This window comes from Mytilus galloprovincialis, chromosome 10 (genome assembly GCF_965363235.1).
Source record: "Mytilus galloprovincialis chromosome 10, xbMytGall1.hap1.1, whole genome shotgun sequence".
In the NCBI taxonomy this organism is placed as follows: domain Eukaryota; kingdom Metazoa; phylum Mollusca; class Bivalvia; order Mytilida; family Mytilidae; genus Mytilus; species Mytilus galloprovincialis.
The window spans coordinates 36,987,510-37,275,867 of NC_134847.1; the positions used below are offsets into that span (position 1 = coordinate 36,987,510).

The window sequence follows — 288,358 nt, forward strand, 5'->3', positions numbered from 1 at the left end:
GCCAAGTACAGCCCATATGGAAGAGAAGGTCAATTAGTCTGAAAGCAGAGATCAGAATATACACCAGCAATATGAAGTCAGTCCTTCTATATGGTACAGAATGCTGGGGATTATCCAATCAGACATGAAACAGCTTTGCTCATTCCATAACCCGTACTTGACCAAAATCTGTAAGATATTCTGGCCAAATAGTATAACCAACAAAGATATGTACCACAAAACCAATCAGTGTTGTATTGAGGACAGATATGAAGAGGAGGAGATGGCGTTGGATTGGTCATGCATTGAGGAACGGAAATGAGGATATCACCAAGATTGCTTTGTGATGGACACCTGATGGTAGACGAAAAGGATAAAGGCAAAACGATACATTGCACAGAATGGTAGAAACTAAAATGAAAGACCTTGGGAAAACCTGGAAGGAGATTGAGAAGAAGGCAAAAGTAAGGCAAATGTGATGAGTACTGGTTGAGGCCTTATGTGCTGACAAGACCAAAGAGGATGAGTGAATGAATTATAGTTTGGCAATGTTGACAGTATTTTCTATTAACAGTTTTCTAAGTGTCTGGAAAAACAAACACAAAAATCGTCATTCCAGAACAATAACTCTTATCAGGAGATGGATGACGATTTCAACTATTTTACTTTATTGCAGAAATTGCCTATTAACTCAGTTGTCCACGCACAAAACAGATGGCTAAAAATCGTCGTGAATGGCAATATATCCTATAATGAGTCAGCGGATGATTACGCACCATGTTGACTCATTTGTTAATCAATCCATGTTTATCATGTTTTGTTATTTGCAGTTTCCTCTATTTACATTAATTATTGCAAAACTTTAAACTCACAATCAAGGTCTATTTCGGTTATCAAGACAAACTCCAAAATTTAAATTGGAAAACAAAAAGCTTTTAATGCCTATAACTGTCAGACTTTTTTGTTTTTTCCTACAAAATAACAGCTAAAAGAGGTGTCTTCAAATGTTTTTATTTTGGTGATGCTTAACGTCAAATATTTGAAATTCCAAAACTTATAAAAAAAATAGCTTGTATACCAAAGAGGACAAACAGTAAAACCAAGGTCGAAAGGAATCAGAGCTTTGCACGAGTAAGATACATTCCTTAATTTTGAAAAAATTTTGATGACACAATATCCATTCATGAAGGTATTAGCCACATCTCAGGGAATTTAAGCCACCAGAAGGGTTGTCGAGTTAGTCGTAATAAGATAAATGTTTCTTCAGTGAAAAATATTTGAAAATCCATAACTAGTAAAGGAATCAGAACTTTGAACGAGGGCACTATCATTTCTGGCTGTTGAACCCGTCAATGAATAGAGATGTGGGTTTCTTTTTATTCTGAAACTACAGCATATGTTACGTGGGTAGTCACAGTTATGAAATATTTTGTGAATGTCGGTATGCTGTTATTTTGGATGTAATGTCAAAACATTCTTCCGTGCATATAAAGAAGAAAAGAAATTACTGGTTTTGGAAAGCTAGTTTACATACAGTTTCTAGCATTAGCATTGTCGAAGACATATTATGGAATACAGCCATATATACACAAGAGTTGTCTCTCTTCACGCGCATATTTTCATATTAAATTTATAAACCCTTTATCGACTTATCGACAGGCCCTATAATTTGGAACAATATATTTTTGTATCTGGAATTGCCCTTGTGATTTACATGCCGGTATGACCCTATTTTGAACAATATTATGATCACTCGATACAGCCTAACTGAACCTTTACTTTTTTTGTTTTCTTTTTGAAAACTTCCGTACCTTTTAAAGTGCTTTGTTTCATTTTTAAAATCGATCAGAATGAAAAGAAAGTAAGAAAGACACAGAGAGAGAAGCTACTTGAATCGCTGATTTTAGTCAGATGACAGATGTTGAGAAAACACAATAACAAATTTACAATTGGTAAATAAAAAAGAATCAGTAAATCAAATTGCGAGGACAAAGAACTCGTAGACTATCAGTTGCTAGATTTTTAAATGATTTTTTCCCCGTTTTGCCCTTTTCGAGACCTTGGTATTTGATTGTATAGAATGAATTTAATGGGTCAAAAAGGGTAAACTGCTCCCCTTTCCTTGATGACGATCTTCTGTTAACATTTTCTTATATGGAGAGCTTATATGGAGAGTATATTTTTCGGTTGGTTTGAAATGCTTTTTTTCTCGGTTTCATCTCATTTATCAAGGATCGTAATTTGTTGTAGCAAAAAAAAATACAAGAGGAGTATAGATATCGTAAACTGGTCAAAGCTTAACCTTAATTTTATCAACAATTTATAATAGTTTATTGTGTAAGTGTGATTCCAACGACATGAATTTAATAAATCACAATTCTATCTGGAAATATATCAGTTCATTTCTACATATTGGCATGCCATAACAGCATTAGCTCAGTTCGACTTATTGGTAAAAGTAGAATGGACTTCTAATAAAGTTATAATGATTCTGTTGTTGTTGTCTGGTATTTGATTGGACGAAGATGATATCGGTTATTCATAGTTTGAAGCATAACTTAAAGTTTTAAATCTTCATTGAAACTAGGATTGCCATACTAACAGACAATACAGTATTGTCCCAGATTGAAACTGTTCACTATAGTCTCTATGCATACCACGTGATCATGTCTGCCTGTGCTGTTAATGACATTGCTCTACGGATAACTTCACTCTCAATAGTATTTTTATATCTATTGTTGAATTTTTTAAAGCTTAACTTCAATTATAAAATGAAATGTTTATTTCAATAATCAGAGTTATCTCTCTTTATTCAGTAAATGTACTTTTATGATTATATCTAGTGAACAGAGTAAGCGGAGTGAGAAAGATTGGTATGAAAGTGTGAACGTGTTAAATTTTGTAATGCCTGAAAGGGCCCTGTGATTAAGAAGTGCAGAATTTGAATTTGAATTGTTGCCACTAATATGAGTGTATATTTTGAATAAGCAGATTAAATGCTTTCTATTAATTTGCTTATTTGCAGATTATTTTTTTTTTTTACTAAACTGATTTAATAGAGAAGTTTTTTTCCTGTACAAATTCATTATGTTCTTTCTTCTGAGTACCTTTTGTTCTTCAATAGATCAAGATTAAGGAGGGTTGAGATCTCGAAATAGCATTTGTTGGAAACTAAATCAAAGACTTGGAAATAGGTTTTAGCTTTTTCTCTGCTCAAGCATATATAATTTATCCATTATCATTAGTCTTACTGTCAGAACATTTTGTAGAGAACCATCTTCTTGGGAACTTTTACTCTAGTACAAGCCAAAGTTACATATGCCATTGGAAATCAAACACCAATGTATCATTTGATTATCTCAATATCTTATTCACCTTTAAATTATAAGGCAGAGTATATTGAGCATATTTTAAAATTTTATTTCTAATTCTAATTCTTATGGATCGCACTGCATCAATTTGTTCCTGAACTACTCAACATAAATGTGGGGGATTATTGCTCGGTGAACTAGTTTATCCTACCATGCTTATGGCAGGAGATTTGTGTGCACCTTTAACTGGTTTAACACATTTGATATGTACCAAGTCAGGTTATCTGAACCTTTTGCTGTTTATTTTTTAAGTCTATTTTTTAGAACGAGTTGGGTGATAATGTGTCTCTGTACTGTCTGTTATTTTTGGTTATTCCTGTTATTTTTCAATACATCATTATGTGTCTGTCAGATAAGTAACTTTCTATTGTTTTTTTGTGTTTTTCTTTTTAGTATTTTTACCTGAAAGTTTTGCTAGTCTCTAGTAAATTCAAATTACAACTGTGCTTGTGCTACACAGATCTTGTCATATGTTGTATGATTTTTGTTGAAAGTCCCTATGATCATGACCATTTGGTATAGCACAAGCTGATTTGAATCAAAGCGCGAAAGCGCTGTAAAGGCAGTTAATTACAGGTTGTGTGTATTTCTAGTCCAGTTATATCATTATCTTCCATAGAACAGAGGCGGTTTGTAGAATTTAAGATTTAGAGTTCTTTTGTACCTAGTTCACCTATATCTATAGTCTACTGTTTACAGTATATTTTCTGTGCCTCGCCATGAAATGCATTTTTAGCCATGGCCTTGTCAGTTTGCTTTAAATTTATGAGTTTGACTGTCCCTTTGGTGTCTTTCGTCCCTCTTCTTTAGACATATAAGAACTTTTCCTTTTCAATATAAATAGACTATTTTTAATTATTGATTGTATACGCATATTCTATGACTCCCATAAAAAATAGTTCACAAAGATTGACTAGTCTCTGTACTGTGTGTATAGCAAGAACATCAAGTAACATAATGGTAAATGTACATAGTAACACAGCAACCTTTTTGATGACCATACCTGCCAACTGTCAGTATTTGCAGAGTATTTCCCCAATCGAGCTCGAGGCTCCCAAATGGAAATTTTGTAAGAGCAATTTTGTCGACTATTTTAAAGAAAACAATTAATTCAACAATGGCAATGAGCTTGTTTATGCACGAAGAAGCCAAAAACCACATTAGAATATATTTGTCGAATCCATGACAAATCGCCCCATTAGCAAATAGCCCCACTTTTTCAACTGCCAACTTGCCCCACCTAGTAGAAAACGATAATATCTAGATAAATATATTATTAACCAGGAAGAATTTACTAATGCCAACTCGCCCCACTCATGTAAAAAGATGTTATCCCGTTGTATATAAGTTAAATTCCGTTAATATTACTCCTGCTAACTGGTCCCATCTAATGGAAATCGGTGAAATCTAGATAAATATATTATTAACCAGGATGAATTTAGTAATGCCAACTCGGGTTGCACTAATGACAGGATGATTGCCCGGATAGTGACAGGACGGTTGACCGGACGACATATAAATAGTCATAACTTTTTTGTTATCCGATAGATTTGTTTAATATTTGTAAACCTGAAAGATATTAAACTATATTTTATGAATATATAAAAAAAAAGAGGAAAAATAATTATTTTTGAGCAAAAAAAGTTGACCGGACGATATTCACACTTGCCAATATACGCTAAATATATATTCAACTGGTTGACGACAAGTGTTAATATCTCTTTTGTTTTACAATATTTGTCCATGAAACTCAGGAATCTGTGAGATTTATAAATATATTATACGAAAATATAAACTTGATTGCAAAAAAACGTGTTTTTCTCAAAAAAAAGTTGACCGGACGGTATTCACCCTCGCCGATATACGCTGTATATATATTGAAAAGGTCGACGACAAGTGTTAATATCTCTTTTGTTTTACAATATTTGTCCATGAAACTCAGGAACCTGTGAGATTGAATAATATTTTACACGAAAATATAAACTTTAAAGTAAAAAAGAAAACAAATCTGCAAAAAAAGTTGACCGGACGGTATTCACCCTCGCCGATATACGCTATATATATATTCAACTGGTCGACGACAAGTGTTGATATCTCTTTTGTTTTACAATATTTTATCATGAAATTCAGGAATCTGTGAGAATAATAAATATTGGATACGACAATATAAACTTTATAGTGACAAAAAAAGTTTGTCTCCAAAAAAAGTTGACCGGACGGTGTTCACATTCGCCTATGTACGCGTTAATTATATTGAACTGATACAAATAAGTGTCAATATCTTATTTGTTTTACAATATTTTTACACGAAACTAAGAAATCTACGAGATCAATAAATACTTGATATGAAAATATAAACTTTATAGTAAATAAAAATGTTTTTCTTCAAAAAAAAGATGACCGGACGGAACAAACATTCGCCGTTATATGCCTTAATATAAGTTGGTAGACCCAAGTGTTTATATCTCTTTTATTTTATCAAATTTATGAAATCTGAGAGATCAATAAGTACTTGATATGAAAATATAAACTTTATATCAAATATGTTAAATGCTGGTTTTTTTTTAAAAAAGTTGATCTGAGGGAATTAACATTCGCCGATATTATTATTTAAATATATTGAACTGATCAACACAAGTTTTAATATCTCTTCATTTTTATAATATATCTGTCCATGAAATGAAATAATTTGTGAGATTAGATAAATATTTTACAAGAAAAATAAACTTTAAAGTAAAAACAATGAGCCCAAAAGGTTTATGTGAGCGAGTTCACCAATGCATATTAGAAGTAATGATATTTAATCAAATTAATCTAATTTTGACACTTGTTGTAATCACCAATCAAGCCAAATAACATGTCATTAAAGTTTTCACACCTGAGACATCAAATACATTTAATTGAATTACCTTATAATCAGTTGGTAATTAGTATCCAATTAAAGAAGAAATTTTATGAAGTTCAGGATTTCAGATTAACATTTAACTCACCTAATAATAACTATTCAATTAATTGAGCCTCCTCTGGTACCTCAGTCTCCAAGAACACCCAAGCTGAAAACACCAGCCAAGTTAAATACACCATCAAAACAGAAAGCTTTGTCAACACCAAAATCTACTAAGAGATTGAGGTTTGCTGATAATGGTAATAGTCAAGATCATCAGATACTTGTTACTGGTAGTCCACCTCCAGCAAAGACACAAGCCAAGCTGAAAACACCAGCCAAGTTAAATACTCCATCAAAACAGAAGACTATGTCAACACCAAAATCTACTAAGAGATTGCGGTTTGCTGATAATGGTGATAGTCAAGATCATCAGATACTTGTAACTGATAGTCCACCTCCAGTAAAGAAAGTAAAACTAAAGCCTATACCGATTGCATGGATTAATGGTCTCAATTCAGACCATAAGCAAACTATAGAAAATAATGAATGGTTATGCTCAGAGATTATCAATGTCTGTTGCAGAATTATTTCACGACAATTTCCCAACATATCTGGATTTCAGCCAACAGGACTTTCACCTGTTTTTGACGAAGCTACCAAGTCTTGGTCAGAAAAATTTGGTAGCTTTTCACAAAAGGGATGTCCAACTGTACAAATCCACCATACTGGCAAATCCCACTGGGTAACTTCATTGCAATCAGTGAATGACCAGTGTATCTATGTTCTGGATAGCTTCAGTAAGACTTTTACTCTTACGCCATCCCTTGACATTCAGCTTGCTGCTATTTATGGTCACGGCAAAAAGCACATTTCAATTAAACTCCCAGAAGTGCAACGTCAGCCAAATGGTTATGATTGTGGGGTTTACTCCATAGCAAATTTGCTTGAATTTTGCTTTAATGGAGGTACTTCCAACTTCAAAAACAAAACAGCTTTTGAACCAACTGGTATGAGAGAGCATTTGATTAAATGCCTTGAACTGGGATACTTTTCTAAATTCCCTCAATCACTAAATTCTTGTGCTGACTCAGTCAAGATGCACACAAGAAAAATTGAATGTAGCTGTGTTTGTGGTAAGCCTGATATATTGGAAAATATGTTTGGATGTGAAGGCAAACGAGGACGTGTCACTTGCAGCAAGTGGGTTCACCAGAGTTGTTCCAATGTTTTAGGGGACTGGCTCTGTGATGAACACCGTTCAACTGTCTAATTTGTATGAATTTGTGTTTGGATAAATAGTGTTCATCTTATCGTGAATAACAGTTTAAGAGTGTTTTATTGAATTCAAATGTAAACAGTTTTATGTTTTGTTGGTGCTAATTTATTTGTGATAGTGCTAAATGTATTAAAAGCTTTTGTTTCCTGTATTTGCTTTGTGAATGAACCACATTTGTTTTTTTGTAATAACGATGTAATTTTGAAATAAAAGGTATATCCTGCTCGAAATTACCACTTCCACCTCCCCGTTGGTGAGCAGGGGGCAGAATTATTCTGGCAGACGGAAGGGGTCGGTTAACAATTTGTTGCCGCCAATTTTTACCATTTGAACAAATTGAAACAATTTCATTTATTCGATAGTAATATAAACTATTAACTATAAACAAGGATTTCTAACTATACAAATCCTTGCTATAAAGGTTAATTTTTCGTATAATATATTTATTCATCTCCAATGTTCATAAATTTCAGGGACAGATATGGTAAAAAAAATAATATTAACACTTATGTCAATCAATTTATTATTATTAACATATATCGGCGAATGTTAGCTGTCCGGTCAACTTTTTTTTTAAGAAAAATAATTTTGTTATCATAGAGTTTATATTTTCATATCATATATTTATTTATCTCGCACATATCTCAGTTTTATGAAAAAATATTGTTTACAAAAAAAAATATTTACATTTTTTGTCGCTCAGTTCAATATAATCAACGCGTACATCGGCGAGGGTGAATACCGTCCGGTCAACTTTTTTTGCAGATTTTTTTTTCTTTTTTACTTTAAAGTTTATATTTTCGTGTAATATACTATTCAATCTCACAGGTTCCTGATTTTCATGGACAAATATTGTAAAACAAAAGAGATATTAACACTTGTCGTCGACCATTTCAATATATATATAGCGTATATCGGCGAGGGTGAATACCGTCCGGTCAACTTTTTTTTGAGAAAAACACGTTTTTTTGCAATCAAGTTTATATTTTCGTATAATATATTTATAAATCTCACAGATTCCTGAGTTTCATGGACAAATATTGTAAAACAAAAGAGATATTAACACTTGTCGTCAACCAGTTGAATATATATTTAGCGTATATTGGCGAGTGTGAATACCGTCCGGTCAACTTTTTTTGCTCAAAAATAATTATTTTTCCTCTTTTTTTTATATATTCATAAAATATAGTTTAATATCTTTCAGGTTTACAAATATTTAACAAATCTATCGGATAACAAAAAAGTTATGACTATTTATATGTCGTCCGGTCAACCGTCCTGTCACTATCCGGGCAATCGTCCTGTCATTAGTGGTTCCCCAATGCTCCCTGCCAACTCTCCCCACTTATGGAAAAAGATGTTATCCCGTTGAATATAAGTTAAATTCCTTATATTGCATTATGATACAATTAACAGGTTTCTTTTCAATTGTTATGCAAATAACTAAGCTTCAAAACTTAGTTATTCTTCAACAATACATTTTTTTTAGAATTATAATTTCAGTATATCAATAATAGTAATTAAATAAATTTTTGGTTTGTTTGTATTCTGTGTAGATTAGTTTTCATTAAAGTGGTGCGAGTTTTAATTTTTAATTATATATATATATATATTAATCTAAATATTACCGTTTTTTTATAAGTAGGGCGGGTTGGCAGGAGTAATATTTAACATGATTTAACCAATTTCACATGTGGGGCGATTTGATAAATCAGTTTGTGGCGTTTTTTTTTTTAAAGTGGGCGATTAGCCAGTAGGGCGACTTGTCCTGCTTCCATTTGAAGGCCCCCTTGAAGGTTTTGTATGACTATATGAACCATCTTTCACGTAAAACCCCCATGTGCATTTTGAAAAGTTGGCAGATATGTTTCTAACTCCAGGCAAAATCTACCGGTATGAATGAAAAAGAAGTTTTCAATTAAGGCTCTGTGGCCATAACAGCTGTCTCATTAGCATTTTAACCACTTCCCATATTTGCAATTAAAACAATAGAAGAAAATTATTCAACGCAAAAACAAAACTTACTTGTAAATATGAAATTCTCTTTACGGTATGAGTTTTTCTCATTGTTTGAGATTGTACAGTAGTACCTGTAACTGCTTATACCTATTTCTTATTCACTTTTGCTTGATAAACTCACTAAATATCATGTATATAAATTGTACCACATCTCCTTATTTTTATATGCATTCCAATAACATGAGCAATTGTAATTCAATTCTATATACCAAAGCAAAATGAACTGCACCACTTTCATCACTAGTATGCATCTTTTGGCAAAATACAAGTTCTTAAATGACACAAGATATATTTATTGATAAAAAAATAAAATTTAGTATACAACTCTTTAACAGGTATAAAAAAAAAAGCACAGCTGTGTCATAACTTGTGAAATCTGTGCTGAAAACATAGACATTGATGGTATTTGAGTAATTCCATATGTGAAGCTCAACATTAGCTCGTCAGTTGGTGGTGGACAGTTATAGTTCCTTTCTGCAGGCTAGGATGAATGACTTTTCAGGAAAACCAATTTCACAAATCAAAACTTTCCTCTAGATTTCTCCTACAATATTCATCCAGTTTACTTCTTTTGGTTTAATTGGACACCGTCCTGATTTTTAATTTTGCAAACCATTCAGTCTCTTGCTTGCAAATGGTGCATGAAAATAGGATGGGTATGTCAGTAGACAAGTCTCTTTAAAGTGGGTTTGTGCCCTGAAAAAAAGTTTTAAAACTTAAGTTTTTTTGAAACTTGTGCAACACACATACCTAAATAACTATAACATAGAAGAGAGCATCATTCGTGTCAATGTTTTGTTCCTGTTTACATTGTCATTGATATTTTTTCAGAAAGCCTGAGGCATAGCTCATGAATTCCTGTCATTACATCCTAAATTAACATAATTACTGCTAGAATAATTATCAGTATGATATACGTACACTATCATTGTACAGCCCAAGTCTTCAGTATATATAATTGTTGCATTCATTCACTCCTGTGTTCAGTAAGTAAGTAAGTAAGTAAGTAAGTAAGTAAAACTTTATTTGGATTCGGCATATTGACAAACAATACAAACATAAGCTCTAATGAGCTTTTCACCGAATATAAAAACATATGCAATAACAAATAAAACAAGAAGTAATTGTAACAGGATGCTGTTACGAAGTCTCCCAAACAAAGCTCCCATAACTCGCCATTCATATGGTCCCATGTTCATTTGATTTGATTTTTTGTCCCATACAAGAATATGTATGGCTTACGAGTAGAGATCTCCACCATTTACAAGTATTCAAACAGGAGGGGGTGGTGGTGACCCCCAGGAAATTTACCTACATTCCATTTGATTTGTTTTATTGTCCCCTACAAGAATGTATATGGTTTAAGGGTTGGGATCTGGACCGTTTACAAGATAATAGCACATTCTCAAATTGAACGGGGTGGGGCTACCCCAGGAACTTCCCTTTAATTTTATTTGATTAGCTTTATTGTCCCATACAAGAATATATATGGTTTAGGGGTGGGGATGTTGACCGTTTACAAGTTTTCAAACAAGAGGGGGTGGGGTGACCCCCTTTGGACTTCCCTCTTATATCATTTCATTTGTTTTATTGTCCCCTACAAGAATATATATGGTTTAGGGGTGGGGATGTTGACCGTTTACAAGTTTTCAAACAAGAGGGGGTGGGGTAACCCCCTCCGGACTTCCCTTTTATTTCATTTCATTTGTTTTATTGTTCCCTACAAGAATATATATGGTTTAGGGGTGGGGATGTTGACCGTTTACAAGTTTTCAAATAAGAGGGGGTGGGGTGACCCCCCTAGGGACTTCCCTTTAATTTCATTTCATTTGTTTTATTGTCCCCTACAAGAATATATATGGTTTAGGGGTGGGGATGTTGACCGATTACAAGTTTTGAAACATGAGGGGGTGGGGTGACCCCCTAGGGACTTCCCTTTAATTTAATTTCATTTGTTTTATTGTCCCTTACAAGAATATATATGGTTTAGGGGTGGGGATCTGGACCGTTTACAAAGATAATAGCACATTCTCAAATTGAACGGGGTGGGAATGACCCCCGGGGACCTCCCTTTAATTTTATTTGATTTGTTTTATCGTCCCATTTAAGAATATATATGGTTTAGGGGTGGGGATATGGACCATTTACAAGATATAAGCATATTCTCAAATTGAAGGGGGTGGGGATGAACTCCCAGGGACTCCCCCTATATTTCATGTGATTTGTTTAATTGTCCCATAATCAATTCTGAAGACTGCATGTATCTATCACTTACAGTTTTCAAGTTATATTCATTTGAAAATTTTAGAAAATAAAATCCCATTGGGTTCTATAGTAAACCCCTCCCTCCTTTCTACCCCCCAAAATACCCCTTAATAGACCCCAATGCACAAACGAAAGATTGATGGCTCACCTAGACATATTAGTCTACCATTTTGTGAAATTCTAGGTCAATCTGACAAGCGGTTTTGGAGAAACGCTGCGGACAAGTTCATTTTTAAAGTGGCGGAAGAAGAGGAAGAAGAAGAAGAATAACTAGATTTGTAATTGCTAGCAATAACGGATGGCACCCTCGTCCCCCCATTGCCAGGCGAGCGGCAGCCATTTTGGAAATTCCTAAGTCAAAGAGTGCATGTACACCTGCAAGTTATCATTTTTGCAAAATTTCATTAAGTTTGGAGCATTTTGAAATTTTGGACAATTTTGCTGTTTCTATGGTTACGGCGGCCATTTTGGAAATTCCAACTTCAAAATTCAACTACGCACATGTCAGTCACTATTCCTGTAAAGTTTCATCCAGTTTGCAGCACTTAATATTTTTTGGACATTTTGAACATTTGTGCTGCAACCATGGTTACAGTAGATAATTCCAAAATTCTAAAAGCAGACATGTCATTGTCACATGTCATGTTATATATCAATACAGTTTCATTTACTTTGGTGCACTGCTCTCTGTGAAAATGCTGATTTTATGCATTTTTCCATAGGGTCAATGTAAAACTTGGCCCCAGTTTCCATAACAACGGCGGCCATTTTGAACTATCATAATATTGTCTTGACATCTTGGCATAGTGGAGAACATTTTCATAAAGTTTCATCCTGTTGGATCTTATAACGAAAGAGTTAGAACTTTTGATATTTTAGCTGTTTCCATGGTAACGGCAGCCATTTTGAAAATTCCAAAGTCAAACTGGAAATCAGGACATGCCAGTTAACATTCCTGTGGAGTTTCTTCCAGTTTGGACCACTTTGATTTTTTTCGCATTTGTGCTGTTTCCATGGAAACGGCGGCCATTTTTTACCATTCCATAGCAAGATGCATAACTTCAGATGGTGGTCCTCATTATAGTAGAGTTCCATCAACATTGGTCCATAGGATTCCAAGAACTCGCGCGGACAAAATGTGTGGAAGAAAAATAAGAAAAACTAGATTTGTAATTGCTAGCAATAACGGATGGCACCCTTCCCCCATTGACAGGTGAGCGGCAGCCATTTTGAAAATTTCAAAGTCAAAGACCGCATCTACAGATGTTTATAAACATTGTTGTAAAGTTTCTTTAATTTTGGAGCATTTTGAAATTTTTGAAATTTTTGGTATTTCCATGGTAACGGGTACCATTTCCAAAATTCCAAAGACAGGTGCCACATTGGTACATGCCATGTTACATATCTATAAAGTTTCATTGGGATTAATGCTATATTCTTCAAGAAATTGCAGCTTTAATGTGTTTTCTCATAGGGTCAATGTTAAACTTTCGCACTGTTTCCATGACAATGGCGGCCATTTTGGAACTTCTTGATATTGCATGCACATCTAGGCATATCAGGTAACACTTCCATAAAGTTTCATTCACTTGGGTCTTATAATGAAGGATTTACAATTTTGAAAATTTTTCACATTTTTGCAGTCACCATGGAAACGGTAGCCATCTTGAACCATTCCATGGTGACTGCAACTCTTCACCTAAGGGTCTTCAATATAGTAGAGTTCCATCAACTTTGGTCCATTGGATTTCCAGAAATCTCCTGGACAAAATGTGTGGAAGAAAAATAATAAAAATACTAGATTTGTAATTGCTAGCAATAACGGATGGCACCCTCGTCCCCCCATTGCCAGGCGAGCAGCAGCCATTTTGAAAATTCCAAAGTCAAAGAGTGCATCTACACATGCAAGTCATCATTTTTGTAAAATTTCATTAGGTTTGGAGCATTTTGAAATTTTGGACAATTTTGCTGTTTCCATAGTTACGGCGGCCATTTTGGAAATTCCAACTTCAAAATGCAACTCCGCACATGTCAGCCACTATTCCTGTAAAGTTTCATCCAGTTTGCAGCACTTAATTTTTTTTGGAAATTTTGAACATTTGTGCTGCAACCATGGTTACAGTAGATAATTCCAAAATTCTAAAAGCAGACATCTCATTGCCACATGTCATGTTATATATCAATACAGTTTCATTTACTTTATTGCACTATTCTCAGAGAAAATGCTGATTTTATGCATTTTTCATAGGGTCAATGCAAAACTTGGCCCTAGTTTCCATGACAACGGCGGCCATTTTGAACTATCCAAATATTGTTTTGACATCTTGGCATACTGGGTCACATTTTAATAAAGTTTCATCCAGCTGGATGTTATAATGAAAGAGTTAGAATTTTTGATATTTAAGCTGTTTCCATGGTAACGACAGCCATTTTGGAAATTCCAAAGTCAAATTGCAAATCATCTCATGCCAGTTACCATTCCTGTGGAGTTTCTTCCAATTTGGAACACTTTGAATATTTTCGGATTTTTGCAGTTTCCATGGAAACGGCAGCCATCTTGACCATTCCAAAGTCAGGTGCACAACTTCATATGCTGGTCCACATTATGGTATAGTTCCATCAACATTGGTCCATACAATTCCGAGAAACAGTGTGGACAAAAAGTGTTGAAGAAGAATAATAAAAATAAGGAAAAAAAGAAACGTACAATAACAATACGTCACCCCAACTCCGTTGAGGGTGCCATAACTAGATTTGCGATTGCAAGCAATAGCGGATGGCACCCTTCCCCTATTGCCAGGTGAGCAGTAGCCATGGTAACGGCGGCCATTTTGGAAATTCCAAACTCAAAAGTCAAGTCTACATTAGCTGAGCAACATTTGTTATAAGTTTCAATAAATTTGAAGCATTTTGAAGTTTTTTGTATCTATGCTGTTTCCATGGTAACGGCGGCCATTTTGAATATTCCAAAGTCTAACCCCCGCTGCAATTATTTCCCTCCACAATCATATACCATTTAATGTCTCTAGAATAAATTAAACATTGATGTTCTAGAATGTTCTGTGAAAATTCAAAGTTTTGACCTTTTTGCATTGTTTCCATGGTAACACCAGCGATTTTGGAAATTCCAACGCCAAATTCCACATCTTCCAATGTTGCTCATCGTTACTGTGAAGTTTCATTAAGTTTGGAACATTTTGAGATTTTTGAATTTTTTGGAGTAGTTTCCATGGCAACATAGTAGTTCCAATGAGTGCCAAAATCACCCAACACCTGTATATAGTGGGCACCTACATTGTATTAAAATATAATGGTTCTGAGTTCAATCATCTCCCAATAGTTCACCTTAACAAAAACCTGGATTTTTTCACATTTGTTTCGTTTCCATGGCAACGTCAGCCATCTTGATGATGCCATACCCCGTTTGCACAATTTCATATAGTGGACTACATTATGGCATAGATTCATCAATATTGTTCAAGCCAATTCCGAGAAATAGCATGGACAAAAATGTGTGGAAGAATAAATATAATAAGAAAAAAAGAAACGAACAATAACAATATGTCACCCCAACTCCGTTGAGGGTGCCATAACTAGATTTGTAATTGCTAGCAATAACGGATGGCACCCTCGTCCCCCCATTGCCAGGCGAGCAGCAGCCATTTTGAAAATTCCAAAGTCAAAGAGTGCATCTACACATGCAAGTCATCATTTTTGTAAAATTTCATTAGGTTTGGAGCATTTTGAAATTTTGGACAATTTTGCTGTTTCCATAGTTACGGCGGCCATTTTGGAAATTCCAACTTCAAAATGCAACTCCGCACATGTCAGCCACTATTCCTGTAAAGTTTCATCCAGTTTGCAGCACTTAATTTTTTTTGGAAATTTTGAACATTTGTGCTGCAACCATGGTTACAGTAGATAATTCCAAAATTCTAAAAGCAGACATCTCATTGCCACATGTCATGTTATATATCAATACAGTTTCATTTACTTTATTGCACTATTCTCAGAGAAAATGCTGATTTTATGCATTTTTCCATAGGGTCAATGCAAAACTTGGCCCTAGTTTCCATGACAACGGCGGCCATTTTGAACTATCCAAATATTGTTTTGACATCTTGGCATACTGGGTCACATTTTAATAAAGTTTCATCCAGCTGGATGTTATAATGAAAGAGTTAGAATTTTTGATATTTAAGCTGTTTCCATGGTAACGACAGCCATTTTGGAAATTCCAAAGTCAAATTGCAAATCATCTCATGCCAGTTACCATTCCTGTGGAGTTTCTTCCAATTTGGAACACTTTGAATATTTTCGGATTTTTGCAGTTTCCATGGAAACGGCAGCCATCTTGACCATTCCAAAGTCAGGTGCACAACTTCATATGCTGGTCCACATTATGGTATAGTTCCATCAACATTGGTCCATACAATTCCGAGAAACAGTGTGGACAAAAAGTGTTGAAGAAGAATAATAAAAACTAGAATTGCCATTGCAAGCAATAGCGGATGTCACCCTTCCCCCCATTGCCACTAAGCGGCAGCCATTTCAAAACAACTTAACAGTGAATGCAGTTCTAATGATTGCGATAAATCTGTCTGTAAATTTTCAGTACATTTTGAGCATTGTCAAAAGTTACACTTTTCTGCTGTTTCCATGGCAACGGCGGCCATTTTGAAAATTCCAAAGTCAAAAGTCTCATCTATACATGCCAGTTGACAATAATATTAAGTTTGATTAAGTTTGGAGCATTTTGAAAATATTTGACATTTCTGCAGTTTCCATGGCAACAGTGGCCATTTTGGAAATTCCAACTCCAAAAATCTCATGCAGATTGAACAGTCAACAATCATATTAAGTTTCATTACTTTTGGAGCATTTTGAAATTTTTGAAATTTTTGACATTTTGTCTGGTTTCTATGGTAACACAGACCATTCCAAATTTTTAATGCCAGATACTCCATTGGTACATGGGAGGGAACATACCATCAGAGTTTCAATGGATTTGACCTACCATTTTAAGGAAGTAAAGGCCACTTTTGAAGGTTTTTTAAAGCGTTTTGACCATTTTTGCCTTGTTTCCATGGTAACACAAGACATTTTCGAAATTCCAACGCCAAATTGCACATCTACCAATGTTGCTCATCGTTACTGTGAAGTTTCATTAAATTTGGAGCATTTTGATATTTTCGAAATTTTTGGCGTAGTATCCATGGCAACATAGTAGTTCCAATGAATGCCAAAAATCATCCAAAACAAGTATATAGTGGGCACCTACATTGTATCAAAATATAATGATTCTAAGTTAAAGCGTCTCCAAATAATTCCCTAAAACCAAAAAGTGGAATTTTTCACAATTGTTCCGTTTCCATGGTAACGGCAGCCATTTTTATTGGTCTTTAGACCTACTGCAACCCGAAATTTTGTGTTCCTCATTATAGTTGACTATCACTAAGATTGGTTCCATTGCCTTCAAAAAATCTGCCGGACAAAAATCATTGGAAGAATAAGAATAATAATAACAAAGAAACGGAGGAAAAACAATATGTCACCCGACATTGTCGATCGGGTGACATAACTAGAATTGCCATTGCAAGCAATAGCGGATGTCACCCTTCCCCCAATTGCCACTAAGCGGCAGCCATTTCAAAATTTTTTAGCAGTGAATGCACATATATGCATGGCAATACATCTTTCTGTAAATTTTCAGTACATTGAGAGCATTCTAAAAAAAATTCACAATTCTGCTGTTTCCATGGCAACGGCAGCCATTTTGAAAATTTCAAAGTCAAAAGTCTCATCTGTACTTGCCAGTTAACAATAATATCAAGTTTCATTTAGTTCAAAGCATTTAGAGAAATTTTGACTTTTTTGCAGTTTCCATGGCAACGGTGGCCATTTTGGAAATTCCAAAGTCAAAAGTCTCATCCAGACTTGCCAGTCAACAATCATATTAAGTTGGATCAATTTATGAGCATTTTGAAATTTTTGAAATATTTGGTCCTGTATCCATGGTAACAGAAGAGTTCCAATGATTGTCAAAATCATTCAAAAGCTGTATATAGTGGACAACTATATTGTGTAAAAATTTGATGATTTCAAGTTCTAGCATACAAAAATTATTTACCAAACCCTGAGGTTTTTAGAGCATTTTGACACTTATGCACTGTTTCCATGGTAACGGCAGACATTTTGGAAATTCCAACGCCAAATTACGCATCTACCAAAGTTGCTCATCGTTTCTATGAAGTTTCAAAAAATTTGGAGCATTTTGAAATTTTTGAAATTTTTGGGGTAGTTTCCATGGCAACATAGTGGTTCCAATGATTGCCAATATCATCCAAAACCAATATATGGCTGGCACCTACATTGTGATAAAATATGATGATTCTGAGTTTAAGCATCTCTAAATTATTCACAAAACCAAAAACTGGAATTTTTCACAATTGTTCCGTTTCCATGGAAACGGCAGCCATTTTTTATGGTCTTAGACCCTACTGCAACCCAAAATTTTGTGTTCCTCCTTATAGTGAATTATCATTAAGGTTGGTTCCATTTTACTCCAAAAAACCTGTCGGACAAAAAAAGGTGGAAGAATAATAATAACTAGAATTGCCATTGCAAGCAATAGCGGATGTCACCCTTCCCCCCATTGCCACTAAGCGGCAGCCATTTCAAAACAACTTAACAGTGAATGCAGTTCTAATGATTGCGATAAATCTGTCTGTAAATTTTCAGTACATTTTGAGCATTGTCAAAAGTTACACTTTTCTGCTGTTTCCATGGCAACGGCGGCCATTTTGAAAATTCCAAAGTCAAAAGTCTCATCTATACATGCCAGTTGACAATAATATTAAGTTTGATTAAGTTTGGAGCATTTTGAAAATATTTGACATTTCTGCAGTTTCCATGGCAACAGTGGCCATTTTGGAAATTCCAACTCCAAAAATCTCATGCAGATTGAACAGTCAACAATCATATTAAGTTTCATTACTTTTGGAGCATTTTGAAATTTTTGAAATTTTTGACATTTTGTCTGGTTTCTATGGTAACACAGACCATTCCAAATTTTTAATGCCAGATACTCCATTGGTACATGGGAGGGAACATACCATCAGAGTTTCAATGGATTTGACCTACCATTTTAAGGAAGTAAAGGCCACTTTTGAAGGTTTTTTAAAGCGTTTTGACCATTTTTGCCTTGTTTCCATGGTAACACAAGACATTTTCGAAATTCCAACGCCAAATTGCACATCTACCAATGTTGCTCATCGTTACTGTGAAGTTTCATTAAATTTGGAGCATTTTGATATTTTCGAAATTTTTGGCGTAGTATCCATGGCAACATAGTAGTTCCAATGAATGCCAAAAATCATCCAAAACAAGTATATAGTGGGCACCTACATTGTATCAAAATATAATGATTCTAAGTTAAAGCGTCTCCAAATAATTCCCTAAAACCAAAAAGTGGAATTTTTCACAATTGTTCCGTTTCCATGGTAACGGCAGCCATTTTTATTGGTCTTTAGACCTACTGCAACCCGAAATTTTGTGTTCCTCATTATAGTTGACTATCACTAAGATTGGTTCCATTGCCTTCAAAAAATCTGCCGGACAAAAATCATTGGAAGAATAAGAATAATAACTAGAATTGCCATTGCAAGCAATAGCGGATGTCACCCTTCCCCCCATTGCCACTAAGCGGCAGCCATTTCAAAAACTTTTAACAGTAAATGCACATATTTGCATGGCTATACATTTTTCTATAAATTTTCAGTACATTTAGATCATATTTAAAAACATGACATTTCTGCTGTTTCCATGGCAACGGCAGCCATTTTGAAAGTTTCAAAATCCAAAGTCTCATGTATACATGCCAGTTTACAATAATATTAAGTTTCATTAAGTTTGGAGCATTTTGAAAATATTTGACATTTTTGCAGTTTCCATGGCAACAGTGGCCATTTTGGAAATTCCAACTTCAAAAGTCTCATCCAGACTTGCCAGTCTACAATCCTATTAAGTTTCATCAAATTTGGAGCATTTTGAAATTTTTGGAATTTTTGTCATTTGTGATGGTTCCTATGGCAACAGAGACCATTCCCAAAATTTAATGGCATATACCACATTGGTACATGGGAGGGACCATACCATCAAAGTTTCGATCCATTTGACCTACCATTTTAAGAAAGTTAATGCCACTTTAAGGTTTTTGGACCATTTTGACCTGTTTTGCATTGTTTCCATGGTAACGGCAGACATTTTCAAAATTCCAACGCCAAATTCCACATCATACAATGTTGCTCATCGTTACTGTGAAGTTTTATAAAATTTGGAGCATTTCCATATTTTGGAAATTTTTGGTGTGGTATCCATGGCAACATAGCAGTTCCAATGATTGCCAAAATCATCCCAAAGCAGTATATAGTGGGCACCTACATTGTATTAAAATCAAAAGATTTTAAGCTTAAGCATTCTCAAACAATTCCCTAAACTCTAAAATTATATTTTTTCACTATTTTTTTGTTTCCATGGTGATGGCAGCCATTTTTTTAGTACCAATACCGGAAAGCAACAGGAAAGTCAGGGTTCCTTGTTATAGTGCACTATCTTTCAGATTGGTTCCTTTGGCTCTGAGAAAACTGCCGGACAAAATTAGGTGGAAGAAAAATAATAATAATAATAATAGGGAAAAAGAAACAGAGGAAAAGCAATATGTCACCCGACATTGTCGATCGGGTGACATAATAACAAAGAAACGGAGGAAAAACAATATGTCACCCGACATTGTCGATCGGGTGACATAATAACAAAGAAACATAAGAAAAGCAATATGTCACCCGACATTGTCGATCGGGTGACATAATAAGGAAAAAAAGAAACGTACAATAACAATACGTCACCCCAACTCCGTTGAGGGTGCCATAAAAAGAAACGTAGAATAACAATATGTCACCCCAACTCCGTTGAGGGTGCCATAATAAAAATAATAAGAACTGAGCAAAAACAATAAGTCTCCAAACTTTGTTTGGGAGACTTAACAAGGCATGCAGCATGCAATAAATAATAAGAAGCAGCACCAAAAATTAACTCTAAGCAAATAGATAATACATGTATCTTGCAAAATACCAAAACATATATATGAAGCACTAAAATTTTTAAAAATTTTCTGTTTAAAAATTAATTTTTAAATAATTTATGAATTATAAAGTAAAAAATTCCAAATCTTTCAAATTTTAAAAGGTAAAAAACAAAATTTCAGTTGCAACGCAGGCTGTTAATGCAACATAAAAAGCATAAATATTGTAACACAAAGTTATCTACAGGCAGAGCAAAAACATTCTGTTCCACTCCAGGACTGTACAAGACTCTTAAAATGTGAGAAGCTGTTAACAGTCCTGAAGTGGTCAGGTAAGCTATTCCATAAAGTAGCAGCAGCAAAACTAAAAGATTTTTTTCCATATGAGGTAGTTCTTACCTGTGGTACATCCAAAATATTGCTGTATCTAAAAGAATATTAAGTGTGTTTAATTTTTATTAAATTTTGTAAACATACAGGAGCCAAATTATTTAAAATTTTATAAGTCTCAAGTGCCATTGTCCTGATGCGTCTTACTTGTAGGGTTGGAACCTTTGCGTTCTCAAGAAGAGTTTCAGAGGATGATAAATAGTCGTCGTATACAAATCGTAATGCTCTCTCTTGTATTTTTTCAAGTTTTTTAGAATTTTTCTCTGTACAAAAATGCCAAGCCAAAGGGCAAAAATTAAAATTACTCAAAATAAAAGTATGAAAAATTGTAAGTTTATTTAATCTGTTTAAAAATGATCCAATTCTCTTGAGAACATTCAGCTGTTGATGTCTTTCTACACAAGTTACTTATATGTGCATCAAATTTTAGTTGGTAATCAATATCAATTCCAAGTAACTTTACTGTTTCTTCACATGATAAAATATTTTGCTGAATTTGTATAGATGGATTTTTTGCAAAGGTTCTTTTCCCTACAGCAATAACTTGGAATTTATCAGGATTTGCCTGCATCTTATTTTCTTTAAACCAATCAATAAGCACTTGAGACTCAGATTCTAATGTTGATATGAGATGGTCATAATCCGGACTACTAAAAGACAGAGTATTGTCGTCCGCATAATTATATAATGTACCATGTTTAACAAAATAAAAAATATCATTTATGAAGATATTAAATAAAAGGGGCCCCAATATAGAACCTTGGGGTACCCCTTTTTGGATGTCAGCCCAGCTACTCAGAACACCGTTTACTTTAATTTGCTGTTTTCTATCAGAAAGATATGATTTTAATAAAGATACTGAATGTGGAGAAACACCATATGCTAGTAATTTATATAGTAAAATTTCATGAGGTAAGCAGTCAAAAGCTTTTGATAAATCCATAAGAACTGCAGCTATATATAAGTTTTTGTCTAAAGCTTTACGCCAGTCTTCCAGTAATCTGAGCAACGTAGTCTGACATCCATGTCCTCTACGGAAAGCACATAAATAAGGGTTAAAAATGGAATCAAAGAAATCGTATAACTGTATTTCAAATATTTTTTCGTAAAATTTTGAAAAAATAGGTAACACACTGACTGGTCTGTAATTTGATTTAAGTAGTGGGTCACTCTTTTTATGTAAGGGTGTAACTTGGGCTTCTTTAAGTTTGTCTGGAAATATGCCCGTGTCCACAGTCAAATTTATAAGACTGGTTAGCTGAGGTGCAACGACAGTCGTTCAAAAATATTTAAACATCAACAAATGAACTTTAATAAGGACAAGAAAACACTAGAAAAGATACGTACATACAACCCGTGTTTAAGTGTATTTGAAAGAGAAATATATCTAGTACAACGATGTATAAAGGAGGAAAAAATTGTAGATATTGCATTACGATGCTTTCTACCTAATAGCACGTGGATATGTTTACATATTTAGACTTGACCCAGTATGACCCGTACCTTGTAGGTCACCGCCGTCGTTTAAACACTAGACTACAGTCGTGTATAAGACAATCAAATGCTTAAGCCTGTACTATTTGTGTGAAGTAAATGTGTTTTTTCTGTACATTTAAATTGTTTTACCTGATAGCAAGGACGTATATCTATCCGTTTCCTTCTCAATTCACTTTGTCAATTTCTTCAAAACATACGTATTACTGCGCCCGGAAGTGAAAAAAAATATTAGAAATCCTCGTGAAATAATGCTATTTTCAATTTTGTGGAATCCATTTTGTTATATTTATTATATAAAGATAAAAAAAAGTTACGATTAATTATGAATTTGCATATCATTATACGGAACGTTTATGGACTATTTTTCCATAGCTGTAAGTCGGTCATTTTGGCGGGAAATCATGTACACATACACACGTAGATTGGCTGGTACCTGATCGTAATGTTACACATCAGATATATCAAATAGCTAATACCCGGAACGTAGTACCGGGAACCAGGATAATACGTAGACAACATACATAACTAATACCGAAATTGAAAACGCTTTACGGTTTCTCGTTTATAAACCGAATTCCACTTTGAATTATAGAAGATGCAATATTATTCATGTTCAGTCGACTTTTCATTGTTATATCAACGTCTGAACTAATTAAAAAATCTTTAGATGTCAGATAAAACTCGAAATTGACCCGACCTCTTTCCACACGGAATACAAATAATGATAGTTTGTAGTCAGGTTGACTGCTTATAATGCAAAATACACATTAATAACAAGTTCTATAAAACGAACAATACAAACTGATCGTTTCTTCAGTCCCCAATGTAAATGAAAGAAACAAAAACCATATCATACCATAAAAAGAAGAGGAGAAATTCGAACATTTCCGGATCTATTCCTGGCCAAAAGACCCCCTGCATAGATTGCGTATGAAAAGATGAACCTCATGACTTGAAAGTCAGGCCTTAAAGCACTGCCTTTAAAAATAATCAATTCAATGAAGGGTTTCCTTTTACGAAAGACATCAGATTCGAATTTCAAATAATGTAATCAAATTAGAAAAGACATATTTCAAATATTTTTTTTATTTCAACATTCATTATCACAATATAGAAAAGGTTTTAGTATAATAAATAGAAATGTTCATAGTCAAGTTGGTTTCATATATAACTTCAGGTCAACATTTCACACAAAAATAATATTATCTTTTACATGGAACCTATTAGCTGGTTGATTCTTTTTTTTCTCCTTTTTTTCAGAGTTGGCTACTTTTTTTTTTTTTCTATTTTCCAAACGTGCCAATAACATCGAAAAATACCTTTACCAAATTTACTGTAAAGTTCAACATTTAAAATTTTGTATTCAAATGTAAGAGCATGAAAATTAAAATTAAAATTACTAAATGTTTACTGCAATATATACCATGAAATTCGTTTTTATTTTTTGTCATAAAACATGAACTTGTTTGAAATTAAATGCTTGGCACATTTGTTTTTTTCTTCTTTTTTTTTCTTTGAAAAAATAACTTTCTACTCTAGTAACAAACAACAACCATGTACAAATTTACATGTAAATATTTAACAATAAATAATTAACCAATTGCCATACGATTCCATGTTTTTGATTGTTCAAAGGCATGTGAAGCCATCATGGCCTGATTTTTACACAAAATGACATCGCTTTAATATGAAGAATTACCAAAGGGATAGATATTATTGAACAGCAATTTGCTGTAAATATAGGCAAGATTTGATCTTGCAGCAAAGCCCTAAGCATAAGTATATTTATTTCAGGGCAAATCTGTACTTTTCCATATGGCCATATGAAAAAATCTGAAGCTGCAATGCCAAAAAGGTACTAATAGCAAAAAGCCCAATTCTTTCAAATGTATAGAAGCCACTATACAAGGCCACATTGAAAAAACACACAGAAGCTCAGGATCTAATTTAGTTTTACTTCCTGAATTTGTACAAGAAGTTTTTAATTATTACATATTTATGTAAGTAAAGGATCTCTAATATACATTTATTATAATATATTTTCACATCTTTTTAGCACTGTTTTTTTAATTTATGTTGCTCTAATTTCAATAACTTAATTAGGGTCTCAGCCAATCTGAAACATTGTTTGAAAACTGATGAAAGCTTTGAATACATGCAGATTTTTAATTCTTTCAACCTATAAACATGATTAAATTGTAATTAAATGTTTTAAAAGCAATAATTACATGCAAAACCTGATTTGTAATGATAATTCTCTCTTTCATGTTTCTTTTACCAAGCAGTTTTGCGCCTCTTTATAACAAAATTTCCCTTTCACTTTTTGTCATCATTAAAATCTTAAATCATGAATATTCAAAGCTTTTATCATTTTTCACCTGCATCTTTGAGATAGCTTCGACCCCAAATACAGATCTACGATTCCTTAACATAAACATAGGGTACCTAACATTCAATGCCCAACACATTTTGACTTATTATTTACATGTTTCGTATGATTGACTATATGATATGATATTAATATTTGATCGACGGAATGAACCTACATGTACATGTATTTGACTTTAATGAATGTTATGATGCAATAATCAGTAATTAATTACATTCGATTACATTTGCCATACCCGTACGCTATTCAAAATCGCAAAATTAGACTCTATTAATCTCATTTTTAACAAGCACTCTTCAATTAGAATAATTTTGCATTAATACTGTTCAACAATATAAAAAAGTGTTGTTTGGAAATTTTTAATCAGCACTTTTTTTCTTGATTTTTCTTTTCAAAAGAAGGACTACATGCAACTATATAAATTAAAATTTCTCGAGAAAAAAACTTCAAATTTAGAATTAAAATCTTTTTTTTTTTCTTCTAATAACATTATTAAAATTGATATTTTTCAAAACCAAATTGAACTTTTGGCAAACATGTTTTAGTATACCAGGAAGACACTATTTTTTGCACCAATATTCAGAATTATGCTTTTAAACTTTAAATAGCTTCAAGGTAATTTGAATTTTTATCATTAAAAGCACTAACAAAACTGGTTCAATTATTTGATAAATTTGCATCTTTCAAAAATTTAAGGTTAATAAATAACATGAATAATGAAAACAAAACTTGTGATAACACAAGTGTACATTACAAGAAAGGAATCTTAACTTACATTGTAAGTAATCTTTGATTTAGTCAACTGAACTATCTAGGCATTTCTTTTACTTATATATTTGGATTAACAGCATGTTAAAAGTAAATTGTAAAGATCGAAAGTCAATAACTTTTCTCATCGAAAAAAAAACATCCCTGAGAAAAATCTTGACTATGTCTATCGTCTTTTCAAATAAATTAATACTGTTTGACAAAACTGACAACTTAGTGGCACTATGTACTAACTCGTCGTAAAAAAAACATGTCTCCGACAATGTTGACCTCTCAAAGCTCCATATACTGTAAACTCAGAAATTATTGCGAGGTTTTTATTAATGTAAATAATGCGACAATGTGAGTATCGCAATAATAAGAATTCGCATTCTGACATCAAATACATACATCTGTACGTAGCTTTTCCCAATATTAAACTTACAATTTTGTTAATTCTTCAAACATCGCAATAATAAATGCACACAATAATTTCTGAATTTACAGTACAATGTTTAAATTTGTTCACTACTCAAATACTGTTCAAGTCACAAGCTCATAATTAAAACTAAATCTACCCTAATCATTGCCATAAAACTGACAATGATTTTACAATCATAACATCACTCTAATGCTTTGTGTGTTTGAACAGATTTGGCCATAAAAAATATTGGCTAATCTCATTTCGTATAACATGTAAAACCTCATTCACGACCCATTTTTAACAAAGACATTCATTCTAAATTGTAGCTTAAACGAACTATAAATAAGGTCCATCTTCATTATTATACTTGTAAAAATATATAGCAACCTTTGAACTTATCAAGATTTCTTAATTCTTTAGAATATTTTTGCTAAGAAAGGTAAAACAAAAAAGTACTATTGAAAGACTGAAATTTTATCATTGTTTACATTGCTAAACATTATACAATTCAAATTGTGCGTTTTAAAAATGGACAAAATGATCTAATATATCAGATAAAAGTGAATTAAGAAAATTGAAATTTGTTAAATTTTGTCTTCTATTCAGAAATATAGATTTCCCTCTTCATTCATTCATATAATCTACAATACACTTAAAAACAGTCACAACAAATAAAAACCAGTATCACTTATTAATGAAAGACTATCACAGAAAAATGGCCACTACCCACAATGCACCATTGGCCATAAGACTAGATACATTGTTCGATTGTTTTTTCACGTCATGTGTTGCATCACTGCTCGTAAGGAATATAGTAACTCTCCTTGTAACCGGGCTTCTAACAACATTAAGTTCACATGTACCTGAAAGAATAAAAAATAATATTATTAACTTATGTTTTTAACTTACTTAATTCATGGAAGTACAGTGTATACAATATTCGCATAGGAATAAGATGGCAGTGAATTTCGTTGGCAAACAAAATAACAGTGTCTGTGGTTTTAAATTTTGTAACATGTATGCTGTATACATAGTATATAAAATTAGACTTTAACATACTGTTAAGGTTAGTTAAAGCTAATCAACCACATTTTTGGTGTGTAAAGTGTGCAGTTAGTGTTGTCTTAGTGTAACCAACAAATTTTTTTCTATAATTTTTTTTAAAGATTTATATTTTTTTCTAATTGGAATATGTTTTTTAACAACATTATTTTAGTGTTAGATATCATAAAGGTTATGTGCCTATTTTAAAAGAATTAATGTTGAAATATATTTTTTTTCTAAAGATTTTTGTTGAAAAAGTCGATTATTTTTAAGCAGGGATTTTTTTCTGTGTAACTCTGATCATCTGATTTGCTCTATCTATATATACCTACAAGTTTAGAGAACTGCAATTTTATAACATTTTTTAACGTACCTTTTCAGAATGTCTGAATTCCTGCATACAACTGTCATAATCCTTTTTAGTCAGTCTTTCAGGATAACATGTCACAGTCTTTATGTACGATTTTAAATTCCTATCTAACAATTGGTTAACTTGGGAATAATTAAAGTCATCATGCATAATGCCATACAGGCAATGAATATAGTTCCAAATTGCACATCTGAACGCACTGGTATCAACATTTTTCACTTTTCCCATTCTGTAAAAAATAGAATAACAGTAATTAAAAGCTTGCCACACAATTATAATTTTTGATCTTTTCTATATACAATATAAGAATATATATGTGTTTATTCCAATTATATTCCCTCAGGGGGCAATGACAAAGATATAATTATATTAAAAGCTATTTCAAAAGCTTATGTTCATTTTAAAATAAACCATAAATTAAATGTATATACATGTATAAAAGTGTGACCTTATAGCAGAAAAGCATTCTAAGACAAAAAGGTGATTTATCTCCCTTACACCACTAAATTATATCATAACTTGATGTCTCTACAAAGACTACTTACGTGTAGTATGTTAAATTTATGGCAATGTTGAATCGATCTTCTAGATTACTTCCTATGTCTGATAATAAACGATTAGCTAATGAGAATCCATGCTCCTCCCAATTATAATCTTGTGCTCTGAATGTAGGTATAGAGTCAATATTGTCACGTTTAGCAAAATCCTGATAGCAAAACTCGGGATCCTCACAATATTTTAACACTTCTACTCTCGGTGACGGGATCGATGAACTTATTACTGAAAATCAAATTAGTAATAATGTCAATTATATTCGTGGTTATTTCTTCAAGACTATTTAAAATTCATATATAAGTGTATGCGTTTTATAAATTTTAGGTTGCTTCTTTTTAACACCAAATACAATGCTACTATTTCTCTAGTATTACAAAACTTATTGTTTGTCGAAGAGAAAAGCTAGTTTCAGCACATTTGGCAACCAATTTCTGTTGGCGGAAAAGCCTGGTGTCAGACCCAACAAGAATTATTACAATCATTTTTGTTTGAATATTTTGTTCCATAAATCACTGAAGTATCTGGTCTCGTGTGGAGAGTTGTCTCATGGGCATTCATACCACATCTTCTTATTTGTTGTTACAAAAGACCAACTGACATAGAAGTTTACAACTAAATGTCACTGTACAGCCTTCACAATGAGCAACAATAGTATATTTTTGAGACTTACATTCAACACTTTGATTTTCTATTGATTCAAATCTTTTTAATCTTTCTTCCTCCGTTGGATCATCGCTGTCGTCTTCGTTTAATTTTTTCATTCTTTCCATCAAAACTTCTATTTTTACTTCTGGTTCATTTCCCTAGAAATATAAACAAGAAATTTAAAGCACATGAAATAAATATCTATAATTATTTGAATTGAAATAATCAAATATCTTTTACAATTTTCCTGCATGTTAAATAGACTAGGGTAGCCCAAATTGAAGGACAATATACAGCAATTTTTTTTTCCCTAGTCAAAATTGGGAATAATCAGGTATCTTTCAAATTCTTCCTTTGTTTAAAACAGGCTATTTTACATGTGTTAGCCCAGAATCAAGGTCAGCAGACTGCAATTGTTTCCTTATCGAAGATTAAGAAGAAAAAAAAATTTGAACTTAATATCCTTTTTCTAACAAAGCTAAATTTTATCTACCTACACCAAGTTAACCAAGGTCTTTACTTGCGACCAAATATTTAAATCAAGGTCGTCACTTGCGATCAAATATTTACTTTATCGATTATGGTGAATGAGTTGATTATCTCCACGTTTAGATACAGGTGAGGTAGATTAATTTATACACGATTAGATTTAAATTTTTTGGTATTAAATCTATTTTTAAACACTGGACATTAAGCAAACAACAATTCATCATTCTATATTTAACTTAAGTCACAAGAAATAGTTCTGACGTGATCAGAATATCTTCTAGAGACTGATTAATAATAACATGAATGTAACCTCCTTGTTCAGGTGCACTTTATATTTATATTAAAATTCTATCATGTTTATGTTGTTAACCATCAAGTACCTAATCAAATTATAATTTATTTATGGAATCTTATTACTTACTTGGCACAATTGTGAGAAATAAATATATAATATTTATTTCAAACTGCCCAAGAAATAAAACCTCCCAAGTCATTGCAAGTACCTGTGTGTCACTATCGGAATCGTCGCTCATCGATAACCGGCGGTGTAACGATTCTCCATTATGATCCAGCTCGTTCCGTACACCACAACCATACACAAAACTACACATGGCATGGAAGTGTGCCATTAAACATATAGCCTGCATCAATTCTGATAGTGACCAATTGTCTTTTCCTCTTGTTAACTTCTGAAAAAAATAATAATTTTTTTTTATTATTTAAATTCTTCAAAATATTTTTTTTTTATGTTTTGGGTATTTTTTTAACCCTCTCTAGAGTATTATAATTTGTTTAAGTCATGATATTAAGTAAGATGTCCAAATAAAATTTAACAGCATTTTGGACAAGAACTCAAAAGGTTTCATTTCATTAAAAGTGACAGACGAAATAAAAGTTAGCAGCATACAACCAGTTAATTAGAATGAACAGGAAACCAGACATGACACTTCCTTGACCAGTAGATAGATATGATAAAGACATCATTATAATAATTTAGGATAAAACTCTTCTGTCCAAAGATGACAAGAGTTATAAATACATCAAGGTTATCCAAGTATAAAATCTGTCATTAGGACAGTCCACTCATCATGTACTTGTACAAGTGTCTTGTCTAATCAGTAAAATACTTCTACCACTGTCTACTTGTATAGCATGATTCATTTTTCTTCATAAATGAAAATTCTGCTTCATTTTTGTTGGCATGGTTTTCAAAACAGCAAATAATTATGAACTTGTTCTATTTTATCCTTGTTTTTTTTAAACCAAAAATATTAGACCAAATATTCACATGAGCAACTTTGAAATCTAATACAGTACCACCAGGGGGATTCAAACTATATGTCCCCTTTCAAATGGATTGATCGCCCAAAAATGGGGTTCCAACCCTGCAACCATCCCCCTGGATCCACCACTGACCACAATCATAGACTCAACTGTCTAGACATTCTGCTTGACCAACATGTGAACAGTCAACCAAAAAGGCATAGAATATAAATTTAGAAATTAAGTATGAATATGTATACTTACTTCAATATGAGATTTATTTATCAACCATGGTCTGTGTGCCATTAATTTGTTAAGTTCAAACAGGTTCCTAATTTTCTTTGGAATATGACTTGGTCCCTTTAACCAATCAGGATCTCCATTTTGTAAGATGAACTCTTCTTCATGAAGGTGTATTAAATATGTACACTGATGTCGTGATGCAGCCTAAAAAAAAATCATATACACCATGATTTATGAACACTATCTAAATTCAATTTTAATACCAAAATAATATAAGTGTTAATGGTACATTCAATTAGATGTTGGCTTGATTTCTGCCTGAATTTTCTCTTCATTTATCAAATAATTCAAAATTATAATTTTCAATGCTCTGGGTTGTTTTTACAAAAATAACACCACCTGGCCAATATTTCTTCTTCAAGTACATGTAGCCTTTCAATTTTAATCCAACAAAGAGACTTCAAACAATGTAAAAAGGGACATGCTTCTCACACTTGAATGAACCCATTTTAATTTAAATTTTCAATATAGCTCTTCAAAATCTAATAAACCCTCAAGACACATTTTACGACCTCTGTAATTGGAGACCGTAATTGACATCATTGTATAACCCAATCACGCCACAAGTCACACGAGCAATTTACATTTGTCAGACGTTTAAAAAACTGTGTTTGCGGTAAACCAAACGCTTGTCACTTATATGTAAGTTTGTTAGTTGCTACAGGGCCCTCCCATTTAAATTAGTTTGTGGCTATACATTATTATGTACTGTGTGTGTATTTATACCAAATAAAACAAGACAAACATTGCAAAAATCGTGTTTACTAGTATCTTACTAGAATCTGTTTTTTTCTGCTGACCTTTACAAAATAAATACATAACAAGCAATTAACAGGGGTCTTTGTCAGCTAAAAGTTATTACGACCTAAATATTGTTTTGCAACGAAAACAAATAGTGAAAATAGCGATTTCCATTATTTTTTTTTTCATCCTTTACCATTGAAATACTATACATCTATAAATAAAGTCAATAAAAGCATTTTATTACTAGATTATAACCGTTTGAAGTATTTTTTATCCTTACCATAATGGCGATGTAGTGTCTGTAATGAAATGGTAGAGGTCCATCTCCACGGAGCAAATATTGCTGGGTCCGTAGGAAGTTTTCTAGATAGGTCGGGTGGTACCCCATCAACTGCGTCAAGTGGTCCAGTCTGTTATTCTGTAGGAAAGCGTCTATAAATACCATTTGTGTCTGAAAAGACAGAAAAAAAATAATCATAAGATATAGTTGATATTTCAAACTAATTCCTCTTATCACACTCACTCACTCACTGGACTTTCAAATTATTGGAAGGAGTTGGTGGGATGGTATTCAAAATTCATAGGCTTCATACAATGACAAGTTTTAAAAAATTTACTTAAATTATGTATACAATTTTTTGTAAGGCAATCTTGGCCAATAAAGTATTCTAAACTTTGTAAAATCTAAAATAAGAATGGCCAATGATCTAATAAACTTTGTAAAGTCCAATTATAAAAAAAATATAACCTTTATTATTACTCAATATTACCCGTTTACAATATGCCAGCATTTGTATGTCAAAGATGAAATGATCAATGTTAATCTTTTCTATGACAACTACATTTGTGTACATAATCATGCTATAAATTTTAATATTGAACAAACTTAATCAGAGTTATCACATTAAACACATTAAGCAGGTAAATTATCACCTGACAGATGGAAAGTGTGTTTGTCTTATAATTTACAATTATAACACTTTAATTATGGATTTCATAAGTTTATTACACTCTTAATGATATATTACATAATTCGAAAAATATGCCAACAAAATCTATCAATATGATTATCTGGAATTCAATAGAATTCCCTAAACTGCAATATTATCATTAATGTAATCTATCAAAAATAGCTGTAATCAGCAAACCTTGGCTAATTAAGTAATAATTTAATTAAAGTCATGTTTATAAGTTCTGTCAAGCGTGACTGACTGATTGCCTGTCAACTGAGCTTTGACAAATACATAAAGTACAAGGACAGAACATCCATTAAATTCAGTTATATTTGGTAAAAACATTATGATTCTTTTTACACCCTCTACAGAAATCTATATTTCATATTTTGTGAAATAAAAAATGGTTATGGATTTACAACTTATCTATTTTTCTAAAAAGCTGATTTATTTAAAAATGGAAAAAAGTCTTCTCCAAAACCATGTGAATAAAATCCAAACTGAAATATTCCTTTCCAAAAAGTTTACAATTATATATTTTAAAGTACTTAGGATATAAACTCTCATCTTAATGTATTTAGACAAAGGTCTTAATAACATGTAAATACATGTACCAATTTTGGCTCTTAAAAAATATAATCCTTTTTCAATTGCTCTTCAATAACTTCTTTTTATCTTATCTTATTTTCCATTAAAAAAAATGTTTAAAACTCTACCTTTTTATTTTGAAAATCCTGTAGTTGGATCATCATTTTTCTTTCTTTCACAATATATAATCCACACACAAAATATAACCATTCACTGATATATAACTAAACACAACCTATCTGCTTAACATCCTTAATTAAGAATAACAAGATCCTACAGTTTCATCAGCTATTTATGTATTTCTTGATTGCATCACCCTTCCACAAACCTTAAGCATGTAATTGCATCAGCAAATCTACCCTATACAATTCTTTTTAATACAATCCTTTTAAAGTGGTTTCCTTCCCCTTTTTAAATAGAATTTAAACTAGTGTCAACCGGAACAAAATTATTGAAGTGTGACCATTGGTTAATATAATTACCTTTTTAACTACTTATTCAAATAACAAACAGGTAAAAATTAAATATTGAATAAAACATGTTACAAATGTATATATATTGATTACATGTAACAATTATGTATCTTAACAATGTGGTTTATGCAATGTTTTTCTTCTTCAAGCTGAAGGAAAATATTTGAAAGGAGACATTTTAATTTTTGAAAAAATATAATTTAACTTATATCATAATTGAAGCCTTAGACTTACTTTAATCAAATGAGGATGATTTCTTGAAAATGAAAAATGAAAAACTTGAACAAAAAAAGTTCAAAAGTACATATATTTTTCAAAATGTTACTTTTGTAACATTCTTGGAGTGAAACAGACTGTATGCATATGTAACAGCCCAGAGAATGGAGCATATGTTTCAGCCCCCAAACTGTTTGTCTACATCTACAATGTAGCTTAAAGAATAGAACCAAAGCAAAAATGACAAGATCAAAATCCAGTTAATTATTTTCCAAACACTTTAAATAGCTATGGACCATCTTGACCATTCATAAATAGGACAATAGTGTCCTGTGCTATCTAAAACTTTCTTGAAGAATTTAACTTTATTATTATGTTTATAGGCAATTTTGTCATTTAAACTGACTGTTGAGCTAATTCTTATTTGGCAATTTGTGGTATACAACCAATTTTACTTTTCCATTTTTGAATATATATAGAGTCATAAAAAATTGAACCCTGAATACAAATGTATATACATGTATGGGAAATTGTTTTTGAATTTGAATCTGATGTGTTTTATCAAATACCAACTTCTTGGTGCATGCTTTTAAAAATATAACCCGGGCCTGAATGCATAAAGATTCTGAAACGGGTAAATTTGTTATATATAGATGATAATTACCTGATCTTCAGAAGTGTTGACTGGTATAATCTAAAAAGAAAGAAAATAGATATAATGAAGAATTTAACAAATATAATTTTTTTTTAATTAAATACAATGTAAGCAAAAAAAATCCTCAGATTACAATTTCTTTCAGCTGTAAACAGGTCTATGCCAACACAAATAAAATTTTACCATAAACTTTAAAAAAATTATGCAGTGCACATCAGAAAAGGTAAAGATTATCACATAATAACTTTCGGCTGATTTAGTACTTGTATGTAATTTTTTTACAGAATGATAGATATAAAGTTGAGTGAACATGGACATGGGTCAGATTATAACCAAGGATGACCACTGTGCACAGGTTGAAAAAGGTCTAGTGTCTCCTTTGTCCACTAAATTTTAAGCAATCCCAACTTGAATATTTAAGATGTCTAATCAGCAAATGTCATTTTAAAGTTTGTTACAAGGAAATGATTTACCCAAATTAGACAGTGAATTTCATATTTCATTATCAAATTAATTGAAACTACAAATGTATATCAGTTTCATTAGAGACATGGTTTCACTGATGCAAAATCTTACAATAAGATTATCATTAACAAACCAAACATACAATATTCATATTATTAAATATGCAGCAGGTATTGATTTGGAATTTCCATGTTTTTAATATATTTTAAGGATGTGTCTTCAACACATTCAATATATGTATACAATAACTGTTGTTGTATAAATATATCATTGCATAACAAAGGGCTTCATTGTCTGACAAGACCAGACACATCCTTTTAAACCGGCCGGTACTTTAAAATAACTTGAATGATTCTTTTTACTTTAATCTTTTGTTGGGAAAAAAATCCTTTTTTGCAATTATGATAACAAAGATACAGAATCCACAATTCTTTGTTCGACATCCAGACTCAAAACAGCTGACCGTAGCACTGACGGACACCTGTCAGGGGACCTGGCCTACAAACGGGAGATTCAGCAAAATTCCAGTTTACCGGAAATTGGCCGGCAAAACAATACAAATCCTTTAATTTTTAATGAATTTTAAATTAATGAAATAAACAAACTAAATATAACATAATTTCAAATAATATTCTAAGTGCCTACCTCTTTCAAAATCATAGTGTCATTTTTTGACAGACGTGACTTTTTCCGCGGATCTTGGAGATTTTTATTCCTATTGCACATACCACAAAAGGGTAATATCACAGTTACTGGCTCCGTATTGCCGTTTATGAGATCAAAGTTTAAATTGCAAGAGCAATTATCAAAGTATCCTGATAGATCATACATTTATGTTTGCACAGAATATTTAACGTGTAGTTCCTTCGTTGGATTTGAATGAATTAAAACAGCTGATAAATTTCAACAATGATGTCAATATATGTAAATTTTATTCATGATGACCTTTACCTCGGGATGTAACCAACCGCCGGTGAGATACCAGTCACATGGTTAGAAATTTTCCACAAGATAAAAAACAAATTACTCACTAAGTTGTTTACTTTTTTCGACTTAATACCAAAATTTGGCTGAGGTTATAAGGGATATATTTCAAAACGTATTAAAATAAGGCGAATAATAGAAACTGCTCATAAGAACAAAAATGTACCGGTCTTTCATTGTGCCGAAAGTCAAATTTGATTGGTTTAGAAAGAGGTCGAACGATTACGTGCTATTTATTGGCTAAAACTGGAGGTGTGTATCGAAACGACCTTCAACTTACTAAGAAAAATATAATTATTGCGAAAAAATATCTATCAAATTACGTTTTTAGATATAGATCCAAGGTTGAAAGTACATATTAAGTTAAAAATAAGAATATTTCTCCCGAAAATTTAAATAAAAATGATTCCTCTCCACATTTTTTTACGATCTATACAAACAAACTTATAAACAACAAAGTAACTTTAGTCATATTTTTACTTCATTGTCATAAATAAATTACTTTTTTTTTGGTATTTCAAAAACAAAAAAACTTACATTGTAATACCTTTTGATCAGAATGATTTATGCCTTAATGAAAAAAGTTAAATATATAATTTTGTATTATCAGAGAAATCAGAGACGTATATATATATGTCTCTGGTTATACTAAGTAAAAGTTATTTGAAAGCATAAAAATATAGTATATATATGCCAATATAACAGGGGAAAATGTGAAAGCATGTCAATACACCATTATTATATTGCCTAAGAGTAATTTTAAACTAGACCGTTATGTTACTATTTGATAGAAAAAATATCATGTTTTTTTTTTTTAAATCAAAGCAAGTGTACATTTTCTATTTTATAAACCCTTACCCTGAGAGAATCATCCATTCAACAACTTAACACCAAATATATCCTGACTAAAACAACGTTTTTATTGTTAATTTTTTCAACATCCTTGTGTGTGGGTAATCGTCTTCTATATATTAAACAACATATTTGTGTGTTCATGGCATTTTACATGTTCATTAATTTTATACTACACAATCCCATAATATTGTATGATGCAACTGGGAACAGTATATCTATCTTATATATATGTTCCTGGATGCAAGAAGAGGAAGAAGCAAAACTTGAATTTTAATAGGTCAAAATATTAAGAGATAACCAGATCATCATCACGCTTTTGTCAATTTGTTTAAATGTTAAAAGCTACTCTTACTTCTAAGATAAAATATAAAATAATATTTGATATCTGTTGTAAGGAAAAATAGTGATTTTTTTTTTCTTCAAAAATTATCAAAATCTGCCTTGAACAAATTTCAGCTTTATTCATGTGAATAATGGAATGCCGGTCTATGTATCTGTTATTCTCAATCTAGTTATGTCCTAGCTCTAAGTTTCCCCCTTAAAGAGCCTGACATTTAAGGATTTAGCTGTTTACATTTTATCTCTAAAGCAGGCCCTACCTATCTGTTATATATAAAAACCTATGTGTGTTACTTGCATAGTTCGGGATTAAAAAATTACAACATAAATATCTTTGTCTCATTTCCCCAGTCCCTTTATTGTATTCTACTCGCTTCAGTAGAAATCGAAATGTTTAGAGTGCTTCAATCCTTGCTGGCAATCTTCCTACAGACCACAGATAGCATTATTTTGTCGAGAGATCAACTAAATTTTGTAGAAAATTATGAATTTTTGGTATTTGGTTTTAGCTGAAATTCATTATGATCTGTTATTGCAAAATTTTCAATCTAATTACTAAATTAGAAAATCATTAAACATCATCATTTGAACAAAATTATGTCTAAGGCATTTTTTTTTCATAATTCCACTGAAAAAAAACACCAAAAGTAGTCATTAAGTGTCAATGGTGCATTATAAGATGCTATATAACTAATAATGGTGACGATCTGAAGGGAAAAAAATATTGTACTCTTCCCAAATTAAGTCAACATGCTTTGATTGATGTTATTACTGATGCCATTTTATATGCTTTGAATTGTTTTTTATTCTGCATTGGCGGATCAAAGGGGGGGGGGGGTTCCGGGGGTTGAAACCCCCTTTTTTTTTTGGCCGATCAATGCATTTGAATGGGAGCATATAGTTGGAACCCCCCCTTTACCCTGGGTTGGGAACCCCCCCCCCCTTTTTCAAATGGCTGGATCCTCCCCTGTTCTGTACTATCAACTAAACCAGTAAAGAAAAATTTGTTTTTGTTTTCAACCTGGAACTAACTAGTTTTCAAATATTTACCTAACAGTACATCATCTAAACAGCATACCTTAGGTTTTAAGGCCATAGTGACCCAGAAAATGTAAACACAGTTGATTGCTCTACACTAAAAGTACATAATTAGATAACTATCAAATCATAGCATATTTCTATTGACTGGATGTTCAATTGATCATAGATATAAGCCAATAAGTAAACTTTCGCTGTCAGGACATTTGTACATTGTAGGTATAGAAAAGAGTAAGCAGTTACGGACCACCACTGGAGGAAATTTCATCACTAGAAGTTTCTTTCCAAATGAAAAGGCAAACACACATATAAACATTATTCGTTAGAAACAATGCCCAGTGGTGCAAATCCAGGGGGTGGGGGTGTCTTAAAGGGTTTTGGACGATAAATAAATGTATTTGAATGAGGACATATAGTTGTAACCCCCCCCCCCCCTTTATCCTGGGTTGAAGACCCCTTTTTAAAATAGCTGGATCCACCCCTGATGCCAGCCAGTCAGTTTCAGTCTTTTGTCATCCCTTTACCTTCTTACTTTTGCCTGTTTTAATTATACAAATATTCAATTTTTTTGTTTTCAACTTTCAACATGATTTTCAATTGCTTTGGGTTTGTATTTAATATGAAGAGCGAAGCTAAGCATGTTTCAAAGTTTTCTTGCACACACTTTTTATGTATTTTTTTTGGATTAATTTCTTTATAGTCACATTCTACTGTCAAACAAAAGAAAATGCAAAGAAAATTTAAAACAAAACTTTGATGAACCGATGGATGAAATAGAATCTCATCCTATGTTCTTGACTTTCAGACAAAGTAACAACAACTTTGATAGTGACAAATGGGCTTTAAAATTGTAAGTTTCTCAATTTTTTTTTATTTTTGTCTTCTGCAATTTTTCTACATAAGAATCAAATTATTTTTGAATCACAAAAACCACACAAGATGATAAATCTGCAGGAAAGAGATTTAAATCATGTTAGAAAATCATTGTAATAAATGTGACCATGAGAATATATATTGTCAATATATACAAAGATCAGCTGATTTTATAATAAATTTGGTTGTTTGCCTTTAAGCAATACATTAAATACATTAAGTTGGTCATCCAAAAACAAACTAAAGATCTGTATGTAACAGACTACAGATAAATATTGACCGGGAGTCAAATCCACAGGCTATTTTTCAAAATTAAATTACAGTCATCTTATGTTTTTATATATTTGAAAAGAAAATTATTGTTTAAATGTAACCCAGTGTTTTGGCAACTTCCCTTATTTTATTTTTTTAATTTATTTTTTCTAAATTTTTTCTTTTGATGTTTTTTGCCAGAAAAATTGAAAACAATAATTAAAATTAAATCAACTACTGCTAAATGAAGTATTTGCTTCTACATCTTCAACGGGGAAAATAAACAGAAATTGAAAGGCTAAATATAACATATACATCATTATTTTTTTTTTGGGGGGGGGGGACTTTTATATATTTGCTATGTTGACATCAATGCAGTTTTGTTGAAACTTTTGCCAAGATAACCCTTTTTAAAGTCTTTAATTCAAATTCAGTTGACTTGCAAAGTACATGTCTAATATTTCTTAAGCAGACCAATAATTATCTAATGATAATGGAAAAGTGAAAATTAAAGAAAAATAAATGTTAAATCAATGATTTCAAAGTAAAAATTACAATTAGATTTAACTTAACTCTGAGCCTCTTAATGCTTAATTTTGATTAATTTCGGATGAATAACATCAAAAGCTTGCATCCCATAAAACTAATTTGAAGTCTTGAAAGTCCTTGACCTAGCGTCAAATAATTAAAAGCATCCAGCTGTTAGCAGGTGTTATATAATGTCAATTGTCAGTCTAAAATTATATAATTCATTTATTAGGTTTATATCTCATATCATGGACAAAGGCCAACCCAGTTGTGTACAGATATTAATTAATTAATGTGCTAAATTAATTTCTGGTGTGTTGAAGATCTTTTATTAATATGATTATCAGAATTGTACAGCATAAGGAACAGACCATATATTTGGGCATCATGAGGTACAAAACCAGGCATCATTTAAATCACAGACCAAGCATTGGAGATCATTTAAGGGATGAACTCGGCAGCGCATTTGGCACAGACCAAGCATTGGACATCAGAAAGCAAATTAAAGCAGGCCTCATTTCAGGCACACATCACACATTGGGCATCACAAGGCACAGTCCAAGCAATTTAGGCATTACAAGGCACAGACCAAGCATTTGACATCAAAAGGCACATACCAAGCATTTGACATCATACGGCACAGACCAAGCATTTGACATCATAAGGCACAGACCAAACATTTGACATCAAAAGGCACAGACCAAGCATTTGACATCATAAGGCACAGACCAAACATTTGACATCAAAAGGAACAGGCCAAGCATTTGACATCATAAGGCACAGACCAAGCATTGGGCATCACAAGGCACAGATCAAGCATTTGACATCATAAGGCATAGACCAAACATTTGACATCATAAGGCACAGACCAAGCATTTGACATCATAAGGCACAGATTAAACATGACATCATAAGGCACAGACCAAGCATTTGACATCATAAGGCACAGACCAAGCATTTGACATCAAAAGGTACAGACCAAGATTTGGGCATCACAAGGCACAGACTAAGCATTTGACCTCAGAAGGCACAGACTAAGCATTTGACCTCAGAAGACCATAAATCGGCATCATACTTAGGCACAGACCAGGAAGCAATGAACATAATTAAACACTGTGACCTTAACTAGTTTGTAAATAGAGAGGTTTTTTTTTCTCAGGCGACATTTAAGACTTTTATTAAAAACAAGCATTTTTTTAATGTTAAAGGGAACAAGAAATATTTTGGTATAACCCCCCCCCCTATACTTTGTATAGTAAGATCTTACATATAATACAAATCCTTGCTTTCATCAGAAGGGGTAAGTTGTGTGTTGGTTTTTTTATATTTCAATTTCCACACAATTCTAAATTATTTTTCTTGCCATGCAAAGCAAAACATTTCTTGTCAACATAACATTCTATTAAATGGAGTATACCAGGGTGCAGAAACTCATTTTCCTTTCTCCTCTATCAAATGTTTTTTTCTTCAAAGTTGGAAAATCAGATATTTTTTTTATAGAAATTACTAATTTCCTTCCCTCTGAGTTACATGTTGTCCTCGAATTACAATCCACAAAAAAGCTGCAGATAAAAAAAAAATAACTGGTAAAAAGTCTTTGTAAATATGTCTGCTCATAAATACCGGTAGTTAATGATTCAAGATTTTATTATTCCTTAAATAAATACATGTTTGACTTATCAATAAAGTGGTGATTTTTTGGGGGGTTTACATAAATTCTAGTCTTGACATAAAACTGTCACTAGCACAAAGCCTTGGTTTGGAAGTCAGAACGTAAAATTAAGAATTTAGAAGAAAAAAAAAAATGTAAAATGTACACTTTTCTTTTTTGGTAGATTTAAGTCTTTTGTTCAAGAGATATTCATCTGAAACTGCTTGAGCACAACATCTATTTTACCTTAGCATCTACCTGAGCCATGCTTTTTCACACCTTGATGGATTGCATCACATCTAAATATAGAAAATCACCTGACAAACAAAAAGAACATGCAAGGTGACTTTCAATTAGTCAAGATTCTGTACTGTTACATGTTACTTTTACACAGTTAACAAGTATGAAAGTGCACATGATTTAATCTTTACTCTTTTCATTCATGTTATCTGTCATCAATGAATGTGGATGGGTTTTCAATAGATAAGTCTTTTTTTTTTAAAACTCTTGATTAAAATTTTTAAATTTGGATGCATTTAAACAAGAATGTGTCCCCAGTACACAGATGCCCCACTCCCACTTTCATTTTCTATGTTTAGTGGACCGTGAAATGGGGTCAGAACTCAAATCTATACTATTAAACGAGAAGACCTAATTTTTGGTGTCGCTTCTCTCCTTTCCACAATAAATTAATCAACACGCCTCTGTGTCCTATAGGTACAGTGCATAGTCGCATTTGTCATCCATTCATATGATTATTCAGATTGAGTTATTTTGGGAGAAACACGAGAAAAAGGCATCCGGATATTGTCCCGTCATTGGACAAAATTTTAAGTCAGATTAGACTTCCGGTTTGCGTTTTTCTGTATATTTTGAACATACATATACAAGAATAAAGTGTATTTTCGGAATTTCTATCTGTTATCATTTTCAAGTTTACTATCCACGACGGTCACAGAGTTTATTAAATACAGAGGGTCTGTATACTATATCAATGACCACCATGGATCGATTAGTAAACTTAGAATTGAAAGTAAATACACTATATTTATATAGCAATGAATGTTCATAATATACAGATAAGCGCTAAAAATATTCATGTGAACTTTTGATACCTTTTCTGAAATTCTCCAGTCATTAAATCTTTTACAAAATTCATTGATTACAAAAAAAAGAAGATGTGGTATGAATGCCATGTTGAGACAACTCTCCACAAGAGACCAATATGACACAGAAATTAACAACTATAGGTCACCGTACGACCTTCAACAACGAGCAAAGCCCATACCGTATACTCAGCTTCAAAAGGCCCCGAACTGACAATGTAAAACAATTCAAACCAGAAAACTAGCGGCCTTATTTATGTACAAAAAGTGAACGAAAAACAAATATGTAACACATAAACAAACGACAACCACTGAATTACAGGCTCCTTACTTAAATGTTCATAACATACTAAATGAAAACTATGTTCATATTGAATTTGATAGAAAACCAAAAATTGGGAATTTTGGAAATAAAGGAGGAGGGATAAAATAAAAAGCATTTTCCTGTCCCAAATAACCTATATATGACTTATGATACTTTTGCTGAAATTCTCCAGTCATTCAATATTTTACAAAATTCTTCCAACAACACTTTACATACTTTAAACTACGCTCTGAATGCCCGCGATTTCGCGGGTGTGTTCTAGTTTGACATTTAAATTAGAAAGGCATATCATAAGGCAGCAACCATTTGATTTTCTGAGGGGGCTATGGAATTTTTTTCTGGACAAACTTTTTTTATCGCCTTTGGCAAAAAACAATTTTTTTGGCGACAAGTAGAAAACAATTTTTTTCTTTCAATTTTACCATTACATATAGTTGTAACCGAGAAATAAACTGTGGGTAAAACAAATTTTTTTTCTCAGGGTCAAGAACAAAATTATTTTTTTCTACAAAAGCTGGAAACAAAAAATCCACAAATCTACATCTTGCTTTGATTGACTGACTGTTGGTGTTTTAACACCACTTTTGGGCTATAATGACAGCTCTTATGGGAGAAAACCACATACCTTTGATAGGAAAACTGAAAATCCTTAGGTCAATTAAGATTGGAGTCAAGTGCACCCACACTTTCCTGGGTTTGAACTCACAACCCAGACTGTTGACTGGCTATCGATTACAGTAGTAGAACTACTTAGACCTGACTTTGCCACTCAGGCCCACTCATATTGCTTATAAGAGAATTTTGAAAAAAAATTGCAAATAGGTCCAATCAAATAATTAGTATCCTAAAGATAGTATAGAGTTTTCAACTTGAATTTTTTTTGCTTAAGACTCATATATTCTTTCTACCACTATCCAGGATTTTTGAAATGGTGCATAATTTTAGGTAATTGAATATTGCTTGTCACTTCAGCGGATCTAGATGAAAACAGTTTTGGATGATTTTATACTAAATATCCATGTAGATTGTGAAAAACAAAGCAAATTAATTTAGTCATGCTGTAACATAACTACCCATTAAGACAATGATGTAAATCTAATATGCAAGATATCAGGTTTTGATACATAAAGTTCAAAAATTAACCCAATATTCTAACATTTTAATCCTTTTACAAGTCAGAAGTTTGTTTTTTTTAATCATAGGAAATTAAAGTTTTAAAAACTAATTACACACTTAATTTAATAAAAAAGCGCTAGGCAGAAGAGTCTATTTCCTTATGTATATATGACAAGGCCAAAGGAGATTTTCTCGATTATGTTAACACTATGACACCACTAATTCATCCTCATTCAGAAATAATGGAAAATTTACACAATTTTTTATTCTAGTCAGTAGTTTTCCAGTGCTACAGAAAATCAATAAGCCATTATCTATAATTGATGATACTTAAAATATATAAAAAAGTTATTGGGAGTCTCAAATCCAGATACACTGTAAACCAACTTATTTTCGCGAGCGATTTATTTTCGCGACTTTCGCGAATAGAAAAATAACGCGAATATTAATCGTCGCGAATATGTTATACATGGATCATTCATTATTGAACATCAGAAAATCGTGAAATTAAATAGCCGCAAAGTGATCTAAAAAGGGTAAAACGCGAAATTAAGTATCAGCGAAAATAAGTTGGTTTACAGTACATTGCACTTTTAACATACAAAACACAAGCTTTGCATGTTGAAAGCTATGAAATTCATAAGTATAAAATTAAGACGATGTGGTATATGATTGCCTATGAAACAACTCTTCCTCAAAGACCAAATGACATTAAAGCCTAATCACTTATACTCAGTTCACCATACAGCCTTTAACCATGAGCAAAACCCATACAGCATATCCAGCTCTAATTTAAGGGCATGACATGAAAAATGTCAAATAATGCACACAACAACTGACAATATTAATCACAGTCTGACCTGACTTGGAACATGGCACATACAGAGTGTGAGTGTGGTTTGAGCTAAACATTTCATGGGGTCTGATAGAAAGCTAAACTATTGAACCCGGGACACTGATATCAGGAGCTGCACAGAATCAAAAAAATATCTGATGATTTTTTTTGGTAAATTTATAACAATCTCATATTGACTTATAAATGATATATAAAATAATTTTGAAAAATGTATATTTATTGCAGAATGATTTAAAAACCAAAATTATTAACTCTTTCAAATTTATTTTAAACAATATTGTATTTTTTTTAAAAATAAAATGCTATCCTCATATCATAAAAGTTTGCCAGTGTTTTCCATTCGGCATTTAAGCCGGGTGTGCCGACCACCTTCTTTTGAAAGCCGACCACCTTTCGATTTTAGGAGGTCACAGTCGGCTTTTTTTTCAAAATCCGGATATTTTTCGGTTCCGTACCGTTAAAATTTGAATACTAATCCCGCCTTGTTTTCATTGACAAAGATGGCGTCCAAACGTCAAATTTCAATGTTTTCATTAATCAATCGGGGAAAAAGAAAGGCAGATGACGATGATGATAAAGAAAATACTAGACTAAATAAGTTACATAAAATTGATAGTAATGTTGGAGTTGTTTGAAATTGAACAAAAATCAACCAAACAACGGAAAAGACACGCAAGTGAAGACAAATATGAGCAAGACTTCAAATGACTCATAGTCACAGAGGAAGGATACTGTAACTGTTCTGTGTGCCAAAAATACGGCACAAAAGCAAGAAACAGGACGGAAACCTGGATTGAAAGGCCTTCAATCCATATTGATGCATAAGATTGTAAATGAAAGTAGAGATATAAGAGATGATTAAATTTTTGAAAAAAAAATAAAATCAAAGAATATTTGACAATTAATATGACTAATTCTATTTATGTTTGTTCAACTCCATTAAAAGTGAATATTATACTAATCTTTATTTTTGTGACCCCGCGTGCACCCACAGTAAATAAAAAAAGGTTGGACATTTAAAAAAAAACACCCGGTTGCAAGTTATGTTTTCAAAACACCCACCTTACCTTAGTGAAAAAAGGAAAACACTGTTTGCTATAACTTCATTGAAGGTCTTCATTTAAAACAAGAACGTGTCAATAGTACACAGATGCTCCATCCACACTATCATTTTCTATGTTCAGTGGACCGTGAATATGGGGTAAAATCCCTAATTTCGCATAAAAATTAGAAATATCATATCATAGGGAACATGTGTACTTAGTTTCAGTTTTGATTGGACTTCAACTTCATCAAAAACTACCTTCACCCAAAACTTTAACCTGAAACAGGATAGACGGACGAATGAACAGACCAACAAACGGACACACAGACTAGAAAACATAATGCCCATAAGTGGGCCATGAAAAATTCTGATGTAATTAATTATATAAAAATTTCTTAGAAAAGTATAGAAATATACGAAATTTATAATGAAAGTCAATGGTTTGACCTTAAAATTTTCATTTTATTTTTGATTATTTCTTTGTGTTGATGGGTTGCTTCTTGCTGTCGTAACATTCACATATATATCTGTATCTTTTACATTTTCATATCAACTATATTTCATTATTTCAATTAATGCTAACAAATTTAAGCATACTAATGGCCAAAGTATATATCGAAACATTAAGATATATATGAAAGTACTAAACTGAACTAGATTAAGAACCAACCTAGACCTTTCATATCCATGTCCAGTTAACAAAAAATAGTTATTCATATGTCAATCATGTATACGCTGATAAAAAAAAAGACAGCTAGACATATAAAAAACTCGATAAATTAATTGGGGTTTTTTCAGGAAAAGAAAATGCTGTAAAAGCCAATTTTTTTTCTAGCCCCACATAAATTTTGATAGATAATTGACAAGCAGTTACAACTAGAATAAGCATTAATGGCCCTTTTTTTTTATTATTATGAAATCTCTTAATAGTGACCCGTTTCCTGGGTGTGTGTCAGAATGTCAAAATCATATGAATTAGACAATATCTATCTGACATATGACTTGAAAAAAATACCAGTCAGACTGAGTAATCCTGTAAAAGTGTCAACCATAAAGACATAAGCAGTGGCAGATCCAGGGGTTGCAACCCCCCCTTTTTTTTTTACGATCAATGCATTTGAATGGGAGCATGTAGTTGGAACCCCCCTTTACTCTGGGTTGGGAAACCCCCCTTTTTAAAATGGCTGGATCTGCCCCTGATAAGAGTGTAGGTCCATCTTTGTCAATATTGATGCATTATTAATGAAAAAATAAATCTTCCAAACACAAATAAGTTTAACAGCAACCTTACATTACAAGTTAACCAAAATGAGATAACTGACAGGTCTTTCTTCTGCGATTGGCTTTCAATAAATTTCCAATAAAAAGTACCAAACAGGCTATTAGACAACAACACTAAAACAACAACAAACCAAAACAACATTGATTATAAAACCAGTCTTTGCTAATTAAATTTTCATTAATGAAATTCATAAAATTCCAAAAAACAAATTAGGAAAAAGGTTTAAAAACAAATCTTTCAGATTAATTTTCTTCAGAATGAAGATCTTTCTCTTAATGAAGGTATGAAAAGTTGACACTGAAACATATGATCCAAACTTGATTTGGAAAATTAGCTAGGTTACATAAGGCCTCGGATCACAATTAATTCCCTTTGTTCGTGGTCTAGGAATATAGTTCCCAATTATTATATGGGGAATTTCTTCCCAAGTAATCTGTCTACTGTTTTCTTTGAAATGTTTACTATTTAGGTGGTCCTATCAGTTGCATATATATTGAAATAAGTAAAACATGTCGTCATTTATTCAAGATTCAAATCCTACCATTGGCATGCTAATAGGGCCCTCAAAAGAAAAAGCACTGATGGATTGTACTGGGACAAGCATATTTTATTAGAATAATAATGGTCTATAAGCAGTTAAATTTATTTCATGTTTGTGGCGGTGCAAATTTTTTAATGCAATTTGACTTTAACTAAAAAATGCATTGTAGCCAAGGGGAAGAATAATTGTGTTCTGAGGCCATAAATATAACAAGGATATCATTTTACACCATTCCTGTTATGCAACATGTATCTGTATGCTTATTTTGAAAGACATTTTCAAGATTGGTGTAAACAAACATTAACAAAACAATTCATCTGCCTTCGGTTGTAAAGGAAATGTCGGACTTCGCCAGTACAAGTACATATATCTAGAGAAATTACATAACTGTTGTCACCATGATATAATATTAGTGTGATTACACTTAATACTACCTCTTATATATCTATATTTTTAACATCAGCAATATGTTTTCCATTTCCGAAACGGTAAAAATGTCAAATGTGATTATTCTGAGAGTTTATATGTCTTGTACATGCAATGATATACATTCATTCAGTTAGTGCTAATTCTGAATGCTTGCTGCTGACATTCAAAGGAATTGTTTAGATTGTTCTTAGACAGAACCGTTTTATGATGCAAATATGATTGGCAACTCCGAGGGAGTAGCAACTGAACCCTTGTAGTGCATTGGAAAATGGGTATATTTATCTACATTAACTCTGGAACCTTGAGTTAATAAAACGAGAAAAGGGATAGTTATCAACAACAGAATTTAAGGATGATAGCTGCTCAGTGTTTCAAAATAACAAGCCTTTTAAAACACTGCAAAAAAAAGAAGGGTCCAAGTGCATCTTTTCAAAGATCCTTAAAAATAAATTGATGGGAAATAATTCTCACTGGACTTTTCATACATTTAACATTGACACCCCTTTTTCCTAAAAAAAAGAAAAAAAAAGAAACAAGAATGTGTCCCAAGCACTATCATTTTCTATGTTCAGTGTAGTGTGAAAATGGGATAAAATCTCTAACTTGGCATTATAATTAGAAAGATCATATCATAGGGAACATGTTTACTAAGTTTCAAGTTGATCGTACTTCAACTTCATCAAAAACTACCTTGACCAAAAACTTTAACCAAAACTTTAACCTGAAATGGGACAGACGAACAGACGGACAAACGAACGGACAGATGATCGGACGCACAGACCAGAAAACATATATAATGCCCATAAATGGGTCATAAAAATAAAAAGTATTTTATAACATTTTCAAATTTTTAATCTATATATAATCAAATATGGAAAAAAAAGTAGGGGTTAGCAGGGAAAACAAGTGAAACTGCAAGCTACTGCTCACTGATGATACCCACGCCGCAAGTGGATAATTTTAATAGTGTAAAAATATGCAAGTGTTTGGTAAACAGGAAGTTGTTGAGTGATGAATTTGAAAAAGCATCACACGGTATATCAGACTTATATAAACCTTGAAACCAAATTTTAGAAATCCTTGTATTGTAGTTCCTGAGAAAAATGTGACGAAAATTTTCAACTTGGCTCTCATGTGTTAAATCAGACAAATGTTCGGTAAACAGGAAGTCGTCGAGTGATGAATCTAAAAACGCATCACACGGTATATCAGACTTACATTAACCTTGAAACCCAATTTCAGAAATCCTTTTATTGTAGTTCCTGAGAAAAATGTGACGAAAAATATTCATGGGACGGATGGACTGACAGACGGATGGATGGATGGACAGACAGAGGTAAAACAGTATACCCCCCTTTTTCAAAGCGGGGGTATACAAATTTCTAAAGGCACAAGTACTACATGGATAAAACCAAGGGATTCCAAATATCTGGCAAAAATCCAAAAACAAGAGTAGCATGCATCCTTCAGGCCACAAATACAAAAAAATTGTCAAGATATATCAAGTATTATTGGAAGTCGAAGTCCTTAACGAGTGACACCTTAATAAAAATAGGTCTATAGTAATATGGCAACTTTATTTAAATATGACCAGTATGCAATAAACCTATCTGGAACAATGATCTCACAAATGCCAAAACTAGCCTGACTTATAGACATTAAGGTAATTTCTCCAGAGAACCTTAATATAGCATGATAGACATGTTGTGAAACATAACTAAACATCCTTTGATACTGCCTTGTTATGTCTTAAAAGACAAAAATAAAATAAAACTGTTATCTGTTACTACATAGACTTAACCTTCCAATTTACATCAGAAACAGTCCCATTTTCAGATTTGCAACAAGAGTCATTAATTATAATGAGGAATAAAATTCAGTATTTGTAAAATAATAAATATATAGGAAATCCTGATATTTAAGAGAATAAACTTAGCATTGATAACTGTCTTTAAAGTATAAAAGTCATGATAGAGGACTTACATGTATAATGGACTAACTTTGGCATTGTAAAATGTTGACAGAGAACTGAATTAACACAGAATTTGTTTTGGGAAAGTTGGTATTTGTTTGTATTCCAAACCTTAAAAAGAGTTTTAACTACATATGCAAGAAGTACTTATAAAACTGAAAGCAAATATTTAGATTTACATGTATCTCTATGAAGGTGTATTATGTGTCATTTGGTCTCTAATGTGACAAGCATACGACATCTTCTTTTTTTATATTATATGAAGTTGGTGCAGACATTTTGTCTTGATATAATGCAGCCACTAATGACCACCCCAAATAAGGGTTATTTAGGCCCTGAATCCCATCTCTAAATAGTATTTCACCAAACATGTCCAATAGATTTTGCAATATTTGAACATTCACTTATACAAATCTAGATAATCAAATGTCATCTTATTAAATGTGAAGTTCTGTACCCAAATATAATAGATGGCATTAAACATTATACAATATTTCACTATTTATATTGTATCAAATTAACAAAAGAAACATAATATCATTAAAAGCTAGTGTTTCCCACCCCCACATCTACCCAACATTGATGCCTGAATCATTACACATGTAACTATGTACATACATAAGTAAACCTGATCATTATAACCTCTTTATGGTCAATTTATATGTATCTTGTTAAATCTTAACAGTTTTTGACAAAGACATTAACCATAGACATGGGGCAAATCAAATTGCAAGCTTGCACATTTTTTTATAGCGGTCATCAGATACAAAAAGATAACCTTAGGCTAAAAATGACATATTTATGAGCAAAAACTGTGTATTACATATAAAAAAGATTGATATCTAACTAGCGAATGGTCATGGACATATGATTATACAATTTTCCATAGATTTTCATAGATTATTAAAACATTGCCTTAAATCTATTTTCCTTCTTCTTTTTTTTTCAGGGGGGTAGGCGGGATAAAGATTGAAACTATCTAACTAGCCAATGGTCATTGACATATATGCTTTTATAATTTTTCATATATTTTCATAGATTATTTTAATATTGTCTTACCGGTAAATCTATTTACATTTTTTTTTGGGGGGGGAAGCGGGGGGGGACAGAATGAAACTGTTAGACATTTGAGTCTGTTCAATCTCAACAAGTAGAATGTCCCAGATATGACAATTTGATATCACACATATATAATTCTTTCTAAATGTTTAAGTGTTGATGGCTGAGATAGAATCTAAAAGTCCTTTGCCTTCGGGCAAATATTCTCAAAATAGTGTACCATTAACAAATTTGACAAGTATTTAATCTTAACAAAAACTTTTTCTTTAGTTATTATTTAACTTGAAACTTGGTTAATTTTATCACAAAAGTGCTATTTCATTCTGAAGTTGAGCACTTTGAGAGAAACTGTGGTTAAAACCTAAGCAAAGTTTTATTGAAATTTGTTTAGTTCAAGTTTAGTAATTTGAACACACATGTACCATATATACCTTTTCATTTCCATATTTATTTCAGCCGTTTTTACGACATTTTGTCAGTATGTGTAATATAAATATAAGGAAAAAGGATATAGATCTCAATTAACTTCTGATAATATTTTATGGTTCTGCTGATTGGTCAAAATTTATACATGTAGTCTGCAGAATATGAAATTATGCAATTTGGTGTGCAGTTCATTGAACTCTGTAAATCAGTGCAGTAAGTAGAAATCTATTAATGTTTGGCTTTTCTCAATAAATGTGTTACATTATTTGACTTGAATATGTTTACTGTAAACCAACTTATCTTAGTGTCTGAGTAAGTCTTTTCTAGCTTATTTGCTGTTGTTTTTTATTTGGTCAGGGTGTTGTCTCTTTGACACATTCCCCATTTCCATTCTCAATTTTATTATAATATATGGTTACAGTGTTTGTAATTTTCTATTGTGATAACATTATTTGTGCAAATTCATATTTTGGTTCATACTTATAAACCCCATTGGTGGCCTTGGGCTGTTTTTTGCTCTAATTGGTCAGGTTGTAGTCTCTTTGACACATTCCCCATTTTCATTCTTAATTCATATTGTACAGAAGTCTTATACTGAGACAGTCTAATTTTATACAAACAAATAGTGGTCTTTCAACTCTCTGTGGTCTCTGGGAACATAGGGAAAAGGCCTATTCATTTTAAATTATTTAAGAAAATTGTCTCTCGTACTGCATTGTCAGTGAACATAATATGATAGACAACCAGCAAGTAATCATTATTGAATTTGTATAGACTCACAGAACTATTTGGTATGAAGCAACTTGGTCCCAAAGTGGAAGGTTTTGGCAGTGTTATATTTTCTCTTTCCTGCAAAGAAAAAAATGAAATGTAATTTCATTCTCAAAACCATGCATAGACATAACTTACATCATTTAATAATTCAATTTCCAACAAAATATAAATTTTATTGGACCCTGGACAAATCTGGTAGAGCAGTTATGAACCTCATTGAAATGTGTTACTTAAGCAGACTGACTTAAGTCTATATTAAGGTGTCATTTTGTACACATTTGGGTCACTTGTTAATTCACTCGTGGGCCTGCACTTAAAGTTCTAATTATTTAAATAACTTAATTTCTTTCGAAATCATATTCAATATTTCATTTGTTACACATGTCGAAAGTATAATAACTTAAATATTATCTGCCAATTTAATTCAAAAGACCTGTCTTCAAATTTAACCTGAATGAAATCTTATCCTGTTCTGTTTTGCTACCCTTTAGAGAGCATAGCTTTCAGTAAGACAGCAAATTCATACAATCAGATAAAACTCTGAAAGACATTTTCATAATTATTCAAAAATGCATTGAGTTGCAGCAAATTTGAGTATAGAAAAATTATAAAGAATATTTTTTCAAACACTGGCTTTGACTTTATTAAAGGATACTAGCATTTAACATAAAGATAAAATGTAATTATCAAAACTTAAAGCATTAAATAACATATATTTGAAATAAAGCAGAAGGCATTGTGTATGAAAATTGAGGTGTTAATTATTTAGTTTATTCTTTGTGGTCTTTCTAAACATGTAAAGCAACCATTGAAGAACTCATCAAAGACAACAGGCTTGTAATTTAGTATGCCATACACTTGTTTCATCAAAGAATAATCATTGGCAGAAATCAAAACAGTTGGAAGACAAAATTAATTATCAAGTGTTTTTGAACAGCAATAATTCCCCAAAAGGTGTGCAAATGCCTGGGGTAAGAAAAAACTCAAGTGTTTAGAATGATGATACCCTGGGGGGATAAAAACACCCACTAGAATCACAGCACCCCAGGGGTTTGAAAGAGGTTATTCAGACCTACATAATATTTTCAATGAATATAGTATTTATGTAAGTTAAATTAATAAATATATTTTAAGCACAAATATATGAAGTTTAGGGGGGACTTTTGTGGGAAAATTTGGTTGATAATATCGTGAATCACTAAAACATGATTGGACCTGGATCCACCCCTGCAAATTATATACTGTACAACTAAGATTCTGCACATCAAATACCCTTGATTGGAACAAAAAATGTAATTCTTATTCCTAGGGTCAGCTTTACTGTTTACGTAGGTCAGCTTATTATTATTTTTGATACCATGGGTAACAATCTATCTTTCTGCACAGCAGATGTTCTTTCACATAGGACAATTTTATTATGCAATTTATGATATTGCATGTCAATTAACACAGATATATAAACCCTGATCAATCAATTTCAAACACACCAGAACCTTGACCTTGTCAATCTCTCTTCACCTTGAAACTTGCACATCATTCAAAATCAAAGGATAAATAAAATTTTATTTGTCCAATTTTTCATCACCAGATAATTTAGTTTTAAAACTTTTCATCACCAGATATTAAATTTTAAAACTTTTCGTCACTAATTTGTATATTTTAATGCTTATTTAACACAAATCATATTTGTGCAAGCATTTTATCACAAACAAATAATGTAACAATTGAAAGACAAGTCTGATGCCCTGTTTGTACAACACAAAGCAGGAGGTCCAAAATTTTAATCTGTCAGCACCCCATGCACTTTGATGTTTAAAATATAATCTCCTGAGTGAGTAACCAAAACCACTAAAAGACACTGTAGAATAACTGCATAGACAGAGCTAGCATATCGATGATATTCTGAAAGCTGCTCACAGCCAGGCGCATGGATGTATTGATATTACATACAAAATATCAGATATCTTTCATAGACACTAAATGTTTTAAAAAGTGAGTTATCTTGGTCTGATTTCCAACATTTTTTCCAGTGCAGACAGGTCAGACTAGCTGCTAATATCTTTAATTCCAATAGCCCCACATAGTGTTAAAACAACACAATATCAGTTATCCATATATATGGTTTTACACTAGTAATTTTGGGGCCCTTTATAGCTTGTTGTTCGGTGTGAGCTAAGGCTCTGTGTTGAAGGCCGTACTTTAACCTATAATGGTTTACTTTTTAAATTGTTATTTGTATGGAGAGTTGTCTCATTGGCACTCACACCACATCTTCCTATATCTATAGCAATTTTTGTCATTTTTCTTTGTAATAGAATATAAAATTTTGATTAGAAATTTGAAATCTATTATTTGCTGTGAAAACCAAGAGGCTTATAAGTTCATTTTGGAGTAATCTTTGCTTTTTTTCAATAGTCTGGGAACTAAATTTTATTTTAAATGTGCATCCAACGAATTTTTAAGTTGATGTCCTTCATAACATGAAAAGTATGCACATGCTTTAGAGAAAGCCTTAGTGACTGTCTAACAATAGCATTCGATTTGTCACTCCTGAGTCACCCAAAAATATGGTCAAGTTGACAACAAGATTACTAAAGATATAATTTTGGAAAATGACTCAAGTCCCTCAGATTCTGTCAGATTTATTACAGATACTTGACTTTGCAATTTTGGTCTTTTGCAAAATAAAACTATTGACCATGAATGAAATAATATCAAACTGACATGATTAGATAATAAAAAAAATTCTTCCTTACTGACTGATAAATTTATAAAATTTAAAAATAAATCAAACAAAACAAAACAAAAAAAAACCACATCACTTCCTGTGAAGCAAATCGTATTTTTGGTAGGTTTTCATTATTGCCAAAATTCCATTGGAAAAGATATTGCAAAAAAAAAAAAAATTGGCACTATGTGTATGCAACATTGCTTTGAATTGAAAATATTTATCTCACATTTTTGTCAAATGTTCAAAAATTGTCATAATAATTAAATGCATGAAAAATTCACAGTAATTAATTCAGCCAAAAACTTGCACCAAGTTGACTAGGTACTAATAATAGTCAATGACTATATATCTGTCCTTCTGACAAAGTACCTGTAGGCTGTATCAAGGTAAGGTGGTTTATGGAGACATTTCCCTTTACTGTCCAATGTAAAAACAGCCCAATAAAGTCACAACGGTCAGTATCAAAGCGAATGTAAATCATTATTTTATGTGTCAGATTTTATTGAAACTTCACAGGAGGCCATACCACACACAATAACAATATTGCAATAAATATTCTTGTAAATTGTACAATATGTGTGACCAATTCATAAAATTTTGACCAAGGTTACTTAAGGCTGTTAAGTTTGTAATAAATATTTTGTTTTATGGTTTGACCTCTCAAAACTAAGAAATAATAAAGTCATAATATTTAATATTTCTATTAAGTAAAAAAAAAGTAATAAAACTAGTGAACAGTGGCTTTTAAATATTTTTTTTATTATTTTATTCAGACTAAAGATTTTTTTGAAAAAAATTAACCTTAAAATTTTACTAAAAGAACAATTGAATTATAGATATTATGAAAATTACTTTTTTTCTCTACAAAATTGAAAATATTTAACTGATATTAGTATAAGCAAAAAGAATAAAGAAAAAAAACACTTAAAAGACATAGAAATAATTTGCCTGCATAATTGATGTTGGGTTACACTAAGTTAAAGTCATATGGAACGAGTGAGTGGTGAAAAATAATGTTTATCCAATTCTTGAACCAATGCATGTATATATCATAAACTTAGTCCTCTGTGCACGATTTTATAATTTTTTACGCAAATATATCGTATAATCGTCAATTTTTTTTCTCTCTGTCTGTTATGATTTAACAAATATGGCTGCTCATTAAATGCCGTGTTTTGAAGCCGAAGTTGACCGATTGTCACCATAAAGTAAACAAATAACAAAAAGCATGGGTATTTAGCATGCGTTTAACAGGTACAAACAGATAATTGTTTATTTTAATGACAGATCCATGTGTATTGTGATTACCGGATTTTTACCAGGAGGGTTACGCTCAGGTCACTATGCATACCGAAAATATGTTTCCTGAAAATTGTTTCCTGGAAGCAAGCAATTAAAAATAAGTAAACTTCCTTTAAAATGTGGACAAATTAAAGAATTTTCCTCAGAAAAAAGTATATGTACATAAGTTGTATACGGAAAGCTTTCCATTTAGTTATAAAAAACATATGTAATTTTTTTTTTAATTTGAGGTTTCTTATGACTTTAAAGATAAAGCTGAAAAATATATATATTTTAAATTATCTAGATCGATTAAGTACTGTCGAAAAAGAAAAAGAAATTCTCAGGAGTCAAAAGTCAGAAAATGATTTATTGAAAAGTATTGAAAGGCTGCATTTTCACAGATATATGAAAATTCAATATTGTGCTGGAATGAACTTAAGATGTAGGATTCTTATATGTCAGCTTGTAAAATGGTAAATTTTCTGTTTCTGACATTCAAAGTTTTAAAAATTTTGCTCAATTGGTGTATTTTAGTCTAGGGCTAAAATGGGTTTTATTTTGATGCTTAAATTAATGTCCTATTGATAAGAATTATTCAACCTTTGGATGACTTAATTTGAGATCACTGTAATGATTTGACCTACTAAAATATATTTAGTATTAAACTTAAAAGCAGTATATTTGAAATTGATCTTTTTGTTTAACCTAAAGAAATCAATGTAACAATGAAAATGAGGTCAACAAAAGAATAGGAAGAAATTGTCTAAAATGCAGGTTGCAGGTTGCGGGTTGCAAGTTGCGGGTTGCGGGTTGCCACAAGGGGAGAAGCATGGAATGGTGTAATCTACATAATTTTACTTGTTTCACTTGTTATAACAATTTTATGATCAATGTTAAAGGCATGGTATTTATTACAATACACATCATTCTTGTGTAAATAAACTTACACCTAAAATAGAAATCTATCAATTTTCATTAATTACAATATCTTGATGGGTTTATGTAATATTATACACACATTTTCGTATGAAAAAAGAAAGCTTAACAAACATTTGGGTAAAGCCTTCAACAAACGCGTAAATTCTCACCACTAACTAATACATATTAAGCATCAAGACTTGACACGGTTTTAATTTTAAGTGGTTAATTAAAGACTTTTTGCTTTTAAACTAGATATATATGTACATCATTGTATATATTTTTGATTAACAGTGTTTCTGGATTCTTTAGCTAAGTTCTATTGCATTCTTAGCAAGGGTCCTTCCCAAAAGTCTTGTTTTCGCTTGATGCTCCTTTAAATTTTTACTGGATTTTTTAAAAAATACGCTATGAAAGGCATTTTTTTTAAAAAGTGTTGCAGGGGAAATAGAAATACCGAGCGTCTGTTAGTCCTTTCTTCGCCGGTCTATCCGGCTTTTGTTATCGCTCCCACGTGTACAACTTTTGCAATTTTTTTTTTTATAAAACTATTCTTTAAATAGGTTATAAAAGGTTAATATCAGCAACATCTATGACAAGTTCTAAAAAGGTTGACGTATTTAAAAGAGTTATGCCACTAAGAAGTATTATTTTTTTAGAAAATGTCCTGTGAGCTGAACATGTATCTCTGGGTTTTTTTGTTGCTGTCCTTGAGTAAAGTTTCAGTTTGACTTGAGAGTTGAGAAACTATGATAATTGCAAAAGACAAGCAAAAATTCTGAATCACTGAATATAGACCATCAAACAGAGCTGCCCCTTCTGCCAAAACAAATCTCAATTTTTCAGAAAAAAAACATTTGAAATACTTTGTAGAGCCTCCAGGATTACTTGGGCATGTCTTCCCATTTGAAACTTTCTGTATTTCGGTCCTGTCTTTCATGTATTGTCAAAATAGTAATTTACATGTATATATATAAGAATTGCACTTCCAATTTTCATCAGGATGCAAAAATGTGCCAACTTGAAGGTTCTGTGTTGAAGACCGTATTGTAAAATAATACTGCTTACTTTAACTTCATTGTCTTGGATGGAGAGTTGTCTCATTGGCACTCGTACCACATCTTCTTATTTGTGTACTAGTGTTGTACTCATGTTGTTTTTGTATCAGGATTATATGTTCTACTAACCTCTAGTTTTCAGTAAGTGTTTATTTCTGCCAATTTAAAGCACAAGAGTGCATACGCTAAAATGTATCGCCTTCTTTACTAGTCATTGATATTATGTTGATACTCCTAAATATATATCTTTATTACAACTGTCACATAAATTTAGCATTTACCAAGAAAACTAAACATTGACCAATGAACCATGCCAGACAGACAGACATGTACAGCTAACAATTCTTCCGTACAACAAACATAGTTGATCCCTATTACTTATAAATTAAGAAAAACAGACCAAAACACAAAAACTTAACACTGAGCAATGAACCTTGAAAATGAGGTCATGGTCAAATAAAACCTGCGCGACTGACATATAGATCATAAAATATTTCCATACACCAAATATAGTTGACCTATTGCATATAGTATAAGAAAAAAGGGGCGAAATATAGATTTTGGCTTATATCTCTAAAACCAAAGCATTTAGAGCAAATCTGTCTGGGGATAAATTGTTTATCAGGTCAAGATCTATCTGCCCTGAAATTTTCAGACAAAACAGACAACCTGTTGTTGGGTTGCTGCCCCAGAATTAGTAATTTTAAGGAAATTTTGCAGTTTTTGGTTATTATCTTGAATATTATAATAGATAGAGATAAACTGTAAACAGCATGTTCAGCAAAGTAAGATCTACAAATAAGTCAAATGACCAAAATTGTCAGTTTACCCCTTAAGGAGTTATTGCCCTTTATAGTCATTTTTTAACAATTTTCATAATTTTTTGTAAATTTTTAGAATATATTTTCCACTGTAATTACTGGGCCAAGTTCATTATAGATAGAGATAATTGTAGTAACAAGAATGTACAGTAAAGTAAGATCTACAAACACATCACGATTACCAAAACACAATTTCGTCATGAATTTATCTGTGTCCATTGTTTAATATGCACCAAGGTGAGCGACACAGGCTCTTGAGAGCCTCTAGTTTACATAAATAAGGCCGTTAGTTTTCTCGTTTGAATTGTATTATATTGTCTTATCGGGGCCTTTTATAGCTCACTATGCGGTATGGACTTTGCTCATTGTTGAAGGCCGTACGGTGACCTATAGTTGTTAATGTCTGTGTCATTTTGGTCTTTTGTGGATAGTTGTCTCATTGGCAACCATACCACATCTTCTTTTTTATAGCCAATAATTTTTTAATTACAGCCTCAAAAATTTTGAATGTCCACTGAAAGGGATTTTATTGTTTAAGTAACTAGATTGAGACAGATTAATGCGTTCTATAGAACCTGTTCAGCCTATGTCAATTTAAATTTTTTATTACTTTAACTTCACTAGAATCAATGTTTAGAACTATTATTAGCAATTGAGCAGTATGATAAGCATCAAAAGGTGGTTACCTGTATGTGTATTAAAATGATGATTATAGAATTTGAAGATATTTAAAAATAAAATGACAAAATTAAATACTGACAAAATATTTCTACCCTACAGTATGTGTACTGTAAGAAATAAATAATATTAAATTTAGCAGTCATTGGGTATATTTTATATGTATTAACTCTCCTAATATGACCTTATTACATTTATTTATAATATTCATATGTGTGACCTGACCCACAACCTGCAACCTGCAACCCGCAACCCACAACCCGCAACCCGCAACCCGCAACCTGCAACCCGCAACCTGCAAAATAGCACTTCCCGAATAGGAAAGCCTTAATTTTAATTATACTATAAATATTTATGTATCAATTAGGTCAAGAAATTCAATTATATAAAAATATCTTATTTATTTATTCTTTATTTCAGATTGTGATTGCCTTAAACAAAAATTTGGGTATGCTTTCATATATTATTTCAACCATAAGGCATAGCTTGACAGTGTATCAGTTAAATGTGTGCATGAGAGAGTTGGAAGCTTGATTGGGGATATTAAAGGTATTTTAATTGATTGTTGGTTGCTTAACACCTAGTGGAAAACATTTTGTGCATGTTCAGGACAATATGAAAGGGCCTAAATGCATAGGTAAAAGAACAATCAATATAACATTATTTAATGTCATTGAAACAAGTGAGTTATCCCCCATTTCTAGTTACAGGATCAACCATAAAGGGAGATAATTCATTGATTGAATTCACTGTCGATGGCGAATTAAAATTCAATTATCTCTCCCATACTCTAATTTATTTTTTTCTTTCTGCATGGCATTATAGATAATTCAATTTAATAAATACTTCTACATTTTCATTTTACAAAATGCAGTATAGTTCATAGTATGATAAAAATAAAAGCTTTTGCAATTCTTGGAAATCCCATATTTAGATTCCTCCATTACCTAATTATCACCATAAACACTATTTCACAGAATAAAGCAATGAAGCATGACACTTTTATTGAGCAAAAGCCCAGAAATATCCAGGAAATTTACAGCCATCAAAGTCAATCATGTATGAAATATAATATGATGACATAAAGAATTGATTATCAAAGAGTGGATTGCTATTTTAGAATAATACTTTTATTAGTTTTAATAAGACTGAGTAATTCCTAAAGAAGTAATTACATTGAAATATCGGTAATTTGTTAGCAACTTCCTTGTTGATATAGCATGTTATATAACTTGTATCAGATGATCTCATTGGCTGAAAGAAATGTGTCTCTATGATTGGTTACCTGTCACACTTTTTCTAGAATTACTGTGAAATGAAAAATAAATACCTTAAGTCTGCTTTATATATGACTGTAGGAAAACATAAAAATATGAGTGTGAAACATCATTGTATAGAATGCACTGTAAATTACCAATATAAGGGAGATAAGTCATGCAAAGTTATTACAATTTGTTTTTTATGGAATTGTCTGCAGTGCCAACTGTAGCAATAAAATTACATAGTAAGGATCACCATTTCTTTATAGGACTCTGTTTGTCTTTGAAAGCTCAAATAATGATTAAATTCTTTCTTCCAAAGATATCATAAACAAGACAGTGCACAACCTGTTCCTCTGATTTCAGTATTTTTGTGACTTTACTTTTAACTTATTGAATTTATTTGAAAGTCTGCAGTATATATATAAAGTTTTTGCTACAAGTTATAATAGTATAAACATTATTAATGTTCTATTAAAATTAGGTTATGGTGAGATGAACAATGCCAGACAGACAATTTCATCTAACAATTATTCAATACACAAAGTATAGTGGTCCTATTTTAATAGTACCAGAGAAACAGATGAATTAACAACATCTTAACATTGACCTATGAACCAGGAAAATGATTTCAAGGTCATAAAAGCCAAGCCTTTTTTACTGTCATTTCATACACCAAATATAGTTAACCTAATGCTTATAGAATCTGAGATTAGGATTTGACAATGTAACTTAACCTTGATGTATGTAATGATTCATGAAATGAGGTCAAGGTCAGATATACCCTTATTTAAACCTAACATACATGTAAATGATGCAAAGAACCCATATACCAAATATGGTTATCCTATTACTCATAATAAATGAGTGTTTAACTTGACCAAAAAAAAGTAATCATTTTTAAACAGTCACTGAACAATGTAAATGAGGTCAAGGACATGTACAAACAAGAAATGGGAACTTCATAACATGACATGTCTTTATACAAGGAATGAAGCATCCAGATTTTCTACCATCAGAAATATATTTAAGCTTTAAACTATTTTTTTAGGCCATTGTTGCCAATTGTAATCCCTTTTATGTCTCACATTCTGTGACTTTCATGGTAGGCAAGACAAAAACTGAATTGAGATATAGACACAGGGATGGAATACTGGGCTTCTATAGTACAAGACTTAACATTTGATACACTTCACTGAGTGTACTTAATGAATTCCATCAAACTTGAAACATTGAAAACTCCAAATATAAAAAAAGAAGATGTGGTATGATTGCCAATGAGACAACTTCTCTCCACAAGAGACCAACATGACACAGCAATTAACAACTATAGGTCACTGTACAGACTTCAACAATGAGCAAAGCCCATACCGCAAAGTCAGCTATAAAAGGCCCAGAAATGACAATGTAAAACAATTCAAACAAGAAAACTTAACGGACTTATTTATGTACAAAAAATGAACGAAAAACAAATATGTATATAACACATACTCAAGATTCACCCAAAGTTTACCAGAATACAGAGCAAATCTGAGAAATGCAGCAGTAAGCTACGTCTGTTGAGAGTTACATATAGGTTCCTTTTATAAAGTTTTAACAAGAGTGCACACACTGAAATGTCTCGCCTTCTTTACTAATCATTGATTTTATGTTGATACTCCTAAATGTAAAGTTTTATTACAACTGTCACATAACTTGACTTGACTTAATCCTCTTCGCTCCTTGTGGAACATAGGGCTGCTACTGTCACATAAACTTAACATTAATTAACCAAGAAAACCAAATATTGATCAATGAACCATGAAAATGATGTCAAGGTCAGATAAACATGATAAACCATGCCAGGCAGACATGTACAGCTAACAATTCTTCCATACAACAAATATAGTCGACCTATAGCTTATAGTTTAAGAAAAACAGACCAAAACACAAAAACTTAACACGGAGCAATGAACTGTGAGAATGAGGTCAAGGTCAAATAAAATCTGCGCGACTGACATATAGATCATAAAATATTTACATACACCAAATATAGTTGGCCTATTGCTTATTGTATTAGAAAAAGAGACCAAAACTCAAAAACTTAACTTTGACCACTGAACCATGAAAATGAGGTCAAGGTCAGACGACAACTACCAGCTAAACATGTACACCTTACAATCATTCCATACACCAAATATAGTAGACCAATCGCATACAGTATAAGCAAAACAGACCAAAACACAAAAACTTAACTATAACCACTGAACCATGAAAATGAGGTAAAGGTCAGATGACACCTGCCAGACGGACATGTGGGTCAAAATCTTTAATTGTTTTTACATAGGCGGTAATGGTAACGTTTTTTCCTGTAGCTCAGTCCATATCGTAAACTTGGATTTGTATGATAGCTCGTTTCGAAGCTGTAACATTTTCACATATGTGGTTAAATTTTCGGGGTACGAAGTGAGATTACTTTTTCCGTAAATTAGCAAACCCCGAACATCCTTTTGTGATGCGGCTCCTTGTGGTAAAATATCCCCTTTTTAACACAATAAGTTATTTGAAAATTTAATACTTTGAACACATTCAATAGCTCCATAGTTTTTACACATTTATTCTATGTTCCTCTACTTTCCTAATCACCACAAATAATTAAGTTCAGTCATTTGTTAAAAATAGAAACATGTCCAATATCACTACACAGAGATTTTTTCTTTACACGTGACTTTTGAGTTCCTCATTTCGAGGCGCATTAGGGATGTTGTCCCAATATAATTTGGGTCAAAATCTTTAATTGTTTTTACATAGGCGATAATGGTAACGTTTTTTCCTGTAGCTCAGTCCATATCGTAAACTTGGATTTGTATGATAGCTCGTTTCGAAGCTGTAACATTTTCACATATGTGGTTAAATTTTCGGGGTACGAAGTGAGATTACTTTTTCCGTAAATTAGCAAACCCCGAACATCTTTTTGTGATGCGGCTCCTTGTGGTAAAATATCCCCTTTTTAACACAATAAGTTATTTGAAAATTTAATACTTTGAACACATTCAATAGCTCCATAGTTTTTACACATTTTTTCTTTGTTCCTCTACTTTCCTAATCACCACAAATAATTAAGTTCAGTCATTTGTTAAAAATAGAAACATGTCCAATATCACTACACAGAGATTTTTTCTTTACACGTGACTTTGAGTTCCTCATTTCGAGGCGCATTAGGGATGTTGTCCCATGTACAGTTTACAGTCCTTCAATACACTGAATATACTAGACCTATTGCCAATAGTATCTAAGATATGGACTTGACCACCAAAACTTAACCTTTTTCACTGATCCATGAAATGAGGTTGAGGTCAAGTGAAAACTGTCTGACGGGCATGAGGACCATGCAAGGTACGCACATACCAAATATAGTTATCCTACTACTTATAATAAGAGAAAACTTTACATTACAAAAAATTGCCTCCATATACAAAGTATGAAGCATTCAGGGGTTCTACTTTCTAAAATATAAAGCTTTTAAGAAGTTAGCTAACACCGCTGCCGCCGCCAGATCACTATCCCTATGTCGAGCTTTCTGCAACTAAAGTCGCAGGCTCGACAAAAACTGCATGACTACATTTGTACTATTAAAACACTAAAACAGATTCTGTAGGTACAAGAATATGGAAAATTTTTCTGACCAGCAATTAATTCTCTCAGAGGATTAATGTAATTTTAAACAACTCTAACAATATATTTTTCCACTGAATATTGAACCCTAACAGTTATGTAAACATAAATTCAGTGTACATGACGTTGACCACAACAATCACATTTAATATATAAATCTTGTGGTCAATATGTTTAATTGGCAATCCTCCTACATATTTACCCCACTCTTTATACAGTTTAATCAGAGTGTGAAAGCTACATAAATGTAAATACTCATTCATTAGGTTAATAGAACTACTGGACATTTGCCACCATATAATAATTAGTAAACCTACTAAATCATTAACCAAGATCTAAAGAATCTTAACTGAATGGAAAATGTACTTTAAAAATTGTAGATATTTTATGTCTTTAAGGGAATGTTTTCCTTCCTCTACTAAACTATAACTTATTCAAGTAAGGGGCCTTCGGGGGGGGGGGGGGGGGGGGGGAACAACTCCTTAAAGATGTCTGATAATTTAAGTGCAAATAATAAGGCAGATCTTTTAAGTTTAACCAACAGCAACATTGACTGAGGCCAAGAAAATTGGCAATAGCTCAGAGGCGGATTTAGGGGGGCCCAGAGGGCCAGGGCACCCCCCCCCCCTTTTTGGGAAAAAATTTGGTTGCTTATATAGGGAATCACTGAAGCGTGACCTCTTAGGTCAGTCAGTGGGCCCCCACTTATGAAAATTTCAGGATCTGCCACTGTAGCTCACTTTGCGTTTTTGCATCAAAAAGTTAAAACCTACCTAACCAATATTAAATAAATCTGTTATACAATTTCAATTCAATTTGCTATGATTTAATTTTTTCAGAGTTTTTGCAAATCATAATAAGGTGCACTATCCTTGAAAGAATTTTTCCATAAATATCAGTTCTAATTTATTATTGTATTATTATTTCTTAGATATTATTGGCACCCATGGCCAAATACAGGATCATACGATACAACTGTACTTTAAATCGGAACACCTGACACTTCAGAATCCCTGATTGTCATTAATGTTTTAATTGTCTAAATTTTCTTCATAGATATACTAATATATACAGTGTCTATAACAATAAAATAAACTTATCAGAGCCATAAATATGATATTTGATGCAGATCAAATTGTATTTTCATTTACCGGTACATCTTTTTGGGGCTACTTTGAAAAAATCTAAAGATAGTAAGTCTAAAATATTTTTTCTTTCTCTTTCTTTTTTATCATGAACAAGTAAATAAAGCTTTAAAAAACTGCTCTTTTACATTCTAATTTTCAACCCACATGCCCGATATAATCGTATGATCTACACTGGGTTAAATCTAATTCAAAAATATTTTGGCAAAGATTTAAAGAAATATACTTTACTAACACCAATACCTATATATATAAGTATAAAAGACAATATAGACTAATAATCTACGATAAAGGTTTTAAGAAGAGATCAGGCGATACATGTACTTTATGTAAACCAGAAATATTCCATAGGATTGGTAATACAATCAATTTATTGTAAACATTTTAATAAGCACTTATAAGTTAAGACCATCGTGTCCGAGTACTGAACACCTTCCTTTATAGGCTTATACAATTATCAATGTAATAATTCAGTAAATCAAATTATCCAGTAAAAAACAATTTTAATCGGTCAAGTTTTTCGTGCAAAGATTTCAGTAAAAATAAATTAGATAGTCTTCAAACTAATACTAAAACCACAAAATTATTAGTTTTATGTATAGTCTATCAAGAATGTGTCCCCAGTACACGGATGCCCCAACTGCACTATCATTTTCTATGTTTAGTGGGCCGTGAAAATGGGGGAAAATCTGTAATTTGTCATTAAAATTAGAAAGATCATATCAAAGGGAACATGTGTACTAAGTTTCAAGTTGATTGGACAATTTCATCAAAAACCATGACCAAAAACTTCAACCTGAATCAGGATAAAGACGGACGAACAGACTCACAGACAGAAAACATAATGCCTGTAAATGGGGCATAAAAACTTATATACCAAGACCACAATACTATCTTTTTATCCTCATCCTACTCTATGACAACAGTGTATTGTTTCAGTCCAATAATAAACATTAAAGCGTAAAGAAGCAATAAAATTGTAACTGCCTCAAATCCGGGGTTCTATATAATGTGGCAATATATAAAGTAAGCAAGATGGTAAGGCTAACAATTGCTTACAGAAAAGAAAGCTAAAATATGCCTCCTTAAAATGGCAAACCAATTAGAAAAGCTAAAAAAACAAATCCTAAAATAAGATCCTTTGAGCTAGTAGCTAGTCACAGTTAATTACCATTAGTATTTGGATTCCATTAATTTGACCATTTTGAGACAATTCTTGGGATATAAAGTTCTAAATCAGTGAAATTGAACTTGATTTGGTAGTAGCTATTAGCAAACTAAACATAATCATGTGGAAAACTTTTTCGTTATTTTGAGACATTTCAAAGGTTATATGTCTGATATATAGATTGCAGTACATTTATAGTTGAAATAAGAGTATCTTGTCCGGTATTTTATTATAGGCATATAATTTCTCATTTAAGAGCAAGAAAAAGATATTAACATTAAACTTAACAACAGATAATGAAATAGCTTCAATTCTCACAGAAAAATTCATGTAAAAAAATGCAAAAGATCTACAAGTATATTTCTTTATTTTAATTTGCACGAGAAAGTTTCACTTGTGTATGAGATTTAGTTACAAGTTCTATAAAATCTACTCATACAACATTTAGGCTTGTGTTGAAAACAAGGTAATGACCTGATGCAAAACTTTTCATCAACAAATTTGCTAAACGAAACATGGTTTTGTCATTCAGCTGTACATTACTTTGAGCTTCAATCTAAAATAGTGGAGTGATAAAAAATAATAATCTTAAATATGGCAAAAAAAAGACCAAACCATTTCAAATTCCATGGCTGGAATAAAACATTTGAAAAGCTGTTCCTGGCCTTCTTTGTTATATTGCTTCATTATTTTTTCATGGCTACCAATTTTCAAAGGTAAAGGGGTTCCCAATTTGAATTTTCTCAAGGCTGCACATGTATGCTTTTGACAGAAAGATTTGGCAAGAGCATTATGCAATGTCAGACTATATTTATGAAAATATTTATTTCTATTTTCTGGTATATTTTGTTGTTGTGATGTTGTCTTATTAACATATAACAGAACTATTTTTGTATTCATATTATGTATTTTTAGAGTCTGTTTATCTTTCTTGTACTTAACAATGTTGAATTTTAAAGTTTCAAATGTATAGCTTTATATATAGTAAAGACCTACAAAGCAACAAAAAAAAAGTTCTTGAAAAGAAATAGAAGAAAAATAAATGTTCTTGAAAGAGTAAAATTAGTACAGAGAGCATTGCACAAAGTCATCTTTTTTTCAACTTAAACTGCCTTTTGTCACAACAGCCAACTGAATTCCTGAATGAACATGGTCATTTTGACCTCACCTAGTTAAATCCAGTTTCCTGGGCTAGTGAAAAAAACAACATTATTTAACCTTGACCCTTGACCAGCACTTGTACAATAGTACCTGTCTGTTTACCACAAAAACCCTCTCAATTAAGTAAATAATCAGGGATAATAAGCTTTCCTCAATTAAAGTCAACAAAATAATGGATGACAAACATTACGCAATTAATACCAGTACTGTGAGATAGAACTGGACATTTAATTTGAGAAAAAAATCGGTCAATTGTAAAATTGGACAATACAAATTATCAATTCAATAGAAGGTTTTACATAAATAAGGAAAACAAAGTTAATCCCTTAAAAGACAGGTTAAATCTAGTATTTGCACCAATCCATTATGATGACTTAGCATTTTTTACATGCTGGACACAACTGGTCAAATGTGGATGTGTTTTTAACTGCCCTAATATTCAATATAGAGGTGATAAGCCTGAACAAAATACCAAAGGTTAATTTTTTGGCAAATAACTTGTCATCATATTTTTTTAAAATCAACCACTTAAATTATATTTTTGAGATAGTTAAAATGGTTAAATTATAAAAAAAAAAATTATTATCAATAAAATTATTATTTTGACATTTGGTAGAGAAATTTAATAAGGTAAAAACGAACATTCAATAGAATGTAAAAAATATGTGCAGTTGCGCATGGTCATGTTATAGGTGGACGAAACAAGCATTCACATGTTATCATATTAAGCATACACTTATTTGTATTTCAAAGAAATGGAAAACAGGAACAAGGTATCTTACAGATTTGAAAAGTGCTCACAAGTTGCAACCTTAGCCACTGTCAAGCTGCATACTATATATGAAGTAATTCTGTTCATAAGTTTCTGAGAAGAGTGGGACAAAACTTGTTGTTGGGCAGACTGACAGACAAGTTGACACTAAAACTTCGGTATACAGTAATGTACAGTGCACTAACACATTATGATTTTACAATGAAAGAACATTTCTATTTATGAAAACTGTTGGGTTTTTTTCCAGAGTTTAAATGATTAATAATATATTTTCTGGTGAAATAAATTGGCTATGTTTATTACCTTTGTTTTCAGTGGTATTGTCGGGAGCCGTGGTGTAGTGGTATTGTCGGGAGCCGTGGTGTAGTGGTTAATGCATCGGACTACTAAAACAAAGGTTCCTGGTTCCATTCCCGTCTCGGATGAAAATTTCAGGAACTGAATTTTCGGCTCTCCCTTGACACCATTTGCGAGTATGGTCTCGAGGAAACGATGATAGTCTGTCGGAAAGGGACGATAAATGGCTGACCCCTGTTAAGAGAGAGCCATATCTCATGCACGTTAAAGACACCCTTGTAGATTTTGAAAAAGAGCAGGCTAATGCCACTACAAGGCAGCACTCCACCGGCAAAGTGGAAAGGGATTAATATAAGTTGCAAAACTTGTTTCCCAATTCACTAAAAATAAATATGTTTAAACTATCAGTATATAAATTTTTGACTAGATAAATTTAAGGTGTAGTCCATGAATCATTTTATCAGGTGTTATGGAAATAGTATCATACTAATATTTTGGACAAAATATTATCATGATCCCAGGTGAAGACTAAAAAAAGCTTACTAAATATTTTGGATAAAACATTAATCAACAAATGTGGGCTTGATGTTTTCTGTCAAATCTGTACATATGATAGATAACAATTAGTGTGCCAAAATTATATTTCAAAACATAAAATTTAAAAGTCTGAAGTGTTTTTGTCAAAGAGTCCTAACAAAGCAAACAGATCTTATATCAGAACTATGTCGAATATAAGGAGATCAAATTTCAAAGGACAATTGAAGTCTTAAAGACAATTCCTAAAGTTGACACGATTTAAATAGATCCTTCACATTAACAAACAATCTAGAGCATTTTTTTTAAATTGAACTGATAAAAATAAGATTTGAACGCTTCTATTGTAAAAATCCTTGACATATATTATTCAAAAATATAATTTTAACCATATAAGATAAGGCTCACAACAGGTGATAAATAATTTTTAGACTTGTGAAAATAAATTACCCTAGATTTCGTGTCATGGTGACTTTAACATAAAATAATACTTTTAACTTGTTTGAATAGGAGCTATAAATAATAAAGTGCATGTTTTATAATTTAACAAGACAAGTAAGAAACACTTAGTTCAATTTTTGTGAAATTCTATTGTTCGTTAAAAATAATGACGTAATATTGATAGTGTACTTTAAATGGCAGCACTTTTAACATGCTATCTAAGCAATGGAACATTACTTATAATGGCAGCAGGGTTACACAAGTTAAATTGTGAGCTACTGCTCACTGATGATACCCCCTGCCGAATTGAAGTTGTTGAGTGATGAATCTGAAAACACATCACACAGTATAACTGACTCTTATAAATCCTGAAACAGTATACCCCCTTTTTTTAAAGCTCGGGTATAAAAAATCTACATTTAAATAAGATGTGCCAATGCTTATACAATTGCATAACAAATACCTCTACCAAACTTGATAGACCTAGGTCAAGGGAGATTACTTGTTATAAAGAAACTTAAACTCTTGTTTTTTTATATACATTAGACCGTTTGTTTTCCTGTTTGAATTGTTTTACACTAGTATTTTTTTGGAGCCCTTTATAGCTTGCTGCTCAGTGTAAGCCAAGGCTCCATGTTTAAGACCATACTTTGACCTATGATGGTGTACTTTTACAAATTATGACTTGGATGGAGAGATGTCTGATTGGCGTATTATCACATCTATTATATATATTTAGTGTGTTAGAACTATAATGGCCCTTACAAGTAGGATAGTTTGATTACGGGCAGGGACTCACAGATTTATTAGGGTTACATGTGATACAGAATTGGAATAACCTGTGTTACAAGTAAACTTGAAATATATTCATGATATTTATAAGTTGACACAAGCATACTAGTGATTTTTTTGTAACTATTTCCCTTAAACAAGGTCTTTAGTTTCTTGATAACCCATGGCCAATATTTATAAAGATGGCTAAGGTTAACATATATCTTAATTTTCAGAACAGTGAAAATCAGCCCCTCACGAAAATCACTACTTTATAAGTCTCTTATGATTAAGATATGATATATTCTCAGCCATCCATTTCAATTCGGTTTCAAGTAGTTGAGTCTTTTTATGTTCTATTGTGTTGCTCAGTTTCTGTCTTATTGCTTCCTTTAAATTTTCTACACAATAGATCAAAATTTCTTTTAATAATATTTTTAGTCACTTTTTGTTGTCCCCTTTATCTTAAAACCATTTTCAATTCCCCTGGTCCCTCCTGTTTTACCATATCCTTCATCTCTTACAGAAACTGGGTTGTGTCTAGAAAAGTATATAAGTGCACTCAGTACAGTGTCACTCAAATTGTCAATCAAGATTTTTATCAAGCATGTCACCTTTCAAAAAGCTGTTATACAATTATATGTCCTGACATAAACATAGAAGACATAACCACCAATGTGAAAAGGATGGTATCACTAGCTAATTATAAATAATAAGTCAGTCACATCAAACTATTTCAAGCTTTTAAATTTATAGGATATCTTAGAGTACAAAAATGTAAGTTAAAGGTTAGAACGCAAAATACATTGTAAAGCTTAGTTCCTCATTCTATATATACCTTAAGCTATATATAGCTTATTCTTTTTCCATAAAAATTGATACTTTCAGAGGGGTTGAAAAATTTGGTTGACTATATAGGGAATCATTGAATCATGACTGGAGCGGGCCCCCTCTTATGAAAATTTCTTGATCTGCCACTGAAAGTAGAATCGACTGGTTATCAATTTAGTCTTCGTGGCTATGGCCTCCAAAAAAGACAATTTTGATAATAAATTAGCTAAAACTATCTATACTCATTCTGATGCATTCTTTTTTTTTAAGTTTGTCTTATTTTATTGGAGGCTTAAGTGGCGGATCCAGTCATTTTAAAAAGGGGAGGTTCCCAACCCAGAGTAAAGGGGGAGGTTCCAACTATATGCTCCCATTCAAATACATTGATCGGCCAAAAAAAAGGGGGGGTTCCAACCCCCGGAACCCCCCCCCCCCCCCCCCCCTTGGATCCGCCACTGAGGCTAGTCAACAACTAAATTGATAGAATAAAATGTAGACCACAAATAGTGTTCATGACAATGCACTAAACTTGATTTTTAAGTTAATCATTTGAGGTCTCATGCTGAGTTTTGATACTGTTTAATATTTTAGAGTTTTATTTGCTTATCCAAGCCTTTGATCTGCTACTCTTAACAAATACAACAAAATTTATAGTCTACTTTTTATCATAAATCTGTATCTTGAACTGTTAAGGTGACAAAAATCTAATTCATACAGAAACTTGTAAATCAGTTTAGCAAGTTAAAGATTTAGTTGTTGGGTTAAAAATCTGTTAAAGTACGAAATCTGGTGGAGGGTTTTTGCTACCTTTGATTATTAGATAAAATCAGGAAAAAATATACTCTCTCATTAGACTTTTATCAAATAGAGATAGCTTTTAAAAGTTCAGAAAATCAACTTTGCAAAAAAAACAAACAATTCTAGATGAGTTTGTCACAACAAACAAGACAAAGACCATGACAAAATACCATGGTCAAAACCTAGTCTATCTTAAAGCAAGTACGCCTAGGTGTCTTATAGTATGTGTTTAGGGACCACATCAAAAGATCGATGTAGGATAAAAAACTTAAATCAAATAGTTTGGGGGTGGGGGGTTAAAATTATACAAGTTTTGTATATCTAAAATCAATTTTTACATATATCCCTATTGGTAAGTCAATTTTCCCCAAATTAAGTTAAAGAGGGGGTGGGGGTGTCAGTGAAAAAACTATGTGAATTAAGTTTTTTATCCTACATTGAACTTTTGATGTCGTCCTTTAAAGATGAATGGTTGAAATACCCCATGACAGCTGATCTAATCTTTATAAATTCAATGATAAAACCTGATTCAAAAAGGACTAATAAAGATCATACTTGCATCATCAGTGCTCACATACAACAAATGTACAAGACTCTTGAAATAATTAATTTTTAAGATTTCCCTTAATTAAAAGCCATCTTTAAGTATCACAAAAGATACAGAATTGTTCTAACAAGGGAAGGATTAATAAATATCAGTGTAGCTGTTCAGAAGCTGTGTTTATATCAATGCCTCTTACCTTAATTATATCCTACATTGCCCATATTATCAATTTATTATTTGTGTATTACTTATAATATTGTGTATTTCACTAATGTTTATATAATCATTGTATGATGTTTTTGTATCTTGCCCAACAAGGGCCCATGATTGGTTTAATAAAATAATGTCTAATGTCTGATGTCTAATGTCTATGATCTTGTCTATCTTGTGGTATATCAATTTTCGTGGATTTCATATAGGGGTTGATGTCAAGCAGGAACTTAAATGTTCAAAGAAAATAGAAATTTTCCATAGGCTTTTATAGACTTTGACAAATCCATGAAATCAATTATCTACAAAAATATTTTTGAATTGTTTAACACTATTCAATTTTAGACCCTTTATAGCTTGCTGTTAGGTGTGAGATGTGAGCTCTATGTTGAAGCTGTACTTTGACCCAAAATGGTTTACTTTTTTACACATTGTGATTTGGATTGTGTGAGTAGTCTAATTGGCACAAATACCACCTCTTCTTATTTCTATTTGTCCTCAATCCACGACAATTGGTTCCCTTGAAAATATATGAATACACCGTACAGAAAATCACTTTAACTTCCCATTCCGCTCCTCAGAGATATACATATTTGCTTTTCATGTCTGATAGATTTTTTTCAAACCCTTTGTGTGTTATGTACTTGTAGCTAGGATTACAAATTGTAAAAAGGTAGGTAGTTAAAAGTACATACTACACTGAGTCCAGACCTTGACAAATAATGACAGCTCAGCAAAATATGCTGGCTGTCACATACATCTTTATTAGAGACAATGTACCTTCTAAGGCCAAATAAATTGTATGTGTGATTCCAGTTACATACAAAAAAAACGTTAGTGTTAGTTAGGGATTTTTTTTATTTTATGAGTTTTTTTTACATTAAGTCTATGGAAGCAACATTCTGACTTCAATAGTGCCTAATGAAAAATGACCAAAAAAAATATTTGGAGTAGGGAGGCACATATATATACTGTCAGATATACTGTTCCCAGGGGTGAGGCTATTATTTCGACTAAAATGTAGGTAGGATAACTGGAACCATAAATACATTTTTAATTGGCCTTAAAGTCGAAGTATTTTACATCAAAGTTAATTACTACTGGGATCAGTACCCGGTCACAGGGTATCTAAATGAAACATACACTCTCAAAGGTATATAATTTGAAACTTACAGTACTCAATATTCATGTACAAAATTAATCGTTTTTAGCTCAGATTACATCAATGCATTTCGTAAACCAGGGATTACTGAACTTGCGACCCAAAAATGACGATTGGCCTGGACAGGTGACAAGTTACATTTGTTTATAAACCTCACTGTACTGCATAAAGTATACATGTGAGGTGAAAAAGATCAAGTGCTTATGAGTGATTAAGTACAAACGTGATTATAATTACATATCCACTGCGTACAAAAAAATTAGGGATTAAAGACCGGGGCTAGGGTATAAAAGGGAGACAATTTTTGAAAACATGGATATATTCAAATTTAAGGCAGGGTTTAGGTCTAAGGAACATTTTTTAATATTTCTTATGAATTAATTACTTTTTTTGCAAAAAAAAATGTGCAGAGGTGGGAACATAAAAAATAAATATTTATAGCCAAACAGATTAAAAAAATTCTTATTAATAATTAAAATATTTTAAAATGAAATTCTGAGGTGCAATATTTTTCAAATTCAAATCTTGTGATTGACAGATGAGGAGGAGATACCCATGGCAACAGTTTGTTTATATTTACACAGGAAGTAATGAAACATGTGAATACATTCATGTCTAGATAAATTATATACTGCATGCATTAATGTACTGATAATCCACTTACCTATCAACATGGGAAGTATTATTATCCTAGACAGTGTATCAAGAAATCCACAGAATGTGTATTTTACACCACAAGAACTATATAAAATCAGTATAAGTTTCAATTTCACAGATTAAACATGTTTTCACTTTTTCAGTATTTTTAAGAATAAAATGTTTGATGAGGTCTGGATTTAAAACAAATCTAGGTAACTAAAAGAATATTAATTTTAAAAATTTTCACTTGGCAATTTTTATTCCCATAGGTGGCCCATGTATGGGATGTTATCAGGATTTGGGTGCCAGTTTCGCACAAGTTTCAATACACAATTTGGCATTATATCTCGTTTATGCCAGATAAAATTTTTGAATTTTGGATCACGCGCCAAGGCTTGTAATTTTCTCTCCTGATATCTATCATCTCTCCAAACATCTCTATGGTACAGCATTGTCCAAAAATATTTATATTTTTCCTTTCTCAAACTGTTATTTCTCCTGTGTCTTTGCTGACCCTCCGTCTCCCACCACATTTGTATGTTGCTTTCATCAGTGATACATGGTTTACACAAGCAGAAAGGACATTCATCTCTATCTTCATTTTGCTGGATAACAAATCTGTTTACTTCTGTGTCCTCATTCGCATTGTCATCATTTTCAAGTATTTCATCAGTTTGGGTTGATTGATTCACACAAGTTGCTTGCTCATCATTTAATTCATTCACATCCCAGTTATAATATCCAAACAAACTAAGAATTGTTTCTTTCTGTTCTTCATTTACAAAAAGTGATAATTTTGTGCCCTCATTTGACATATTTGCAGAGAGGACTACACTTCTGTGTAGAAACTTGTGTAAAACAACTTTCCCTCCAAAATTTTTATCTAAGATTTATGGACAGTATCATGTTCTATCACATGGCATTGAGGAATTTCTAAGACCTTCTATTTGTTCTATTTATTTTGTGTGTAGGACAGCTGATATTCCCCACACATAATAAAAATCAGACTTTTATCTGTAACTTTTACATGAAGAAATTAATCAACCAATTTAAAACACAAATAATAGGTTCTGTCATGCTGAGATTCCTGTAGCTAGTTTTATGTAGCATTTTACTTAGGGGTCAGTACAGGATACATTAATTAATTAATTCTGTTCTTTTATCTTTTTCTTGAAATAATTCATAAATTCTTAATATTACAATTATAGTTTATATCCTTTTTATTGAAAGATAGAGGGAAAGTTAAAAAAATAAATTTCAATAAGTAAATAAGGTCATTTTTATATGAGATGACAGAACTCCTGATGATACAGACTCACGCATCATGCAGGTATCAACTTCCCCTCTTGGACTTAGATCCATTTTGTGCAATTTGTTTATACCTAAATGATGGAAAAAGAATCTAAAAGACCTCCTTGTTTTAAAATATCTGTACCTGGTGATGATAGTAAGAAAAAAGATGTATTGGATAAACTACAACATGTACGAAGTATTATAGTGAAAGAGATGAACCACCCTGTAAATAATGCTTACATTTTGGAGAAAGTACTGGATGAATTTATTTCTACCCACAGTGTAGACAACTCTGGGACCAAAATGGAAAATATGAATTTAAACACATATATTCAGGTGGAGAAAAAAGATGTTGATCAGCAACTTTTTGTGACAGCTGAAACTTCATTGCAGAAATTGGTCAGTGTTTCAGAAAATCATTCATCATTTTGTACAGGTCACTTTAAATTAAAAAAACGAACTCAAAAAGGACATGTAGCCGCGATTAGATTTACATGTGACAAGGATAAGCATCACTCTGTACTTTGGTCATCATCTCCGTATTTGCCAAATGGAGAATATATGGTTAATTCAAGAATCTTCCACGGATATGAATGTAGTGGAATGTTACCTGTACATTACAACCGATTTTCACAGGGGGCCAATATTGGACATATCAATAAGTCTAAACAAAGTTACATGTTTGATAAATATAAACGGTTTGTAGACGAAGAATACAACGACAGCATTGAGACTGCATTGATGGAAGAAGTTGGCATGTATGAAGACTTAACAAGTATTGACATTATGACTGATGCCCGACATGGCTGGAGGAAAAATGCTAAGGATTCAAGTGTTGTAGCTATAGGCGAGAAAATGCACAAAGTTCTGAAATGTGAACATATTACTAAAGCAGACGACTTTGTATCACAGAGACACGAAAAACTTGGAACTCAAAGAATATACCAGTACTTAGATGATAATGATGTAAAAGTGGGTATTCATTCACATGACAGAAACATGAGTATAAATAAGTTGGTACGTGAATCTGGAGTAGTAAACCAGAATGATTCATGGCATGGAATAAAAGCAGTGAAAAGTGCAATGAAAAAAGTTTCCTCTGGACCTAAATATTTACAAGGTAAAACGTGGTCTGAACAGCTTGAGGACAAGGTAGAATCAGTAGCCACCCACTTTCATTGGGCAATTCGTAATTGCGAACAAAATCCTAAAGAGCTGAAGGACCTTTTGATTAATGTTGTGGAACATTACAAAAACAACCATACTAAATGTCACCCAGACTCCAGATGTAAAAGGGATGTAAATTATGAACCTAAAAGGTCAACCATCAATAAACCTATAGCAGAAAAACTACTTCTAAGTGTAATCCATAAATCTGTAATTTTCAAAAGTCCAGATCATTTCGTTCTTGCACGTGATACATCATATGTAGAAAGTTTTAACAATACAATGAACATGTTTCAGGATAAGAGAATTGTGTTTAGTGATGCAAATTATAATGCACGAGCCTGTTTAGCTGTCTGTCACTGGAATGAAAATGTGGACAGAGGCTTTACATCTATTTGGAATCCTGAAAGGAGAAATGCACCAAGAAGCATGAAAGGAAAGAAAAATTATAAACCTCCATCTTACTCTTATAGGAACAATATATGGAAAAGACAAATAGACTCCATTTATCTGTGACCACAATTTTGATAGACATGACAGTTTTCTAAACTATAAAATACTACATAAAATATGAAATTGTGTGACAAAAAAATTTGAAGTTATGACAAAAAAATAAAGAAAGTTGATTAATTTTATTTAATTTTTAATTTTTATTTTTTATATATATATTTAATCTGGAAATTAGATATGTAAATAATGTGTACAGTAAAATATTTTATTTACATTTATTTCTTGTCTATTCAACATGTGTTATTGTTTACATTATCACCATCAGCTGTTTATTACATTTCTTATCTATCTAAAGACCGCCCATATCCAAATAGGTTTAATTGCTGTAGGGGTGTAAAATTTTCTAGGTCATCCCCGGTCTTTAAGGTCCCAACAATGCGAATAGACGATCCTTTTTTTAATTTTAAAGTCGCAATTATAATCTGATTAAAAAGCAATGGTGTTATTTAAATTTATATATTTATATATAATTCATTTCGTTCAGGTTAAAGACATTTTTAATTATTTAATACATGTACAAACCAGGTGCTCCGCAGGGCACAGCTTTATACGACTGCAGAATGGCGCAGATATCAAACCCTGAACAATTGGGTCAAGTATGGACACAACATTCAAGCTTAATATAGCTCTGAATTTGGATTGTGGTAAAGTTTTGACATTATATGAGTTTCTGACACCAAAAAATATCAAGATCTTACAAATCTATTGCGCAATATTGTGCAATTAACGATTTCTTCTTCAAACTTTTCAAAAATTTGGGGAAAAAAATTGAAAACTACACCACCCTTTTTTGCAATTAGTCCAAAACCTGTCATTTCTTCATACATAATTACAAGAACTGTAACGGAGGAATATCTGAATATACCCAATTTATGTTAAATGTATTTGAATAACTCCCAAGGTAATACTGCTTTTATATTGTCTTAATTGTCCATTGACCAGAAAAACCTAGTTTTCCCCTTTTTTGCCCCTAATTCCAAAATATTTTGAGCCATAAACCCCCCCCCCCAATTAATTCTGACCATCCCTTTGTGGTATGGAAACTTGTGGAATAATTTCAGAGAGATTCATACACTTAAACACTAGTTATTGTTTGAAAACTGCAAAAATGCTCATTTTGGACCCCCTTTTTGGCCCTTAATTACTTAACTATTGGGACAATCACCCCAAAAATCAATCTTAACCTTCCTTTAGTGGTATTGAACCTTCTGGTAAATATTTATAGAGATCCATTCACTAAAACTATTGTCTGGAAACTAAAAGCGTCTTCGGAGAACTACACAGACATGATAGCATAATATACAATGCAAAAATAATTTGCAGTAGTATAAAAAATTAGAACAATTCATGTGTCTTTGAGAATATGCAGATCTGAAGGAGGGGGGGCATACAATTCTAACCCGACTCCAGGCTTACGAAAGCTAAGCTATGTATATTAACCACGCTACCGGTATATTCCACATGCAACTCATTATTAGACTGGCTGCCAATAACAAATCATATTTTCCATGAGAATGGCTAAGTCAACTAAGATTAGGTACTACAGAACCTAAAGCTACTTTGAAATGCTGCCATAGGTCACTGCTTTATGGTACGTGAGAACCTGTTGCCAAAAATACTTAATAGGCTCCATATTTCAGGTTAATCAGCTAATTCAACTATATAAACAGAAAAATTAATATAAGGTAGTATAAAATGCTTTTATTAGTCATTGATTTGCCAATACATGTAGGATGTAATTTTTTCAGCTAAATTGGTAAATCAAGTAATTTTTGCACATTTTTCCAAAGTCATAAAAGTCAGGAGCCTCTGGTTGTATGATTTTTAATATAGTTTCTTTTATATATTTCGGAGTTAATAGTTTGACTTCCATTATCACTGAACTAGTACGGGTTCATACTTTAGTTTAGGGGCCAGCTGATTTTCTCACTGTATTGAAGACCCATTAGTGGACTTTGGCTGTTTTCTGCTCTTTGGTCTGGTTGATGAATCTCTTTGACACATTCCCCATTTCAAAATTCTTAATTCCAAAAAAACAGAGGGTACAAAATGTACAATAAAAGCTATATATATAGTATAAAATGCTTTCATTAGTCATACTTTGTCAATAATAGGATGTAATTTTTTAAGCTAAAGTCTACTAAATGCTGTAGATTCATTTATTTTCGTGGGAACCAATTTTCCTGGATTGAGGAAAATTTGCATTTTCATGGATATTTGATTTCGTGGTTTTGCAAAAGTCTGCATACATTCTTATAGAAAATTTGAAATTCGCTGTTCATTAGAATTTATGGTTCTCAGGTAACCATGGTAACCATGAAATTCACAAATATTGGTTTCCAGTGAATATTAATGAATCCACAGTAAACAAACTTTGAAAGGATAGAATCCTTTCATTAGTCACTGCTTGGCCAATAATAGCTAGTTATTTTTTCAACTAAATAGCTAAATCAAGTCACTATCATCTAAAGCAGAAGCTACTATGACGTGCTGTCATAGGTCATAGCTTTATCCTTGCTTACACACAATATGATAAATCATGTCAGGAAGGAATAACATGTAAATCCTGTATTATGTAAATAATATTAACAGCTCATTAATAAAGACAACATGTCTATCCATCTAGCATCTTCCTTCTCTATTGTTTACATGTTTGTTAGCTTCATGAGTGAAAGTGTACCTAGTACGTGCAAATTGCTGGTCGATTTCGTTCACATTCATTGACTGTTCACTATGTGCAAAGATGATAAACTTTTTATTATTTTGGTAATTCAATGTCATCAACAATTTCTTTCTGAAATTGTTCAAAAACATTAAACAGAACTAAAAAGACAAGGTGTTTGACTAAAGCTCTGACAGTAAGATTTTAGCTATAGACTATTAACCACAGAAACTGGTATTTTAGACTGAAAATGACATAAATTAGTATTCTTTATTCAATGTCAGGTTTGATTGATTTATAAATATTTGGTTGATCAACGTCCAGTGGCAAGTATTTCATGCATGTTCAGGACGAGAAAAAATGTTTCATTTGAAGGAACTTTCACTTTTCAAAATTAGTAGTAGTACAATAATGATACTATAGTGGAAAATTTGCCTTCAACTATTTAAGTTTAATTACTCAGTCCTAGTAAATAGATAATTAGCTTCAATGAAAGAACATAAATCATATTCATATGAAATTGTTTCAGTTCTTGAAGTATATGTAACTATACAATGCATTATTTGACTGTTATAAAAAACATCATTCATATGATACAAAAGCATGCATTTCTTTCAAGAGATAATTTTTATCTGATAAATCGAAAGGTGATGAAACTATAATTGCTCTGGCAGAAGAGCAGCCAATCTCAAGTGAAGGCAATGACTTGCAGGTGTTGCAATACTGCCAATATTATTTTTGAGATCAAACAAACTTACAAAATTACCTCTAAGGACTTGATGATAAAAATTGGCATGAAAAATAATTTTAGCAACCAGTGGCAAATATTTCCTCACAGTGGCAGATCCAGGGGGTTCTGGGGGTTTGAACCCCCCCCTCTTTTTTGGACGATCAATGCATTTAAATGGGGACATGTAGTTGGGACCACCCCCCCTTTTTTTAAATGGCTGGATCCGCCCCTGCCTCAGTCCTGCACATCAGGACATGTACATAACATCATGAACATGTTGATATGAATATGAACCCTCAGGTTTGTAATTGAAAGACTTTTAAGGTGCTACAATTTACAAATGTATTTGTAGTTCATAAGGTTCAGTGGGGATTCAGAACTTTTCATAAGGGGGGTCCGCTCACTGGCCTAAGGAGGGGCCTGCTCCAGTCATACTTCAGTGATTCCCTATATAATCAACCAAATTTTTCCCACAAAAAGGGGCGGCTCAGGCACCCCAGGGCCCCCTGGATCGCATGTCACCCTGTAACCAGGAAACATTACATGTATTCTGTCTTTGAGCTTACTTTGCTGTTCTTATAAATTTTGTGTGCTTTGCCTAGAAGCAGTAAATACAAATGTTAAGGTTTTGGATTTGATATAGCTGCGGAACCAAACCCCCAATTTCAAATACTAGGCTATCATGGAATCACTGATTGAGTCAGTTAAATGAAAGGAATCGGATCGAAACCCCCATACAAGTCTTACCTTTGTCCCTACGTTCCAGATTCAGCTGAACAAATTTCTTCAGTTATGATTGTATGGATCTTTTACTTTGTTTTACTGAATTTGTTTTCATCATGCCAATGAAACCACAGGGGGGAAATTCAATCATATTAAAGAGGAAAGCAAAAAGTCAGTAGTATAAATTTGTCTTATTCAGTCTCAAAATAAGGCAGACAGGCATCAGAGCATTTTTTTCATTTTATTCTTAACTCAGAGGATAAACTTTCAACAGTTTTCTTAAACTCTGTGTAAAAAATTAACGATTTTTATTGTAATTTAATTTCACTATTTCCTTATCTAGATGCATGGCTGTTGAAAGTAAATTTCCTAAAACTTAACTATAGGTCATTGTCAGACTGTTGAATTTATTCAAAAAAATGTTTGAAAGAGTCATTGCTCCAGTATTTAACCTTCAATACATGTAAATGTTATGCTGCCATAACTCTAGTAAAAAGATTATCTGTCGAGTGGAACCTGATTTATCAAGGACAAAGTGAAATGCAACTTATCTATATAAGATACATGTAGTCGGTCAGATAAACTATAAAACTTATACAGTAGCCTTGGTTCTCTGTAAATACATGTAGTCGGTCAGATAAACTATAAAACTTATACAGTAGCCTTGGTTCTCTGTAAATACATGTAGTCGGTCAGATAAACTATAAAACTTATACAGTAGCCTTGGTTCTCTGTAAATTCATGTACTTTTGAATATTTTTACCACTTCATTTTTTAAGGGGAAGTACATGTTGTTCAAGATTAGCAAGGTTAGAAAACAAGATGTCAGTGAACTCTCCGAACTACAGTTTGATATTGACTAGTGACTATGGGAGTAAATGACTAATCAAACTTAATCATTCACAAACAAAATGGTTTATGAAATGCTTTTGTATGCCTTAATGCTGAAATTTCCCTTAACCATGAATAAAACTTGTAGTCAATAAACACAAATGGCCTACAAAACATTTAAAATTTTCAATTCTAATAAATTAAATGTCTGCTGACAGCAGACAAATTTGGAAAGGACTTAATCAATTATCCCTTCATTAAGTTTTTAGATTCCCTTTAATATAAAAAGTACAATAAATTTAAGGCGTTTAATGTTTTAAGCAAGTTAGGTTCTAAAAGCCATCACAAAATGACAAAGATTAGTTTGCCACATCAGAAATCTGACAGGGTTCCCAATTTCAATTTTTGGATGAGTCCAGGGACTCACCCTTTTAATTCAGAGTAAGTAAGTATTTAAGGAAACAATATCAGTGCCTGATGATTCAACTCTGCAATACAAATTACACTGTAAATGTACTAACCTGAATATCTGCTATCAATTCACAGAAAAACTCCCGTACATCTTCAAAAGGACACTCATATGCCAATCTGACAAAGTCTGGTAAATGTTCCTTCAGAAGAGGATGAGAACCATTTTTCTTTCCATTGCTCATAGATGTACCGTTTTTCTGTCCATTGCTCATATATATGCTATTTACAGGGCTTCCATAACCTTCAATCCAGGAGTCTGTTAGTTTGGATATCATGTTCAAACCCTGTTTTCGTATAGACTCATTTCGCGTAGATAAACAATGAACGAGACGAAGAGAATCCTCATCTCTAACTCCACTTGCCATGGATGTATCTATAAATAGAAACAAAACATACCAATAAATGCTCAATACATAACTATCAACTAGGCATATATACAATGTTTATGAATTTGGTATGATATATATGTTTGTATGTTTGTGTACAATGTATAACCAATGTGTATTGTCTTGGTATCAATCCTGTAATTTTGGATTTCAAACCAATAAAAATTACTTACTTACTTACTTACTTTACTTACTTACTTACTAGGCCTTGGTTCTATACTTTAGTCTAATATACTATAATCATACACTTGTTCATTAGACATCAGCAGCAATTTTTCAAAACATCAAAGAAGAGAAAAAAAATCTTGGTTTTAATTTTGTAATTTGAAAATTGAGACAAACTACATTCTGTGAAAAATGAAATAACAGTTTCATACAAAATTTGTTGGCCTGTTTATAACAATAAATTTGAATGATAAAAAATACGTTTATATCGATGCAATGTACACACAAGATAATTCAGTTAACTGGCATTAAGTGACTCACTGTAAAACCATTGAAAACATGATAATTAGAGGTTACACTCAGATCTTTGTCCATGTCATATCAACTTGGATATTGATAAAGAGCGGAGATATTAATTTCAGAGTGAATTACGAAAAATAACCATCATTCATTGTGGACATCCAGCACCAAAAGTGGTTTTATAAACAAAATTACCTTGTGTGCACAAATACTGTGTAGTATGTTATGAAATACCATCGAATTGCATTTTTATTGAAAATTCTGACCTCATGTTTATGTAAATAATTTGAAACAGAGCTAAAATCACAATGAACAATTCACAACATTGTAAACTTTACGTCACGATTCTATCCGAATATAGAACCATTGTTATGATGCTGTATTTGGTAAGTTTTAATTGTGACGTAAAAATTGTTATGTGTAATATATTGTATGTTATATAATACATATATTTGTGTGTACACGGTGTAAATGTTTTTTTTATCAATATTGCATACCTGCCTACGCATTAGTTCTAGAACGGAGAATACCTCTTTTTTTTATAAATTTTTAAAATACCCCTTTGGATATATGTCTCCTGCAAGTCAAAATATCCCTTTTTGACAAAAAATTCACTCTGATTTCACCCCCTTCTGATTGTTTATCTACATTACAAACTTTCATTAAAAAGACATCCTCACAGATCTCCCAGTTTAGTGGAGCTGATGATTTGTTACTTACAAATAACCAACTGATGAGTCAATATATAACAAAATTGAACATGCTGAAATGTCTTGTCTGCTTACAAAACAAATGACCTATCAATCTTAATACTGATCAGGTTTAATTTCAGTTGAAAGTCTTTAAAATAATTGTTTACTACAGGTACCAAATTAACTTGCTATTTAATGTGAGCCAACTTTAAGGCTCTGTGATGAAAACCATTCTTTGACCTTAAATAATGGTTTTTCTTTAACAAATTGTGATTTGGATGGAGAGTTGTCTCATTGGTACTCATACCACATCTTCTTATTATCTATTAACATCATCAATGATCTATGAAAATGAGGTCAAATTATAATTTATGTATGCACCCTTCACAACGTTGCCTTTCATTTGTAACTCATTTTTTGCTCAAAGTAATTGAGAAACTGACCTTACCACAACAACTAACTGACCATTAACTACAAACTCTACAGAATCATACCTGCCAACTGTCACTATTTGTGGGGGATTTCCCCCATGGAGGCTCCCAAATTGAAATTTTGAAAGAGCAATTTTGTCCACAATTTTAAACAAATCAATTAATTTTACAAACACATTAGGCTTAAAAAAGTATGAAGAAGCCAAAAAATAACATTAGAATGTATTTAAATGCCCCCTTAAAGGTTTTTAGGACTATGACAGCTATCTTGCACGCAAAACCCCAATGGGCATTTTGAAAAGTTGGCAGGTATGCAGAATCATTTTTTATGGTTACTCATAATGACAAAAAATTCAAATGATATTATAAAAACTAGTACCTTTTACATTTTTTCCAAGCAGTCATGTGCTCTGAATAACAAAAATGATGACAAGGACAACAGATGCATGCATGTGAAACATTGTAACATAAGTCATCTCCATATATAGGCAAATTTAGAGGATTTTTTAAAGGGGCCTGAGCCCCTCCCCTTTTGTGGGAAAAATTTGGTTCATTACAAAATGTATATAAGGAATCTCTGAAGCATAACTGAAGCAGGCCCCCAACCCCCTCTTAGGCAGTCAGTGCGCCCCTTCTTATGAAAATTTCTGGATCCTCCACTGTACAAGGTATGAAGTATTAAAGTATTCTATCTTTGAAATATAAAGCTGTTTTAACAAATAGAAAACTGAACATGCTGAATCTTCGTGGAAATTATAGTAATAAATATCCTGCCTAGTAATAAGTATGTGCCTAGTATGTGGTATACAAAGATATAATATCATCATGCACCATCTTAAAAGACCTTATCGCTCTTTTACAAAATTTGATTGATATTTGGGACATTTAAATAATTGACATCATACAACATTCACTTTTGTTGAGTCAGAAAATTTCTTGAATGACATCAAAATTTTATGGAATATTTAACAGTTATGGCAGGAAAATAACTATAGTGTATTAATTTTGTTAGTCCGAGATTACTCTGACGTCCAACGGCTGTTTTGCCAGACAAGCTGGGGCTCTCTGGGTCTCTGAGAAAACTGTTAAAATATGGAAAAATAAAGGTTGGCAGGTAGGTGAAACTTACATAAATGAAGAGATAAATGAAAAATGAACAGATTGATCCCCAATTTATGTAATTCGAAGGCCCTCAATCGGCACCAGAAGCGACGAAGCCGCGCATCTATTTTGGGTGGGCAAATAACCACTTTTTGATATGGGACAAGCTCTGACGTCCCACGGCCCCAGCTTGTCTGGCAAAACAGCCGTTGGACGTCAGAGTAATCTCGGACTATAATTTTGTGTACTTCACTGTCACACCTATGATTTGTATACACACTGAATCATCTTTACAGAAGAGATGCTTGTACAATGTACTGGTATACATGTATGGATGTCCGACCGGTTGTACCTCTGTTAATTAATCGGAGCACTCTTTGAGATCTGCCAGGGTGCAGTGGTATCCCTGTACATCCCAATCAGCATTATTTATGGAGATGTGTCACTTACTTTCATACAACCAACAAACAATGAACTCTGAGCGAACGGACCTAGGGCGAACGGTTCCGATACCCCTCGCCCCCTCATATGTGGAGAGGTTGATGATAGGGCCAGGGGGTAACTTGAATTAATGAAGAAAGAAGTATTGTACGCACCTGTGAAAATAATGATACTTTGGATACATTAGTTACAGTTATACTTTGTACTATCTTTCCTTAAGGCAATTTCCGCAAAAAAGTGCAATACGTATACTTTTTTCACAATCTTCATAAATCAGCTGATCCGACGTCCTTGTGCCGGATGTCATGACATCTTCTGCAAGGGGGTTTTCCGTTCATTTCACCCGTTGGAGACGATATCTGAGGGTTATATGTGTTAAATTGTGTTTTGTGACACTTACCTTTGTCATTTGTTGAAAAAAATGTCTAATTTTAATGATTTACACGGAAATTTTGTCTATAAATGATAAGTTGCTATCAAAACGTCCATGATGAAATTCATGATGATGCGACGGAAAAATCTAGAAAGAATCCGAGATCTACGTCCTTGACTTTAAAGTGGGCGGGGTTCACCTATAAAGCAACCAATGAAAGTGTTATGCTTATTCAGCAAGACGGAATCAGAATGGTTATCGGCAAAAAATTAATATTCCTATTTAGGGGGGGGGGGGGTGAAATAATACAAATACACAATCCGACAGACGATTTAACTTAATAATTGGAGGACCCAGTACTATAAAATCAGAATAATAGTCCCAAATATTTTTGTTAATTTTTAAGCGTTTGTTATATGTGGGTCTCATTGGGGTCTAAGCGTGACGCGGGATTGCCGATTTTTCGTAAGCGTGAAACGTGAAAGTCAAATTATTGTGTCGTGAAAACGGGAAATGAGGTCTTGCGGGACCCGGGAAATGACAAAAAAATTAGAATTGCTTACGTACATAGTGTAAGCGGGATACGGGAATCTGACAAAACAGTAAGCGGGATCTGGGATCGGAACCCCCCAATGAGACCCCCTTATATTTTCACATGCAATTTATCTGAATAATCATGATAATTTTCAAAATTACTTTTTGACTAAAAAATTCAAACCAGAATAGAACAATTTTCGTTATGCATGCAAATACAAATAATACCGAAATGTGACATTCATTTTGAATAAACATTCTTTTGAATAAACATTCTAAATCATAACTAATTTCTATACAAATCCTTGATATAATTCAATTACATAAGAAACATACATTTGTAGGGTGGGGACAGTGGCGGAATCCAGAAATGCTCAGGGGCACACTGCGGACTAGAGGGGCGCTTCATTCATGCTTTAGAGATTCCTTATAAAATCTAGTAAATTTGTTCGACAGAAAGGGGCGACGTGGCCCTCTCTAAGTCCGCCTTTGGGCCTGAGATGATGGGAAAACTTTGCTGAACCGGCGAAAGACAATATCTCAAAAACCTACATGCATTCGCCAAAACTATAGAACAAATATTTGAAATTTGTCACAAATATCATGGTCAGCTCCTACTGATAAACTATAAAAAAAAACTTTAAAAAAACGTAACTAAGCTAATCTGTTATATGCAATTCAACACGTGTGTTTATTATCAAGTGGTAATGTTTACATAACTTTGATAAATTTATATTGATAAATTCTTATGTGAGAAGGTATAGCAGTTATCATATCAATATTGTTATTTATATACTAGAAAACACCACGCCCGGTATATCTCTAATGATTACTTTAGATCAATAAAAACAAAAACAAGAAAATAATTTTAGAGTTTGACGATGACTGAATATCAACTTGCGGCAGTTTATATAAGATGATTGTCTGGACTCAAACTTTTGGAATCTTTAAATATAATATGTCCACGGACAAAATTGTCACAAATAACGGAAACAGTTTGTATGAATAAAACTGAGAATGGAATTAGTGTATGTGTGAAAGAGACAATAACCCGACCAATGAGCAGAACACAGCCGAAGTCCACAAATGGGTCTTCAAAGCAGTCAGAAAATCCCGCACCTGGAGGCGGGCTTCAGTTTACCTCTTGCTTAATTAATAAAAATGTGTACTAGTTCAGTGAAAAAAGACGTCTTCATAAACCGGCCTAAACAATGAACTAAAATTTAAAAAAAAACCATGCAAGATTAATAAAGGCAAGATGCCACTGACTTGGGACAGGCCCCAAAATACGGCGGAGTTTGTGACGTTGTTTGAGATCTCTACCCTCCAGCTTTACATCTAGACAAAGTAGAATAAAGAAAACGTCGACCTATGTCTGAGACCAGGGGCAGATTAAATGGACAGAGAGGGTTCCAATTCAGTTCTTTATATTATGCACCGAACCATTTTTACCGGTAATTGATTTATCTGTTTTTTACTGTCTGGCCGGACTTTTTTGAAATTCTTGATAGTAGTCTAGCCTAAGTTTACACTATACCCATTTTTTAGATTTCTATGGAAGTAATACATTTTATAACAGGCAAACAGTGGCGTGACGTAGGGTGGATTCAAAGAAAAACGGGGGAAGTTTTTCAGAAAACAAAAAGCAAAGTAAAACGAAGCAGTCTAATAGTGCTAGTTATTGACAGTCAGTTTTTGTTTTAAGATTCCACCTTACATGTTTACATAACAAAATATATGATGATGCTGTTTATAGAGCTTGTAATTTAAGATGCGATCCATGTAGTCGCTTCTGTATCGGTCCTTTGAAAAAACTTTTACTTTAAACAGGGTATACATTTAACATTCGCCTTTAACATTGTTATTAGATCTTGATCAGTCGGGTACTTCCATTGGATTTTTTTCTGCATTATTTTTTAAAAAACACAACATTATATTTTTGCTGTTTTCCGTTATACGAAATTATGATCCCAAACATCCGTTTGAAACCTATTATTTATTGTGTATTTTGGAATTGCGCCATTGAAGTCATGCATTTATCAGACTGTTAATACATCTTTACACTAAATCTGTTAGGATGCAATAATTGACATTTAAGTCTAGAAAAAAACATTGTTTAACTTTAGTTGAAATTAAGCTTTGGACTAGCTTTCAATAACTGATTTATCTTTGATCGATACTTATTGTCTTTTTTTTCAATTTCTTATTTTTGTTTTAGTTTGGTGATGATCTAAACTGAAAAGAACAACTTTATTTATATGAAGTTATGAGTTTAATTATTCCTTTCGCCTGACTCTCGCACACATAGTCAGTTGGTATTGAAAAGCACACCAAAGTTGCGAGAAGTACGCACGTCAAGTTGTAATTAAGTTTTATGATACCATGATCAATATTTCAAATTCAAATATATAAACAACTATAAAGTTTAGGAAAAGAATGACGGCATTGTAGACTATCAATTGGAATGGCATGTTCAAGCTTCATCTTTGTTTTGTTTGCTCTTACTGGTGTTTCCTTAGGAGTTGGAGCTTCTTGTAATACACAAAGAGGTCACGTGAAAATTGCTTTCGATAAATTTTTGTCTCATCCATTGTTAAATGTTAAATCTTAATGACACAATTTGTTTCTTACTTTGTTTAAATTGAAAATTAGAGAAAAAGTGAATAATACGCAATAGAAAATTCGATAAGAACGAAAGACGACCAAAAGACAAACAAGTCGACAAAACACTCCATAAAATATAAGGACTAAGCAACAGGAACCCCTCAAAAAGATTAGAGTGTTCTCAGATGCTTGAGCAAAGGTAGTAGATCCTGCTTTACTAATGGCGTCCGTTGTGTTTATCATGGTAAGCACAATGTCGTAGATAAATCTCATCGTCAATACGTAGGAAAGATTTTATTCGTGGTAATCTGTAACACAACTGGTCAACCAACTCGCAAAGACATCTGCAAAACTTTCGAAGGGATGACTTCAACTTAACCACATGTAACCCTAGGTTTAATCACTTCCTTTTAGAAGCAGCCTTCATGATCAAGGAAATCAGGATAAATCACGAAAAGAACTCTTTTATTTCAGGAAAAACAACATGCGTTACGGAAGATCTTCTAGAAATGCTAATTAGAATTAATAGTCGGAAAAGTGGGAGTGGTGAGTTAATTATTAACAATCATATGATATTGTCAGTGACTATATTGTCTCTATTAAAACATTTGACACATATAAACAGGATCATCATATAAACTGATATTTTGGAAAGGTTGAAATTTAGACAAAGATGAATTTCTTGAAGATCAGATCAATTCAAAACGCATGTTAGCCTATACATAAAGGCAACACTAGTTCAAATGTCATAAATTGATTAATAGAAAACAAATCCGGGTTACAAACTAAAACCTACCATATTTCTTAAGCATGGCGGAAATTGTAGCCTATACTCGGTATTGCGCCCATCTTCGAGGTAATTGCGAATGCGAAAATGCAAAGCCAAAAACCATTCGCGTTTCACCTTATGACATTACAGAAGCCATGCACAATATAATGATAACTCATTGTTGCTGAAGTTTCGGGTATCATAACAAGAAGGCATTTGTGTTTCAAATTAAACGGCTACTCTTAAAATGTGAATAAAAAATACCATTATGTTTGCTCTCTTGCATTGAAAGGACAGACGCATTGATAACTCTGATTATGTTTGCTTTCTTGCATTGAAAGGACAGATACATTGATAACTCTGATTATGTTTGCTCTCTTGCATTGAAAGGACAGATGCATTGATAACTCTGATTATGTTTGCTTTCTTGCATTGAAAGGACAGATGCATTGATAACTCTGATTATGTTTGCTTTCTTGCATTGAAAGGACAGATGCATTGATAACTCTGATTATGTTTGCTTTCTTGCATTGAAAGGACAGATGCATTGATAACTCTGATTATGTTTGCTTTCTTGCATTGAAAGGACAGATGCATTGATAACTCTGATTATGTTTGCTTTCTTGCATTGAAAGGACAGATACATTGATAACTCTGATTATGTTTGCTTTCTTGCATTGAAAGGACAGATGCATTGATAACTCTGATTATGTTTGCTCTCTTGCATTGAAAGGACAGATACATTGATAACTCTGATTATGTTTGCTTTCTTGCATTGATAACTCTGATTATGTTTGCTTTCTTGCATCGAAAGAATAGATACATTGATAACTCTGATTATGTTTGCTCTCTTGCATTGATAACTCTGATTATGTTTGCTTTCTTGCATCGAAAGAATAGATACATTGATAACTCTGATTATGTTTGCTCTCTTGCATTGAAAGGACAGATACATTGATAACTCTGATTATGTTTGCTCTCTTGCATTGAAAGGACAAATACATTGATAACTTTGATTATGTTTGCTCTCTTGCATTGATAACTCTGATTATGTTTGCTTTCTTGCATCGAAAGAATAGATACATTGATAACTCTGATTATGTTTGCTCTCTTGCATTGAAAGGACAGATACATTGATAACTCTGATTATGTTTGCTCTCTTGCATTGAAAGGACAAATACATTGATAACTCTGATTATGTTTGCTCTCTTGCATTGATAACTCTGATTATGTTTGCTTTCTTGCATCGAAAGAATAGATACATTGATAACTCTGATTATGTTTGCTCTCTTGCATTGAAAGAACAGATACATTGATAACTTTGATTATGTTTGCTCTCTTGCATTGAAAGGACAGATGCATTGATAACTCTGGTTATGTTTGCTCTCTTGCATTGAAAGGACAGATGTATTGATAACTCTGATTATGTTTGCTCTCTTGCATTGAAAGGACAGATGCATTGATAACTCTGATTATGTTTGCTCTCTTGCATTGAAAGGACAGATACATTGATAACTCTAATTATGTTTGCTTTCTTGCATTGAAAGGACAGATACATTGATAACTCTGATTATGTTTGCTCTCTTGCATTGAAAGGACAGATACATTGATAACTCTGATTATGTTTGCTCTCTTGCATTGAAAGAACAGATACATTGATAACTCTGATTATGTTTGCTCTCTTGCATTGAAAGGACAGATGCATTGATAACTCTGATTATGTTTGCTTTCTTGCATTGAAAGGACAGATGCATTGATAACTCTGATTATGTTTGCTTTCTTGCATTGAAAGGACAGATGCATTGATAACTCTGATTATGTTTGCTCTCTTGCATTGAAAGGACAGATACATTGATAACTTTGATTATGTTTGCTTTCTTGCATTGAAAGGACAGATGCATTGATAACTCTGATTATGTTTGCTTTCTTGCATTGAAAGGACAGATGCATTGATAACTCTGATTATGTTTGCTCTCTTGCATTGATAACTCTGATTATGTTTGCTCTCTTGCATTGATAACTCTGATTATGTTTACTCTCTTGCATTGAAAGGACAGATACATTGATAACTCTGATTATGTTTGCTTTCTTGCATTGAAAGGACAGATATATTGATAACTCTGATTATGTTTGCTCTCTTGCATTGAAAGGACAGATACATTGATAACTCTGATTATGTTTGCTCTCTTGCATTGAAAGGACAGATACATTGATAACTCTGATTATGTTTGCTCTCTTGCATTGAAAGGACAGATGCATTGATAACTCTGGTTATGTTTGCTCTCTTGCATTGAAAGGACAGATATATTGATAACTCTGATTATGTTTGCTCTCTTGCATTGAAAGGACAAATACATTGATAACTCTGGTTATGTTTGCTCTCTTGCATTGATAACTCTGATTATGTTTGCTCTCTTGCATCGAAAGAATAGATACATTGATAACTCTGATTATGTTTGCTCTCTTGCATTGAAAGAACAGATACATTGATAACTCTGATTATGTTTGCTCTCTTGCATTGAAAGAACAGATACATTGATAACTCTGATTATGTTTGCTCTCTTGCATTGAAAGAACAGATACATTGATAACTCTGATTATGTTTGCTTTCTTGCATTGAAAGAACAGATACATTGATAACTCTGATTATGTTTGCTCTCTTGCATTGAAAGGACAGATGCATGGATAACTCTGATTATGTTTGCTCTCTTGCATTGAAAGGACAGATACATTGATAACTCTGATTATGTTTGCTCTCTTGCATTGAAAGGACAGATACATTGATAACTCTGATTATGTTTGCTCTCTTGCATTGAAAGGACAGATGCATTGATAACTCTGATTATGTTTGCTCTCTTGCATTGCAAGGACAGATACATTGATAACTCTGATTATGTTTGCTTTCTTGCATTGAAAGGACAGATACATTGATAACTCTGATTATGTTTGCTTTCTTGCATTGAAAGGACAGATACATTGATAACTCTGATTATGTTTGCTCTCTTGCATTGAAAGGACAGATACATTGATAACTCTGATTATGTTTGCTCTCTTGCATTGAAAGGACAGATACATTGATAACTCTGATTATGTTTGCTCTCTTGCATTGAAAGGACAGATACATTGATAACTCTGATTATGTTTGCTCTCTTGCATTGCAAGGACAGATACATTGATAACTCTGATTATGTTTGCTTTCTTGCATTGCAAGGACAGATACATTGATAACTCTGATTATGTTTCCTTTTTGCATTGACAGGACAGATGCATTGATAACTCTGATTATGTTTGCTCTCTTGCATTGAAAGGACAGATACATTGATAACTCTGATTATGTTTGCTTTCTTGCATTGAAAGGAGAGATACATTGATAACTCTGATTATGTTTGCTCTCTTGCATTGAAAGGACAAATGCATTGATAACTCTGATTATGTTTGCTCTCTTGCATTGAAAGGACAGATACATTGATAACTCTGATTATGTTTGCTCTCTTGCATTGATAACTCTGATTATGTTTGCTTTCTTGCATTGAAAGGACAGATGCATTGATAACTCTGATTATGTTTGCTCTCTTGCATTGATAACTCTGATTATGTTTGCTTTCTTGCATTGAAAGGACAGATGCATTGATAACTCTGATTATGTTTGCTTTCTTGCATTGAAAGGACAGATGTATTGATAACTCTGATTATGTTTGCTTTCTTGCATTGAAAGGACAGATACATTGATAACTCTGATTATGTTTGCTCTCTTGCATTGAAAGGACAGATGCATTGATTACTCTGATTATGTTTGCTTTCTTGCATTGAAAGGACAGATACATTGATAACTCTGATTATGTTTGCTCTCTTGCATTGAAAGGACAGATGCATTGATAACTCTGATTATGTTTGCTTTCTTGCATTGAAAGGACAGATGCATTGATAACTCTGATTATGTTTGCTTTCTTGCATTGAAAGGACAGATGCATTGATAACTCTGATTATGTTTGCTCTCTTGCATTGAAAGGACAGATACATTGATAACTCTAATTATGTTTGCTTTCTTGCATTGAAAGGACAGATGCATTGATAACTCTGATTATGTTTGCTTTCTTGCATTGAAAGGACAGATGCATTGATAACTCTGATTATGTTTGCTTTCTTGCATTGAAAGGACAGATGCATTGATAACTCTGATTATGTTTGCTTTCTTGCATTGAAAGGACAGATGCATTGATAACTCTGATTATGTTTGCTCTCTTGCATTGATAACTCTGATTATGTTTGCTTTCTTGCATCGAAAGAATAGATACGTTGATAACTCTAATTATGTTTGCTTTCTTGCATTGAAAGGACAGATGCATTGATAACTCTGATTATGTTTGCTCTCTTGCATTGAAAGGACAGATACATTGATAACTCTAATTATGTTTGCTTTCTTGCATTGAAAGGACAGATGCATTGATAACTCTGATTATGTTTGCTTTCTTGCATTGAAAGGACAGATGCATTGATAACTCTGATTATGTTTGCTTTCTTGCATTGAAAGGACAGATGCATTGATAACTCTGATTATGTTTGCTTTCTTGCATTGAAAGGACAGATGCATTGATAACTCTGATTATGTTTGCTCTCTTGCATTGAAAGGACAGATATATTGATAACTCTGATTATGTTTGCTCTCTTGCATTGATAACTCTGATTATGTTTGCTCTCTTGCATTGAAAGGACAGATACATTGATAACTCTGATTATGTTTGCTCTCTTGCATTGAAAGGACAGATACATTGATAACTCTGATTATGTTTGCTCTCTTGCATTGAAAGGACAGATACATTGATAACTCTGATTATGTTTGCTCTCTTGCATTGAAAGGACAGATATATTGATTACTCTGATTATGTTTGCTCTCTTGCATTGAAAGGACAGATGCATTGATAACTCTGATTATGTTTGCTCTCTTGCATTGAAAGGACAGATATATTGATAACTCTGATTATGTTTGCTCTCTTGCATTGATAACTCTGATTATGTTTGCTCTCTTGCATCGAAAGAATAGATACGTTGATAACTCTGATTATGTTTGCTCTCTTGCATTGAAAGAACAGATACATTGATAACTCTGATTATGTTTGCTCTCTTGCATCGAAAGAATAGATACATTGATAACTCTGATTATGTTTGCTCTCTTGCATCGAAAGAATAGATACATTGATAACTCTGATTATGTTTGCTCTCTTGCATTGATAACTCTGATTATGTTTGCTCTCTTGCATCGAAAAAATAGATACATTGATAACTGTGATTATGTTTGCTCTCTTGCATTGAAAGAACAGATACATTGATAACTCTGATTATGTTTGCTCTCTTGCATTGAAAGGACAGATACATTGATAACTCTGATTATGTTTGCTCTCTTGCATTGAAAGGACAGATACATTGATAACTCTGATTATGTTTGCTCTCTTGCATTGAAAGGACAGATACATTGATAACTCTGATTATGTTTGCTCTCTTGCATTGAAAGGACAGATGCATTGATAACTCTGATTATGTTTGCTCTCTTGCATTGATAACTCTGATTATGTTTGCTTTCTTGCATTGAAAGAACAGATACATTGATAACTCTGATTATGTTTGCTCTCTTGCATTGAAAGAACAGATACATTGATAACTCTGATTATGTTTGCTCTCTTGCATTGAAAGGACAGATACATTGATAACTCTGATTATGTTTGCTCTCTTGCATTGAAAGAACAGATACATTGATAACTCTGATTATGTTTGCTTTCTTGCATTGAAAGGACAGATACATTGATAACTCTGATTATGTTTGCTCTCTTGCATTGAAAGGACAGATACATTGATAACTCTGATTATGTTTGCTCTCTTGCATTGAAAGAACAGATACATTGATAACTCTGATTATGTTTGCTCTCTTGCATTGAAAGAACAGATACATTGATAACTCTGATTATGTTTGCTCTCTTGCATTGAAAGGACAGATACATTGATAACTCTGATTATGTTTGCTCTCTTGCATTGAAAGGACAGATGCATTGATAACTCTGATTATGTTTGCTCTCTTGCATTGAAAGAACAGATACATTGATAACTCTGATTATGTTTGCTTTCTTGCATTGAAAGGACAGATACATTGATAACTCTGATTATGTTTGCTCTCTTGCATTGAAAGGACAGATACATTGATAACTTTGATTATGTTTGCTTTCTTGCATTGAAAGGACAGATACATTGATAACTCTGATTATGTTTGCTCTCTTGCATTGAAAGGACAGATGTATTGATAACTCTGATTATGTTTGCTCTCTTGCATTGAAAGGACAGATGCATTGATAACTCTGATTATGTTTGCTTTCTTGCATTGGAAGGACAGATGCATTGATAACTCTGATTATGTTTGCTCTCTTGCATTGAAAGGACAGATGCATTGATAACTCTGATTATGTTTGCTTTCTTGCATTGAAAGGACAGATGCATTGATAACTCTGATTATGTTTGCTCTCTTGCATTGAAAGGACAGATACATTGATAACTCTGATTATGTTTGCTTTCTTGCATTGAAAGGACAGATACATTGATAACTCTGATTATGTTTGCTTTCTTGCATTGAAAGGACAGATACATTGATAACTCTGATTATGTTTGCTCTCTTGCATTGAAAGGACAGATACATTGATAACTTTGATTATGTTTGCTTTCTTGCATTGAAAGGACAGATACATTGATAACTCTGATTATGTTTGCTCTCTTGCATTGAAAGGACAGATGTATTGATAACTCTGATTATGTTTGCTCTCTTGCATTGAAAGGACAGATGCATTGATAACTCTGATTATGTTTGCTTTCTTGCATTGGAAGGACAGATGCATTGATAACTCTGATTATGTTTGCTCTCTTGCATTGAAAGGACAGATGCATTGATAACTCTGATTATGTTTGCTTTCTTGCATTGAAAGGACAGATGCATTGATAACTCTGATTATGTTTGCTCTCTTGCATTGAAAGGACAGATACATTGATAACTCTGATTATGTTTGCTCTCTTGCATTGAAAGGACAGATGCATTGATAACTCTGGTTATGTTTGCTTTCTTGCATTGCAAGGACAGATACATTGATAACTCTGATTATGTTTCCTTTTTGCATTGACAGGACAGATGCATTGATAACTCTGATTATGTTTGCTCTCTTGCATTGAAAGGACAGATACATTGATAACTCTGATTATGTTTGCTTTCTTGCATTGAAAGGACAGATACATTGATAACTCTGATTATGTTTGCTCTCTTGCATTGAAAGGACAGATGCATTGATAACTCTGATTATGTTTGCTTTCTTGCATTAAAAAGGACAGATACATTGATAACTCTGATTAGCATTGACAAGCGGAATAAAATAAACAATTAATATTAATTTTAGCAAAATTTCGATTTACTTTCTAACCAATGATTTAACTTATTTTACATATACATACGCTTTCTTTATAATTTTAAGCATCTGTAAACTACTATTGACTCGATGCTTCAAGTAGGTATTAAGCAGAATGGGGATATATAATAAGTAAGATCTTTTGAAAAATTGATTAATTCCATTGCAGATGAAAAGATAAAACCTGCTTTCTACGCCTCACTAAAAGGGGATGTCTCTTTGTCCGATTCGAACAAGGTGCTAAAATTTGAAGATGTACGGGTGAATAGAGGTAGAGGATATGATCTATCAACTGGTATCTTCACTGCTACGAGGGACGGATTGTATCATTTTAGTTGTGTGATTTATGGGGACAGGGGAGATGATGTTGGTTACCAACTCAACAAGAACGAATCTTTATACGTGAAGGGGTACTCAAACAACGGAGCATACGAAGCCAGTACTCTCAGTGTATTGATGGAATTAAAGAAAGGAGATCGGGTTTATATCCAACATAGACACAGCGGCAACACCGATAAAGTAATTGGTAGTGATCATTCATCATTTGGCGGGTTTTTTTTTGCAAGAATAAAATCCTCAAAATAAAGTAATCAAATATAGTTAGAAGTATTGTGTTTCTTTTGAACGCAAACTCCTTATATTTGGTTCAATCGCTTTGGATGATGATGGCCCGATCCTAAATATTTCCAGTTCCAGTCGTAATCAGTTTCATGTATTTTGTAGCCTATTATAAGTAATATTGAAAAATGTCATGATTTAAAAATAATGTTGTATGATACTCTAGTACATGGAAGTAGATTTTCACTTTTATAATTTTGTATCAAATAAGGAAATCTTTAATTGATTAATGCTGCAACAAAACAAAGTATTCTTGTATAAATGTAAAGCAATGTATGATTTAATTAAGTTTTTTTTAGACATTTACGTCAAAGTCTGATAAACCTGTATTTGTATTTGCGTTATGGTTTCGTGTGTTTATAAAATTGAAAAATAGTTAAAGTATAGTAGACCACTGTATATATAATTATCCATTGGATAAGTATATATAATTATCCATTGGATAAGCTAACCAATAGCTAAATTTAGCCATAGTTTTGAGCAAGCCAGTCCTGTTCAACAAATCGTAAAGAGGAGACAGCCTGCACCACAACTTCCACTAATAAGTTGATTTAATCACAGTCATCATTTATACAAACATTTGCTTGATTGAAGATTTAACCGCATGATTTTTTTTTCAAGCATTGTTCCTATAGTAGATTAAAAACCACATTGTATAAAACATTGGTCCAACATTCGATTTAACAGCATCATTTCGTCCGATAGTAGACTTATATATATATAACAGTATGATTTGTACAAGGATTGGTTCGATAGTAGACTAAACAGCTTGCATCACTAGTTATGTTTTTTTTCTTACATAAATGGACGGACGCTAAATGGTGGGAAATGGATAAATTGTCAAATTGATTATTTTCATTTACCTGTGTACATTATTCTATTTGGCGGCATTTTGTTCAAGGTTATGATTGTCTTTCTGAAATTGTTTTACATCACACCCCTTATTTGATTGATTTTGTATTTTCATTGTGTCATAAATTAAATTTATTCGTTCAGTGTATGTTCACTTGTGTTAATATATTTTTTGTTTGAGTTAATTCATTTCAATTGCTATTTTATGGTGTCTCTCTATGTTGTGATGTTACACTATTGTTTCAGGCTAGGGTGAAGGTTGGTACCTATTAAAACGTTTAAACCCGCCGCATTAGTTTGCACCTGTTCTAAGTCAGGAACCTTATGTTCAGTAGTTGTCGTTTGTTGATGTGGTTCATAATTGTTTCTCGTTTCTCGTTTTTTATTTAGATTAGACCATTGGTTTTCCCGTTTAAATGGTTTTACACTAGTCATTATTGGGGACCTATATAGATTGCTGTTCGGTGTAAGCCAAGGCTCCGTGTTGAAGACTGTACTTTGACCTATGGTAGTTACTTTTGTAAATTGTGACTTGCATGGAGAGTTGTCTCATTGGCACTCATACCAAATCTTCCTATATCTACGTATTTAATTTTAATGTCTCATAATACATCTGTTATAAGGTCAAGTGCAGTTTCGAATCGAACTAGATACGTAACCCTCCTTATATAAAACACTTATTTGAAAACTTTGACACCTCGGAAATCGACTTACGTCTTTATATGAACAACAAAGTTATCTTATGGTTTAAGTGCACATTTTATTTTCTGTAAAGTGTAGATCGCAAGAACATCCAAAATGATTTTCTTTCAATTCGTATGCTTAATTTTATCAATATTTGTGACTTTAGCCAGCTCGATTGGTTCAGAGTCCGGTTCCTTATTATCGGCCTGTTCAAAGTTTGATTTTGAAGAAAAGGTGCTAGAAAAACTTGTGCGCTTGGAACATAAAATGGAAGTATACACTGAAAAGATGAACCTATGGGAAGAATCATTTTCTTCTAGCATTGAAAATAAAATGAAAGTGTATGCGGAAAAGATGAAGCTATGGGAAGAATCTATTTCTTCCAGTCTGGATAAAGTGGTCGAGCAGAAGAAAAAAACAGAAACATTTGTTGAATCACATCTTCAGGACCAAACGCGGTTTAAAGAGTCTTTCCTTGAAACAATAGACAATTTTAAACTGCAGTCTGAAAATAAAACTGAGATGTACGAAAAAAAAATTAACACGCTGTTGGATTCGTTTTCTTCTAAAATACAAGAATTAAGTGAAGCTGAACGTAAAATAGAGAATACAATGCAGGCATCTCTTCACCAAGAACAGAACAGATTTAATGCGTCGTTTGATAAAATTGTGGAACTTTCAAATCGTTTCAATACCTCTTTGCAAGAAATTGCTTTAAAAGAAAAGAAAGGTAGGGTTCTTTGTTACAGTAAATTTCATAAATTTTACACTTACTTACATGGTAATTTGCTATTTTTTTTTACACTTACAGCTTAGTTTTCTTAAACCTTAAGCCCAAATAGTAAGCCTCTATATTTCTTTTGTTTGAATTGTTTTACATTTATCATTTCCGGGCTTTTAGCTGACTATGTGGTATTGGTTTTGCTCATTGTTGAAGGCCGTACTGTTACCTACAGTTGTTAACTTCTATGTCATCTAGTTTCTGGTAAAGAGTTGTATCGTTGGCAATCATACCACATCTATTTATATGTATATCTATGAAAAGTTGTAGGCTTCATCAATTGTTTTAATTGTCACGTAAGTTGCTACAGAGAGTAATCAAAGTACTGAAGTGACCGCAAGTTCTGGTGGATGGTCTCAGAAAATAAAATCATATCTCTATGTACTTGAAAGTAAATAGGTTAAGGTACATAATTTTTTTTTCTGAGACAAGTTCCTGTGTGGATGATTAACAAACTGCATGGAATTCAACCTCACCGTTGTAGTGATACAAGTGTGGACACGGATCAGTGTGGATAGTATGTTTGGATGTTTTGCTTTTCTCATCACTTGGCGTACGTCGTCCGTCGTTGTCTGTCGTCGTCATCGCCAATTAACTTTTAGAAAAATCTTCTCCTCCGAAACTACTGGGTCAAATGAAACCAAACCTGACCTAAATCATCCTTTATAGGGTATCTAGTTTTAAAAAATGTATCCGATGACGCCGCCCATCAACCAAGATGGCCGCCAAGGCTAAAAATAGAACATGGGGGTAAATTGCAGTTTTGGGCTTATAGCTCTGAAACTGAAGCATTTGGCGCAAATCTGCCATGAGGGTAAAATGTTCATCAGAACAAGATTTAACTGCACTGAAATTTTCAGACGCAGACAACCTGTTGTTGGGTTGCTGCCCCTAAATTGCTAATTTTAAGGAAATTTTGCAGTTTTTGGTTATTGTGACGTCTTGAATATTATAATAGATATAGATAAACTGTACACAGCAAAATTGATCAGCAAAGTAAGATCTACAAATAAGTCAAACATGACCAAAATGGCCAATTGACCCCACCAAGAGTTATTGCCCTTTAAAATCAACTTTTCACACCTTTTCTTAATTTTTTGTAAGTTTTTACAAAAATCTTCTCCTCTAAAACTACGGGGCCAAATGAAACCAAACTTGGTCCAAATCAACTAAGGGTATCTAGTTTAAAAATGTATCCGATGATAGCCCATCAACCAAGATGGCTGCCATGACTAAAAATAGAATATAGGGGTAGAATGCAGTTTTTGGCTTTTATCTCTGAAACTAAAGCATTTCAAGCAAATCTGGCAAGGGCTGAATATGACCATCAGGTCAAGACCTATCTGTCCTGAAATTTTTAGACGCATCAAGTCAACCTGTTGATGGGTTGTTGTCTCAGAATTAGTAATTTTATAGAAATTTTAGTTTTTGATTATTATCTTGAATATTATAATAGATAGAGATAAACTGTAAACAGCAAAGCAAAATTGTTTAACTAAGTAAGATCTACAAAAAAATCAACATGACCAATATGGACTCATAACTGCTACAGAAGTCATCTGATAAAAGTTTCTAGTGGATATGAACATCTACTTAATATGTCTAAATATCTAAAAAGTTATAGTATTCAAAATGAAAAAGGTATTGCAAAAATATTCTCGTTTTCATTTTTTTGTTATATATGGATATAAATATAAGTGATACCAATACATTAAGACAGTGTTGCGGTGTGAAAGTGCAGAAAAAAACATTTACTGTTAATTTACACAAATTAAGAAATAAACAAATGAATGATAATTGTTGAACAGTGAAATATAATTTTAGAAATCAATAAGGCTATTTGGCCTTTTGAATTTAGTTCTTTTGTTTTGGTAACATACTGCATGACCGTTTGCATTCAGAACTGAGTTGCCATGCAGTAAGCAGCACAGATGCATACAAAAAAGTGTAACAAAACCACCTAGCATCATATTGCTAGTAGCACAAGTAGCATGGTTTGGTAAATTTGTGTTTTTTTTCTTTTGTACATAATTTAGGGCGTTAGTTGTCTCGTTTGAATCGTTTTACATTTTTCATTTAGGGGTCTTTTATAGCTGACTACATACAGATACGCGATATAGGCTTTGCTCATTGTTGAAGGCCATACTGTGACCTATAGTTGTTAATTTCTGTGTCATTTGGTCTACCGTATTTTGGAGAGTTGTCTCATTGGCAATCATACCACATCTTTTTTTTTAATATATACTCAATAGTGTTTAATAAATCTGTCTTTATGCACGAGACTTTATTCATTACCCCTTTCAAAACTTCATTCTCTGTTTAATTTATGTTTGGAAACCACTGTTATAAACCCTCATTCAAACCAATACAAACTTACAGCTATAATTTCGGATATTGCAAGTCACAGACTTTTCAAACCAGTCCGCACTGGAAAAGATGATAAAGAGAAAAGATTTGTTCTTAATCTTTCCTTTGCAAACATTTAGGTCTCGATGGCGTCAACTTAGGCAATATCCTTCATTATAAATTAGTTCAATCGAAAATACCTCCTTTTTTCAAAGATCAGTCTGTACCAATCATTTCTTATATCTATACCAAACCTATTGCAACTTAAATTTTCAATTACAAACACGTTTTGCAGGATCTCAATATTGACGACTTCAAGTCTTTACCTCCCGATTGCACTTGTGCTAATTCTCAATTCACATATAATCTGACTGGCCACGTTATGACCGGTGACCTCAACATTGTAAATAACACTTCCCTGCGAAATGTGTTATCGAAAGGTCCGAAATATCGTGAGCCTTAATCCATCAATTGGAAATAAAACTTCAAAATTTTGATGAATCAGTCGAAGATTATGCCAGGCAATTGGCTAAGCGCGAGAAGGAACACGTAGACACTCTTTCCGAATGAATTAAGGCGACGAGGTCGTTGATAGAAATCAGAATCAAGAAACTGAATGGGTCTATCAATGCCCATGCTACGTCAATCTTTAAAGACCCAAAGATTGCAAAACATTTATCCTACCTACAAATATGTTGTTGTCCTCGCAGATAGAGCCCAAAACAACATCGTTTTTGTGTGTAAAACTCATTCCATTAACTGTTTGATCAACGAATTAGGTATTGACACTTTACATGGAAACTCAACATATACCCTCACGATACTTACCAAAGAGGAAATCCGGGATAATCATAGGTCTGTTCTATGTTCCTTTGGAATTTCAACCAAAGGTGAAGAACTGGATCTTCCATCACTGTATTGGATACCTACATAAGTGTCCTTACAAACAACGGTATATTGCTGGGTCTTCCAAGTGCTCCACGATCTTTCTAAGTTATTAAGATCTATTTTATCAGCAATCAAAGACGGGCTTCAAAGTTATTGTGAAACTGCCTATTCTAGGGGTGGCGTGAATCAGATGTGGATACTTAAAAATTCCAAAGATCTTTTAGAGTACATACAATCTAACTCTCTTTCATCTTGCAATATAGCATTAAAACTTTTGACTTTTCTACACTTTACACAAGTATTCCACATTCCAAACTAAAATACAAATTGAAAGAGTTGGTATTGCTTTGTTTCATAAAAAAGAATGACCAACGTAGATACAAGTATCTTGTCGTAGGGAGTCAGGGATAAATCCTATTTTGTAAAGCATTATTCTGATTCAAACAAAAAAAAAGAACTAGAGATAAAGGATACAACAGATACAGTTAAGTCGGCCTCATATCTTGACTTACATCTAGAAATTGACAATGAGTGTCGGTTGAAAACAAAACTTTACGACAAAAGAGATGATTTCAGCTTTCCAATTGTGAACTTTTCATTTCTAAGTAGCAACATTCCAGCAGCACCTGCATACGGGGTATATATCTCCCAATTGATGCGATATTCCAGTGCTTGCATTTCCTATTATGATTTTCTTGATAGATGGTTGTTGCTCACAAGGAAGCTATTAAACCAAGAGCCCCAAATGATGAAGTTGAAATCATCCCTTCGTAAATTTTGCGGACGTCATCACGAGTTGGTTGACCGTTATGGAATAACCGTTTCACAAATGATATCGGATATGTTCCTTACGTCGTAACTACAATCCCCTTCCCCTTCATGAATGTGACCTACCGAATTAGACTGATTACCGGATTTGTTATAACAAAAGCAACACGACGGGTGCCACATGTGGAACATGATCTGATTACCCTTCCGGAGCACCTGATATCACCCCTAGTTTTTGGTGGGGTTCGTGTTGCTTATTCTTTAGTTTTCTATGCTGTGTCATGTGTTCTATTGTTTGTCTGTTTGTCTTCTTTCATTTTTAGCCAGACGTTGTCAGTTTATTTTCGATTTATGAGTTAGACTGTCCCTCTGGTATCTTTCGTCGCTCTTCTAACTCATTTTGACAACAAAATCTAATTGTTAAAAAACTGACATTTTCATTTGCAGAAAAACAGATTAGACCTGCATTCTTCTCAACATTGTCGAAAAGTGCTGTTTTATCCAACTCTAACAAAGTATTGATATTTGAAGGAGTAAAGGTCAATAGAGGTGGAGGCTACGACCCATCTACAGGGATCTTCACTGCTAAAAGAGATGGATTGTATCATTTCAGTTGTGTGATTTATGGGGACAGTGGAAAAGACGTCGGTTATCAACTCAACAAGAACGACTCATTGTATGTAAGCGGATATTCAAACAACGGACCATACGAAGAAAGTAGTATTAGTGTATTGGTTGAATTAAAGAAAGGAGATCGTGTTTATATTAAGCATAGACACAGCAGCCAGACAGAGGCAGTTATGGGAAATGATCATTCATCATTTGCCGGCTATTTTTTGCAAGATTGAGATAATAAAAATAAAAATAGAATTTTAGTTGTGTCATTCTAGTGAACACCAGCCTGTGTTTATTTGAACCCTTTGAATGTCGAATGTTCAATTTAGAGTTTTAAATTCAGTTTCCCGAAAGACATATCATGACATTCAAAAATATCCTTGTCCAGGAGTCGGTTTCACCAGGAACATATATATTAACGATATACTGTTCCCAGGTTACAGAACTGAGTCTGCTGAGTTTAAAACATTAATTATATGGGTTTATTTTTTAAAGCAAAATTATTAACGTGATGAATTTTCTTTCAAATCATAACAAATAAACTCATCATAGATACCAGGACTAAATTTTATATTTTCGCCAGACGCGCGTATCGTCTACAAAAGACTCATCAGTGACGCTCGAATCCAAAAAAGTTGAAAAAAGCCAAATAAAGTACGAAGCTGAAGAGCATTGAGATCCAAAATTCCTAAAAGTGTTGCCAAATACAGCTAAGGTAATCTATGCCTGAGGTAGAAAAGCCTTAGTATTTCAAAAAATTCAAAATTTTGTAAACAGTTAATTTATAGATATAACAATATCAATGATAATTCATGTCAGCACAAAAAGTGCTGACTACTGGGCTTGTGATACCCTCGGGGAAATAAATCTCCACCAGCAGTGGCATCGACCCAGTGGTTGTAAATAAACTCATCATAGATACCAGGGCTAAATTTTATATATACGCCAGACGCGCGTTTCGTCTACAAAAGACTCATCAGTGACGCTCGCATCCCAAAAAGTTGAAAAAAGCCAAATAAAGTACGAAATTGAAGAGCATTGAGATCCAAAATTCCTAAAAGTGTTGCCAAATACAGCTAAGGTAATCTATGCCTGAGGTAGAAAAGCCTTAGTATTTCAACAAATTCAAAATTTTGTAAACAGTTAATTTATAGATATAACAATATCAATGATAATTCATGTCAGCACAAAAAGTGCTGACTACTGGGCTTGTGATACCCTCGGGGAAATAAATCTTCACCAGCAGTGGCCTCGACCCAGTGGTTGTAAATCAACTCATCATAGATACCAGGACTAAATTTTATATATAAGCCAGACGAGCGTTTCGTCTACAAAAGACTCATCAGTGACGCTCGAATCCAAAAAAAGTTGAAAAAAGCCAAATAAAGTACGAAGTTGAAGAGCATTGAGATCCAAAATTCCTAAAAGTGTTGCCAAATACAGCTAAGCAATTGTTATCATGAACATAGTTGTATTACTGAACCTAGTATATTCAAGTCGGGAGATTAGTAATCATATTTCGTTGTGTTTCAAATAGGACTTGGGGCCTTTTATAGCTGACTATGCGGTATGGGCTTTGCTCATTGTTGAAGGCCGTACGGTGACCTATAGTTGTTAATGTCTGTGTCATTTTGGTCTCTTGTGGACAGTTGTCTCATTGGCAATCATACCACATCTTTTTTTTTTATAATGAAAATGGTTTTTTTTTTATTATAAATATTCTGTTTTAAAACTAAAACTGCTACTGTATATAGCGCAAAATTTGGCCAAATATTTATTGACTTCCGGTACAATAAATCCTACAGGTTATACAAGTTTTTGATTTATACCAATACAAAGTACACACTAACTAAATATATTTTTTTTCTACTTGAAAGAGCAGAGCTCAGTTTATTGACCATTGAGGAGCACATCACTTGTATACAATAACATTCTTAATTTTAGGAGTTGTTGATTTATAGAACTAGTGTAGGATTAAATAGTGTCCCCCATGAAATGATGTCCCATGGACAAAATTTCACAGATATAACCTATGAAATTTGGTCCAGGACATAATTTTATTATAAAATATTGTCCACTTCTATCTAAAAGTGTCCCTTGACAAGAGATTCTATTGTGACCTTCGTTGAACATTTTTTCATAATGAAATCATGTCCATATTGGAGGCCCCTCATGGGGGGTCCTAGTAATCACATAATCACCATTTTTTTGCCAATATAATCACATAATCATTAAATATTTGCTTATCTTTAGTAATCAAATAATCATAAACTAAAAATACAGTCCTAGGTAATCAAATAATCATGAAATATTTGGCTTAATAATCAAATAATCATTAAAAAAACGTCCAAGTAATCACATAATCAAAAACCCCATGAGGGCCCTCATATTGCATAAAAGTCTTGCCTGACCTATAGTTGTTTTAAATGTTTGTGTCATTTTGGTCTTTTGTGGATAGTTGTCTCATTGGCAATCATACCACATCTTTTTATACGCCCGTCAAAATTTTGACGGGACGTATTATGGTATACAAATGTCCTGTGTCCGTCCGTCTGTCTGTCCGTCCGTCCGTCCGTCTGTCTGTCCGTCCGTCTGTCTGTCCGGCGTAAACATGTCGCACCGTAACTTGAGAACAACTTATCCAAATTTCATGAAAATTAACATAGTTGTTTCTTATGATAATCAAATGATCTGTATGCTTTTTGGTGAAAATAAGATTAAAACTTTTTGAGTTACGGCACTTTGTTACTTAAACAGGGGTGTGTTTTTTTCACATGTCGCACCGTATCTCAAAAATGATTCTTGATTATGGCTTAAAACTTTAAACACTTCTTAGTTATCTTAATCTTAATATCTGTATACTTTTTGGTGATGATTCAAAATTTTATTTTTGAGTTATTTAGTATTTTGTAAAAAAGGGGGAGGTTTTTTTTACATGTCGCACCATATCTCAAAAACGATTTATGATTATTGCTTAAAACTTTACACATGTCTTTGTTATATTAATCTAAAGATCTGTATACTATTTGGTGATGATTCAAAATTTCATTTTTGAGTTATTGAGTATTTTGTAAAAAAGGGGGAGGTTTTTTTTACATGTTGTGCCGTATCTCAAAAACAATTTATGATTATTGCTCTAAACTTTACACACTTCTTTGTTATATTAATCTTAAGATCTGTATACTTTTTGGTGATGATTAAAAACTTTATTTTGGAGTTATTGAGTATTTTGTTAAACAGGGGAGGCTTTTTTTACATGTCGCGCCGTATCTCAAAAATAATTTATGATTATTGCTTAAAACTTTACACACTTCTTTGTTATATTAATCTAAAGATCTGTATACTTTTTGGTTTTGATTCAAAATTCTATTTTAGGGATATTTAGTTTTTTGTAAAAAAAAAAACAGGGTTGGGGGTTTCACATGTCCCGCCGTGTCTCAAAACAATATATGGTTATTGCTTAAAACTTTCTCTGAAACTATTTATGATTATTGCATAAAACTTCCACACAAGACGTCGGGCGTATCATGCGCTCATGGCGCAGCTGTTTATTTATATTGTCTAATACCAAAAAAAAATATTTAACAAAAAATAATAAGACTAAATTGACTTTTGTTTTTAAATAAACAACAGGAATCTATCGACTATGAACTGTTTTAACATCTTTGAATTACAAGTTTTAATGTTTTCTCTTGTGTTTTTTTTTTGTCAACATGTATATAATACATTTCATTGCTTTTAATTTGAAACTGCTTTACCTTCCTTCTAAATGATCTTCTATCATTATTTTCAAACTCTGGAGGGTATTGATCATCACACAGAAAGTCATATAGCTGTTTATATTCACCACTTTCCATTTTTGTTTACATCTGTGTTGTCTTTATTTAAATTTCAATTATGATTTAACTAATTGATTAAAACATTTCAATGATTGCTAAATTATTTCCCTTCTTTAGGGACAGAAAAAAATAGCTACACTATGAAATATTGTCTTTTGTGACATATTTTTATAAAACATCCATGAAATTATGTGCAAGTACTAGGGACAATTTTTCACTTAGGGGGACATGATTTTATAGTTAACAAATGTGATATTCTGTCCCATGAACAAAATTTCACAGATGAACTGTGAAATAATGTTCTAGAGGACACAATTTCATGGGACACTTTTTTGGCTTACACTAGCAGTGTCCTTTTGAACATAAATTTGTTAATATATAGCCACTGACTGCATGTTGTATTTTTTACACGACACTACCACACTAAAGAGAGCAGTTCAACACATCTATACTGTAATAAACGTTAACTGTTAACAGTTGCTGTCAAACAGTGTTGTAAATTGGTCTTTGTATAGATAATCAGTGTACTGATGCTTATATATGTACACCTGAGTTTTGGGGAAAAGAATCAAACCATTTTCCTTTTCAACGTGAATTTATCCCATGCCACTAGTGTCGTCGGTATTGGTCTTTTGGTGTTTTGTTGTTTTGCGGATTTGTTTCTGAATTTAGAAGGCTTACCATTGGTATAGCATGTTACCTCTATGCGCCACTTTTTAATCAGGATATAAACAGTTGTCTTTTGCTGAAGACTATGGGTGTCTTTGGCGTATTGTCTCTTGTCAAGATTCATCATTAACAACATGTTGTAATTGTAAAACACCCATGTATTCGTTGTTGCATGCCATGCAACCATGCAACCATGCATCACATAATACCTGATAGGAAAAGACACTATTATAATGTTTCGATGGTTAAAGCTTGGATGTTCATCGTAAAAAGGAGCTACCCCTCCCCAGTATTAATTTATAAAGTAAGTAAAAACTTTTTTCCTTTAGGAACATGGTTGCCATAAGCAGGATTGTCAGCTTGAAAGCGTATCTATGAAAATCAAGTCACGCCAAACCCAACTTGAATAAAAAGCCATTACATAAACTAGTTATGATTCAACAAGCTACTTCTGCATAAACACAGTTTTGGTATCAGGAACCCCACTACATACACTTTACATGCCGTGCAGTTGAGGAACAAAAACCAATAAAAGTAGACACGCGAAGGTGTAATTAAAGTATCAGGTCCTCATCATAATGATTGTTTTTAAAATATATAAACAACTGTTGAAAACAATTTATCACGCCAAACGATAAAACGTCTTACTGAAATGGCATGGTTACGCTTCATTTGTGTTTTGTTTGCTCTTATTGGTGTTTCCGTAAGAGTTACAGCTACTTGTGATGCACGAAGAGGTAACGAAAATTATTCTTGAAATACCGTTAAAGCTAATTTCCTAATGCTAGTGGAGTAAAACTTTGATTGGCTTGCTTGTTTTGTTTATGTAAATGTTTACTCAAGCTTTGTTATTAAGATTGACATATTTAAACATTACATTCAGAGGCGGATTTATGGGGGGGGGGGGCCTTTTTGGGAAAAAATTTGGTTGCTTATATAGGGAATCATTGAAGCGTGACTGGAGCGGGCCCCCTCTTAGGTCAGTCAGTGGGCCCCACTTGTGAAAATTTCTGGATCCGTCACTGACATTTAGGCATAGTTAAACCTGAATATATTTGAATTTGATTGGACGTAATCCCAAGTACAGAATTGCACAATATACAAACATAGCAAGCAAGTTAACCAAAGTCTTGCTCTACATGCATTTGAAAATTAGCAGTCTTATTTAAAACAGTACAATATCAAGATATTACGTTAAATGCAATAATTGGAACCCTCACAGTTATTGTTGAATCGCTTACATATGTGCCAGTCCAAAACCACTATTGAGATGACGTTACTAGTTCCCAATACTCAGCTTTATACATGAATATTTTCCTGTAAATTCATCCAAAAAAAATTTTAAAAATCGAAAAAATACACTATTGCTATATAAAGAGGCAAATTTATCGAGCTCTTATCTATTATTGGTACTAAATTGTCTTATGTTTTAGGAAAAACAACATGCGTTACGGAGGATCTTCTGGAAATGCTCATGAGAATTAATAGCAATAGAGGTAGAGATTGGGGTGAGTTAAACTTATATTTAATATCACGTGATACTGTCTGGTACTATTCCTCTATGACAACACAATATTGAAACACTACAGCATATTATAAGCTTCAGACTTTTTTTAATCCCGCTACATCTTACATCTACATATGTCCCACGTCAGGAGCTTGTAGGATATCGTTTGTTGATGTGTTACATATTTGTATTTCGTTCATTATTTTGTACATAAATTAGGGCGTTAGTTTTCTCATTTTACATTTGTCCTTTCGGGACCTGTTATAGCTGGCTTTGCTCATTGTTGAAAGCCGAACAGTGACATATAGATTTTTACAACTAAATCTTATTGTTAAAAAGTGACGTTTTCATTGCAGATAAACAGATTAGACCTGCATTCTTCTCAACATTGTCAAAAAATGTTGTTTTATCCAACTCTAACAAAGTGTTGATATTTGAAGGAGTAAAGGTCAATAGAGGTGGAGGCTACGACCCATCTACAGGGATCTTCACTGCTAAAAGAGATGGATTGTATCATTTCAGTTGTGTGATTTATGGGGACAGTGGAAAAGACGTCGCTTATCAACTCAACAAGAACGACTCATTGTATGTAAAGGGATATTCAAACAACGGAACATACGAAGCAAGTAGTATTAGTGTATTGGTTGAATTAAAGAAAGGAGATCGTGTTTATATTAAGCATAGACACAGCGGCCAGACAGAGGCAGTTATGGGAACTGATCATTCATCATTTGCTGGCTATTTTTTGCAAGATTGAGATAAAAAAAAAAAAAAATAGAATTTTAGTTGCGTCATTCCTGCGACTACTATAACACATTTAGTAGTCTCTGGTCATTCTAATGAACACCAGCCTGTGTTTATTTGAACCCTTTGAATGTTGAATGTTCAATTTAGAGTTTAAATTCAGTTTCCCGAAAGACATATCATGACATTCAAAAATATCCTAGTCCAGGAGTCGGTTTCACCAGGAACATATATATTAACGACATAACTGTTCCCAGGTTACAGGACTGAGTCTGCTGAGTTTAAAACATTAATTTCATGGGTTTATTTTTTAAAGCAAAATTATTAACGTGATGAATTTTCTTTCAAATCATAACAATTGTTATCATGAACATAGTTATATTACTGAACCTAGTATATTCAAGTTGGGAGATTAGTAATCATATTTCGTTGTGTTTCAAATAGGACTTGGGGCCTTTTATAGCTGACTATGCGGTATGGGCTTTGCTCATTGTTGAAGGCCGTACAGTGACCTAAAGTTTTTAATGTCTGTGTCATTTTGGTCTCTTGTGGACAGTTGTCTCATTGGCAATCATACCACATCTTTTTTTTTTATATTGAAAGTTTTTTTTTTTTATTATAAATATTCTGTTTTATAATTCTCTTAAAGTACACTTTGGACATACCTCAAAAATCCTGTTATTAATTCAAGGATTTATATACTATACAAATCCTTGATCAATCTATTCAGAAGTACAGCTTATTATAGGGTAGGTATTATGTATGGCTTTTATATCTGCAGGTTTTGGGCTTGCTGTCAGCTTTTCATCAACTGAGAGCAATGTTGGTTTCAACAGGAATAAGATGTGATATGAGTGCCAAGGAGATAACACTCCATCCAAATCACAATGTGTAAAAAGTAAACCATAACAGGTCAACCTTCAGCACACAGCTTTGGTTTACACCAAACAGCAAGCTAAATAGGGCTCCAAAGGACTATTTCAATGTTGTTTTACCAAAACCAGCGATTTCCTGTCTACTGTACCTTCTTAAGTGACTCTGTTTTTTTCAATACTGTAAACCGGGATATTTTCGCGCAGTCTTTTTTTTCGCGGTTTACCAACATAATCTAGATTCGCGCCGTTTTGAATTCGCGCTGTCCCATATGGTGTCGCATATAATTGTTTTCAGAAATGATTTAGAAATGAATGATTTTAAACCAAGTGATAAAACCAATCAAATTCTTGCTTGTTTGTTCACAGTTTTTGCTTTTATTCATGTTTGTTTGTAAAAACACAATCACATAAACAAAGAGGAATGATCCAATTAAAAGTGAATAAAATAATGACAAAATAACTGGTCATTAATTAATATTTTAATCTGATTGATCAGTGCAGCAGATACAATTGGTAATCATTTTAAAACTGATTGGCAGGTGTCATTTTTATAACTGTAATAACATTTGTTTATTTGGCAATATCCGTAATGTCATCTTGGATTAATAAGGATAATCATAATATAAAGTTTTGATATAGACATACGTTCATGTATGGACTTCATATTCGTTTCGAATTTCTTTGAAATATTCGCATTCGTTTTATTTTCGCGTTTCAACTGTTACCGCGAAAAAAGCGAAAATAAAACTGCCGCGAAAATTTCCCTGTTTACAGTATAAAATTTGAAACATGACGTTTTGATTGCACAAATGTTTTGTTCATGCCTGCTGCATGTTTCTGTGCCTACCAAAATTAAGAAAATTTGCCATTGTCTTAAAACTTGATATTCATGTTTATGATCTTTAATTATTTGGTAGCCTTTATCTTTTATCAAGAAAGTGTCTTGCTACATACTAGAAAACAAGAATGTGTCCCATGTACACAAATGCCCCATCCGCACTATCATTTTCTATGTTCAGTGAACCCTGAAAATGGGGTAAAATCTCCAATTTGGTAATAAAATTAGAAAGATCATGTCATAGGGAACATGTGTACTATGTTTCAAGTTGATTGGACTTCAACTTCATCAAAAACTACCTTGACCAAAACATTTAACCTGACCTCAACCAAAAACTTTAACCTGAAGCGGGACAGATGGACGAATGGACGCACAGACCAGAAAACTAATGCCAATAAATGGGGCATAAAAACAGTTTTCTATCATTGAATACAGTCATATGCTGATTCCTGAATGCCTTTTGTTTCTTTTGCTTGTTGGGGAAAATATCTGTTCATTTCCATGGGGTATGTCTTTTGCTCATTATTGAAGGCCATATGGTGACCTACAGTTGTAAACTTCTGTTATTTGGTCTCTGGTGAAGTGTTGTCTCATTGACAATCATATCACATCTTCTTATTTTAAACACCTTTTTACATATTGTGGTATACTGTTGTCTAAGTTCAAAACAAGTACCAATAGGTGATAGCACATTTTTATTCACTAACAATATATATGGTGTATAAAATACTGATTCTAAACAAAAAATAATAAAAAAATTCTCGAAAATAAAATAAAATTATTAAAATTATCACAGTTTAGTGCAGGATATAAAAATTCTTATAGAAAACTACTGCTTAAGTAAATATCAGAAAAAGAGTAAATACAAGTATTTTGTGTAGATCTACCTAAATATAATTTATCTACCGGTAAACTAAATCTGAAAATGCAAACTGAACGGAATAAATAAAAGTTCATGGAAAGTAAATACTTCAACTTCAGAAAGCTGAATAGTAAATTACATTAATTTATCAAAGTTTAACCTGCTGGGGGCATCCAAATCTTTGTCTTTGTCAAAGAATATTTATCTAATTCAGTTAAATAAATAAATGTATTTGCACTGTTTAAATTGTTAAGTATATGCTTCTGAAAATATAACACAGTAGCCAAATTCTAAGTGGAGAGAAAATCTATATGTACTGAATTGAACCTTCTTTTTGACATATCAAGGACCGAGGAAAGATTTACATTACCTCGCAAAACATTCAAATCTATTTTAAAGTGTTGACCTAATACAGATTTAGGCAACAGGGATTTGCAAGCTTGCTGCAACAACAAAAAAAGACAAAATGGAAATACCTATTCATTAAACCACTTTCATATGAAGCTTTAACAGCATGCTACAGACACCAATCCTAACTGAAATATAGTACTTAAATACCCAAAATACAAAAGATAAAAAAAAAATCCCAAATTAAAAAAGAACAGATAAGCTAAGATACTCCCCTGAACAGTAAAAATGCCTGCATAAAAGTTACGGAAATCCATTTAAAAAGTACCAAGATGAATTCTGTCAAAGAAATTGGTTTGGACTAACAACCAATAGAAAAACCTTGGTTTAAATTGTAAATAAGACAGTCTTTAGTAGCATGATTGAATAAAAAAGATAGGATTTGACTAGGAAAAAGTAGATCCCATATTAGAGAACTACTACCAAGCAAGATACTCTTAGTTTAATTTATTATTTGCAACAGTTCTTGACATTTATCTTCTGACAGAAATATTGATTCAAAGTGAGAAAGAAATTAAACAATACAAGATAGCGCAAAGAAACATATCCAAACTTTCTATTATTTAAACTAATTTTACACATAGGATCTTACAAACCAGTACCAAAATATCATTCAAATAAATAATTTAACAAGTAATGATTTATAACACCGGAATCAATGGGTACGGCTTGCTGGAACTAACAAACAATCAGACAATTTGGTAAAAGACATAGACTTAATCCAAACTTGGAATGTAATTATACCTAACCTAAGGCAAAGACTCGGCAGACATTTTCTTTACATACTTTCATACACTAAATTGTACAGTATTGAAAAAAAAAACCAATAACAATAACTTTAACTGGGTTTACAACATTTCAAACGGAAGGTCAAGAAAGCAAAATATAAAACACATATGGAAACAAACAAAAAATAAATAATTAAACTAAAACTACAGTGGATACATTATACAGTTATAATACTGAGTAATCTAACAAGACACTAAATACCAACATAAAAAAGTCACTCTAATTCACTCCTGCCAATAAAAATGTCTGCCTTCCAACGTTTCCATATAACATTCCGAATTTTCAATTACATGCAAGATCTAGCTTAATAAGATTTGACAGGGAATCAGAATCTAGCAAATCAATAAACCATATAGAACCAACTAAAACCCATGTAGGCCACAATCTCCAGCCACTGATTGCCAAGTACGATTTAATTATGGTAACATTTACTTCCAAATACAGTAAATAAACAATAAGAGGATTGATTATCCATGGCCGATTGTAATGTGAGCTGAAACATTTAATGATTGAAAGAAAAGCAGGAAGTATCAATAAATATCTAGAAAATGTGGACATTATTTTTATGGTAATGTCTTTTCCTTAATTGATAAGGGGATAAAATTTAATTAGTTTACTTATTTTATGGCACAAGTTCACAAAAAAGTTAAAAGAACCATTTATGGTAAAAATATACCTTGAATTTTTTTTCTTTTTTTTTTCAAAATTTATTTTCTGTTTTAGCTGCCAAAATTGAAAAATATCAATTATATAATTCAATTTATTTTTGCTTGAAGTATAGATATAAAAGCCATTTATACCTTTGCTTGAAGTCAGTGGCAAATATTTCATGCATATTTGGGATGATGGTAAGATGAAGGGTCTCAGTTAATCCATAAAGAATGATTGGAAAGAGTGACATACAGTGGCGGATCCAGTGGAGTTTCTGGGGGTTGGAACACCTTCTTTTTGGACGATCAATGCATTTGAATGAGAGCATATAGTTGAAACCCCCCTCTTTGTGGACGATCAATGCATTTGAATGAGAGCATATAGTTGGAACCCCCCTTTACTCTGGGTTGGGCCCCCCCCCCCTTTTTTATAAAATGGCTGGATGTGCCCCTGGCTATTAATTCATTCAAATTTTGTTATGTCTTTCTCCTTTTACTTGAAGTACACATCCTTAAATATAGCAGTTCTAAAAATAACAAAAAATCCTTCATACCTGCTCTATTTTCAGGAAATCCTTCACACATAATTTGTTTTGATACAGAGCCTTAGTACAAATGAACTCTGAATATCAGTTTTGAACCTAAAAATGATTCATTCTTTTTATCTAAAAATTTGTATAATAACTTAATAAATAAAGAAAGAGTAAACAAAGATAAAAGATACAAAATCAAACAAGAAAATGAATATCCAACAAAATAGGATACAATACACATTGATTGCTAAGATCATTCAAGCATGTCCAAATTATGCTAACATGTAAACAGAACATTACAAATGATTATGCTAGCATTATAAACAAGAAACAACAATTATCGTATTATGACAGAAAACAGGATGAAAGCACTGACAAGGGAAAAAAGAAAAACTTAACAAATAATTTACTGATTTAAACTATAAAATTGAATAAAAAGCTGTCAACAAGATTTTCTTAAAATGATTATCACAGAAATCACTGTTTATATATCTCAACAAATAAATCTTAACAAAAAATATACAATCTTAAAATAATTACACAACTTATTTTCATTATGCTTTCTTTCAGCACACCAACTTATCACAAGTTCAATTAATTTTCCCTAACAAAAATACATGTCCACGGCAAAACAAGCCCTGTTCACACTATCATATTTCAATGTTTAATGAACTGTAAAATTTAGGTTAAAACCCTGCTTTAATCATATATTTTAAGTTCACATCTTTATGAACATGTGGAGTAAGTTTCAGTTTGACATAACCAAAACTTTATGGTCTAAAACCAAAATTTTAACCTCATAAAGTTAGATAAAAAATAAACAAACCCACAGACCAGAAAAAATAATACCCCCTACTATTGAAGGAGAGGCATAAACATTTTAAGAACATTTTTCTATTAACCTAGTTTAAAACTTGAAAAACATATTTTGACTCCTAGCATAATAGATAGTCATACTCATTTTCATCAAAATGTTTTTTAAAAGTTTATCACTTGAATCTTTGATTTACAAATTTACATTTCAAACTAAAAGGTTTTTAATGAAATCAAGATAAGGTCTTTTCTTTTCTTTTATAATTTGCCGCCATATCTTAAGAAATGACTTGACACAAATCAACAATACATGTACGACTTCAAATTGTAAAATTTACATTATTCAAATTCTGACATTAACGAGACTTGTATGAAGGGAAAAGGAGGCTCAAAAACACATCCAATGCTATTTAAACTCATTAATTTAAGGGGAGTTAAATTCAAAACCTTACTACGTACTTAATGACGTCAATGGCTTTGATTCTACTCTTTAAAAGCCCTGTCTGGAAAAATTGAAGAGAATGTTTGTATGCTGCAGTTGTTATAACACCAAGTTACATGAGTCATTGAAATTTAAATTACATCTTTCAATTAATCTTTTAAAAACCAATTATAACAATATGTACTAATGGTACCATTCATTACAACTTTGAAATTTAAAGTCTGTTTGAATGTTTGACATATTATATCTATCTTTTTTATTCAAACCCTTGGCATACTTAACAAATAATAAAAACTGGGAAGCATATCCAGTTACTACTTCAAAAGCTTTATCAACGACCTTGAATATAACAATAACCTTGACCTCTATTGACGTAACAAATGATTTTCCGCATTTATTTATCACAAAAAGCTTTATAAATATCATATCAAAATCTAATTATTTAAAAATTGTATATAAATATAGTCAAACTCTCGCTTTCTATTTATCAATTAATTCTAGCTACATATCTACCGTATGTGAAAAATTTGATTATAAAATCTATGTGCCTTTCTATCAAAACAATTCCTTTCCGTTATTCAATAATGGTTACTCTAGAAACCGTGCGTCGGTGGACAAGTCATCTATAGGATCTTCTCTATCATCAACTTCTGAAATTAACTTAGTAGCCAATAACAAATTTTATGGCAATTGTAGCACAAAACAATTTAGTTTTAAACAAAAATAGCTTGTAATTTACATAACTTTATAAATCATTTGTTTGTTTCAGCTGCGTTTAACTAACTATAACTATTTTAAACTCTGGAGGTTTTTAAATTAATCCTTTTGCGTTCTTTCTTGGACCCTTGCAAAACTTTAAATGACTTTTTTTTCATATAATATCTAATTTGTGATCAAATTTACATTTGCAAAAAGTGATCACATTGCTTTTTTCTTGTTGGTCTTGAAATAACCGTTCAAAATTTAAGGCACTCATCCAACTCTTTGAATCAAAGTCACACCATGGGATTAACCATACAATAAAATCAATTACCATATCATATACAAACAATGCCATTATCAATTAAAAAATCCAAATTTAATTAAGTTCCTATACACATTCTTTATAAATGATTTTCTTCTATTGATATATTCTGTGCTTAGTTACTGCTGTCCTTTTAAATAGCTGTTCTAGCTCTCACAAACTTTCTAAATTATATATTCTGTGCTTAGTTACTGCGGTCCTATTAAATAGCTGTTCTAATTGTTTGCTGTACCAACTGTATCCAATTGTATCTCTCCTCATCTGACTCTGCTGAACAGTACCATTCTCTCTTGGCAGTTTCCAGTAGAAAACCATTCTGTATGTCTGAAAATACACAAAAAGGTTAAAAAAATTATTGAACATTGTCTATTAACTGAACGGCATTTCAAATTATGTGTCATTTCAGTAACAGTGAGTCTTGCTGCAAGTAATATTTACATAAGTGTTTCCCCTAAAGACAGCATCAAGAGAACATTCCTTTCTGAAAAATATACCCTGATGCCCATTAGCCTATAATAAAAGAACCAAGTCTCTATTGAATTATCTCAGAGATGAGAAATAAATCTAATTTGAAAAATTTATCTATATCTATTTTTCAGAATTTACTGGTAACATCTGCAGAGCAGAAAATCTGATACATTGTATCAAGGAACCTCAAACACAACATTAAAAGAATTCTTTTTGTATAAAGAATGAATATAGACTGCTTAAAAAATTGGCTTTTCTATTGATATAAAATAACAATGCATTGTGTTTTGCATGAAGTATCATTAATACAAGATTAGCAACCAGAAATTGAGTTTCATTTATTAACAACTAAAAATAGAGAATTTATTAACAGTATACTTCACCTCTCACAATCTGTTGTTTGTCACAGGGTAGACTTCAATAAACATTCATTTTCATTCAACTTTTCTGATAAGCTCACACCAAAATTAAAGGTTCTGGTCAAACTGACCAAGAAAACTAATTCATTCAAAAACATGGGTCAAGCTGACCAGTTAATATCTAGTACATGAGTCGTTACAAACATCGTCAAACTGTCATAATTTCCCCCTAAGTACATATCTGAAGTATATTTGCAGAGCATTAACAGTGTTTGTATGTATATCTAAAGGGGATTTGTACCTGGGAAGTGCCATCTGTACTTGTTTAGAAAACTGAAGTAATTCTAATAAGATTGGGGGATTTTGGGGGATGTGTGCTCTAAGTGACTGTAACATGTGCTCTTAAACATTGGAATAACTAAAACTTCTGTGGATTCATTTATTTTCGTGGGTATCAATTTTCGTGGATTGAGAAAAATTTGCATTTTCGTGGATAAAAGATTTCATGGTTTTCCCAAAGTCTGCATACAAGACTATAGGAAGTTTGTGTGTAATTCGTTGAAAATTTAATTTCATGGATCTCCAGCAATAACGAAATCCACGAAAATTGGTATCCCACGAATATAAATGAATCCACAGTACCTCATTTATAATTGATCACACCTATGCATCCCATTAATGTTAGAGACTCTAAGAGAAACCGGATTTGGTTTTAAACAAATATAGTGCCAGGTTCATATATAAGCTGAGTAAGCACTAAAATAAGTTGAAAATCAATACTTCTCATCACAGATGATAGAAACTGACTAATCTGACAGAATATCAATTATTTCTGTCCAATTATTTTGGACTAGTCTCCAATTAGGAAAATCAAGCTAAAAAAGTACTTGGAAAACAATCAATGCCTTATTTATTTGTATCAGTTTAATGTTTGTATATCAGTATGATCATTTTTGTACCAATTAAACCTGTCCTTACCAAATCATGTTTTTATAAACAATAACCTCCCTAAATAGCATATAGATAGATCTATACAATTCTTTGAAATATTTTCTCTTCAAGTTAGATTCACCAGTGCTTAATTTGGTCAGTCGTTCAGTTAAGACAGGTTTGCCAGTTCTTGGAATGGAATTTAATCCTTTATTTGGATAAAACCAACACAATGCTTTGTCTGGTTCAGTATGTGGAACAGTTAGATACCCCATGCCATATTTGCAGATATTAAATGTCATGTCTTGTATATCAAACAGATTTGGTTTATTTGTAAGTAAACATACATATAAACAGATCTTGCAATCTGAATTAGTATACTTATCACACCTATTTATTGACACAACCCATACTGACCACTGGTCAGATGATAACAAATATTATCTTGTCTATTTGGTCAAGGACAATTTTAATTCGTCTAAATGGCCCGTCTCAAAGTAGTGAAAATAGAGGCACATAGGAATAGAGCTTGCAACAATGACACATTTATAAATAATTGGTTCTAAATAACATGTGTTCATATATGCCTTACATATGTATCTGGGGTCCAAATTGCATTAGTCTGCTATATGTGAAACAATAAAGAAGTTTGATTGGTTCAAATGTCAAGTTGATATTTTGGAGAAAAAAAACCCATTATTTCAGCCCTAAGATTTCTTGATGGTCTTATAAAGTGTGTGATTCAATGATTGTGATCTACCTAGAAATACTACTGACCTACAGCTTTTGAGTTCTTTCAATTATCAAAAAAAAATCTTGAACTAATTTCTTATATTTTATGTCTTGGCTTTTTTGTTTATGGATTTCTGTGTGTGTTACATTTTAATGTTGTGTCGTTGTTCTCCTCTTATATTTAATGCGTTTCCCTCAGTTTTAGTTTGTTACCCCGATTTTGTTTTTTGTCCCTAGATTTACGAGTTTTGAACAGTGGTATACTACTGTTGCCTTTATTTTAGTGAAACCATGTTTAAAACATTTTTTTTTTATGTATGTATACTTGTATTTTACAGCAGCAATTATTTATATCCATGTAACAGTATTCATATATTCTAAAGTGAACCAGGGATTTGAAGATGTATCAAAAACACCTGTCCCTTAACTTTCTAAGGTTACCTGAACTATTTGGTATTTTATTTAAATTTGGCTCTCAAAAACATTAAACCAAATATAAACTTTATAAACTATTTGAGACAATCCACATACCAAGAGACATCTGTATAGCACCAGATGGACTATTTAAACTATAATAAGGTACACAATTTGTATTGAACATTTCAAGGATGTTTGTTAACAGATGGTGCTGCCACCTGTCACAGTATATGTATTAAGAAGCTTAGATTTCAGAGTGTTTACTAATATAATATAAGCATAATCTTAAATAACAGATATAGGAAGATCTGATATGAGTGCCAATGAGACAACTCTCCATCCAAATAACAATTTATAAAAGTAAACCATTATAAGTCAATGTATGGCCTTCAACACAGAGCCTTGAAATGATTGTTTATGAGACAACTATCAACTAGAGAGTGTAAGCAACAACAGGTCCCAGTATTTCAACAATGAACAAGTCACTTGCTATAACAGGACTTCAAAATACTAAACAATTTTTAAAATTAAAAAAAAAACACTTTTGTACAATTTATATTTAAAAAATAAATGAACAACAAATAAATTTAAGTCTCTAACCGTGGAAATACTTGGATAAATGACTTATATAGTCTGATTTTTTTTTAAATTGTTCAAAATATTCTTGACACCTTTAAAAGAATAATTTTAAGATGATTTGCAATACTTATATTTTCTTTTCTTATTTGATTCATGCACTGATAAAATATAATTCATCTGAAATCAACCATTGCTTTGTATTCACTTTTCAATCATAAATGAATAATAAATGTCATTTATATAACAAATAATTCTCTATTGATCATCAGGTCTTTGTTATATAAACAGATTTCTAAATATTAGTACAGTTCACACCATTTCTGTACAAGTGCAATAAGTTAAAATCCAATTATTGCCTAGAAGGCCTAAACTTATTCATGTTCAGAATATTTTATCCTAAACTAGAAAATGATCAGCTGGAAAATATCTACTTTGATCTAAAAATTCATTACTTATGACCTAAATATACAGGCAATTTCTAGCACAAATCAATAGGTTGTATATATAGGGAATCTGTAATAATGCCAGCATTAATAATGAGGACCTAGAGGAAAATCTATACATTCTCTGATGACCACTGGTCAGGACTGGATGTTAGTGTAGAAAGATAATTTACCTGCAGCATTCATTGACTTGGGCTGTGTTCTTTTACATTAATTTACCTTTCAAAAGTAACTAATAAGGAAGTAGGGTTTGAGATAAATTCTATCATATAAGATTATTTGAAGGAAGAATGCATAATTTGCATACAAACTTTTTATTCTTGTTGTCATGCTGCTACTGTTATGTCTCATCCCCATCGTATAAAGTTTTACCCTTTTTGTAGAAACCTTTTGAGAAAAGCCAGACGCTATTAACAGAAACCAGGTGAAAAGTCCAGCATTTCTAAAGCATACATGGACAACTTTTCATATCTGGCATGAAGATGACTCAGTATACTGACCACTGATTCACAGGCTGCTAAATGAAAACATATCAATGAGACACATAAAGCTGAGATCCTTGTTCTTTCATTTTGGTTTATATTAATATCACTAGTGTAAACAAGCTTAATGACCGAAACATGACTAGGGAGAATAAAAATGCAAAAGATGACATGACAATTAAACATCACAGCTTTTTCATTAATTCTTCTCTCTATGAGCAAGCCATAATTCTATGTACAAGATTCTTTGAAAGTCTACCAATCATTCACAAAATATATCATTTATTAGAGTTGACATTTTATATCACCATAGTTCTTCATGAGGGCACCCCTATAATAACTCTTCTAAAAGTTTATTTACATAAGCAACCTGTTTTCCAATGTTTTCATTCTTAGAAAGCGTGTTTATAAAACTGATGGAGATGCAAAAAGCATGCATTAAGCATGATCAGGATATGCACTTTCTGGGCCATCCTATTAACCAAATTCTATAGAAGCAAAATATTCAGGGCTAAAAGGAAAATCTGCACAAACTCAAAATTGGCACATCTGACTATACAATGTCAACTTCCTTTGTCACAGACTTATCAATTCCTTGCCAAACTGTTATAAAAACAAACCCCCTCTTTGTCACCATCAATTATATCAATAAAGCCAATATATCAAAACTACTGTAAATTCTAAATTATTGCGAAATATGCAACACGTTTATAAAAGCAAAAATTAAAACTAAAAAACAGGCTATTATTTGAACTTGGAATTATTTTTAATTATGGAATTTGCATAATTTCTTGTGTTTAAAATTTTTGATAAATTCCACTAATATTTGGTATTATGATCTTTTGAGCGGTTACTAACACTTTCCATACAATGTATTTTGGTTAGATAGTGTTGTGCGCGGCACAGTACATTCTATTGAAAAATACTATTTTCTTTGTAATAGAAAGTGTTGTGTGCAGCACAGAACATTTCAGTACAGAATAAACGTGGAATTTATTGAAATTTCAATAACAAGAAATCAAGCAAATTCCATAATTAAAAATAATTCCAAGTTCAAATAATAGCCTGTTACTTACATTTTGAAATTTGTTAAATAAACTAAAATATTGCAAAAAATTAAAATTGCATTTTAGTCTAAAATGACTAAATTGCAATAATAAATGCATGCAATAATTTCTAAAATAACAGTAATAACTCTTTCTTTTCCACCCTCGATTATATCATTATAACCTCTTTGCCACCCTCTAATATATCATTATAACCATTTACTTTCAATAAAGGGGATATTCACCTCCATCCAAGCAATTAATAACAAGAGAAGAATCTATTATTAGGATACATTATTGAATATGTCATGGTGACCTCTCTCATTTCTCATGCAAATAGCATGCAAACAAAACATGACAGTATCATAAGACTGTGGGTCACTGGGACAAATATGATAGGTACTAGACTTGCTACATGTCCCTTCCTAATTATTATTATTTTTTTCAATTTTGCCCCTTTAATAATTTTACTGCTATAACTAGGAGATTACAATTATACTGACATCTCCAAGGGCAATCAGTAGGCTGGCACTTATCAGTAAACATATAAATTAGTAAGAGAGAAATATTAGAAAGGGAATTGTAGCAAGTCTAGATAGGTACTTACGACTAGACTTGTAAAATGTCAACAAAAATTTAATATCATTAATAATTTATGTGTTAATATTGTACTCTTAAGTATTTATTATTGAAAAACTTTAATTTTAATTTTAAAGGTGACAGAGACCAAGAGAAAAAATAGAAAACTTCGATTAATTTTATTATTGGGTTGTCTTTTCTTTGATGTGAACATCTTACATTTGAAATAAAGGGAGACATGCAGTACGAATCAATAAGACAGCAATCTAACAGCAAAAACAAAATTTTATGGCTCAATTCTTTCTGTAAAAGTCATTATAAATAAAGTATAAATTTGAAAAATAATATTTAGAATGCAATCATCTTGAGCAATATTACTTAAAGCTTGTAGTTTTCCCCCTTTCATTTACTTATTAAAAGACAAATAATTTCTGTCTTCAATTCAAATTGAACAAAAGACTGTTAAAATAAAAGCAAATAGGGATTTTATTATAAATTACAAGTATCAAAGTGCCATAACTCTTGACTCACAGAACGACAAAAAGAAAATGATCAATATTGAATGTTAACTTAAAAAAAAAAGCTGTGTTAAACAATTCCAAAATTATTGCATGGATAAACTTTAGATGCCTTTTCCCAATCAATCAAGGACCATAACTCCTGCACAACAGATGTAAAGTTTGTCATCTGTAAACAACATATCAATAATCGAAAAGGAAATTTGATTGAAAGGTTTGCAAGTTTTTGCACAGAAAGAAGTAGCGCTGACAACTTGACCATCACAAATACATGGCAGGATTTCTTTTGGAAAACTGGGTTAGAAATCTGATATATTTTAATGTATTCTTATGAACAATACATATACATTTATAACAATCAAAAATACAAATTTGTCACTTTTCAATTTCACACATGGTGTGACATTTTATTATAAGCGCTACCCATTATAATTATAAAATATCAGAATAAATTTAGTACTTCTTCTATCTTGTCTCCAATGTCTAAATAAAATGAATAGATAGTGATGTTTTTTTCTTCTTTGTCTCCAAAACTAAGTTAATATAAAATATGACAACGTTTCTATGTCAAGTGTCACATTACTTTGACAATCAGTAATGATGTTAAGTTTCAGTTACAAACAAACCAGCTGTTTTTTTCCCCCTTGTTTGATCAGCCCTGTTAATGAATGATATATAACAAGTTATTGTCTATTGACCTGGTTTTCTGTGCAAAAAATAAAGGCTACCTTATTATATCTGATTCTGTTTATATATGGTATTTTATTCAGTTATTTTAACCAACCATAAGAACCGGAAGAGGAAGGAGGGCTTAGAGTTTCTAAAACTTCATAATCCTTCCACATGTTTAAGGTGGTTACCTAACACTACAGGGAGATAACTCTGTAAAATCAGTTAAACGTTTTAATTACGTTGTGTTGTTTAATAAGGGAATATTAAGCTTCTCAATGATCAAAATTAGTGTCTGTCAAACTGCTATATAACCAGTACAATTTTTCAGATAAAATGGTTGGTTCAATGTTTTTGAAATTTTTATATTTTTGTCATAGGGTCAAAGTAAATACTTTATCTAAATTTTATGAAAATTAAACGAGTCAAATTAATTTTAGTGAAAGTGTTGGGTACCACCTTAAAACATAAAAATAAGAAGATACAACTGGTTTGATTACCAATGAGACAACTTTCTACCACATACCAAATGACACAGAAAAATGGGTCACTGTACATTCTTCAACAATGAATAAAACCCATAATTGCCCATAGTTCGCTATAAAAAAACCCAAATGACAAATGATACAAATTTTCCTTTTCGTTTGTTGAGCTGTATTTTACTGTTGTTGAATTAACCGATCAATACAACAGTTGCATATTCTATTATTCATATTCATCAAACTCACTTGATTATTTCAACTATTTTTAAAATTAGGAAACAAGTTTGTTTTTTCAGGATTACCAATTTGAAGGAAGTAAGCTGAGTGTAGTGCTGACATAAAGACCTTTCATCACAATTTCTTTGCTGTATTAGAGATACAAGATTTTCAACTCTACTCCCACAGTTTATGACAAAACCATTTTTTTGCATGATAAACTGTCACTTTCAAAAAAGTGAAACAACACTATATTTTTTCCCCTTTAAAATAAATTGCAAATGTGTTGAACATGAATAGTATGGGTAATTTCAGCCCGATTTAGACACAGCCATTTCTCTAGGGATATAAATGACAAACTATCACCATCAAAAGCTGCAGGCCCTGTTACCGATTTATTACTTTGAATATGATGTCCTATTTATTGTACATCACCTTAATATGGTCATGTGGTTTATATAATAAGGTCACTTTTTCATTTGTGAGCTTCAAAATATAATGTGATGATATGTGTCATAAAAAGATGCCTAATTCATATTTTTCTGCTTATTTGTATGATGACTTGCTCCTTTTTTTTATTACATACTTCAAAAGAGTTATTTTTATGATATACATAAAATAATATTGATAAAAGGAATGGCTTTTTAAAAATTGCTTGAAAGTTAAAATAAAAAATATATTTCAGTTCTATTTCTACATTAAATAAATAAGAATGGCATGTGCTGTCTACACAATGAAGAGTAGAGTTTTGTTTTTGATTTAAGGTAAATCATGAAATCAGCTTATTGACAGAACCACCCTTTTGTTTTAACCTGTAATTATTTTTTTTTAGCTCTTCATCATCATCAGTAGTGGAAGGGGCATTAAAATTTACCCTTGTCCGACATATGACTGTAAAATGGTTTCCATTTTTTCTGATTTTAATTTGCCTGAACCAAATTCTATAAAACTTATACACAGTGCTTTATAACAACAAAATACATATCAAGTTTGAATTTGCGATGTGTCAATTTTACCAATGTGGAGTAATGCCCCTTTATTAAAATTGAGAATGGAAATGGGGAATGTGTCAAAGAGACAACAACCCGACCAAATAAAAAACAACAGCAGAGGGTCACCAACAGGTCTTCAATGTAGCGAGAAATTCCCGCACCCGGAGGCGTCCTTCAGCTGGCCCCTGAACAAATATATACTAGTCCAGTGATAATGAACGCCATACTAATTTCCAAATTGTACACAAGAAACTAAAATTAAAATAATACAAGACTAACAAAGGCCAGAGGCTCCTGACTTGGGACAGGCGCAAAAATGTGGCGGGGTTAAACATGTTTGTGAGATCTCAACCCTCCCCCTATACCTCTAACCAATGTAGAAAAGTAAACGCATAACAATACGCACATTAAAATTGAGTTCAAGAGAAGTCCGAGTCTGATGTCAGAAGATGTAACCAAAGAAAATAAACAAAACAAGTGAAACTGCGAGCTACTGCTCACTGATGATACCCCCGCCGCAAGTGGATAATATTAATAGTGTAAAAATATGCAAGTGTTCGGTAAACAGGAAGTTGTCGAGTGATGAATCTGAAAACGCATCACACGGTATAGCTGACTTATAAAAATCCTGAAACCAAATTTCAGAAATCCTTGTATTGTAGTTCCTGTAAAAAATGTGACGAAAATTTTCAACTTGGTTATCATGTGTAAAATCATACAAGTGTTCGGTAAACAGGAAGTAGTCGAGTGATGAATCTGAAAACGCATCACACGGTATAGCTGACTTATATAAATCCTGAAACCAAATTTCAGAAATCCTTGTATTGTAGTTCCTGAGAAAAATGTGACGAAAATTTTCAACTTGGCTATCATGTGTAAAATCATACAAGTGTTCGGTAAACAGGAAGTTGTCGAGTGATGAATCTGGAAACGCATCACACGGTATAGCTGACTTATATAAATCCTGAAACCAAATTTCAGAAATCCTTGTATTGTAGTTCCTGAGAAAAATGTGACGAAAATTTTCAACTTGGCTATCATGTGTAAAATCATACAAGTGTTCGGTAAACAGGAAGTTGTCGAGTGATGAATCTGAAAACGCATCACACGGTATAGCTGACTTATATAAATCCTGAAACCAAATTTCAGAAATCCTTGTATTGTAGTTCCTGAGAAAAATGTGACGAAAATTTTCAACTTGGCTATCATGTGTAAAATCAGACAAGTGTTCGGTAAACAGGAAGTTGTCAAGTGATGAATCTGAAAACGCATCACACGGTATGGCTGACATATATAAATGTTGATACCAAATTACAGAAAAGGTGGATGTGTAGTTCCTGAGAAAAATGTGACGAAAGTTTCATGGGACGGACTGACTGACGGACTGACGGACGGACGGACGGACGGACGGACTGACAGACAGAGGTAAAACAGTATACCCCCCCTTTTTTAAAGCGGGGGTATAATGACAATAATACATAAATAACAACAGACTACTAGCAGTTAATTGACATGCCAGCTCCAGACTTCAATTAAACTGACTGAATGATTATGATTTCATCATATGAACATCAGGCACAATCCTTCCCGTTAGGGGTTTAGTATCATACCATCATAACATATATGAGAAGAACATAACCTGTCACATTACTTCATTATGCAAGCAGGGCATTTATCTGTGTCCCATGGACACATTCTCCATTTTATTCTTAAGAGGATTCAAATCAATCACAAAATGTGTTGTTAGTGTTTACTTTTGAAGAGAAATTGGGTCAAAACATAAGTCTCTATGCATTATAATGTTGGATAAAACTTGAGAATTCACAAATATCTAAAATTACTTAATCTTGACGTAAATTTTTATATGCCCTGAAAATCCTAATTTTCTACTATTCACTATCCACAAAGTAGATATGACCGGTTTATATGTTATCAGTACATAGATGTCCAACCTCGATTCTTGTGGTGTCCCAAAAGTGAATGATTAGTTAGATGACATATACTATTAGAAATTATTCATTGACATGATGATACACATCCTATTGTCAGATAAACACCTATCATTAAATTTATAGTAAAATCAGGAGATGACTCTTATTTAACATCCTTACAGGAGGGGGTGGGTGATTTGAGGTAATATGAACCTTGATGTATTTGTGACAGCCTATTCTGATAGTGGGCAAACTTGAATCCATTTTCATCTATTATCATTAATGTCTTTTAAGGCATTTAAAAGTCTTGAGTTTGACAAAACTTACATGGACAAAGTGTGATTCCTATAAACCTCTCCTCCTATTAAATTTCCAAGGGAGGTTATCAAAGACTTCAGCCCTTTTTCAAAAAAGGTGAAACTATGTTCAAGTCATAAGCCTAAGATCATTTTTAAGTTTGACATTACTTGGGTCATGATTAATGAAAATCTAACATTGAGTATCAAATATATCTTGACAGATTTTTTCTTCTTCATAATTATTATCTCCAATTTATTAACAAGCAGTGGCGGATACAGCCATTTTAAAAAGGGGGGGGGGGTTCCCAACCCAGAGTAAAGGGGGGTTCCAACTATATGCTCCCATTCAAATGCATTGATTGGTCAAAAAAAAAGGGGGGGGGGTCCAACCCCCGGAACCCCCCCCTGGATCCATCACTGACAAGACTTGATAGACAACTTATAACTGCTGGCCTTAAAGGTCGACAGACTTAAACATTGACTTCAGGAATTTCCAACATTGTTTCCTGAAGAAACAAAGATAATGTCTAAATAGAAAGGCCAGTTTTGTGTAAAATAATTGGAAGCATGTAATATCACAAATCAATTTCCAATCTCTATTCGCTTTCATAAACAATCGGAGATAAATCATTTGTTAGAAACAAAAATCCACCTTACAACTGCTGTTATTTCTGGAAATCCCATGCCATCTAAAATATCATGCAATCTATTTAATGAAAGTTTCTTGGCAAAGATGGAAATAGATTACACTAATTATCAATTTCTTTGATCAGTGAAGAATTTCACATTTGATGGAAGGATTGACATTAATATTGGCAAAAAATAAAATATTGCTGGCACTGATGAAAATGGTGTCAGTTATATAACTAATGGAATAATTTATATAAAGGTGGGTTAAATTTAGGATAATGAACCACATATTAGATACTTTTGTGCTGAATTTCCAAATGCTTTTTGAATAATAAAGCTTCTGTCAATTTTCATAAAAATTTGGCATTGCCTCAAAGAAATCTTTTGTGCATGCTTTTCATCTATCTATAATCATGAAAATGCAGAAAGCTTTATTCCTCTCTTAAAGGAAATACAATGAATTTATTATAACTTAGAGGGGCCCAGGCAGTGGTAGCCAAGTGGTCTAAGTTAAGTCTAACTACTGTCTAGCCACTGTCAACACAGAGTTTGTTAGCTCAAATCCAGCATTCTGCAGGGGGGCTCAACTCATATCTTAGTTGACTAGGATTGTCAGTTTTTTCTACCAAAGATTGAACCTCTGGGCTGTCCAGCTTCCTCTACCAATAAAACTTGTCACCACAAAATTGAATCATAGTGCTAAAAGTGGCATTAAACACCCAAATCAATCAATAGTTTGACTTTGTGAAGAATCATTTTTGGTAGATGAAACTTATTGTGTTGTTGTTTCATGAATATTACGATACATATCTTTATTTATTCATACTTAATAGTAACTAACTGCAAGTGAATGGCTAGAAAATGGCCTAACAACAAGTAATTTTAAAGGACCTTTCAGTTCAGAATTAAGCCAAATACAGAAGGTCCACCTCCTACTGAGAGATTTAAAGTTTTTATCTTGTGATTCAATAGGTGCAACAATGTGCATGGGTATATATAAGACAAAGGATACTATTAGTTTAGTATAACATCGATATAAATATGATACCTTTCAACTGGAAAGCAAGGATGACTTATAAACTTTTCAATAAATGCAAATGTATTTACTGTCAGTTGGACTAATATAGCCAAAAGGTGAACTTAACCAATTTTTGTCAGAATACGCTATACGTCTATCTACATGATTTATTACTGTTATTTTGGATTCAGATATAAGTCATTTCAAGGGACCCTTGCAAGGGATCTTAAGACTAAATTTCTTTTTTAAATATATTAATATTTCATTACATTTTTTTATATATTTCCAGATAAAAATATAAAAAAAATCACATATCTAATTATCAATTTCCACAAGTGTATTTAAATATGACTTTTACATTGTTAATAAATATGGGCAACCCCAATGAACTTAGTTAACAAATAAACAAAAAGGTCAAGGCCAGTAGGTGTAGCTATACATCAATATCTAAAATACATTTGCGTGGTACTTATTAATATCAGTTACCTTGTGTTCATATATTTGTGTTCAAAAATGATTTTGTATACCTTTATCAAGTAAAAATTCTTCAGATAACATAATCTTCTGGAAATGATATGGGTATATATAATATTTGGATATATAAAGAAGTTTGGACCAAAAGGTATATAGAATGACGTCAAAGATAAAAACTCACCAAGAACTTTGAACAATACAAATGGCTTAAAGTATTTCATAAATTATAAAATGTTGGACATTTATAAATTGACCAGACCATGTTAAGATCTCTAATCGGATATTTGATAAGAACCAATTGTGCTAAGTCACTGGTCAGAAATTCCTATAAGTAACTTGAGTACTGGACAAAAGCCATGTCCAGAAAATAATGAGACCTAATTTAGCTACAAAGAAGTCCATTTGAAATTTATGTGACAAGTTTGATAAAGCGCCCACGATACTTAATCTTACATCAAGTACTCTCTACAAAAAGTACTCTTAAAATCAAATTATTTAAATGTCACCGAATATTTTTAAAATGTTTAACATAAATAAGCTTTCAATATATAAACTGGTTCACTAACAATGAAATCTATTTTGAGAAGAAGATTCATATCTTAAAATCATTATTTTATTTAAATGAAAAGAAACAAGAAACAAGTCTCTTATTTTTTCATTGGATTGCAATCTCTTTAACATCCCCCCTTTTTCTTTTCTTTCTCTTACATTTATATGCAAAAGATCAGGAAAGTCTATAACATGTTAGGACAATGATGATTTTTTTTCAGAGAAAATTTACAATGTGTGTTTGAAATCTCAGAAAGAGTGGCGCTAGAAATGGTAAGAATTTTGAAATGGTCAGAGGGTCGTATAAATATATGCCATTGTATACTAGAACAATTATCATATCTAAAAGCGCAAAATAATCTGTTCAAAATATATTAACTTAATACTGTCAAGTATGTTGAACTCTTTTCGAATTGACATGTTTCAAAAAGAACATCCTTATACCTCCCATCAGGTAACGGGAAGTCCTATATCAACTTGTACTAATTTGTTTACTAATATCCAAACTTTTGACCTTAGGGCAGGTTTAATCGGTACTTTGATAGTGGACTCTTCAATAACAAAAACAAATTACGCCTGTTTTAATATCATGGGACTTGACCGAATTCCTTAAAAATTTGGCTACTGACATGCAAGAATGAACTATAAAAAATAAGGAAATTTTTATATTTCAAATCATTGAATGAAACTTGTGCATATAAAAATTCAGCTAATGATATGCAGAAATGAATTCCTATCACTAGTGAGAAATCTAACAAATAAAATCAGTGAATGAATATAGTACAACTTAAATTTCGGCTACTTAGTAAAACTAGCAGGTATGCAAGAATAAATTCCTGTCAACAATGAGGAAATTTTTTATTGACAAAATCGGTGAATGAAACTTAATTTGAGCATCTATTTATAGCAGGAACAATAAACAACAGTACTTCTAACGTGTCTATATTTAGTCCTATATTATTGACAGCGCACACTTCATAAAGTATATTTAATGGCTTTAATTTTTCCCTTCAATACCTTTTCTATTCTAGAACATAAACCAGGACATTGTGATCTCAATAATCTCTACAGATCTATTACTAATGGACAAAATATTGATTTGACCTTCACACAATATTGGAAATGAAAAATTATATATCTTTTTAGAAGCAATTTGCCTTCTGAATTTTGTACAATCATGGCATGGACTATATCCTAGCGAGTTTAATTATTTGTCACATTTATATATAAAAAAAAATTTCCAATATAATTTGAAAAAAAGTAGAGAAGACATGCACCATTGTGTAAATAATCATTGCTGGTCTATCTTGACAGATTTCAGTTTCTGAAAGGTTTTTAACAAATGGACTGAAACCCTAGCTACCATTGAATACAGAAAATTTTTAAATTCATGAATTATAAATGTTTTTGAAATAATATACACTAAAGCATATAAAACTGTTTTTGAAATAATATACACTAAAGCATATAAAACTTGTGAATGATACATATAAACTGTTGACACAGAAATATTTCTGGACTTGATGTAATTTATAGAACAACACAATTTCTAAAATTAAAATGGCAGTACTATTTAAAACATGTAAACTCTCCAAAACATTTAGTCATTGAACCATGAAGAAAGGTGCAGGGCCATATAACCTCAGTGGAAATGAGAAATGCAAAAATTAAAACAACCTCGTACTAAATACCTTCATCATTTTCATTGACTTATCATAAGATTCCATATAACCTCATATTTTAATTGGGCTTTGCTCATTGATGAAGGCCCTACAGTGAGCTAATAGATGTTAATTTCTGTGTCATTTGGTCTCTTGTGAAGAATTGTTTTATTGGCAATCAAACCAAATCTTTTTTATATTTAAAGTCAGCTATTTTATATGTCCCAGCTATTAAATGTTCATACAAAGATATATTTCTTTGAAATCAAACTTAACTATCAAAGATATTAACTGATTAAAACTGTAAATGACCTTGACCATAAAACAGAGTTATTTATATTAAATAGTTTTTAATTTTCTCCTTCATTTCCTGCAGATGTTACAATGTACATATTAAGTAAGTTCAAAAGTTCAGTGGAAGCAATTTACCTTGAAAAAGGAAATATTATTTCTGTTTTTGGTATGATTTCCTGCTTTTAACAACTACCTCCTTTAGCTAACATGTGAGGTGAAACCAGCATGTTTGACAAGTTTTAAAGAAAAGACTAACTAGTACACATTTTTGTTTAGGGGCCAGCTGAAGACCACCTCCGGGTGAGGGATTTTCGTGCTGCATTGAAGACCTATTGGTGGCCTTCAGCTGTTTTCTGCTTTTTGATCTGGTTGTTGTCTCTTTGACATATTCCCCATTACCATTCTTAATTTTGACTGGAATTATGATTCAAGAATAATATTTTCCCTTGTTGGTACATGTACAGATTTTTTTTAACATTTTAAATGTATTTCAATTTAATTGATAAATTATATTTAGTAGGTATTTTTTAACTTTGTCACTAGTTATCAAAAGTACCAGGATTATAATTTAGTACGCCAGACGCGCGTTTCGTCTACATAAGACTCATCAGTGACGCTCATATCAAAATAGTTATAAAGTCAAACAATACAAAGTTGAAGAGCATAGAGGATCCAAAATTCCAAAAAGTTGTGCCAAATACGGCTAAGGTAATCTATTCCTGGGACAAGAAAATCCTTAGTTTTTCGAAAAATTCAAAGTTTTGCATCAGGAAATTTATAAAAATGATCACATTATTGATATTCATGTCAACACCGAAGTGCTGACTACTGGGCTGGTGATACCCTTGGGGACGAAACGTCCACCAGCAGTGGCATCGACCCAGTGGTGTAAATAGTTATCAAAAGTACCAGGATTATAATTTAGTACGCCAGACGCGCATTTCGTCTACATAAGACTCATCAGTGACGCTCATATCAAAATAGTTATAAAGTCAAACAATACAAAGTTGAAGAGCATAGAGGATCCAAAATTCCAAAAAGTTGTGCCAAATACGGCTAAGGTAATCTATTCCTGGGACAAGAAAATCCTTAGTTTTTCGAAAAATTCAAAGTTTTGTATCAGGAAATTTATAAAAATGATCACATTATTGATATTCATGTCAACACCGAAGACTACTGGGGTGGTGATACACTCGGGACGAAACGTCCACCAGCAGTGTCATCGACCCAGTGGTGTAAATAGTTATCAAAAGTACCAGGATTATAATTTAGTACGCCAGACAAGCAACATTTCAAATTTTTGATGTTATCAAAAAATTTATGCATTGCTATTTTCAGTAATCCTGAATCATATCTTGTGGTTTAACACAGCCTCTTTGTAGCAATTTATAGTTAACAAGTTATATCTAAGATACAGAGAACATTAAAATTGAGGTTATCTGTTATAAATGTCAGCATAGTTTCTTCATCATTCATGGAAGGTTTTTCTAATTTGTTATATTGTTTATTGAAGAAAATTACAATACAAGCCTTAGCCTTTCAAAAAGGGCTAGTCGACTCTTAGCTGATGAAAATGGAAAGTGCTCTCGCTTTGTAGATTTATTCATTTACTAGAATAGCCATGTGCATCAATCAACAAATTTTACCACACACGTGAGGTCACACGCTATGAAGTAGTATATATCGTTTAACGTTGTTGTTTACGAAACTCCAGAAGATTCGACTATTTATAGATAAAAGTTACCTGTGTACCAATATCATGAATATGCATGATTAATGACCTGGCAAAATCTAATTGCTAAAATAGAGAGGACAAATCCGATACTCTACGGGATTGAAGGACATTTACTAGGTTTGGATTGTCCTAACCAATCAATAAACTTTGATTATTCACGTCTCGTAATATCTTCCAATCAGGTGGCAAGATAACAAAATTATATTTTAAGCTCTGACAGCATCAATTGATGATTTGATGGTAGCAAAAACTGGTTTACTGGCTCCCTAATGCAATTTGCCAGAGAGCTTTAAATACAATACAGTTATCTCCTAAATAGTGATAAATTACACAAAACAAAATTGCCTTATCATAACTAAAGATTCATCAGAAAAATAAATAGCCAAGTATAAACATGTATCCATCCTAGATGAAATAAAATGACACTCTTAATCAGTCAACCAGTGAGGTATTCTATATCAACTTTCAACTTGATAACCCACATATAGAGATAGGATAACCCTCACACTTCTTTGTTTACATACATGTCCAAATATGATAAATTATTGTGAAATAAATATTCAAGGCAACAAAAGTGCATTTCGTATGAATAAAAGGAGAGGTGAGATACAAAAAAAATCTAACAAGATAGCCTTGGCCATCCTATCTACACAGAAATTTACAGGTCAATATATATAGTCTTCAACAATGGAAAACTTTCTATACAATATTTTTGTCAAGTTAAAAAAATCACCTGAGTATATGAATGAAGTCATCAAATTTTATTTATCAGATTCAAGGTTGCACATAGGCGGATCCAGGGGGGGCCCTGGGGGACCTGGGCCCCCCCTTTCGTGGGAAAAATTTGGTTGATTATATAGGTAATCACTGAAGCATGACTGGAGCGGGCCCCCCCTTAGGGAAAGTTCTGGATCCGCCACTGTTGCATGACAATATGTAATACAGATTTGCAATCAGGACAATTTTTGTTATAACATGAGCAACACGACGGGTGCCACATGTGGAGCAGGATCTGCTTACCCTTCCGGAGCACCTGAGATCACCCCTAGTTTTTGGTGGGGTTCGTGTTGCTTATTCTTTAGTTTTCTATGTTGTGTCATGTGTACTATTGTTTGTCTGTTTGTCTTTTTCATTTTTAGCCATGGCATTGTCAGTTTACTTTCGATTTATGAGTTTGACTGTCCCTCTGGTATCTTTCATCCCTCTTTTAGTACACCACAATCCCCCTCCTTTCTTATCCAGTTGTCATATGACAAAAATAGTGTCTAACCGTTTTTTCATAGATATAAATTTTCATGGATTGACGATATTTTAAAATTTCCTTGATATTTGATTTCACGGATTATCCAGACATGCAATCATAAAGGAAATTTAAGTACTTGGTTAACATTTAAATTTGTGGTTTACCACAAACCCATGAAAATTGGTACTATGAATTCATTAATATTCATGGGATACTAATTTTTGATGATTTTGTGGGTTTAGGTGAACCACAAATTTTAATACTCAATGAAGAAGGAAATTTTTATAAGACTGCAGACATTGGAAAAACCAAATATCCATGAAAACACAATTTTTTTACTATTTTCGAAAATAATAGCACCCACCAAAAATAATCCACAGTATCCCACAAATAATATAAAAATCCACAGTATATAACAGAAATAAAAATAATCAGGTTTTAGCCTCCATTTTCTACATAAGAAAATGTCTGTACCAAGTCAGGAATATGACAGTTGTTATCCATTTGTTTGGTGTTTGACCTTTTGATTTTGCCATTTGATTAGGGACTTTTTGTTTTGAATTCTCATCGGAGTGTAGTATTTTAATGATTTTACTTTTTAAAGCACTTACATTTACTATCCGGAATCTCAGATATCTTTATCCTATTGAGAGACAGACTGACTTCAAATCTATATGTATGTTCAATGGCACGGCTGAATGGGTAATGGCGATCAGTTCTTCTTGTGATGACCAAAGCATCATTGAACAGGAACAGACCCAGCATCTCTTGGTGTTGGAAGGCTCTGAAAACAAAAGAACAAAAAATATAGTAAACAATTAACTAAAACTTAATTGGGCTCTGAAAATACTTCAATGAAAATAAAAAATGTTTGGATTACACACACATACAGTTAGAGGCATTTTCTATATTTATTTGCATTACTGGTCTTAAAAGTTTTTTTTTAACTATGTAAACATAAAAATTAACATATTTAGTGTTTGAAATAAAAAAAAAATATGCTCTGAACAATTCAAGTAAAACCGAATAGCTGCAAGAAAAAACTAGTTGCCATCCATGATTTGGGGTGTTATGACCATTGGTGCCAAATCTGTATGAGTTTGGGTATATTTATAGATCACAGGTGATGGTACAAATTGCATACATTTTCTGACATTTATTTAATACTGTCTGTGATAAAAAATGAATTCTCAATGAAATTTGACAAAGCATAAACACTCTTTTTCAGTTAATTTTACATTGAAGAAAAATTTACAATTAAAACAGTTTTTTTCTAAGTTAACATCATATTTGGGCCTTGGTTTTAAATTTGAAAATTAAACTATCTGATATGAGGAATAGTGTATCATACTTGGTGCAGTGGTAGAACATGCAGACTCTATATATAATTTGTTGTTATTTATAAAGGAACAACTGTTTCAGTCAGTAAACACTTTAACCCAAATTGACTAATGTCAATAATGACAATTTTCTACAGATAAGCCAAGCATACATCATTCCTCCATCTATTCCACTTATTTCTAATTTACTAAGCAGATCAATTCCCCCCTTCATATCAGTACATCAATTCATCTATATATATAATCATCTCTCAAGATTTATGATCAACTGTGGCTAATTGTACTTTAAAATCTTATACTGGTTCTAAAGCATTAGGAGCCAATATTACTGTGATAATTGGTAATATAACCTCATTGTTTTAAAGTATGGCTAACCTGTGTGCACCTCTAAGCAAGGAGGGAATATAACTGTAATAATTAGTAATATAACCTCCTTGTTCAAGTATGGCCAACCTGTGTGTACTTCTTTAATTGAAAATTCATGATCAATCTCTTCTTCATTCTAATTATAGGACAGATTATCTTTTCAGTAAATTATGGACTAGACAACAAATACCACTTTGATTTGGAAAGCTAGACAATAACATTCAGTATCAAAGGGATTGGTTGACCAGATGTGATTTAATTAACAAGAAAAGATTGTTTGACCAGGGCAATTATCTAGCCTCTGATGATACAAATCTAAAAAAGACTGACAATACTGTTAAAACTGTCCTTTCAGAAATAGATTCTGGCGAAATACAACACAAACTTGAAATAAAAAAGTTTTTAAATTCACAGCACTATACTTAAATCTCCAAGCAAACATCTTTTTGGATACTGGCTGTTGCTATATATCTAAATATTGATATCAATATATGCATAACAAAAAACAAGCTAAATTTTGTAGTTCTCGTTACATGTAAGAAGTTTGAAGGTCTATAGAGGAAAATGTTGGGAAAAAACTTGATTTACCTGTAAATATGAAAACTGAAATCTGACTTCTATGGTGTTTAAGAAATAAAGAATCTTGTAATCTTTAATCTTGACTTCATATGGATATAACTTAGGGTTATTCAATTCAAAATTCTTTTTTGATTTTAGTTTTATTTATTTTTTTGGTCAGACCAAATCAACCTTTTTCCCCCTCAACTATTTCAACTGCATCTGCCGGTTTGCTGTTAGTTTATGTAAATTCTACACATTAGGTTAAACTAATATGTACTTCCTACATTAAAGTTAGGCTAAACATTTTATTACATTTCTAATAACACACTGAAGCCAAATGTTATATAGAAAGTAAGTCTGCAAAAATAATTTACATCTGTTCAAATTCAAAAAAATTGATCAAGATAAATCATAGTCAGCTTTTTAGAGGCATCAAAGCAATAAAATACCTACTTACACATGTTTCTATCATTCAAATAGATCTTTAAAAACAATATTTCGCATAGCTTGGAGCTCAGCCATCTCTATGAGAGCACATCATTACAATGATGGGAAAATTTTGTAAAATTTCTATTTCATGGTCGCTACTAAAAAATGGAATGGAGTAAGGGAATATGACTCTAGAACAGCATTACGGCCATATTTTCATTGTGCCAAAGCCTGAAATTTAGTTGATGATTGCTGTCTGCCATGATTGTTTCAAAATAAATCCAGTCTATTGTTTACATTACTGGTATTTAATTGTTTCCCATTTAATCATCTTAGCCTTTTAAAGCTTAGTAAACAATAGGAGTAGTAGCAGACCTATAGTTGTTCACATCCTCATCTTTTGGTCTTTGATGGATAACTGTTTCATTGGCAATAAAACAACATCTCAATATTTTATAATTGATATCAATAATACCCAATATCAATAATTTCATAGAAAGCATCCATAAAAATTATGCTGTGAAATTAATAATTTGTTTCTTCATGCACAATTTTAGGTGAATTCCATTCCATTTTCTTATCATTCTTATCATCTGGTGGATCCAGAACTTTTCATAATGGGGGGCCCACTCCAGTCATGCTTCAGTGATTCCCTATATAATCAACAAATTTTTTTCCACGAAAGGGCCCCCCCCCCCCCTGGATCCACCTGTGATTGATGTGCTATCCATTCCAATTTCTGTTCAGAGTTTTAGTATTAGCCTACAGATTATATAATATATCTCCTTATAACAGACAACATATCAAATTGTTTATAATTGCTTCCCAAGATTTGCCTTCTTGAGTGAATTAAGTTGTTCTTCTGGTTAATTTGAGTTAATGCAAAGATGCTCTTGGTACTGTAAGGGGATGATGACTTAAAGCTGTATTATTTGTCTGTCAAACACTACAGGTACACTGCAGGATGATTTTTAAAAGCAATAACCATTTGTCTGTCAAACTCACTATAAACTTATATTTATACATTCTGTAAAGTACTAGTCAACTTAACACCTCATACATTGCTAACTGTTTGTAAAATCGGTAATAAGTGCGTTTAGAAAAGCACTCACTAGTTCCACAGTAATTAAACTGGTTTTAAATTTAGTTTTGCACATTCCAACTTTAAAGCCAAAATGTTGCTCATGCAGGCCTGAAAATTACATAATTTAATACTGGTGGTTAATCATGAAGACTGCGTTGCAGGTCCTTCAGGACTGATCTTTTAAGTTTATTTATTTGGGAAGTTAAATATTACTTTTCTGTTCAATTGTACAGCAGCATTTTTATACTCATTGAAAACAAGAGCCTGCTTGGAGTAAAACACCTTAACAGAATTTTCATTTTAAACATTTGCTCAGTTGTGATTTTATCTTTGAAATTCTATTTTCAAAACAAAGTGTGATTTTGCAACAGAATAGTTAACCTAAAAAATGTTTTTAAATCAAATTGTGTAAATTTCTAAATTTAAAGTTGCAACCTTATAATTATATATCCCCATTTTCAATGCTGGCAAATTACAAAGAATAAGAGATCAGCTGTAACCTTTGATAAACTCAATTTTCCTTCTTTTTAAAAACATTAGAATGATAACCAACTGATATATTATCAATACTTTTCATTACAATTTCAGAAAGTGATGACTATAGAATGCCATCATCCCATTTCTCTAGATCTTATCTTACATTTTGATGATAAAAAGTATTGGAAAAATAATAAACTTCTACTTAAATTGATATCAAATTAATCATAACTGATAACTGTCTACAGTAAAACTGAAGAGGAATGTCTTTTTTTGTTTTTCAATTTTGATGAGATTTTAAGATGGTACCAGCAGGGTTTGTAATCTGCTAAGAAAAAGTGTGCCACCTGTACAAGTATTTACAGTAGATGCAGTTTAAATAAAAATAACAATCAGGTGGGTATTACTATTGCATGTCCCCATGCTTTATAACAAATGGCAAGCAGTCTTTTGTTTCTTGGTCCTGCGTCCACAACTGTACAATGTGTACCATGTTAAAAGATTTTTTTGTATCTGTGGTTCTGCATTTGATGCAACTGTCATACAAGGAAAGGTTTAGTGCTATAAAACCAGGTTCAATCCACCATTTTCTACAATTGAAATTGCCTGTACCAAGTCAGGAATATGAAAGTTGTTGTCCATTCGTTTGATGTGTTTTTTCATTTGATTTTGCCATTTGATTAGGGACTTTCCGTTCAGTTCAGTATTTTTGTTAATTTACTTTTTCTGAAAGAATACAAAAGCTTTAAGCTAGTGTGCCATGTGGACAAAATAATTGTGTGCATGGCCATTTACCAGTGTAGCTTAAAGGCAATTATTTCAGCGAGCTGGAACGAAACAATGTCAAGATGCATTTGTACTTCTACTGATATCTTATACAGATCATTTTGCCTAAGTCAATACCCTTCAGAGTAATAAATCTGACAGCCATTAAATTGTGCAAATTCTTAGAAAATTGCATTACATGCAATCAAAGAAAAAGATTTACGCACCATCAAAAATAATTGAAAGATCTGATTCTAATTGGATAAGCAGAAAAACAATAGACCAATAAAGCATTTCTAACCTTTTTCTATATGATGTGTAAAAGCAACACTTATTAAAGAACAAAGATATTGTCAAGATGTTTGACTTTTTAGTAATCATTTAAATGACCTTCAGTACTTCAAAGTAATAACATTTTATTTTTTCTATACATTATTCATTAAGGTATGACGTTTGTAATGAGAAAATATTCATCATTTTTAATTTTTATTCAAATCTGTAAACAGTTTTGAAAAATTATGCCTCAAACAATTGCTTAAATTGATACAAAGAAAGATACATAACTTTCCTTGTCAAATTGAACCCCTCTTGAAAATTAATTAGCTATAACCTCCTGGACCAAAGTAAACCAAGTCATGTATCTTGGTCATTAATGGGGCACACATCATCAAATTTCATTTGATAGAAGTTTAAAAGTATATATTCTGTAACTTTAGGCTATTATAAACTTCTAGCCTTGACACTGAATGCCCTTGAGTAGTTCAGGTGTGATCACTTTGCCATTTCATATTTTCACTTGGCAATGAAATACTTATCTTTCATACAGTGTTCTTATTGTGAAGTCTGTTTTAATGTTTTAATGTTTTCAAATGTTTAAAACACTCATCCCTTAAATTTGTCAAATTTTGAGAATGAGACCAAGTTTGATTTGGGAGTTACATGATTTTATATACTGCTGTACAAATAATAAGTTCAGATGAATACAATAACCTTAAATAATGTTTTTTATTACTAAAAAATCATTACAAGACTAAAAGTGCTACCTTAATGAAATAGGTCTCCATGTGCAAACTTATAGAGAAAATCGGAAAAAATTGTCAGTAATTATAATTCTAATAATTGCTTTTTTCTTCTTTTTGTAGAGGGGTTCATCTTCTCTGAACAACGTCTCCTAGAATAATGATCAAATGTATTTGAAAGGCATCCAGTTATTCATTCTCTATCAATGTGGTACAAGTAACTCGAGCCAAATTTTAATCAATGTCCAAAAAAATCTGAAGACAGACACACATGTTCTGATAAAAGAAAGGCACAACTAGATAAGGCAGTAACCTTACATGTAGGTATTTAAAGTAAAGTTCATGATTCAGCATCATTTATTTCAGGGACAGACAGTACAACAACCTTTTAAACAAAGCACCAAAGGTTACAATACTACCTACTAATTTAAAGAAAACACTCTCAATAATTATAGTTCACAAAAATGACAGAGTTCGTGATACAATGTAAAACTTTAGCCATCAGCAAAAACGTTTGATAGCTTATTATTACTCTTAACAAATGGTAGGTCATTGATCACTTTAAGTTACCTATCACCAATATGTATTTAAAATTTATCATTCCTTAACCTTGAAGCATTTCTCAACTGAATTTTATAGTTTGTTCTAATATTGTGCGGTTAAACCACTGTTCAAAGTTAGGGAAGGGAATTGGGTGTGTGTCCACAAACATGCTTATATAATTAATCTTGCTACATTCTGTAATGTGCCTTAATCCCAATTCAGGAGCCTGTCATTGAGTGGTTGTTGTAAAATTGTTGCTGTATACCATACATGTTTTAAGCTTTTTTGTTTTGTACATAAAAGAATAAAATTGAGAATGGAAATGGGGAATGTGTCAAAGAGACAACAACCCGACCAAATAAAAAACAACAGCAGAGGGTCACCAACAGGTCTTCAATGTAGTGAGAAATTCCCGCACCCGGATGTGTCCTTCAGCTGGCCCCTAAACAAATATATACTAGTCCAGTGATAATGAACGCCATACTAATTTCCAAATTGTACACAAGAAACTAAAATAAAAATAATACAAGACTAACAAAGGCCAGAGGCTCCTGACTTGGGACAGGCGCAAAAATGCGGCGGGGTTAAACATGTTTGTGAGATCTCAACTCTCCCCCTATACCTCTAACCAATGTAGAAAAGTAAACGCATAACAATACGCACATTAAAATTCAGTTCAAGAGAAGTCCAAGTCTGATGTCAGAAGATGTAACCAAAGAAAATAAACAAAATGACAATAATACATAAATAACAACAGACTACTAGCAGTTAACTGACATGCCAGCTCCAGACTTCAATTAAACTGACTGAAAGATTATGATTTCATCATATGAACATCAGGCACAATCCTTCCCGTTAGGGGTTTAGTATCATACCATCATAATCTGCTTTTTATATCTTTCTATACAGTATGGGATTTAGGGCTGTTCGGTAAAGTTAGTATATGGTCTCTTTTGGAAAGTTGTCTGATGCCAATCATACCACATCTTCTTATTTTGAAAGAAATTATATGATTCTTCATCAATACATATCCATTACAAATATCTACCAAACTGAGCAATTTTGACAATTTTGAAAAACAATAAAGTAAATTTATGCAATCTTTCAACTTTTAAATCTTGAAGGATAAAGAGATGAAGAGATGTATATGATTAATAAGACAATAACCCAATTACAAAAGACATACAATGTTAACAATGAAAATATACGAAAACCCTTCAGTAAAGACATATACACCTTATTGCTATTTGTAAATCTGTCTGGGTTGACCTGAGAATCTGCTCTGCTTGAACTGTTGATGTCATATAACAATCATTTTTCTGTTGCAGCATCAGATAATTTGTATTATCGCTATTTTGTGCATTTTTCGTTTGATCTTTTTTTGTGATAATTTTCATATCATGCTACTTGCTTGAGATGGAAAAATTATCGCTAGAAACTAAGCAGACACGTGGCATTGCTAACGAAATTGACATGAAATTGACAACGTCGTCATAGGTAAAATAGCGATAAACAGATTATCATTGGTCATCTCAACTCGATTGCCTTTCTCGCTTTCGCCATCCCGGCTCAAGCGAGAAAATCAATCTCGTTGAGATGATCAACGATAATCTATAATTATGATGTCAAAATTTTAAGGAAACCTTTGTGATGTCTAGTAATGGCGGGCAAATAGAAATAAGGTCACTGTGTATTGCATATACATTTTGTACTTCAAAACCATTTGAAATAGACAATTATATTTTGTGTAGTAGTTATTTTTTTGGGTCAACTAAGGTGCTTAACCATGTTTGCCTCATCCTCATCCTTTCAGGCAAGTGCAACAACCCAAAATAGACAATGATGTGAAATAATATTCCTCTTAAAATAATTCAAAGAAAACATACATGGTTATCTTATGGAATTAATATCTGTGTTGAATATCAATAGATAGTAATGGAAAAACAATCATATAGCCATCAGCAACTCTAAACTGGGAGTTCAATAGTCTGTTTTACGTCATGTTCAGCTCTCAAATATAAACTTATATAGAGAAACATCTAACAAATTTTTTTGTGAAAATGACTACGGTAAGGTCAAGTCTATGTATAGGCTTTGCTCATTGTTGTGAGCCGTACGGTGACCTATAGTTGTTAATTTCTGTGTCATTTTGGTCTCTTGTGGACTGTAGTTGTCTCATTGGCAATCATACCACATCTTCTTTTTTATACTGACAGTTTGAATTTTCCTTTTTAAAAATCTGGAAAAATGGTTGCAACAATTATCCTTTAGTGTACTTTTAGTCAGGTTTCAAGGTAAAACCAGCCTTTAGCTAAGTATATCAATTTATCAATGTCACGAAATTTATAGATTTAAGTTTAACAACCGGTCATGTAATAGTAACTTTTTAAACAAGTTTAATTTAAAAGATTTAAATGTCCAACGTCCTGTCAAAAGGCCATTAAATTCCACATTTATTGTGTGGACTGTAAATTGATCATATAATATAAAACTTCAAACTTTTGATCCAGTCCCAAAATTTGCCGACTCATCAGAATTTAAATTAGATCAAAGCACTTCAATGAGGACTTTGAAATTTAAAATTTCAATGCAAGTATTTAGCCTCAAAATTGATAATCTAAATTATAAGGAAGGATATAGGATAATATCATGGTACAATGAGGCATAATTTTGATTTTACATCATTCCAAACAGAAAAATGTTGAATAATCATAGAGCAGTGAAAAATGTTTCAAATAACTAGGATTTTTACTAGATGCTAAACCACCAATCTTTGACTCGGCCACAGGCCCATTAGTTCAGGCTTGTAAAAATCTTCTCTTCAGGCCAATAGAATATAACTAATCTTTTTTTTTTGTAAAAATCAGCTTCATGCCTGTAGATTCCTAAGTATATCATTAAAGACAGTGATACACTGTTTTAAATCTGAGGAAATAATACGAAGAACTTCAAGGAAATATGTCTGAAAGGTTTCTTCAAGATAAATATCTTTCAAAAAAATGTTGAGTTATAAAAAAGGTAGCTTGACAGTTTACTAATATTTCTATTTATTTTCAAGGAAAAAGACCAAATGGGTTACAAACATCCCTAGTAAATTTCAAATTTGTATAATTATTTTGCAATCATCATTAAATAACAAAATTGTATTCCTAAACACCTATTTTGGCAAAATAAAAGTGTCCCAGTTTTAGATAACTTAAAGGCGTAAAAACCTTTATGCTTCAAAAAGATGACACCTACTTATTATATTTGACCATAATAACTTTTCTTACATCACACATTCATTATAATTTAATTTGAATTAGTTTAAAGTTAGGACTTTTCAATTGTCATGTATCAAAGTGTCTTTAAATAACAGGGTCCCATTTCTCCTTAATGAGATGGCCAATAAAAGTCTGACCTAAATTTCTGGAATTTCCTGTTATATAAGAGAAAGATAAAATGGACATTAATGGAATGTCCAGTTGTGCCCTATCTGTAGAGTGAAATCAAAATGATTTGTACATTATCAATGATTGAGCATATCTCAACTATAAAGGTCAAGGGCACTTTACACTGATTTCATTCAACTTTTTTTTTTAAGGGAGTTCGCTTCTCCGAGTTTCAAAGTAATTAACTTTTCAAAATACTAGTTTGTATAGATAGGGGAATAATAAAGGAATCCAAAGAGCAAAAAAAATATATAGGTCACCGTGCTTGTTTTCGAGATAATAGCCATTGAAATTTTGGCGGGAAAATATTCTCTCTTGACTTTTCATAGCTTTATCATTGACAAGTTTAAGTAATCAAAAACTGTTAAAAAGTAATTAAAATGTTATAAGACTTTTACAGATGGCTTTTCACTATACATGTAAAAGATTTACAAAAAGAAAAATGGGGGTCACCGGGCAAATTTTTTCAAGGCATTCAAATGGATAAAACCAGAGGATTCCTAAATCTGACAAAAAAATCTACAACCTATGAAAGACCTCCCAATGCCAAAAAGCGAATAAATTATAACATCAAAACCTGCTTCCCGTTTTATGACAAAACAAAATATGAAAGAAAGCAACCTAAACAATTGTACACCACCACCTTTTATCATTAATTAAAGATATCTTAATTTTCATTTACTTTTATGTTCACATGGCTTGAACATTAATATTTATGTTGTATAATAGATGATTTAAAACTTCAAAACTCATCCAAATTAAAACTGTAACGTAACGGTACCCAAATTGCACCTATTTAGCAAAAATAGCAGCGGAAATCTTACAACATCTCCTAGAGACTAAACAATTTGCATTTTTATGTTATGATACTATACATGTCTTTCAAAATAGGTAAATATATTTAGATATACACAAAAGGTTCACAGTTTTTATCAACAGATGAAGTGTTTACTGAAAAAGCAAAATGTACTGAAACGTCGCCATACCACGTCATCAAAACGTCATCTTTTTAAAATTAGAAAATACAATATGTTTCAAGTATTCATTTCATTAAAAAAGAACAGTAAGCATGGACAAATATCCAATTGTTCAAAATATTTGAAAAAAATAAACAAAAGCTCTGTTATTCGACTTTTGACGATGCGAATTTAAGCATGGATGCAATTTGGGTACTCCTCATTACAGAATCATTGATGGTTTGGAGGTTAGTTCAGACCAATTTTTCTATGATTCCATATAAATTGAAAATCAAATTGATGTACCTATATAGTAAAGAAGGATACGGCTACAAAATAAACACAAAATTGAAACTTTTGTCTTAATCATAAAAAAACGTAGTTGAAAAAACTGTCAAAATAGGTGCAATTTGGGTACCGTCACGTTACATGTTTAAAGGAAATTAGAATTGTCAAAATTAAAAACTGGACGTGAATAACATGAACCTGAAAATTTGAGACAATTTTCTGACCACATACAATTCACACAACAATCTTACAATATTAAAAAAGCATCATCATTATGCTTGAAAAGAAAATTTACATAACTTTTGACGCCTTATTGTATGGCCTTGCAGAAAGACTGGCTAATAACACATTAGTTCTAAACCATTAAAGAAATGTGATTACATATCTAATATCATATTACTAAAGTGTCAATCACACCCTCTGGTAGAAATAACAGGATTCTTAATTAAAGTTACATAACTCTCCTTATGAATGTGTTTGCTCTGGTTCCCTGCAGGGATCCGTTTACAACCTTCACAACACCTAATGGTCTCTAACCTTTACAGCTGATTAACAGATTCTGGACTTAAAAGATGATCAAAGATCAATTGAAGATATTCAAGGTCAATTGATCTTTGCAAAGTATACAACCCAAGGGGGGACATAAAAATCTTATTCATAAGAAAATGATTTTTTGATATACCTCTGGGTTTCCTTCATTAGATATATACATACAAAGATAACAGATTTATTATCTAACCTCTATCTTTGATAGGGGTATCTTTCATATGGTTCAGTGGAGGTAATTGGTTTTCAGAGAGAAAAATATTGAAATCAATTTCTAAGTTCAATAAATTATGACGCCCTGCAGGTAAACAATCACCTTTAATCTGTCAAATGTTAACTGAACAGCAAATATTTGTATTTTTAAATGAATTTGAGGCCTGTCCTTCACATAATGTTTTTAAAAAAGTTCATCTTAAAAAAGAAAAAAAGTACTTAACATGAGTTTTGTTATTTCGCTTTCAAATTATATCTATAAATTTCAATACTCATCTCATAAAAGTCACGTAAAATGTACAGAAGATGAGATATTGTCAATTTACAAATGAAAAAAAAACTAAGTTTTTCTCCTTCTCTGGTTAAACAGATTAAATGTTATGGTTAACCCAAACAACACACTGTGAGTGTCAAGATGAAAAATGACAGCTATACATGACTGTGTAGGTAAAATAACATATAAATGGTTACAATTTCAATAAGATTGTCTGTCTCAAGCGAAATAATCTTAGTCAGCATCTTTCAAAAAGTTAAATGAATTGACAATTTATCATGTTTATATCAGACTATATACTTTTCTTTTTAAATTAAAAAGTTCATACAAATTTTCAAGTCTGTATGTACCAAACAAAAGATAAGTCCTATGTCGTAAAAGTTGGATCATTTAAACAGTAATAAGCTTAGAGACATTTTTTTCTTTCTTAGCTATTGTTATATACATCTTTCTCTATAACCAAGCACCTTTAGTTATGTGCAGAGCTATCAGTAAGAATTAATTTTATTTCAACAAATTGACTTTAATATTGCAGTGTAATCTCATTTTACAATATAAGTGGTATAGGGGTAATAAATTTATAATAATTTTCAATTTTGCCCATTCAAAGCCCATGCAGGAGTCAATTTCACCACAAAAAAAAATGTACGACTAAGATTTATCTTAAGTAATTAGTACACTGAATTGTTCATGACATACAATCAATCTTAATCGTAAGTTTTTTTGTGAAACCGATTCCTGATGTAGTACAAAAATGGTAAATTAAATTTCTGTTTGTGAAGTCATTTTTTAAACTCCTATTTGGTTTATATTTATGTCTGCCTTGAGGTTGTCTGAATGTATGAGCAATTTTTGAGTATCAATATATTAGAGTCTGGACAATTTAAAACATATGAGCTAAAAACATTGTCCTTACTGACCTTTGTATAATAATACCTCATTAGATGAAGAAAACCCCTTTTAATTTTGAAGCCATTCAGCAAAGGTTAATGTCAGTTGAGAGTCTGAACTCTGGGTAACACTTTTGTCTCTGAATAATGTCTTTCAAATCATTTAAAACTTCTGAAAACTTTGCCTAAAAATGTTCCTTTGAAAGGAAATTTCCCTTTAACATTAGTTATATAAAAAAGAAAAAGTGGTATGATTCGTTGCCAATGAGAATCTCTTCCCAAGAATCGTCACAAGGTCAGTAGGTCAAAGGTGCAAAATTAATCGACTGAAATTTTGGTGAAAGATCGTTTGTTATTTTGCATTATCTTTTGAGCCATCAATCAGATCATTCTTTTATGACTAAAGTGCCTCAGTATCAAAAACAACTCTATAAAATCTCAGGTCACACAAGCAAAAGGTCATATTTATATTCATTGTAACAATAATTCTAAAAAAAACCACCACACATCTTATGACATCAAAACTAGAATAAAGAACCTACACTATCTCGTTTTAAAGATGATTCCAAAATTGGAATCCAAATAACCTAACAGCTTAGAAATAACTGTAATTTTACCAGCTTATGTATTACTCTGAAATTAAATTCACCTAGACATAATTAACTACAAATAGATACATACTAAAAACATCCAAATAAATTTCCATGTAAATTGAACCAAAAATATTTTTCCTAACAAATAAACACATAAATAAACCAAACAGTTAAAAAAACTAGATGTGACAAACTCTCTTTCCAAGACTATTTCATGATTCCATCACATAGATTTGTTTTCTGTCTGACAACTCTATAAGTAGTAAGCTCAATTGCCAATAGAACTGCCCATCCTCAGAGGTCAGTGTAAATCAATGTTAAACTCTCAGATCCATTAGAAAGTCAATTCCAATTCCTTGATGTCATTCTGGTTTATATTTATAGGGGGAATATGTGTTAAAACAATCTTGTAATCATTAACAGAAAGCTTCCTGACAACTCTAAACTAATAAGAATTATACAAAACATAGAGCAGTCATGTTTCCAAACAAATAATGCCAACACTGGTTATGGCTGATGCTGATGTAAACAAAAACGTTATCCGTCAAAACTTGTGACAAATGTCTACGATGTTGACTAGATTGGAAGTCAAATAGAGAGCAGAAGGGGTGTGTGCTTTAAAATTATATAAACCCCAGAGTTCTTGAAAAAGTGGTGGTTTGAGGGATGTGACCACCAAAATTTGCAAAGGACCGACATTTTGCTTTTTTTGTTATTGAAATAGTAGTGAGGACCAGCACTTGTTCTTTAGGGACTACCAGATATAAAAAAAAAAAATAGAACTCTGAAACCGTGTCTCAAGTGAGGAACCTTGTCATTGATTGTGTTTGTACATCTATGATTGGAGAAAAAAACCTTTCGATAGTCTATATTATTATCTTAATTGTTTTTGTCTTTCAGGGAATGTGGTATTGATGGCAGATCTTAATAGTCTCTCATAACTTTTTCTCTGTACTTTTCTAAACCAGAGAGGGGTCTGAGCTGCTAAATAACCATTCACAAAGGGACCATCTTCTAAGGGAACCATCTGCACAATTCAAATAAAACAATTTTAATTTACATTTGATAAATAATGTACTTGTTCTAAAAAGGTTCCATAACTACTTCAGGCAAAGCTAGCCTTATGCAGATTTTAAACAAAACCATTATTGAAATTGCATTGACTCCAAGTGCTATTCAATGTTTAACCAATAACTATCTCAATTCTCAGAAACATTGTCATCAAAATAGAAAACATCATACATTTACATCTTTGCACTTTTATTGTTGCATTGCATAATGTAATATACAGATCTACAGTTAATGTCACTGTATATAAGTTAACGATGTAATTATAGGAGCATCTTCCCCAAGATCAAGCTTATTAATCGAGGGTCGTGTGAAATCTTGTCTATTGTGAACAAAAACATGTTTTTCTTGGCACCCATTTTGCTAATGACACCAGGGTTAACCAACAATCACGTCATTCAACATTTTACTCATTTTTTGGCTAATTGTAAAAACAGAATAAACTTCATAATGCATATTGCATGTTCTTTTTCTGCAACCATTGAAAGTACTGACAAACTAGTGTAACACTGAACAGACTGGATTCCTATTTTACATTTCAAGTTAAAGAGTTATTTCCCTTTTTTATAAGCATTGCCTGAAACTGTTGATGTTATTTTACCTTTTTATAATATTTCCAAAACCTCAACTCTACTGACCCTAGACCTTTGTGTTTGATGTATATCTTCATTAATATTTTGTCATCTTTGCTTTAAAAATATTTAATGGCTTGCAAAAATTGAAGATATGATATATATATATATGGAGAGATATTTCATTGGCATACCATATCATTTTTTTACTTTTGAAAATCAAAACTTAACAAGTGGTTGTCAAAATGACAGCAAACCAGGTTTTTGATATATATTCATTTATGTCAATGTTAAAGCAATCAAGGGCCATAAAGGGTAAAAGGGAAATTTGATAAAAATCAAGCTTGACCTTCAATTTGAAAAGCATAGGTTGAAAGCTTAAATTTTTGCATGGAAAAAAAAAAGAAAGTGCCATTGTTAAATCCACTAATGATCATGAATCGTAAACAGCCAAAGTGAAAATCCTCAATGAAGAATTCCACCTCCATTTTGTCATCAGTAATAACAAAATTTGAAAAGCATTGATTGAACAGTTTCTAAATTATTGCATGGAAATAGCATGAGCCATCTGTCCACATAGCCAACATATAACCCCATACAAAATAATTGGACTTCACCAGAAAACTAGGTTCAAAAACTAATATAACTGCATGCAGACAGACAGGAAAGACATGAAATATTCATTACACAATTCAGAGACAGAAATCCCATTTAAGTTCATGTTCCCTTTAGTATACCTATTTATCTCCAGAATAAGACATATTTCTTGACTACATCCATCCGTCAAGATTACATTGACCAGACACTCAAGTAGACCAATTTAAAATTATAATGACCTTAAGCATGCTAAAAAACACTTCAAACTTTGGGTTTATCTACCGAGTTTCTTACAGTTCATGTCTTAATTAAGCCTTGTCATGTCAAAATATCATTGAACCCGAGATAAAGGAAGGAGATCCTTGACGTCAGCATGTATAATAGTATACACAATAAACAGAATCTTACTGTAGATAATTGTTATTGTTTGCATGGGAAGACATTTTTTGGTTGTTTGTAAACATCATAACTGCTTGCTTTATTCTGAGCCATCAATAAAAAAACAGATGATGCCAAATATTTGAACACCTGAATCACATGTATCTTTTATCAGAACTTTTCCCTATCAAATGTATATTTCCTTATCAAATATTTATCCTGCATACATTTATTTTACATCAATAGTTTACTGCGTTTTGTATTTTGTTTCTTCGTTTTAACTATTTTTCAAGGCCTCAGGTGAAATTTGCATATAACTCAATTGCTTAATTAGTTACTTAATATAAAAATAAGTTGATGTGATATGATTGCCAATGAGATAACTATCCACCAGAGACCAAATAAGTCGGTATAAGTAAGAACTATTATCATTACTACCTTATGATAAAATGTTGTTATCTAAAATAAAAGCAATTCTAAGTCAAGTTACATCTTGTGTTGCTTATTCCAAAAGACATTTAAGCTAATTAAAACATCTTATTAAGTCAAATAACTTTACAAAGTTAACTACCTACATGTAGATCATTTAAATTGACTTGGGGACTCAATTAAAATACAATTTGCTTTTTGTCATGTTTTGCCCTACATAAGCCTTAGCAGGTGAAAGTATTATTGAACACTAGGGATATATTAGATTTCTGATGCTACTTTAAAATAACCTTTTTCAGAACACAGACAAACATGAGGAAGTATTTTTCAAGGAAACTAAGATATATAATAGTTTGGAAACAAAGCGTCAGTGGTATTTTGGGCATAATTTAATGAAAATGCCATGTATGACTTTGTTGTAAAGAAAATTAGCAAGTGATTATTGCATTGATTGTTTTAATCAAAAAAAATATATGCAAACATGAATACCTTACATTGCACCATGTATTTAACAATTCCCTATTAACAATAGCTTTATTACTCGAAAAAGAAAAAATCGGTACTCTCATATGATATACACAGAAAATATCTGCAAAGTCAACTTTTCCTTAATGATAGAAATATGACTTGATCAAAATAAATCCGCTCAAATGGCTCATCTGGTTTGTGACAGTAAATTGGCACATTGTAAAAAGCTATTTTTCAAACTTAATAGGATCTCATCAGCAATTGTCTGTTTTTTTTCTGTAAAAGTAAAAACTATCCTCCCAATCTGAAAAGCCCTAGTATTAATTGTAAATTATTGAAAATTTGACCTTATGTGTCTATTTATGCTGCTAATACTATAAATTTCACAAATCCCTCAATTCTTATTGCAATTCTATTAATCAACTTTTAAAATGTTGATGTTAAGTTTAAAAATCTTATTCCAAATCTATAATTTTACTGTCTAACTTTTTAAATTTAGTACTGCAATTCATCATTTCCAAATGACTTGTGAACATACATTACCATCAATTTCAAGGCCAACACTTATATAAAACATACAAAACATAATATCAAGGATACCGGATGCATATTATGCACACTAAAGTGCATGTACAGATAAGTTATGACAACTCTTGCATGAAACCTATTAATAAATTATCAAAGACAAACGTGAAGTGCACTCAAATCTGCATATTTTATGGATAACCGATAACCAGATGTCTAGCCTTTGGGAAGTCCTGAAGGAAATTGCATCAGTTGTTAAAAAAAGATTTTTCCCTTAAGTGTTTTACTTATATATATAAATATATTTATGACAGGTGTATTTTTGACACAAATTATACCTAGTTGCCATACACAGAATAGGATCAGCTGATCCGGTGACTCACAAAGAAAAGATTTATATTGAATCAGCTGTTTGTCAATTTATTTTTAAAATGTTGATGTAAGCAGGTTTTATTGTAAATTTATCTCTTATAGTCTGGCAAAAAGAATCAATACTTCTTTATACTTCAATTAGAAGAATCTCACAATACTTAGGGTCTTTTAAACCAGTTGTTAATAATTTATTTCCAGTCTACAAAAGTGCTTTGATATACCTTTTTTCAGAAGACATTGAATATGATGTCAATTTTCTTTGAATTTCTGTATCACAAGCGCAATGACAAAAGAACTTTAGATAAATGATTAAAAATTTATATGGTTTAATAATCTCTTATAAAAATTTGTCTGTTCTGAAATTTTAAGTAATTGTATACATGTACGTTTTTCCATTCATTAAAAATCATTGCAGAGGTGGGTGGATACAGTGGCAGATCAAAAGAGGGGATTGGAACCCCTTTTTTTGGGAAGATCCATGCATTTGGATGGGGACACATAGTTGGACCCCCCCTTTTATCAAGGGTTAGGGAAACTCCTTTTAAAGATGGCTGGATCTGCCACAGGGATACCACACCTGCACAAATTATAACTGTTTTACAACCAGTATAATTATGGTCATGTTTTAAATAAATATAATTTTTGCATTGTGTATATATTTGTATTGTTCATAAATACCTTAAACCTCTCTTGGTAAAAATGTGCATTTCTTTAATAAATAAACATGTCTATATGTTAGACAAAATGTTAGTCTCACATTTAACTGTTCATGCATATGGTATATATATACTTTTATATAAAAGTATACAGTTTATAGGTTCAATGAGTATATTTGATACTAAATCATATTGTTATACATGTATCTGTAAATGCCAATGTAAATTTGACAATCAAGGGGCCATAATTGGAGCAAAAAAAATGCATTTCACCAAAAATGTAACTAAAAGCCTTCATTTTGTTATAATAATCATAATTTTTATCAGAGACTAGATTTCACAAAATAATGGAAAAAAAAAGATTTAATTCTATTATGCAATAACAAGCAGTTCTTAAGGGAAGTCCATACAGTTTCACATTGTATTGTTATTTTTATGATTTTGAGATATGCTTAGTTTAATTTTTTTAAAGCATTTAATAAAACATAGGTTGCCCTGCTTGTTTGGAGGTAATGGAAAGTTCCCTGAATCATCTTTTGAAGAGTTTATACAGCTAGCATTTTCAGTTATAAATCAGCCAAATTGGTTTTATTCAAATCTATGATAAATGTGCATTAGTGAAATATTAAATTACATGTCAGCAGTCTTGTTTCCTTTTCAAATCTGATAGAACATTCATATTTATACATGACAAAATAGGTTACATTTGTCAATCTTTATTGAGCAATTTTACAAGTTTCTTGAATTGTAAATTTTCTCATACTTTTTAATATATGAGTCACCTTTAATTGGTAATTTTGAAAAATGTATATAAAAAGCCAGTGTTTCCCTGCTTATTTAAGAGAAATCTTAAAATATTGTTATAAATATGTTCCAGGCAATTGAATTCCCCATTTGTAACCTGATGTTATGCTGGTAAAACCTTTTCCACATTTTACGTCTCCTGCATAATTCTAAAGGCAGGGCAGCATTCCTAAAATCTTGAAAAAAAAAGTGTATCATTTAAAAACTTTTGTATCTGATTCAATGGGTATTTTTATCCAGAAAATGTATAAAATATTTGCCACTGGACGTTAAGCAACCAACAATCAATCAATGGTTAAATCTGCAGGATTATAGAATTTAAGATTGAAAGTTCTGTCATAAGATTAAGTTATAAAGAAGTTATCATAAACAAAACCAGTAACGGAATGTAAGATTGAACATAATTTTAGTAAACTTTTTCAGTTTTTCAGTACTCTAAAGTTCCAATTTGATAAATGTTTGTAAAGTTTCCAAATCACAGATTTAGACACAACAAAGATAACCTATTGGATAAACATCCTTGAAATGTTTCCAAAATCCTCGTTTTTTTAATGCAAATATTTCAAATTTAATACTCTGCAACATCTTTCAACAGATTAGACAAACAAACTAATCTACAAAAAGTTAGGAAATTCTTCCTTGATGAATACAAATTCTGACTCAAACACTCAAGACAAAAATCAATATAACGCTGATTCATCAAATTATGTAACAGCTTGGGACTCCAATTTCAATATTGGATGTCAGAATATTAAAATCTATAAATACCTGCTATGGAAAAGTTTTAACAAAAGTACAAAAAACACAACTTTGTAATCACAATAAATAATGGTGAAAGGGAGGTAATTCATCTTGAAAAATTATGACAGCTATCATGAACTGCCTCCCATTAAACACTCTTCACAAATACTTCTGTTAAATTGATTGCATGTGTGAAGCTAACAATGCATTATTTGAATTGCACACCAAATTTTACATGCATCTTAGTAGTTTTTGCTTAAGCATGTTGATATGAGAAACTATTTAAAGTTGAAGTGCAAATAAATTAAAATTTACTGCACATACTGCAACCATCTTTCAATTCTAGGGAAGACATGTTGTATATTTTATGTACTTAAGGGTCGTCTGGTATCACAGCAAGGGATGATTAATTATGTAACTCTTACATAATAGGAAGATATAACATTAGTTTTTGCAAATTTATTTGAAAGCCTAAAAGATAATGTCGAAATCAATAAAAAGCTTTCAAATGTAAAACAATAAATAGAGATAAATCTTAGAAGGTAATTTATTTTTACTTTTAGTCAGCAATTATTGTTATCAGTTGGAAGGTTTTCAACTTCGTAGGATTTTTTTGTTTACCTCACATGGCGAATTAAATTATTTTTACAAATTGAAACATTGCCACTGGCAAAGGTGTTCTAATAGTAACTGTCAAGTATGGTTTTTAAAATGCAAGCTTGGACTTGTTTATAAAGGGAAAACAGATGTGCAGAAAATTACCAATTGAAGAAGCAAATAAAAAATATGGAATTTTAATTTTTGAAAGACATTTTTAATTTACAATGGCAGTGGTAATATTATCAGACCTCATTTCAAATTTGTGGAAATAGTCACAGTAGATATGAAATCGTTAACTCCCCCTCTCCCCCCCTTAATTTTTTTTATGAAATACTGACAAACTGATGTCTTTCTCTGACAACAAGAAGAATACGTGACCATATCGTGGGTCTAGGCGTGACATGGGATTGCTGATTTTTTGTAAGCATGACACGTGAAAGTCAAATTATTGTGGTGTGAAAACGGGAAATGAAGTCTAGGGGGACACAGGAAATAACAAAAAAATAAGATTTGCTTACGTACATAGTGTACATAGATCAGAACCCCCCAATGAGACCCCCAGTCCCCCATATCAAATTGTAATGTTCAATGAAATTGGAGTCTTAATTTTATGTTGATATGATTACAAATTCATGGTAAACTATACTAACAAAATTCAATACCAATGCTTTTTAAATCTGAGAATTTACCTGACTCACAATATCAAATTTCAATGTTCTGTGAACGATGATGCTATTTTGGCGGCTTATGCTGTAAGACAGTAAGAATGTAAGAAGTTTAAAGCCATAATGTTTATCTGCAAGAATATGAAAGAAGAATGTGACCAAGATCCTGCTCAAATGGGATGAATGGAAAGATTGAAAGGAAAGACAGTAGGATGTAAAGAAAAACACTCAAGGGTATTAATTAATGCCTCTTTTGTCTGGGGGTTAAAAATATATAAAATATAAATGCTGTTATCTGACAGAATACTGTATAATACTTGACAGATTTATAATTTTTTATTTTCAAATTCCAGGGGTAAAAAAATTGCCTCATCATTCCTTTTACTTAAATCAAATTTTAACTATTTTAGCCCCATGTCTGTGCAGTGAAAATGTAAATGGTAAACAAATGGAGGATCAAACTGAGAAGACAATTCTCATTTGTGATGTAATACTTGTACACATTTAAATGATATCAAGTCATTGAAAAGTACATATAACTTAAATTAACAAACTAAACCTGATTATTTTGTTCCTCTTTACCTTTCAAAAAAATGTTCAATATGAATATAGCAGAACTAGGGTATCAGTCACTTTTATTTAACAGGTCCTGCTGTATGGTAACAGCCATTTGTAAACACTTATTTCAAACCAAGAAAAGAATGGGCTAATTTTCAGTTAAATAAAATAAATTTTTCATCATTCTAGGTCTAAATGAAGATTATGTATTCTATTTATGAAAACTTTGTTTACAGTAGGTTATATAGTGATTTATTGACAATTTGTTCAGAGGTAGCTGAGCTTGGAGAAAAAAATCACCTCAGCACCTACATACAAGGCAGATCTATCGTAAAATGAGTATAAACCATGGCATGGGGGTGCAGTGTTCAATTCTGACAAGGAAACATATTCAAAATTTGTTACAAATTGGATGAAAAATATAAATTCGGCACAATGAAACTTGCAACATGTTTACCTATGTTTGAAATAAGCTTGAGTATAAAATTGGTCTACATGATGAAATTAACGTCAGTTAAGCAATTGTAAACTAAAGTATTCTCAGATCGAATTATAATAATTAATTTGTCCATCAGCATGAAAACTTACTGGTATGAGTGCTTTTTCATATACCTGGAAACCCTCTGACCTTGTAATCAGACCATTTTGTTTTTTACAAGTTCTCTGATGTAAACCTGAATGTCTTAATACAGTAAAGATAAATCCAATAAAATACTCACTTCAGTTCTGGTACTGATGACTTGACAGGAGGCTTATAGTGTGAAGCATCTAACTGTTTCAACAAATAGCGATTTGACTCCAGTAAACTCTGAAAAGTGCAACTTGTTCTTTACTTGATGAAAAATAAACCAAATCAATTATACCAGAAAACATTGAATATTTTCAGATTAAAAGAAATCCAAAGGCTTCCTTTCAACAGATTGTACTGCTAACCTTGCAGATGATATAGGCTGTATGCTTACATTTTTTTGTTGGAATTTATTATGTGGGACATGGTCACCGATTGTAGGTTTTTTTCGTTACATTACCAACTCCCAGTTTGTTGAAATCGACCAAACTAATTCTTCAATCAGCAGTTTCTAAAAAAGTTCACATATTCTTTTTCTATTTATATATCATGCCAGATTTGTCATACTTATGTAGTCAATACAAAATAAATAAAATATATTTTTAAGACTCAAAAAAAATTAAAATAATGGTTGCTGTAAATAATTTTAAAAGTTATTGACAAACTTACTGGTGTATTGAGTATAGATCTTTGTAACTGTATCATTTTCCTATCTCTTTCTAATCTAGTTTTACTCTGAAATACAATAAATACAAAATAAACATAGATTTTACAGATTTTGATTCACCAGTGTCTCAGTTCTGTATACCTAATATCCCTTTTATATACCATTTTCGGGAAATCCACAAAATATTTGCATCAAAAAGAAGCAATTTAAGTGATCGCAATTTAATTAAGATATCATCATTTTTTCTCCTTCTATTTGTTGTTTAACCTGGTCTTGCAGTCATAAAAATTTTGAGCACAATTATCGTACTTGGACTCATAAATGAACAAATCAATATACTGTATTTGGTGTTTGGAGCACAAATTTAATACTCTGAGTACTGAGTAAAGTTTTGTTATTGACAACCATCATCTAGCAAACTGGAATTTTGGACACCACCAAACATTTGTATGCCCCCTTTATGGGCATTATGTTTTCTGGTCTGTGTGTTTGTTTGTTCAATTGTCTGCTGTCACGCTTCAGGTTAGTTTTTGGTCGAGGTAGTTTTTGGGGAAAGACGGCTTCAAGCCGTCAATTCCCTAATGGGGTTGGCCAGAGTATCATTCCCTCACGTCAAAAATTTTGTTTTGATAGTTTGGAAACCCCCTCAAAATGTCATACTGAAATTGATTACAAGGAGAACAGATTGACTTTAAATACATTTTTTACACATTTCCCTTCTGTTTCTCGTGAAATTATCGTATATTGAGCTTTCCCTTACACTAAATACGTTTCTTTCACAGTCCGGAAAAATCAGTATTACGAAATATTCTAAATATATCTAACCTAGTGACGTCATTGTTGGAATGTCACACTACACAGGGATATCCTTTATTCATTATAAAAATCATTCACAGTATTTGTATACTAATTTAAAATCCGTATTTGTTAAATGTAAACCTAATGATGTTTGCTGTAGTGTAGATGATTCACACACCAACATGCAATGCTTTAATCTGAGGCTATAATCAGATAATTTGTAGGTCAACTTTCGCGGTAAACAATGTCAATGGGGATACATGAGATTGGGGAGAGAAACGTCAGTTTTCATTGTTTCTGTAAAGTTCTGTTTTTAGAATCTTCCTCCAATTCAGGAGCACCTCAATTGATGAGTACTTATACACTAAAATCAAAGTAAATGTTTCTAAACACTTAAAATGTGACATTGAGTATGTGATAAGTAGTCTTCTATATAAAAAAACACATTTGTGTACCAACATAATTATTGAAATGGTTAAAAAAAAATTAAAAAAAAATAAAATGTTGCTTTTTGTAGTTTAAACCTATTGAGATTGGGGAGAGCAACTGCAGTTTTCATTCTTTCTGTAAAGTTATGTTTTTAGAATCTTTCTCCAATTAAGGAGCACCTCAACTGATGAGTAATTACCCACTGAAATCAAAGTTAATGTATTTAAACACTAAAAATGTCACATTAAGTATATATATGATAAGTAGTCATCGATTAAAAAATAATTTTGCGTACTAACATAATTATTGTAGTGGTCATTTTTTTTTTTTAAATATTGCTTTTAGTAGTTTAAAGCTATTTATTCATGAATTTTACAGATCAAAAATGTGGGATCTGGAAACAAACTTCACACAGCTTATATCAATCATATTTGATTTTATAAGTACATGTATCCCTGTGATGAGAGTTGTAACTGGGAACTTTATCAATGGAAAATTAAAACTGAATAGATTTTTCAGTCCTCACTTTCTTGAGAATACTGTCACAAAAAATTGAGAAAGATCTTAGCCTGCACTTCAGTTGTACATTCAATTGAATTTTAGATAATTAACTCCCAACTTTAATCAAATGTTTTGATTTAGAAGGTGCAGATCTCATTGGTCCAAATTGTCTCTATGATGAATTCTTGACTAAGGAAATGAAATAACAATAAACAACAATTAGTTTCATTATTGTCAGCTTTTCTATATTTTCTAGCTGTTCTTTTGTTCATTCTTTGTATGTAGACTATCAAAAGATACCCTCCTAAAAATTGAAACAATGGCCGTCTTTTCCCTCAGAGCTCTTCAGCTCTTTGATTGATGCAGTTGAAGTCCAATCAACTTGATACTTAGTACATATGTTCCCTTTGACATGATCTTTCTAATTTTAATGCCAAAGTAGAGATTTTATCCCATTTTCACAGTCCACTGAACATAGAAAATGATAGTGTGGATGGGGCATCCGTGTACTTGGGACACATTCTTTTTTTCTGATTTAATTTTTTTTTAAGTGTTTGCTGGTGATGGTGGCTCATATATTTTCTAAGGTGTTTGTCTCATTTTTCTCTCTAATTTCTGCAATTAGTTTCTTTCAAAATATAATGGTATGGAAAAAAAAGATTTCTGAAAATCACTATTACCTCTTGTATATGTTTGTTGAGAACTTTGAGGTACTGTATAGAATTGGCAAGATCAGCTCTATCCTGGTGACTCTTGGGTGTGTGACATTCAAACCAGCTTAACAAGGTCACATACTCCTGTATACGTCTCCCTGGTAACAACAGCAGTTCCTGGAGGCTGTAGTACATGACAGAATTAAACATACATACTCAATACTCTAATATTTCTATACACATCTAAATAATACACATTGGCCTGAAAAGAATACGAAGAGAAATCTCATTATCAAGTACTGTATGGAAAATCAGTCTTTTTTAGGGTATGGGATATGTTTTGATTTCAGGTTGAATGGTTGTATATAAAGATACCAGAAAATCTGGAACTTTAAAGCTCTTTACAGACTTTGAAACTTTAAATATATGCAGGCAACTTAAAACAGAAACAATTTTTTATTTTATGATTAAATTTAAGGTTGAATGATTTTATATAAAGATACCAGTATATCAGGAATTTTAAAGATCTTTTCATGGAATGTAACTTTTGATATAAACAGGCACTTAAAATAGTATTATTTTTTTATTCTATGTGTAAGCTTTGGAGAGGTCAAGAACTATTCATATGGATCTTTTTTGAAATTCATTAGTAAATAATCATTCAATTGAGAAAATACAAGCTCCATAATGAAACCTCAAGGATGACGCTATACAAGTCTACTTACGTCATCATTTTAAGTTCTGGGATCCTTTCATTATGTTTAAGGAAAGCTCTAAATGATGGCATGGTTTCTTTTGTTCTCTCTATACACTGTAAAATCACATCGTAATTGTTGACAAAGTTTGTATACAGTTTTAAATGTGTACAAAACTTGACAAAGATGTCTCCTAGACAGGAATTCATTGGATCCCAGTCAGCTGTACGGTTCTTCAAATTTTCCACTAGTTCTCTACAAAAATATAGGAAAAAGTTTTAATATGAAACAAATGTCTTAAACATGAATGTTTAGCATTTTCAGATCTTAAAATCATACTAGCCTGAAGATTTTTTTATTATTGCAGGGAAACCTGTATTGACTAAATCCCTTTCTTAACAGAATTTTGTTCAAATTAGATATGTGTTTGGTTTTCAATGATATGACTGCATGCCCCAATATGTAAAAAATATTTACTTTGAGCATGGAAGTATTATATTGACAGGAACTCCAACAAACCGACTTCAAACGTTTATAGTGCGATGCCGCAAAATCGTTAAGTATCTGTTAATTAATTTGACATCTCTCAATTAGTTGTATCGATGCATGGGTTCAACGACGTTTTCGGGATACTCGTAATTACGGAATTTACCGAAGTAACCGGATGTATACATAAATGTCAAGGATATGACATTTAACGACCATGCCAATATTTGGCAGTTGACAATTTATAGTTTTTAGGTTTTCTATGTTAATAAACTATCAACGTTTACAAATATTTCACTAATCAATATGGACATGCACGATTTTGATGATGAAGAATTTGAAAAAATTATCGGAGAAGAAATTGAAGAGTTTTATTGCTTTTGTAAATCTGAAACATGTTCAATAGAAAAGATGACTGATTAATTTCAAACAGATGCCATATGATCCCCCCCCCCCCCCCCCCAAATAAAAAACTGGAAAAAAACCATAATCGTTTGCATGGACATCATTTTCAATCGCAAATATCTATTTATTCTTCATATTCGCTTATTTGTTTTGTGCATACTTAGGCCAATAGAATTTTTTTCATATATGAAATGGATTTGCTATAGTTGAAAATGAAAACTTCTGTTTCATTTGATCTCTGGTGGAGAGTAGTCTTATTGGCAATCATATTTTCTTATTTTTATATTGAATTATATTAAATGTCTTGTGTAAGGAAACAAATAGTTGTAATCTGCATGTATAATTGAGGTTTACTGCTAACAAATCACTTGTTGAATTGTTTACTGAAAGTCCGGTGTCAAATGTTTCATTCATTTCAACAAAAAGAAAATTTTATAAATTTCCCAAAACAAATCCGTCAGACGCCAGAGCAATCTCGGACCAGGTTGAATTAAAAAAAAAAAAGAAGGTGTACATGTAATCTGTGTTTTAACTTGATACATACTATATGGAGAGACAATCACGGGCGTATAATTATCCACCTCTTAGTGCTTTTTAAAACAATTTCTATAAATATGTTAAGTTACATTTTACGATCAAGAAAACTATTAATATTTGTGTTACACTCGATTAAAATTTACAATCTTTAACTTAAAATTTGAGTTATCAGGCGCCATCAGGCACACTACACGGACATCAAATTAGTTTCTGCAAACACTCTACTTCAGAGTCATGTAATCTGCATAATCCGATATTTCCCGATTTCCTAGTTCTAGTGATAAAAACATATTAGACAAAACTAAAAATAATCTTACTTTCTTTCCAAATACAGTTATTTTTCTTTTGTCATTCTGTTAAATATGGACCGATTTTTAAGATTGTTTCAGCTGTAGTCTTTAATTATTGAATAGAAACAGGTGTCGTTATTCGTGTAGCGATTCGCAATTAGCCACGGGAGTTTCCGTGTTTATTTACATTGGTAGGTAGATTAGACCCTCGATAACAGATCACGTGATAAGATCAGTTTCTGTGAACTACACACGCGAGGGCGGCATCGCAGATACCCCACAAAGGAGTTATCACATACTTGACATACTGAGTCGGAACCGTTTATTTTCCTAAAGAAATCAGTGGGGTGCGAATGTGCTAATTTTTCGTTGGAGTTCCTGTCAATATAATACTTCCATGCTTTGAGGGACATATTGATAAAAATAGAAGTCCCTTAAACCTGAAGATTGTTATTTTTGATAGCAATTTTATATTATAATGCCTGTTTACATGTGCACAGATCATTGTTTATAATTGGTTAAAATACAGAAGATTTTGTCAACTTTCACCAGATTTTATTTTTGGCCTATTTCAAGAGGAAATTTCAATATCAGTACGTTTATTTTCTTGATTATTAATTTCTGTAAAAATAGTGACTTACTTGCTAATATCACAGATCATCATTAAGTCTGTGAAAATAATCTGTACATTCTGATAACTGGCAATAGCTCTGTAAATAAACAAAAATAAAGTGAGGAAAATAACATAAACTGTCCTTTATAACAAAATGAGTTATAAGCTTAGATCTGTTAAAAATATTGAGTCTGAATAAGAAAGACAGTAAAATACAATACATTTTGTTAACAGATTTGTTTTCTTGAAATATGAATGATATTTTTTTTGGTTTTTTATAATAGCAGCTGAAAGGAGTAGGTAAGGGTCGATTTTGGCCTCAAATTTCAGGTTCATCTGACGAAAGATTTTGAACACTTTTTAAACACTTAAGGAGATAGGGTGTCTTCCTCCATCTTGGATTTGAAAATACCAGAAAACAAGGTCTAAATCTTTAATAGAATGTGCAAATTTTTAGAGTAGTAGGTAATTCATGTGTAAGAACTTCCACTTCGATATAGAAAATGACATGTTTTATCATATTTATGGTTGTATTTTACAAAAAAAACAGAAAAAATTTGTTTAATCATTTTTTTTTAAACTTTGCAACATAAGGGGAGGCAACTCAAATGCAAGGGCAGATAATTCAGATTAAGGTACTTTTACTATAGAATGTGTTAGGAATTTACCTATTTTATAATGTAGCAAGAAAACACGTCCGGTGACCCCATTGTTTCTTTTTCTTAACTGAAAGCATACTATTAAAGCCATTTTCTCATATGTTATCTCAAAATTCTATGGTGTAGATTACGCTTTATTGCAGAAAATTGGGTTTTTCATGCATAATCTATACAAAATTTGTCAATTTTGAACACCGTGTAGCGTGAAAATAAGCCCGGTCATCAATTATTTTTATTATTTTTTTCAAAAAAGCATGATATAAACTACATTTTGGCAAATTATTAAAAAATTCTATGGATTATAATTTAGACACCCCATCTACCTTAAGTGTCTATTTTAGATGATTCAATTAGTTTGTGTGAAAGATTTTAACTGATTTAGTCATTAAAAACGCTCCGATTCAAGCTTCATTATGAAAAATCTATCAAATATGCCAAAAAATGTCACTTTTCAGACGGTTTTTGTCAAAAATGAAAGTGGCCGCATCCGTGTTCATCCTCAATCTTTATATATGTTATGTATAATCATCAAATACAACTTACATTTCAATATTAAGAATGAACACGAATGGTCACTTTCATTTAAGACGGAAACCGACTAAAATTTAACAAAAATTCAAAAATTGTGAAGATTTCAGTAATTTAGCGTGACTTAATGATGCTAGTACTTGATATATGTGCATTGTATTGTCAAAAACAGCACATATTTATGAAGCAGAAGCATTCTACTTTCGAATAAATACCTAAAAGTTCACATATTAACCATTTTGTAAAACTGCTATATTTTGGGGCAAAAAAGGGGTCTGACCGGACCTACTCCTTTCATATAAATATGTTACATTTCTGAGGCAAACTTTCAGCTCACCAAATAAAAGAGAAATGACTGTAATTGGAAAAAGTCTACCACCTACAACTACTTTTGTGCACAAAAATGTATCAAAAGCAGCAAAATTTACAGAAGGATAGACATAAAAACATGGCATTATATCAGTTTCAGCATAAGTATATATTTTTTATAGCTACAAAAGCCATTATGATTGGTGGACAAAAATCAAATTTAAATTTTAGAGTTATGAAATTTCAGGTGGTCTAGTTCTTAACAAGTCCAGTGGTTGTTTTTGTCATTGGTTTTAGAGAAAGCTGAAACATGCAAGACACAAAGTAAGAAGTCTTGAGGAAAGTGAGATGATAAAAGCAACAATTGCAAAAACCCACCTGTTAGAGTTGAGTGAACTTTTGAGAGGTCTGACAAAGATATGTTTAATACCCTTCAATATCCTGTAGAATTCTACTTCACTGGAGGTTATCTCTAAAGCTATAGGTGTTCTCTTTTCTGGGTTTTCACTGTACTTCTCAGATGTCTGAAATATTCAAAATTACGCTAAACTGCATTTATAACTTTTTTTAAAAACAGCATCAGTACAGTTCAGACTTTAGCATCTTTAATTCAAATATAGGCAAACATGAGATTTTTCACCTTTTTCATTGAATTATTAATATATTTTCTAAACTTTAGGTGATTCAAAGCTTAACAGTGTTTGCACTGGTTCATCATTGAAGACAATATGTGCCTTCTTGATGTTCATCTTTATTGATTTTTTGTTGAACTGTCTATACAAAACTATGCTAAGCGAAAAATTGTCCCAAAACTGTTTACAATGAATTCATTTAATTTGTGGTACAAATGTACCAATTTTGGTGAAGAAAATGTTTTGTGACTTACTAGTTAACTCAGAAACTCAGTAATTCATTTCTCAAAGCCCCCTAAAAAATCCTTGAAAAATACATGCTATTCACAGTATAAGTTTATCTAGCATTATCAAGCAAGGAGTATCCAAAATAAGATTTCCTATCATCTTGTTTGTTTACATTTTATGATTATCATTGGTCATCTGATTGAGATTTATCTTCTCGCTTGAGCTGGTACAGCGAAAGTGAGAAAAGCAATCAAGTTGAGATGACCAATGATAATCTGTTTATGGCTATTTTACCTACGACTACGTTGTTAATTTCTTTGACAACGGCCACATGCACGCTTAGTTTCTGGCGATAATTTTTCATATCACTCTACTGTGATGAGAAAGGAAACTATCAGTCAGTAAAATCAAAGGAAAATTTTGTAAAATAGCAATAATAAACAATTATCATCAATATCTAAAATCTTACAAGTCTTTGATATCTGCCAGGTGCAATTGTCATACTGCCAAATGTCACTCTCAGATTCTCTGTTTGTCTTATCATCTTATTTTTCTTTTCTCTTCTCTGTCTTCTCTGCACATCTTTTTCACTTCTTTCTGTCTGTGCCTTTTCAGATACTGGAGAATCAGCTGAATATAAAAAAAAAGAATTATGTTTGTTTTATTTCATGCATGAAAATGAAGTAATCTACTTGACAAAAAGTATGCCATATGCAGAATTAAACAAAATTGTCATATCATAACAAATATTAATCAAGATCTTATCTAGAAGACAGCAACTCATTTTTATTAAATTCTTGTAAACCTTTAAATCTAAAACAAATGTTTTATTTATTTGAATGGATTTACTGTAAAATAAGTGTGTGTGTGTGAACTTTCTTGTAAAAGAAATTCCTTGATATTAACAAAATCTTCAAAAATGTCTTACGTGGTCTCAATGTCTCTCCATCACCAACAGAATCTTTGTATTCTGTACGTGGTTTCATGGTCTCTCCTTCCTCTACAAATGCTGGGTCATCTTCATCATCTTTATGTTCTTTCTCTGCATGACCATTAATTTTCTCCACCTCTTCGTCAGGGGTGGGGCCTCTATCTTCCTCATCCTCCTCTTCTGATTGGTCACAGTCGTCATGTGACACCTAGTGGTTAAAGTTCAATATTCATGAGTTGCTTCTAACTATCAATTGAAGTTTTTTTTTAACTTGATTTGGGAAAATTTAATATGGAATGTATGTATACAAATTGGACATGTTCACCTAATAACATGTGCCATCCTATCAAAATTTCAAATACTTCTTGTTATTCAAATAAAACTTTCAACAAGTGTTCTACAGTGATCCCAAGTCCCATAGCTTTCATTTGATACAAAAACTAGCCAAATATTCCCACTATTGACATCGATACAGATATGCATAGGAACTATTTTGTTTAAAATATTTACTACTTTCCAACCAGGCCTGAATTAGTGGTTCTATACCTAAAATTAGCACAACTATTGAACCATAAAAGAGGTAATAGCCAGGTGAACCATATTAAATGAAGTGCATTCATTAAAATTCATGCAGAATAACTTACCCTGTGTTGTGTTGAAGTGAATGTCAAGTCTTCCACTCCAGCTTTATTAAGCAGAAACTTTCCCAAAAATTCTAGTGGATCAACCTAACAATAAAGAAATAAATTAAATGTAAGTTCAGAAATTTTGCAACTTTCTTAGTACTGCGAAAGTGTTACAGGATAGTATTGCAATAATTGATGAATTTCAATTCTAATTGCACTATTGTATGCAGTATTTCTTGTGTTAAATATCAATATGACCATAAAATAAACAAAAAATAAATTTTCATTTGATAATTTAAATGAATAAAAATAATATGACATTAATTCAGAGAATTCATTAATTGGCGGTAAAAAATAGAGGAGAAATGAATTTTAATTCAAAGATTTGTATGTAATTATCTGCAGATTTATTCATCCAAATTTTTTTCACCTTGTGTATTCTATTCTAATTCTTTAAAGATCTAATTTGTTTTTAAATATAATAAGCTATATCTGTATGCCATAACTGGCATTGTTTGAGTAAAGTTACTTGTATTCACATCTTTCTGACACAGAAACTAAGTTTTTACAAAAAACTAAAAAAAAAAAAAGCTTACAGAATCATTTTCTCCTAACTCTAGTAGAGCTTCTGACAATGTCTTAGTAAGATCTTTGTTTCCATGGATTCTGGTCTGCCCCATTACATCAAATACTATCTGACCTGCAAAACACACATTTAAAATGTCAGGTAAGGGTAAAGGTTGGTACCTTTTAAAACCTGCTGCATTTGTTTGTATCTGTCCTAAGTCAGTAATCTGATGTACAGTAGTTGTCCTTTGTTGATGTGGTTCATAAATGTTTCTTGTTTTTTATATAGATTAAACCGTTTCCTGTTTGAATGGTTTTATACTAGCTATTTTGGGGGATTTTATAGCTTGCTGTTTGGTGTGAGCTAAGGCTCTATGTTGAAGGCCATACTTTGACTTTAACAAATTGTGACTAGGATGGAGAGTTGTCTCATTGGCACTTATAACACATCTTCTTATACCTTTTAAAAAAAATAACATATGATAAGTATATTTCAAGAGATTTTTATATAGATCTCCAAGTTCCATTTTCTTTGTCCAAGAAGTACATGCATATTGTTGACGACTTATCTTCGAACATATATTTAAAAATATCATCAATATTTAGTGGATCACTATCCTAGACAATCAAATTTTGTTTTGCTTTTGTTTTTCTTGAAGATACAAAAATATCTAGATGCTAGCAACTAAATATAAATATACACTAAAATTATGAACAACATTGAAGTAAATTTAGAAACCAAAATGTACCTTCTACAGTCATGTAAAGTTGAGACCACATACAATATCCCCCTAACCCCCTTTTTTATGTTTATATTGTTCAAAAGCAGTGCATATTTCTACATTTACCAGTAAGCTGTGACACTATGTCCTTGTGTGTCTTATCAAAGAATGGTGTCAGTTGTTCCTTACAAACCCTCAGAGCTTCCTTGGCTTGTCCTGCAGTGTTTGCCCACACATCAAGTTTACTTTGACAGAAATATGCTGTTGTTGGAGAACCATCAGCATATGGTAAAAGCCACTCTGTGTTAACTAAAGAAACAGAAATGAATGGATAAGTTTAAGTCAAAATGTTATTCTTTTATCCAAGCAACCTTACTCATTCAATCAAACAAACTGCAATAATTCATCTGTTGAAAAAACATTACAGAAAACTTAGTAGTCCTACAATCTTCAATAATTCATTTGATGAAAAAAACTTTGCAAGTTTTGATAAAATTTGGAAATTAACCTCTTTATAAAATTTATTAGTTATTAAAAGCTTTTAACTATCTTTCAGTAAATATGAGTACTCAAAGATCAGTACTTTTGAATTAATATTAGTTGTTTTTTTGTGCTTTGTGTCACATGTGTCAATCTGATGAGTTATGCAATGTTCAACTGATTTTTACAGTTTGTTATAATTTTGTGCTATTTCAACTCGATCACAAGTTAGAGTGAGGGTCCAGTGCACACAAACATGATTCATTCTTTGAAGTCAGGAGCCTGTAAGTCAGTGGTTGTACTTAGTTACTGTCTGCCATATTTGTTTATAGTTTATTGTTTTGTCATTAATCAGCTCATTGTTTTTTTAGTTTGACATATTGTCATGTCCATTGGTCAGGCTTCTTATATCTTATAGTTTGATATGCTCATTGTTGAAGGACATAATAGTCCAATTAGTCCGGCGGCTACAAGTATATTTCAGGCTAATTGTGCACATCCTGCTACAAGCATGAAATTTGGCATAGACCTTCCTCAACTATTACTCTTTTATTTCAGATAGGGAGGCATTTGAAAAAAAATGTCTCACTTCCGGTAAAATCAAAAATGGCGGACATCATACTTAAATCAGCCCTATATCAAAGGCTAGTATGTGAAAAGTTGTTATTATCATGCTACTAACATAATATTTGGTACAAACCTTTGTTATATATACTACTTTTGGATATATGATAAAGATAAGATGTCTTCAAAAACCCTACTTCTGGTAAAATCCTACATGGCGGATATAGTGCTAGAATAAGCTTATTTTTAGGGAGGGTAATTGACATGTGTTTTGATGTATTGCTACTATCATTACATTGTGCAAGAACCTTTCTTTTGCGGATTTCATGGATACAATCAGGCCTCTACATTAACATTTTTTCTAACTTGTCCCTTTGGACAAGTGGCAAGAAAATCAACTTGTCCGAACTCTTAACTCACTTGTCCAAATTCATAATTGAAAATCTAACATATTGATGGTTTATGCAATAATAACACTTGGGCTTTGATTGTACCTAATAAAAAGAGCATTTTGTAATGTTATATGAATACCACATCAAAAAACATTTCATTATTTCAGAATGAAAGTTTTTTTGCAAGACTGTGTTCTCTGACTCAATGTCACTATCATTTGTCAATCATTAAATCATCATTTCTTCCCAAACCACTACGTTCCCCTATGGACCTATTCATTCTTTAGTAGTGGTATGGGTTAAACCAAGGATGTATATACACCTGGCCACCTTGAGCATGTATATGAGTAAACCTTTTTAATTTATTGATGATGTCAAAACAAGCTTTTACAATTTATTTTGATTTGTATATACATTGATATATGATCATGAAGTGCATACACATTTCACTAAAAAATCTGCCTTTTTAGATTTTTTTTTTTTCATCTTAAATTTTTATATCATAGATCTTATCAAATAAAACCTCTTTTAATGTATTGTTATGCATAAAAGCAAAAGCAAATGAAACATACTTTAATTTAATATTTTAAAGTTTAGGTAAAACTCCATATGGAGGTGCTACTAATTCAAGGAAGCTTATACTAAGAAGATACATTAACATTGGTTTCTTTCCCCTTACTTATATCCCCCTGGTCAATGGCTGCCAGCATGTTCAAATACTCCAAATCAGAGACATATTATACAAGTTTTATATGTCTCTAGTTCAATCAATGAATAATTATTTCGTTTAGTATGATCAATAAAACAATCATTCATATTTTTGGGAATGTATAAGTCTTGAATTTGATCTATTTTTATCTGACCTTGATTTTTCACTTGTCCCATCGGACAAGTAGTATGGTGAATCTACTTGCCCGACACCTTTGTCCACTTGTCCCGGACAATCGGACAAGCGTTAATGTCGAGCCCTGACAATGTATAAGACATATCTCTTTAAAACCCTATCTTCCGGTAATATCCAAAATGGCGGACATAGAAATATCAATTTTATATTTTTAATATTCAACTTTTTTCAAAATGTAAAGAAAATGTTTTTGTTGGTTTTTTTTTTGCTTGTCATTAAACCATTGGCTTCTAGTTATCCTCAAAACAACTAATTTCATTGTGTTGTAAATTTTTAAATAACACTTCTGGTAAAAAAAACCCAATATGGTGTAAATTTCAAAAAAGAGTCCTCAATCTATGTCTTTGATTTAGAGTTTTAGATAGATTGGTTAAAACAAAATGAAATTACTGAAGTACTAAAACATGTTTCAAATTACTTCTATTTGGCTAAAAAAAACATGTTTATTCACAGTCACCACCATATGCAAACAAAGCAGTGCACGGGAGACCCGATTTTTCACATTAACAACGGCCACAACATCCTCTGTATCTGTATCTGTATGAATACGTTGTCGATACCAATATAACGGTTTGAGTGAGCGCCGCCGATTTATTGACGAGGCGTAAGAGCAGATTTGACGCTCTCTACGCACACTACAGTGTCGTCTAGCTGATTTGACGTGATCATTTCTTTACAAAGAATGAGTTTGAGTATTGTGGTGTTTTCCTTAGTGGAATCCCAAAACACATAGAGTGATTCTTTACATGCTTTTCCACAATATTTGTTGCGTGGTATTCTTCGAACTTCTTGGCAGTTATGTTTCTCTTAGGACGCGCTTTTTTGAGAAATTCGTCTGCTTCAATAGCGGGAATCAGCCCCTAAACCACTTTGTACAAAAATATCAACTTCTAGATTGTTCGTCTTGCAATTGTCTGGAGGTCTTGTAGTTCCAGTTGGGCAAGCATATTGGAGACAGACCCGTCCTCTCTTGACTTGTAATAGATGGTGATAAATCTTGCCGCTTAACGTTGTAACCTTTCTAGCTTATTTAAGTTTGTTACCGTGTAAGGGTCCCATACTATGGCTCCATATTCCATCGTTGATCAAAGAGCGAAATGTAAGCTGTTTTTTGCAATCTTAAAGCTTGTGGGCAGTATTTCAAGTTTCTTCTTTGAAAGCCTAGTGTTGAATTTGCTTTCTTTGGCACGTTTAATATTGGGGTGGTCCATTTGGGTTCTTCCGAAATTTGTAGGCCTAGGTACGGGTTATGCTAAACTGTAGATTTTATGGCTGTTGTTTCTGATGCTTAAGATGTAGCATTTTTTGGCATTGAATAGCATTTCCTAGAACATCCACAATGTACAACCTTCTGAAATGATGAGGCCTTAGAAAGAGTTATTTAAAAGTGATCCTCTTAGTCCCTTCGCCATCCATTAGCGCCTGAAATGGTTAGCATAAGAGCCAAATCGAAGCTCGTCCCCCTAAACAGTTGCCTTAGTATATTGCACGTTCGACATGCTGGAAAAGACTAGACTAAGATGATACCCTCAATTAGTCTTCCCTTTTGCGCAAATAGTTATTTTCTTGATTCGTTAACCATGTTAACCCCATTTGATAGGTTTGTGTGATCTTACAGTTAAACCTCGGTGATTTAGGTTGATCAATCATCATTTTTTATGTTAAAGTCACATCTTCAAATGCCATCAATGTCTCCCACGCTTTCCTTTTCAAGCAATCAGAGAATCATATCACAACTGGTTAAGACATGGATCACCGTCAATAAGTGTGTGTAATCAATCATTGCCAGGGGCATTTGAAAGGTCATTGATATACATTTATCCAAAGCTTTTTGCCCTCCCAAACACAATCCATAGTTCGTCTACCCCTGTCACGGAATAGCGAAATAGTAATGACAGCATCATCAGTAACGACTATTCGAATGATGACTCGTATTTCATTGCATCAGACACATGCACCATGATTCTATCGTCAGCCTATTAATGTGAACATAGTGATAAACTTGAAATACATCTCGAGGTAGATAAGATAGAACATCCTGAGCATTTGTTATAAGAAGCAAGAGCTACATTTAGGGGAAAGGGAATACACAGATGAATCCAGAGTCAAAACAAGATGATGACAATAGGAAAGAACTTTTAAGTTGTCATTCGAAACAGCTTGCTCAATAGATTTTGAGGAAAAGGGAGTTGTAGCAACAATTGCTCAGGTTGTTCTGTGTTATCCATGGCCACCACATCATGATGTTTCAAGCTTAGCATCATGTGCACGTGAAGAGGCTGACACTTGAATCAAGATGAATGTGTCTGATGCAGTGAAACACAGACTTAACTTAGTCATGACTCGAACAGGTGATATTGATGTTGCTGTCATTGCTTTTTCGCTTTTCAGTGACATAGGGGCAGACAAACTTTGGCTTGCATTTGGAAGTAGGAAAAGCTTTAGATATATATATATATCCATGACCTTTCAAATACACTAGGCATTGAGAGATTACACGTTTGCTGTAAAAGGAACTGCTTTAAATTTGGTGACATGGATGGTGTTTAAAGATGTGACTCATTTAGAATGATGATTAATCAGCCAACATCACCAGCTATGAATTTGACAATGTCGTTTGATAGAACGATACGTGGTTTTGTTGTAAGATCGAACAAACTAATCAGATGGGGTTAACAAAGCAAGAAAAAAATTGTTTTTGGGAGAGGAAATACTTATTGAGGCTATTCCAACCACTCGGTCTAGTCTTTTTCAGCAAGTAAAACGTACAATATACCATGGTGGGTGTGAATGAGTAACAAGCTTGGTATTGATTCCGATGTTAACTAGTCAATCGCTTATGAATGGCGAAGAAAAAAAAATGATCCATGGGAACCCTTTTGGACAACTCTTTGTAAGGCCTCTTCATCTTATCAGGAACTTGTACATCATAGATGTAAGAAACAATACCACTATCTTTGTAAATTTGAAAAATAATCCCTCCGATTGTGAATAAACATGTATTTGCGACCATAAATAGGTAATTCTAAAGATGTTTAAGAACTTTAGTGATTTTATTTATAGATTATTACATGGCATTTTTCATATTGCCCTGGTACGTATCAGCCCTAGACTCCCATATCAAGCCAGAGGGCTTTAGCCCGAGGGCTTGATATGGGTCGTGGGCTGATACCAGGGACCATATGAAAAATGACATGTAATAATCTATTTATCACATATTTTTAAGCAAGAGAAAACAAATAGCTTACACCAAATTATGTTTGATATTTCATCAAAAATCAAAAAGATATTTAACGAAAATAAAATAAAAAATGTATCACTGTGAGTTTAAAAAAAGTTCGTATCACAGTAGGTAAACAACGTTTTGTGAAAAGTTTCAGAAATGATTAACAATAAATATATTAATTCTAAGAATTGCAAATATTAAACAACTTTAAAATGTTACATTACAAATGTTAAAAATGCTTAAGAAGAATCCTATATCGCTACTCATTCCAGTGTGGCGTCATATATTTTATAAATTCTTTATGACGTCAAAATTTTACGGGAACTTTTGTGATTTTCACTGTTGATTTCTACTTTTTTCTTCTACAGCAGATTCGTAACTTTCTAAATTTCTTTCATTGTGTTCAACTTGTTTACAAATAGTCTTGATTGACAGTTTACCGGAAGTTAAACTCGGGGGCTTGATATGGATTTCGAGGGCTGATATCGATATCGGCCCCGAGGGCTGATAACCAACCTTGACTTCCGGCTATTATTGGTCATGCAAAAACGTACATATCAGTACAAAATATGTGATAATTTGTTTTAATCAATCTATCCAAAACTCTACATCGAAGATATGGATTAAAGACTCATCTTTGTAATTGACGCCATATTGTTTTTTTTTTTACCGGAAGTGTTAACTTTGTATTTAAACATATAAAACTGAATAGAATTAGTGGTTTTGAGGATGACTTAGAGCCACAAGTATAATGACAAACTAAAAAAACACCTTTTATTTACATTTTGAAAAAAGTTGAATATTGAAATGAAAAATTATCAATATTTCTATGTCCGCCATATTGGAGATCACCGGAAGTAAGGGTTTTAAAGACATTTGTCTTATACATTGTATCCATGAGAAGCACCAAAAAAAGGTTCCTGCACAATATAATGATGGTAGCAATACTTTAAACACATTTCAATTACCCTTCCTAAAAATAAGCTTATTTTAGTACAATGTTCACCATGTTGGATTTTACTGGAAGTAGGGTTTTTGAAGACATCTAATTTATATCATATATCCAAAAGTAGTACATAACAAAGGTTTGTACCAAATATTATGATAGTAGCATGTTTATAACACCTTTTCACATGCTTGCCTTCGATATTAGGCTAATTATAGTATGATGTCCGCCATTTTTGTTTTTACCGGAGGTGAGACATTTTTTTCAAATGCCTCCCTATCTGAAATAAAAGAGAAATAGTTGAGGAAGGTCTATGCCAAAGGAGAAGGTTCAGTAAGACCCCTTTTTGGCCCCAAAATTGGAGTTTTGCAAAATTGTGAAAATGTAATCTTTTAGCTATTTTTTGGAAAGTAGAATGCTTCTGCTACATAAATATGTGCTGTTTTTGACAATACAATGTACATATATCGTGTACTAGCATCATAAAGTCATGCTTAATTACTGAAATCTTCACAATTATAGCATTTTAGTTAAATTTTAGACGGTTTCCGTCTTAAATGAAAGTGGCCGCATTCGTGTTCATTCATGATATTGAAATGTAAGTTGTATTTGATGATAATACATAACATATATAAAGGTTGAGGATGAACACGGTTGCGGCCACTTTCATTTTTGACGAAAACTATCTGAAAAGTGACGTTTTTTGGCATATTTGATAGATTTTTCATATTTAAGCTTCAATCGGAGGGTTTTAAATGACTGAATCAGTTAAAATCTTTTACATAAACTAATCGAATCAATTGAAATACACACTTTAGTGTTTAAAAAGTGTCCTAAATATCTCGTTAGATCAAACTGAAATTTGGGGCCAAAATCGGCCCTTACCGGACCTACTCCTTTCATGCTTGTAGCAGAATGTGCACAATTTTTCACAAAGCTGCCGTACTAAATAGATTTTTTGTTGTATAAATCATTTTAACTTAAAAAGTTAGCTAATAAAACTTTTAAGATTTTTTAAATCAAGCTGGTTGTGGCAAAAAAAATGATTGATGGCATTAAAACTGGATTTCTAACTATTTCATGAAATACTTACTATGATTATACTGTCCAATAATACCAGTAGGGCTGGAGAAAAATACACCGGTCAATCTGGTCAGCTGAATCAGCAGGTCTAATCCAGGCTCTAAAAAACATATTAATTATAGAGTGTAACAAACAAAATTCTGTTTTTACCATTATATTCTGGTCTAATTCTACATAAACAATATTCAGCTTTAACAATTTTTAACCCATTAACAATAATTCCATTACACATTATATACACAATCATTGATTTGACCTTTTTTTTATGAATAAATCACATGCATGTTTAATTATCACATATTATAAACCAGTAAAAAAAAAAATTCTCACCAGAAGCAGCCATTGGACTGAATATATGGAACTGTCCTCCATCACTCTCATCAACAATGTGACTGGCTACATCTTCAAAGAACTCTCTTACAATGGCAAGGTCAAAGGTTTCTGCATTCACACTACAATTCTCCACTAGTTTTATATCTCCTGGCTGTTCATAATGAGTAAATATTCCTATACTCCTACAATCAACAGTAATTGATACAATAACCAGGTGCTCCGCAGGGCGCAGCTTTATACGACCGCAGAGGTCGAACCCTGAACAGTTGGGGCAAGTATGGACAAAACATTCAAGCGTGATACAGCTCTGAATTTGGATTGTGATCAAATTTTTGACATTACATGTTTTTTTTTTACACAAAACAAATGTCAAGATTTTACAAATCAATTAAAGATTTCTTTTTCAAACTTTTTAAATCTAAAATTAAATAGTTGACACAGCATAGGTTTCTGACACAGAATGAATGTGGTCTAATGAACTTAAAAGTTTTTTTTTGCCTTTGAGCAATTCACTATGCTGTTGAATATTAATCCTCTCAAAAAAATGTTTGAAGAAATTTTCTTTTTATTTATGAAATCTGAAATGAGAAAAATTTAACCCCCCCCCCCTTTTTTTCACATCCCCGTTTCCCTTTTTCCAAAACTGATATCAATTCAAATTTCTAATGGAGTTTGCAACAATAACTACTCTTTTAAATACATCATAAAATATTAAAATGTAAAATAAAGTGCTTGTTATCACTGAATGGTAAAGATTGGTTGGTAGTAAAAGTGAATATACATTGTTTATTGTATAAAACAATAAAAAAAACTTCATCAGCAACATTTTATATTGGCAAATTTCCAATGAAGTTATTTACATAAAGTTATTGGCAAATAAAAATAGAAAATGACATCATAGTCATGTCTGGCAAATGTCCAACATACATCTAAAAACATTTTAGATAAGATAAGGAAAAAAAGCTTCATCAGCAACATTTTATATTGGCAAATTTCCAATGAAGTTATTTACATAAAGTTATTGGCAAATAAAAATAGAAAATGACATCATAGTCATGTCTGGCAAATTTCCAACATATATTATCAACTACTATTCTATACAAAGAAAGATAACTCAAATTGAAAATTAATTGCTATTGCACAATATTGTGCAATTAGATATTTCTTGCTATTGTGCAATACTGTGCAATTGAAAATTTCTTGCTATATTGCACAATACTTGATATGGAATCCTGATTTGGACCAACTTGAAAACTGGGCCCATAATCAAAAATCAAAGTACATATTTAGATAAAGCATATCAAATAAGCCCAAGAATTTAATTTTTGTTAAAATCAAACTTAGTTTAATTTTGGACCCTTTGGACCTTAATGTAGACCAATTTGAAAACTGGACCAAAAATTAAGAATCTACATACACAGTTAGATTTGGCATATCAAAGAACCCATTTATTCAATTTTTGATGAAATCAAACAAAGTTTAATTTTGGACCCCCATTTGGACCAACTTGAAAACTAGGCCAATAATTAAAAATCTAAGTACATTTCTAAATTCAGCATATCAAAGAACCCCAAGGATTCAATTTTTGTTAAAATCAAACTAAGTTTAATTTTGGACCCTTTGGACCTAAATGTAGACCAATTTGAAAACGGGACCAAAAATTAAGAATCTACATACATAGTTAGATTCGGCATATCAAAGAACCCCAATTATTCAATTTTTGATGAAATTACACAAAGTTCAATTTTGGACCCTTTGGGCCCCTTATTCCTAAACTGTTAGGACCTTAACTCCCAAAATCAAACCCAACCTTCCTTTTATGGTCATAAACCTTGTCTTTAAATTTCATAGATTTCTATTTACTTATACTAAAGTTATGGTGCAAAAACCAAAAATAATGCTTATTTGGGCCCCTTTTTGGCCCCTAATTCATAAACTGTTGTGACCTCAACTCCAAAAATCAATCCCAACCTTCCTTTTGTGGTCATAAACCTTGTGTTAAAATTTCATTGATTTCTATTCACTTATACTAAAGTTATTGTGCGAAAACCAAGAATAATGCTTATTTGGGCCCTTTTTGGGCCCTTAATTCCTAAACTGTTGGAACCAAAACTCCCAAAATCAATCCCAACCTTCCTTTAGTGGTCATGAACCTTGTGTCAAAATAGATTTCTATTCACTTAAACTAAAGTTATAGTGCGAAAACCAAGAAAATGCTTATTTGGGCCCTTTTTGGCCCCTGATTCCTAAAATGTTGGGACCAAAACTCCCAAAATCAATCCCAACCTTCCTTTTGTGGTCATAAACCTTGTGTTAAAATTTCATTGATTTCTATTCACTTTTACTAAAGTTAGAGTGAGAAAAATAAAAGTATTCGGAAGACGACGACGACTACGCAAACGACGACGCCAACGTGATAGCAATATATGACCAAAAAATTAAATTTTTTGCAGTCGTATAAAAAAGGTATAACAAATGTATCTGTACACATAGCAAAATAATCATGAATCTTTTAAAACTGTGAAACATGGGGCTCAAATTTCTGATATTTTAAGAAATGGAGAATATTGCGTAAACGGTTTTATAGAGATTTTGTTCGATAATTTTTACATTTGCATTCATACCACATCTATTTATATCATATAAAACTAATAAACAAGAATGTGTCCATCGACATGATGCCCTGCTTGCACTATCATTTTGTATGTTCAGTTGACCGTGAAATTGGGATACAAACTCTAATTTGACATTAAAATTAGAAAGATCATATCATAGGGAACATGTGTACTAAGGGCTGTTCCATTAAAACATACATGGTACACATGGAAGGCACTTTGAAAACAGAGTACCCACTCATAGAAGCGATTTAGTGTCCTTTATAATTTTTAACCTGTTCCAACAATATTTCGCATCCACCCATAGTGTCAAATTTAAGTTGCCTTCCCTGGGTCCCATGTATGTTTTTATGACACAGCCCTAAGTGTCAAGTTGATTGTTAATGATTTGTCTCAAAAACAGTATCTTTATGGTACTTACTTGGCTCTTCTTCCATCTAATTCTTTCTTTAATTTGAACATCAAAGTTTGTGCTGTAGTTCCCTCATATTCATATACTATAGGTATCACTCCAAACAGGACAGCATCCACTATCAACTGTAAACAATTATTGATAAATATACAATATAAGGTCAATGAAAGATAAATATAAACTTTTTTGTATGAGGCTGATAAACTGGGGAAGAGCGAGGTTCTACTCAGCCCTTCCCCAGTTTTGCGTAGAGTACAAAAAAGTTTATATTTTTATGATATTGACCTTATATTGTTTGTATACTGCAAATTAAATTAATACATTGATGGCTTTTTAAATCGTAACACAAATGTCAAACCCACTTTCATTCCTTAATGGACCTCTGATTGTGAAGAAAGTTTTCAATGATGAAATTGACATTGCACAAAATATAGCTGTGTTACTATTTTTAGGAAATAAACACAACTAGTTGCAGTATAAATCTATTATACTTCTGTAGTTCTTTGTTTCAGATAACATTATGGAAATGTGCATCAGGTGCATTAAGTTTGGTATCGTTGAATTTTATTTCATCATACTGATTTTATTCAATTATATTATTTGTCATTGTTAATTTATTCTTTAAGATTATTATAAGATTATTCAACAAGGATTTTTTTGAACACTTGCTAAAACTTATTTTTCTTTGAGTCAAACATTGAAATTATTACAGATGTATTTAAATTGGTGGTACATTGTATTATTCCTATCACTACCACCATTAAAACTGTTCACTATGATATAAAATTGTTTATATATTCTCTGTAACTATGTAATTTGTAGTTTATGAGAAATAAAATTCATTCATTCATTCATTCATTCATTCATTCATTCATTCATTCATTCATATTCACATCAACAAATTGTCAGAAAAACAGAAAAGGAAAATGTTTGTTTGGTTGGTTATACACTAAACTGAAAGCTGTAGCCTTTTAACAATTATCAAGCTATAATGTCACTATGTCGGTCCAACTTACAATTTTAAAGTCTTGTTGTTGTAACTGTTTTAACAATTTTAAAGTTACAAAAGATATTTATATGTATACTTACATCGGCAGCAGGAACTCTGGATGATATAAACACCACCCTAGGGGCGTCAGTCACTGCTAAATCCCCAGCCACACCCATTGTATGTTGTGTGACCATCAGACCTTTGTACAATGTCATGGCATTCATTGTATCCAAAACTCCACCTGTTCTGTCTTGTCTTAAAAAAGATAACAAATTATTAGCGATAGAAATATATTTACTGTATGTTGCATCTCATTACAATTTAACAGAATCGACACATTGTCTTAATCAATTAAATAAAATAACTACAAGCACATAAAAACATTAAAAGCAAAGGCACAGTGCTTTCATTGCTGTTCTACATCTTTGAGTCACACATGAGGTCTTCAACAAGGAGCAAAAAATCTAATTGCAAGTTGAAGATACTTCCTAGCATGAATTTGATTGGATTTTTTAAAACTTTTCTATAATTAATTTAATAATGTTATCATTTACTATATTGTATTTGGCCAAGTTTGGATAGAACAGAGTCAGCTCTTAATAAATTTAAATTTGAAACCCAATTAAAAAAATAAGATGCTTTGCTTCTAATCCAATTTTAATTATTTTAATATATGTAAACTTGGAAGAGGACACTTGTCAAATCAGCTTTCAGAAAGGGATGCTTGTGCAATGAAGGTCAGTTTTGGAGCATTTTTAGTTTTTATTTCATTTGAAGATTGTTATGACTTTGTTCCAAGAAAATTTCAATCGGTTCAACTAGCCAACTTAGTATTGTTAAAATGTGTGCATGTATTTTTGATCATAATGACACTTACTTGGTATAAACTTTATCTGGTGGCTTCCAGCCTGTAAACACCAATTCTTTCTTTCTTTTCTCTTGCATGTTCTCCAAGTCCATTACTTCAGATAATCCTCGTCTCTGTGATGTATGTTTCAGATCAAGTTCATCACCAGCCTGAAATCATATTTATCATTAAAATCATAATAATCATTAAAATCATCATCAACTACTTCTTAACCCGAAAAAAACATTTTGCATAGATGTTTTATATTTCAAGTAAGATATTAAATTGAAAATCATATTGTATTTTTTTTTGAATAATAATACAGGCAATCAAATTTTTTTTTAGCTGTGCTTAAATGTCATTTATATTTTTCAAACAAATCACTCAAGAACATTTGAAAGCAAGACATGAATCACAAACAGATTGAAAATTGTAAATGCATGTGTATTGCCTATTTTTGAAAAATAACAGTTTTTTTAAAATGTATCCATAGAACATGGATGCCCCACTTCCACTATCATTTTCTATGTTCAGTGGACTGTGAAATTAGGGTCAATAATCTAATGTGGCATTGAAATTAGGGAATATGTGTACCAAGTTTCTAGTTGATTGGACTTAAACTTCATCAAAATTAAAACAACCTTGAGCAAAAACTTTAACCAAAATCCTTAACCTGAAGCTGACAGATGAACAGACAGAAGGACAGACAAGCTGACAACCAGACTAGAAAACATAATGCCCATAAATTTTTACTGACCCATTTAGGACAATTTTAGAAAAAACATGCAGATAACACTTTCTGAGTTGCTAACATTTTAAATAAGCCTAAGGAGTTATATACTAAATAAATTCATCCATATATTATGCTGAGAAGGTGTAGGAGCCAATGAGTCAAAGACAAATTTTACAGTGCCAAAGTGATAGAATGTTAAATTGTCACACCTTCAATTCCATTTTATTTAAACAGACTTACCGTCAAAGCCCTGTGTCCTTCTCTTCTGGTCACGGACTGCAAGCCTGGTTCAAAGTTAAGAGATTGAGTAACTGCATCTTCATGACGTTTCCTTGGGATCCCCCATTTGTTGTGTAGCACCAATGCAGATTTAGGCAGTTTTGGATCATTTGCATTAACTCCATTAAGAAATGCATAAAATGATTTTTCAAGGTCATGTGGTTTCATTGAAGTTCCTTGCCATGGAGGTCGTACATCCATGTTTCGTCCTGAAAAATATTTCTGAAGGTTAATAAGGTCATAATAAAATAATTAATTAATAAAGCGCTAAAATATTTCAAGCATTCAACAAACATGCAAATAACTTTGTAAATAATCAAAAACAAAATCCTCAAAATCATAACTCAATTAATGCTTTCAATAGTTTTATAATCAGAAACCAATGGAATAAAACAATCTCAAAATTGCTAAAAACTAAATATTTAAAAAAATCATTCATTCAAAAATTATGATGCTACGTACATTTACTATTTTTTCCAAAGAGGTTCAGTTCACCTGACTGTTTCACTGTGAACTTTTAAATGAAGTCTCATGTACTTTTATATCAATTCCATATGACAACTGTCAATCATTTTATAAATAGTAACAAAAACCTAGATGTTGTCCATTTCTGAATGCTTTTCATGAAGTGTCAACAGAATTAAAGTACATCTGACCTGATAGAAGTGCAAATGAAATATATATTTCTTGCATGATTTCCATGTGATTATTTCATCATAAGTTAATTAGAATTTCAGGTGACCTAAATTTCTGATAAAATTGAAATTAACATACTTTCATTGTTTCTACAAATGTGCAATTATAATACTGAGTTGAAATAAAGAAAAATGAATTTTAATTGTCAACTATCTAAAGAAATTGATATTTCAATTTCATAAGGACAATTAATAACAAGCATTTTAATAGAATTCTCAGTTCATTTATTTTTTACTTCTTCTAAGTCATTAGTTCAATTATCTCCACAATAGAAGATAAAATTTTGCTCTTGTACCCTTCAATATCAATGTTTTTTTACTAGGTTAAAACCCACATAAAAAACCAAACGCTGCATAAATCAGAAACTGTAACTCTCTACATGCATTAAATTTTAAAATTATGATCGATTGCTTTTTTCCTTAGAATATTGTAAGAAAAATCTAATGGGTGGTTGGGGTCTAAATGCATTTGACTGATACACTTTGAATAATACATACGACTAGAGTTTGAAGATAGTCTTCCTGATTTGCTTCTTTTAACTTTTGTGTATTGTTTGTCAAAGTTCATCTCTACTGTTCTAAATCCATATCTGGCATCAATGTCCTTAAAATAAAAAATTATTTGTATACATTATAAAAAAATACATAAGCACCAACCGTCATATTTTAATGAGGGAAAGTCTTAAATTAAATGGTATGCATATAAAAAAAACATTTCAACAGCAGAAAATATATGGAATCCCATTTATAGCAGGAGATATTCTGTTCTTCAAAAAGTAACAAAATTCCAATAATAATTGATTAATTAAGGTTGTTTTACTACACTTTCAGCACTCTTTTTTTTATCCTGACAGCAAGATTTCATTGATGGAAGATGTCATATTACCTTGAGAGAAGCACTGACCATGGTCAGAAAAAAACAATTGCAATATATCTATTCAAAGTTATCCTGTTAGATTGTAACTAATCAAAACTAATGTTACAAAGTTGCAATGTTCATATAAGAATCAATTTTACAAAATAAAAATCTATAGTTTACCTTGTCAGAGCCTGTAGAATAATCAAATGTCTTTACACAGCCACCAAAATGTCTTTTCCAGGCTCCAAATTCCCAATCTGGTGGCTTATATCTCAGAAACCATCCAAGCTTCATACATTTTGGCTGCCATATAACATCCTGTTGAATATAAATAATCAACCAAAGCCAATCAAGTCTTTATTCTATACAATAAGATGGACTATATCCCTACCATTATGATTGTGATATATTTCCACTAGAGATGGTTAAATGACCAAACTTTAATATCTAATGTTTATAGAGCCTGTAATTTGAATTTCGCTTGACACTATTCTTTATTGAAGGTCAGCTATGTGAAATATGATGCAAACTTTTAAAATTGAGATCAGAACTTATGAATTTCAAATTTGACCAGTTCGGATAGACAAGAACTCTTTTATTTCCTAAAATATGTTCTTCTTATTCATATTACCTGTGATTAAGGCAATTAAAAATTATGTTTTTTCACAGTATTCCATCAGTTTTCAAAAGACCAAATACCAAAGATGTGAAGTTTTTTCAAATTTGATCTGGTAAAGAGCATTTCTGATTTGCCATCTCTAGAAATGCTCATAGCAACAACAAAAAAGTTTCAATTAACTGTATATTATCTAACCAAAAAGGTGCTTAAACTTATAACCCAGTATTTTCTATAGCTTGTATATGGATTTTCTGTACCTGTTCACTAAGGAATTTCCAGTGCCAGCAAGCCTGTGCTGCTCTACACAAACTCTTGGGCTCTAGGAAAGAAAATATATACATAGACAGAAATGCTGGAAGTACAGTAGTGAAGTCTAGATGTTGGAGGGGGACTTTCTCCTGGAACCAGTCCTGTATAAACCTGTATTGTGACCTTCTACACTGCTGAAATACCATATCAAAAAATCTTTTCCTCTGGGTGTCTGTCCATAAGTCAAACTGAAAAAGAAATAAAACATAAAATGGGAAAATATATAGCACAACTCAAGTCAAGAGACCAATTATTTTGCAAAACACTATTTCTTGCTGTGAAAACAAAGTATGAATACAAATGTATTTTTCTTTAATTCATTTTTTCAGAGATTTGATTGATTGAATTTGTGTCTACTTAATGCCAGCATCAAATATTTCATGTATATGCAGAATAAATGATTCTAAACAACAAAAACTTTTATTTACCATTTAATAATGCAAATAAAAAAGTTCAGGTAAATCGTATCGTTTGACCATATCTTACTGTCAGAAAATTTAACCAAGTTATTATTTTTTTCCTTTTAGATCACTGACGTTAATTGTTTTCTATATAATAAGAATATATGAACTTATCATAGTTATTTAGTTGCACTTACCCAATGAGAAACAAGATCTCTCCTTTCATTGAATATCTGTAATTAAATGAAAATTTTGAATACTGCAATTCAAACAATTTTGCTTGCATTTATTATTACAATTGCTGAACATTAGAAAGAAAGTAAAATTGATTATGATTTTTGTGATTACAGAAATAATCTCATCAATATTTACATAAGAAGCCTTTTTTTTGTTATTTAAACCTATCAGGTCATGTTTTATCAAATAATAAAAACATCACAAACAAGAATGTGTCCCTAGTACATGGATGCCCCATCCGAATTATCGTTTTCTATGTTTAGTGGACCGTGAAAATAGGGTAAAAAGTCTAATTTGGCATTATAAATCAGAAAGATCATATCATAAGGAACATGTGTACTACTCTGTAAGTTTCAAGTTGATTGGACTTCAACTTCATCAATAACTAGCTCTACAAAAAAAACTTTAACCTGATGTGGGACAGAGGGATGCACATACAAGAAAACATAATGCCCCAAAATGGGACATAAAAATTAGATTTTTTTCAATGTTTCAATTTTTACTGCTAAGTGACATCAATAAAAATTGAAGATTCTAATTTTGAAAAAGACAAAATGATGATTAACAGATGTTGCCAATTTTGAACTGATGCTTTTAGGCAATCCAGAATGACAATAGATAAATTGATAATTAATCTTTTGTTGTACTTTTTTTGCTCCAAATTCATTATGTCATAGCAGTTTTATAGCTTGATTATCCCATATTGATGCATAAATATATATACTAAGTCTTCAACTTTTCTGGTGTCATTTGTGTGTATTATGTAGGTAAAAGTGACCTTGACCTTTAATGGTTTACTTTTATATAAATTGTGAATTGGAGGGAGAGTTGTCTCATTGGCACTCATACAACATCTTCCTATATCTATTATTTATGTATGGTCAAACACACTAGACCAATTAAATGCTTGGTTGGAAGTATGTAAATTATTTTAGGATTAATTTTTGTAAAAGATTTTATGTCTAGAGAATTTCAGAAATGATATCAAAAGTCATATAAGTACATGGAAACAGGACAATATTTTAGAGCCCTCTCTCTTTTTTTCAAAGACCGTTATTATTTTGTTTTCTGTTATATTCCAGCATTTTCGCGTTTCTGTATACTATGAACATACGTATCTCGATTATAAATAAAGTGTATTTGCTATTAACTATTAATGCTAACTTTTCTTTTCCATGGCGATCATGCATGCACTGCTATAGAGTCTATATATATATTAATCATAGTATACATGTACATGCAGGTAAACGCGAAATTGATTGTTTTGTCCCCGTCCGGGTACTTATGAAGATAATGTACACTTAAAAGTAGTGGTTATTACAATCTAAAAACCACGATATGGACCACGCTTTGATTGGCTTATTTATTTTGTCATTTTTGTTATCTAAAAAAATAAAAATGTTATCTATCATACGATTTGTTCTCAATGTTAATACCGGTAGTCATGACCGACTTAAAAGTCGGTCTGATGACAAAAACATACCGGGATGTCTATACTTTCGTTTTTCTCCCCAAAAAACCCAACTTGACTGAATAATAATAAGAATGGATGACAAATGCGACTATGCATTGTATTATTTATTTTTCATTTTCAGTCTTATCTATCATACGATTGGTTCTCAATGTTATTACCGGTAGTCATGACTGCCTTAAATGTAGATCTGATGACGGAAACATATCCGGACGTCTATATTTTGATTTTTCTCCCAAAATAACCCAAACTGAAAAATCATAAGAATAGATGACAAATGCGACTATGCATTGTACCTTTAGGACACAGAGGTATAATGATTAATTTATTGTGAAAGAAGAGAAGTGACACACAAAATGAGGTCTTCTCGTTTAAATGTTTAGATACAATCTGTAATTTTGTATTTTACCTGTTGATTTGAAGGTTTATGGACTACAGGAGTCCATGTACTATTGTATGTTCTCATTTTTAACGTATCATATTTCTCATTTTCCTTCACCAGCTCCCTCTTCCTGTTGGTATTTAGACCTATCACTTTATTATCATTCCGTGTTAGGGCTCTGGTAGACGTTTTCATCTTCAAGGTTCTTCTTTCTTCATCTTGCTGCCTGTCTAGTTCATCCATTGTTATCTTTGTTGTTCCTACACACAAAAAATAAAATAAATAAAATATAAGTCCATACTATGCTACATAGATATAGGAAGATGTGGTATGAGTGTATGTTAACGGAATTTATGATTTTGTCTTTATATTCTGCTACTCTACAATGGCAACATTAACATTATGAACGCCTAGTCATTGAATAATCTTAAATCAATTATTCAGAATTAACTCAAGATTAAACATATCTTCACAAGGTTTTCCATCCCATAGCCAAGTTGGAGAAAAAATAAGACACTTAAAGAGGATAAATTTTTATCTATCAGTATTCATTTTGATTTGCACTGGTCAACATTTTTAGATGGCTATACTAATGGGTGCTGCATTAGGGGTTTTAGCAGGTTGGGAACAACCCCTCAATGTGATGACTACCCTTTTAAATTTTATGACTATGAGGGCTACATTTCAAGTGATAATTTTTTTGTCTCATAAACAAACACTTCTTAGTACAAAAGAGCACATATTTATATTATTTGAAGATCTTTTTCTGAAAGAACTATGCATCTATCTGGTATTATATATGGTCAAAACATGTCTAAGAATTCTGCAATATTCATGGACTTATCTTCTTTATTATAAAAAAATAAGTGGATCCCTCTTTCAGTCTTCAAGCTGAGTGGCAACCCAGGCTTGTAAAATTGCTCTCGGGCCTGTAAACATCATATCTACAGGCCAACAGAATCTAACTAAAAATTTTCAAAAATTGAGCTCCGAGCTTGTAGATTTAACAGTTCATCTTGAAGACTGCTCTTTCAGGAAAGTTTTTTCCAAATATAATGATTTTTTCCGACACATGTACATGTACATGTATATAAGCTTAAAAAGCTACGTTTTTCTTTTTTCTTTTATACAGCAACAAAATGACCCCTTGTCCTTTATTCAGGTGAACAGTCGTTTATTCAGGGGGATATTCCCAACCTGTTTGGTGCTGTATTTAAAAATTCAATTTGAGAGTACATAAATGGGATACTAAAAAATACTTAAAAAATACTGGAAAATACAACATGCCACACCAATGACATTTACATGTAAATGTATAATTAATATTTAACAAAACATTTTTTTTTCTCAATTCAATGCATTACTAAAGTACTTGTAATTTAATGCATTAGTTCCGAGATATTCCACACTTGGCATCAAAGACTTTTCCAAATAGTGATATATATATACCTAATCATTATTTGGAAATCTGTCCCTGCTGATCTCAGAATCTGCCTGCTTGAACTATTGACGTCATACATCAATCACGTTTCAATCATGGTGTCAGATATTTTGTATTATATGTCATCAAAATTTAAGAAGAACCTTTGTGATGTCCAGTTATGGTGGAAAAATTGCGAATAGGTATATTTAATGCTATTTTCTAAAAAAATTCTTTGATCTTATTGTCTGATAATTTCCTTTCTCAGCACAGTATAGTGATATGACAAATTATCCCTAAAAACTATAAAGGACCCATATGCCAGTTATCAATGAAATTAACAACGTCGCTATAGGTTGCATATCGATAAACAGATCATCGTTACTTATTTCACCTCGATTGCTTTTCTCAGTTTCGAAGTACTGGCTCAAGGAGTCAACCGAGAAAATCAATCTGGTTGTGTTGGTCAATGAAGTTATTCGCCCCATGCGGCATGCCTAGTTGTGTCTAAGTACTCAGAGAAAATTTCATGGTGTATTTAAGGTAGATACATGGTATACCGCCATCTTGGATTGTACAATCACAGTAAAAAATAGGTCTTGTTATTTGCCTAAATCTGCAAATTTGGAGACAGATTTGCAATTTAAAGAATAGACTGTTTAATAATATAAAAAAACTTGGTAATTTATTGTATAATTCAAAATATTTAAACAAATATCATTTTATTTGCTTTTAGAATCATTTTTTTCAAATGAGCCATTTAAGGGAAGATAACTATTTTAGTAAAAAATTTATACTGGTCTGATAGGGAAATTTTTTCTTTTTACTTGTAGCAAGAAAACAAGTTTGGTGATACCATCTTTTCTTTTTATTTTCTTAAAATATATTACAAAACCTATCTTTTTCTAATGAACATTATCACGTGATTAACAAGGAGATTCCCTGTCAGCCAAAAAAATATATGGAATGCAATCAGTGTCATAATCTTACATGTTTTTGATGTATTTTAACAATAAAAGATGACTTTTGGTTTATCAAATGAACTTCAAAAGGGAGTTATTGAGCATAATTCTTGTAAATTAAGTTCAACTAACGTTGATTACTGAGTTTTATAGAGGATTTGTGTAAACAGTTTTAATTTATTGTGTATTTATTTGTTTTGTTTAAAAAATAAAAGATTTGTGTATCACTAAATTATTATTTTTATTTTTTTAATATTTTACAGGTTCAACTCAAAAGGCAGAAAGATAAGCAAAAAGAAACTGAAAATAATGATAGAAATGATATATACATTTGTAAATTGTTTGACTGTTCTCAGTTTTATTTATATTTAACATTTACTGCAAATAGTTCTTAATTAACAGTTGGAATACTTTTGAGTTTTGAACATTTGCTTGATTTAATAAATGTGAACTTTATATTCTGTTGAAAAAAATCATGATTCCAAAGGGAAAAAAAATGACTGAACTGTAGCTTTAATCTCATTTTTTATAATTAATGCGAAGTAAAAATAACTGTAACTAGCAACTTTTAATTCAATTTTGTAACTTGTTATTTGAATAATTTTTAAAAAGTTAAAAAAAAAAAAATCTTATTTTTTTTGGTGTTTCATTTTTTTTTTTAAGGATTTCAGTCTTTATAAAAATTAAAATAAATACTTGGTCTTTCAACAATGTTTTTATTTTCACTGATTTGAAAATGAACAAAAATATGCTTGTTTGAAATTACATTTATATGCTCACCACTGGGCTTCCATACTGTGTGTTCTTCTTGTGTTATTTTTAGAACAAACTTTTTCCACGAAAATAAGTGACGTACTTGGCATCATATAAAATTGAGAATGGAAATGGGGAATGTGTCAAAGAGACAACAACCCGACCAAATAAAAAACAACAGCAGAGGGTCACCAACAGGTCTTCAATGTAGCGAGAAATTCCCGCACCCGGAGGCGTCCTTCAGCTGGCCCCTAAACAAATATATACTAGTCCAGTTATAATGAACGCCATACTAATTTCCAAATTGTACACAAGAAACTAAAATTAATATAATACAAGACTAACAAAGGCCAGAGGCTCCTGACTTGGGACAGGCGTAAAAATGCGGCGGGGTTAAACATGTTTGTGAGATCTCAACCCTCCCCCTATACCTCTAACCAATGTAGAAAAGTAAACGCATAACAATACGCACATTAAAATTCAGTTCAAGAGAAGTCCGAGTCTGATGTCAGAAGATGTAACCAAAGAAAATAAACAAAATGACAATAATACATAAATAACAACAGACTACTAGCAGTTAACTGACATGCCAGCTCCAGACTTCAATTAAACTGACTGAAAGATTATGATTTCATCATATGAACATCAGGCACAATGCTTCCCATTAGGGGTTTAGTATCATACCATCATAACACATATGAGAAGAACATAGCCCGTGTCATGCCAACAACTGTTTTTAGAATGCCGATTTGTGTACACCAGAAATGTACAATGTAGGTCATATCAAATAAAGCAGGGCTCACGCTACCAGGTGACTTGGGCGAAGAAGTCCCCTTCCCGACCGTCACTTCGCTTTCCCCAACCCCCAAAAGCGAAAACAAGTCGCCCTGTTCTTGACGACAGTCGCTTTCAGTCGCTTCCGTCATCGGACATTTTCAATTTTTACCAAGTTGATGAAACATCAAATTTTTATTGATAATTAAAGAAATTCAGACATAAACGATTCATTATCTTTTGAAAAGAGGTTGAAGCATTGTCTTCGAGTGTGTAAAGGTTATTTGATAAAAATACAACTTTTTATCACTTCGTGCATTTCCGCAAGTACCGGTGCTTGTTACTCGAAAACGTACATCAACCTCAATTTCGGCGGCAAAATAAGTTTGTTACTTCATTTAAACGTGATAAAAGTTGCCTCCAGTAAATTTTAATCCATTTATTGCATAAAAAACGTCATGTTCCTTTCCAAATAACTTGTCAAACATCGTTTATTTTTGTAAATTTTCTTGCATTCGTCCGCCATTGACCGAATTCTAATCTCCGGATCTGAACCGGACCAGCTATGACCGAAATCCGTACTTTTACAATAATTACTACGGACGCACGGATGGAACAGCTGACAGAAGAATATTGATCCCAAAGGGAAAAATTACGCATTCCACACGCATTAAGGAACTTTTGGTTACATCTAATTGATTGGTGTATATAACTCCTTATATTTTTTATGGATTGTTTCAAACTATTGATTAAAGTTGCTTAACTCTGAGACTATTATACCAGAGACATATATGTCTCTGATTATACTAATATCAATATATTATGGCCCAGCTTAATAACTTTTATATTTTTTTATGAGAAACACTGAATGTCATACACAAGATAATTTTTAATTAAATTGTAATTGATATATTATAATTTCTTTACATTTTTTTTTAAATATTTTTTATTTTTTTAGTGCTAGATATTTAGTTGGTAGTTTCTCACAAGCTTAAACAACTTTTAATTTCAAATGTTACTTTAATTGTAATTTTTTTACTCAGATATGAATTGAATAGTATAAAAAGAACATTATTTACATATGGCCCTTTATACTATTGTAAAATCCAAACATTGTATCGCACCGCGCGGATGAGCACTTCTCTTTCAAATCTCACCACTTCTCCCTATCAGTTTCAAAAAGAGAAGTCACTTCTCCCTATAATTCTGAAGTAGTGTGAGCCCTGATAAAGTAGCTAACAGAAAGAATCAAACTAACTTGTATTATTTTAATGAAGTTCTAAGGTAACATTATCAACATAAAAAACGAACGGTTGTTTTTTAGTTTTACCGCATTCCGTTTGAATAGTCTTATATCCACGAATATAGGTGACACTACCGTATTTTTAAAAAGAGCATAGTGAAATCTTCATTTTGGCTAAGAAACTTACAAAACCTTTGAATAGACTTATTAAGAAGGGATATAATTACGATACTGTTGTCAAGTCATTAAAGATTGCATATTTTGGCTTTAATTTTGAGTCACTGATAAGGTCTTTGCATCGGAACTAAACACATTTATTCTAAAAACAGTTGTTGGCATGACACGGGTTATGTTCTTCTCATATATGTTATGATGGTATGATACTAAACCCCTAACAGGAAGGATTGTGCCTGATGTTCATATGATGAAATCATAATCTTTCAGTCAGTTTAGCTGAAGTCTGGAGCTGGCATGTCAGTTAACTGCTAGTAGTCTGTTGTTATTTATGTATTATTGTCATTTTGTTTATTTTCTTTGGTTACATCTTCTGACATCAGACTCGGATTTCTCTTGAACTGAATTTTAATGTGCGTATTGTTATGCGTTTACTTTCAGGGTTCGACACTAACGGTAGTCCGGTGCCCCCCTAAAATCTAGGAGGACTACCAAAACATGGTTAATCAGTAGTCCTGTGGACCACCTGGAAATTTGTATATGGTCTGGCTATTTCAGTGCTAAAAATTGGCATAAAAGTCCTCCCAAATATGTTTACATTTTTCAAAGACAGTGATGGCATTTGGAAGAACGTAAATTTTATATTGTTATTATTAAAGCACTTTTGAGATCCAGATTTCTGATCAGAATCTTCACAGTGTTTGTAACACATGGGATTTTCAATGTAAAATGAAAATGTCTGATAACCAAAATGTGAAGAAACTGCAGATTAGACAGCAAAGGTCAGCAATAAAAACGTAGATGTCAGAGTTAAAAAAAAATACTTCCCAAATTTGGAAAAAAAATTATTACCCCTAAAAAAAGAAACAGGAAGAGGTAGTTTGAAAAAAAAGCCAACAATATTTTTTAGTGGCTTTCTTATTAAAAAAAACCCATATATGCATGTCATTCAAAATGGTATTAAAGGCATTTTGATTTAATAATAATGATAATAATAAAAATTATTTATTTAAAGAGGTTTTACACAGTTAGCTCTAAAGCTAATCTTCCCTGAGGCCCTCATGAAATACAATGAAATATAACAAACAATTACAAAATATCAAACAGACACACATACATGAATAATGAAATAAAAAATTGTTATGAAATATACAATTTTCAAAACAGGTAAAAGTTACAAATTCATATATGACATGTATAGTATTGGCATCAACAATATCATAAGTTTGAGTAAATGTGTGAAAATTATTATGCATATAAAAAATGCACAGCTTCTTAATGTTCCATCAAGTAATTTATTTAAATCTTTTTTGAATGAGCTTGTACTTGAGGTTGATTTTTTTCAGGGATATTGGTAAGTTACTCCATAAAATAGATCCTGAATATATAAATGATTTCTTATAAAGCTCTGTTTTGGCTTTTGGAACTTGTAAATTTTTGCAAGAGGCATTTCTCAAACAATTGTATTGGTTTATTTCTGGCATTTCTTTAAACTTTTCAGGGATATATACCGGGGCTTCATTCTTAAGGCATTTATGCATCAAAGCTGATTTGTGGTATGAGATTCTGTTCTCTACTGTCATCCATCCAAGCTGTTTAAACAGTGGAGCTGATGATGAAAGTGGATCAGCATCTAAAATAAGTCTTGCAGCCCTTTTCTGCAATTTTATTATTCTGACTAGCTCATTTTTAGCACAACCATTCCAAATAATACAACAATAATCTATCAGTGGGAGAATATAACCATTATAAAATAATAGCAACATATCCACTGAATTGCTTTTAACAGTGATGATGAAGTTGACCTCTAGTTCACAAACAAAGACATTGTATCACTACAATAAAAATCTTATAAACTGTTTGAAGAATTAATGAAAACTTTGACTTATTTTTATCCTTTTTTTCTAAATAATCCTGGAATAAAAGGTCAAATAACTCCACCTAACAAGGCCTTAGAAATTGTCTCAGATTGCAGATTTTGCATTTCATTTTTCAAAATTTTCTGACGGTAAAAGTTCAGGAGTAATAAAATTTATTCACTGAATGTCAACTTTAATTTATCTGAAAAAAAAACCATAATATTTTCAAAACTCAAATGAACATTTGTGTGCTTTTGAGGTGCTCAGATGGCAGGAAATTGCATCTTATTTCGAAAAATTTTCTTGGGGGGGCATGCCCCCAAACCCCCCTAGCTAGTTCGGGCCGCGTTGCGGCCCTCACCGGTGATAGAGGTGGACTACAAGGACTACCCAAAAATTTTTCTTGGTAGTCCTGTGGACTACATCACCACTAATGTTAGTGTCAAACCCTGACTTTACTACATTGGTTAGAGGTATAGGGGGAGGGTTGAGATCTCACAAACATGTTTAACCCTGCCGCATTTTTGCGCCTGTCCCAAGTCAGGAGCCTCTGGCCTTTGTTAGTCTTGTATTATTTTAATTTTAGTTTCTTGTGTACAATTTGGAAATTAGTATGACGTTCATTATCACTGGACTAGTATATATTTGTTTAGGGGCCAGCTGAAGGACGCCTCCGGGTGCGGGAATTTCTCGCTACATTGAAGACCTGTTGGTGACCCTCTGCTGTTGTTTTTTATTTTGGCGGGTTGTTGTCTCTTTGACACATTCCCCATTTCCATTCTCAATTTTAAGTATAAGAAAATTCTGTCTCAAAAAATATTTACTTATGATCTACCTTAACACTGCCGTTTTTGTCAAAGTGTATTGTGAACCTTAATTCCTGTTAATCAACAACAAAGTCAACATATTAGACCGTCACCAATATGGCAATAACGGTTTTAGAATAGAAAGATAAGATGTGACAACATATGATAGGCCTATATCACTCAAAGATCCCACTATATTCGCCAATTCAAGATAATTGGCACAGGCACTTGCTTCTATTCATGGGAAGGTTTTTATATACTTCTATGTATATGGATAGCCGACCTTCCCATGCCCATGGACATGGTATGGATAGAAACAGGTGCGTGTGATAATTGGTCTGAATCTGGGGTCTGGTGGCGATTTGTGTGAAATTCGTCAAGATTTTACTTCATTAATTTCAACAGAGATAACTTTTCATGTGTGAAAGTGTATTGCATTTATCTAAATGTAAACATTACTGTTTTTCGTTGTGTTTACAAATTCTGTATTCTGTATTCTGTAGGTGTCGCTGTTGACACTGGATTGTCTCCCTTGTAATTATTTAAATCTCGCGTGTATTTATATTTCACTCTGGTAAACAACTCACTTGTACAAATTCAACTGACAAGTTCCTGCCACCCCGCCATTAATCGTGCGCATGCGCGGCTTGGTGTTGCTAATGAAAGAAGGGAGCAGTAAGTTTATAACAAATGATCGTCAATTTCCTCGTTGAAAATAAATATATATCAATTTTAGCTTTGCTGCCAAATGTGTATTTTTTTTTCACATCTTCGTCCGTCAACCGTTCGGCTGATTATTTTTATCCGAGGATTGATCCATAAACATGGCCTCTCAGTCTGAGCACAGCGGCTAAAATAGAACATGGGGGAACGCAGGTTTTTGCTCATATCTAAATAAATATGTATATTGGCCCATAGATATAATGGCTATTTTAGATCTGGTACCCTTTATGTTCTCCCATTTATTTGTATTGTAGTCCTGTCATGTAATGTTGTCACTTTTAAATGTTATATTTAACATTAATTAATGTTATATTTAACATTAATTGCCATAAAAGCGAGAGGTTTGGCATGCCACAAAACCAGATTCAAACCACCATTTTAGGATTTAAAAAAAAAATAAAAAAATTTAGGCATGGGCAGGTGGGATACAACCTGAGTTTATTAAGGCAATCACTCCTATAAAGAGTTACGTGAGACCAACAATTTCGGTAAACTTATACGTGGATCTTTTCTTGTTGATATATTTTGCTATTAAAAGTGTCTAATAACTGTCTATCTATCCATTATAGTTTCATGGATAGTAGTGAAAAATGTAAAATTTTGTTGAAAATCGTCTTTAAGTCTTAAGAGCAAGCAGTACTTCTACGACGATTAGACTGGTAATTTCGACTATATGACCGCAAGTTATACAGTGTTATATATGCATTTACACATTAAAATGTTAATTTAACAAATCAAGAAATGTAGAAACTCTTGAAGTTGTAACGTATGGAAAAATTCTGAGGAAAAATTACATGTTACAAATTAAGAAATTACATTTTACTAATTAAGAAATTACATGTTACAAATTAAGAAATTACATTTTACTAATTAAGAAATTGCATGTTACAAATTAAGAAATTACATTTTACTAATTAAGAAATTGCATGTTACAAATTAAGAAATTACATTTTACTAATTAAGAAAATTGCATGTTACAAATTAAGAAATTACCGTCATTTGAAGAATAAAGAAATTGCATGTTACAAATTAAGAAATTGCATTTCACAAATTAAGAATTGTATATGGCGGATTTTTAATTTGTAACATGTAATTTTTCCATCCGTTACATGAATTTCTACATTTCTTTGTTAAATTAACTTTTTAATGCGTAAATGCATATAACTTGCGGTCATATAGTCGAAATTACCAGTCTAATCGTCGTAGGAGTACTGCTTGCTCTTTAATGACGATCTTCACCAAAATTTTACGTTTTTGACTACTATCTATGAAACTATAAAGGATAGATAAACATTTATTAGACACTTTTAATATAAGAAAATGATTTTTCAATATTAAAAAATAGCTCTTTTTGTCCATTTTTGAATAACCTTATAAAATGGTTAAATACGCCCCTGAATTTCATCAAACGTGTACCCTAAATTATATTTCATTTTACTGTTTATTGATAATTGATAAGGTTTATGTACCCTTCTGTAGCCATTTTTGTACGAATTTTTCAAACCTCAATTGTATCAAAACTAAAGATATAATAAATAATAGAGATAGGCCATTTAGTACATGTTCCAAGGGGAAACTTGATGCAAAGCATTATTTTTTTACTGTTTCATTGCATTTGTTAGAAAAATAGGACTTTGTGGCAAATAAATCAAGATTTTTATAGAAAATCCACAGCCTTTAATACAGAGATTTTTGTTATAAAATTTGAAACATAAACTACTCACTGTATTTTCTATGATGTGCTAGTGTTTATTTTTTACAAAAAGTTCTAAGTAACCTGTAAATTCCAAAACACCTCGTGCTGAGTCACTAAAGTCGAGCGCACCCTAAAAGGTGTACTTGATTTTGGCCATATTTATACTTGTCTTAACCAATAACTACATTTATAATAGCGAAATATAAGGAAATCAATGCTAGCACTGCATATGCAATAATCCTATATCTATCAGTCATCAAATTGCCAAATATGAGAGTACAAGGATAAAGGCTGTGGATTTTCTATAAAAAAACTTGATTTATTTGCCACAAAGTCCTCTTTTTCTATTAAATGCAATGGAACAGTAAAAAATAATGCTTTGCATCAAGTTTCCCCTTGGAATATGTACAAAATGGCCTATCTCTATTATTTATAATATCTGTAGTTTTGATACAATTGAAGTTTGAAAAGTTCGTACAAAAATGGCTACAGAAGGGTACATAAACCTTAAAATATTTACGACACAATGCATATATACATATATTTGTTTTTCGAAATATTAAATAAATTCAAAAATATGAATGTAATCGGACTGAGAATTTAGAAATCATCTTTAGGAAGGTATAATCAATTTGTTTCGCTATTAACATTGTAACTATTCTCATTTGGAGCACTCGCACTTAAGAAATAGTACGACAACCGTTATCTAATCCAGTTCTAAAAATAGACCGACTTTCGAGAAGTATGTCTCTCGTCCTCGTTCATCCGGTGCATTGCTCGATTCATAATTTTCAACACATGCCGTCATCACAAAGTTGTGCGAATGATTATCAGACATAATTACCTGATATTAAATGTGCAATCTCGCGGTAATGATTGTTTAAGATTTGTTGTTCAACTAAAATTGGAGTTTTTGGGCTATTAAGATCATAACGTTTTGCACAAATACTCCGATTATGTTTACTTAGTATAATTCAGTACGCCCAATTTAGGTACACACACATTGACCCGCGAGTTTCGAATATGGCATATTTAAATGGACTATTTCATCATTTTTACAATGAACATGTGCAAATGGATTTAACAGAAACTAGGAGAAACTCTTGGTTTGTTAGATTTATAGTTGAAGAAATTCTGAAATACGTTCACAGTGCAGACAATAGATTTTCGATAAATAAAGAGTGCGTTGGCAGTTTTCATTCGTATACCAAAGTGTCAGAAGCAGATGAATTTGACTTCGGTGTAGTGTTTGATACCGGGATGACGCATCAGTGGTTACATTTATATCAAACACCATTCTATGACTTTGACAGAAAGACAAAAAAGGTGATACATTCCCAGAATTCACTACCAAGAATGTTATTGAAATTTCCCTTACTTGTTAACACTTCAGTTCAAATATGGAAACCCCAAAGATTAAATGAAGGACCAAACTGTGTAACACTGGGCGATTTTATAGTTCCAATCAGTGTGAAAAGACAATTTAAAACTCTAGTGTGTGCTGCTGTTGACCATATTATTAAAGCCCGAATTTGCAGTCATCAAGTCATTGTTCAAAACCTAAACGATTCCCCAGCTATAACAATAATCATAAAACAACTGGAGGGAGACAGCATAAGCATAGACATGGCTCCGATGCTGAAGGTGCAGTTACCATTTCAGTCTGAGATGAGGTGGCAGCCTGACTTCGGATGGCCCATACCTGGGGCCAAGTGGCCGTCCTCTGAAAAAGTACAGCACATGTTTGCTATCGGAATAAATTTAGTGACAACAGATCCTCTATACTGGAAACTGTCATTTGCCACATGTGAAAGAGACCTTCTAAAAAACATTGATAAAGATGGATCATGTCGGAAAAGGTCTCTCAGAATAATGAAGCGGCTTCGTGAGCTGAGTTGGTGTCCGAAAGAGGTGACCGATGGTCTAACATCGTATCACTTGATCAACATTCTGTTCCTCGAGTGTGACCGCTATCCAGAGGACCATCAATGGCGAATGCGTCTCATAGGGGAACGGATCCTATCTATGTTGGAACGGCTTCTTGAGCATATTAGAGAAAAGCATCTGCCACAATACTTTAACAGAAAGAGAAACCTTTTTGTGAAGAAAAGCCATCAATCTTTAGACAAAGCTGGAATAGAAATAAAGCAATTTATAGAAAATCCAGAAAAGTATTTGAAAAAGAAATACAAATGAAAAAATAATTATGTACATCAACTGTGGCATGGATATTGAGAAACGAAGTGCTTATGGATCAATATAATATTCTGTCATGTAGCATGCTGTGATTATGCTCCAGGTAAAAATCTGCCATTCTAGTCAATAAATGTTGGATCCTCAATGCTCTTCAACTTTGTACTTGTTTGGCTTTATAATATTTTAATATGAGTGTCACTGACGAGTCTTATGTAGACGAAACACGCCTCTGGCGTACTAAATTATAATCCTGGTACCTTTGATAACTTTTTATATTGTATACATGCGCGCTATTTTAAATGGTAAATATTATTTATATATGTCCGTTTAACATGTTTTAATGAAACATCGTTGTCAATACAAGTATAATAAAATTGTATGCGACTGTCATAAAAGTGAGAGGTTAAGCTAAATTTAAAAACCAGGTTTAATCCACCATTGTCTACATAAGACAATACTTGTACCAAGTCAGGAATATGACAGTTGTTATCCATTCGTTTGATGTGTTAAATCTTTTGATTCTGGTACTTGATTAGGGACTTTCCGTTTTGAATTTTCCTCAACGTTCGGCGGTTTTGTTATTTATTTTTGACTTGTGAGTTTGTGTCGTTACTTAGTGGTCGTCGTCAGGTGTTGTATAAAAAAATCTCGTCTCACCTGAAACTAATGGCAACCAATCTTGGTCTGCATCATCAATATGGGATTGTTTTATTTTAATTTTATGTCATTTGACGTTGCATTACGCTATAGCTTATGGTTGAATATCACGAATAGAAGAGGCCAAAGTTTTACCTAAATCCAGTCGTTATATATATTCCGACTACCATGATCACTCCTCAAGAAACGGCAGTGGATATAGGTTGCTGAATTATCCACAGAAGATGATGATTTATCGAGGCACCAAATCGCCTTGCACTGTGCCCGACGCGCTAGACCACTCGACCACCTAGGCTCTAAAATGAAGTTTCAGTAGCAGGGTGTTACCGTTCCTTGTCAGTTTTAATCTAGTGTCGTAACACAGTACATGCTATGTAAGGCATGAAGATGGAATTGTTGCAGATCAGCTGAATTATCAATTGTAAAGAATCATACAAATTAACGTAAGATGCAGTCACAGAAATAATTATATTATAAGAACGTCTAAACCAGTGACGACACTACAACATATTTTTTCACTCCATCGGATCACCATTGATGGTGATAATAGGCTGAAAACACATTCTGTATGATAAATAATTCGTCTTAATAGCAGCCCAACAATGTTATATCTGTAAATTTGCGTAAGCAAATGTTTAGTTCTTCACTGGTCGGGATTCGACTTATGCTACTGACATAACGTGGCACCAAATCACCTTGCATTGTGCCCGACTCGCTAGACCACTCGACCACCTCCACGCTAGATTAAAATTGACGAGGAAAGTTAACACCCGGCCACTGAAAGCTTTAGGGCCTAGGTGATCGAATGGTCTATGTATGTTGGCATTTGTTTTTGTTGCAATTCAGTGTTTGTGTTGTTCCGTTGTTTTCCTCTTATAGTTGATGATATGTTTTCCTCAGTTTTAGTTAAAACCCGGATTTGTTTTCTTTCAATCGATTTATGACTTTTGAACAGCGGTTTGAATCGGAAATATCACTCTCAGTTTGAGAGTATTCCGGTATTTTTCTCAAATCTATGAAAATATTTGATCAATTCACATAAATAGCCGTGGTAGATTTTAACTCGATTTATAAGCATTTTGTGTAATTGGAATATAGAATAACATGGCTAGGTTTTATAGTATAAGAACATGGATAGTAAACTGCAAATGGGTAGTTAACATACAAATGTTGGCCACAACGTTGATAACTGTATAGAGATACGCATACTTGAGTCCGTGTGTATAAAATGAAACCCTTTAAAGCGATACGTTTGTAAAAACCTATATAGAAAGTCCGTATATTTCACTGTATTTGGATAAAATTATATACGTTGGAATTTTCATTCGTATGCCGAGGTGTCTGAGGCCAATGAGGTTGACTTCAGTGTAGTGTTGGACACTGGAATGAAACACCAGTGGTTTTATTTGCACCGAGAAACATTCTATGATTTGCACAGTAAAATGATAAAGATGATCCGTTCACAGAAATCACTGCAAAGGATGAACTTGAAATATACTGTACTTATCGGTATTTCTGTTTGAAAATGGAAGTGGCATGGACTAAATGAAGGACAAGACTGTGTTAACTTACCGAGGGACCCTTTACTGTTCCTATTAAACGAAAAGACACTCAATCAGTACTCCAGTGTGTGCTTTTGTTTGCAACATTAATAAAACCAGAACTTTTAGTAATTAAAAGTGTTGTTCAAAATCTTGACGATTCGTCAGCTTTTACATTGATCATAAGACAACTGGAGGTAGACGATATCAGCATATACCAGGCTCCGTTGATGAAGGTGTAGTTACCATTTAAGTCTGAAATGAGATGGCAGGCTGGCTTAAAATAGCCCATACATGGATCTAAGTGGCCGTCCTCTGAAAACGTACAGCAAATGTTTGCAATCGAAACAAATTATTTACAGGTGGAGCAGGATCTGCTTACCCTACCGGATCACCTGAGATCATCCCAGTTTTTGGTGGGGTTCGTGTTGATTAGTCCTTAGTTTTCTATGTTGTGTCATCTGTACTATTATTTGTCCGTTTTTCTTTTTACTTTAAACCATTGCGCTGTCAGTTTGTTTTCAATCAATGAGTTTGACTGTCCCTTTGGTATCTTTAGTCCCTCTTTAAGTGACAACAGACTTTTCATATCGGAAGAAAAGGATTGGACATATCGGAGAAAGTCTCTCCCAATAATAAATATTACAGAGCATGCCAGTATTTATATTTATGTATTGTTCAATAAGTGTATTATTTTTGTAAAAGGAGACAGATTTGTAAAAGCAAATTGCTTGTTTCTGAATCCTGAATATTATTTCATTTGCATAATATCGTTTAATATTGATTTATCTGAATAAATATTGTTTAAACTAATAATAAAGCGGCGTCGTGGGCTTATTTGGTGTCTTAATAACATGACTGATGGTCTAACATCATATTTGTTACAAACATTCTATTCCTCGGGTGTGGACGCTATTCAGAAGACATCAATGGAGGCGTCGTCTCTCAGGGGAACAGGTCCTTTCTGTGTTGAGATGGCTTATTCAGCATATGAAAGACAAAAACTTGACACAATACTTCAACAGACGGAAGAATCTTTATGTTAATAAAACCCATCGATCTTTGGACCAAGATGAAATATACATAAATGGCTTTATAGATAATCCATAAAACGTATATGAAAAATATAAATATAAATGAAAAAGTATACTCATTTCAAATCAATGTCTGACAAAGATATTGAGGAATGAAGTATTTATGGGTCAATATAATATTCTGTTATGTAGCATAAATAAAAGTAAAATCACAAAAATACTAAACTCCAAGGAAAATTCAAAACTGAAAGTCCCCAAGTAAATGGCAAAATCAAAAGCTTAAACACACCAAATACGAATGGGCATGCGCAGGGTGAATATATGCCATTCTGGTTAAAACATTTTGTATTTTCCCCCATGTTTTACTAAGCACTAAGTGAGAGCTTTTGTTATAACTTGGTGTTCGTCGTCAGGCGTCGTACATAATATAAACAAAATCAGCTCCTCTGAAACCAATGGAAGCCATACTACTTTAAATTCCATGTCATTTAACCCTGCATGTCGTCCAAGCTAATGGTGGAATATCACGAAGTGGTTAAAGAGATGAAATGAAGAAAAAGGGAAATAACACTTTCATTGGGTCGATGGACTCTCAGTTCTTCGGTACTGACATGATTTTCAACAAAACTTTTTAAAATTGTTTAAGATTTACTCCTCAAAAATGGAATTTAAAATTGATTTTTAAGGAATGGCGGAATATTTTTCCGGTCTATTCGAAATAGTGTAAAATATATGTTGTACACTTTTAAATAACCCGCGGGTAATTCAGTGTGTACTACATTTTTAATGTTATTTCTTCATAGACAGATCAAATATTACAGTCATTCCGTAAGTAAATTTGATATTACTAAACATCATGTTAATATATATTTTATATTTACAAAACAAACACAAACCGATCTCGGTCATTGCAAATACATAGACAAAACTAACATGAAAAACTTGACAATAATAATATACATGTTAAAAACAGGTTTTGGATTTCTTTCCCTCAGTTCTAATGACTTTGATAAAACAAAATAATGTTTTATATCATTTGGTGCTGATGCATTTAGTATAATCAAGAGTTTATCAGTTAAGTTAGTGTAATAAAATTGACATATATATCTGTAATATTTTACAAAGATTTTTCTTTTAATTTTTTTTACTTAATTTTACAGTTAAAGAAGAAAAATATGCAATTCATCGTGTGATATATATATTTTTTTCGTATCTTGGTATTTTTGTAAATCGTACAATTTTAATTGAAAGACAATGTTCGCTTATTCTAGATTTTGTTAGCATTTTTCTTGTTTCTTTTTATGGGTGTCATTTTTAAGAAATTTACATATTTATCATTTTCAATCAAGTCATTTATGTGATCATCAATAAGAGTTTGATAATAGTTCATATAACCTTTTTTGTTGAGTTTTTAACTTTTTAGTCTGTTTTAAAGTTACACTTTCTCCAATAAGTTGGATGTCAATATTTATTTCTTGTGACACATTTTTTGCAAAAGTATACCAAGAGTATGTTCCTTCAGTTTCTAAATTTTCAATAAGTTTAAAGGCTTCATTCAGAAATACTGAATTTAGAAGTGGGTTTAGATTTTCATTATTTAATCTAGATAGTTACATCATAGTTTGGATGTTTTGAAACGTTTCTAATGGCAGAAGTCCTAGTTCATTTCTAAAAGCTAGATTTGTTGAGCTTCTTTGTGTTCCCAGTTCTTGTTTAACAAGTTGCAGCTGTGTTTTTTCTAAGAAAGTTTTATTAATGAAATGAATAACATCAGATATATATTGACATTATATAGTTGTTTCTCTCATCATACATTTCACTTATACTGTTTGAAATGTTAGTTTTATATCACATTCTTCACATGTAAGTGTAAATTAATTTTTTTCAATGTACATTGAATTAAAACAAACTATGATGTAATTTTCTTTGTGCTTCTCCGTTATCTTGGTGATAGTAATCGTTTAGTTTTCTTAAAGGTACATTGATCTTTCCAATCATGAATGACATTCCATTCAGGGTGAAGCATTTGTAATTTTAAAGCAAATTAATCATTTAAAGGGTGTCCATGGAAAAACCAGGCAGTGGATGGCACATGACATATTTTGTTTTCAGAATTTGTTCATCTATTTCATATCACAAATTCATTCTTTCTCAAAGTTAAATTTTGTTTTTTATTCACTGCAACAAATAGAGAAAAAAAGTACATAGAAAGCACTGAAAATTCATTGAAAAGGGAAGATAACTGTTCATTTTGTACAGAATTTTGTTGCGTTGTTAGTGAACTTCAAAATCATTTTCTGAGCCATCCACTGTTGTTTCAAAAATATCTTTGACATATATATCCTTTGTATGATATAAACATTGTATTGGAACCAAAAATTCAGTGGGAAAAAATGATGTTGTGCCACTCATATAATAGAATTTGCCTGATATTTACTCGGACAGCCTCTTAATGCTTTATAGATTCATAAACATTAAATATTAAACAATCTTATATATATGAGTTTGAAATTTGTAATCAAAATCCTACAGAAGACTTTATGGCCTGTATACCAATAGGGTACATTTCATATTCAGGTAATATACATACTGCCTTTGCGCTTAACGTTAAGGTGATTTTTTTCACAAATTTGATTGGGAGTTTAACTGATTCCATTGATAAATATTGAGTTTTGGTGTTCTTCAATATAGCTTCGTATCGTAATTGGAAGAAAAAAAGATTTTCAATTATTTTACATACTGCAAAATAATGTCATTCAAGTGCTTTAAAAAATATTTTTAATAGAAAAATGTTGACATATTGATTCGCTGCATGTTATATGGAAAATTTTGAATGGAAGGACATCTTTAACTCAAATCAAGAAATAATTTGTAGCTGTAGGACATTATTTATGTTCATTGCTTTTGGTTAGGAGTGTCCTTATTCGTTTAAAGAGGACTAAATCATTCATGCTCTTCTTTTTCTTTATTGAAATGATTAAGCAGTTGTTTTGCTTCAGTCACAGGTGCATGAACTTTTCTTTCAGTGTTAATGATGAACAAACATCATTATGTTTCGATAGACCAGGGTCGAGTTCAATATCGTAGCAGCTACGTAGCTGCTAACAATATTTATATAACAACTAGTCTTTAGCTACACGTCCAATAGTAAAAATCTACGTAGCACTACGTACTAAGCTGCTACGGTATTGGACGCAGCCCAGGTGCTTTTGACATTTGTTCCTTATATGAGCTCCGTGTCGATGTCTCTGGATGTTCAGCTTTTCAACAAATAAAATACAAATTTTATTCACTAATCACAGTGGCTGTACTAGGGCAGAATAATTACAGTGTAATGTATGACTTCAAGACAAAACATGCAATACTTAACATGATTTGAAAGATTGGGTTGATTAAAACATATACAATTATTAAGGTAATGAACTACATAATATATATACAAAACTGGTGAATAAACCAACCATGTGCAAGCCTTTGTTTACAAAAAAAGTTAAAATGTTCACCAAAATGTATTCCAGGTCTTATATAGCATGTATAGAGAAACAACTGTACACAAGGTACTAGCAATAGTTTTATATTGTTAGGAACATCGTTCCAGTTCATAATTCTTCACATTACTATTAATTTTTAATAAGTTATAGAAAACGTTGTAGTGTTACCTCAGGACAATGTATAAACTTGTCTATTTTTATTGCAGCACGATTAAGTGCTCTATCATCTTTATTTTCTAAGATATTCATTGACCTATTGAAATACTGTGGCAAATGTTTTTCGGATAAATGTTTGAGTAGTTGCTTACACATACCGATAATTCGTTTATCCAACAAATCCATATTCCACTGCCTGCACATTGGTAGTCGCTCGCATTCGAGGAATAATATGTTTTTTAAATGATAAGAAGTAAGACCATCCGGATTTTCAGCTTCATCGCCTGGACACCAAACAAGTTCTCGTAGACTTTTCATTATTCTAAGAGATCTCCTCCTGCACGATCCATCCTTGTCAATATCCACGAGAAGTTCTTTTTCTAAAATGGCAAATGACAGCTTCCAGTGCAATGGATCCGATGTAACAAAGTTAACTCCCATATCTTTTATTTGTTGAACCTTTTGTTGAGATGGCCATCGAAATTCATTTTTGGGCCATCCAAACTCTTTTTTTAATGGCAGTTTCACATTGACCATTGGAGCCATATCAACATCTAAATAATCTCCACCACGCTGTTTAACGGTGAAAGTCACTGCTGGTGAGTCGGATAAATTTTCAATTTCAATTTCAATTCTTTCACTGGGCTTTGGATTCGTTCTCCAGAAATCAATGGCACTACAAACAAGTTCGTTGAAATGCCTTTTAAATTTAAGAGGTACAAGACAACCATTTTCCGTCACATCGTAAGGCCCTTTGTAAATGGATGTAAGAGTGTATTCCAACGGCAATACATCCAACGGATATTTTGAACTGACAATAACTTTCTTATCAACGTCCATAGTATAAAAGGCATCTCGATTTACGTGTCTCCAACTCTGTACCATATCAGTATCGTAAAGGATGCTGTAGTCAAATTCATCTGCCTTCGAAACTTTTGTGTACGAATGAAAACTTCCAACTTCAACTGGATCCTTTTTAAACTTTGAATCTTGTCCGTTCACAAACCAAAGAATTTTTCTAACAACGTCCCTCACAACAGTTGCGTTTTTCTTGGTTCTTTTTATGTTCATTTTAACATTTTTATCATAAAAATCTTGAAACATTTCTAATAATTCACAAGAATTTTGTGCCATTTGGAAAAATATGGGTGCGCTCCCTTATTTTGTACAGAGCATTCTCACTTGCACTCGTCTGGAAGTGGCTACATTGCTTATTCGTGCAATTAAAAAGAAAACTTTTATATAGGCATTTTGTGTAAACGTTTTAGAAAAATTGTTCAATTATACGACGAGAAGCGTGTTTATTTTTTATTTTATCTTTCGAAAAAAATCATTTCTTATTCCTGTAATCGGATGCACACGGAATTTGATAAACAAGAATTTCCGACACATTTCACATCCTGGTAGATAGTCTATTTTAAGAAAAAGGCACTGAAGGCCGTACATTGACCTATAATGGTTTACTATTTGGATCATAGATGTAATATTACATCTATGTTTGGATGGAGAGTTGTCTCAAGGCACTCATACCACATCTTCCTATATTTATATATGCAACATTTAAAGCTTGTAAAAAGGGTATTTTCTAAAACACTTTAGTTTGTTTAAACTTAAGAATTTATACCCACAGATGCAAATGAGCTCACATGAAAACAGTATAATGATCTATAATCTTAAGACATGTTTAACCTGGTCGAGGGAAAATGACATCTAAATTTAATTAAAATAACTGTGTGTGGATTTCATAAAGCTGTCATAGTCCCTCTTTTAGTGACAACAGACATTTCATATCGGAGGAAAAGGATGAGATTGGAGAAAGTCTCTCCCAATAATAAATATTACAGAGCCAGTATTTATATTTATGTATTGTTCAATAAGTGTATTATTTTTGTAAAAGGAGACAGATTTGTAAAAGCAAATTGCTTGTTTCTGAATCCTTAATATTATTGCATTTGCATAATATCGTTTAATATTGATTTATCTGAATAAATATTGTTTAAACTAATAATAAAGCGGCGTCGTGGGCTTTATAAGCTTGGTGTCTTAATTACATGACTGATGGTCTAACATCATATTTTTTTTTTACAAACATTCTATTCCTCGGTGTGGACGCTATTCAGAGGACATCAATGGAGGCGTCGTCTCTCAGGGGAACAGGTCCTTTTTATGTTGTGATGGCTTATTCAGCATATGAAGGACAAAAACTTGACACAATACTTCAACAGACGGAAGAATCTTTATGTTAATAAAACCCATCGATCTTTGGACCAAGATGGAATATAAATAAATGGCTTTATAGATAATCCATAAAACGTATATGAAAAATATAAATATAAATGAAAAAGTATACTCATTTCAAATCAATGTCTGACAAAGATATTGAGGAATGAAGTATTTATTAAATATCATGTTTATGGGTCAATATAATATTCTGTTATGTAGCATAAATAAAAGTAAAATCACAAAAATACTGGACTCCAAGGAAAATTCAAAACTGAAAGTCCCCAAGTAAATGGCAAAATCAAAAGCTTAAACACATCAAATACGAATGGGCATGCACAGGGTGTATATATGCCATTCTGGTTAAAACATTTTGTATTTTTCCCCATGTTTTACTTAGCACTAAGTGAGAGCTTTTGTTATTACTTCAGTTGGTGTTCGTCGTCAGTCGTCGTACATAATATAAACAAAATCAGCTCCTCTGAAACCAATGGAAGCCATACTACTTTAAATTCCATGTCATTTAACCCTGCATGTCGTCCAAGCTAATGGTGGAATATCACGAAGTGGTTAAAGAGATGAAATGAAGAAAAAGGGAAATAACACTTTCATTGGGTCGATGGACTCTCAGTTCTTCGGTACTGACATAATTTTCAACAGAACTTTTTAAAATTGTTTAAGATTTACTCCTCAAAAAATGGAATTTAAAATTGATTTATAAGGAATGGCTGTAATATTTTTCCGGTCTATTCGAAATAGTGTAAAATATATGTTGTACACTTTTAAATAACCCGCGGGTAATTCAGTGTGTACTACATTTTTAAAGTTATTTCTTCATAGACAGATCAAATATTACAGTCATTCCGTCAGTAAATTTGTTATTACTAATCATTATGTTAATATATACTTTATATTTACAAAACAAACACAAACCGATTTCGGTCATAGCAAATACATAGACAAAACTAACATGAAAAACTTGACAATGATAATATACATGTTAAAAACAGGTTTTGGATTTCTTTTCTTCAGTTCTAATGACTTTGATAAAACAAAATAATGTTTTATATCATTTGGTGTTGATGCATTTAGTATAATCAAGAGTTTATCAGTTAAGTTAGTGTAATAAAATTGACATATATATCTGTAATATTTTACATAGATTTCTCTTTTAAATTTTTTACTTAATTTTACAGTTAAAGAAGAAAATTCAATTCATCGAATGCAATTCATCGTGTGATATATATTTTTTTTTCGTTTCTTGGTATTTTTGTAAATCGTAGTTTTTATTGAAAGACAATGTTCGCTTATTCTAGATTTTGTTAGCATTTTTCTTGTTTCTTTTTATGGGTGTCATATTAGATTTAAGAAATTTATATATTTATCATTTTCAATCAAGCCATTTATGTGATCATCAATAAGAGTTTGATAATAGTTAATATAACCTTTTTTTGTTGAGTTTTTAACTTTTCTAATGGCAGAAGTCCTATTTCATTTCTAACAGCTAGATTTGTTGAGCTTCTTTGTGTTCCCAGTTCTTGTTTAACAAGTTGCAGCTGTGTTTTTTTCTAAGAAAGTTTTATTAATGAAATGAATAACATCTGGTGTTGAGCTATGTTTGTTAGCTCGCAGTTTTAGCTCTATAAAATTAAATATAACACATTTCACTATTATATGTTAGTATAGGTTGGACCAATGTTTCAAAAAGGTTACAAGACACTCTCACAGAAAAATTGTTCAAAGCCTGATGAGTAAGAATTGCATCTGTGCATATCAGTTTGATGATTATTTTTTCTACATGCCATTTTATGTCATGGTCCAGTGACTTGCAATTAATTACCAATTTTTTTAACATTAAGTTTTTGTCTGTTATTGTTTGATGGGCACCATTTACAATAGACAACGATATTTTCTATAAACTTTCTGGAAGGCCTTATCTATTTTGTATATGTTGGTTCATCATATTAGAAGTTAAGGTTCCGGTTGTACAATAATTGCGTGAGTTTTGGCCAATGGACATACATAATTGCTTTAATTGAAAAAAAGAAAGTTTCTATTTTTATTCGGTATTACCCGTTTTAACTGATAAGTTTTTCAGTTACTCATTTATATATTCAGAGATTTGTTCTGTTCGGAATATTTGTTTTAGGAAGTTATGACCATGGGACGTCTAATAACATTTTCCGTATTTTTTTCCTGTATCGTCTAATCGATAAAATATTCAGAAATTTCATAAATAATCACAAACCATCATTAAGTATCGTACTGGTTTACCGATTTGTGCTGAAGTTTGAAGAAATACTTCGAAAAATCGGTTTCCGCTTTGATTTCTGTATTGCTTGAATCTTGAATCAAGCCCAAACAAAATCTAGTCTAACCATGTAGGAGTTCAGCAGTGCTCTCTTTCATTTCTAGATCGTTTTCAATAATAATTGTTTTGCAAAAATGTGTGCGGTGGACACCCTTTATGTCTTTTTTTTCTCCAAACAAACAAGGATTTGTTTGCAATGTGGCCCAACTTTATTATTGGGAAGTATAATGACTGTATCGATTGTCCCTGATACTGATTGATAACTTGGACGGACGATTTTTTTTCATTTCGGTCAGAAAACCGATAAAAATGAATGTTTAACCATCATCTGTTGTTCAATGTTTAAATTTCAATCACAGTATATGTTTTTTCTTCTTCAGAACTATCGTCTTTATCAAGGCAGACTTCTACCCTGAGAGAACCGCAAACCGTTGACATGATAGCAGGCAATCCGTATTGTCTTTAATCGTATGTATATATTTGTTGGTAAGATATGGCTACATTTGTGTTTACTATGTAAGGTGGATGTGGACCCTTAGGCTAAAATAGAAGCTCTTTCATCTCAAAATTTACTTTGAGTACATCGGTATCAAAGGTACCAGGATTATAATTTAATTCGCCAGACGCGCGTTTCGTCTTCATAAGACTCATCAGTGACGCTCAGATCCAAATAGTTAGAAAGCAAAATCTGTACAAAGTTGAAGAGCATTGAAGACCTAACATTCCAAAAAGTTGTGCCAAATACGGCTAAGGTAATCTTTCCCTGGGATAAGAAAATCCTTAGTTATTCGAAAAATACAAAGTTTTGAAAACAGGAAATTTGTAAAAATGACCACATTATTGATTTACATGTCAACACCGAAATTTTGACTACTGGGCTGGTGATACCCTCGGAAACGAAACGTCCACCAGCATTGGCATCGACCCAGTGGTGTAAATAGTTATCAAAGATACCAGGATTATAATTTAGTACGCCCGTTTCGTCTACATTAGACTCATCAGTGACGCTCATATCAAAATATTTATAAAGCCAAACAAGTTCAAAGTTGAACAGCATTGAGGGTCCAAAATTTCCAAAACGTAGTGCCAAATACGGCTAAGGTTATTTATGCCTGGGATAAGAAAATTCTTAGTTATTTGAAAAATGCAAAGTTTTGTAAGCAGTAAATTTGTAAAAATGATCACATTATTGATATACATGTAAACACCGAAATGTTGACTACTGGGCTGGTGATACCCTCGGGGACGTGACGTCCACCAGCAGTGGCATCGACCCAGTGGTGTAAATAGTTATCAAATAGTTATAACTCGTGTATAACGATATTTCTCCACTCTCAACAGTTGAAATTAAATTATTTAAAAAGCTCGGCAAGCCTCGCGCTTTAAATAATCAAATTTAACTGTCGTGAGTGGAGATATATCTTACCACACAACAGCGTCGTAAAACTAAAGAAAAATTGTCACGTTGTACGCGAAAAAAACTACGGGTTGGTCTGTACTCAGAGAAAATTTGGAGATAAAAATGCAGCTATTTTAATCGAAGGGTACTGATGAACCTTAAGCATCAGGCCGTTACATGGTTTTCTCGTGTTCGTTTGCTTTCGTTAATTTTTAGTTGTGCTTAAGTTTTATTTGTGTTCAAATTCATTTATGCTGTAATTTATGTTGTGTTTCAGTTTTATCATGTTAAGATATGTAGTTTAGCAGTGGTTTGCAAGCAATGTATCTTATCATGCATGTGCTGTATATATGCATTGTGATATAGGCTGGGCATTATTATTTAATAACTAATGGTATTTACTGACCCCGTATATATCGTATTGAGTCACTAGCACACTATGTAACGAATGTATCTTAACGACTATCTTTATTTGTTGAAAAAGAGGGACGAAATATACCAGAGGAAGAGTCAAACTCATAGATAGAAAATAAACTAACACCGCCATGGCTAAAAGTAAAAAGACAAACAGACAGATAAAAGTACAGAAGACACAACATAGAAAACTAAAGACTAAGCAACACGAACATTTTTAGTGTTCAAGTGTTCAATTTGCTCTCACCCCATATGGAATTTACTGACCCCGTATATCGTATTAGGTTACTAACACACAATGTAACTAATAATATCATCTGCATGCTCTCTGTTTTAATGTTATGTTTATGTTATCCATATTCGATAAAAGCTCCCAAGAGGCTATGTGTAATGATATATATTCAGTGGCGGATCCAGAACTTTTCAAAAGGGAGGGGTGGGGGGTCCTTGACTGACCTAACGGGGGCCGCTCCAGTCATACTTTAGTGATTCCCTATATAATCAACCAAGTTTTCCCCACGAAAATCCGGCTATGATATTTATCGAACAACAGTAAAACATTTGTATTCTTCTCCGTATGAAGTGCTTACGTCTTGATCATGTTAAGGCCCTGTTATAGTTTACTATGATAGATTTATGTTGTCTCATTTGCACTCATACCACAAATTTATATATCTGTATAAATAACAAAATGATAAACAGAAAATAATACGTTTAAAAAATTTACAAGCGTTGATATTTATTACAATACTGTTTTTGACAACATGACTACTCTATAAAGTTATCATTTCAAATATATATCTAAGACAGATATATATTGACATTATATAGTTGTTTCTCTCATCATACATTTCACTTATACTGTTTGAAATGTTAGTTTTATATCACATTCTCCACATGTAAGTGTAAATTAATTTTTTTCAATGTACATTAAATTAAAACAAACTATGATGTAATTTTCTATGTGCTTCTCCGTTATCTTGGTGATAGTAATCGTTTAGTTTTTTAAAGGTACATTGATCTTTCCAATCATGAATGACATTCCATTAAGGGTGAAGCATTTTTAATTTTAAAGCAAATTAATCATTTAAGAGGGTGTCCATGGAAAAACCAGGCAGTGGATGGCACATGACATATTTTGTCTTCAAAATTTGTTCATCTATTTCATATCACAAATTCTTTCTTTCTCAAAGTTAAATTTTGTTTTTTTATTCACTGCAACAAATAAAAAGAAAAAAAATACATAGAAAGCACTGAATGTTCATTGAAAAGGGAAGATAACTGTTCATTTTGTACACAATTTTGTTGCGTTGTTAGTGAACTTTAAAATCATTTTCTGAGCCATCCACTGTTGATTCAAAAATATCTTTGACATATATATCCTTTGTATGATATAAACATTGTATTGAAACCAAAAATTCAGTGGGAAAAAATGATGTTGTGCCACTCATATCATAGGATTTGCCTGATATTTACTTAGACAGCCTCTTAATGCTTTATAGATTCATAAACATTATATGTTAAACAATCTTATATATATGAGTTTGAAATTTGTAATCAAAATCCTACAGAAGACTTAAGGGCCTGTATACCAATAGGGTACATTTCAAATTCAGGTAATATACATACTGCCTTTGCGTTTAACGTTAAGGTGATTTTTTTCACAAATTTGATTGGGAGTTTAACTGATTCCATTGATAAATATTGAGTTTCAAGAGTTATAGTGTTCTTCACAATGTTTAATGACCAAAAATAGAGTGATATTGGGCTACACAAGAATAAAAAAGTTTAATATCGGAAACAAATCCATCTCCTTAGAAGAAAGCTTTATTTTTAAATACAAAACAATGCCTCTGTGCAGCATTCAATTAATGCATTGTTCAAAATAAACCGGTCTTTAGTAAGCTATGAAGGGCTTATACCGTATTTTGTTGCAAGTCTTTTAGATAAATAGACATATATAAATTTTTGTAATATACACACATATTTTTTATGGAAAATTCAATCCCATCTTTGATGGGAATGGTCATTTTGTGATTATAAACATCTGTGTTGTGTAAAGATATAATAAATGTCACCCATTGAATCATTCATTATTTAATAAAGGACAAATTTGAATTCATTAAATGACTTTTTTGCGTCTCATTTCTCCATTCTTACAAACGGGGAAAGCCTAAGTTTGTTAACAAAAATATATACTTAAAAGTCATTACAGATTTATACAGACACTACTATAGGAAACAAACAATAGTTGTTTATCCTTTGGAAGTTTGTCACAGTTCATAATACTTCACAGTACTTTCGACCTTTTTTTACATTATAGAAAAAGTTGTAGGTTTTCTATAAATTTTCCTTAACCTCATTTATAAACTTGTCTAGTTTTCTTGCAGCACGATTAAGTGCTCCATCATCCTTATTTTTAAAAAGATTCATTGACCTGTTGAAATACTGCGGTAAATTCTTTTCTGATAAATGTTTGAGTAGTTGCTCACACATACCGATGATTCGTTTACCCATCAATTTCCTTTCCCACTGCCAGTCCATTGATATGCGTTCACATTCGAGGAATAGTATGTTTTTTAAATGATATGATGTAAGACCATTCGGATTTTCAGCTTCATCACCCGGACACCAGATTTGTTCTCGGTAGCCTTTCATTATTCTCAGAGATCTCCTCCTGTATGTTCCAGACCCCTTCTTGTCAATATCTAGAAGAAGTTCTCTTTCACAGATGGCAAATGACAGTTTCCAGTAAAGTCGATCGCATGTAACTAAGTTTACCTTGCTTTCTTTCAGTTGTTGGACTTTTTCGGGAGCTGGCCATTGTGCTCCATGTTTGGGCCATTCGAACTCATCTTTAAACGACAGTCTAACATTGACCATTGGTGCTAAATCTACATTAAGATCGTCTGCACCACGCTGTTTAATGGTGAAAGTCACAGCTGGTGAGTCGCATAAATATTCAATTACAACTTTTTGGTCAATTAGGGTATTTTTTGTCAAGTAATAAACAGCCTTGCGTACCAGTTTCCTGAAATGTCTTTTAAATTTAAGAGGAACAATAAAACCATTTTCTGTCACACTCCTAGGCCCTCTGTCTTGTGTTTTTAGTGTGTATTTCCTCGGCAATATTTTTAATGGAACTTCTGAACTGACAATCCTATGATTGGCATCAGCAGTATACAAGGCAGGTTGATTCACATGTGTCCAACTGTGCACTATTCCGGTATCATATAGAATGCTGAAGTCAAATTCATCGGCATTCGAAATTTTTGTGTACGAATGAAAACTTCCAACTTTAGCTGGATACTTTTTAAACTTTGGATCTAGTCTGTTCACATATTCAAGGATTTTCATAACTATGTTTCTCACAACTTTTGAATTAATCTTGGTTTCCTCTTTGTCCATTTCAACATAGTCATGATAAAATGTTTGAAACTTTCTGTTTAATTCCCATTTTGTTGCCATTTTGTCACGAAAGGGTCCGCTTACTTAATTAGGTCAGAATGTTTTCATTGACACTCGTTTGGAAGTGTATACATAAACTTAATCCTGCATTTTAAATCTTCAAATCTAGCTCTGTGTATATTTGTTATATAAAGAAGATAATCCAATTGTGCGAATATATAGTTATTACGTGGTTCTAATTTTTCTTTACCTTTCGAAGAAATTCCCTGCCATTAATCGACATTTCTCGAAAATTGATAAACACGGAATTCCCGGCACATTTCACATCCTAGTTGCCAGTTTATTATTAGAAAAAGGTAAAAAAGGATGGAAGGTATTTGTAAGCTGAAACTAAGTCAAGCATGCAAAATTTTTGATTTTGCATTCATTGGGATACATTCAGAAAATTGTTGACTCTTACTTATTGCAAAAAATAAATGAGGTGGAGGTGAAATTTAACATATCTAACATACTTACAACTTTTTCAAAAGGCATGGAGTAGTTTGCAGTATCAGTAATGTGCTTCAGCTTGTGTTTTCAGTGGTTTTTTTGTACAATTTCTATTTTTTTCTATCGTATAAATATTACACAATTCATACATAGGTAATAATGTACACAAGTTAAACTAATCGTGTAATGCACAATCAAAACTGAGATGGATCAACATGAATGCATAATAATAAATGAATTCATTTTGACAATCGTTAGTGTTATCGCCATTGTGATATTGTACTGTAGTAAAACAATTTGTACTCTTTTCTTTCGTTTTTGCTACTGTGCTTTGTGTATATGCCTTTTTGTGTTTCTTTGATACATATGACGTGGCATTGTACTAATACATCCCGCCATTGTGTTATTGTGCTATTGTAAAACAATTTGTACTTTGGCATTTTTACCTTATATGTCAGTTTGTTTTGTTCTCACATCATTGTCAATAAAATGGAATTTGATGCGACTGTCATACAAGTGAGAGGATAAGCTAGCCATAAAACCTGGTTTAATGCACCGTTTTCTACATAAGAAAATGCGTGTACCAAGTCAGGAGTATGACAGTTGTTTTCAATTCGTTTAATGTGTTTGAGATTTTGATATTGCCATTTAATTAAGGCTTCTCTTTTTTGAATTTTCCTCCCATTTCATTATTTTTGTGATTTTATTTTTGAATTGTTTTACATTCGCCATTTCAGGGCCTATTATAGCCTACTACTAGTATGCGGTATAGGGTTTGTTCATCGTTTGAAGGCTTTATGTCAACTTCTATGGCATATGGTCTCTTATGGAGAATTGTTTTATTGGCTTCCAATAAGGATTATTTTCATTGACCCGAATACTTAAATTATTATTTATTTCCATCCTGATTCTGATCATTTCCTCATAATCTCACTCTTTTCACGAAGTTTTAACAATTTTGCCAAGTGACATAAAAACATTATCAGGCAACACATCAGAACTGACTGTATTTTTGATAGTAATAATTTGAAGATGGCGCGTCTCATGTGTTTTCGACTGAAGTATATAGATTTTAAATTATTTTTTACATACTGCAAAATAATGTCTTTTAAGTGCTTATAATTATAGTTTGACCAAATTTTGACACAGCATTATTAATTCGCGGTATTTTCTATGAGTTGTAGCTGTAGGAAATTATTTATGTTCATTGCTTTTGGTTAGGAGTGTCCTTCTTATTCGTTAAAAAGGGGGGCTAAATCATTCATGCTCTTCTTTTTCGTTATTGAATCGAGTACGCAGTTGTTGTGTGTCATTCACAGGTGCATGCCTTCTAGCATTGATTATGTGCAATCATCATCATGACGTTTTGATAGACCATGTGCTTTTATTCATGTGCGTATATCAGCTTCGCATCGATGTCTCTGATTGTCCATCCTTTCAACAAATACAAATTTTAATCAATAATCACTGTACCCGTAATAGGGCAGAATAATTACAGTTTAACTTATTGTTACAAGACAAAACATTCAATACTTTACATGATTTGAATGATTGAATTGATTTAAACATTGAACATATATACAATTATCAAGGAGAAGAACTGAATAACATATACAAAACTGGTGAATAAAACCAAGCATGTTCAAGCCTTGGTTTATAAAAAAAGTTAAAGATTTTAAGAAATTGTTTTTCAAGTTTTTATATAGAAAAAACAACTGTACACAGGGTACTAGCAATAGTTTTATATCGTTTGAAACTTTATTTCAGTTCATATTACTTTACATTACTAGAAACTTTTTGTAAGTTATATAAAACTTTGTAGTGTTTCCTCCGTACACTGTAAAAACTTGTCTATTTTTCTTGCAGCACTATCAAGTGCTCTATTAGATTTATGTTCTAAGAGATTCATTGACCTGTTGAAATACTGTGGCAAATGTTTTTCTGATAAATGTTTGACTAGTTGCTTACACATACCGATAATTCGTTTATCCAACAAATCCATAGTCCAATGCCGGTCCTTTGGGAATCGTTCACATTCCAGGAATAATATGTTTTTCAAATGATAAGAAGTTAAACCATCCGAATTTTCACTTTCATCGCCTGGACACCAGACAAGTTCTCGGAGACTTTTCATTATTCTGAGAGATCTCCTTCTGTATGATACATCATTGTCCATATCTACGAGAAGGTTTTTTTCACAAATGGCAAATGACAGCTTCCAGTACAGTTTGTCCGAAGTAACTAAGTTTACTCCGATATCTTCAAGTTCTTCAATTTTATCGCGAGGTGGCCATTTAGCTCGGAGTCCATGTTTAGGCCATTCAAACTCATCTTTAAATGGCAGCTTCACATTGATCATTGGAGCCATATCTACTTTCAAACAAATTTCATCGGGCTGTTCATCGGGCTGTTCATTTGGATGTTTAACGGTGATAGTCACAGCCGGAGAGTCGGATAGAGGTTCTAAAGTTACTCTTATGCTACTTTTGGACTTAATCTTTGTCCAGTATTCAATAGCTTTGATTACAAGCTTATAGAAGTGCATTTTCACTTTAAGAGGCACCAGACAACCATTTTCCGTCACACAATAAGGCTCTTTGTCGCGAGTTGTTATAGTGTATTTCAACGGCAATATCGCCAATGGTGTGCTTGAACTGATGATTTCTTCAGCGTTGATCTTATAAAGGGCAGGTTGGTTTATATGAATCCAACGCTGTGTCATATCGGTATCAAACAAAACACTAAAATCAAATTCATTTGCTTTCGAAACCTTTGTGTGAGAATGAAAACTGCCAACTTTAACGGGTTTCTTTATAAACCTTGAATCTAATCCGTGCACATAATCAAGGATTTTTCCAACAACATCCCTCACAAGACTTGCATTTATCTTGGTTTCTTTTCTATTCATTTCAACGTTATTGTGAAAATATTTTTGGAACTTTCCATGTAAATCCTCAGTATGTTTGGCCATTTTGTATCTAAAGGGTGCGCCAATGAATGTTCTCACCGTTGTCAATCGTCTGGAAGTGTCTACTTGTTCTTAATCATGCATTTTTAATTCTTCAATATAAGAATTTCGTGACAATTAAAAAAATCCATCTGTTGGACTTGATATGTGTTATCAATTTGTTTACCTTTCGAAGAAATTCACGTCCAGCAATCGAAAATACTCGATAATTGATAAACAAGTAATTCTCGACACAATTCACATCTCTAGGGAAGCTAGCTCACATTTTCTGGGTAGGCTGAGGCACATATAAAAACAAACGTTTCTCATCAACATTCTATTCTAATCTCTAAATTATAATTACAAAACAATATACGGACCATAATATTGAAGAAACTACACAAAGAACGATAACTCTATGAAAACTAACTGACCATGGCAATCTACATTCTAACATCCCCGCCCAACAAAAAACAAATCCATTTTGTTTCAGATGGTCAGTGAGATGTCATAACATTAAAAAACATTATTCAAACAGATCAATCATCATCAAATACTACTACTTTCGAAGACTCAAACTCAATGCTATAATAGCATTTGCGTGGTATATTTAGACTCACAGTAAATATTTATCAACAATGTGAATAACCTAACACTGTAACATGTATGTATACCCTTAGAAAATGAACAACACTGCAAACTTAGCATGTTTTCAACGGTATTAATGAAAATTCATAAAAATACGGATGATTTTACGAGAGAACTGTTTATAAATAGGTATTCCATTTTTGGTTTACACTTGAAACCGGAATTAACCACATAGTTCATTGACCTCTCAAAATATTTTATGACATCCGATAACAATGTGTACCATTTGTTTTCATCTCATTGAACCCTAAATTCGTTATCTCAAGGGAAATTTGTCATAATTCTACATGTGTAAAACAGTCATCAATAATCAAAAATACAATATCAGTTGTACACAATAAATTGAAAAAAAAAAACTTCATAACAAATACACAGTAAAAAAAAAAACTTCAGACTTTTTTTTTTCTATTGTTATCTTTTTTTTCTTTTTCTTATAATTATAACTAGCTACTTTACTAAAAAGCAAATTAACGACTAAGAAAAATTTAACTAATGCTAAAACACAAAACTAACTACAAAAACTTGTCAAATTAATAACTATAGTCTATGATATGGAAATGCAATCATGTCTATTAAATTGTCAACATATCAATTAACGAAGTAATTTCAAATGGTATTTAAAGTCCATGAAAAGAATGTAACATCACTCTTTACGTCTTATTCTATAACTGGAGGTGGTCTTTTTATTATATATTGTTTTGCGGCTTCATTTAACTGGTTCTCCACAGTCCATATCGCATTTTGTGCAGGTTCACCTTAATATTGCACTAAATATTCATAACACTCGTTCCGTTTTCGTTGAGCCAAAATGCGTTTGACTTTGTAAAAAGTATTGTCAGTCTGTTCAGATGATGAAGTATCGGCTACTGTACTTTCACTTATATTGTCTAGTTCTGATCGATACCGCACTGGCTTACGAATTTGTCTCACTGGTCTTGTTCGTAAATTATTGTTAACTGAGGGTTCACTATTTGGTTCGTCAGAGACGACATTACTATTAGGTTCGGAATTAGTGATAGCTCCTTTTTCTATTTCATTCAAAGTTTGCTCATTTTTCACTGATATTGGAATAAAATAATTGGTCGGATTCGGAGCGCGAACAAACGCTATTTTAAGACGGTCCAAATGCACTGGATTCTTAAACAATTTACCACTGTCCTTTTCTCGGAGTTTAACTAAATGTGGCGATAAAATTTCATGAACAACATATGGTCCCGCGTATTTTGGTTGAAGCTTTTTTCCTGGTCCAACTTATACAAAATCACCAATGTTAAGTTTAAGCGGATTTGTCTTTTTATTTTCGCGTTCCTTCATAATTTCACTTGCTTTTTGTGCATTAACAACTGCTTCTTCTCGGATTAGTTTCAGTTTGTCTATTTGTTGGTTCATATAACTATGATAATCACTATGAAGCGAATTAAGGTCTATTCCAAGTTTCGAAACGGAAAGAGGAAATTTCGGACGAAATCCGTAACCACTTCGTACGGCGAATATTTAGTTGAGTCACTTGGCGAGATATTAAAAGAAAATGTTATCGCAGGTAACATATTGTCCCACTGTATTCCCTTTTTAGTATAAGGTGTTAAACGTTCTGCAACAGTCCTATGTGTACGTTCGCACAATCCCAAGCAATGGTGTATAAAACTTGGGGTAAAGTTTTGATTTACTTCTAAAATTTTGCAAAGCTGATCAGTGCATTGTGAAATAAATTCACTACCTTTGTCACTTATAACGCAATCACACACGCTAAAAGTACATACTAATTGAAAAAGTGCATGTGACACTGTAACTGAGTCTGAACTGAGTAACGGAACACAAAATAATAGTTTGGAAAACATATCAACTGCTGTGAAAACATATGCGTTCCCTTTTTGTGTTATTGGCAATGGTCCAAACAAGTCTACCTGCCAAGTTTGAAAAGGTTCTGTAGGCGTTCGAAAAGAAATTATTTCGGACTTCGTATGAGCTTTTGTCATCTTTCGTTCCTGACAGTCGTGACAAGAACGAACATAACTTGACACTGTTGATGGCAAGTTTTGAAAATAAAATTGTTCTGAAATATTGTCCACTGTTTGTTGTATACCCATATGGCCTGCTAAAGGTGTTTGGTGGTAAGTTTCTAAAACTTTAGGTATTAATTGTTTAGGAATAACTAACTGAAATTCTCCCATTCTTTGGGTGCGTTTCGACTTTGCAACCCGCGAGTGAAATAATAAGTCATCGAGCATGCTGTAATCAGGTGCTTTTAATAACAAACGACGAGCTTCCTTCTGAAGTTTCGGTAATGTTCCATTTTCTAAGTAAAGAATAACTGGAAGTAATGTTTCGTCTAGTCTTTGTAAATGTTTAATATTTTCTCTGTTAAAATCAGTTGGCTGATCACGTGTCTTATCAGCTGTGCCAACAAATTTTATATCCTGTACTGTTGTGAATTCAGTACCAAATCCAGAGTTATGTACATGTAAATATAAACTATCACCAGTTTGATCACATTCAGGTCCACAAGAATCAATAAAATCAATAGGATGCCGTTGTAAAATAGGAGTTAAATCATGAATGCGTAAGTTATCAGTCTCATTTTCATATTTATTTACAAACAAAGTGTCACAAGCACAGTCAGAAACGCATTCATTTTCACATACATCGAATAAATCCGTCGGGTGCCTCTGTAAAAAAGAATTGTTTTCGGAACTATCTACGTCACATGAGTGACTATCGATAAAAAGTGAATCGTTTTCATTAGTAGTTCGGTTATCATCAGGGTAATTCGAAGTAATCCCACTATCGGCTAAAGTCACTGAATTGCACGGTAAAGACGAATGACCATCAATACTTTCTTGTTTGAATGTCAATTTACTCGACTCCTCCTCGGTATCTGCTGTATAACCCGTTTCGATTTCGTCAGTAATTTTTTCCAACTTCTTCGACTTCATACGGAAAATGGGGGTAATTTTCATTAAGTGATTCTTCCGCATTAACGTCCAGTAGTGGCGCATTTTCGACTCTTGAAAGTGCATCGGGAACTTGCATATCGGCGGCAGGCTTGTATTTGATATCAAAATTAAATTGTTGTAACACAGCTAACCATCGGTCGTAAATGGCTCCTTTAAACTGATTTTGAAATAACGATCGCAACGCCTGATGGTCACATTCTACGGTGAATCTGTCTCCGCGTAAATAACTAGCACAGTCAACTATACTTGTAACAACTCCTAGTAATTCCAATTTGGTTGGTCCGTATGATTTCTGCCATGAGTTCAAGGATTTAGACCCAAACCGTACCACTCGGATTTGTTCACCTGTATCACTTGGGTGTTTTTGATAAAGCATGTAGCCTATACCTGTCGCTGAACTATCTACTGCTAGGAAAAATTGTTAATCAAATCTAGGAAATGCCAAAACTGCGGATGTTAGCAATAAATGTTTGATTCTTGTAAATGATGTTTCCTGTTCCTGTGACCACACAAATTTAGCAGATTTCTTTAATAATCGAGTAAGCGGTTCGGCCGCTGAGCTGTAGTTTGGAATAAATTTCCGAAACCAATTAAACATACCTAACGCACGACGTAGCTGTTTAACATTCTGTGGAGGAGGAAATTCATTCAAAGCCCTGACACGGTCGGGAGGTGGTCGGATGCCTTCTTTTGAAATATGGTGTCCTAAAAATATTGCTGACGAATTTGCAAAAGTACATTTCTGTGGATTAAGTTTAAGCCCTGCATTACGGAAACGATCAAAAACTTCTTGAAGATCAGACATATGTTGTTCGAAAGTTTCGGAGCAAATGAGAACGTCGTCTAGATAACATAAGCAAGATTTAAATGTCAAACCTCGTAAAATCTTGTCCACTAACAACTGAAATGAGTTGGGAGCTGTGTGTAAACCCATTGGTACTCGCAAAACCTTGTAAGTCCCGAAACATGTATTAAATGCGGTATATTTCGAACTATTTGGTGACAACTTCATTTGAAAAAATCCACTACTCATGTCTATTGACGCTATATAATTTGGAATTCGTTCCGCAAAGGATTCTGTTAGCTCTTGTATATCCGGAATAAATGATTTAAGAGGCTCCGTTTGGGTATTTAAATAACGAAAGTCGACACAAAATCTAAATTGTCTTAAACTAGTAGTTTTTTCACTTATTTGTTCAGAAGACGGTTTCGAACGTTTTGCCACTAAAACAACTGGGCTCGTAATCGGTACCTCTTCAGTTGCGTTGAGTTCACAAATAACACCTTGTTGTAGAAGCTCATCAAGATGGTGTCTTAATACCTCCTTTTTGTGAGGAGTTAATCTATACGGTTTTTGATGTAAAGGTCTCATATCTGGTTTAAGTATGATATGGTGTTGAGCAATATCAGTGCAGCCAAGATTCGGACTATCCGTTGTTACAAATACCTCCTTATTGTCACATAATAAATGATTTAATGCAATCTTTTGATCGTCCTTTAGATTCGGATTAATTTCAAAATTTTCTAGAAATTCGCAATTTATACTGTCACCTTGTTCAGCTGGACATTGTTTCACTAAATTAATATTTTGTACAACAGGAACATTGTTCTTGCAATTAACATGTCGGACCTGGTACATTTTGTTCCATTGTCTTTAGGATAACCCGCAAATTTTCGGCATGTACCCAATTTTTCCATTACTGCAATGCTCCTGTATTTTGAACTTGAATTTATGATTGAGGGGGTACTTGTGCTAAATGTTACTTTCTTCAAATTTTCGGAATTGCATTTTATATTTTGTCTAGCGGAAACTAATTGTTCATCAATATCAGCAGGTGTTAATACAGTTTTTGTGAAGTATGGCTGAATTGGGTCTATTTCAGGTGTTTCGGGAGTTTGTACCATTAAATATTTTTCAGCAAAACTAGTCAGAATCAGACCTTGAAATTGGTGTATATGTTTCGCCCAAATAATTTTTGCTAAGGAAAGTGTCACTTAAAACGGATTTGTCTGAAATGTTATTAAATGACAGAAATGTTGGGTTGAGGTAAAAATTTTCATCGTCACTGCCACCTTGATTCATGAGTGTTCGAGGGAAATGCAATCCAACATAGTAAGTTCAGGATAAAACGCTCGACAGTAAGTTCATAATAAAACGCAAAGACATAAACAAATTGTTTTTCTTGTTTATCGTGGCCAAGTGCGAAAACGAGGTGCCATGTGGCGATGATGTGCTGATGCTGAGTGTCAAATTTTCAATGTTTCTGTAGGAAAATCTTACTTTGTGTGCATACACTATTATAACGATGATGTATTAAAATTATTACGAAATTCGGGTACCTCCACCATCTAGGGAAGCTAGCTCACATTTTCTGGGTAGGCTGAGGCACATATAAAAACAAACGTTTCTCATCAACATTCTATTCTAATCTCTAAATTCTAATTACAAAACAATATACGGACCATAATATTGAAGAAACTATACAAAGAACGATAACTCTATGAAAACTAACTGACCATGGCAATCTACATTCTAACACATCCTAGTAGCCAGTCTATTATTAGAAAAGTGTAAAAAAAATGAAGAAAGGTATTTATACAATGTGGTAACCAGCAACCTAGTCAAGCATGCAAAACTTAGAGCTAGTAAATTTTGTTTTTCTTAATTTGTTTTTGTATTTATGGGGTTATAGTCAGATTTTCATAAACACTTACTTAGAACTGAAAATAAAGGAGGCTCAAATATGTTTATTATATATATAACTTACTTAAAAGGCATTGGCTGCTACTATTATCATAAAATTACGTCAGCCTTTGTACAAATCAAATCAAATCAAATAATTTTATTGGTGTAAATTCCTATACAGAAATGATACCAGCTGACATTTACAAAATACAAATACAAATACAAATAGAAAAACAAACAAACAAACAAACATACAAACAAACAAAAACCAACATATCTTCTCAATATTTTATATTTACATTGCGTGGAGGTGTTATTCATATTATTAATTCAAGCTATTACAATAAGCTTTAATATTATAAAAGCTCTTAACAACATTATGTTTGCTTTAAATGAATGTTCAAATCATACATATCGCTTATTCTAGCTACACTTACAGTACTAAATGTCCGTATCATTACTTTTCAAAATGAAACTAAACTTATCTTGTTCACACATATTAACAAAAGATGGGACTATATCACTTAAATTACAAAAGAGTACATTTCTATTAAGTTCTAACGCTTTACATTGAATGAGGAAATGGAACTCATCTTCAATTCCATCCTTGTAAATTGGACAAATTCTCTGTTCTAAAGGTACAAGATATAAAATATTTCATCAACCAATCATTGTGCCCAGAATTTGACATACACAATTAAATGAATAACAAAATAAAGCTTCGCAATAAAACAAATGATTTGCAAATGATTAGAATGATTTATAGTACATTTAAATAAATATATGTATACGCATTTAAACAAAGTAAAATTAGTAGAAACAATGTCCTAGACAAAACATTTAGTAATTGTACATGTTATTGTGGTTTGGGGGATTTTAATTTGGGATTGATATTACATTGTCAGATGATATTATAAAACATCATACACATTATACATAGCAAAGCAACTAATGTGCATCACTAAAATGCAATCCAGATAAGGCATAAGGAATGTATAATACGATTTTTTTCCAATTTGACTATCGTTAGTGTTCGCGTTTGAATTATTTTACAATGCCATTTTGGACCTTTTTAACTTACTATACGGTATTGGTTTTTTAATCGTTGAAGGCCCTTTATTTGTTATCTGGTATGACATTCGACCGGGTCTCGAATACCAATACTGTCTTTTAATAAAATCTCCCATACAAAGTTTGGAGACTTATTACTTTTCTTATTTATACTATTTTGCCTTTTCCTCTTCCACCGGTTATTAATTTGAACTTGGCAGCATCCGTTCTCAAACAACCGTTGGTCAGATTAAATGCTCAACTTAGGGTCCCACAATATGTTAGACTTACATGTCTAGTGGTGCAATAAGGTTTTACTCTACATCTGCAATAGGGGTTATAAAGGTGCTAAAAATGAAAGAGTAGATTACTATAAATTCCTATGAGATTTCATTTATTTTTTTTCCAGATGATTAGTACTTGAGAACAGTTAGTGATAGATGCATGTGGTATTCAGTAATGACCATGGGAACATATGGCCTACTGGATGACCAAGAGGTCAGTGGTTACTTATGAACTTATGACATTGAACTTTTTTTCGATTGAAACAAGAATCTTTAATTTGTTTTAAAGAACCCATATAGTTGCAAAACTTACACAAATGTTGGAGAACCTAATAGTATATAATTCTAAATGTTCTACAATAAAAAAAAAATCCAATGTTCACTAATGAACTTGACCTCTGACTTTGCACAAGTATGTTTTAAAATTTACCCAAGCCTACTTCAAAGTTTGAGAATTTATATAACTGCAAAGGGTCTACATGATGAAACAATTCGAACGATCACTTATGACCTTGGCATTTGATTTTAAAAAGTAAAATCACAAATATACTGAACTCAGAGGAAAATCAAATCGGACTTGTTTTTCATGTCACCCTCTAATGCAGACCAATTCAAAAATCGATAATTTAAAGGACAATAAATTGAATTTACATTAAATAATTAAGGACAATTCTCATGTTCCACTTTTTGGCTCAAAATGTTTTTATAGACTCAAAATTTGAATAATAAAAAAAAACACACTTATATTGTTTTTTTTAACGTTGTTATGTACGTGACATCATTGTAAAATACTTTAAATCTAAAAATCAAAAACAAAAGACAATAACGACAGGACATTCAGTACAAAGAATTAAATAACACAGATTGGTACACCTCGAAAAAGCTTCGCATCGGTTGACAATGTGTTCTCGGTGTGAAAAACTTCTCTATCACCCTCTCATTTATATGTGCTATTGATTTTATATAAACTATAAAGATCATAAGAATCGAGTTATGTCCGTTTTTCCTATAAATAATTCTCAGGACAATGCAAGAACAAATATAAATTTCTGGCAGAAAGTTTCATTGCCCCATGATCCTCTTTATTTTTAAAAAGATTTTTTCGTCTGTTGAAAAAACTGTGGCATGCAGTTAACAGATAGCTGAACGAGGAGATGTTCACAAATGCCAATAATTCGTTCATCAATCAATTCCATATTCCACTGATAATCTTTGTGCATTCTATCACATTCTGGAAATACCAAGTTTTTCAAATGATAGGATGTAAGACTACATGGATCTTCATAATCAGGAAACCAAAGGAGTTCTCGAAGTCTTCATGATTTTAAGAGATCTCCTTCTACATGTTCAAGTTGCATTCCTATTTAAGGCCCACTAGACCACGACCGCACCATGTTCATCGCGATCTAAAACAAATTCAGATCGTGGTGAGGTCGCGGTATTTATAGTTTGTTATAGTTTTTAAAACGTAACAGAAGTAGAAACAAATGCATCGTTTGGTTAGAGGGGATTGAAATTTTGAGTAATTTTAGACAATGTTTTGACGAACGACAAACTGTAGACGCATTTGCAGCGAGTGTATAGTTTGTCAAAATTTGTAAAAACTTGTAAAAGTATGTTAGAAACAAATGATCAAAACTTGTGCTTGCTGAACAGTTTGAATCGTTACTGTTAGAAAGAAATTCCCACCAAATAAAAAAAAAATTGTCTTTCGTCTCATTTGAAAAATTGAAATTACGTCAAAAAGTTCGAATGAAAAAACAAATTGACTGGAGGGTGACCTATAGTTGTTATCTACGTAAAGGTTAGGGTAGAGGTAGAGGCAGAGGGAGTTCTGATAGTAAAGAATCATGATCCAGAAGATATATGTCGGACCGACAAATCCAACCTGATACACAACCCATTGCTGGTCCATCAATATCAAATGACGATGCTTAAGGGAACGAAATCAGGGATGACACAGATATGTCATCATAATTGAGCCATTGGTAGAGGTTGAGGCAGAGGGAGATCTGATAGTAAATAATCATAATCCAGAAGATATATGTCGGACCCACCATCCAACCTGATACACAACCTATTGCTGGTCCATCAATATCAAATGACGATGCTTAAGGGAACGAAATCAGGGATGACACAGATGTGTCATCATAATTGAGCCATTGGTAGAGGTTGAGGCAGAGGAAGGGAGATCTGATAGTAAAGAATCATGATCCAGAAGATATATGTCGGACCGACCAATCCAACCTGATACACAACCTATTGCTGGTCAATCAATATCAAATGATGCTTTAGTAAACGAAATCAAGGATGACACAGCTGGAGAGCTTTTATAAATCTTATATGACAATAGCCAGGATGATCGTAGTATGAACGTAGATTGGTCGTAAGAACAGCGTGGGCTTGCTAAAATCGTACTATGGTATTGAACACCGTGGTAAAAGTGTGGTATAAACGTCGTATAGTCGTAGTGGAAGCGTGTTTGGGTCGCATTAAGAACGTGGTGATCGTAATGAGGTCGTATTAAAGTCGCTGTGTGATCGTAGCGTAGTTTCCCCGACTAGAATCAAGCTGTCGCTGCGATGGTACAGCGACCTTTGCGTTCTTATCACGACCTTGCTGCGCTCTTACTATGCCTTTTCTACGACCTGATTTCACCACGAGCGCATTACGATTGTTTTGCACATGTTCAAAGTTGGCCACGCTCATCACGATAATGAAGACCTCATCTCGACCGTACAACGACCTTACTGCGATCTGCACGATCGCACTACGATCGTCAAAATTTGCATTTTTTTCACAGATCGTAGTGCGATCGTGTCCTAATGGGACTTCGGTACTACATATATATCTACGAGGAGATCTCTTTTGCACATGGCAATGGAATTTGAAAATGATAAGGTCACTGTACGTAAGACCAGCACATGTTTTTCTTATAGCACAATTGATCAAGCACAAAAACCGAATAATGCAGTTGTGAAGGGCGATGTTGGTCCCATATGTGTAACCGACGATCCCTTTTTGACTAGTGGATGGTAGCTGAACCAGAGGTCAGTAGACTAGAAGATGAATATGAAAGATCTAGTGGTTTAAGTCGTTATACGATAAAAGACGAAATAATGAAGACTCTTCGAAAACAAAGAAGGCTTTCTGTAAAAAGCTTCAAAGGCTTTGTAAAGGGTTGAACAAATTTAGAAATCCATTTCTAGAAGAGCCGTCAGATTAAAAAAACTCTATTAAGGAAATTGTTTATTCGGAAGCAGGTAAGATATGTAATTATACTCCAAGATATTGGTCGTAACAATATGAAGATCTTTTGGCGCAAATGCAAAACCTGCTTTTTATAACAAGATAAAAAAAAAGAACAACTTCCTTTTATGGCCGTAAAATGAAACTGGAAACATCTTTGTCAAAAACAAAGCTAGAGAACCTTAAAAGTAATTGCGATATATTTTCTCGACTTTTCATTTTTTGTCATAGTAGACAGTTTGACTTGGAAATTTTTTTAATCCATAAAAATCGAACTGCTCCTCCGTATTTGTCTCAGAATGTCACTTTAAACAGTGGTTTTAAATCGATGCAAATGGGTATACTTGAAATATTCTGCGATTTGCTTATCCAAATTCTGACGCATTTATCGTTAGTGGAACAGCAATGGTTAATTCCAGGCCACCAAGTTGGGCAAACATATTTGATGATTATGCAAATGATGACATACTTCCTTACATTAAAATCTTGCATCAATAAGTATTCAAGAGTAAACATTGTATTTGATTTTTACTTTATGAATCATTTGCCTGTGACATGACAAAGTTAAAGGCAAGGTTCTTTTGCTAGACGGAAAGGTGTTGGTTCTGGTGGAACACCAAGGGATTTGAGTAGTTTTCTCCGTGAAGATGACAACGAAATGAATATTTTCAAGTTTCGTGCTGACAGAATTGCTTTCTTAGGGACTAATAAAAAATGTGTATGTTTTTCATGGTGAAAATATTCTTTGTAATTTCAATAAGGATACTTCCCTTGCAATAATGAAGAAGCAGATACACCAATGTTTGTCCATGTTCGTCATGAAAATTGTTGAAAAAGGTAATTTCAGGTAGTACTGACACAGATGTAGTAGTATTAAGAATTGCAGTGTTCGCAAAATTAGGTGGAACAAATTTTGGATCGGTTTTGGAAGGACTAAACACTTTTGATTGGTTCCTGTATGTGATTTATAAAATGCGTTTGTTCCTCGTGTAGCTGCTCTTCCTTCTTTTCATGCATTCAATGGATGTGGCACTTTGTCGGATTTTCGTGGGAAAGGGAAGTATTTCCAGTTGTAACGGACTTTTTTTCGCTTAAGTATGAAGACACAGACATTGACATCATTGAAGCATTTGTTTTCATCATGTACGACAGAACAACATCAACATTTGCTGTTAACGAGGCACGATGTGAATTATTTGCCAGAAAGCAGCGGCATTGTGATGCAATTCCGGCTACAAGAGGTTTTTTTCCGGAGCACATGAAAAGAGAACCATATCAAGGAGGACATGTTTGGGCTCAGCCAGATTCAGGTATTCGACAGGTACATGTTCCAAATCATGAACACTGGGGTTGGATGAAAGAAAAAATCAATGGCAGTTGGAAACCAAAAATGGAATTCTTTGGCTGCCGTTGTATCATCGTGTCAGAAACTTTTGAAATGCGGTGGCAAAAAATCCAGCTGTGTTGGTGAGTGTAAATGATCCTGTTCTGGCCTTCCTTGTACGAGCTTTTGCAATGGCAACTGTCAGATTATTATAAGATAAGCAACCTGTCTTTCTAACCGAACTAGGCATTTAAACTTAACAAAGAAAGTGATATCAGTTGTTAAGTTGATGGAAATTATGAAAAAAATACATTTTCAAAGATTGTGCCGCCATTTTTTAACCGGAAGTCACTCTTTTTCTTTATTTTTGTGATGTGTATTTCGTACTTTAGGAACTGTAATTTACATTTTATCAAATCTTACATTGGATTATAACACAGCTTTCAAGGATTTACGAAATGTAGCTAATTGAATATGACGCCATTTGCCAAATTTTTTTATTTTAGTCGGTTAAGAGCTATGTAGAGCTGATGTTTACTGTATTTATTTGTACATATCATGTCCGACTCTAAATAAAATTTACTTACATACTTACTAATGTGTTTTGTTATCCTCGTGTCCGTTAGTGTATAGAAAGTTACATCCCAGCTCCTTTGTTCTAACAGGGGTGATCTGAGCCGGATCACCCCTACCAGGTCACCCCAGTTTGGGTTTCTTTGTTATGCATGCTTTCCTTTGTTCTGTAACATTTTGGCGGGAATGTCAATTCCGCTATAAAACTTATAATTAATTATACGGAAAAGACTATCTATCAAAATTCACGTAGAAAAAATCCAGTGTATATGCTGGGATTCGAACTCAAGACCTTTAGCATATCAAACCACGACACATACCACTACACCAGGACGAGTGAATACGAAATAATAGTAATTTGACATACTTAAAGGAAGCAAAATCTTTTTATAAGTGGGGCGAGTTGTCAGACCTTTATTCAGTCGAGTTTTAACCTTTTTTCGTTAATTAGTGAGTTTTCAGACTGATTGTTCAATTTGATGTTACACTTTTTCAAAGTGGGGAAAGTCGGTAAACAAGAATGGGATGATATTTTTATAAAGTGGCGATATAGTGTGGGCCGATTGGCAAGTGGGGCGAGTTGACATTGTTTGATATCTACTCATCGTGTTTGGGGGTCAAAAAGGGTATACATCATATAGTAATATATAAAGTATATTGTTATGGTTGTGTGGCGTTCTAAACTAGATTTAATGAATTGTAAATGGTTTTTCGTCTAATCTGAAACAGCTGGGATGTAAAATAGTTATCCCAGTCGGACTTGGTGTGTCAGTGTTAGATCACCCTCTAGCCTCCGGCCATCGGGGTGATCTTACACTGACACACCGCATCCTTGTGGGATAACTATTAAGTATATACTATGAAAATTAGAGCGAGGGGCTTGCCCCAAGCTCTTATTTACATAGTATATACCTTTCTATACACTATCCAATTTAGCAAACATTTACTTATAGGTTAGACAATACTTGGTCATGTTTTATGAAGATTTAAGCCCAAGGCGAAGCCGAGGGCTTAAATCTTCATAAAACATGACCAAGTATTGTCTGACCAATTTAGAACATATTCACACTTTCGAGTGACCTTACAAAACTATCCTTTCCCATTGTAATATTCAAACCTAAATAAGAGTTCACTTTTTATAATGAACTAAATATAATACATAGGTAATGTTCATTTCAATGGATGAAATGAAATAGCACTGACATAGTTTGTGATGGATAAATTTTTTTTCTTCTGCTTCAGGTAAAATTTAATACTTATATCATATATCTTTTTTATTTTAAAAAGCAACACAATGTTATATGAATCCCCTTTTTGAAATTTGATTTTTTTTTATAAATAGTAAACTCTCTGTATGAATATTTGAATTCAGACCATACAACATTATATGCTTACTTTTTATTGATAAATTTAAATGTATTGTGTTTCCCCGAAAACAATCCTTTGCTATATATCAGCAGTCTGGCAATGTGTTTTTTGATAGAAAAAGAAAATAATTCCCCCAAATGCATATCATTTTATTTATCCTTATTATTTTTTTGTGTATTCTATATATGTGTACCATTAAAAAATGCATGAAATTTTGCAAAATTCACAATATTTTTATTTTAATCTTTGCTCTTTCGTCTCTAATCAGTAGGCTATTTTCCCAAGGAAAATGCCTTAGGGGATTGTACACTTCGTTCAATTAAATAAAAAGTAACACATATATAGTCCCTTATAACTTGATTAGAGTACAATGCAATCTATAATTGTAATCATTTATCTTCCTGCATGTAATTACTTTGTACCCAACAATAGAGTGAACCATGAAACCTTGTGAAGGGAAATTGAAGCAATTTGATCTATTTCGTCATGAATCGATTTATTATTGGTTGCTTAATGTTCAATAAGCGTTTTCCACCACCCTTGTTTTGGTTCTGCCACTGCAAACTATCTTAATGTTTTAAAATTTATCATGTATAGTAAAACACAGCTTTATACAAATGTACTAATGAACATACTTACACAAGCAACTACAATCTTTTCATTCTGGAGTCAATATTTTACAATGATAATTTTGAGTAGATTTACAAAACTACGTAAATGAGCTACATCTAGTCAGCCAAAACATATCAATAGACTAATTACAGGATTACTCAAGTTTTAGAACATACTCACCCCATCTCGTCCAATGAAAAGTCAGTTTTTTGCCCTCTAATTTTCATAGTACATGGTTTTCCATGCACTATGAAATGCTATACATGAATGACTTTTCATTGTCAGTTAATTATGAAAGTGAACTCTTAATAGCTGCACTAACGAAGTGTACAATCCCCTAAGGCATTTTCCTTGGGAAAATAGCCTACTGATTAGAGACGAAAGAGCAAAGATTAAAATAAAAATATTGTGAATTTTGCAAAATTTCATGCATTTTTTAATGGTACACATATATAGAATACACAAAAAAATAATAAGGATAAATAAAATGATATGCATTTGGGGGAATTATTTTCTTTTTCTATCAAAAAACACATTGCCAGACTGCTGATATATAGCAAAGGATTGTTTTCGGGGAAACACAATACATTTAAATTTATCAATAAAAAGTAAGCATATAATGTTGTATGGTCTGAATTCAAATATTCATACAGAGAGTTTACTATTTATAAAAAAAAATCAAATTTCAAAAAGGGGATTCATATAACATTGTGTTGCTTTTTAAAATAAAAAAGATATATGATATAAGTATTAAATTTTACCTGAAGCAGAAGAAAAACAATTTATCCATCACAAACTATGTCAGTGCTATTTCATTTCATCCATTGAAATGAACATTACCTATGTATTATATTTAGTTCATTATAAAAAGTGAACTCTTATTTAGGTTTGAATATTACAATGGGAAAGGATAGTTTTGTAAGGTCACTCGAAAGTGTGAATATGTTCTAAATTGGTCAGACAATACTTGGTCATGTTTTATGAAGATTTAAGCCCTCGGCTTCGCCTTGGGCTTAAATCTTCATAAAACATGACCAAGTATTGTCTAACCTATAACTAACCAATTAATTGTAAACTTTGATTTAGTAACACATCGCTGAACATGATATCAGGGTTATTTATACTCACTTACAATACCTGCTAGTAAAGAAAAGGTTTCGATTTGTTAAAGCATCAATACATTAGTTTAAGTAATAGATACAATGGATAAGCGTTGATTCAGGGATCCTGGTGTTGTTTTCCCAACCAAATTTAAAAGTTGACAGCCTGTATGGAACCAATCTTTGGTAGGTCTTCATCAGAATGATATTTTTTGTCCTGGATGTCTACTTGACAATGCATCCGCAGTTTTGTTTTGTGTACCTTATCTGTGCATAAGGAAAAAATCCTACTGCTGTAGAAATAATGATCATCGCCCTAGTTTCCTAGTAGCATCTTTGGGACTATTTAGCCAGCGCACTGTAATCTGTAATGCTATCAGTGAATCCAGTAAACTTGCTGTTGCTATGTATAGTTCGAAACTCTTACTAGCTTCAACTTAAGTTAACCCTTCTTTGTGATTGATTTGACGTTTTCCAGATCTCTTAAACCTCCATCTCCGTATGCAATGAACTTTTTTAATCATTTATCATATTTGTGACCTAATACAAATCCAACAGCTAAATATGTTGCGAGGTAAAATTATTTCTTAAAGTCAGGAAATGAAAAAAATTGCTGAACTTATGATATTTTGTTTTAATTTACTGAATGCATTATCTTGTTTTGTAGTCATTTCAAATTTTCATTTTTCTTTAAGTGTTGTAAGTGGAAATTATAATTTACTGTAGTTTTGAATAAATTTTTCCATAATGATTGCACATACCTAGACAACTGCATAATTGTTTGACTGTTATTGGAATTTGATATTTTGAAACTGCTCCTGTTTTAGATTTGTAAACCAGTATTCCATGTTCAGAGATAATATGTCCAATATATTTAACCTGTTTTGCTGCAAAATGACATTTAATAGGTGTAAGAATAATGCTGCTTGTTTCAGGTTTTGAAAAACAAACTTTAAATGTTAGAGGTGATAATCAATCTGTTTGGAAAATACTAATATTTCATCTATGTAGATAAGAGCTATTTTCCGATGAAGTTCTTGTAAAATTTAAGTCATTTACATTTGAAATGTAGCTGGTGCAATTGATAGACTAAAGCATAATCTCTCAAAATGGTATTAGCCTTGTGGTGTCATGAAAGCTGTTTTATGTTTTCACTTTTCATCAAGTGGCACTTGATGAAATCAACTAAAATTGATTTACGACAGTTCACAAAACAGCATAATAGAATTACGAACTGTGCGTCACATGAATGTTACAACGTCACAAAAAATGACGCCACAAAAAGATGTCTCAAAATTTAATTTAAAACGGGATTAAGTTTGTAATGCCGTTATTTGATGTATTTTACAATTTGAACAATCACAAGAATATTAATATAGAATTGAGTTAGTAACTTTTATTAATTGTAATATCTAACTATTGTCGGTTTTTCTTTTAATTCATAATGTGTCAAACAAATAAATTCTATGCATTTTGTTGCTTTAAACTAAAATCATATAAATGAACTAGGTGATTAATTATCTTTACTTTTACAAACGAATAGAAAATAAAAACTAAAATTAATAGTACCTACGATAAGACATAAAACCTCATCTATTGTCGGAATAGGGAAATACACCTTTTTAGTAACCTCATTTAATGTTCTAAAATCTAAAACAAACCTGTATGTATTATCTGTTTTTTTTCTCTCACTAAAAAAGAGGGACGAAAGATACCAAAGGGACAGTCAAACTCATAAATAGAAAATAAACTGACAACACCATGGCTAAAAATGAAAAAGACAAACAGAAAAACAATAGTACACATGACACAACATAGAAAACTAAAGAATAAGCAACACAAACCCCACCAAAAACTAGGGATGATCTCAGGTGCTCCGGAATGGTAAGCAGATCCTGTTCCACATGTGACAGCCGTCGTGTTGCTTATGTGATAACAAATCCGGTAAATAGTCTAATTCGGTAGGTCACATTCATGAAAGGGAAGGGGATTGTAGTTACGACGTAAGGAACATATCCGATATCATTTGTGAAACGGTTATTCCATAACGGTCAACCAACTCGTGATGGCGTCCGTAAAATTTACGAAGGGATGAGATAACACTGCTATAATAAGGACGCATTGATTCTTCAATATTGTCATTGTCTTTCCGAGTTTTGATTTTGTATTCCATAACTTCTTTCATTTTTTGTGAATATTGAACGCATCTTGATCTGACAGGTGAACCTGTGGAAATTTCAATGTTTTGATAATGAATGTCTGTTTTGTCTTATTCTGATGGGTCTTTTGCAAAAGCGCTCCTTTTTGTTCTTATAAATGATAGAAGTTCATGATGTTGTTCTTTTGTGATGTTAAAAGAATTAATTTTAACATCAAGATCCAATGCCTCTTTAAAGTGTCTTGAAATTATGTTTCTGATTTTATACTGTCATCTAAGACACAAATAGGTTTGTCTAAACTTCTGCGATAGGTGAATTTTGTCCCTATAAGATTTTCTCTATTTATAACAGTTTTCAAAACAATAGACAAAACTTGCATTTTACCCTTATGTTTTATTTTTAGTCATGCCGGTCATCTTGGATGGCAGGTGGGGTCATCGGACACCCTAACGAAGACTGTGACAAATTTTAGTTAAATTATGACCTGTAGTTTCAAAGAAGTTTTTTTTTATAAAATTTACGACGACAGATGACGACGACAAACACAGCAATAACGAGAAAATGTATGTTTAGACCCTAATCCCTAAACAGAAAGGACAATTACACCCAACACCAATCCCTACCTTTCTTTTGTGGCTTGGAAGCTTGGGTGTAATTTCATAGAGATCCATACAACATTAAAGTTATTGTCTGGAAACCAAATTATTTAGACGACAAAGACGATGTCAACAACGACATTGACACTGCCAACGTCATTACATAATACAACCGTTTTTTGCAGTCGTATAAAAACATAAAAAAATTGGGATTTAAGAGGTATATATACTCCAAAAGTCGTCTGACAATTTAAACTTCAATGAACAATAAGTAGATCTGAACATCCTGATTTCTTTTGCCCCTGTCAAACTTTTATCTATTTCATATCAACAGACAAATTTGTCATCATATAATCGTACACATTTTTGGAACTATATATCCCATCATTTTTCATTGTCGACAGAGGAGATATATATATGATTAATATGTCTTTTATAGTCTTTTAAAAGAGGTTCACCTTTTAAAAAGTAAGATAGCAGAAATACGGATTTTCTTGATATTGTAAATAGAAGGTTCCTAAGCAATAGCAAAATCAAAAGATCAAACCTATCAACTATATAGCTAGTTCTGATGATTTTTAACCGAAAGAATGATTTTACACCGATTCATAAGATTGGTGGTTCTCCTGGCATAAAAGGGAGTTACAGAATATAATGTACTAAATTTCGTTACAGATTTATTAAGAAAACCCTATACAGGGTGCACGTGTTACTTGTATATCGTTTGTATCTTTCTTATAGTTCATGAAGAGATCTTGTCAGTTGAAGAAAATTATTTACTGTAAATACCTTTCAGGGCAACTCAAAAACTGATTTAAATTTCTGGCAGCAAGTTTCAGTCCTCTATAATCCTTCTTATTTGCGAACAGATTTTTTGAACTGTTGAAAAACTGAGTCATATGCATAGCAAATAAATGAACTTTGAGTTGCTCACACATACCAATTATTCGTTCACCCATCATTTCCATACTCCAATGATAATCTTTTGGCAGTCTTTCGCATTCATGAAATAACAAATTTTTCAGATGATAGGAAGTGAGACCGTCTCGGTCGTCTTGATCTGAACACCAAAAGAGTTCTCGAAGTCTTTTCATGATTCTAATAGATCTCCTCCTGCATGTCCCAGATCTATCCCTATCTATATCTACAAGGAGTTCTCTTTCACAAATGGCGAAAGACAATTTCCAGTAAAGACGATCGGATGTAACTAAGTTTACTCTGATATTTTTTAGTTGTTGATTTTTTTCTATAGCTGGCCATTTAGCCCTATGGTTAGGCCATCCGAACTCATCTTTAAATGGCAGTCTTGTATTGACCATTGGTGCCAAATCTACATTTAATTCGTCTCTACCACGCTGCTTGATGGTGATCGTCACAGCTGGCGAATCGGATAAAGGTTTAACGTTAACTGTCTGGATAATTTTGGAATTCTTTGTCAAGTAATCCAAAGCTTTAAGTACCAGCTGCCTGAAATGTCTTTTAAATGTTAGAGGCACGAGACAACAATTTTCTGTCATACTATAAGGTCCTCTGTCTTGGGTTTTAAGAGTGTATTTCATCGGCAAAATTGGCAATGGCACTGCTGATTTGACAATCCTATGCTTGGCATCAACAGTATAAAAGGCAGGTTGGCTTAAATCACTCCAACTTTGCTCCATTCCGGTATTAAATAGAATACTGTAATCAAATTCATCTGGCCCCGAAACCTTTGTTAATGAATGAAAGCTCCCAACTTGTTCCGGTTCCTTTTGAAACCTTGAATCTAGTCCGTTCACATATTCAAGGATTTTTTCAACTACGTCCCTCACAACATTTGCATTTCTCTTGGTTTCCTCTTTGTTCATTTGAACATGTTCGTGATAAAATCTTTGAAACTTTCGATTTAAATCCCCAGTGTGTCTTGCCATTTTGTAACTTAAGGGTGCGTAAACTTATCAAGTACAGAATTTTCTTACTGTCAATCGTCTAGAATAAATTGGAATTCGCTTGTATTAAACGCTTTGCTCTGTGAACAATGGTAAGAACAAAGTGTAGTAGTCAGTTGAGAACCCGCTTATCGTCTGGAAATTTATACATCTAAATCCTCTGTCTGTAATCGAAAGTACAAGAAAATTGATAAACTAGGAATTCCCGACACAATTCATATCAGACCTTTTCAACATCTGTCGACACTGACTAATAACATCTACAGTTTACAGGTAAAATGGAGGGGTCGTCTCAAAAAATGAAAGCATCAAGATAATCGATTTGACCTTATTAATACTGTCTTGACTATATATAGCTACAGAAGACATATCAAACAAAAAGTTAAATCGATATTTTTCTCTATTATATGATTAATCTTATAACATGTATTTACACATTTAACCGGCGTTGAATTGATTGAAAAATCACTGCAATCATTCCGCACCTTGATCAGCTGTCTCTTCAATTTTATGATTATGCGTGTCGCCTATCAAAGATAGTGCCGCATGACAATAACAATAAATTTGTTTCTGTAAAATTATTGTGAATTTTTTTCCGACCGTAGTCGGTATTAGTTTCGGTTTGTGCCCTTTGAACTTAAGGACGCTTCACTATGGCAACAGAATACGCATGCTCCAAAATCCTTTCTGTGATTGGACAAAATGCTGTCATGGTGGGTGATTTGGTTGTGTTTGAAAAAACGTCTCCAATAGCTCTTTGCATCCGTGACAGCTGTTTATTCGGGACAATTATATAATTTTTAAGGTAAACTTTGTTGCACGAACGTACATGACTTTTAGAACGCACCTACGCATGTGAGATTTCCGCGGGGTTTTGGTGAATGTATCAACAGAAAGATACGAGGACCGAGAATACTGAACACAAACAGAGAAAACGTTATTTAAATGGTATCTTTGTGCTTCTGAATGTTATCGAAATGATAGTTTTAAACATATACTCAAATTTAAATACGTCGGATATCTTTTTTAAAGATAGTTCTTGTTTAAATTAAAGGGAAACTCCGCAAAAAAATCAAAAAATGGTATTATGTCCATTCTGTATTAAATGCTCAAATTCATAGTTATTAAAGTTTTATTCTGCAAGACAAGAGATCACCATCGATTTTAAATTTAGAGTAATAGTTCTCTGCGTGCCGCCATTTAGAACATCCTCTCCGTTTTTAACCACGATATGTCTATGAACCACAAAGGACCAAGACCACAGTAGCCTAATGTAGTCGTAATTGCGTGTCGATATCGTGTCAATCGTACGGTTGTTTTATCCGACTAACTAACTTGATACGGAAAAAGTTTTTTTTCTAAGTAACCAAGGTCTGTCGTTTTAAACTGTTTATATGTGAATTGGTGAAAAAGTCATAGTTCAAAGTAATAAATGAGCATAAATAAGTGTTCCGTGAAAATTGTTTACGAAAATCTAATTTGTTCATAATTCTTTTATGTAATAAATTCTGAACTTCCCTTGTCTGATCACCAGCATGACTAAAGGTATTACTCCCAATGTATTGTGAAGTGACACGTTCAGGTATTCAAGCGATTTCCTGTCGGACTTGCAAGTTCATGCATCGTTTCACTTCTGAGGGTATTGATCAGTATACACGACCGATAACTTGAAAACTTTCCATTTTGAACTATCAGGTGTATAATATATACATCTATGTCTTGCGTGCCCGATAGTGATGTACTAGTCATTACTAAAAACGCATACGCTTGTTTATAATTAACATTTCTGGTGTAAAGAATACGGCACGGGACGTTTGCGCTTTTTCATAGGACATTTGCGCTTTTTTTTGTGGACACTTGCGCTTCAAAACATAGGACATTTGCGCTTTTTAAAAATGGACATTTGCGCTTTTTACATAGGACATTTGCGCTTTTTATATATATATATATCTATGACTTCCCTCCTCTTTTATCCGGGCTTGGGACCGGCAGGTGGAAATCTTGATTCAGTTGTAACGTAATTTTCTGTCAGGTAGTCTGCAAATTTGGAACATCTCGGTTTCACATTTATTGGCTCTCATTTTGAATCGTTTGGAGAACCATTTATTCTTCTTTTTTTGCGTTTCTTTTAGTTGTTGCAAAAATTTTAACCGAAAGAAAACTTTTAAATAGTCAAGATGTTAAGCACAATCAGATCGACACATACGACAAATGTAGCAAAACATGCCACTCTTCATGAGTTAATGCCTCTAAATGACCATGTTTACACATTTTCAGAAGCAGAAGGCAGTTATTGACCATCACTTTTCACAATAAATGGCGTGTGTTGTCTAAATTACTTTTATACTAGAGATAAGTTTCAAATCATGAAAACAGTAAAAATGGTCATCAAAACAAGACATACAAACATGGTTTTCCCGTTTGAATGGTTTTACACTAGTAATTTTGGGGCCCTTTATAGCTTGTTGTTCGGTCTGGGCCAATGCTCCGTGTTGAAAGCCGTACATTGCCCTATAATGGTTTACTTTTATAAATTGTTATTTGGATGGAGTTGTCTCATTGGCACTCACACCACATCTTTCTATATCTATGGCACTAAATAAGATAAACAAATAATTAAACAGAGCTGGTTGCGAAAACAAATTAATATCAAAATGGCATGTCTTATTAGGCGAGGGATTTTGCCGGGTTCTTAGATTCCTTTTGTTTTTCTCTATTGTAACAAAAAACAATTTTAGGCTAGTTAAATTTTAGAGAATTTTGAAATAATGAACTAATTTTACAAATATATATTTTTTATTAACTTCCTATTATATAGAAGTTCATTAAAAAACAAAAAACGGTTTAGGATGGAATGCAAAGCAAACTTACTCATATTACAATAATTTAAACGACTATGTTTTTCATGTTAAACATGCACAGTCGGTTTTCCTGTTTACATCGTTTTACACTAGTAATTTTTTGGGCCCTTTATAGCTTGCTGTTCGATGTGAGTCAAGGCTCCGTGTTGAAGGCCGTACCTTGACCTATAATTGTTTACTTTTATAAATTGTTACTTTGATGGAGAGTTGTCTCATTGGCACTCATATCTCATCTCTCTTTACCTTTTTTAACTTATTGACCGGATTTGTAATAACATGAGCAACACGACGGATGCCAGATGTTGAGCAGGATATGCTTACCCTTCCGGAGCACCTAAGATCACCCCGGATTTTGGTTGGGTTAATGTTGCTTTGTATTTAGTACTATTATTTGTCTCTCTGTTTTTTTTTAATTTTTAGCCATGGCGTTGGCAGTTTCTCTTTGAAAGAAATAAGTAGATATGTTTATACTTTCAACTATGAACCATGCTTGAATGATCAAGACACATAGAACATGTATCACATATTTTATATATATAAATAATAACAAAAAAGTTATCAACAGCCTACCTCTGCAACTATACATTTTCACTAAATAGTACTGAAACAACTGAACAAGATTGACAGGAATTGCCCAATCTTTTTAACAGTGCCATAGAGAAACAAGTATCAACATCCGCCTACTCCGAAAATAAATACTGACAATGAATTTTTAGATGCTACGTAAACAATACCTCGAGGCCAATAATTTTTTTGTGTTTTTTTTTATTTTTATTTTATAGATATTTTGGTCTTTGGTTTTCTTTTCTTCTTTTTGTTTACCTTGCTGTACCAAAGCTGGTTTAGATTCTAGAATTTTTAACATTATTACTTTGATCATGTTGATATTGATCGTACAATGTATATTATTACTGCATGGGTTCCGTATCTTAACGGTTAAGAACAGACAAGAATTTGGGAAGTTGATTTCAGAATGAGCACTACATGCAGTCGATCCGCTGATCATGATAGCAAATCTAAGTATTATATATAATACCCAATAAGTGTTAGCTTATCAAGGAAGAAAAAGAAACCTTTAAAACATTTAAAGATGGGGTTAGAAACTATTTTGAACAATTTCATACGTAAGTATACTTGTAGTCGTTAATTAAACTATTATAAAGAAAACCCGATAAAAATAATCGAAAACATTATAGTGAACAAATTCACACATCAAATAACAATTAAAAATAGAGTAACAAAACAAATATCAATCCGACATGCGTTAATTTGCATAATTATTCATAGTAAAGAACTTGATAATTTCATGTGCCCAATAAATAACAATTAATATAGAAATAAATCCTAGAGTAATATACACACTTAAAGTTTGATTTTTTTTCGTATTTTTCATATTTTATCTAACTAGTATAAGATATTTTATTGTTCAAGATAAAAATACAACACTTAATACATCCTCTTTGGTTGTTGTATGATAAATACAACAGGAAGTTGTGATGAATAAATAACTGCTCCCTACATGAAAAATAACCTGAAAATTGTTTTCTTCCGCAATTTATCAAGTAAATCAACATATCGTAAAACTTAATATGCAATCAATTCTATTCTAACTTCATTGTAGTGTGAAAACACTTCCAACTCAGCTTAGATGATCTAATTCTATGACATCTAAGTCAATAAGATTCTTGTAAATCTATTCGGAACACTCTTTACTCTGAAAAAGGGAGATAATCAACACGAAGTTCCGGAATATTGCATTGTGGATAATTCTGAAGTCGCAGTCGTAAGAAATATCAAATGCATGTTAATTTAAAGCATAACTGTTGAAATTTCTGCACAATATCAGAGTAAATATAGTATTTATTTAAATGTCAATGTTTTTAAACGGAAAATGAGGGTAAAACGATTAAATATTTCCCTAATCTGTATATCATTTTGAACGGTCAAAAGGTAAATGTAATAACCGGAACTGTTTACGTCTAATGGAGAAATGCGTATTACATTTTATGTATATATATATGTTTTACCTTAGTTTAACATGTTTAAACTCCTAATTTGATTAAATAAAAAATATCTCGCGACGCATTAAAATTTAAATTAAAAAAAAATACAGTATGTTTTGAATTTTACGAACTTTAACATATATATATATAATACGTACATGATACATGTATATGTATGCATATTCAAATTTAATGTGTTGATCTGATCCATATTTATAAATACAATTTTATCATGCTGAAAAGCTTCTAATGGAGTGCTAAAAATATGCATAAAACATTGATATATTGTATTTGTTTTTTAATTCACTGAGTGAGTATTTGTATGTTCATGGCATTAGTACATGCTCTGAGAGTACATGACTCTGTTTTGCACAGTCGGAGACGCATGCTATTTACGAATATGTCTCTGGTACAATCATCTCATCTGTGTCAAAGATGATATATTCTTTTCCAGCTATGGTGTTAACCACTCATCTATTGTGGAAGCGTAATCTTTAACCAATAGTATTTTTTTTAATTCTTTTTTTCTTAAGATACATTTACGTGTTTTCGTGAGAAGTTGAGCATTAGATAGTGAAACATAACTTGTTTTAGTTTGGGGGGGGGGATACGACATTGATTGTCGAAAATCATTGTTTTTGTTTGATTTTATAAAAAACGAATATGTATCTGTTACAATCATCTCATCTATTGTGGAAGCATAATCTTTAACCGATAGTCATCTTAAGATACATTTACGTGTTTTCGTAAGAAGTTGATCATTAGATAGTGAAACATAACTTGTTTTAGTTTGGGGGGATACGACATTGATTGTCGAAAATCATTGTTTCTGTTTGATTTTATAAATAAAAACTAGTTTTTCAGTTAAAAACGAAATGCAAAAAAAATCGTGATTGTCCAGAGAGTCCACCTTCAAAGATAAATGATCGGTGCATGCCTTAAACTACACATGTAACTTCAGAATAAGAAACGAAAACAAAGTATTGCCTCCAAAATAATTTAGAAAAAAAATCAAATGACGAAAGAAGGATATTATTATTTTTTATGAGATAACTTTACAATTTACATAATAACTATACATAATAACTATATTTTGCAGATTAAACAAGTGACAGTTTCTTTTGGAAAGATTACTACAGAAACCGTTTGTCATGTTTATTGTAAGTATGGTTATCTCTCAATCTTTGGTCGTAATTTTTCGACTCATATCTTTTGTCAAAGTAATCGAGTGCTCCTATTGTTGTCAGACAAAGAAAAATAGAAACTTTATTAGATGCCCCTTTAGTTCAGTGGTGGATCCAGAGGGGGGGGGGGTCCGGGGGTTGGAACCCCCCTTTTTTTCGGCCGATCAATGCATTTGAATGGGGATATAAAAAACATATAGTTGGAACCCCCCCCCCCCCCCCCTTTATCCTGGGTTGGGAACCCCCCTTTTTAAAATGGCTGGATCCGCACCTGTAGTTACCTTTCATAATTGAACATTCTACTTAGTTGTATTCTTTATTCATTTTTCTATAACAATTGATAGTTTTAGCTTGCTCTAAAGTCTGGTGGACTTTTTATGGCTTTATTAGGGCAATGAAATGTCTCTGAAGGGCAATGTGCGTTTAATATGAAAATGATTTGTAAATATTATTCGTTTTTTAAGCAAATATATTTTTCTGGATGTCTTTAGATGGTGTGTATTTCGTGTTTATACAAAATGTTGCAAATTCACTGTTTTTTTAAAAGAAGTTTTCTTTATAGATAAGTAGATGTGCTATGAGTGCCAATGAGAAAACAAGCCATCCAAGTAACACTATGAATAAAATATTAACAATTATAGATCAAAATACGGCCTTCAACACAGAGCCTTGGCTAACACCGAACAGCAAGCTATAAAGGGCACTAAAATGACTAACGCAAAACGATTCAAAAACAGGAAACCCGACTGTCTAATCTATATAAAAACGAGAAACACTTATGAACCTCACGAACAAAGGACAACTACTGAACAACTAATTGTGTTGTATATTAAATAAATCATGTTGCTGTTACTTAATTTCGGTCCCATTATAAACACATCTTTGCAAAAGTTTAAAATGTAACTTTTACACACACGTAATCATAGTCAGAAAGATTTTTCTTGGAACATGTTAGATTATTTTGAAAATAATTGTAAGGATGCCGTACATCTAGAACATTCCAAAAATATAATTTGAATTTGCCATCTCGCTCTCGTTTTCCGCTTACCTGCAATTTGTGCTATCATCATCACTAAGCATCCATCATTCGCCTTTTATCAAAATTTCCTTTGTAATTAATGGACCAAAATAGAACCAAACTTAGCCACAATAATCCTCGATATCTAGTTAGAAATCAGTCCAGTGATCCGGCATGCAAACCAAGATGACCTCAAATACATAGAATAGAACAGCAGTTTTGAAATGCAAATTTGTAATCTGGATTAATAATACGCAAACCGTTTAAAATAGGGAAAATCTGACGATGTAGTAATTTTTGGAATGACGAGACCATTTGTTTTATCACAGATTGCGTAAATTCGTGATAATAGATTAACTTGGTACATGTAATAAAAAAATTTAAAAATCGTGACCAATATTTTCACGAACGGTATAATTGGTTACAAGAATTATAATAAGTTATCAAGACATCTAAACTTCGGAACTAGTTATCACTCTTTTTTATATGACTGCAAAAATTGAAAATTTTTTGGTCGTATATTGGTATCATGTTGGCGTCGTCGTCGTCGTCCGAATACTTTTGGTTTTCGCACTGTAACTTTAGTTTAAGTAAAAAGAAATCTATCAAATTTTGACTCAAGGTTTATGACCACAAAAAAAAGGTTGGGATTGATTTTGGGAGTTTTGGTTCCAACAGTTTAGGAAATAGGGCCCAAAAAAGGGCCCAAATAAGCATTTTTCTTGGTTTTCTCACAATAACTTTATTAAACTTTGTTTGATTTCATCAAAAATTGAATAATTGGGGTTCTTTGATTTACCGAATCTAACTGTGTATGTAGATTCTTGTTTTTTTGGTCCCATTTTCAAATTGGTCTACATTAAGGTCCAAAGGGTCCAAAATTAAACTTAGTTTGATTTTAACAAAAATTGAATCCTTGGGGTTCTTTGATATGCTGAATCTAAAAATGTACTTAGTTTTTTATTATTGGCCCAGTTTTCAAGTTGGTCCAAATTGGGGTCCAAAATTAAACTTTTGTTTTTGTTTGATCAATTTCATTAAAAGTGGAATAATTGGGGTTCTTTGATATGCCAAATCTAACTGTATGTAGATTCTTAATTTTTATGCCCCACCTACGATAGTAGGGGGGCATTATGTTTTCTGGTCTGTGCGTCCGTTCGTCCGTCCGTTCGTCCGTCCGTCCGTTCGTCCGTCCGTCTGTTCGTTCGTCCGTCTGTCCCGCTTCAGGTTAAAATTTTTGGTCAAGGTAGTTTTGGATGAAGTTGAAATCCAATCAACTTGAAACTTAGTACACATGTTCCTTATGATATGATCTTTCTAATTTTAAAGCCAAATTAAACTTTTGACCCCAATTTCACGGTCCACTGAACATAGAAAATGAAAGTGCATGTTTCAGGTTAAAGTTTTTGGTCAAGGTAGTTTTTGATGAAGTTGAAGTCCAATCAACTTGAAACATAGTACACATGTTCCCTATGATATTATCTTTCTAATTTTAATGCCTAATTATATTTTTTATCCAATTTCGCGGTCCATTGAACATGGAAAATGATAGGGCGAGTGGGGCATCCGTGTACTTTGGACACATTCTTGTTGGTCCTGTTTTTAAATTGGTCTGCTTTAAGATCCAAAGGGTCCAAAATTAAAGTAAGTTTGATTTTAACAAAAATTGAATTCTTGGGCTTCTTTGATATGCTGAATCGTAACATGTACTTAGATTTTTGATTATGGGCCCAGTTTTCAGGTTGGTCCAAATCAGGATCCAAAATTATTATATTAAGTATTGTGCAATAGCAAGAAATTTTCAATTGCACAGTATTCAGCAATAGCAAGAAATCTTCAATTGCAAAGTATTGTGCAATAGCAAGAAATTTTTAATTGCACAGTTTTGCGCAATAGCAAGAAATCTGCAATTGCACAGTATTGTGCAATAGCAAGTATTTTGTATTGCGCAATAGCAAGAAATATCTAATTGCACAATATTGCGCAATAGCAAGACATTTTCAATTGAAGTTATCTTTCTTTGTCCAGAATAGTAGTTGAATCAACTTAAATCATTGTTTTATACAATATACAATGTTTATCATATACTTAGAGAAAATAACATATGATTTTTACAGTATGATAATAGCATTAAATTAACGTAAATTCCATATTTTTCCGAAATAGTGTATTAAAGCGGGGTGATATGAAAAATTTATCACATGCTTCGATTATTATCACATGCCTTTCCCTAATGTTATTACATGACATTCCAGCGATACTTGGCAAATTCCGTAAGATACACCTCAATGGTAATTTTTCAATGAAAAACATTACAAAGTAGGGTACAAAAAAATAATTGGATAGTGGAAAGTATATTGTGTAAAATGAAAAAAAAAAACACCAAAAAACAACAACAAACATAGGATAAAATAAATGCATTTTTACAAGTTTCAAACATAATTTAAAAGAAAGTAACTTTAAATATGTTTACTTTTTCAAACAGTGTTCATTGTGTATATTGTTGAATTATTTTTTTATCGTCCATAATAAAATATATCATACTGCTGGTTTTTTTCTCTGTTGAGGCATATGCTAGAAAGATTTCATATCGAATTTACTACATTTGGGGTCCGACGTCCATGAACTTTCCACTCTTTGAACTTCTATTTCAGAACCACGTAAAAGGATCTGTAAATTTTATCTATAATTTTCCTCCATTGTTGAAGCATATGATAAAAAGATCATAACATGTCATTTTTCATATCGCATGAATTATCAGCCCCGGTCAATATCAGCCCTCTAGCCATGCGGCTCTTGGACTGATATTAAACCTAGGGCTGATAATACATGCGATATGAAAATTGCCATGTAATAATCTGATAATATTCACTTTTACTACCAACTGATAAATTAAAACAATCTTTACCATTCAGTGATAACAAGCACTTTTTTTACATTTTAATATTTTATGATGTATTTAAATGAGTAGTTATTGTTGCAAACTCCATTAGAAATTTGAATTGAGATCAGTTTTGGAATAAAGGAAAGGGGCATGTGAAAAAAAAAATTGGGTGTGTGGGGGCGGGGGGTGTTCAATTGTTCTCATTTCAGATTTCAGATTTCATAGATAAAAAGAAAATTTCTTCAAACATTTTTTTGAGAGGATAAAACAGCATAGTGAATTGCACAAAGGCAAAAAAAAAAAATGAGTTCATTAGACCACATTCATTCTGTGTCAGAAACCTATGCTGTGTCAACTATTTAATCACAATCCCGGCAAATTTAGAGCTGAATCCAGCTTGAATGTTGTGTCCATACTTGCCCCAAATGTTCAAGATTCAACCTCTGCGGTCGTATAAAGCTGCGCCCTGCAAAGCATCTGGTTGTTATTCGTTATCAAGGATTAAATCTTTCAAATTTCGAGTCAAATCTGTGATCTTTATAGCAAAGTCCCTTCTATTTTAAATTTATTTTCTATTTGAAATTAAAGAAATTGTACTTACATTTTATTTTTTATTTCGTAAATCAGGGATTAAAAAAAAAAACCCAAAAAAACCTTTTTATTGAATATAATCAATACGAAAAAAATCTCGTTATTAAGGGTTAAATTCTTTATAACGAAGCAGAGGTTTATGAACCGTTATAATTCATGATTACAGATGCAAATTCTTACTTGTCAGATTCAGATGCAATAGTTTATTAAAGTCTCACCACTTGTATAACATTATACATTCCAATATACATATAAAACATTGCGTATATATGTATATTGTGCCACGAATGATTGCAATTATTTATCATTTGACTACGAATCTGTGGAACTAGACTTATTTATCACAGATTTATGTAATTCGGATTAAATAAATTATTATAAATTGTCGTAGTAGTCTAAATCTGTGTTAATAAATATTGAAGATTTTTTTTTCGTGATTTCGAATTCAAATAACATTTTTGGAAGTCGTAAATGTCCTTCCTTATAATTTGTTAGTCTACAATTGTAGAAATTTTTAATTGTATCACCTTTTAAAATTCGTAATCACTGATGTTTGAAATATAGTAATTTCAAATTATAATTTGTGATAACGCATTTCGAGATCTCTCATCCAGACCAGATATTACGAATGTAATTATTAATTCGTAAACATGAATTCTATAACCTTGTGATAATAAACATAAATTCTAAAGTTAAGAATTTACGGATCAGCGAAACGAATCTACAATATGAATGAAAAGTGGCATTAAAAAAAAAATCTTATTGAATGCACATAAACAAGTGTGCTAGTTAAAACATATTTATTTACAGTGAATTGGGAAACAAATTATTGAGAGTGCTGCCTTGTAGCGGCATTAGCCTGCTTTCAAATGTGTTGTTCCTACTGCACAAGTCACATGTGGTATTATCAATAGTAGACGTCCGTCCGCCTGTCCTTCCTGATTAATCAGCATATTCTTTTCTCCCTATCCGAAAATTTTATTTGTCAATTTTTACCCTTTTGGCTCACCGGGAACCAAAGGGCTCAATGTGAACGTATGCCATCACTTGGCGTCTGTCGTCGTCCGTCGTCGTAAACTATTTAAAATACTTCTCCTTTAAAACTACGTGGGCTTCGAACTTTAACTTAATGTTCCTTAGGGTATTTAGTTTACAAATTGCATTCAATATTTTGACCCATCGACAAACATGGCCGCCATGACTTAAAGAAGAACATATGGGTCAATTGCAGTTTTTGCTTTTAAATCAAAAACTAAAGCTTTTAGAGCAAATTTGACAGGAGTGATACGGATTGTTTGCTCTAAATTTATCAGCCCTGAAATTTTCAGACCAATCGAACAACCCATTGTTGGGTTGCTGCCACTAAATTGGTAGTTTTAAGGAAATTTTGCAGTTTGTTGTTATTATCTTGAATATTATTATAGATAAATATTAACTGTAAACAGCAATAGTGTTCAGCAAAGTACAATCTACAAAAAGGTATGACCAAATTTGTCAATTGACCCCTTGAGGAGTTATTGCCCTTTAAAGACAATTTTACACAATTTGTCCATCAGATTTGCTAACATTTAAAAATCTTCTCTTAAACAATTGTGCCTAATACTTCTTAACTTTTAATAAATGTTCCTGTTAAACTATTGCACTATTTCCAGCCACTATGACGTGCAAACAGCGTTTTAGTTCTCCTAAACATGCGGGTCCACTTGGTATCCGTCAACGTAAACCTTTTCAAAAATGTTCTCTGAAACCATTTGCCCAAATTTCAATAATAAGTTGGCTGACTAACTCTAAGGTCTCTAGTTCAAAGGTACTAAGTCTTTATTTTGGTTCTAATCAATCAACCAGCATGTCAACTTTGTATAAAAGGTGCCACGAGGGTTAAATTCAAGTAAATACTAGTATATCTTGCATCTTAACAATCAACAAAGACGATACAATCTGACGGCTAAAGATTATTAAGATCTCTACTTTTCATGCAGTTTACCTCAACCACATTTTATGAAACTAATACACAATACTTATTACAAAAAACTCAGTTCAAGTACAAATGGCGTCACTTTAACCGTTCTGCAGCTATGTCCCTTTATAACTTCACATAAGAACGCGGTGGCATCATCTTTGTCCCATGAACACATTCCCTTTTTCTTTTTGGAATATTTTGCTTTCCTTGCAAATTTTCTTTGTAATCATATTGGTAAATATGAAACGTAATCAGATCAACTGATTAGCAAATTCTGGCAAAGAATCCGCGTGACAAAAATCGCAACTTGACTTCATGTATGAGTTAATTAATCAAATGAAAAATTTCCCAAATATGTAGATGTTAAAGGTATATTTAGAATTTCCAGTTTGAAAAATAGTAAATATAACACATGCACATGTTAAGGGTTTGCATTATAAAAGAGGGGCGAAAGATACCAATGGCAAAGTGAAATTCAAACAAACAAGCCGAAAATAAACTGATGTCAACGTCATGGCAAAAAAGCAAAATCCCCACCCAAATGACAAACATTAGTACAAAACATAACATAGAAAACTAAAGACTATGAAAGACGAACCCCGCCAAATCCTGGGAAGTTCTCATGTGCTCAAGAATGGCAAGCAGATCCTGATCGGCATATAAAACCCGTCTTGTTGCTCAAGTACAAACCCGTTGAATGAAAATATAATGTCTAGTTTGTATACCGAATGAGATATCGTATATCCTTGCGATTCGATACCCGAGAGTTCCTTTAAGGCAACCCCTTAAAAATCTAAAAAAAAAGAAAGTAACAAGAAACTAAAATTAGATGCGAATTTCATGCGTACAAACCCAAATAAAAAATGAAGCAGGATTCGCCGGGTGCCTGGAATGGATAGGTTTTGTTTTATTGTCGAGCCTGCGACTTTTGTCGCAGAAAGCTCAACATTTATATAGGGATAGTGATCCGGCGGCGGCAACGTTAGCCAACTTCTTTAAAGCTTTATATTTTAGAAAGTGGAAGACCTGGATGCGACATACTGTGTATATAGATGCCTCATGTTACGAAGTTTCTGTCAGTCACATGTCCATTGTCCTTGATCTCATTTTCATGGTTCAGTGACTACTTGAAAAAGTTAAGATTTTTTGTAATGTTAAATTCTCTCTTATTATAAGTAATTGGATAACTATATTTGGTATGTGCGTACCTTGCAAGGTCAGACAGTTTTCTCATGACCTCGACCTCATTCCATGGATAAGTGAACAAGGTTAAGTTTTGGTGGTCAAGTCCATATCTGAAATACTATAAGCAATACAATGTAGGTCTAGTATATTCGGTATATGGAAGGACTGTAATGTGTACATGTCCATCTCGCAGGTGTCATCTGACCTTGACCTCATTTCATGGTTTAGTGCTCAAAGTTAAGTTTTTGAGTTTTTCTAATAAGATATGCAATAGGTCAACTATATTTGTTGTATGGAAGAATTGATAGCTGTACACGTCTGCCTGTCGTGTTTCATCTGACGTTGACCTCATGTTCATGGTTCATTGATCAATCTTTAGTTTTCTTGGTTAATGTTAAGTTTATGTGACAGTATTGTAATAAAGCTTTATATGTTATAGGACTATCAACATAATATTAATGATTAGTAAAGAAGGCGAGACTTTTAAGCGTGTTCACTCTTGTTTACTTCAGTCTAACGAGTCAAATATTATACATATATATTACCTGGTTAATTATTTACCAATATTCTATAATTTCAGACTACCTTATAATAGCCATAAAAATGGAGGAAAGTGTGGTGTTGTTAGAAAAGACCCCAGTCCATCACTCATCTGAAGATGGCCCACCATCAATACAAGCAGATTCAGACAAAATTGGCATAATATTAAGTTCGGCTAAGACAACTTCTTCGCATCCGGCTATTCGGAACTCGACTTCATCTACAGAGTTACCTAACCTTGCGGATATGGATTCAATCGCGGATGTTTGTCTTGTTGGTTCCACAGCCACAGTAACACTAAGTTCGTCATCACAAACATCGACAGATCAAAGTAATATAAACATGATAAAAGGATCTGCAACAAAATCTGAAACTTTACCAGCATCAGCTCATGTGTTATCATCCGTCAGTGGTAAGGCAGACGATCTGCCCGTTACTTCTACGTCAACAGGGATAAATAATGTGACGATTCCGAAAAAAGCCACATGTCACAATGAAGCATCTGTCAGTGGTAAGGCAGGTGATCTGACAGTTACTTCTAAGTCATCAGGGATAAATAATTTGCCGATTCCGAAAAGAACCACATGTCAAAAAGAAGCATCTAAACACCCACCAGTTGGATTGTCACTGGCTGTTATGTCTAGTTCTTCTTCTGGCGAATATATCTCGCGGAAAACACGTACATTTGCACCACCAGGATCATCACTGATTTCATCTACCAAACACAGCCCAAAAGGTAGTTTGACATCAGTAATTTCATCAAATATTTCATCTACACAACAAGGCTCATTGGTACCAGCAGGATCATCAAGTATTTCATCTACCACAGGTACTTTGGCATCAATAACTCCATCAAATACTTCCTCTACACAACAAGGTTCAGTGGTATCAGCAGGATCATCAAGTATTTCATCTACCAAACACAGCCCAATAGGTAATTTGACATCAATAATTCCATCAACAGAACATTTCTCATCAGGTTTATTGGTATCAGCAGTTTCATCAAGTATTTCATCTACCAAACACAGCACACATGGTACTTTGACATCAATAATTCAATCAAATATTGCATCTACAGAACAAGGTTCATCAGGTTCATTAGTATCAGCAGTTTCATCAAGTATTCCATCGACCGAACATTTGACCAAAACCGAGGAAAATATTATGTTATCTACTGAAACTGAAAAATTATCTAGTTCACAAAATCCGACTTCTTATAAAAAGGAACATTGTTATACAAAATCTAGCCCAGAAACAATGTCAAATGCTAATGCTATGGAAACAGAAACAACAGTTGAAGTGGATACTACCAAAAGAGACGTTGAATTTGTAAGTGAAGAGAACGAACATTTTGCCCCAAGTCACGTGCAACTTGACAATAGTCAACCCTCGACACCAACATCTTTAGATTCCATAATGTCGTTCTCTTTGTCAAATAATGACAGTAATGATGGATCCTTTTATATGGAGGTGGATGTCATTGACAATGAAAGAAATGATGACAGGGAAAACAATGACAGGGATGATGCAGATGGAAGTCACCTTTCTGCTGAGTTGAAGACAAAATTGAGTAAAAGCAGGTATACATGATATCAATATATATATTTGTACGAAACACACGATTTTTAACAATGCTCATCAGATAAGTTCGAAACATACTCGGAAATTCAAATTTACTCCAAATCAATTAGAGCACAAATCAAAAGTGCATGACAAGAAAAAATCAACCTAACACTGTCCTTTTGAGTTATAACTTTTACATACAACGTACATCATTTCTTCTTGAGTTTTGCTACTTACGTAAGTTGGAACATCCTGAAACCAGACACTCGACACTCAATGTATAGAGGACAAACTTAGTTTCACGAGTTCCAAACAAATGAGAACAGGCTCTTTGTCAAAGTCTTTGTTTTGCATGTTTTCAAGTTTCAAAGCGATGGAAACAGGTCTTTAAAAAAATGGACACATTACTTTATTACTTTATAAATGTCAGTCCGAAGCGCTTTTCTGGATAAACCTTTATCATGGACGTTCTTATTTATAAATCTGTATATTTGAAATCAAAGGCTGCATACAAACAGAAACAATGGGGGATCTATATGACCAAAACGGATCAAAACCTTATAATCAAATCAATTAAGGCCAACTTTGCCTGTTGGAGTTAAAACCTTAGCTTCTTAATATTTTTTAAGTTCATGACTGGACAATTAAGATAACGTTTTGGAATGCATATTTATTATGACCTCTTAAAGGGGTGTTAGCTGACAAATTCATATTCACCGATTTGTCTCAAATTCTCATATTTGATTTATAACATAATAAAATGTATATCCAAGTTCCAATAATTTTGAAATTAACAATTAACAATGCATGCGCATGTAGTCGACAATATATATCAGCATTTCGTGTATTATAGTCCATACGCTATATCAAAGTAACCATCGAAATGACATCCGAAGACATCCGACAGTCACATAACCCGATATAACTAGAAATTGTTTGAAATAGATTGAAACAACGTGCGATTGGATTGTTCTACATGTTCTATGTCTGTTTGGTTTCATGATAGGAGTAAATAAAATAAGTGAATCATCGTTTGCCTGTACCAAGACAGGAATATAACAGTTGGTATCCATTAGTTTGATGTGTTTGAGCTTTCGATTTGGTCATTTGATCAGAGATTTTCCGTTTTGAATTTCCTTCGGAGTTCGGTATTTTTGTTATTTTACGTTTTACGTATATAAGAATGTTTTTACAACAGTGTAAAAACAAAAAATCAAATCAATTAAAATAAACCAAACTTTGTTTTTTTTCAGCGATTCGTTTGTATTGCCACCAGCACAAAGTATGGAAAAGGACAAAATATCGACAGAGCTAAGCAGGTCGAAATTTTCTGTTGACGAGCCTATAGAACGAAAATCAATTAATAATGACAAAGATACACATAAAGATCAGTCAGAGGAAGCTTCAAATAGTACCGATTTTTATCTTAGATTTCCTGAAATTACGAAGCAGCTTGCTTGCAAGTTTCCATCTCTACCACATACCGACAAAAGTTGTGATGAGAAACAATCACCAGAAACACTAACACAAAACACATCTGCTGAATCAAACTTAGATGGAAGGGAGACCAGCACAGCAATAAAACAAAAAAACAATGACACAAACCACGCTCCAGGTGGTACAATATCACCAGAAAAAGTAAAAGTTGCTGTAGAAATATCATCCAAAAGTAGAAAAGATAACAACAGTCAAAGTAATGTAACTGGCAGGGTACAAAATGAAATCTGTATTCAGAAGGACGATGAAATTGATCATGGAGTTGGAAGTTCTGACATCGAGGAACTGAATGAGAACCAGTTATCTAAATCAGAAACTACCGTCAGTTTTACTAATCCAACACCTGTCTTTCTATTTGCTAACAAGAATAACAAAAAGTTTTACCAGACAGATATAAATGAATCAATAACACCAAAAGATTACGAAGACAGTCCAGTTTTTTCTCTTTGCACGGATTCAACTGCCAAAAAAGATCTTCAAACAAGACCTGGCTCAAAGACGAAAACAATAGCAACGTTGAAGAAAGTGTCCAAGTCATTAAGTAGCACAACGGATATATCTACAGACAAAACAAAACGACCGAACACTACAGAAAAAACAACTGCAATCAAAAGCAACAACTCGAGTTCAATTTCGTTGATAAAAATTCACCACACAACTAGTCCAGTAGACCCAAATATTGTCGTTTTGCGTCCAACCTCCGTAGTTTCATCGACACAGACAACTTTGGTAGGTAATTCAGGAACACAAACCCCCCGTTTAATTGGAAACGCGTCAGTGTATCCTACCTGTGCTACAAGTTTGTTGAAATCGTTTGCTTCTGATTCTCTGAAGATATGCAACACTGATAATTCTGTAGGACAGTCTTCAAAACGTTCCGAAACCTCCAACGTCAACAATATTACGGCAAGTAGCAATCGCCCAATGCATTCTGGGAAATACAATAATAATCTCTTTAGGAACAAAAATGCAATTCCAGAAATTATTGTTAATATTTCGATGAATTCTACAAACGCTGGAACTATAGTAACATCAAATTCTTGTGGAGCACAAAATCTCAAGAATACTGACAGTAAACCAACTATCGCTGCTGCTGGTCATACGAGGCCGAATCTCTCAACACTACTATCAACAAAGCTGAATGTCAAAACTGCTATGCCCTCTCAAGTGAATGTATCAACTACAGTGCCGACGAAACACAATGTTGCAACTGCAGTGCCGACGAAACCGAATGTAGCAATTTCAGTGCCGTCTAAGGTGAATGTTTCAACTGTAGCGCCGAAGAAGCTGACTGCTGTAACTGCAATACCCTCTGACGTGAAAGTATCAACCGCATTGCCGACAAACCTAAATGTTCCAACTGCAGTGAGGACAGAGATCAAGCGAACATTACGACCAATGTTAATACCAACTTCTTCGTCAAATCCAAACGCAAACAATGTACAGTTATTTAAGTGTGAACTCCCAAAAGTCAATATTGTGACAGACAATGATGTTACCAACAAAAAAACTGTTGAAAATAAGACACTATGTTATAAACATAGTTCGACAGTCAGAAATCCAGTCTATACCAATGTCACCTCATCGGGACCTTATCATTGCCAGTTAGTAAACACGGGAACACACCCGCGTGTCAGTTTTAGCGATGTTAACAACGCTGAAAAAGTTACAAATCCTAACCAAAATCCATTAGTAATTACTGTGTATCCAACAAATTATAGTTTGTCATCTGCATTGGTACCATCATCGAAAAGTGTTCAAGATAAAACTGTTCCAGCTAAAAGTGTTCCAGCTAAAAGTGCTCCGGCTAAAACTGTTCCAGGTAAAACTGTTCAGGGAAAAATGTTGATGCAAACTGGAAAGTCTTCACTAGAATCTCCGACAGTTAACACTGCTGTGCGTAAATTGACAAGCCAAATAACAAGCTTTCAGATACGTCCATCTAACAATATGAGCAGTCAGATACGTCCAGCTAACAATATGAGCAGTCAGATACGTCCATCTAACAATATGAGCAGTCAGAAACGTCCATCTAACATTATAAGCAGTAGTAATGCATCGTTACAAAATTTCGGCAAACTTGTTTCTGTCCTTCCAAAAACCGTGCACAAACAAACAGCAACAGCTTCTGCTGAAAGTGTTCTCGAGAACACGAGAGAAGAACTTGAACAAAAATTACTAGAAATTTTAAACAAGACAAGTGATAAACCGGATGTTTTCAACCATACCAACACAAAGCTAGTAAGTTCACAAAAACAAATGTTATCGACAGCTAATCATCCTACAAAATGTGTTGTAAAAGAAACTTCTCCAGGTTTTACCATTATCCCACCAACTATAACTGTCCCACCTAAAGAAGTCATTGTGCGGCCGCCCATTATTGTTAAGGTCATTAATCATGTTAATACGCAATCTAACAATTCTGTATCTATACTTCCAAAAGCAGGTGGATTACATCCTCAAAATACGACAATGAAAAAAACGACTTTTGTTTCGCCATTAAAAACATTTACCGTAAGTGATGCATTGAAACAATCGATTGGTTGTTCTTCTGTTAGACCGTTGAAAACGACTGTGACACAGCAAGTTCCTGAGATGTACATCCGTTCTAATAAACAACCAACGGCATCTGAACAAAATAATTATTCAAAAACAACACTGGTGAGTCAAGATGTTCATTATTATGTTGAGAATGATTCGACATCAGTAGACCCACGTGATCCATTAAATCAACAGAATAGAGGTAATCTATCTGTCAAATTCCCTTTGATTTCGAAAGATGGCGAAATCATCAACTTGAGTAAAGTCAATGCGGCGTCTCAATTTAGTGTGCCAATTATCGGATCACATAGCAAAGGCATAAGTACCGTTAGTCGTTTAGCTTCTTCTCTTCCTACGGTGGAAACATCCAACATAGATTATGAGTCAAACTGCGAAGAAAATACAGAAAGTTCCGGAATTTTAATCGATTCTGTTTATTCGCTTTTGCAGAATGATCCTGAGACACCAAATGAACTTTCAAGGGAGGTAATTTGGCCTAAAGTCGACAAAGAACAGATAAGATACTTTGCTTATCAGTTTGATTGTAATGTTCAACGCGCAAACGTGAGATTAGATAAAGAAACTAAAGAAGATGATCGGCTCAGAGAACCTTGTTTTGTTGTTCTCAAGAGCTCAAACGACGGATCGACAGCTATTGATTCACGGTGTTCTCTGAAATGTAGGAGACCTTTTGTAAAAAGATTAAGTGAAAGAATTGTTCGAAAAGGATTGAAATCTAATAAAATATGTGTAAGAAAGAATATTTATAGATCGGCAAAAAGACTGCAAAAGAAGTCATCTCCAGGTAAATCTGGTCAAAATACACAAAAAGCCAAGTCTTTATCTCTTAAACCTAATTCTATTTCTTCTGCACAAAAATGTGCAATTGTCCCACCAATATCGGTGGCAAACACACCTGGAAGAATGTTGCCAAATCCACTTAACACAGATGCCACAGTTCCACTTAACACAGTTGCCACAGTTGATAAAACGATCACCGATAAACATGGCAACAAATTTATGATGATAAAGCTAGGCAGTAAAACTATTCTAATCCCAACTATCAATAAAGCTGATAAACCCAAAGCTTACGTTCTAGAATGTGACCCGAAAACATCGCTTAGTGAAGCCATCAAACTAGTAACAAAACAGCATATGGCCTCTTTTCCTGATAAAACAAATACATCCATTTTATCATTAGCCAGCTCAAAACCGTCGGCGACTGTTACTAGACAAACGCCTTATACTTCTAGCGTGGCAACCTCATCATTTGCGGGTTGGGCTTCCACTTCAACTACTTCTGCGCATACGATATTACCAATGAACAGAGTGAAAAGCGAACCTGTTACTGCAGGATACGGAGATGAACAAGAACATGACGATTACGTTGTAACAGTTAAAACTGAACCCGGAATTTCTAGCTATAGAGATGAATCAAAAGATAATGACAGTGGTCCTTCAAAAAGCAAAATTGCCAGAACAGAAGATGCTGTAAAGACTGAAAGTGCACCTGAAAGAATAAAACGTTTAAGGGATGAACTGAAGACTCAAGAAAAAGCTTTAGAGGAAGTCAGACGCAAAAGAAAACTAGACACGTCTCTTTTGTTATGAATTTATATAAATAATTTCTCTACCAAGCTACGAGTCGACAGATATAAACGCGAAAATGAGAAGAAAAGAAGATATTTTTCATAATGTTCATTGAGTAAATATATCGGGATCAATGAAACATTTTCAATACCTAGATACAGTTTTTTACGTGCCAGTAAAATGTTATTGACATTTTTTTTTACGATGGCCTCAAAGTGAAACCAAGATTGTTTCTAATGAAAGACATTCTTTATCAAGCAAAACACGGTTTACGATATTATTCATAAGCGATATTTTAGGAGCCTAACAATTAATTGGTTTAAAAGTGACGTACATTTATCATAAGGAAAGGTATTCTAGTATTTTAAATTACGGGGATTAGCAAAATACAAAGGTTAGAGCGGAATGTGTTGTAAATATTAATTTGTGCAATTTCTCACTGTTCATTTTTTTAATTTGAATGTTATTTCCCCCAATTGTTTTAATTTTTTTTTATGTATTTTAAATATTGGGCTGAATAAATGTGACTATATGAAAGTCAAGTGAGATTTCGTTTGAAAGAGACTTACAAGTACCGCTTTTTAAAAACCCCAATTTAAAGATCAGTGTGTGTAATAGTTTTTGTCGCTCCTTTAATTAATAAGATCAAATGAGTTTTGAGACTTGTCAAATTATTGAAAGATATTTTATCGAACAAAGCCCGTACTTTACAACTACTTTTCTATTTTTGCTTCACCCATAAAGAGGTAGTGACTACTAGAGAGAATGGCCGAGGTCTGAAGAATATCTGTCAATCGAGTATGACCAAAAGAGCTCGATCGTTTAATGTTAATATCGCGATAACAGGTGGTCAATAGTACCATCTATTTATACAGTACTGTATGTATTTTATAGCGGTGATTAGTGAAAAAAAAACTATGAAAAGGTTGAGTAAAAAGTGAATGCGGTCAATATTCTTAACTGTCATTTAAATTTCAATGTTGTACAATACAAAAAGCCTAGATAAGTTTATTTAAGTTTTTGTTTTATAAATAAATTATTTTTCCCAGTGTTAACAATTGTCTCAAAGAGTGACATGTTACAAAGAAAACACCATTACTTCATATTACTGCTTCAGTAGCAAAAAAATCACTAATAGAATTGGTTGATAACAAAAACCAAAACAGAACACAGCACACATGTAATAGAAAATTAGGCCAACATAACAAAATCGACATTCTGGAAAAGCACCATCACGTAGATAAACTGAACTCTTCGTTTATAACAATATATGACTAAAATGAAATTGAGAATGGAAATGGGGAATGTGTCAAAGAGACAACAACCCGACCATAGAACAAACAACATCAGAAGGTCACCAACAGGTCTTCAATGGAGCGAGAACTTCCCGCACCCGGAGGCGTCCTTCAGCTGGCCCCTTAAAAAATATGTATACTAGTTTGAAGTGATAATGAACGCCATACTAAACTCCAAATTGTACACAAGAAACTAAAATTAAAAATAATACAAGACTAACAAAGGCCAGAGGCTCCTGACTTTGGACAGGCTAAAAAAAGCGGCGGGGTTAAACATGTTTATGAGATCTCAACCCTCCCCCTATATCTCTAGCCAGTGTAGAAATGTAAACGCAAAGCAATTCGCACATTAAAATTCAGTTCAAGAGAAGTCTGAGTCTGATGTCAGAAGATGTAACCAAAGAAAATAATCAAAAGACAATAATATACATAAATAACAACGGACTACTAGCAGTTAACTGACATGCCAGCTCCAGACTTCAATTAAACTGATTGAAAGATTTTGTCTTCATCATATGAATATCAGGCACAATCCTTCCCGTTAGGGGTTTAGTATCATACCATCATAACATACATGAGAAGAACATAACCAGTGACTGAGTCATGCCAACAACTGGTTTTTAGATAAATGTGTTTAGTTCCGATGCAAAGACCCTATAAGTGAATCAATATTAACGCCAACATATGTAATATTTAGTGACCTGACAACAGTATCGTAACTATATCCCTTCTTACTAAGTCTATTTAAAGGTTTTGTTAGCATTTGAGGTGAATACTGGCATTTTTGTGCTTTATAAAGAATATTTCCATAAAAAAATTGGATGTGAAATATCTGAACGTATAAGAAGTCTGCATGTTGAGCTATATTTATGAATGATGTCCTTATACCGATGATCGTGACAATTTAGTAAATGTTTTGACAAGTTTGTGATATCGAAACCCATGGTGTAAAAAAAATCAGTAATACATAAATTTCTCTCGTAAAAATCTAAAACATTGTTACATAAACGAGCGCGAATCGTACAAGTTGAGATATTTAAACACCGTAAGACCGTGGCAAGGGAATATACCATCTAAAAAGGATAATTAACGATAGGAAATGAAAAATCATCTCTTTTATCATAAATTTTATATATACTATTCATATATAAAAACAAACACAAAATATTAATAAAGCTGTTAAATGTCAAAAATATGCACGACCAAACCCAGTGTTCCTGTTATCAGACCATATAGATGAATCCGGCATTATTCTACTAACAATACATTACAAAAAGGCGGAAGATACCAAAGGAAGAGTAAAAACTCATAAGTCGAAGATATTCCGTAAAATTCATAGTACAAACGAAAACCACAAAAGAAATACAACAGTATACAATGAGAATGGAAATGGGGAATGTGTCAAAGAGACAACAACCCGGCCAAAGAGCAAAAAAAAAAAAAAAAACAACAAAAGGACATCAATAGGTCTTTAACACAGCAAGACAATCCCGAACCTGAATGCGTGCTTTGGTTACTCCGGGAAGGTAAGCATATTGTTGCTCAAGGTAAGTACACTTTTGCGGTTGTCTCATGTGTAAACCATAACTTCTCTAATCATTAGCCAAATTACCTAATTACCCAACCGCTTAAAAAAGTTTTTATGAGCAACATGGAGTTCATTTGTAAATTCAAAAATGATAGACTGTCAATTTTTTCAACTTAGAAAATAAAATATTGAGAGCACATCTTTTTGTAGATCACTGAAAAGGTTAGATGTCGTCTTTAAGATATGATTATTAAGAGAAAGATATTCTAACACCGAATATTGTGCGAAACGATTTCTACAATATCAGGCAGTTACAATTTAAATCGCTCGGTAAACATCGAAATTTAAATTTGAATATTGATTTGTCTGAATCGGAGAAAAGTATCGCACTCGATGAAGGTGTTTCTGTGACGTTTGGGACAGCATTGATCTAGTGTATATTTTGTTTATGTTTTTCGAAGAAGTCGGAGACTGTTGGTGGTTGATGATATCTTTCCAGTAATTGGGTGAATTCCTGTTCTTTAAGGATTATGTATTTTTGTGATAGTCCTGCAAATAGGAGGTTTGCATCATGGATTAATAGATAAGAGAAGGGTAACCAAAAAGAATAATCAATGTTATGCTAATATAGATAAGGTAGAGAATATTTGACAAAAAGATATAATGATAGAAAATAATACACGGGGAAATGAAGCACAGAATAACTTAACAGTGGAACCTTACCCGAGTGAATCCGGCAATTCTTATATGGTCATATGCCAACAATTGACGGTAATCTTATCATAAAATGTCAGAATCTTTTATAATAAGGGCCAATTAGATATAAAATAAAACAATTTTATTAACCAATCGTGGTGCCCAAAATTTGAGCTATGCAATCAAGTGAATTACAAAATAAAGCACAGAAAATGTTTAAATTCTAAATGAATAAAGTATAATTAAACTAAAAAATATGAATACACATTTACACCAAGTAACCTGGTTATAAACCAAGTTATTGACAAAACATAAAATTATTTTCGGTGCCACTGTGACCTGGAGAAATTACATAATTTTTATAGTTCTAGGTCAATACAGTCAAATCACACACTATAACTGTCAATCCTGGCTAAAGTCCGTAAAATCTGACAAGGTCAAAGATGAAGCTAGTTATATACATCCTTGACCCCCTGCTGTTTACACAAATTAGGTTGATTTTAATAGCGCGCAAACGTGACTAAAGCCCTCAAAATCCTAGCTTAAACCCTGCTTATGTCAAGACCTGTCCAGTTCGTTTTGGTCAACCTTAAAATGCATGACCACAGTCGAATTTTTTAAGATTTTCAAATAAAACTTTATCACAATATTGAACATCCAGAAGCCTTTTCAGATTATCCATAATTGATAGAATGGTAAATGCTTAACTTCCCGCACAGGAACTTGAGAATAATATTTGGGAGAGACTGCCTGGCAAGTTTCAGTATACACACAAACTGGCCGTAAGTTAAAATGACCCTTGCAAATAATCATCCGGGCAAAACTTCAAAATTGAAAATTAAGCAATATGAAATTTTAGAAAAAATAGCGAGTGTTATCACATGTTCAGAAAAGAATATATATCAATAACTGCCGATGATAAATAAACCAGGCTACTTATATAACATCTTTTGGCGTGTCCAAAAATGTTGAACGATGCCATTGGAAATTAGTATGGCGTTCATTATCACTGGGCTAGTATATATTTGTTTAGGGGCCAGCTGAAGGACGCCTCCGGGTGCGGGAATTTCTCGCTACATTGAAGACCTGTTGGTGACCCTCTGCTGTTGTTTTTTATTTGGTCGGGTTGTTGTCTCTTTGACACATTCCCCATTTCCATTCTCAATTTTATCATCATTGTGACTAGTTTTGTAGTTAAAGGAACATATTAAATCTGATTCCCCGAATTTGAAGAACAGACGCTAGAATTTGAGTTAGAGAAAAATATGATGGAGATAAATTAAAAGTTTTTATTTTATTTTCTTTATTTTTTATGTAGGTACTGAAATAAGTTTGAAATAAATGGAAATCAGTTAGTACCAAGCTACATCTTTGTAAATTATATAGATATAGGAAGATGTGGTGTGAGTGCCAATGAGACAACTCTCCATACAAATAACAATTTAAAAAGTAAACTATTATAGGTTAAAGTACGGCCTTCAACACGGAGCCTTGGCTCACACCGAACAACAAGCTATAAAGGGCCCCAAAATTACTAGTGTAAAACCATTCAAACGGGAAAACCAACGGTCTAATCTATATAAACAAAACGAGAAACGAGAAACACGTATATATTACATAAACAAATTATGTCTATATATATAGGTAATAATGTTTTCAATCTTATCAATATCAATGTAAATTGAAACTAAGCAAATTGCATCTTTTTCGTCTGTTAGGCGGGTCTCTGTTTATTTTTACAAAAAATACGGAAATTGCTTTTCCGGGATACGGTCCGATATTACATACGTAAGTGTATTTCCGGTAAAAACTTTCAACAACGTTTTTCACTAAAAATGTTAAACGTGATAAAGAGAATAAAGTAACAAGATAACAGAACTTACTCATCATGTCTGTGATAATAGAGACATCTCTTGGAGATTTTACGATCGACCTGTTCACTGACGAAAGGCCAAAATGTAATTAGTTATTTAAAACATCAGATCTATAATCTGTAAACACAAACTTTAGTAGACTTTACACAAGTTTGACTCGTCACTGAAACAGTAAGCTCATCTTTTCACAAGAAAAGAATTAAATGTTGACATAAACAAATAAACGGTTTCGTTTCCTCATTTCAGTTCAGAATGTGAAATTGAATGTTAAGGTGCCAAGCTATTTATAAATACTACCACTGCCACTGGAAATCTTACAATTTTTTTAGACACTTTTTTAATGTTATTTTTAAATAGTTATGTTTCACTGAATAATTAATTATTATAAGGGTTTAACCAACCTTAATTTAGTAAGGTTGGTGTACTCCAACTATTGGAGGAAGTTATAGAGGAAAGAAGAAGACACTTCTGTTTTTCAGCAAACTATATGTATGTTATTTTAACTCTTAAAAGCTTAAACAAAATTGATAGATAAAAATTCCAAAGTTAATAGATTATGAGCACATTTATCATGTTTATTAAACCCTAATTAGAAGTCATTCTTTGTATATTGCAATCTTTTAATTTAAACATGTTGAATTTATGTCTGAAAAGAAAATAATTTTAATTCTTCGTTGCAGGTTGTAAAAATTTTCTGAAGTTATGCAAAGTCAAGTATTATAACTTCTGCCTATTCCATTCTGTTCAGGTATGTATGCTTAAGTAACATAAATGTGTTCTGTTAGTACTCTTGGCTTAAAAATATTAAACTTCTCCTATTCTGTTGTGACAGGGAAAAGTAACTTCTCTCTTAGGCCTGGAGCCAGAAATGTCTCAAAAATCTATTAATATATTAAAAATTGTAAATTTATGCCTATTTAATTTTTTTATAGCATTTTATTTTTAATGTGTGAATTTGATGTCATATCATTGTGAGACAGAAAATAGGAAAATGTTTTCTACAGCATTCTGGGATTTTTTTAAACATAAAATCTAAGATGAAATAACATTATTTTCCTGTAAAAACGGAAAATGTATATTATTAAGTTTAACCTGTACATTGATGTTCATGTAAGTTGTAACATTTTGAATAATTCTGGATGGGCTACTGTTATTACATGAAAATCATTAAACATGATGCACTAGTCTATCATCTTAGCTATAGTTACCTAGGCCTATTACAAAACATATATTTCAGCTAACATAAACCACTGAAAAAAATCCTTCATCGGGTATTTTTTCAACAGCAGGTATTCTCTATAAATTTACCTTGATTCAAATGGATTTCAAAATGAACTGGTCAATTGTCGAATTCGGAAATCGCTGGCCGATTTACTAAGCGGCCCTAAACTATATAGTGGAATCATCCCTGCTTATCTAAAGAAGGAATGTGGTAAAAAGAAACTCACTTGCTTATAAAAAAAAACAACTGTGAAATGTAATGATTCATCATGTTCATTTATTCCTTATATCAACTGCAATGTTAAGATTGTATACATACATGTACTAAGAGACAAATTTTAAGAGAAAAGTTTATTTTACATGAAAACAAAAAAATAAATTCAAGTTATGCTTATTTCAGAGAAATTTCATAGCTCAGACTGGTGATCCAGATGGAAATGGTAGAGGGGGAGAATCTATTTATGGGTAAGTTTTCTTCTATTGCATGTATATCCTTCCAATCAAGGAACACCACAAATGTATGAGTAAAGGAGAATAATACCCTGTCTTTGTTCATTGGATTTACATTAGAAACCGTCCATATGTTAAACATTTTTAAACAGAGGTTATCAATTAGATTCTGCTTAACAGTTTCTTGTGAAGTTCTAAATATTTGAATATATTAAAAGTACATATAAATATGTGTGTTTTAGAGGTTCTCAAAACATAGGAACTTTTCACTAAAAACCAACAAATTAAGTCAAATCAATTTATTTGAAAAAAAATGGTAAAAGAAATAACATGATTAATATCTGAATTTTTAAGATTTTTTTTTAAAGATTCAAAACAATGTTGAAAAATGTATTTTGAAAATCATCAGTTATTTCAGTAGTTATTTATTTCCTATATCTTTGTAGAACTTTATATGGAGAGCAAGCAAGATATTTTGATTGGGAGTTTGTGCCTAAAATAAAACATGTAAAACGAGGTCTTGTTTCTATGGTAAACAATGGGAACAATATGCATGGATCACAGGTAATCATTTTTTTAGTTTTACAGACAGTACTGGTACACATTATTAAATAACGGAATACAAAAGCTCTGAAATAACCATTATATAAAAGGAACAGTAACTTTTATTCAGTGTGAAAGTTCCTGCTACATAAAGAGACAGAATTTGAAGAGAAATTTAAATTCAAACATATAACAATCATAACTTTAAAAACCAAATATACAAAAAATTAAACAGATTTGAAAACATTAAAAAAAACTGAAGGAAAAAAATCAAATGAAGGGGTGTTTTTCAGTTTACTTTTTAATACATTTCAAGTTTTTTGTAAACAATGAATTATCCATATAAGGTTGTGTTAGAACTGTTTACAAGATGTCCATTTTATGTTTTTTACAGTTTTTCCTGACTCTGGGGGATTCATTGGACTACTTGGATGGTGTACATACAATTATTGGTGAGATCACCGAAGGGTTAGAGGTCATCCAAAAGTTAAATGAAGCATATTGTGATGAAAAATTCAAACCATTCAGGGATATCAGGTAATATATCTTTTTATGAAAAGATTAAAAATTATCACAAATACTGTGCACCAACTAAATGTTTGCAATGTATTTTTGCAACTTTGGGGAGTATCATCCTTACAGGTGTCAGACCACCAATTACTCCCTCCAATTTAGAACGTATGTAAAAGTAGTCCTACTCTGACACAAAATAGTGCTTTTGATGTCATTGTTTACCTAAACTAACCCACAAATTTGCAGGAATGAAACTTTTGGTGAAAGGGAAATATATTTAGACCATTTTGAGCCAAAATTCACTTGTCTATGAGTTTGCATTAAAAATTCAGGATTAATGCGCTACATAGTACACTAATTTAAGATTTCCAGAAAACCGGGAGTTATTTTGGTAGTACCTGTCTTTTCAAGATCAGAAATTTGTTACAAGACTTTAAACATTGGTTGAAAATTGGCATGTAGAAAGGTGACACATGTACAATTCAGGATATACCTGGTTTCCTTGAAGTTAAACTTAAGGTAAAATATTTAGAAAGCTGTGAAAATTGCAAAATTTGGTTGAACAGATAGGGATTTTTAATTGGTGGTCTGACACCTTTAAGGGAAATGCGGTGAAACCCCAAATTAAGAAAACAATTGATTTTTTTTACTTAACTGATCATATGAAGTGATAGTAGTCACATTTCAATCTTTTTGGTGGCAAAAAGTCACATATTGCAAATTTAGAGCCTTAGACCTGAATTTGTGCTATTTTTAGCTTTTCCCACCCTGACAATATACTTTCACTTAAAAAAATGTCCCAAATTGTTATAAATGCACAGTAAGTTGTTTGCGTGGTATTAACATTAAAACATGGTTATTTTACCACCAAAAAAAGTTGTTGTCTTCAAGATTTAATGAAATTATTCGATTTTTATTCCTTATACCATTGCGCCATAGCATGTATATGGCAGATAACATAGCCTGATGTAAACATTGCAAAAACTCACAAAAATCCCATTTATAATCTCAAATGAAAGTTTTATACCTTAAGTTGTATCAACTGATAGTAAATAAAAACAGTTAAATGACCATGACTGCACTTTTGATCATTTAATAGTACCATTACTTACACCAGGTGTAAAAAAGGGGGGTCAATATTCCTTGACTCTTCAATACCTTGGATTTTTTACTTAACCCATTGTAAAAATTGTGGAGAGTCTTTTAAGAAGTAGAACAAACAAGAAAAAAATCAACAAAACTGATCTTGATATTGAAAGTGTATGTTCCTGTAGTCCAAAATGCAATTTTCAAGTATTTTCTATCAAAGTCATACATTACAGTCAGTTTAAATATAGCTGTGAAATTTGAAATATAAGTCACATTATGCTCAGATAGGATGTTTCTGACTTCAAATTGACTAAGGATTAAGAATAAAGCAAAGCAAAGAATTCTGAGCAACTTTTTTGGCTCTTTAGGTGTCAGACCACCAATTACTCCCTCCAATTTAGAACGTATGTAAAAGTAGTCCTACTCTGATACAAAATAGTGCTTTTGATGTCATTGTTTACCTAAACTAACCCACAAATTTGCAGGAATGAAACTTTTGGTGAAAGGGAAATATATTTAGACCATTTTGAGCCAAAATTCACTTGTCTATGAGTTTGCATTAAAAATTCAGGATTAATGCGCTACATAGTACACTAATTTAAGATTTCCAGAAAACCGGGAGTTATTTTGGTAGTACCTGTCTTTTCAAGATCAGAAATTTGTTACAATACTTTAAACATTGGTTGAAAATTGGCATGTAGAAAGGTGACACATGTACAATTCAGGATATACCTGGTTTCCTTGAAGTTAAACTTAAGGTAAAATATTTAGAAAGCTGTGAAAATTGCAAAATTTGGTTGAACAGATAGGGATTTTTAATTGGTGGTCTGACACCTTTAAGGGAAATGCGGTGAAACCCCAAATTAAGAAAACAATTGATTTTTTTTACTTAACTGATCATATGAAGTGATAGTAGTCACATTTCAATCTTTTTGGTGGCAAAAAGTCACATATTGCAAATTTAGAGCCTTAGACCTGAATTTGTGCTATTTTTAGCTTTTCCCACCTTGACAATATACTTTCACTTAAAAAAATGTCCCAAATTGTTATAAATGCACAGTAAGTTGTTTGCGTGGTATTAACATTAAAACATGGTTATTTTACCACCAAAAAAAGTTGTTGTCTTCAAGATTTAATGAAATTATTCGATTTTTATTCCTTATACCATTGCGCCATAGCATGTATATGGCAGATAACATAGCCTGATGTAAACATTGCAAAAACTCACAAAAATCCCATTTATAATCTCAAATGAAAGTTTTATACCTTAAGTTGTATCAACTGATAGTAAATAAAAACAGTTAAATGACCATGACTGCACTTTTGATCATTTAATAGTACCATTACTTACACCAGGTGTAAAAAAGGGGGGTCAATATTCCTTGACTCTTCAATACCTTGGATTTTTTACTTAACCCATTGTAAAAATTGTGGAGAGTCTTTTAAGAAGTAGAACAAACAAGAAAAAAATCAACAAAACTGATCTTGATATTGAAAGTGTATGTTCCTGTAGTCCAAAATGCAATTTTCAAGTATTTTCTATCAAAGTCATACATTACAGTCAGTTTAAATATAGCTGTGAAATTTGAAATATAAGTCACATTATGCTCAGATAGGATGTTTCTGACTTCAAATTGACTAAGGATTAAGAATAAAGCAAAGCAAAGAATTCTGAGCAACTTTTTTGGCTCTTTAGGTGTCAGACCACCAATTACTCCCTCCAATTTAGAACGTATGTAAAAGTAGTCCTACTCTGATACAAAATAGTGCTTTTGATGTCATTGTTTACCTAAACTAACCCACAAATTTGCAGGAATGAAACTTTTGGTGAAAGGGAAATATATTTAGACCATTTTGAGCCAAAATTCACTTGTCTATGAGTTTGCATTAAAAATTCAGGATTAATGCGCTACATAGTACACTAATTTAAGATTTCCAGAAAACCGGGAGTTATTTTGGTAGTACCTGTCTTTTCAAGATCAGAAATTTGTTACAATACTTTAAACATTGGTTGAAAATTGGCATGTAGAAAGGTGACACATGTACAATTCAGGATATACCTGGTTTCCTTGAAGTTAAACTTAAGGTAAAATATTTAGAAAGCTGTGAAAATTGCAAAATTTGGTTGAACAGATAGGGATTTTTAATTGGTGGTCTGACACCTTTAAGGGAAATGCGGTGAAACCCCAAATTAAGAAAACAATTGATTTTTTTTACTTAACTGATCATATGAAGTGATAGTAGTCACATTTCAATCTTTTTGGTGGCAAAAAGTCACATATTGCAAATTTAGAGCCTTAGACCTGAATTTGTGCTATTTTTAGCTTTTCCCACCTTGACAATATACTTTCACTTAAAAAAATGTCCCAAATTGTTATAAATGCACAGTAAGTTGTTTGCGTGGTATTAACATTAAAACATGGTTATTTTACCACCAAAAAAAGTTGTTGTCTTCAAGATTTAATGAAATTATTCGATTTTTATTCCTTATACCATTGCGCCATAGCATGTATATGGCAGATAACATAGCCTGATGTAAACATTGCAAAAACTCACAAAAATCCCATTTATAATCTCAAATGAAAGTTTTATACCTTAAGTTGTATCAACTGATAGTAAATAAAAACAGTTAAATGACCATGACTGCACTTTTGATCATTTAATAGTACCATTACTTACACCAGGTGTAAAAAAGGGGGGTCAATATTCCTTGACTCTTCAATACCTTGGATTTTTTACTTAACCCATTGTAAAAATTGTGGAGAGTCTTTTAAGAAGTAGAACAAACAAGAAAAAAATCAACAAAACTGATCTTGATATTGAAAGTGTATGTTCCTGTAGTCCAAAATGCAATTTTCAAGTATTTTCTATCAAAGTCATACATTACAGTCAGTTTAAATATAGCTGTGAAATTTGAAATATAAGTCACATTATGCTCAGATAGGATGTTTCTGACTTCAAATTGACTAAGGATTAAGAATAAAGCAAAGCAAAGAATTCTGAGCAACTTTTTTGGCTCTTTAGGTGTCAGACCACCAATTACTCCCTCCAATTTAGAACGTATGTAAAAGTAGTCCTACTCTGATACAAAATAGTGCTTTTGATGTCATTGTTTACCTAAACTAACCCACAAATTTGCAGGAATGAAACTTTTGGTGAAAGGGAAATATATTTAGACCATTTTGAGCCAAAATTCACTTGTCTATGAGTTTGCATTAAAAATTCAGGATTAATGCGCTACATAGTACACTAATTTAAGATTTCCAGAAAACCGGGAGTTATTTTGGTAGTACCTGTCTTTTCAAGATCAGAAATTTGTTACAATACTTTAAACATTGGTTGAAAATTGGCATGTAGAAAGGTGACACATGTACAATTCAGGATATACCTGGTTTCCTTGAAGTTAAACTTAAGGTAAAATATTTAGAAAGCTGTGAAAATTGCAAAATTTGGTTGAACAGATAGGGATTTTTAATTGGTGGTCTGACACCTACAGCCAAGGAAATACTACATTTCCACCTCTACTGTCTTCAAAATTATCTCCCCTTTATTATATTTTAAAATTTTGAATTATTTCCCTTTGGTCACACAAATGCACCAGTCTTCAATAATTTTACATTTTCTATTACTGTATCAAACAAACTGAAAGTAGAAAAAAACTATTTGATTTAAGTTAATTAGTTATATAGAAACTATTTAGAGCAGTTATTCTAATATTAGAAATGTGTCACCATTCCTCTAATAGAAGATTCCCTGAAAACTTTGTAATAAACAATGTCATAATATCTGTTCTTGATGGAACAAATATTCTATACACATATTCTGTATGGAACAAATATTATTATTATAACAAGGCATTTTTATAGCGCATTATATAACACTACAATTACTCTAAGCGATTTACATGTTAAAATAAATGTTAAAAAACATGTTAAAAAAATGTTCTTATAAATACTGTAAAATTTGTTGGAAATAATATTACAGAATATTTATTCCACTAGAAACAACTTCTATTTCATAACAATATGCCTTAATTCTACAGTTTTTACAGTAATGTCAAAACCACAATCATAACACATCATTAATATAAGTAATCATCTATAAGTTTGAATTATGTTTATTCCAGAATACACCACACTATTATATTAGAAGATCCCTTTGAAGATCCACCAGGCTTAGATATGCCTGACAGATCTCCTTCTCCCCCTCCAGCAGTTATTGAGGTAAGACTTCCCTCAAAGAAATTTTCTCTGAGATAAGCCATACAGATCTCCTCCCCCGCCAGCAGTCATTGAAGTACAACTTCTTTCTAAACAGTTTTATTGGTGACATGAATAAATGATCTTTCTCTATAAACAACAAAAGATTGCATATATGGTTTCCTATACTATTAAAAAGAATTTTGAACGTATTGTTTGTAGTTTATATTGGACACATGCTTTTCCAGGAAGACAGAGAACATTTATTGAAAATTTAAATTTAATAAACTTTTTTTAATCAATATGTTTTACTGTTGACAGCTGTATGTGTAAAATTCCTCAATTTGATATTTCTACAATTTTGAAATTGAGGAAATATCTTTATGAAATTGGAAAAAGGGTTTCAAACATTGCAAACTTTGTTTTAAATGGTCCTTTGTTTTAAAGATTTAGTATACTGTTTTCAATAAAATTCAAACAAACCTTTTCATTCAAAATGAGAGAAAGCCAAAAGTTGAATATATATTAAACAAATGAAACAAAGCAATCTTTACTTTATCACTTAAACGATTTAGTAAAGGATCATTTTTATGGCCCATCTGCTGTCATCATGCTTTTCAGTCTGTTTGTTTGTCCGTTTGTGCATTGGTACGTCTGTCCTGCTTCAAGTTAAAGTTTTTGATCAAGGTAGTTTTTGATGAAGTTGAAGTCCGATCAACTTGAAACTTAGTACTCGTATTCTCTATGAACTTTCTAATTGTAATGCCAAATTAGAGTTTTGAACGTTTCACATTCCACTGAACATAGAAAATGAAAGTGTGAGTGGAGCAACCATGTACTATGGACACATTCTTGTTATGAAATATTTTACAAACACAACGATATAAAAATGGTACTTATGGAGATTTTAATGTTTTACAGCGTGCACGTTTAGCTGCTGATGCTGAAATTGATGACTTGGAAGGAATGACAGAAGAAGAAATAAGAGAAATTATGGAAGAGAGAGAAGAAAAAGCTAATGCCCAGTTATTAGAAATGGTAAGACAGTATAAAGGGAATATATTTTGTGAATTTCAGATATTAAGTCCAAAGTCATTCAGTGTTCTCCCCAGGCCGTTTTAGCGCCGCGATTTTCAGCGCTAATTCAATTTCCCGCTGTCCTATTGCACTTACCGCAGCGCTATCCCACTCAACCGCGTCGCTATATTTTTTTTAGCATTTTTTCAAATTTCCCGCTTATTTTACTCTTCGGATCACGTGATTGACTGGTTTACGATTTTTGAATGAATTATTTCTGTTGTATTAAAGTAACTCCCCGGGACCAGTCTAATAAAAATGGCATCTTTGAAAGATCAAATTAAACAAAGATTTCGACATTGACATCTATTTTTTCAATTAAAAGAATATATAGAGGCATATATGAATGAAATGAGATGAAATGAATTGACCGCATTTCCCGACGACACTCACAAACTTGTTTTACGAACTTTGAACAAAAGATGATTTTAAAAACGATCAAACAGCGGGGTTTGTTACAAATTATTTGCCGGGTTTACTATCCATACGAACCCTGAAAATGAGTCTTTGAAGTATTAATTATCACCTATTCAAACTTATAATTGTTTAGTCAGAAATTCTACCATTTGAAAACAATTGAGAGGATATGATTAGAAAAACAAACCCCAAGCTGATATGACTTGAGAAATTTCACTTTCTCGATGTTCAGCTTGGATGAGGCCATTTAAATATTATAAAACTTTAAGGTCAGACAAATGAGAAATCTTTATGCTAAAAAAATGTTGATTCCTGTCAAACGTTGTAAGGTAAACTGTACACTGCTACAGTGGGTAACAAAACCAAACAGAAGCTGACAATGACTTTATTGTTGGTCCTACATGTTCTGCAACATTACCTGTTAGTGCTAAGAAATCTTCACATAGGTAGTCTGGTGTAGACCCATCATGGAAAAAGACTTCTCCTTCAGTTTTATACACTGATAGTATGAGGATTTAATATATGAATTTACAATGGAGGAAAAAAAAGACTCTTCTTCCATATCATGTGTATCCAGACAAAAGCATTAACAAACAAAGGGGTACATTGTAACTATCATGAGCATGATGAGGACATCATTACAAGAGAAAACATCAATAGCATAATATAATAAAAACACATCAAATCAATTACAAACAAAACGCGCGCCGCAATAAAGTTACTGAGAATTGTCGAAAATTACGCGCTTACCACAGCGCTATCCAAAAATCCTGGGGAGAACACTGTCATTGCCAAATCTTGTTTGCTAAAATTATAATGATTTTAAGACACCAAAGAAGAGCACAATAAAACTTGTCTGACTCAGGTGTTTGGGCTTAACAGTTAAATGAGCTTATCATAGATACAATGTTTAAACTTTTGTTTACTAGACACACATTTTTAGTATTAGACTCCACAGTGACAGTCAAAACAAAAAGGTAAAGAGGCCAAATAAAATTGGAGAGCATTGACGACTAAACCACTTTTTACTGCTGTAAGCAGGACATTTTATTTCTGAATGTTAGAAATGTATTCATATAGGAGAACATCAAAGTTTAGCATGTCATGACAATTTATTTTTTACAAGCAGAAAATTACAAAAAAAAACATTATTACAATATGCTGCATAATATATTATTTTTCTAGAGATATTCTACCTGTTCTTTACACTAATACACATCTTTTTTTAATAGATAGGAGATTTACCTTCTACAGATATCACAGCACCTGAAAATATTCTGTTTGTATGTAAACTAAACTCTGTCACTACAGATGAAGATCTGGAAATTATATTTTCAAGATTTGGTACAATAAAAAGGTAATTTATATATATGATAACAGCACAGTTTATGCTTTTTAATGTCGATTTTGAAATTGTTGGAAAGCATGTGCTGATCCTGCTGCAAAGAAATTTATTAGAATGTATAACTTAATATGTGCACATTAAAAAAATTAGTTTTGCTGTCATTGTTAGACTTTTGTAGTTCATAGAATTTTTAGAATCCACTTTTGATGCAATTATTAAATTCAAAATCACAATGTTATCACTTTTATCCAATTCTGAGGACCCCAGTGAATCACTCCCTGCATTATTCTTACATAGAGCTGTACTTAAATTACTGTAAATTAAGAAATAATTTTTGCATAATCCTGTATATATTTGCATAAGACATATAAAACCCAATATATTTATTAACTAAAATGTTTTTGCTTAGAAAAACATTGTTTTTGAGAAACATTCAATAATACTTGCAATTTTTTGTTGTTCATAGAAATTACAGAATCCACTTTGATGCAATAATTAAATTCAAAATCACAATGTTATCACTTTTATCCAATTCTAGTGACCCCAGTGAATCACCCCCTGCATGACAGTTTTTATGCCCTATTTATGGGCATTATGTTTTCTAGTCTGTGCATCTGTTCGTCTGTACCTTTGTCCGTCCGTTCGTTCGTTCATTCATCCGTCCCGCTTCAAGTTCAAGTTTTTGGTCGAGGTAGTTTTTGAAGAAGTTGAAGTCCAATTAACTTAAAACTTTGTATCGTGTTCCTTATGATATGATCTTTCTAATTTTAATGCCAAATTTATAGAGTTTTTACCCCATTTTCACAGTCCAGTGAACATAGAAAATGATAATGCGGATGGGGCATCCGTGTATTAGGCACACATTCTTGTTTACCTGTAGGTTTATATGATAATAAAATGACTTGAACTATTTACCCTGACAAGTCGTAATTGTCTTGACACAAATTTGTTCAATTATGAAATTAATCCCTTAACTTTTCAAATGAGGAGTGGATCTTACCTAGTTAACACATTGATAAAGAATTGGCGACGAGTATTAAGAACTTTTATTGATTTCTGGCTGTAATATTTGATATCTATATTTTCAGCTGTGAAGTGATCAGAGATCAGAAAACAGGAGAGTCCCTACAGTATGCCTTTATTGAATTTGAAAAGGTATCATTATTGTTAACATAAATACTAAAGACACTTCATATTAAAGTTACAGAGTTGGAATTGGCATTAGGGGAAGGGGTAAAATGATTCAGCTTTTAGTGTTGACATGTTTATATTGTATAAGATTATAAGCATTTGCATTGAACATGGAACACAAGAGACAAAAAAGACTCATTTGGACTTTGCTCTTTGCTCTTATCCATGTTCTAAAAACTTATCTATGTCCACTGTGGTTTTTGTCATTTTTTGGGTAAAAATAATAAATGCAAATGCTTATAATCTTATACAATTGTCATGGACATTATAAACTTTATTTGAAGACAGCAACCCGAAATATGAACAACCAAAAGATGTCTAGAGGTAAAAGTACAATCTATAACTGTCTAGAATATATATCATGACTTAAATAGCAATGTATAAAACAGAAACTAGCAAAATACATGAAGATACGACCTAAAAATACGTTGTTTAGGTTCCTAGCTTAAGATATTGTTTTATTCAATAGTGATCCTGTGTTGATTTTTTGTTTGTTTGTATTGTATATCAACCCTGAAGGAAGATAAGTTTTTGTAAATAACTGTGTATATAAAGAATTTATTATTACATGTATTGATATTTAATGAACAAAACATTTTTTCAGAAAAAAGATTGTGAGAGTGCGTACTTTAAGATGGATAATGTACTGATTGATGATAGGAGGATTCACGTAGACTTCAGTCAGTCTGTCTCCAAGGTCAAATGGAAAGGAAAAGGTAATACTGTGGATTCATTTATTTCTGTTGGTACCAATTTTTATGTATTATAGAAAACTTGTTAGTGGATATTTGATTTCGTGGTTTTACGGAAGTCTGCTTACAAGCCTATAATGATCTTGTTATTTATTGAACATTTAATTTTGTATTTCACCTCTGCCCACGAAATCCATGAAAATCGGTATCCAACAAATAATAATGAATCCACTGTAATATTTAAATGGCACAAAATAAATAGAGATTCTTCTGTTACTTTTAGGTTATGATATGGTAGTAATTAGCCAAACAAATATATATTTTTTGGTGACATGTCTTACATTATAAATGGTAAAATTCAAATCCTATGAGCGCAGTCTTCATTTATTTTTGCAATAATTTTAATTGATGACATTTGTGAGTTAACAGAAATATATACGTTTATTTACAATGGAAGTGGCAATGAATACATATAAGACTATGCTGGTAAATTGTCTTCGTAGTTAAAGAATTTGTAACATTTTTAAAAAACATCCGAAGAGTAATTGCTATAACAGTTTGTTCATTCTCTCTTGCAGGAAAAGGTGTGGAAACAATGAAAGAAGATCCAAAGAAACCAAAATTTACAATTAAAGATAAATCACAGAGACAAGACAAGTATCCTTTCAAGAATATGACAGTTGTTGTCCATTTGGTTTTTTAAGTGTTTTGTTATTTGATTTTGCCATGTGATTAGGGAGTTCAGTATTTTTGTGATTTTACTTTTTTCTGTTTCATGTTCCTTGGCTTTTTGTGGTAGTTTTTTTTTTCTGTACATGTAGTGATTTTGTATCATGGATGAATACCACAAATCCTATCATAAAGTTAGGAGGTCAATTTCACCAAAATGGATTTTTTTTTATACATTGGCTCCCAGAAACTATGAAATTACAAACATCCCAATATGACAGACACAAATTCATGAAAATTTAATTACGCCAATTTCTCCACTTTATCAGATTATTTTCAGATTTGTATTATGCCAAGAAACATTTTTATAAGCATTACTATTGATTTTTTTTCTCTAAATGATGGAAAAGCAACTAGAAGAAAGAAAATCGAGATACAAAAGTCAAATCCTTGAATGTCAATTATATATACCTGTTTAAAGGGGCACTAGCTACGAGATATATAAAAAATCTAAAGTTTGATTTTTTTCTGTTCAATCAATAATGATAGTGAAATAGTGAAATAACAATTCGCTTTTTGCAGCCAAAAAGGTTCAATTTTGTCAAATTAAACGAAGAAACATTGGTAATTAGTCATTCACTTGCAAGTGAATGAGTCGACCTCTTTAAATCCGTATTCATGTGAACTTTGATGTAACCCCTAGCTAGAGATTGACAACGCATGCATTGTACGTGTACTGGTTATTTAAAGAAAAAGAATGTCAAAAAACAATGAAAGTGAAACTACGGTAAATCATTTGATTACTAATTCGATGCACATAAAATCATTCTTATACGGTTGAAAACAATGAGAAACATATTTTTTAATCTATAAAATAAAATCAAACAGACCTATAAAAATATAATTGCACGTGTTGGTTTAATCTATTCATATCTTTATTTATGTTTACATCGCTTATATGGTCATTTGAGGTCAAATCGATAGTTAATTAGATGGCGTCTGGACTAAAATACACACGAAACGAACCTATATATTATCTACCCCATGCTCTGTAAACTGTTTATTTTATACTTTTGATAGTTTGGATAAATGTTTTACATTGTTATGAATCAAATATGAGAATTTGAGTCAAATCGGTGACCATTAATTTGACAGCTAGTGCCCCTTTAAAAATTCGGAGATATGCTATGAATGCCACTGAGACATCTGTGGACAAGATTTCAAATGATCATTGATGAAGATGTAACAAAGGAGGTATTAGATTATTTTCTAGTAACCTCCTTGTGTAAGCTAAAAGTATGCAAACATGCATTATTATTCCAATCTTGGGAACATACTTTAATAATGTGTCAATCCTTAGGATGAAAACTATTTAGTAGAATTAACAATATACAAAGGAACATATTTATCTTTAACAATCCACAGTAATTATGAACTGGTATTTGAAGAAAATGGTGATAACAAGAGTTCTAAGAAGAAACACAAGGACAAGTCACATGACAGAGATGATGATTACAGAAATAAGGTACATGAATTAAATTGGTAGTCTATAGATTATAGTTTGTGGGAGACAATTTCAACAAAACTAATAGCACAAAAACTAGGACCAAAGTGTATTTGGGTTAATTAGTCTTTTATACTAAATCAGTTGTTAGTTATGTTAATGTCTTTGATTTTTTTCAAAACAAAATGTTGTGTGACCCAACTTATCTGAAAAGGCAATAAATAGAATCAAAATGAGTTACTTCCCCTTCATTCATTAACATGCTTATGTTTTTAAAAAAATACTAATATCCATTATAAAATTACCTTTTTAACTGGATTTTTGTGTCAAAAATTTCGGTTATTGATTTGGGGATGTATGGCGGGTGGCCGGGCGGCCGGGCGGGCGGCAACCAAATGTTGTCCGTGCATTTACTCATGAAGCGTTCAACCAAACCTTTTAAAATTTTAATATGTTGTTAAACAACAAAATGGAGGTCAAGTTCAATAATGACGATTTTGACTTTTACCGTTCAGGAGTTACGGTTCTTGAAAGTTTAAAAAATGTCGTGTCCGTGCATTTACTCATGAACCAGTCAACCAAACCTTTTTAAATTTTAATATGTTGTTACTGACAACAAACTGGAGGTCATGTTCAATAATGACGATTTTAGCTTTTACTGTTCAGGAGTTACGGTTCTTAAAAGTTAAAAAAAATGTTGTGTCCGTGTATTTACTCATGAACCGTTCAACCAAACCTTTTAAAATTTCCTATTAGGAGTTTTGGTCCTTGTAATATTGATAAATGCCAGAACACAAATAAATGTTAAAGAATCCGGTTACTGTCATTTTGAGCTCTTGTAATGAGTTTGTTGTCATACAAAAGCATACAGTACTTAAATTTTATAAAATGACTTGGATATTGTTTTTATGACATTTGAATTATGTTTATATCCTCAATATTTTGAAAGCCTCGGTGGCCGAGTGGTTTAAGTAGTTCTACTATTGTAATCACTAGCCAGTCAGCACTGGGGTTGTGAGAACAAACCCTGCATGTGTACCTGCACTTGACTTAGATTTTAATTTACTAGGATTGTCAGTCTTCCAATCAAAGGTCAGTGGTTTTCTCTGGGCATTCTGGCTTTCTCCACCCATAAAAACTTATAATTACAGCCACGAAATAGCCCAAACGTGGCACTAAAAAATGTCATTTAAACTCCAATCAATCTGTCTAAATATTTTGAAAATAAAGTTTCATGCCACTTTGACATCTTGTTGTATAATGTTTTTTTTTTTTAAATTTTTG

General features: G+C 32.4%; 5 protein-coding genes and 2 long non-coding RNA genes across 9 annotated transcripts in view; 4 read left to right on the forward strand and 3 right to left on the reverse strand.

Moving 5' to 3' along the window:
• Positions 1-9,809: 9,809 nt before the first annotated feature.
• On the reverse strand, positions 9,810-21,645 carry LOC143047485 (uncharacterized). The gene is made up of 2 exons (XR_012969576.1): positions 21,279-21,645; positions 9,810-10,228 (listed from the first exon to the last, which is right to left on the reverse strand). It is a non-coding gene; the product is annotated as an uncharacterized LOC143047485 (long non-coding RNA).
• A 4,666-nt stretch (positions 21,646-26,311) lies between these two features.
• Positions 26,312-87,838, reverse strand: LOC143047486 (sestrin-3-like). 3 transcript variants are annotated; one of them, XM_076220540.1, is made up of 11 exons: positions 87,720-87,838; positions 83,854-84,176; positions 52,547-52,615; positions 34,634-34,663; positions 32,020-32,190; positions 30,957-31,139; positions 29,933-30,118; positions 28,966-29,098; positions 28,286-28,520; positions 27,744-27,969; positions 26,312-27,189 (listed from the first exon to the last, which is right to left on the reverse strand). In XM_076220540.1, exons 2-11 carry the CDS (start codon positions 84,166-84,168, stop codon positions 27,103-27,105), a joined length of 1,635 nt encoding a protein of 544 aa, XP_076076655.1. In that variant the 5' UTR covers positions 84,169-84,176; positions 87,720-87,838; the 3' UTR covers positions 26,312-27,102. The 3 variants fall into 3 exon arrangements, with proteins under 3 accessions (XP_076076655.1, XP_076076657.1, XP_076076656.1); XM_076220542.1 differs by lacking the exons at positions 52,547-52,615; positions 83,854-84,176; positions 87,720-87,838 and adding an exon at positions 36,932-37,068; XM_076220541.1 differs by lacking the exons at positions 52,547-52,615; positions 83,854-84,176; positions 87,720-87,838 and adding an exon at positions 35,735-36,043.
• Positions 87,839-90,678: 2,840 nt separating this feature from the next.
• Positions 90,679-99,638, forward strand: LOC143049130 (complement C1q-like protein 3). Its single transcript, XM_076222885.1, has 3 exons — positions 90,679-90,775; positions 91,305-91,376; positions 99,202-99,638. The coding sequence occupies exons 1-3, from the start codon at positions 90,691-90,693 to the stop codon at positions 99,615-99,617; spliced, it is 573 nt and encodes a 190-aa protein (XP_076079000.1). The 5' UTR covers positions 90,679-90,690; the 3' UTR covers positions 99,618-99,638.
• Positions 99,639-111,699: 12,061 nt separating this feature from the next.
• LOC143047488 (complement C1q-like protein 3) lies at positions 111,700-113,384 on the forward strand. The gene is made up of 3 exons (XM_076220545.1): positions 111,700-111,829; positions 112,526-112,600; positions 112,956-113,384. The coding sequence occupies exons 1-3, from the start codon at positions 111,745-111,747 to the stop codon at positions 113,354-113,356; spliced, it is 561 nt and encodes a 186-aa protein (XP_076076660.1). The 5' UTR covers positions 111,700-111,744; the 3' UTR covers positions 113,357-113,384.
• Positions 113,385-120,665: 7,281 nt separating this feature from the next.
• LOC143047487 (epithelial cell-transforming sequence 2 oncogene-like) lies at positions 120,666-200,622 on the reverse strand. Its single transcript, XM_076220544.1, has 25 exons — positions 200,604-200,622; positions 192,181-192,413; positions 190,261-190,296; positions 189,611-189,850; positions 188,915-189,052; positions 188,374-188,479; positions 187,142-187,389; positions 186,199-186,338; positions 185,420-185,576; positions 184,340-184,455; positions 181,301-181,485; positions 180,981-181,070; positions 173,502-173,684; positions 172,683-172,786; positions 172,105-172,188; positions 171,458-171,668; positions 170,999-171,159; positions 170,048-170,193; positions 168,202-168,270; positions 165,873-166,097; positions 165,175-165,331; positions 162,769-162,834; positions 162,251-162,339; positions 139,935-140,107; positions 120,666-120,901 (listed from the first exon to the last, which is right to left on the reverse strand). The coding sequence occupies exons 2-25, from the start codon at positions 192,394-192,396 to the stop codon at positions 120,780-120,782; spliced, it is 3,462 nt and encodes a 1,153-aa protein (XP_076076659.1). The 5' UTR covers positions 192,397-192,413; positions 200,604-200,622; the 3' UTR covers positions 120,666-120,779.
• A 49,328-nt stretch (positions 200,623-249,950) lies between these two features.
• LOC143047489 (uncharacterized) lies at positions 249,951-267,829 on the forward strand. The gene is made up of 4 exons (XR_012969577.1): positions 249,951-250,062; positions 251,318-251,378; positions 259,621-261,160; positions 262,397-267,829. It is a non-coding gene; the product is annotated as an uncharacterized LOC143047489 (long non-coding RNA).
• Positions 267,830-272,087: 4,258 nt separating this feature from the next.
• The window catches only part of LOC143047490 (peptidyl-prolyl cis-trans isomerase-like 4), a 24,254-nt gene continuing 7,983 nt past the window's right edge, over positions 272,088-288,358 (forward strand). The window contains exons 1-12 of the mRNA XM_076220546.1: positions 272,088-272,248; positions 272,845-272,912; positions 273,786-273,850; positions 274,282-274,399; positions 274,773-274,915; positions 280,107-280,203; positions 281,101-281,217; positions 282,906-283,030; positions 284,107-284,173; positions 284,814-284,925; positions 285,480-285,558; positions 286,996-287,095. Of these exons, the coding sequence (XP_076076661.1) occupies positions 272,179-272,248; positions 272,845-272,912; positions 273,786-273,850; positions 274,282-274,399; positions 274,773-274,915; positions 280,107-280,203; positions 281,101-281,217; positions 282,906-283,030; positions 284,107-284,173; positions 284,814-284,925; positions 285,480-285,558; positions 286,996-287,095 (1,161 nt within the window). The 5' untranslated portion in view covers positions 272,088-272,178. The remainder of the gene's footprint in view (positions 272,249-272,844; positions 272,913-273,785; positions 273,851-274,281; positions 274,400-274,772; positions 274,916-280,106; positions 280,204-281,100; positions 281,218-282,905; positions 283,031-284,106; positions 284,174-284,813; positions 284,926-285,479; positions 285,559-286,995; positions 287,096-288,358) is intronic.

Bases quoted from the DNA above. Each gene is read 5' to 3' on its own strand.
- LOC143049130 (XM_076222885.1), top strand. From the start codon at position 90,691: ATGGCATGTTCAAGCTTCATCTTTGTTTTGTTTGCTCTTACTGGTGTT. The intron at 90,776-91,304 runs GTCACGTGAAAA...CTTTTATTTCAG, and splicing joins TTCTTGTAATACACAAAGAG to GAAAAACAACATGCGTTACG. The intron at 91,377-99,201 runs GTGAGTTAATTA...ATTCCATTGCAG, and splicing joins TAGTCGGAAAAGTGGGAGTG to ATGAAAAGATAAAACCTGCT.
- LOC143047487 (XM_076220544.1), bottom strand. From the start codon at position 192,396: ATGGATGAACTAGACAGGCAGCAAGATGAAGAAAGAAGAACCTTGAAG. The intron at 181,486-184,339 runs GTAAGTACCATA...TGTTGATTGTAG, and splicing joins TTAGATGGAAGAAGAGCCAA to GAGTATAGGAATATTTACTC. The intron at 172,189-172,682 runs GTAAGCTTTTTT...CTTTATTGTTAG, and splicing joins AGTTAGGAGAAAATGATTCT to GTTGATCCACTAGAATTTTT.
- LOC143047488 (XM_076220545.1), top strand. From the start codon at position 111,745: ATGGCATGGTTACGCTTCATTTGTGTTTTGTTTGCTCTTATTGGTGTT. The intron at 111,830-112,525 runs GTAACGAAAATT...CTTATGTTTTAG, and splicing joins TACTTGTGATGCACGAAGAG to GAAAAACAACATGCGTTACG. The intron at 112,601-112,955 runs GTGAGTTAAACT...TTTTCATTGCAG, and splicing joins CAATAGAGGTAGAGATTGGG to ATAAACAGATTAGACCTGCA.
- LOC143047486 (XM_076220540.1), bottom strand. From the start codon at position 84,168: ATGGCAAGTGGAGTTAGAGATGAGGATTCTCTTCGTCTCGTTCATTGT. The intron at 30,119-30,956 runs GTAAGTATACAT...TATTTTTTTCAG, and splicing joins TAAATAAATCTCATATTGAA to AAGTTAACAAGAGGAAAAGA. The intron at 27,970-28,285 runs GTAAGTAGTCTT...TATTTTTTACAG, and splicing joins ATAAATTTAACATACTACAC to AATGGGAAAAGTGAAAAATG.